This window comes from Adelges cooleyi, unplaced genomic scaffold, assembly GCF_023614345.1.
Source record: "Adelges cooleyi isolate 19-005CV unplaced genomic scaffold, UGA_ACOO_1.1 ACOO_flye_CR_arks_rails_tigmint_CR_PRNA_784, whole genome shotgun sequence".
Taxonomy (NCBI): domain Eukaryota; kingdom Metazoa; phylum Arthropoda; class Insecta; order Hemiptera; family Adelgidae; genus Adelges; species Adelges cooleyi.
In genome coordinates this window covers 2,024,301-2,312,658 of record NW_026096496.1, presented here as the reverse complement: position 1 = coordinate 2,312,658, position 288,358 = coordinate 2,024,301, and the positions used below count along the sequence as shown (strand labels likewise).

General features: G+C 31.3%; 8 protein-coding genes across 16 annotated transcripts; 5 read left to right on the top strand and 3 right to left on the bottom strand.

Moving 5' to 3' along the window:
• Positions 1 to 5,485: 5,485 nt before the first annotated feature.
• LOC126845374 (uncharacterized) lies at positions 5,486 to 8,197 on the top strand. The gene is made up of 3 exons (XM_050584031.1): positions 5,486 to 5,665; positions 7,076 to 7,238; positions 7,822 to 8,197. The coding sequence occupies exons 1-3, from the start codon at positions 5,573 to 5,575 to the stop codon at positions 7,962 to 7,964; spliced, it is 399 nt and encodes a 132-aa protein (XP_050439988.1). The 5' UTR covers positions 5,486 to 5,572; the 3' UTR covers positions 7,965 to 8,197.
• A 2,136-nt stretch (positions 8,198 to 10,333) lies between these two features.
• Positions 10,334 to 11,427, top strand: LOC126845437 (uncharacterized). The gene is made up of 2 exons (XM_050584091.1): positions 10,334 to 10,762; positions 10,822 to 11,427. The coding sequence occupies exons 1-2, from the start codon at positions 10,334 to 10,336 to the stop codon at positions 11,425 to 11,427; spliced, it is 1,035 nt and encodes a 344-aa protein (XP_050440048.1).
• A 1,011-nt stretch (positions 11,428 to 12,438) lies between these two features.
• Positions 12,439 to 13,315, top strand: LOC126845436 (uncharacterized). The gene is made up of 2 exons (XM_050584090.1): positions 12,439 to 12,879; positions 12,950 to 13,315. The coding sequence occupies exons 1-2, from the start codon at positions 12,439 to 12,441 to the stop codon at positions 13,313 to 13,315; spliced, it is 807 nt and encodes a 268-aa protein (XP_050440047.1).
• Positions 13,316 to 90,516: 77,201 nt separating this feature from the next.
• LOC126845435 (zinc finger protein with KRAB and SCAN domains 1-like) lies at positions 90,517 to 91,578 on the top strand (the record flags this gene model as incomplete). Its single annotated transcript, XM_050584089.1, has 2 exons — positions 90,517 to 90,968; positions 91,521 to 91,578. Coding segments are annotated over exons 1-2 (510 nt in total), but the record flags the coding sequence as incomplete, so codon positions are not given.
• A 17,410-nt stretch (positions 91,579 to 108,988) lies between these two features.
• LOC126845365 (uncharacterized) lies at positions 108,989 to 110,966 on the bottom strand. The gene is made up of 2 exons (XM_050584025.1): positions 110,804 to 110,966; positions 108,989 to 110,666 (listed from the first exon to the last, which is right to left on the bottom strand). The coding sequence occupies exons 1-2, from the start codon at positions 110,888 to 110,890 to the stop codon at positions 109,371 to 109,373; spliced, it is 1,383 nt and encodes a 460-aa protein (XP_050439982.1). The 5' UTR covers positions 110,891 to 110,966; the 3' UTR covers positions 108,989 to 109,370.
• Positions 110,967 to 116,533: 5,567 nt separating this feature from the next.
• Positions 116,534 to 240,732, top strand: LOC126845342 (protein alan shepard). Of its 9 annotated transcripts, none has more exons than XM_050584000.1 (13): positions 116,534 to 116,721; positions 117,878 to 118,021; positions 119,498 to 119,625; positions 143,785 to 143,820; positions 199,237 to 199,521; positions 225,403 to 225,647; positions 228,979 to 229,031; positions 229,142 to 229,233; positions 232,910 to 233,067; positions 233,715 to 233,874; positions 234,635 to 234,880; positions 235,612 to 235,725; positions 236,103 to 240,732. In XM_050584000.1, the coding sequence occupies exons 3-13, from the start codon at positions 119,527 to 119,529 to the stop codon at positions 236,238 to 236,240; spliced, it is 1,626 nt and encodes a 541-aa protein (XP_050439957.1). In that variant the 5' UTR covers positions 116,534 to 116,721; positions 117,878 to 118,021; positions 119,498 to 119,526; the 3' UTR covers positions 236,241 to 240,732. The 9 variants fall into 9 exon arrangements, with proteins under 9 accessions (XP_050439957.1, XP_050439955.1, XP_050439956.1 ...); XM_050583998.1 differs by having other exon boundaries at positions 116,535 to 116,721; positions 225,406 to 225,647; positions 229,142 to 229,266; XM_050583999.1 differs by having other exon boundaries at positions 116,535 to 116,721; positions 229,142 to 229,266; positions 235,630 to 235,725.
• Positions 240,733 to 243,329: 2,597 nt separating this feature from the next.
• Positions 243,330 to 246,502, bottom strand: LOC126845366 (Kruppel-like factor 2). Its single transcript, XM_050584026.1, has 3 exons — positions 246,328 to 246,502; positions 244,104 to 244,388; positions 243,330 to 243,710 (listed from the first exon to the last, which is right to left on the bottom strand). Exons 1-3 carry the CDS (start codon positions 246,340 to 246,342, stop codon positions 243,387 to 243,389), a joined length of 624 nt encoding a protein of 207 aa, XP_050439983.1. The 5' UTR covers positions 246,343 to 246,502; the 3' UTR covers positions 243,330 to 243,386.
• Positions 246,503 to 247,764: 1,262 nt separating this feature from the next.
• Positions 247,765 to 273,337, bottom strand: LOC126845372 (putative fatty acyl-CoA reductase CG5065). The gene is made up of 9 exons (XM_050584030.1): positions 273,140 to 273,337; positions 254,946 to 255,147; positions 254,422 to 254,670; positions 254,215 to 254,360; positions 250,965 to 251,074; positions 250,341 to 250,533; positions 249,844 to 250,092; positions 249,507 to 249,764; positions 247,765 to 248,593 (listed from the first exon to the last, which is right to left on the bottom strand). Exons 2-9 carry the CDS (start codon positions 255,138 to 255,140, stop codon positions 248,437 to 248,439), a joined length of 1,557 nt encoding a protein of 518 aa, XP_050439987.1. The 5' UTR covers positions 255,141 to 255,147; positions 273,140 to 273,337; the 3' UTR covers positions 247,765 to 248,436.
• Between the last annotated feature and the right edge of the window lie 15,021 nt (positions 273,338 to 288,358).

The following is a 288,358-nucleotide window of genomic DNA, read 5'->3' as shown; positions in this document are numbered from 1 at the left end:
ATGAAAGTTAACAATTTGTTTTGCCAGTAATGATTAAAATAGTCTAATTAGCTTATAATTTGTTTGGAGTATAGAAAAACAAAATAATATAAACCTTTTTTTCAGAAGGAGTTAAAACTTTCTTTTAATTTCTATATTTATACCTTTATAATGTTTGGGAAATTGGTCTGAAAGTAGATCTAGTATTTACTTATAAAAACCGAATTGTGCAAAAATTCACCTAATAATAAAAATAACTGAAGTTAATTCACTGAATACAATCACTTTTTTCTAAATAGCTTTATTCACACATACATTTCTACAATGAACACTTTATTCTTCATTTTAAATAATTTTTTTTATTTATTATTATTATTAATAAACTAATTATTGCTAAAATGTTAGGCTTTTTTAAATGTTCTATATCCCGTTACAACCTTTTTACGAAGAAAAAAAAATACACAAGATATTATTGTAAAATAATATTAAACGAGTAGCATTTGAACTCCAAAAGCTTCTAGTGTTATAAAGCAAACGCAACAAATAATACAACAAAAAAAAAAACATTTGTATTGTAGTAAAGAGATTATATCAATTGTTATTATCGTTTTTATTAAAATATAAATGGATGACTAAATACTTACTTAGAAAAATATCTAGTTTAACAGTAAGTACCGTATCGCCAAGGAGATTAATAAATATTAATAAAATATTATGATATTTAATAACAAATTAGCCGAAGGACGGTCCAACTTGAAAAATTTTCTATTAATAATATAATTAATTTTTGATAACAATTGTACATCAATAAAAATACTTATAGATTATTGTTTATAATATTGTTATAAAACAGTGGTTCGGTAAGATTTTTCTTGGAAGAAGTTATTATAACTGACTTATTTGAACTTTTCTAATATTCAGTGTCAGTTGGTTAAAGTAATATCATCATTGTTATTACTATTAATTTAGCTTGTCAAAAGAGTGCATTACATTTAAAAAGGAATATAATTAAAAATAGTCACGTTATATAAACATTTGCTTTATCGTATTTTGCATTTCATAGTATTCTAAAAGCCCAAACTTGGTTTCTTCCCAAGAAGTGGGAGTGTGGAATTAGGAATTCCTTTTCAATTTGTTTTAGTTAAATTTTTTCCTTTGACATAGTTTCCGGAACCAATACAAATATTAAAAACAAAGTATTAACTGAATTCAGTCGTTTATTACAATTACATAATATTATTACACAATATTCATATAAACTAAAAACTTGGCAATGTTTTTTTTTTATGTTACCTAGCTAATAGTAAATAAATTTAATTAATTAATTAATAACTATATTTTTTAAATAAATACTTCACTCGTTGGTAAAGACGAGCTAACAAAATTAAAACAATTTTAAATTTTATCGAGTTACCACCTTGTGATTCAATTTGTTTTGAATAATATATTTTATTTTAGGATAATAGTTGTCAATATATTTTTAATTTTATTTTTCTGAACACTGTACACACTTTCCGAGACTAAATCCAATTAAAAACTCTACTCCACTAATCAATAAATTATTTTGATCATTTTTTTTTTTCTAGATTTCAGATTTAATAGATAGAATAAAATGAACTCAAATCATTAAGGAGATAAAAATTACTGAAATACAGTAACGTTACCCATCGGAATAGCGTCGATATTAGACCAACAAAACGTATGGCAATGATATAAAATTAATATCAGTTTGAATTAGAGAGTGATTCCAATACTTTCAAAAGTTTTTCGTCTTGGTCAGCTGAATGGCCATTTCGGAAATATCGGCATTTTACGTTCCGACAAAGCGAATGACACATATTAAATTAAACGTCAATCTTAAATGAACCCCAATGAGATGAAGACCCCAATGAAACATTGAAAACGATTTTTAAAAAAAAGGTCAGAAACCCTGGTTCATCCTTGGCTAATGGGATCTTATTCGATTTCGGACCGCTGGGATTGAAAATGACCAAAAACATTGTTGGACCTAATCTTAATGCGATTTAGTACCAAGAAAATCATTTATTTGCATTTGTAGGTTTGGTTTTATTGCTAAGGTGATTGTTTTAATATAATGGACTTGCCCGGATTTGACCTTTGCAAAGCATTGTTCGCAGGATTCCAGGAACCGTTGAACCCATCAATAAAATCATGGAAAATGCGGGTAATTTGTAAAAACAATAGTTTTATTGGTTCAGCACTAGATTGTAGAATTGGACAGCAAATAATGTAAAATCAGTTAAAATAAGTGCAACAAGATGTCCGACAAATATTTCACCAGGTCTTCCATTAGATTTACAAATTATGTCGAAACATACCAATAAATAAAATATGCTCTTTTAACTAAAATTACACAATACTTCTACGAACCAATGACTGTTTAAAGCGAACTTTTTGAAATGCCTTTAAAATCTACCGATTTTTTTTAATAAGTTTTAAGCCATCAGAAAAAAACCTAATCGCTTAACGACATACACGTGTTCTGCATTTTATGGTTAAACAAATTATGGGTAAAATGCTATTATTAGATTTGTATTTTTGATTAGTCTGAATATTTCCATAAAAATATAGTAGAATTCCAAAAAAAAAATGTATATTCTTATACCGCTTTTATGGATAAACAAAATATGTAATTTTTCTTCATTAAATCGTCCAACGTACAAACCAGGTACGATATTATTGTAGATAAGTAACATAAGGTATAATTCAAAAAATTAATTAACAAAATATACATTAACAGCTGGATATAACGCTTGAACCCAATTATTCTAGTAATGTCAGATATATATTTGTTCTTAGTAAAGACAACGCCCTTAAACCCGGTGAACAACCTCTGTTGGTTATAAACACAAATTCAGAGAAATAATCTTTGAGAATAATTATAATAATAATAATGTGTCGCAATGTCGTTTTCGAATCTCAAAGACATTTTAGACGAAATCTTAATGCGCAAAATAATAATTGTGGTATGTTAGCAACGCGCTCAGTGTATTATTCAGACAAATTTAATTGTTATAAGCGGCGGCCCGGTTTGCGCCTTTTGAAACTGTTATTATTGTCTCCGCCTAAAACGACCTTTTATTATGGTCGTTGTAGTCATGTTTTCAAATCGTACTTTGATAAAAAAAATAAAACTTTGACAAAACGAGTCGGGTACCTATGTGTCAAAAACATAGGGACTACGAATTAATTCAAGTATGGCGCAGTAACAATATTATGCCACATTTATTTATATACAGCAAAAATAAACATATTTTTATCAATAATGCATATTTTGTTTATTGTGGAAAACCCGGAAAATTCATTAAAAAATTACCAATTTAGAGGTTTTTAACGCAGTTGGGGGTGTATAGGGTTAGAAATTTGGTCTAGGGTCAATTGTTTTTGTATGACTGTAATATCTGTACTTGTTATTAATATTTAGATTGTTTGGCTAAAATCATCCATGCCTTTCTATCACGACTTAATTTTTTATTATTGTTGGTAGGTATTCATTTTTCTTCACATCTTTTAGGATTTTCAGCATGTAGGTATATTCTATTCTTGGTCTACCTCTTCGAACGTGGCCTATACCGCCTTCAATCGTAATATTATACTATTACATATTATTACAACCTTCTAGACTTAATTTTTTTACCATATTTGCCTTTTTATTTTATTCAATTTAAAAGGTAAAAGTTAAAAAAATTACTTCTTCATCACTAAAATTTGGAAGAATAAAAAAAACCATAATAATTTTGAAGATTCAACTTTTACTGACTATAATTTTGAAAAAGGGGTAGGATCGAGTTGATATTTATTTGGTACGGGGGATGCAAGGTTTTTTGTGTTTTTTAGCCGTATTTTTAGGACCTTTTAGTTGAAAATTCGTCAGGAGTTAGAACTCATATATATATCCATAACATATTTAACAAAGGAAAATTCGGAATTACGGTTTTTTTTTATTACTGGACAACTGTGTTTTTCGGCCATTTGTAAATTTTAACATAAACACGTTTAAAAAAAAAAATTATCATATCATGCCAATATTTTTATGGACATCTATTTCGAGTGATCCTATTGTAAGTTTACTTATTTAAGTACGAGACTAGTGGTTTTTGGCCGGAGCACCGCTTGGTATCACATTAGCACCTCCTGATATCTTCATTCTCATCACACCGGTTTGATCGATATGACCATGGTTAAGTTAGGGTAATTTGCATAATTACAGACAAATTGTATTGGTAAAAATATCGTTACTCTTTTAAAAGACGATAAGTGTAGAGTCGTACAACAACATATCATTCTCATAGTAAAAGGTGTTAAATTAAATCAACAACATTGACGTCAGATACAACTTCTACATCATCGCTGTACCAAAATAAAGTACGTGGAAATATTATGTAATAATAACTTTGGAGTAATAATAGAATTAGGAGAAATCAGGATGAATTTATAATATACACATATATTTCACAAACGAACATTATATTTACATCTCTCTATATTTCTCCATCCTCCTTTTATTTTCCCCTTATTTGTATTATTATAAATCCATTCCACGGGCAAAATTCTGGTATTGGATCGACCGACAGGTAAGAAGCACGCGTCTTATGAGTAGTATAAAAACCTATGAAGCTATAAACTGGAACAAACGGGTGAAGGTTAGATCGATAACATTAGAGCTATTTTAATATTGTTATCAAGTACAAGTATTTTTGCTCTAAAATCAGGACGAGACAAGGCATAATGAAGTAATATTAATTTGAAACAATTCGTAGTTTATATGTTAAAAATAGTGTAGCTAACTTGCATAGCTTTTGTAGAAAACATATATTGATATTACCCGATTTAGTTTTTTGTTTCGTTATTTGTTTTGAACAGCTGTGAAGGCATACTTATTTTTTTGTAATTTCAATACTAAATTTGCTAAGTAGTATGTATTATGTTATTAAAATGCTGAGCAAATTTTATACACTATGCGTGCTTTACAAGTTATCTAGAAATTTAATTTTGCAAATCAGTCCATCAAACATCATATTTCAAACTTAACGTCGATTTCAATAAAATGATATGCTGACGATAATGTAAAAATTACCTCTGTAAAAAAAATTAACGGTCATATGAATTTCTTTGAGAATTACTTAAGAACAAGTAACGGACACTAAAGATAATTGATTGAATTATAACTTTATTTCATTTTTATAAATATTAAAACAATATGAAAACCAACAAATTCCAGGTAAAATCCCATTCCAATGTGAAACAATAAAAAAATATATTTATTCGTTGTTTGATTATTATTTTTTTTCGTTGCGAATATAAAGTTCACTTTGAAGAAAAATGATTTTGATATTTCACAGCGTGACGTATTTTCAAAACACTTGTCCGTAAAAACCATTTCATTCTCTTCGCGTCGAGTATGAATTATATTAAAATATAGTGTTTGATTTATATAGCTGTGTAAACTATTAATATAGTTCAGTGTATTGTTTTTTTTTTTAAATTCACTATACAACTGGCTTTTATAGTAGCAACAAATTAGTCATTTTGTTATAAGTTTTAGCTAAAGTTTGATCATTTTAGTAATAAAATGTTCCCAACTTTGTTTCTATCATTTGTGTTAATTTCCAGTCCAGTACTAAGTGTACCACAGGATTTTATCCCACCGTCCATGGATAACCTAGTAATTGCATTATGTTTATTTAGGCAATGATAATTATTTGTGTAACATTCCAATGTATTGGTCAATGTTTGATCTCTACAAGTTTTTATCATGAGCCACTCAATATCTCATAGGGTTTAATAAAAAATTTAAATGTTTTTTTTGTATTGTTTTTATACAATGTGATCTCAATTTTCCACATTTGTTTTTTTGTTTTTACCCTCTCCCAACTTAGTTTTTTCGATAGCAACTTTTGAAACTTTAATGGTAACGTATATATTTTATTAATTTTTTTAATTGAGAATAATGTATTAAAATTGTTGACTGGTCGATAACCAGTTTCGGATAACTATTTTTTAAATTATAAGAGTTTTAAAGTTAGGATGGGAGGGGAAGTGCGGTTGGGAAATGCGCGCAGATAAAAATAATACTACACTCCACCTTTCCTCCTGCCCTAAACTTAAAACTTCAACTATAGTCATTCGAAACTGGTTATGGACCAGTCAAAATGTTTAGTACATTATTTTCAATTTAAAAAGTTAATAAAATATATACTTTACCATTTAAGTTTCAAAAGTTGCTATCAAAAAGACTAAGTTGGGAGGGGGGTAACAACAAAAAAATTGTGAAAAGTTGAGATCACGATGTATAAAAATAATTATACTAAGATATTTAAGCATTGTAATATAATTAAAAAAAAACTTATTGTACATATTTTTGTATAGATTGTTTTTTTGTACAAAAAAAAAAAAAATATGTGTTTGCTCAAGTGCTATTGTGTCTAGATATTAGACCGGTGCTAAAAAACCTAAAGAAAAAAAACATTAAAAAAAAGAACTTTTCCCAATATAATTATTCAAAAATATAAATTTAACATTTATTTATAATTTATGATTAACGAAATAACACTAATTTTGTTTACTTAAGTAATTATAAGTAACAGCCAATTTAGTTTAGATTGAAAAATTAATATGGATAAATATTTAATTAATTTATGATTTAATAAAAGAAAAATAGTTTTTGTTAATAAATGTATTTGTCTGGATTGACTTTTATCACGTCACACGTGTTACGATTCTATTATATTATTCTATAGTATGTTTCAGAATTTTATAATCAGATTTATATGTAACGATATACAGGGTGATTCACCTAATTTTTACAAAACTGGTTATCGTCCAACCTAAATTTTCATCCAATTTATTTTAAATTAAAAAAGTTAATTAAACTTATAAGTTCCCATGTACTTTTCAATAGTTGACAAGATTCTGGAAAAATATATAAAGTTTGAATGAGGTCTAATATTTTAAAATAACATAAGACTAATTTGTCTACAAAAAGAAATAAAGAAAAAATTGCAATTATTTTAATCCAAACGAGTTATTCTTAAGGAATTACCATGTATAATTATATAAAAAAAACTAATTTCAGAATATACATCGCACTTATACATACCTGAAAAATTGGTTGAATGTGCCCCCAAATGGAAATATTACAATCAATCAGTTTCTTGCGTTTGTGGGACCCACTGATGATCATATTGAATTAATAAACGGGTATTTCCAGATTTACAAACTCGATTGGTTGAATATAGGTAACCATTAATTATATTTAATTTATCGTTTAGTTATTATTTCTTAGCTTGAATGCAAAACAGTGAAGTTATTGGTTTTGATGAAGTATTCTAATTTGCATTTACAAGAAGTAACTTGTAATATAAGTGAAGTTAGACTCAAAAGAGTGTAGGTACTATTGTGTTTGTACGATTTCGTCACTTTTTAATTTTTCGGGGTGTCCTAATGTGCAATGTGTAACTGCTGTTTATATTCTTACCATATTTTATATATAAAACTGGTTCAAAAATTATTTGTATTTTATTTTCGCCACCACAACAAGAAATGGGTACATCTCGAAGAAGGAAAGAGTCTGGTAAAAAGAAAAAGTTTTCCGATTTTATTTTTTAATTAAATAACAAACAAAATAAACAATATTTTTGTTTATTTCGCATAACTTTGCAAAATACTAAGACACACGGTTCTATTTACCGGCGTTTAAAACCTTACGAAAAGTCCTGATAAATAAAATAATTTTCGAATCAGTTAAGTACGTATACCAATTAAACATACATTGTGTATATTTTTTTAAATAATAATCATTAATTTTTGTTGTTGTTGTAGACAATATCGATTCCATGCTATTTACGTGCCTAATAAGGTTCATTTGCATTGGAACTGGGTACGATCCTGTACCATTCGCTGAAAAAAAAATGGCAAAATTCATGCGGGAAGAAATAAGAAGATCTCAAAGAGAATTATTATAGTATTTATCACAGTTTCTATTCGTAAATACATTTTAATATAATCAAGCAGCTTATTTGAATTTATTATTTTAATTCATTTACACGCTATGATTTAGTTTTTTTTCGGGAAAAGTTGGACTATAATATTAACTATTTTACTGTTTGTAAAAATATCAAAATTGTTCCGTTTTATCAGAATGTAATATTGTGCATTCAAAGTATAATATATTGATGTTTAATTTGAATTGGAGAATAAATAGATTAATAAGAGCAATGAGAACGAATGTACAAGTTATTTGCTCCTTGTATTTAAATGCAGTAAACACTCAAATTTAAGGATTTTAAGTAGACCCGGATTTTTTCCCCATTACAACTGATATTAATTGTAGTTCTGGGCACACGAGGAAAAATCCAAAATGGCGTTATGTATAGATAGGCTTAAAAAAGGATAACCTAGAATAGCAGTTTAGGACTACCAATTCAGTTATTAGTGGCTTATACAAAAAAAAAAGACCATGTCGTTAAGTCGTTTACGTTTTTGCTTTCTTTTGTCAAACAATAAACAACACACACATTTAGTTAATTTTCATACTTATGTTTTTTTAGCATGGAAAATCGCTTGCACGTGCCTGTATTTTTTTAAGACACTTAAATATGTAAATAGTGTATATGCTCGTTTTCTAACTATAAGCAAGTACTAATTAATTACAAACTACGTTTCTATAACTTTTTATACAAGCTTAAAAATATACTACACGTGAAATAAATCTCTCACATTTTTCTCTTTTCCTATCTATTATTCTTTTTTTTATCCCACAACGAATATAATTTAACAGAATATAACATTATCCGTACATAGAAATAAATCAATAGGTTTTACGAAATCGCATAAAACATTTAGATTAACAAAATATAAAAAAAATATATGATAAAATATGTCATAAAATTCCTTTCATAATGATGGATTTTATAGTTTTAGGATATTCTTTTACTTAGTATGTATGTGTGTGAAGTTTTATAATTTTTTTGTTTTTATAATATAATTTGAATATATTTCTAGTGGAAAATAAAAAGTTCAAAGCCCATGATTTTTTTTTTTTTTATAAAATTCAATACAATATCATAAATAAACTTATATTAAATTCAAATACTAGTTAAATGAGCCTGAGTCCACTATAAATAGCTAAATTAGCGGACGTTTTATTAAAACATCAATTGATTGAATATAGTTTCAAAATGGTACTTTAAAATAAAGTTATAACTTTTTATTTATAACAATTTCCGTAGACCTCTCCGTCCCCACTATGCACTGATAAAACGGTACTGGTTTACTTGAGTAAAATTACTTACATATTTTTGTAGTAGAATTTGAATGTACATAATATTAAAAAGTAGTGGAGGAAGTATGTATAAAAACTTATTTTACGCCTTTGTTGCCTTTTTATACTGTACTTTATTCTCAGTCAATTGAATACTCTCTGTTTGACCGTGATATTAATTATAAAAAAAAAACTGTGTTTCTATATTTAGTTCCTAAATTATTCATGATTTGAAACACTTTATTCCGTTTTATAACAAAAACACAGTATGTATTAAACCAATCTTAAATCCGTTTACACGTATACACTTTGAGTACGATGTTCTGAATTTATTACACCCAAGTCTAAAAAAAATATTAATTGCTCAGAACTTGTTCACCTGTATAACTCTAGACAGCTGCGTGAGAGTCAACTTAAACCGTCGCCATTGACTACTAACTTGGATATAACAATAGCTTGTTATTTTCAACAAAAAAAAATTCGTATTACCGGAGTCCCAAGTGATTTCTTTTCCAATCCCTTCCCTGTCCCAAAAACGAGGTGCTATGGCCGGTGAGACAATCCACGACCAAGATAAACTCGTGCCCGTTGACAGCATCTCGAAAACGATTTGGGAATGTTCTATGTATTATCCGCTGGCCCTAAGCAATCGTCCGACGATTGACTATCAGTTGGTATGTAAATTCGCTCGTCTTAAGGCACTTTGCGAAATTTGGGACAAACAACGTGTCCCGGAAACGTATCCATCCGAAGTATATCAACGATTATGCGGTAAATGTTAATAGCTGAGTACGTTAAATTCAGAAGCCATAAGAAGTTTTTATATCCTTTCTTGTTTGTCTTATGATTTTTAAATTTGCTAGAAATAATCCCTCTTGGGTTAGAAACAATTATTTCAATATTAATAGTTCAATTTATCCGTCTTAAGTAAAATATAGCAAACTTAGATTATTTTGACTTCTTGCGATATTTTTTAAAACACATTGAATTAAAGTTAATACGAAAAAAGTATAATTATATGTTACTTGGTAATTTAAATTTTATATGGTATTTTATATTTTTCATAAAGACATGTTCGCTGAAAATATTTTTCGGCCGTTGCCAGTATCGTCGTATGTTTATGAAGGCGAGGAGAATTCAGAGATGACTTGGGAATTCCAACAAACCAATGCGGTGTACAACGCCTTTAACGCTTTTTTGTGGATCAAATGCTTCGAATCGGCAAAAGCATCTGAATTTATAGATAAAAGATTTGTCAACGCTCTGGTACAGCGATTGGACAGTTGTTTGGATGCCGAACGTAGTATGGTCAAAGAACTCATGACGACCATGTTTTGCGTCACTAGGTACCTGAGAGAGGACCTTCTTAACGCCATTGTCGACATGCTCACCGATTTTGGCTATGGGTTTATCAAAGAGTTCAAAGGGATCGACGTTTTGTTATGCTTGCTCAGAGATTTTATCGAATGCGCGTTAGTTCCAGAGAACGTTTTGACCAAAGTGAGTACGCTTTGAATAGGATTCAATGATTTTGAGTGAATCAAACCGTTGTCGCTCAGGTTCTTCCCGTGTTGATCAAGCACACGTCGTTGTGCAATTATCAAGATGCCATTCACGAATGCCTGGAATCTGCTGTCAAGTCGCATACCGCACTGGCCACTCATTGCATGGATTGCGTGTTGAAAAACTGGCCGGCAAACGGTGATTCCAAAGTGGATATCACGTTGCTGGCATCTCTTTTCTGTCTGTACGAATGCTGTGAACCCGAACAATGGTCAAGCGTACAGAGCCGAATGATTCACCAACTGAGTCGTTTGGTACGCAGTAAAAACGCTATGCTATGTTTGCAAGCCGAAAAGTTCATAGGTCGGATTATCGTTGACGGACGTGTCCCCAGACTGGGAACTAGCGTTGGTAAGCTGGCCGACTCGTTGCTCGACGTGTACAACAATCATTGGTCCTTAGACTGCGTGACGGTTGCATGCGATCATCTAAAACGTTTGCTCAAATTCCGGTTCTTGGACATGCGACAAACGTCGGTAACGACTGAAGCGCTCGGTGAGGTCAGACAGCAAAAAATGTTCGACGAACTAGTAACCAAAAAAAATATAGGACTTGTCAAATCCAGACCGAAAATTCCGAAAGTATCTGTGGTCATAAGCTAATTTCCAAAAAAAAATATTATAACTATTCGCCATACTACAAAAAAATTCGAGGCCTAGTCAAACTTTTTGTACTCATTTTCATCAAGCACAAACCAAAGGGCCTAACTATTGTGTAATACAAAATTTAACTATCCAATTATCGTGGCTAATTTACGTATACAAAAAAAATAAAAATACCGTTTTAATAACGCCTGTAACAAGACTTGTTTATAACATTTTAAATACGACATCTCTAAATCATCGGATAATGATTATTAAGCCGTAAAAGATTTCCCTTAGGCACTGTGAATAAAGTTGTCATGTGAGATAGTATTTGTTATTCTGCTAATAATTCATAACGGTACTATTTTTTCGGTATCACAAATCTAAAAACGATACCACGAAGACGTCATTCATTAGCTCAGAGGTCAAGTCGTAACTTAATAGGGATGTATTTCAGTTTTCCGGCAAAATGTTACAAAAATTATCTCCACGCTTGATTTTTCGAATAAAACGACACCCTTCTTTAATATTATCCGTACATCCACTTCTTATGAAAGTGTTGAACAATAATATTTCTGAACATATTATTGTTTTTTAATAAATACGAGTGAAAGTATTTTGTATTTAGTCTGAATGTATGTGATAGTGATATAATTATTTAATTATTAAAGGAGAATACTCAATATTTCTTTGTTTTAGGCTAGTTCATGACTCTATTGACCGGAGTCATTATTGGACGGTTCTATTGTGACACTCATTTAATCTAGTTAGAAATCATAATGGAAACACAATGGGTTAAGTGCGTTGTTTGGGAGCAATGTCTGTGATAAATTTTCTCAATTGTCCATTTTTTATGTTTGTGTACCGTAGCGAGCGGTTGAAATTAACAAGTAAATAAATAATGCTGGCTATTATGACTTTTTATAACAACAACGATATTTGGAAATCGGTAAAATTCTACTAGTCGATCGACTATCCTTGCGCGTCAGCGTCGAAGTTGCCTAGGTATTTATAATCAAAATTGTCGCCATGGCGGAAGATTTAGAAGCTATGGCCGAGCTGATCCGCAAGGCTCTGGAATGTCCGGTGTGCCTGGCGTTGGCGTGCCGGGTTCGGTGTTGCTGTTCCAACGGGCACATGGTGTGCGACACTTGCTACCGTCGGTTGGAGATGAACGAATCACCCACTTGCCCGATGTGCAGGTCGCCTTTGTCGGAAACGATCTTTGTGGCGGCGGCCGTTGAAACGGCGTTGACGGATATCACGAAAACCATGAAGACCACGTGCAGCTACCGTCCGAACGGATGCCGAGAACTGGTGGCCGTGCACGACGTGAACGATCACGAGGTGTCCTGTATGTACGCACCTGACGTTAAATGCTTCGTGTCCACGTGTCAGTGGGCCGGAGTGAGCTCGCAGATCTACGACCACGTTTCTTCCGTTCACCCGACTTCCGTTCTTCCCGTCCAGGTATTGCGTACGAACGTTTTTGTTCGTCTCCCTAATAACCGCAGTTAACGACTAAAAACGCGTTCACCAGGGCAACACGTTGACGATACCAGATTTCGGGACCTTGATGGATGATCGACGCCGTAAAGCCTATCTGCTCAAAGACGAACGGGACAATATGATGTGGCTGATATTGTTCCGGGGCACGCGCAGAAGCACACGCGTGTTAATGATGAAAGTGAAATCTTCGGGCCAGCGATCGGCGACGGTCACGTCACGCATGACGTACCAAGCAACGACCGACCTAAGTCAGGCGAAACATTCCCGGCGCAGACTCATGATGTGGGACAAGAACGTGATCGAGAACAGCGATGCGGCGTTTTCGGCGTCGCGCCAATTTATTGTTGTGCGCGCTCAGCCCAGCAACGACTTGAACGTTTCTTGGAACATCAGATAAATTTCATAAACTCAACAAAAGTTGGTTTAAGGTTGGTTCCAAGTCGACCAGAATGCCAGAACAAACAAGATGGCTGTAAAGCAGAACGAATTTTTAGAAAAGTCCTACGGGACATGGTGATTACGGAGCGATACGATAGGCTGGAATTTAAGCCTAAGTTAACACATGAACAGTTATTTAGTTTTCGCGATAGTGAAATTTGAAAATATGGAAATCCTTTGACCAAATTCAGTTTTTAAAATTTATTTAACGTTAAAATTTTAAAATTTTTGTGACAAACCATATTGATCCCAATAAATTGAAAAATTCTAATATTTCTCCTGAATGACAATGAAAAAACAAAATGAGGTATTTGAAGACATGCTATTTGATGTGCACCACTCAGAAAGTATATCGGAATCATGTTGGAGAGTGTATTATCAGTAGAGTGATTAGGCAACATTTTCATGACATTTGTAAGCAATAATAAATGTGTCAATCCATACTAATTGTGACCGTTCACTTAAATTAGTAAAAAAAAACACGATAATAATGGACCCCTTATACCTAGTTTACGTAATTTAGCCAAAATAAGATAGTGGTAAACTTTAATTAAAAGCCTCAAGATGGTTAGTGTATACAGTATCGTCTTGGCCACCCGAAGCGACGATTTCTACTAGATAAGAATACAACACAAGTGAATTAGTTAATGTAAATTTGACACGATGAACCCATGTTGCTTACTTAGTAAAAAATATGTATTAATACATAAAGGAGTTTTAAATTTAGATATTGGTCTATAATTATAATTATAATCTTTACAATTTTATTTCATTCTAATTAAATTAAATAACTCAGAAAAATGATTATTAGTTCTGTCTTATTCCCTCCAGGCTCTAATTCTAATTTACTTACTGAATATTTCAATGTTATCGAACAACTTTTTTAAATCTATCTTGATACAGATTTATAACCATTTGGTGATTTTTACTTGCCAACTCTAAATAAAGTCATTAGATTTTAATCTTGCTTCCTTTGGAAATATTTTTCTTGAAAAATGATGTTTATTTACTACGAAAAAATGACATTTTCAATCATAAAAATAGAATGGTTAATCTTGTTTTAACAAATTCTTTTTCAGCTCATATTAGTCCTCTTTCCGATAATGTAGTTCCTACTGATAATTATCAACCTTCATTAAATTTAACTTATTGTTTACTCACTGACAATATTTGCATTCTCCATTTTCTTAGATTTTCTTTGATTGGAAAAAACGTAATTATAATTTTATACTTCCATAGTTTAGATAGCCGTCCCTCATTTTAGTGATAATATTGCTTTAAATGCTGAACATTTTTACTCTCTTGTATTCTTTACCATGAGCTTGTATATTCCAAAAAATAAAAATATGTTAGTAATAAATTTCTCAATTGGTTCTCTAGCAAATTTAATCGAAAACGAAAACATTGCACATGCACTCTATAAAAATCTAACGTACCACATGACTATCTTAAATTATCTTCACTTCGTACACAATGCAAAAATCAAAGTAAAAGTGATTATTCCAATTATTTCAATTTCACTCAACACTCCCATAAAACTAACCCGAATAGATTTTCGTATTTTATAAAAAATATAAGGTCTTCTCCAAGTTTCCCTTACTCTTAATCTTTCAATGGCATTGTGGCTGACAATCCTCAAAGTATAGTTTACTATATATAGTCTATATTTGTCCTCTGTATATAAGAAAAAAACAATAATTTATCAAATACTCTAAATTCATACCCAGTTCATTAATCATAATCATGTGCAAAACTATGTTTCAGTAAAAGCAAAGTCGTAATTGAAACATGATGTATTGACACTAAATAATGTTAGTTCCGTCCGGAGTCCATATACTCGTACATTTTGATATATGCCAGAAGAAACATTAAACATTTGTAAACTATTAAAAAATTCCAATTTTTTAAATTAGCCAAATTCGAAACTGAGCGCACAGCAGTGGGTTAGCCAAGTTTTAGCAATACCAGAATATCTTCACATGAACTAATTTACCTGATTTTCTAACCCTCATATTTCTGCTTCCACTTAAGATAGGATTTTAAAATTTGATGCAGAGATTACGCTTACGTAGCTTATATTGAGAAATTGAACATTAAGCATTTTCAAAAGGGAAGAAATTCAAAGTTTGCATTTTTGTTACTGACTGATTCATCTCTCACTTACTCATCATCAAATGTATATAAATTCATGCTTTAGCGGTTTAAGTTTAAGATGACGCTACACGCCCGTAATTTATCCACGAAAACTGGTTTTGATGGGGATAATTAGTATGTGAGGGCGGTATTTTCAGAAACCGTTTAAAATGTTTACAACGGATAAAGAAGAACATTATCCTCGTCTTTGTTCTTTGTACTTTTAATCTTCAAATACTGACAATATCTAGTAGTATTTCACAATTAAATGTACACATACGATACAGCATGTAGAGCGCCATAGACGAGCATAAATTTGGCATGGACTTAAAAAAAAAATATTTTGTAAAAATAATATAGTGAAATAATTATGCTTATGATATTTGACCATGGATCCAGTAGAAAACAATATTTACCTGGCATAAGCAGATGATATTGTTTAGCAGGCAGAAACCCAGAGCGAAGTAAAAACAAGTAAGTTAAATTTAATAGCAGCAAGCCAAACAATAATAGGAATGACAAGTGTGTAAAATGTGAACTGGTCTGTGATATATCTCAATTGTCAATTTTTGTACCCTAGCGAGCGTTTGAATTAATAAGTTAATAAATTATACTGGCTGTTATAACTATAATAATAATAATATTTGAAAATCGGTAAAATTCGACCAGTCGTAAGAAGTCAGAAAGCAATGTGATGTCGGACTTGCCTAGATGTTTTAAGTTTAGGTGTTACAAGATATATACATGCGAATAAAATTATTAAACAGGGAGTCGGTATAACCCAGAACTAGTACTTTAATAGAAGCAAGCCAAAGAAGAATAGGAATGACAAGCGTCTCGACTGTGAACTGGTCTGTGATATATCTCAATTGTCCTTTTTTTTTGTGTACCCTAGCGAGCGTTTGAATTAATAAGTAAATAAATAATGCTGGCTGTTATGACTATTTATAACAACAACAATATTTGGAAATCGGTAAAATTCTACTATATAGTCAATCATCAACTATCCTTGCGCGTCAGCGTCGAAGTTGCCTAAGTATTTATAATTAAAATTGTTGCCATGGCGGAAGATTTAGAAGCTATGGCCGAGCTGATCCGCAAGGCTCTGGAATGTCCGGTGTGCCTGGCGTTGGCGTGCCGGGTTCGGTGTTGCTGTTCCAACGGGCATGCGGTCTGCGACACGTGTTACCGTCGGTTAGTGTTGTCTAGTTGCCCGATGTGCCGGTCGCCTATGTCCGAAACGGGTTACGTGACGACGGCCGTTGAAACGGCTATGACGAGCATTAGGAAAACAATGAAGACCACGTGCAGCTACCGTCCGAACGGATGCCGAGAACTGGTGACCGTGTACGACTTGGACGAGCACGAGGCGTCTTGCATGTACGCACCGGACGTTAAATGCTTCGTGTCCACGTGCCAGTGGTCCGGAATGAGCACGCAGATCTACGACCACGTTGCTTCCGTTCACCCGACTTGCGTTCTTCCCGTCCAGGTATGGCACTTGCACGAATGTTTTTGTTTTTCAATAACCGAATTTAACAGCTAAAAACGCGCGTTCACCAGGGCAACACGTTGACGATTCCAAATATCGAGACCGTGATGGCCGATCGACGCCGTAAAGCCTATCTGCTCAAAGACGATCGGGACAATATGATGTGGCTGATATTGTTACGGGGCACGCGCAAGACCATACGTGTGTTCATGATGAAGGTGAAATCTCCGGGACAGCGCTCGGCAATGGTCGCGTCACGCATGACGTACCAAGCAACGACCGACCAAAATCCGGCGAAACCTAGCCGGCGCAGAGTCATGATGTGGGACAAGAACATAACCGAGAACAGTGACGTAGCGTTGTCGGCGAATCGCCAGTGGCTTACCATGCGCTACCAGCCCACCAATGCCTTGAACGTTTCGTGGAACTTGAGATAAATGACATCAACGCAATAATATAAGCTAACTGAACAAAATTCGTTCCCACACAACTCCGATACGTCGAGACATTTGCCCGAAGCAGAGGTTGATTTCAAGTTGACGAGATTTTTAGAAAACACCTACAGGGCATGGCAAGTTGTGCGCCGAATGATGAGATTTTAAAGGATTTTACATTTTTTTAAATTTGTCCAATGTAAAAAAAATTGTATGTTTGGTAAATAAACGATATGGATCCGTATCAATTGAATGAATTTAATATTTCTCTGGGAGGAAATACATTGTCATATGATCACCTGATTTTCACTTTAGTTCGGTCACATAACAGCTGACTCTCTTCAAGGTTATTGACATTTTCATGTTTTTGCTTCGATACTTCAACGAGACATAAAAATGCTCTTTCGTGGTTGCAGACTCGGCTGAAAAACATTTTTAACTTAAATATGTTTGAATACGTAAGTAGAATATATAAAAACAAGACTAGTAGAACTAAACTGCAAAATACTAACCATTAGGAAAGTAAGATGATGTTATTAAGCTTGGTCCACGCATTCGAATTTTGTGCACACTTGCTGGAATATAATACCATGGCAAAATTTTACATACATCTGTGCGGTTTCTAGGGTATAAACTTCAAATGCTAAAATATTTCTCAATATCTTTGTTATTTTACTTTTTCAAGCAGAGTTTTAGGGACATAGGTCTGAAAATCAGGCCAAAAGTAAATCTAGAATGGAACTATAGCATACACGTTTTTTTTTAGTTTGGCTAAACCCCAAAACACAGATTGTCATGTGTGAGTTAATCAACATGTAATGAAAATATTTTTTACAATATAATATGGTGAACTATGGCAATCAATTTGTATAGACAGACGATAAAAGATAATCGTATTCACCCTAATACTATAAATTAAATTTTCGACACATTATTGTCTGGACCCCCATATCTTCTAAGCCACTGAATCGATATCTCTATAGTTTAGAAAACGAACGATTAAGTCGTATCAGTTTCAAAATTGTATGGCATATTGGTTAACCATAAACGTAATATGACTTTTATGAGCATAATTAATGTTTAATGCTTCTTTAATAAAATACAAAGCACAGTATTTTGTGGTTAGGTGGTGAGTAAAACTATAAATTTACTTTGCATACATTTTGGTAATTTAATTAATATTATGTATCTTGAATAAAGTTGCTTACAAATAATTTACCAAGTTCAGAGCCATTGGATTTTTTAGCCATCTCAATATTTACAAAAAGTAAATATTGAGAAAATTTTAGTTTAATAAAATATTATAGGTTTTTAAATAAATAAAAATAATCACATTTAGGTGCTGAATTTTTATTCGTATGTAAGTATTAACTACAATATAAAAACGATAATAATGTTTTGTTTAGACACCGAGGAACGTAATATTTTAACTGATAAATACATAAAAAATGTTCAAATATTATTTTTACTATTATAGTTATTGAACAGGCTCGATAAATATTGTTTCAGCTTGTGAGTTATCACCAACGGTGCCTACATCGAATGGCATAGGTTCGTCTTCAATATGTCTTACAAAACACAATGTTATCTCCACGAATTCCGCAATGTTTATTGTTTCAATATCTAAAAAAGAAAAATGTATTTTTTTTTATTAGACGATGACCAACAGTCGTCGTTCATTAAAATATTTTAACATTGTTTGAATTAACTTTACCGTCGAATTTCTTTAAATAATGATGCGCTTTTCCAAAAACTTCTGACGGATTTTCCATTGCCGACAGACTATCGATTAATCTATCCTTTAGGTCGGCATACTCGTCAGGGGACAGTACATTGTCTTGGTTACCATCGATCCTATTGAATTCCTTTATTATAAATACGACCTCGCTAGGACTTAACACTACCGATTCCTAAACAATTTTTAACGTACAAATTTATAATAATAATTATTAATCAAAAGGCGAGATAGTATAACAAATATAACACCTAAGAACTTTAAAATCAAAAAAAAGATATTACATTTTCCTCAACCGCCATATTGCGTTCTGCCGCAACGATGATTAAATCGATTAACAATTTCTCAGCGGGTCCTGTGCGAGATTTAATAATAATTAGTAGTTCTCCTCTTAATTATCATAGGTATCTATTACAACATAAACATAATTGTTTATTCTTACGGCCGGATTCTAATAGCAGTTTCAAATCAGGTTCCGTAGTAGTTATGCCAAGCTCTTCGAACAATTTTACACTCACCAAAGGATCGATGTTACCGAAATCAGTCTTATGTGCTTTGTACCAACTAACAAACTTCTCTATTAGTGCTAGGGTCAGACCATGGCCCTACAATGTATGAAAAAATGATTAATACAAGCTTTGTGTAAGGCTGTGTCTAAAAAAAATTGAAATATTTATTTACTTCCTTCCCCACTCAAAGATTGACACTAAAAGATTAAAGATTAAACCATAAATACCACACCCTAAACTAATCAACATTTTTCAGTAATTAAAAAAAAAAAATTAAAGCTGAAATATAGAAGCGTCAAAGAACTCGCATAAAATATCACGATAAAAATTGTGATTTTATTTTTTCTTAAGTTTTTTAAGTGTCAAATTTTACCTAAGCTGGTAAGCTTGGTATGCTGTAATGCTCGCTTTTTGGTAACATTTTCTATATCAAATTTATTTCAACTAAAGTTCATCATCTTATAAATGTTAAAAGAATTTTGGTTTTTTGATCACTTAAATTTTCACTTATCACTTATCGAAAAATTGTAATTTTTTTTTTATTATAGAAATAATTGTGATAGTCTGAGAAAGTAAAAAACAATCAATCATTATTACCATGAAAGAAGGATACTAAAAAACATTGCCTGTACTTGATTCCTAAGTGGTACATTACAGATATTTGTTAAAATTAAAGAAAAAAGAATACTGGTAATTAATGGTTTTATGAATCAAAACTGAAATATTATAATCTATAAAAAAAATTGATCCATTTTTAGCGATTTATACTTATTTAGTTTTGATCATTAACTAATTTTATTTCGTATTAGTTGTTTTCGTTTAGATCAAGTTCTTTTAACATATTACAAATAACTTCAAAATAAATAAAAATAATAAGATTTCCTGTTTGTTCGTTAATTTGTTTTTTTTTTTTGAAAATCCTTTTTTTTAATTGATCCTTCTAGAAGTTTTCTATTTAATGTATCTAAAGATTATGTTTTCCACCTTTCTTTAATTTTTACATGAGTATTGTACTAACTGTTGGTTGGATTTCCAACATAATCGATAAGAACTCCACAGCGTTCATTACGTAATAGTCTATAATTTAATTAAAAATTAAAAAATTGTCTACATGAAGTGAACAGCTATTTTCTCGGCTTATGTTGTTTGCATTACCTCCGTATTTGGTTTGCAGCTCTACTAATTTTGCGTTCAATGCATTGTTTATCGTTTTCCAAAAATTAAATATTTCTGATAGCTGTTGAACAGTAAGATATCCCGGTTGCTGATGAGATTTGGCGTGTCCAATGAACTCGTCCAGATAAAAGTCAACTTGAAAAGGCATGAGTATTTTGTCCTGAAAAAAATGTATACATACAGGGTGATTGCTTACAACAGTAACGAACCAGACATTAGCTAAAATATATCTTGGACTTTTTAAAATTATTAACACGGAAAAATATATCAAATTTCAGCTAACTCAGATAACTGAGTCTTTCATTTTGTTGAGTCTACAATGTCCGAGATAAATAATAAAATGCAACAAGTATCACAATCTTACCCGTGCCGATGTTAGAAAATACGCAGAACAGACAATAAGGGCGCTCTCGAAATGCATAATTTTAGAAGGTTTGTTGCTTCAAAACAACCATCAAAATATAATCAAAAACTTGTGATAATAGTAGCTGTACGACTATCGGTACCGAAGTCCAAAGACGATTCCACAGTTAATAAAGTATCTTCTACGTATCATAACGGTGTTTCGTTGACACAAGTGCAAAAGGAATTTTTGCTATCGATAGAGTAGCGTATAAAATACTAAACGGTTAAAATTCAATAACGCAAACGTTCGTTTCACGAGTGACTGTTACAAACCAATAATTATTAGATGCACAATTTAAGTTCAGATTGAGTGAAATGTAAAATTTTGAATATATGATCGTATTAAAAAAAAAGAAACACCTATGTAAATAAATCCACATAGGTTACGCAGCAAAATTTCTTTAGAATTTAGTGTTGTTTTTTTTTTAAATATAATATGGCTATCGTCAAGTACCAAGAATATCGTTAAGTAAAGCAAGCCTATCGAATTTTCCGTTGAATTTATATTTGCCTTGAAGGTTCTTCCATATTTTAAGCAACAAAGCTATCCAAATTCAAACATTAAAAGAATGCTTTTCAAAATTTATTTTTATTTTTAGCTTCAATTCGATACCAGAGAAGGTATTGGTTTTATAATGATGTTTTTTTTTTGTGTCTGTAGCCACTATAATTGTTTTCCTGTTGACCGATTTACTCATGTAGCAGCACATTTAGATTCAAACCCGTATACAGATGGAACTTGTGTGTGTAAGAAGTAGAAAAATTTAACCCCTCCCCTCCCTCTCGAAACCGGAAAAAAACCAAAAAATTAATCGATATTTTTAACCATCAATTCACTTATTAGATATTATATGTGCCTACGTATATACCTAGCAAAAAAAAAACAATACCCATTACGCAATAGTCGTTATACCGGATGTGATCCATTTACTTGTGAGTTACTTATTTCCTCGAAAAACGCTTTTGTAAAGTTTATAATTCTAAATGTCATTTTATACTGTTCAAAAAGTTAAAAAACGGAAAATTTTTTGCCGTTATTGATTTTTTTTCAAATTTTGAATTTTGGATATGGTTGGTGTTATTTTATGCACATTTAAGGCTTAAATCCAAAATCTTACCTTAAGCAGTTTGTGCATGCCAGGTATCAACATTTAAAATATAAATGGGAACCCCTATATTTTTTGGAAATATTCTGTTAGCAATTAATATTTTAAATACAAAAATGTTAAAACACTTTTTAATACCATACTGTTAAAAAGTTATTGCTATTTAAAATTTATATTAGTGCTCTATTCATATACATTTTTAGTTAATCAGATAACTTGGTGTGGCTTATACAAAATATGTTATTAAATATCTGAACTATGATTTAAAAAAAAAATCACAATTAAATTGAATTAAAAGCTTTAACTGTAAAAAAAAATACTCTTTTTTGGAGACGCTTATTGTGCGTTACTATACTTTAGTATATCACAACGGAAGACCGTCGATTCGAAACTTTCCTACAGGAGTCGTACAGGTAATAAATAATAATGATGCCACGGCACCTGGCCAGACACACCATCTGATGAGAGACCATCATTAATAATTTTCTGCGACTCAATGTCAACACTGTTATAAATAAACTGTAGAATAAGAAAACTTCAGGAGAAAGCAAAGTAATGGCAGAATTATTGAAGAAGTGTGGAAGAGCAGTGAAAAAGGAAATTTCTAAATAAGAAATGACATCAGAATAGTGGATTATGGCCATATTATGTCCAGGGTTTAAGAGGGAGACATACGGCTTGATACAAAACACTACACGGGAATTTATTCAATTGGCTCATGCTCTAATGTGTTATCAAAAATCCCTTTAAAGAAAATTACTCTATACACCGAGAAGACTATAGGGTGGTCCAAATGTGGCTTTGGAAAATTAGTGTGAAATGCGGATGAAATATTCATACCGAGACAAGTAATGTAGAAGCATTAGGATTTCGACAAGTAACTATACTTGGTATACGTCGATTATAAGCAGGCGTATGATAGTTTATTAGGGAAGAACTTTAGATGACAACGATCCGCTCCGAGGTACCGAAGAAATACGTTAATATAATAAAACTGTGCAAACGCAAATCAGAAATTCAAGTAAAACTTCTCGGAGCATAATTGTCGTCAGCCTTTGAAGTTAACTCGGGCTTACTACAGGGTGGTGCCTCGTTCCCAATTCTATTTAACTCAGGACTTGGAAAGCTACTAAAACTTTTTGTTATGACGAGTATTTCAAAATGTGTTCAAGTTTATTAATTTAATTAAAAATTGTTAAATGTTTTTACGCTTAAGTGATGTTACCACATGGCCAACAAAAGTGCCTAAAAGTAGCTTTTTATTTTTTGCAATATTATTTATAATACGGGGAACTAATAGCCGGAGAGGTTTTGTCTTAAGTAGTGGCAAATGTGGCACTGTCTATGCTATTTCTAATGTTATTATTTTTGACAGTGCATTATATTTACTACAAATATTATCGATCTTAGCGGTAATCATTTTTATAACAAATAAAATATTTAATATAATCCTAAATTGATAAAAAAAAAAATGGCATGGCGAATTGTTCGTTATAAGTTTAGTGGTGGAAAAATCCGAGTTGTTTAAAGATAAAAAAAAATTCACAGGTTAGGTGATGAAATGACTTTTTGCTGTATTGGATTTCAAACTTAAATTGTATGTCATTCTTTATATTTTACGCACTGCTAACTATACGATTTTAGTGATTTTTTTAGTTTTTTCGTAAGAAAAAAAATGTTAATTGTATTTCCAAATTTATAAAAACAAAATAGCCATTTTAAAGGTAATTACAAGCAGAAAAATATGGTTGGTAAATAGCTTTTTCTGGTTTTCGAAGTTGGAACTCAAAGGCTATATGTCATAAAATCGGGTTTTTTTTTATTATTGACTTTTGAATTAAGACCCCCGAAATGTTCGGTATATTTTAAGAAAACCCGATTTTATTTTCCTATATTTTCCATCACCATATAACATATACTCTTAAGATATTATGATGTGCTTACAAAAAATCGGATCAGAACTCTTAACCGCGAAAATACGAAAAAATAATGACATTTTGAAATGGCGTAGTAGGCGCCTAGTATTGATAAAGAAAAAGCTTTTATGTGGCGGAAAAAATACCTTAAGCTCATTAGTAAAAACCCGTCAAGGGATCGCAGGTGTCATTAAGATTAAGTTGGCCGGGTTTTTAGTTTCTTTCTTACCAGTTTCTCGTTATCTATCCTTAACGTGTCCCGTCTTGTCCCGTCTTAGTGCTGAGATGACTCACTGACAATAATAATATTGTTATTATGAAATTGATTTTTACCGTTTTAAGCATTTCTGCGATGTAGCAACAATTTTTGTCTTTGCCGACGAAAACGGGTAGTTTCGAAAAGTAGGACAATCATACTTACTTAATAAAATTCACTCGAAGCGATTTCTGCTGTTAGTTTCTGCTAACATGACCTAGTAGGTCATGAGTTGTTTTTTTTATTTAAAAATAGAATAAACTATTCGAATTACATGCGGATGACAAGCAACCGGGTCAAAGGCCACTAGGTACGATTCGGTTTAAACCAAATAATTAAACTGTTTTTGCCCTTTGCCGATTCGTTTCCATTTTACGATTACCGCTAAATCCATATATAGCCTGGGCGCACTGATTTTCTTTTATTTATATAGTACCCAAGGTCATTTTCCGGTTCAATCAAAAATTAATAACTCATGACCGGTCATAAAAAAAGAAATAAAGATACATCGAATTGCGAGTATACGATGAATTTTTTATGGATAACACAGTAAATGGATAGTAAGAAGATAGAACGTAAAAACCGCCGTTTTATGGCATAGCCGTTTCTATGTTGCGCTGCAGAGACGCAAACGAGTGTATATTTTTATGTTACGCTAGTGTGAATATAATATGTACAATTTCCAATTTGCTCGAGACGATGATAAAAAGGAAAGGAGATTTTTTTTGGAATAAGCTCACAATAGAGTTTAAACAATCGTGAATACCTTTACCATTATTGTTTTAATTAGACACACGATTTATGTAATGGATTATTTAATTTATATTATTTTTTATTGGAAATGGTTAGCGAAGAAATAGATTTTATTTAATAGTTCATAGAATGCTTAATAACTAACTACAACATCTGATTCTGAATTGTGTTATCAATTGGATCGCGGTAAAACAAAATACTAACTTCTTTAAGTTTATTAGATTCTAGCTTAAACACAAAGAAGTAACATTTACCACAAACTTTATGAAAGAAGATATTTTTAAAAAGACTGCCTAATCAGTCGCGACGATATCAGTGTAGCCAACTTAATTATTATAAATTATTGTGCAGATATTGTACAATATTATTGCAAAATTCCTACTTATGGTTGTACTGATTTAATTTTCAGTCATGGTTTTTCTTTATATGTCAAAAATATAAGTTGATGTTTTTCTCGCTCTTGGCGTGACGGCTTGCATTTTTCAATCCAGTGTTTAGGCACATATAAAAACCTTTTCCTAACTAAATGCAAAGTAAAATAAAAGCGCATAATAATTATATTATATTAGATAATTCTTATTAAAAAATATCGACATTTACCTTACCTACAACCTATTATAATTGCTAACAAAGTAATAACAATAGTGACATTTTAGGGTTTAGTAAAGTATATTTAAGTATTTATTTTATATAGATTTTTATAACGTACTAATATAATAATGTATAACAAAAAAATAATCAAATAGGTCGCCTTACGAAATGGATAACATTTTGTAACTTAGCTCATTTTACAAAAACTTCAAAACTAAGAAATACCGAAAAAATCTACCTCTTTTGGATATACTGTTTTTAATCTTTAACTGGGTCAAGTATGATACGTAAAACAACTTTTAAAACGTCAAATTTAATTAAACTAAAAATTTGGAGTAAAAACGTTCCTGATAGTAATTATAAAAACATTAAAAACAGATAAAGCTACATTCCATTGCTAAAATATTGTATAATATTATTTGTAGTCATTTAATAAATATTAAATTAATTACAGTTGCAGTTCAAACCAAGATTAACCATGTTTATTCACTCGTTTTTCTTTTTGTTTTTACTTAGTGGTGGTATTTGAAAAAGGGCCAAGCAGAATACTGTACAAGTTGTGACTGTCTAGACATCTTAATGGAAATAAGGTTTCCAATGCTTGCGGTCGCTCCGGGACGTTATTGCTCGACCTTTTATACTACCGCAATTATAACTTTTGGAAAAATATTGTTGCTATTATCAAACTCCCAGTCACGTACTACTACCATTTAAAACTTGTATGTCAAACACTCATTCCTTTAAAATGGCTTTCACTTTACTAACCTCTTGATATATTTTGTAATCGATTTTTGTAAAATGTGCGATGATTTTATTTTAGATCTTTCGAGCGTTTGTTTATGACGAAATCACTTTTAGATTTAATCATTTTTCCTTCGATTCGATACTGATTTGTACTGGCTTGTTTTTTTGGACATTTAAGAATAAATTCAAATTTATATAATGCTGACTTAAAAACGTATTTATGTCTGAAATTTTAAATATAAGTATTTACTGTGATATTTAAATTTGCGACACTTTGTACCATATAGGCCCTCAAAAATTGAACCCAAAATTAGCCGAGACTGGTGACGGAACTTAGTGGATTTATTTGTGTATTTAAGAAAAGAATTGATTTTCAAGGCATACAAATTTGTTCGGTTTGTTGTGTATTGGGTTTTGAGTAAGACTTTTACCTTCATATATTTGGTAAAAGACATGACTTTAAAGTTCCTTTTGTTTCCTAAAAAATTCCTTGCTACAAATTGTTTTTTTTTTTTGTAAATGGTTCTCAAAACGGTTTATTTAAACCTGTTTGGGAAGTGAATACAATTATACGAAGGAAAATAATGGAAATTAACAGCTATCAATATTACATAGGCTATAATATATCAAGTTGGACCCATGTGTGCTTGATTTAGACCAACGGCCATTGTCCGAAATTTCGGTACTAGAACGAGTGTGGAGGCAATATAATATTATAGACGGCGTTATTAATGGTGTTGACCGTAGTTCGGATCCGAACGCCGTTCGAGGTTCTTGAAACGGGTCTGAAAAGGGCGTCGTTTCCGGCACTTTAGTATATTGTACTTAATATAAATCCCATTCCGCATAAGTGTTGTCTGTGCGGCAGTGTTAAGTAATTCAGTTAGCTCTTCCTTTGGCGGCAAACAACGCCGGGCGCTACTGTAATTGTATTGTCCCCGGTCTGCGGCGACAACACAAAAATAATCGCCCTATTATCCACAGCTGCGGCGCCGGTAATCCGAGCGGTGCATGTACAATGTGTAGTGTTATTACAGAATCGAATAAACCTTCTTTTTTTTTTCCCCCAGGACCTGGGTAAACGTTTCGAAACGGAATTACCCCGCCGCAGTTGTAGCAACGATAATAATTGTTATGTTTTCGCGTCTTTATTCCTAGGAGAAAACCACAAAAGTTTTGATGGCCGCACCTACCCGGCTTTGGTATAAAATAAAAACACTGCGTTTTTGTAGAAACGGTCTTGTGCGAGTCGTATTGTTTTTGCGCCGGCCGTTTTTCACCGAAACAAGGAAAAACAATAACAGTATCGATAAAGTATTATTATACATACTTTGTTATTACTGTTATTGTTTTCCCGCATAGTGTTTTTGATATTTGATATTTCCTAGCGGTTGTTTCGATTATACGGTCTATACACGGTTACTTAATACGGCCCGCAATTTCTTGGAACGCGCGTCGTAGAAGTGCACGTGCCTCGCCGGAGGGCTTTAATTTGAGCTATGTATCTTACAGTCATAATAATAATAATATAATTTAATAACATAGCATTTGCAGTTTGTACGCAAAAAGTTTGCGAGTCGAGTCATGAATTGTTCGCACGGCACAAGCTTACCATATTGCCATGGTGTATTATTATAATGCATCCATTAAATACCCTTAAAATTTACACGTGCTTGAGTGTTTTTTATTTTTTATAAATAATGATGTTGTTTTTTCTAAAATTAATGTCTACGCTGCTTTTTAAGTCGCGAATGAATTCATCCGGTTATAATATTATTAATGATTCCAATTATTATTATTTTTTTTATTAAAATTAAAATGTTTCAGCATATTACATAATATTACAAGTTTTCTTACGTTCTAATTACATATTACAAATTAAGTTACTAATTACAATTAGTTTATGATATTGTGATAATGATGTTTTCATGTTGATATTAGTTAATAGATTATTTTAGTAGTAATTTAAAGTTGATCTTCATCTTGAAGATCATTGAATCTGATAGAAGAGGATCTTGCGGTAGACGTGGTTTTAAACGCCGATTTTTCGTTTTCCTTTCCCAATTCCAATTATGATTTCCATAAGCTAGACAATAGTATACGACTATTTATGATAAAAGTCAATAAAATATTAAAATATTAATACTACAAAACTGGATTTCCGTGAGACCGCATAAAGAAACCATGCAATGTAGAGATTACAATGTTAATAAATTGTACTATTTTGCGTTTATATTTACATTCGAAGCGGCTGCTGTGTTTAGATAAACAGCTCAGTACAATGTTGTATAGTGCATAAATACACAAGAATTATTATTTATTAGCTTGGTTACATGTTTTTTAAGATAACACAAAATTGTTATTTTATGCGAATTTGTTGAAGGTATGCAAAACAGAAATGTGGGTCTATAAAAACCACGACACTCCGTGGTCTTTGATAATATCACTCTTAAAACATTTTTATTTAGACACAGTTTGCTAGGCGCAATAAGCATTTTAGAAAAGTGCAGCACATCTAGCGGGAAATATAGCGCCCGTTAATGAATTCTACAATATTGTTGTAAAATCAGGAAAAAGTTAAATATAATATCAATTTTGTCCGCCTAAATATTGTTATTAGGGCCACAGCTGTGCACAGCGGTTATAGTGCGACCAAAAAAAATATTAATATCATTGCTACTTTTTATGAAAAATTAATAACGGGAAATAAAACAACAGATAGTATATATTTATGAAAAGTATATATATATATATATATATATACATATAGATTATAAACCTCTTAGCCTATTCAACTAAGAAGAAAGTGGGTCCCTGTAGACCGCCATAAGCTGAGCCGTGTTTAAATGATATATTTCCACAGTAAAAAAAATAATACCACTGCGTGAAATGTTGTCATCGTTCGTGCGTCACAGTAAAGCTTATTTCGTTTGATAATACGAAACGGAATTATTATCTAAGTAGCGAAATGAAAAAAAAAATACTAAAAGAAATTACACCGATGAATTCGAAATCGCAAGATATCGCCGGAAAGTTATGAAATTCGTTAAAAAAAACATATTCCCCGTGGGTTTCGCATCAAACGAAATAATATGTAAATTGACAAAATATAACGTCGAAACTGCAGCTGTGGAAGACAAACAAAAAATAAAATCAATACGTCATCATAAAACGTGTACAATATCTCTCGCGAAATATAATACAATTTGCACGACTAAGCGACAGGAAAAAAAAAGTTTTTATTTATTTTTGCTTATTCAGGTCTTAGGACTTCACTACAACTGTACAAGCTGCGTAACACGTACGATTCCTTTAAAAATCAGCAGTCAAATGTTTACAATATTTTTTAGCTTTGATGTGGACCTGAGAAGTTATTGCATTTAAAATCATTTTTTTTTTTTTGTGTTTTTCAAACCGCTGAACCGATTTCTTCGTGTGGCGACTCTGCGGATCAGAAATTGTTCCTGAAAGGTACTTTATTGGCCCAAAAATTTAACAAAGTCATCCCTTTGACCTTTCCCTTGAAAATCGAGAAAAACGTCCAAAAAAATGTACATACTTTCCGACTAAAAAATTACTCAATGCTCAATGACCTTTTAAAAATGGTCGAATTAGTTCCAAATTTGTGTGGAATATTTTTTTGAACATAGCAATAACGATAAATATCGACAAACCAAAAAAATTATTATTAAATCCTCAATTGTTACTAATACTTACTTTTATTACTTATGCACTATTATGTTATTATACTATTATTACACAGTTAGCTAGTCTATCACTAGCTAGCAATATAACTGTAATTAAATACAGTTATGTTAATATATCTGTGTTGTTAATAGAAATTATAGAACTAACCAATTATCTAGTAGATACCTAGTACTCTGACTGACCTATCCTATTTTGTGGTATTTCTTTGAGAAATTGCTTTTATAGTATTTTCCAACTTATTCTATTATAAAACACACAATTCCACATCTGTGGCCTGTGCACGGTGACCTTGATAACAAAATGTTTGTTTGATTTATATAATACACAAAAAGTATAAATATACATTTTTTAATGAGCATTTGAAATTCAACGCCATATCTTGAAAATTCGATAGCATGCATATTAAATAGGTTTACTCGTTATTTAAGTTAATTTTTAATTTTTTTATAACAGTTAAACATTATTCCACATAGTTTACCATTAGTTTATGTAAATTAGACATAATATTATGTTCTAGTTGTAGTAGGTATATTTTGTTAAAGTTCTCTATATAGGCATTCGAATAGTATATATTTTGTAATAATTATTAAAATCGGGTGGTCCCTTAGGGGTTTTAAAAGTTTTGGCACAGACTATGTGTTTTATCTGTTGAGATAGTCAGTGTTTGGTTGAAATCGCAAAAGTTTATGCGCTCGCTGCCCAATTATCTGCAAAGTTTGTTTCGAACACATTCTAAATGAATGTAAAACTTATAATGTTTATTCAACTCATTGTTGTAAAATTAAAAAATATGCATAATTTATTTTAACGACGAGAAAGTAAAACTATATGTAGTGAAATGTAAAAATAGTTATGCCTAATGTTTAAAATTTATGACGGGAGTAACAGCAAGGGTTATATATTTTTTTATTTGTTTTTATAGTTTGCAACGAAATTACAGAAAAAATAAGTTTACTATGCTTGAATAAATAAGTAATATAATAGATAAAAATATCCTGTAAGCAAAATCTGCCAATTAAACGAATATATAGTGAATATGAGAAGAAAACATATGATTAAGTAGCTCGACAAACCGGCCTAAATAGGTAAGAGAGTTTTGGATGTACTCGCGTAACACGATAGCTCTTGTTTTAGAACTGCTATCGATCCATTTAAAACTGAACACAATACAATAGAAAATTACTTACTTGTCTTATTGAAATGGTTTGTTGAAAAATATTGCACGACAATACTGTTACATATTAAGTTAGTTATGAATGGCATATTTATTTTTACTCTCAACATATTCATCAATTCCACCGTTACCTTGTAAGATTTATGTCAAACGCTCACATTTCTGTACTCAATTTATCACTGGCTCTCTAACGAAACGGTTCTGTCCCTTTCTCGAAAAGAATAATAACCAGTTTTATTATTTTTCTATTTTTGGACAAAAATATTTGCCCCAAAGTATTATGTTACGTTAATAAAAAATACTAAAAACAAAAACGTAAACATTTATGTGCTGATAATTTGAGTTCAGGCGTTTTAGCCAAGACTTTTATGAATTTTATCAATTTTAACATCATCAACACACATTTAATATCAATTAAAAATTAGGTGATATACCTACTTTAAAAAAAAATACAAGTTTTTATTAACACATTATAATATTGTATAATATTCATAATAAATAAAAATAATAAGTATTAATAAATTGGACAATTTTTTTTTTTTAATATTTAATTTTACATGCATGGTACCTGTTAGGAACCCATTACGATGCAAACGATTAAATGACCAATCCAACCCTTAAAAATGCAAAGATACTTTAGCACTGTTAAATACTGCATCAATAAGGCAAACAAAACAAATAATCTGGTTCTCACAAGCGAAGGTATTCGAAACAAGCCAGCCTGACCTATTTCAAAGCAAGAAGATAAAATTGTCCAACATAGGTTCAATAGAACAAATGCACGTTGTAGTGATTTAAACTTGCCAAACTTCACGCTTTCAATCTATCCACGTCAAACTACACCCTCATTCATCTATTTACCCTTAATCACTTATACCGTTTAATAATTATTATGAGTCAAATAATTTTAGAAAGATTTGAGTCGCTGAAAATATTTCTCTAAAAACCTCAGCATTCTACTCGAATTCAACCGTCATAAACAAAATTGCTATCAATCGCATTCGAAACAACATTCTTAATGGCCGGCCAGAGAAACAAAATCCCATTGCCAGGCATGGCACGTAACCGGCCGGAGCATCCATCATCATCATTTTGTCATGGACTATCTAGAAAACTCAAAAAAAAAAAAATGTATATAAGATAATAAAGTTCTTAAAATGTATTGAGCTTTGAATTTCCTTTTGTTAAAAAAATGCTACATGAGTTAGTTAAATTAGTTCTAAATTAAAAAAAATTAATTATTATTGGCAGTTTTTTATAATATTTTCTCAAACAACTATTTGTTTAAGCACATTTGAACATAATTGAACTATCGCTTGAATTTTGTTTTAAACTATTTAAAGTTAAAATTCATACTTGTTTTCTTCATTCGAAAGTAATTTTTATCAAAGTCACAACTCAAAGAAAATGTACTCAAACAAATTTAAAACTAGAAAATGTTAACAATTTTTTTTTTTGTTATATGAATTAAAAATTTATAAAAGTGGTTTCACAAAGAGTCCAAAATAGACAAATCTAAGAGGTTTAGTCCAAAAACTTAAACTTTCGGGAAGCTAAAAATAAATTATTTCCACACACTATAAAATTTAAAAAAAAATATATACTTTAATTTGTAAGCACTATACTTATTTAAATTTCCGAATACCAATTTTTCAAATTAATTTTTTAACCAACAGTAAAACTTTTAATTGAACAAATTTTACTCTTTTCATAAATAATATCACTCAATCATAAACGGGATTGTGTGCAATAGAGCAATGTAAACCAAAACTACTTATCAATATATTTTATTATGACTTTAAAACAAATGTTTATAAAATAAATTGTTTTCCCGACTTCACAATCGCCATAATGAAAATTGAACTATCTACGAATTCGACTCACTTCAAAAAATAAAAACGATCCGTCCGTTAGCAACAGACCATAATATTTATTAAAAAAGTAATTTTAGTGGCAGTTTAGAGTACCCGCATATAACTGAAGATGTATAAAACATAATGTTTTGGGGGAAAACATTGGAGTACAATATAGTTTCGAAAATCGAGTCGACGTGGGTATGACAAGAGGTCGAATCGAACACTTTGGAGTTAATTAAAACGCCAATTGCTTCAAGGTAGGACGTTCATTAGCGAGAGAGCGATCGAACGAAAACCCTTCGGCGTGGGCTATAGTAATCAAGTCCTTTGGACATTAACACACCATCGGAAACGCAGTGTCTTTGTGTAATAACATTTGTAATTAAAATAATAATTATTATTAAAATTAGTCCTGGCTGAGTTAATGACGCGTCGGCCGGTCTGGTCGGGCAAACAGTTATGCCGTACATAAATTATTATTGCACCTATACACTGTACACAGTGAAATTGTATATTCATACAGCTAAATGCAATATTTGCTCTCGGTCCGTTAAACAGCAACAATGTTTGATGTATAGGCAATCAGTACAGTGTTGTGGTTATTGATGGCAAACATCGAAACGACGCAGACAAGCTGTACACAGTTTGAACTTAATTAAACGCAGAACATTGTCGGACAGGATTGGACTAACCTACTTGGTGAGGATTTTTTAAAGCTAATTTCGATTTCTGGAACCTGTTAATAAGTTCATCACAAGTTTATTGTTATAGAACTGCAAATAACAGCTCTGTAATAATGAGCCAGTGAGCAGTAAAACGTTTAGCTAATAATTGGTATCATAATAATATTATTTTAAAACGATCATTGACAATATATTATGTTATTTATTAACGTATGAATAATTATTTATTTTAATACTAAAATTTTCTTAACAGCTATTTTTTCAGAAGCACAAAACTTTTGTGTGACAGCTTGTTTAATTTCATTACTGTTTACTTAAACTATTTTAATTTTCATGTACATGTAAAATAAATTGCCACGTTAACACATTTTTTTTTTTTTGATATCAAGTTGTTAGTACGTATTTTTTTTTTTAATAAAAATGTCTATATAAATCCGGATGTACACGGTATTATCTACATATTATCTACACTGTAAATCGGTATTTCGGTGCCAATAATATTTTCAACAGGCCTGATTACAACGTTTGCGTCCTCGTCGTATCCAAAGCCCAAATTGTAGAACCAATTAAGAAAAGTCTCTTCAACGTACAAATCGATTTGGTTTTCTGCAAATTGCAACATAGATGTTTCCTGTAATACATGCTGGTTCAAATACATAAAATCGCCTATCATAGTGTGGTTAGTCCATTTTTTGTCTCTTGGAACACTGCAATAATCGAAAATAAACCCCTTTACAAATTTTTTGTATACTCCCTGAATATGATCGCCTATGGCTTTTATTTCATGGTCGACCACATCGACCACTTTGATACCGGGTTCGGACAATTTCGACTCAATTGTCGTCCGTAAAGTTAGTGTATACTCGGCCAATATTTCCGCGGCGACCATTGTACTATGCTTAGATTTGGATTTCGGAACTAGCGAGTTAATGAAGACCAACGCGTCCATCATGCATTTAAACCTCGGCGACATGCTGGACAGTTTGTTCAGTAGCGAATCAAAACAATCGTAATACTGTTGATACGTACGGTACAACTTTTTGTCGTATTGGCAGACTTGTATTAAATTATGTGTGAACACCTTGTAATGGTAAATTATTTCGCTGTACTTGCACATGAGCACAGTCCAAATCTGCTTGTGCCTTTCCTGGACGTTGGATGCGTCCACCGGCTTTTGGTTCAACGATATCACTGCGAGTATTTCGGATACGGGATCCACGGGTTCACCGCGTTTCTTTTCTAAGATTTTAACGTCGTTCATGAACTGCCATCCCGAATGGTGCACCAACACGTTCAGCTTGTTAGCGAGTTCCGATTTTTCTAATATGTTCATCTTATACGATACCACGCGTGTAGAACAAAGTACAGCAACCCATACCAGTATGGTAATCGACGTTCGCGAGTGCATTATAATATAGTAGCGTTAAAAAAAAATCAAAACACAACAGTACTTTTCGATTTAAAACTTTAACTAAACAATAAAGTGCCCGACAATTTGATTAAAATTTGTATTGATTTTATTATTTCACAAAACACATGCCAAGACTATTTGCCAATGATTTTCGCGTCGTTTTTTTGATTTATATGTATCGTTCCACTCGTTAGTTATTTTAAACGCACTTGTAATTTGCACGTGTCAAACGCTATTTTACATAAAAACCAATTCTGTGTGGTTAGGATATAGTGGGGATTATTAAAGGAATTATTAAAACTGAAAGTGGAAAATACTATAATTATTATTTTACATATAAAATATGTACAATACAGGGTGATCAGGGTAATAGCGTAAGACACTCATTTACTCTGAATATTTTGACAATGGTTTTTTTCCTAAACTATTAGGTACATATTTTACTACATTTTTCAATATTTAGAAATGTTTAATCTTCAACCCTTGTACGTTAGAGAAGTACGGAACTATTTTTTTTCAAATGGGACGTATGTTTTTAATTACATGAATATGTAGATAATTTTTTTTTAAATGTTAGCGTTTGAATTTTCAATTTTCAATTATTTGTACGTTTCTGTGACTTAGTAAAGATTTGAAATTAAAATCAATATTTGTTCGGTTTTTCAGCAGTAACACTTTTATTTGCCATTAAATAATAATAATATTGATCTCCATCGATAATGAGACATAAAGAACACCGACGGAGTAAATAAAACTGGTTTTTATATGCTGTCAAACGGACTAACTTTGAGCATTATGGATAATTTGGGGCATATGTATAACAAAATATACATTAAAATATAATATAATATTTAACCAATGCCCCAAATTACCCATATTACCCCATGTTGGCCCATGATATTTATTTCTGATAATCGGTGTTAGTGTTAACGTCGGTTGACAGAGTCGATAAATATATTTCATAGCAAATCATCATTTTTCTACTAGTGTTTTAATCTCGAAGGAATATTGATCATAATTTCAAATCTATTCAATGTAATAGTAGTAACGAATCAGTTGATGAAAATTAAAAAATTAAATGATAATAATGAAATTTAATTTTTACCTACACGTATATCGAATTTAAAACAGGCGTTTCATTTAAAAAATGTACATGATATTTTAACGTAGAATGGATAAAGTTAAAAATGACCACGATATTGAAAAAAAAAGTAAAACATGTACCAAAAGGAATAGGAAAAAAATAATTATATTTAAATATTCATATTTTCCGAAAAAATGAATGACTTACGCTAGTTTGATCACCCTGTATATTTTATACAGCCAAGTACCATATTTGCTCTCGGTCCGTTAAACGGGGACAATGTTTGATTTATCCGCAATCAGTACAATGTCGTTCGTTTCGTCGAAATCTCACGGATTCCGGATTTCCGGTAAATCGATCAACGGTAACTCACATGCTTGCGGCGCCGACGTGGTTATTGATGACAAGCATCAAAATAACGTACACGAGCCGTACAGTGTTTAAACCCAGTAATGTACAGATAGGTGTTGGACCGCATTGACCGTATTGGCCTAATTTACTTTGCCAGTCAAACAGTCCGCTTAACGTACCAGTACTCTAGTGCCCAAATTCGAAAACTGATAACACCGAAAGGACTAAACTTAAGAATTAAAAGTCTGTGATACACACAATCCAATGCCTTACACCAAGGTCTGTATAGATGACATTCACTTGTTCTTTCTTTTCGACTATACTAAGAACTACAGTGTCGTACACTAACATTTATTTCTGGTCTCTAATCATTTTTCTCTTATCATTTTTTGAGTTTGGGGCCGAAAGGGACTGAAAATGATGTGACCCATCTTGTGCTTTTTGCGCTGAATAACAGGGCATATATATATATTTTTTTTAAATCATTATTTTTTTACCTAACCGTCGAAATCTTCAATTTTCGACTTTTCGAAAAAATGAAAAAGGGGTGCTTATTTGGGGGTCACCCAGATGTCCACTCATCTATTACTTACCTTTCATGCTGGAACACCTTGTATATGAAAAAATCTAAGTTTGAGGTTCGGGTATAAGGTTAGTTTTCAAGGACCTGTAATCGAATTAGAATAGTTGTTTATCGGCAAGTGAAACTCAGAAATTAAAACCGTAATTTAAATAAATGAATAGGTTTGTAAAAAAATATTATAACTTTAAAATCGTATTTTGAAGACAATAAACAAAATTTTTTTCTGTAACAGAATTTGTTTTGATTAATTTTTCTTGTATTTTTTTAAACTCAAAGACTACCTACAAGTATGTATTAATTTGTTTGTGTATAAAGTACTTTTTGTTTTTATTACGGTTAGGTTAGGCTATGCTTTGTCGCTCCCTCTCAGCCTTATCCCGTTCCATCATGACGCGTTAGACGTAGCCCGAGATAAGCTGCCACGATTCCCTTGGTTGAACCATTTTAAATATAGGAGTAACGACATCACATTTTTATAAAGTTGGAAATGTACCCGAAGATAAAGATAAATTAAACAAAAAGTGGACTGGAATAGCTAAAGAATAACGACATTTATATAAAAAAATTGTTGGAAGTAAATCTGGTTAGGTTAGTTAACACTTCTGATAGAGTAAAGCTGCATAATGATAAATTTATCAAGTTAGAATGATTATGGTTATGATTATGATTATGGTTGATTTTGGGTCGATGTTACATTTGATTCTGTGAAAACAGATGAAAAATAACGGGCAAATAATTACAAAATATCAAAATAATTATCAGCTTGATCCAAATCATACGTCATAGATTCTAGGTAAGGTTCTAGTTTTTTTAAGGCCACGAATAAATTGCCAAACCCTTTTTGGGTTAGAACTTAAATTAGATTGTATATTAGGAATGCATTGTTAGCTAAAGCTGCCTATGTAAAAGTATAGAGGACATTTAATTGACCTTTTTTTCAACTATACTAGGTAAGAACTTTAGTATAGTACAAAAACAAATTAGTACATGTCGATTTCTGGGACCGACAATATGTTTATCACAAGCTTATTAGCATAGAGCAGTACATGACAACTATATAATCAATATTATAGCCAGTGAACAGTAAAACGTTAAGCTATTAATATGCATGATAACATAGTAGTATAATTTCATTAGTTTATTCACAATATATTATGTTATTTTTTTATGTATAAAGATGTATTAATTTTAAAATACAAATTTTCTTAACAGCTATTTTTTCTAAAGCACTAAACTTTATTATGTTTATTATTATTTGCTAAAAAAGTGTTACAGCTATTTTTTTTTTTAAATTCATTATTGTTTCTTTAAATGGTTTTAGTTTACGTGTACATGTAAATTATGTAAAATAAAATGCCACGTATACACATTTTGCTTGATATCAAGTTGTAAATACATACAAATGCAATTGCTTTAAACAAAAATATCTACATAATTCGGATGTATACAACAATATCGTTTTATTAATATACACTGTAAATCGGTATTACGGTGCTAATAATATTTCAATTATCCCGGATTGTAACGTTTCCGGCCTCGTCGTATCCGAAGCCCAAATCATAGAACCATTTGGAAAAGGTCCCATCAACGTAAAAATCGATTTCATTCTCTACATATTCAAACATTGATATTTTTTGCGGTATAAGCTGGTTGGCGCATTTATACGCAAAATCTTCCAGCAACGTGTACGCAGACCATTTTCTACTTCGTGGAACGTTGCAAAAATCGTAGCTAAACCCTTTCACGTTCTTGGTATATACTTCCTGGATATATTCCCGTATGGTTTTTATTTCAAGATCGATTACGTGCCTTTTGGTGCCGAGTTCGGACAATTTCGACAATGTTGTCGGCCGTAAAGTTAACGTGTACTCGGCCAATTTTTCGGCGGCGACCATTGTGCTATGCTTAGGTTTCGACTTCGGAACTAGCGAGTTAATGTAGACCAACGCGTCCGTCATGCACTTAAATCTCGGTGACATCCTGTGGAGTTTGATCAATAGCGAATCGAAACAATCGTAATACCGTTGAAACGAAGTGGTTAATTCGATTTGGCAAACCCGCATAAAACTATTTATGAGAACCCTGTAATAGAAAATTGTCTCGCCGTACTTACACATGAGTACAGTCCAAATCTGCTTGTGTCTCGCCAGGACGTTGGATTCGTCGACCGGCTTTTTGTTCGCCGATATGGCTTCGAGAATTTCGGAAATGGGATCCACGGGTTTACCGCGTTTCCTATTCAAGATTTTAATGTCGTTCATGAACTGCCATCCCGAATTATGCACTAAAACGTTCAGTTTATTAGCGAGTTCCAATTTTTGTAATCTACTCATATAATAAGACACAACGAGCTTAGAACAAAGAACAGCAACCCAAACTAGTATTGAATGCAATTGCATTATCGTAGCGTCAAAAAAAAAACACTAGTACTATACGATTAAAAACTTCAACCAAAGATTACAGTGTCCAAAAATTTGAATCAAATGTATACTAATATTATTATTTCTTAAAACACATGCCAAGACTATTTGCCAATCAAATTCGTCTCCTTCTTTTAATTTATGTGCACTGTCGCGCGTGTAAATAATTAAAATTTTAAACACACGTTAAATTTACACTTGTCAAATATTATTTTTGAAAACCGTCTACCATATGCTCTAAAATCAATTTATTTAAAAATGTTTCAATTAAAAAAACAATTTATTTACATTAAAAATTAAAAAATCTGTTAGTCACATCACTTAGTAAAGTGTCCAAAAACTGAATTCTCATTATAGAATTTTAATTGGACCGTCCAAAGTAGTCAAGCTTTTTGGTCTTAAACGTCAATAAAAACACTGTTTTCAATGCCCTTAAATAAATTTTTCATTAACATTTTTTGACAAAATACATTTTGCATTATTATTTATTGTCTTTCCGACACCTAAATTAAAAATTTTAGATTTAAAATTGTATTCAATCGACTCTTTTATTAAAGAAAAATCATTGTAAAGATTTGAAAAAAACAATTTAAATTTTGGCTTGAAAACGTTTTCAGTCCCAGCAAAAAATAACAATACAATTTAACAAATCAAGTAGTCTGGAGATAAAAAAAAATCTACAAAATATTAAAATAAAATAAATATAATTTCTCTTTTAATAAACGTTACACAATATGTTACCGTGAAATACACCTTTTATCATCATCATCACCAAACTTAAATCACAAAGAGCCAATTTTATAACTTTCAAAATATTCCTTGAGATAAATTTTAATTTAAAAATTAATATTTTATAATTTAAATCAACCAATTAAATAGTAAAAAATGAATCAAAATTTCGTTAAAAAAAAAATTAGAATTTAGAAAAAAAAATGTGACTTGTGTCTCCTGAAAAACCCAAATTTTAAATTCGGTCCCTAATAAGTGTCTCAATTGCATATTTGAACCCTGGTAAAGACGGGTGCACGGTCTAGTTATACCATAATTAAAATAAACATTAAATAATTTTGTTAGATATGTCATTTTATTTTTCGATCGATAGTATACAATATAAAATAGTATATTCTAACCAGTTATAGCGGATTAGAAAATATCGTGGGACCAGCAATAATGTACTTAAAATTTAATATTTAGTCTTGTGCAGGGTGGACACGATAAGGGTTGATCATCTGTTTATAAAAATGTACTGTCATAGTTACCCATATATCGTAATTAACAATATAATGAAAATATTTGTATTATCTGTTGACTGTTGAATTACTTATACTTAGCAACCTAGAAACTGACTACGGTCAAAGTGTAAATATTCTTAATAAAAAAAAAAATTTTGCTACAGGTTTTTGAAAAAATTGTGTATGTTATAGCTCCATTTTAGATCTACCTTCGGTCTAATTTTCAAGTCTAAATCTTTAAAACTTTGCTAAAATCCAAATTTCAGTGTTACTCTGTGTAGATTTTATTGACGGCGAATTATTATAATGGACTTATCGTCAATTCAAAATTAACCGATTCAGAAAAGCATTATATTTTTAAACTAAATTATAACATAATTATTACATTTTTCTTCAAGTTTTGTAGCCGTTTTTCGATGAAACTTTTTTAATAATTAACCTCTGTAATGTTAAGCCAGTGGGCAATAAAAAGATAAATATAAATAGTAATTGTATTATATTTTATATTAATTTAAAATTAGCACACAATTTATAAGAGGTTTTTTTCAGAAGCATCAAATTTTTTTTTATGTTTATTCATATTTCTCAAAAAGGTGTCGCCATTCTTTTTTTAAATTTTCATTACTGTTTATTTAAATTATTTTAGCTTACGTGTACATATAAAAGTATTGTAAGACATAAAGACCACGTTACCAAATTTGTTTGATATCAAGTTGTTAATACAAAGTTATTTTAAATAAAAATATCTATATAAACCGGATATACATAATATTATTTTGATAAATCTACACTGTAAACCGATATTGTGATGCTAATAATATTTTAACTAAGCCTAATTGTAACGTTTCCCACCTCGTCATATTCAAAGCCCAAATTGTAGAACCATTTAGTAAAGGTTTCATCGACATAAGAATCGATTTTGGATTCTACATATTGCAGCATAGTCGTTTCCTCCGATATAAGCTGGTTGGTGCTTGCGTGCAAAAATTCTTCCAATAAAAAAGATGGAGACCATATTCTGTCACCCGGAATGTGGCAATGATCGAACAGATATCCTGCTACGCATTTTTTGTATAGATCCTTGATATGTTCGCCAATAGTTTTTATTTCGAGATCGACCAGGTCCACTTTAGTACCGTGTTCGAACAATTTCGCCAAGGTTGTCGGCCGTAAAGTTAAAGTATACTCGGCCAATTTTTCCGCGGCTGCCATTATACTATATTTGGGTCTTGATTTCGGAACTTGCGAGTAAATAAAGACCAACGCATCCATCATGCATTTGTACCTCGGTGACATGCTGAACAGCTTCTTCAATAGCAAATCAAAACAGTCGTAATACTCTTGAAGCGAGTCGGACGTGTTTTTTTCGTATTGGCAAACCCGTATGAAATTATTTATGATAATCTTGTATTTAAAAATTATCTCGCCGTACTTGCACATGAGTACAGTCCAAATCTCTTTTTGTCTTCTCAAGACGTTGAATTCGTCTACCGGCTTCTGGTTCAACGATACGGCTTTGAGTATTTCGGAAATGGGATCCACGGGTTCACCGCGTTTAGTTTTTAAGATTTTAATGTCGTTCATGTACTGCCATCCCGAATGATGTACCAACACGTTCAGTTTTTTAGCGAGTTCCGATTTTTGTAATTTATTCATATGATATGACACAACGAGCTTAGAACAGAGAACAGCAACCCAAACTACTATTGAAAATAACGTTTGCGAGTGCATTATCGTAGCGTCAGAAAAACCAAACACAGTAGTAGTACTTCAACTAAAGAACACAGTGATCAAAAATTTGATGAAAATTTGTTTTTGAAACACATGCCCAGACTATTTGCCATTCATATTTGCATCGTTCTCATGATTTATGATGGGCAACGTCCCGCTTGTTTACTAATTAAAACGCACTTTTAATCTACACGTGTCAAACATTATTTTTAAAAAAAATTCATCTTCCATCGACACTAAAACCAATTTTAAATTTGTACAGTTTACATAAATATGTAATAATTACGAAAAATAACAAAAAGGTTTATTTTTAAATTTTACTATCAAATCGAAATTATATGTTATAGGTCTTTCATTTTTATTATCCTGAATATTATATATTTTAAAACGCCTAAGTCTAGATACCAATTGGAAAATATATTACTAGTTTTGGCGAAAGGGGGCTTAGGTTTAGAAATTTAATAAATTAAAACCTAAAGACCGCTTTACAGCCAAATTTTAAATGGTGTACCATAAAAAAAATAACTTTGAAATTTAGGTTGTACTAAAGTTATAAAGGCATGTATCTATATAATAATAATAATTATCTTGCCAGTTACAAAATCAATTATTTATATTTATGTATAAATAATACCAAATATATTTGGTTAGATGTATAGGCTAAATGTTATAAACAGATAAAATCAATTGATACTTAAGTCTAGTTTGTTATATCAGTTTTGAATAAGTAACCAAATGTTTACCTAACCTGACCCTAGTTGGTTTCTCTGCTAAGTTATCACTGATAATCAATATGATAGCTATCTTTTAACAGGTTCTTAGTATAAGAGAAATTATTATGAATTATTGTATTCAATTTTTCACCAACTGAGAATATTGATTCATTTACAACTCTGTGAGTTATAAGAAAACTGCTTTTAAGTTATAGCTAGAATTTCAGTTTTAATTCAATTACTTTTTTCTCCGAGTTTTTCAGTGATTTTTTTTTTATTAATTAACAGCTCTTAAACAATTTGCCGTTAAGCAGTAAAACGTTTAGCTATTAACATACTTGGTAATACAGGGTGATCCAACTGGTGTGAGACACTCATTTTGTCAGAAAATGTAAATATTTTGAGGATTTTTTTTTCTTTACATATTTTACCACATTTTTCAATGTTTAGAATATTTTTATCTTCAGCCCTTACGCGTAATACAAGTATCGCCTTTGGTTTTTAAAATGGGGACAATTTTTTTTTAATTTCATAAATCTGTAGACAAAATATTTTAAACCATTTTAGCGTTTGAATTTGCATTTTTCATCAATCTGTTCGTCAGCTATGACTTTGTAAAAGATTGAATTTGAAATTAATGTTTGTTGGTTTTTTTAAAACAGTAGCACTTCCATTTGCCATTGAATAATAATTTTGATTCTTATCGATAATACAGTCACCGATAATCAGAGATAAAAACATTTCTATTTTTGTTTTTTTTAATATCATATGAACACTCGATTCTTTATAATATACTTGCTCGGAAACAAATGTCAAATACACCTTACACAACCATCATTCGTTCACATTTCTTATGTTTCAATGTTTTCATTTTTGTTACTGACTCACTGACTCACTCATCATCAAAATTATAAAACATTTCCCGTACAGATAGAAATGTGAAATTTGGCACATAAGCAGGTCTTATAGTGTAACTAAAGGGGAAAATCTGAAAGTTGCCGTTTTCTCAAAATGTATACCGCTTAAGGGAATGTAGTTCGGAATGCATGAAGTGACGCGCATGAATATTGCTTGATTAGCAAGCGTTCGTGTCTCTGTCCAGGGTGACAAGCCTCCAAGGAGTTCACGTAATTAACTTTGATCCCTGACAGGTGAAGGCTAAGGGCAGTGCCATTGTGGAATACAACCGTCTACGATCTTTGTATAGGCCAGTGTTAACATTCATTCTAACTAAATAGTTTGAACGCCGGAAAATGAAAGATTGTACTTGGGTATTTGTACCTGGTATTAACAACGCCCAAGAGACTAATCTCTCAGCTCCTCAACAGAGGTCCAGATGGTTGTAAAAGAGAAAATGTACTACGTACAAAATCCCTTTAATACCTCGTAATAAATTAACACGATGCTGAAGCCAGTAAATAAGCCAGGAATGATATTCCTAACAAAAACCTTACAGTGAAAAAGGACCAAGTTCCAGACACCCAACCAAAAAGGTCACCCTATCAAAGTAGTGATATCTACATTGTAGCCAAGTCTGCTATTTCTTTAGTTCATAACCTCACTTCACTACTACTTCTATGAGCAGCACTGCTCTTTTATTTGTATTGCTTAACACTTGGCCACTTGGTCTGAATGAAGCACAACAAAATAAATCAAACTTCTAGTATTTAAATAAATATTTATATTGTAAAGTGGATAAACATTTTTTAATGATTCAAAAATCATTATGACATTATTTTATCACTCTCAAGAGTGCAACAAAAAGGAAACAGGTTTATTAAATAAGTAAATCTATGTATAATATAATATGTATTACGCCTCTACCTGGATCTCAAAGCGTTAACCTAATATTATGTACAAAGCACAATATTTACACTAAATTGAATATTGTTATAGTGAATTTTACTACCCACGTGTTCAATAAAACAATAGTCGTTCGAATAGTTTTGTTTTTATTTTCCATAAAAGCTATAATCATTGTATTGTTGTTTTCGCAAAATACTATTATGTAGGCAACTTTGTACGTATCCCCTAATCGAAAATACACTACAGCCATTTTCAATTGCTTTGATCCTTTTGATTTCAGGTAATACGCACAGGTTATTGTGCATATAAAACAAGGGCATATAAAATATATATACTTGTGTCACGCTGTTTTGATAAATCTATACGTGGAAATCGAAAATTCTATTAAACATATTTAATCGACTTCTCAGTTGTGCGTCGAACAGGATTTCCTTTGTGGCAAAAACGGTTTTGACAGAAATATCAGGAAAGCAACGTTTTTGGGGCCCTATCCCAGGCTTGAACTCTGTGAGTAAAAGCAATAAATAAACTATAACAAGAAAAAATCCGGAACAGACGACTAGTTTCATTCGAAATGAATTCAATTAAAAGCGTTGAAATTGCTTTAGAAAAAATCTTCAATGCTAAACTAGAGACGGTGAATGTATATTTAATTTCAATACAAATCACTACAAAGATATTACCTAAAGTATGTTTTCATGGGAATGTTGTTCTAAGGTTTATGATTTTTGAAAATAACTGTACCACTACATAGTTACACATACTAACTATCCGCTATCAATGCAATTTTTTGACCTCAAGTCCATAGTACCCCCCCCCCCCCCCCCCCACCTTCCGTGAAATAAGTATCATTTTGATAAGAAAAAATTGTTTTTAACTACAAGTAAATGTATTTGCTAGTGTCTTTACTTAATAGCCTGTGGCCCTTTGAGGGGGACGCCCAACAAATTTTAAAGAGGGTAAAATACAAAAATAAATTATTTCCTTAAAAAATTATATATTTTAGCTTTATGCTATTGGTTGTACATTGATGTGAGCTTTATTTTGTGTCTGTGTTCACTGTAACTTTTTTAATACTGTACCAATTCCGTCGAGTAGTAACTTTATAAATCACAAATTTTACCTAGTTGGTACTTTAGAGGGGTATAAATTGAAAAAGTTTACTTCTTCACAGCTAAAATTAAAAAAAAAAAACCATACGAGTTTTTAAGTTAGAATTTTTACTGACTATAATTTCGATAAAAACAGTTGGATCGAGTTGAAATTTATAATTAATATTTATTTGGTATGCACGCACACGTCAATTGTAATAAATTTAAATTATACCTATTTCCCACTACTCTGGGGGGGGGGGGGTCAAGATTTTTAGTTTTTAAGCCGTAATATTAGGTCCTTTAAGTTAAAAATGTGTCAGTAGTTAGAACTCTTATGTATCGATAACATAACAGCAAACGAATTCGGCACAACAGTTTTTTTTTTAATTGATGAGATAAGGCTATATTTGAGCCTATTTAAAGCCTGATGATAAGATAAGAAATAAATGTCAAAAGATTAGATATAAAAGATTAGTATTAAGATAGAAGAGATAAGCGATAAGTGATAAAAATAAATCCATATTTCAGTGTTTTTCTGTGTAGATTTTATAGACGTCGAATTATTATAATGGACTTATTGTCAATTCAAAATTAACCGATTCAGAAAAGCATTATATTTTTATAATCAATTAAAACATAATTATTACTTTTTTCTCCAAGTTTTGTAGCCGTTTTTCGATGAAACTTTTTTAATAATTAACATCTGTAATGTTAAGCCAGTGGGCAATAAAAAGATAAATATAAATAGTATTTGTATTATATTTTATATTAATTTTAAATTATGCATACATTTTATAAGAGGTTTTTTTCAGAAGCATCAAATTTTTTTTATGTTTATTAATATTTCTCAAAAAGATGTCGGCTACCATTTTTTAAAATTTTTATTACTGTTTATTTTAATTATTTTAGCTTACGTGTACATATAAAAATATTGTAAAATATAAAGGCCACATTGACACATTTTTTTGATATCAAGTTGTTAATACAAAGTTATTTAAAAAAAAATATCTATATAAACCGGATGTACACAATATTATTTTGATAAATCTATACTGTAAATCGGTATTTTGATGCTAAAAATATTTTAATTAAGCCGAATTGTAATGTTTCCCATTTCGTCGTATTGAAATCCCAAATTGTAGAACCATTTAGTAAAGGTTTCATCAACATAAGAATCGATTTTGGATTCTACATATTGCAACATAGTCGTTTCCTCCGATATAAGCTGGTTGGCGCTTGCGTGCAAAAAGTCTTCCAATAAAAAAGATGGAGACCATATCCTGTCTCCCGGAACGTGGCAATGATCGAAGAGAAAGTCAGCTACGCTTTTTTTGTATACACCCTGAATATGTTCGCCAATAGTTTTTATTTCGAGATCGACCAGGTCCACGTTGGTACCGTGTTCGAACAATTTCGCCAGGGTTGTCGGCCGTAAAGTTAAAGTATACTCGGACAATTTTTCCGCGGCTGCCATTATACTATACTTGGGTCTTGATTTCGGAACTTGCGAGTAAATAAAGACCAACGCATCCATCATGCATTTGTACCTCGGTGACATGCTGAACAGCTTCTTCAATAGCAAATCAAAACAGTCGTAATACTCTTGAAGCGAGTCGGACGTGTTTTTTTCGTATTGGCAAACCCGTATGAAATTATTTATGATAATCTTGTATTTAAAAATTATCTCGCCGTACTTGCACATGAGTACAGTCCAAATCTCTCTTTGTCTTCTCAAGACGTTGAATTCGTCAACCGGCTTCTGGTTCAGCGATATGGCTTTGAGTATTTCGGAAATGGGATCCGCGGGTTCACCGCGTTTAGTTTTTAAGATTATAATGTCGTTCATGTACTGCCATCCCGAATGATGTACCAACACGTTCAGTTTATTAACGAGCTCCGATTTTTGTAATCTTTTCATATGATATGACACAACGAGCTTAGAACAGAGAACAGCAACCCAAACTAGTATTAAAATTAACGTTTGTGAGTGCATTATCGTAGCGTCAGAAAAACCAAACACAGTAGTAGTACTTCAACTAGAGAACACAGTGATCAAAAATTGGATGTAAATTTGTTTTTGAAACACATGCCCAGACTATTTGCCATTCATATTTGCATCGTCTCATGATTTATGATGGGCAACGTCCCGCTTCTGTACTAATTAAAACGCACTTTTAATCTACACGTGTCAAACATTATTTTTTAAAAAAAATCATCTTTCATCGGATCTAAAACCGATTTTGAATTTGTATACAGTTTACATAAATGTGTAATAATTACGAAAAATAACAAAAAGGTTTATTTTTAAATTTTACTATCAAATCGAAATTAGATGTTATAGGTCTTTCATTTTTATTATCCTGAATATTATATATTTTAAAACGCCTAAGTCTAGATACCAATTGGAAAATATATTCCTAGTTTTGGCGAAAGGGGGCTTAGGTTTAGGAATTTAAAATATTAAATTTAAAGACTGCTTTACAGCCAAATTCTAAATGGTGTAGCATACAAAAATAACTTTGAAAGTTAGGTTGTACTAAAATTATAAAGGCATGTATCTAGATAGTAATAATAATTATCTTTCCGGATACAAAATCAATTATTTATATTTATATATAGTTGATACCAAATATATTTGGTTAGATGTATAGGCTAAAAGTTATAAATAGATAAAATCAATCGATACTTAAGTGCAATTGTTAATCTAGCCATTTAAGATCGGCCACCCTAATACTGGTGTACACCTACTTAAGAAAATGAGAACTTATTACGTTGTAAGCTTATAGTGAACTCGTAATTTCAGTATTTACTATACTTTTTTATTCAACAAAGGATACTTTAACATAGTGTCACCACTCACATTAGTTACATCTAATCAAAAAAAAAAAATATTAATCCAATTTTTTTTCAAACAGATATTTTAATTTAATTACTCTGATTTTTAATATTATTATTATTTAATGTTTAGTATATTACATTTAAAAATTAAAAATAATTTAAATAAAAACATACTTCTAATATTTAAGTATGCTATTAAATTTAATTATTGTTTATTAATTATTAAACAATTAACTTTTCAACTGAAAATAAAATACTTGCGTAAAATCATTTACATAAAAATAATATATGTAAAACCGTTTTACTCTTTTCTTTTGTATATTCTGATACGGCTATAAGTATTTTTTTATGTTGCTCTTTATACTTCGATTTTAAATAATTATGTACTTAAAGCTTATTTTAGGCTTTCGAACTTTCTAGTATGGTTTTCTATGGACCCCTTAGGCAGTTTTCCTGAAATGCTAAAGCTCAGCACTATAATGCCTATTCACAAGTCTGGTAGGTAATATAACTGATGTATCGAATTACCGTCCAATCTCTGTTCTATGTCACTTTTCCAAGCTCTTCCAGTCTATTGGGTTGTGTTCACTTAACCGTCTGTTAATAACATTCTGTCACGAACAGCATAGCTTCGGTCCTGGGAGGCCGAACTTGACACGCAACATGGTTTTCAATAAATATGTCATAGATGCATTATCAGACCATGTCCAGTTAGATGTAATTTATTTAGACCTCTCAAAGGCCTTCGATACGGTGAATCATAAAGTCCTACTATACATCTTGAAACACGCTGGCTTCGGTAAGTCGTTATTATCATGTTTTAATTCGTCCTTATCAAATAGAAAGGAATTTGTAAAAGTCCATGGAATACGATCTAGTGTTAAGGACGTTCCTTAACATATTTTTTAAATATTTGAAACATTTAAAGTAATTAAGAGATAGAGATAAGTGATATGATGTAAAAGGTTGGAGATATAAGATAGGTGATAAGAGATAAATGACAAGAGATTAGATATAAAAGATAAGTATTAAGATAGAAGAGATAAGCGATAAGTGATAAAAACAAATCCATAATTCAGTGTTTTTCCGTTTAGATTTTATTGACGTCGAGTTATTATAATGGACTTAATATCAATTCAAAATTATCTAATTAAAAAAAGTATTATATTTTTATAAATAATTATAGTAAAACTGTAATTACTTTTTCCTCCTAGTTTTGCAGCCGTTTTTCAATAAAACTATTTTAATAATTAACATCTGTAATAATGAGTCAGCAAGCAGTAAAAAGATAGCTATAAATAGTATTTGTATTATATTTGATGTATAAATATAGATTAATTTTAAAATATGCATACATTTTTTTAAGAGCTTTTTTTAAAAAGCACCAAACTTTTTTTATGTTTATGAATATTTCCCAATAATGTGTGACAGCTACTATTTTTTTAAATTTCATTTGTGTTTACTTAAATTATTTTATTTTACGTTTACATATAAAAATATTGTAAAATATAAAGGCCACATTGACACATTTTTTTGATATCAAGTTGTTAATACAAAGTTATTTAAAAAAAAATATCTATATAAACCGGATGTACACAATATTATTTTGATAAATCTATACTGTAAATCGGTATTTTGATGCTAAAAATATTTTAATTAAGCCGAATTGTAATGTTTCCCATTTCGTCGTATTGAAATCCCAAATTGTAGAACCATTTAGTAAAGGTTTCATCAACATAAGAATCGATTTTGGATTCTACATATTGCAACATAGTCGTTTCCTCCGATATAAGCTGGTTGGCGCTTGCGTGCATAAAGTCTTGCAATAAAAAGTTTGGAGACCATATTCTGTCTCCCGGACCGTGGCAATGATTGAACAGAAATCCAGCTACACTTTTTCTGTATACATCTTGGATATGATCGCCTATGGCTATCATTTCGACATCGACCACGTTGGTACCGTGTTCGAACAATTTCGACAAGGTTGTCGGCCGTAAAGTAAAAGTATACTCGGCCAATGTTTCCGCGGCTACCATTATACTATGCTTAGGTTGCCATTTTGGAACTTGCGAGTAAAGAAAGACCAACGCATCCGTCATGCATTTGTACCTCAGTGACATGCTGTACAGTTTCTCCAATAGCAAATCAAAACAATCGTAATACACTTGAAGCGAGTTAGATTTGTTTCTTTCGTTTTGGCAAACCATTATTAAATTTTGTATGAGAACTTTGTAATAAAAAATTATGTCACCGTACTTGCACATGAGTACGGTCCAAATCTCCCTTTGTCTTTCCATTACGTTGGATTCGTCCACCGGCTTCTGATTCAACGATATGGCTTTTAGAATTTCGGGAATGGGATCCACAATTTCGCCGCGTTTCTTTAATGATATTTTAATGTCGTTCATGAACTGCCATCCCGAATGTTGCACCAACACGTTCAGCTTATCAGCAAGTTCCGATTTTTCTAATTTGTTCATCTTATACGATACTACGCTTGTAGAACAAAGTACAGCAACCCAAACTAGTATAGAATACGAATGCATTATCGTACCGTAAAAAAAAACTAATCACAATTGTACCATTCGAGTAAAAACTTCAACTAAAGAACATAGTGTTCATAAATTTAATGTAATTTTTTTTTTGAATCACATGCCTAGACTATTTGCCATTAATATTTGCGTCGTGCTTATTATTTATGATGGGCAACGTCCCGTATGTATACTAATTTTGACGTACTTTTAATCTACACGTGTCAAACAGTATTTTAAAAAAAAATTGCTATCGTCTCCAAAACCGATTTTCAACCTGTATATGGTTTACATGTGTGTAAGAATTACAAAACATATTGAAACGTTTATTTTTTAATTTTAAAATATTATGCATGTTGGATGTTATAGGTCTTTCATATTTATTAGCCTCAATATATATTTTATAACGCTTAAATCTAGATACCAGCTTTACAGCTAAATATTATAAGGTGAAACCATCCAAAAAAAAAAAAAATTAACTTTTAAAGTTAGGTTGAACAGGGTGATCTAATTGGTGTAAGACACTCATTTTCTCGGAAAATATTAATATTTTGAAAAACAATTTTTTCTTATTCTTTTTGGTTTATATTTTACTATACGTTTCTTCAATAATGTGAAAATATTTTACTTCAGCTCTAATACGTTTAATAATTAGTGAGTTAATTTTTCAAAATGGGAACAACTATTTTTAAGTCGATATACAGGGTGATGATCCACTTCTCGCGAACCACACAATATCTCATAGGGTGTAATAAAAAATGTAAATGTTTTTTTCATATTGTTTGTATTTCATATTTTTCATATTTTTTTTTTGTTTTTACCTAACCAACTTAGTTTTTTTGATAGCAATTTTTAAATCTTAAATGGTAACGTCGATAAAACCGATAACCAGACATTAATAACACACCTTCTTTTTTTTTGGAAATATATGGAGAAGTGGTTCATATTTTGACGATTATGAGAATATAACGATATTATATTATGATACCCAAAGAGAGTGCGTGTAGTGTGACTTGCATTGTGTTTGCAGAAAATTCGTGTGCTGTTTTATTAATACATTGTAGTATTGTCAATTGTGTTTATAAATTCCCTAATTGTGAATAAATTTTATATTTCTATAAAACGTACGATGAAAACTAATAAACGTAATGATTTTATAAATAAAAATTTGTTTTTATTAGAAATAGTGAAAATTTTGTAAGCACATTTTTGAAATTTGACATAACATTATGGCTCTGGCTACTTAAGACATAAGAAAAGTTACATCCAATAACATTTTTACCAGCGTACGAAACCGTTACTAAACTTGTAGTATAGCATATTGCCTAATAGTTAGGAATGTTCAATGTATTATAATAGTATTAGTATTAATATGCGATTGAGCTATGTCGAAACCTCTGGTGTCGGGTGTCCGGGACCCATCCGTTCACACGAGAAAATCGCCGATTGAGTAGTCGGTATTCAGTAGTTCATTCAAGCAGAACCTCTTATTGTTACAGAAACTCTTAAAAGTCAAGTTTTATTTTAATAGTATAAGTTTAATAATAAAAATCTACAATTTATTTTAGTCTTTAATTTGTTATTGGTTATTCTTTCTTTTTGAAAACAACTACTTTTTGATCAACCTAAGATCCGGCCTAATCCATTTACATCAAACTTTTTTAAGGAGTTTCAGTTTAACTGTTTCACAAGGATTTTTATTAAAATGACTTTTTGATAAAAGTCCAACAAGAACTTTTATTAAAATGTCTTTTTGATAAAAGTCCAACAAGAACTTTTATCAAAATAATTTTTTGATAAAATTTCTGTTAATACTAGTCCTCGCCAAAACTGTTTCATAAAAGTTCTGATAACAGAAGTTCCTACTAGAATATTTTACCTTTTTCGTTCCTGAGTTTTTTTTTTTCGAAAATCAATCATTTTTTTACGTATCGGACTGATATAATTGATTATCAATATAGCTGTGTCAATTTTTTTATCATCAATTTATACTAGAACTTGTGTTTTAAGACATTTTTGATAATGATAGTATGTTATTAATATTTTATTCGATTTTTTAAGTGAAATCCTCGTACGAGGATGTCAGTAACGAAAGGGTTAAATATAAGTTCTTACATAAAAGTTTTTACATGCAAGCTGATCAGTGTCGCCAGTGACGTATTTTAAACAAAATTTTGGAGGGTACATATTTTTTTGGTATAACCCAGTGTTCGTAATTTTTGTATTATTTAGTTTGTCATAGATTTATTTTCACTCTCAACTTAAGCCCCCTCCCCTTCTCCTTCAATGCCGACCACTTACATCTTACTTATGGTAGTAAATATTTATAATATAATTTTAAATTAAAGATTTTTTTTCTTCGCTATATTTGATTATATATTCTATGCATTTTTTTTTTATAACAAAACTAAATTTAATTAAATTATAAAATCGAGACGTTTTTATTTTAAATTTAATTCTTGCAGAACATCGTCGGTATCGATAAAATATGGTATTATCATTGATATAATATTTCATTGTAAATAATAAATACTGTAAGAGTAGCATTACCCGGATAAAAATATTTTTTTAAAAATATTTTATAATAATAATAGATTAATTGACAACTTTAATGATGAAAACTTTTATTATAAAAAACTAAAAAGTTCTGTATAGAACTTTTATAATAAAAAACTTATAAATAAAAGTCCTCGTCAAAAAAGTTATTGGAAGAACTTTTATTATAAATATTCTTACAATAGCGTTCTCATAGGACATTTTACTATAAAAGTTCTGACATTAAAGTTCTCGAAAGAACTTTATAATAAAAGGTAAAAAAAAAGTTCTTGCATTATAGTTTCAAAAAAGTTCCTTAAAAAAAAGTATAAGTTAGAAAAGTAACTTTTTCAAAATAAAAGTGCACAGTTATTTCGGAATCTTGATTTTTACATATTACCCTGATGTAGTGGAAGTAATGACTAATCATTGTTGACGGTAATGATAATGTCAATTAAAATGAAATACTGCAAAGACACCAAAGCATTGAAATTCTAATGTGCGATTTGTGATTGACAATAGTAGTAGGGATTTGTCAAGATCATTATGTAATTTATGATAATTCAGTTTTGTTTCAATTATAGGTATGCAATATTTCATTGATATTTATTTCATAAATCTATAATATTTTGAACGGATTAAATTATTATCTTGTATTTTTACCATAGTGTCTTTATTTTGAAGACATAGTTGGTGTATTAACCGAAAAACATCAAAATAACAGTAATATTGTTTTAGATTAGGTATTTTATGAGGTTTATAAGATTTAAATTAATCATTATAACTTTTATTTTGTTTTGGATGAAGATGTATTATAATTAATGTTTTTTTCTACTTGGAATCCTCGAAGAAGTATATAATCAGCGTTAATTAAAATCAGTCCATTAAAAAATGTTGTATCAGAAATCAGATCCAGACAGTATTTATTAATGAGTTATCACCTCCAGTACAACAAACATCACAAGAAATATATGTTACACCCAACCCAAGCTATAATCAGTATCAAGTTACTAATACTGATTTTAAAATACAATTTAATCTTAAAATAATTTCTGTTTTGTCACGTTTTTAAGCTAACGTATACAATTTTTTATTTTTATTAATAATTAATATACCCGTAGAATGTACTTTTAGTAACAATTTAAATTCAAAGTTTTAATGTGTTTTTATTTGTATATATTTGTTAAAAAAAAAATTAAAACTAGTATGTGATTTGGCTTATAATCAGAACACCGTAAAACAATTTTTGTTCCGTTCATTTTAAAATCAAAAAATGTTTTAAATCTTTTTAGTTATGTACATACAATTTTTTAGGAAATGAAAATCAGTAGTTTGTCGTATTTTGTTTTTAAGCACAAGGTTTATAACGTTAATGATTTTTCATTATTGATAATCAGTTTTTTTTTTTATAGTATGATGTTATAATGATTTTTAAATCATTGAAAAATGTTTACCTACTTCACAATAAAAATATTTATTTAAATAGTAGAAGTTTGATTTATTTTGTGATAGATATACGGCTCATTTGTATAGGTCCTCGTGTGGGACTTGGCCGTTAACTCTATATTTAGATATTTTTTAATATTTTTCGACAGCTGTACTAGATGCCTTTTTTTCAGGGATTTTTTCCATGTACTCTAAATGATATACACTACTGAATGTTGATTTATTATATTATTGTATTAATTTTAAAACACGCACACATTTTTTTAGCAGATTTTTTTCAGAAATTGTGGGTCAGCTACTATTTTTTTTTAAGTCATACTGTTAATTTAAATTATTTTAGTTTACGTGTACAATGCACATGTGTAAAATTATTGACAAATTTCGTTTGACATCAAGTTGTTAATACATATTTGCTTGTAATAAAAATATGTAGGTACACAATTTTATTTTTGAATAATCTACACTGTAATTTGGTATTTTGGTGCTAAAAATATTTTAATTAGTCCTGATTGTAACGTTATTCGCCTCGTCGTATGCGAAACCCAAATTAAAGAACCATTTAGTAAATGTTTCATCGACATCAGAATCGATTTTGGACTCTACATATTGCAACATAGTCGTTTCCTCCAGTATAGGGTTCTTGCTGCTTGCGTCTATAAAGTTTCCCAATAAAGTGTTAGGAGACCAACTCCTGTTTCCCGGAACGTGGCAATGATCGAAGAGAAACCCAGCTACGTTCTTTTTGTATACACTCTGGATATGTTCGCTTATGGATTTCATTTCGAGTTCGACCACGTACACGTTGGTACCGTGTTCGAACAATTTCGCCAAGGTTGTCGGCCGTATAGTAAAAGTATACTCGGCCAATTTTTCCGCGGCTACCATTATACTATGCTTAGGTTTCGAATTTGGAACTTGCGTGTTAAGAAAGACCAACGCGTCCACCATGCATTTGTACCTCGGTGACATGCTGAACAGTTTGTTCAATAGCAAATCAAAACAATCGTAATACACTTGAAGCGAGTCGGACGCGTTTTTCTCGTTTTGGCAAATCGCTATTAAATTTTGTATGAGAACTTTGTAATCGAAAATTACGTCACCGTACTTGCACATGAGTACGGTCCAAATCTCCCTATGTCTTTCCATGACGTTGGATTCGTCCACCGGCTTCTGGTTCAACGATATTAGTTCGAGTATTTCGGAAATGGGATCCACGATCGCGCCGCGTTTCTTTATTGATATTTTAAAGTCGTTCATGAACTGCCATCCCGAATGTTGCACCAACACGTTCAGTTTATTAGCGAGCTCCGATTTTTGTAATTCGCTCAACTTGTCCGTCACAACGCGTCTAGAACAAAGTACAGCAACCCAAACTAGTATAGAATACGAATGCATTATCGTACCGTCAAAAACACTAAACACAGTAGTACCATTCGTGTAAAAACCTCAACTAAAGAACACAGGGTTAACAAATTTGATGTAAATTGTTTTTGAAACACATGCGAGACTATTTGCCATTATTATTTGCGTCGTTTTCATGATTTATGATGGGGATATATCTCGCTTGTTTACTATTTTTAACGCATTTTTAGTCTAGACTTGTCAAACAGTATTTAAAAAAAAATTCACCTTCCGTCGGCTTTAAAACCGATTTTCAACTTGTATACCACGGTACTCGAGTGAATGGTAGATTAAAGGAACAGGCCGATTCTAAGGCCGCTATTAAACATTGGAACTGGACCTGGGACGGTGTGTGCTAAAGCTCTACAATATACAACCTGGAGTACTGATTTTTTCTGTTCTTATTTGTAATTATTTTACTCAGCCCACGCAAACTATATCCCGGGCAACGACGGATCCGGACAGCTTGTTACCAATATTTAGTGAGTGACTATAAATCTTAACTACCATAATAAAACAAACCCAGAAGATGACGTATGATATCATACAACAAGCACGTGAGAAATACAAGAATCAAATGTGCAAACTTCGGTGTACTGTGTATAGTGTACATAATATTATATTCATCACAATTCACACTGCATAGCATCTGCTGTTGACGTTTTTCACTATTTGTTTTCATTGTTGGTCAGATATAAACAATCTTATTTTGTCTGCAGTGGTTATATAATTTTGAAATGTTGATAACAATTAACAATATTGTACGACGTACATCGTCTTTTTTATTACTATTTTAGCTTCGATAGCTAAGATGGTGTTGTTTTTACAATAACATGTTTTTATTTTATTTATTTAGTCTGGACCCGCAATATCTTCTAAGCCAATAAATCTTTCTTTTCGTGATAAAAAAACAAGTCTTAGCACTTAAGGTGCAGACCTTAACTTTTGTTTTAAAGGAAAAACCAACGTTTTGAAAAAATCAACAGTCAACGGGTATTTAAAAATGTCTTTGTTATATTGTTAATTAAGATATATTAGAACAACGGCATCAAAATATTTAAGATAGGCGATCGACCCTAATTTTATTTCCCAGTGATGGTATCCGAAAGTCCGGATTTTCACAGCAAAAAAAAATGCTATTAAAGCCACATAAACATCTTATAAGTATTAATTATTTTTGCAATATAAATCTGTGTACCTAAGTAAAATATTTTTGGTGAAAATAAAACACAACACCAGAAGTAATTTATAGTCAAAGTTGAGGGTTTTTTTTTTTTTAATTTCATCAAAGCATTTTACTTAGGTACACGGATTTAATTTGAAATAACATTATTAATATTATACCACTTTTAAGTGGCTTTAATAGCTTTTTTTGTTTTTTTTATCCGAATTTTTTTGGAAATGTTTCTGTTTCTTCAATTTCAAAACTACTCGATTGAAGAAACGTGTAAAGTACCAAGAATGTATGAGAAAACTCGCTGTGGCTGTACTCTGTGGCCGCCGCCGTGGCACCCGTGTTGAACGGCGGCAATCACTTGCAAAGGCGTCGACATGCGACCCTGGTAGCTCGAAGATGTTCATTGTTCGCCACTCGATTTCTGACTCATTTTCTGTCATTTTCTGATAGGACAGATCAAAATATTAAAAAGTATTTTGATACCAAATATGTTTGGTTAGACGTGTATAGGCTAAAAGTTATAAATAGATAAAATCAATTCACACTAAAGTGCAATTGTTAATCTTAAAATGAGAACTTGAGACATTGTAAGCTCGTAGTTACAATATTTGTTATACTTTTTCATTCACCGAAGGATACTTCAACATGAGTGTCATCACTCACATTAGTTACGTCTAATCATACAAATAAATATTAATCCAATTTTTATTCAAACAGATATTTTAATTTAATTACTCTGATTATTATTATTATTAATTTTTAATGCTTGATTTATTACATTTTAAAATTAAAAACCATTTAAATAAAAACATACTTTCAATATTTAGGTATGCTATTAAAATTAAATTATTAATTTTTTATGAGTAAACAAATAACTTTTCAATTGAAAATAAGACACTTGCGTAAAATCACTTACATACAATTATTAATATATGTAAAACCACTTTACTCTTTTCTTTTGTAAATTCTGATACGGCTATAAGTATTTTTTTATAATGCTCTTCATACTTCGATTTTAAATTATGTACTTAAGCTTATTTTATGCCTTAGAACTTTCCAGTCTAGTTTTCTAAGGTTATCCTTGCAAACTAATAGATGAGTCCGAGCAAATATATGGTTTCTTGATTAGTTACTCTCAGGTAAAATAAACTCACCATATCTTCTTAGTTGCATCAGTTTCAATGTTCCTTCTTTTTTTCTCACGTTATAACTATACATTCTATAATCCTATATTTTCCACAAACTATGCTACAAATGAACCCACTGCAAGAATGATGCGGATTGCCAATTGAGAACCACCTTTTTATTCTTCGTAATTTTATAAATTACTGTCATGTAATTTTTTTCTTATTTGTGATTATCAATATTACAAAACTTTAATTATATGTGAATTATACTATTGTCATGTAACAATTGGGCTACCAGCCCGTACTCATAACAATAAATAAATCATTCAGTTTAATATTGTGAGTTATTTTTATGAAATAGTTGAAAATTTCAATAATCGTTTTTGTGTTTTTTTAACTTAACTACGCCATATAGCAAGCATAGATCTCTTCTGCAACTCATACAATTTAATATTTTAATCTTTTTTTTTCCCACACGAACAACAAAGAATTATTCGCTTTTGACATTTTAAAAATAGGAACCTTACACGCAAATTTAAAGGTCACAAGCTCTATAAATACATTAATAACACGGTATAGTCGGTACTAAATTAATAAAAATATAAAGCAGAGTACATCACTCTTATAATATAATATATTGTATACCCAGTTCCCCTATTTCACACAACAATACAGCATAAGTTTTGTTACCCATGTGCTGAATTTATAGAGTAAAATATACCTGTTATATAATGTATCACATTGAATTAAAACAAACATATTACTTATTCAAAAATGATACAAAAAGTTCTACTTATTATTCCTGTCCAAGCCGAAGATTATTTGATATTTGACTGAAAAAAAATGTATTCTCCGTAGTCAGTGTTGGAATTTTCTAGATAAGTTAGCAATATCAAACCTACTCATATTTTATCTCTATCCAGATACATTTTTATTCTATTTAGAGAATTGTATTGTTACTCGAGCTCAAAACTGATTGGAGTTGCGTTTACTAGCAAAACAACTTCACTTGTTCAGGTAAAAAAAGTAAAACCCTGGGTTTTTGCCAATCCTATTTATAGTTCTCCTAACTATTTTGTGTAATAAAAAAAATGTACTGAACGTAGTAATTTAATTCATTTTATCACCTCACAGAAAATAAAATATAACAAAAAAAAATTTAAGTAAGTACTTATTTTTTTTGTATACAAATTGCTAATGGAAACGTGGAACGACATCTACTGTATCACCACGAATCGTCGATTCTGGTTTCTTCCACTAGACCGTTCTCGACGTTGTTTTATTAATTTGAAGCATAATGCTTGTTGCTGAAAATAAAATTGTATATTGTTATTTATTAAAATAGTTTAGTTTTATTTACAAATATAATACAAAAATGAATAGTTATGAAATTGTTTTTTTTTTTAATGTGTCTTACAATATGTACCTTTTCCGTATAAATCGCAGTTAAAGTTTTTATGTCTTCACTTTTGTCACTGATAATAATTTGATTTTCATTTTTAGTTGTAATTTTCTTAATTAATAATTTTTAAAAAAACCAATTGTACATGTTAAACAACTTAATCTTTTTTTTATAAATGAGTATTTATAACCAACTTGTTTTAAGGCTTTCAACTCATTAATCATACTTTCGTAATAGTCTGTTTCAGACATTGGTTCAGAAGATTTGTCATTTACATTTATTAAATATTGTTTGTAACAAGACATATTAGAAAATAAATGTCGAAAAAAAAGCATCTTATAAGTCAATAATCAACTACTATGTATTTACTTAGTTAATACCTAGTTTACCAAAATAGATTTTTGGCCATTATCATACATTTATACCCACCTATTAACGCTACCTATCATTATTTAGCAATTGATTCAAGAAGTGTTCTATACCAATTTAGTATCATGTTTTTCATAATAGCAAATACACAAATTAACATATAGAATAAAGTTATAGCTTTATTACATATACCATTTAAAAAAATCAACCAAGTTTGATTATTTGAGTATTTTTAAGAAAATGTCAAAATATATTGTCCGTTATTTTGCGAAATCCAACACCTGTAATTGAAACGCCAAGCTCTCACATAGATAAACTACAATTTCAAATGCCTACAGGCGAAAAACCATTTGAATGTATTGTCTGTAATACATCTTTAAGCCCAAGTTGTTACCTGAAAATACACGAGTATGTTCACACAGGCAAAAAACCATATAAATGTGATGTATGTAAGAAATCCTTTAAAATCATGCAAGATTACAAAAATAATACGTCATAGACTTCATGTTACTATTTTGCACTTAAGAGGGCCGTCCATTTTTAAGGAGTAAACAATAGGCAATTTTTTTACAAAATCTTAATTTAAAGGTTGAACTTGGATGTGTAATTATTAGTTCAATTACTAGGACTCTGTTTTGGTAGTTAATTTAGTTTTTGGATTATCACAGCATTCTTGAGAGCGATTTAAAAATGTTTTTTCATCTCTACATGTTTAAGCAGACTGAAAATAACTCGCTTAATTTTGGTTTTAGAGTAAAAACCCCAATTATAAAATTATAAAAAAAAAAAATTCCGGAGGGCTAGACGGTGCGTTTAAAATAATTCAAACAAAAAATATTATTAGTTTGAACATATTTAATGTACGACAACTAAGTTTATAAATAATACAATTTATTTTGGATCATCCGAGCAAAAAATATTATTAAAAGATTTTTCAACATTGAATCGTAGCATATAAATATGACAAAGAGAGCATTTCATAAATAGGATGATAGCAGCTAATTAAAATGGGTTATGTTTATTGTTATTGCATGTTATTCTAACGTTTTAGACCAAATAGCCAGACAAAAGTCGACTACTTAAGATAGTCCAATTTGAAGTCTGTAAAGATATTTCTTGGCAACTTTACTAGGTTATGTAAGAAACGCTTTTTTGTTTTTGTTTCTTTTTTTATGTTAAATAATTTGGTATGATATTGTAAAATATACAAATTGAATTGAAAATAGTGTTTATGAATCTAAATATAATTAAAGTTCATAGAGCATTTTAAGAAAAATTTTAATAGCATGTTTTATCACAAATAAAAAATAAAAATTATGAAATAAATAATTTTATATTAATGATTTTAGAATACATAGTGCTTACATTATTACAGTTTATTATTTTACCAGTTTTAAAGTAAAATTAGTCAACAAATTATCTATAATAGAAATAATTTAGCTTTTCCATTTTATTCGGTATGAAATAACAAAATTTCAAAATTATGGTAAGCATAATTTTTAATTACTTATTAAATATATATAAATACATTATTTAGTAGTTACACATACTATTTTAAATAAACATTTTTACATCAAATGAAAACCATTTAACACAATTTTTTTTGTTTGTTTCTTGATTTTGTATATAAACACAAGAATAAAGTGGCATTTTCTCATTTTATTAATGAAAATTCAATAATATTATAGATATAATACTATGTTTAATATTATAGTAGAACAATTTAATATTAAAATATAACTTTCGTTAAATAATATAGTATAAAATGTAAATATATAAATTTAAAAAAATACATTTAAAAATATTATTACATTATCAGAATTGGAAATTCCCGCGCTAATATGTTTAAATTATTTGATAGTTGTAAAATTAAACTACTAGATAGCGCCACAAGAGTGTCTGATTTACTATGAGTACTATAATGTCTTTTATGTATGTTAATGTAATGACAAAACGTAACAACGTTTTGGACAAATTAAACTTGTATGATATTATCCTGATGTATTTTATTACACTTATTCAAAGAAAATTAATAAAACAAACTAGACTGAAAAATTAAATAATTTATTAGGAGAACAGCCTAGAAAAATACAATACAATATTAATTAACATATAATACCTAATTCAGTTTGTATAAATTAACATGTAATAGACAATTAAACATGTATAAATTAACGTGCGACATAGCTGAATTATGATAGCTTAGGCAAACAAATCTCTATTGCCTATCGGATCCGACTTGCATAAACCCTTTGGCTCACTTCTTATCAGTGTTGGGAATTATCTAGATAATTTTATCTAGATAAATTATCTAGATAAAAAAAAAGTAAATCATCTTATTATCTTATTTAGATAAACAAATCGATTATCTGAGGTAATTAATCTAGATAGAAATTGTAACTATTTTTTAATTTATTTATTCGTGGGTTTTGCAAAAACAGGTTTTGGGATCCGACGAAACGTATAATGTAGTCCTAGCCTAAAAATATTAATATACCTAGGGCCTAATGAATAGTGATTAGTGATATAAGAATATATTATTAATACATTGGGGTTGGCTTGTTAGACAAGTCCAATATTCCATTGTAATCCAATGTATTTTAGTCGATTATACAAAACGTCTTTTACCTATTTTTAATAGGTAGAAGTAGATAAGAGTTATATATGTATTATCGTATAATTTATTATTTATATTCGTAGTTCTCGACTACAGTGCTCAGTTTTTATTTAATGTTGATAATTTTTTTCCCAGTACTCTCGAAATAATTACTAGTGCTATATAAAACGTGTTTATAAGAATTTTTACGATAATAATTTCAAGATTAACATTGACCAAAATCCCAACAAAAAAAATGGTCGAAGTGCAGGTGTTTATTTGAGCAGAATGGTTATAAATTATATTTTACAAATATATATACATGTCAGGCGAGTCCTGTATCAGTAACTACATATAAGGTAAAGAGTAAAGAACATAAAAGTAAAATAGTAAATAGTAATACAAGTCCAATAAGCAATGAGCCGTTTCCAAAAAGTTATTTGTATTTTCAATCAAAATAAAATAACAAAACCTTGTAATAAACATTTTAAACATAATGTGAGCTCTCCGTAGTCCGTAGACCGATTGTGGCCAAAACGATAGTTAAGCCTCAAAAAAGAACAATATGTTTATAAATAGTTTCAACCGATAATGAAATGTCCCGTCATCGATTATAGAGTTTGATAAACTCGTATTTACTTTTTATACCTATTTATACTATTACTGTTGCCTACATAAAAGATGACATAAACAGAGTACATGAAAATAATAAATGACAAATGAACAGAGTAGCCATAAATCACGAAATCTAATATAAGGAAAATTTGCTCTTTGACGTAACTGTCCATTTCTTAGTACCTACGTCTTATTGGTTATTAAATTATTCTGTAATCTGTGAAAATACTTTGTTTCACTCATACATTTTCGTATAACATTTTATGAAGGTTAAAATTAATTTATCTATTTTTCATCTAGATAAAATTGTATTTATCTTTATGTTTTAGCTAAATAAATGTTAAATGAATAATTTAATATCTTATCTAGATGATATATTACTCAATTATCCGTTATCTTATCTAGATAACTTTATAGTTATCTTTTCCCAACACTGCTTCTTATAGTATAATATAAAAATAAATGTTGCCTTTGAACATACTGTGGCTGTTTATATTGAATCTTTGACGACCGTGCAGCTGTTTCCCACTATTAGTACCACAACTAATGAAGCTGTTGGATGGGGTTAGTGATGGGGATGGAGTTTTTTTATCTCTAATGTAGTATTTCTTATATCTTATCTCGAATCTCATTTCTTTAATTTAGGATCACTAATATCTTATCTCTAATACAATTGCTATTCTTCAAGTTTTTTAGCCGTTTTGCGATTAAACTTTTTTAATAAATAACTTTTATAATAATAACTAGCAATTAAGCAGTATAAATTTATGTATTTAATAGTATTTGTATTAGAGTTGATGTAAAAATATTTATGTACATATTTTTTTTAACAGATATTTATTCAGTACAAAACTTTTTTATGTTTCCCAAAAATATGTGACAGCTATTTTTTTTTATTTTTTTATTTCAATAGTGTTTACTTAAATTATTTTATTTTACGTGTACCTATAAAAAAAATATTGTAAAATAAAATGCCACGTTTACACATTTTGTTTAATGATTAGTTGTCAATACATAGTCGATTTAAATAAAAATACCTACAAAAATCGGATTTACACAATATTATTTTGATTAAATACACTGTAAATTGGTATTTTGGTGTTATTAATATTTTAATTAGTCCTGATAGTAACGTTTCCCTCCTCGGTATACGCGAAACCCAAATTATAGAACCATTTAGTAAAGGTTATATCAACATATGAATCGATTTTGGATTCTACATATTGCAACACAGTCGTTTCCTCCGATATAAGCTGTTTGGAGCTTGCGTGCATAAACTCTTCCAATAAAAAGTTTGGAGACCATAACCTGTCTCCCGGAACGTGGCAATGATCGAAGAGAAAGTCAGCTACGCTTTTTTTGTATACACCCTGGATGTGTTCGCTTATGGCTTTCATTTCGACATCGATCAATTCCACTTTGATACCGTGTTCGAACAATTTCGACAAGGTTGTCGGCCGTAAAGTTAAAGTATACTCGGCCAATGTTTCCGCGGCTGCCATTATACTATACCTGGATCTCGATTTCGGAACTTGCGAGTAAATAAAGACCAGCGCGTCCATCATGCATTTGTACCTCGGTGACATGCTGAACAGTTTCTTCAATAGCAAATCAAAACAATCGTAATACACTTGAAACGAGTCGGACGTGTTTCTTTGGTTTTGGCAAATCGATATTAAATTTTGTATGAGAACTTTGTAATAAAAAATTATCGCACCGTACTTACACATGAGCACAGTCCAAATCTCTTTGTGTCTCACCAGGACGTTGAATTCGTCGACCGGCTTTTGATTCAACGATACGGCTTCGAGTATTTCGGAAACGGGATCCACGGGTTCACCGCGTTTAGTTTTTAAGATTTTAATGTCGTTCATGTACTGCCATCCCGAATGATGCACCAACACGTTCAGTTTATTAGCGAGTTCCGATTTTTGTAATCTATTCATATGATATGACACAACGCGTGTAGAACAAAGTACAGCTACCCAAATTAGTATTGAATGCATTATCGTGGCGTCAAAAAATAAAACACAGTAGAACTATTCGACCAAAAAGTTCAACTGAAGAACACAGTGTTCAAAAATGTCATGTAAATTACACATGCCGAGACTATTTGTCATTAAGTTTTGCGTCGATTTCATGATTTATACGCAACGTCCCGCTTGTTTACTAATTAAAATGTTCTTTTAATCTACACGTGTCAAACATTATTTAAAAAAAATGTTCTACCATCGGCTCTCAAACCCATTATTAACCTGTAATAATAATTATCTTGTCAGATACATAAATCAATTATACATAAATACAGGATGATTCATTATGGATAAGTCACTCGTTTTCTCGGTATGTATTATTATATTGAACAATATTTTTTTCCAACATTTTTAGATACACATTGTACTCTATTTTTCAATTTTTGAAAATTTTTGTCACCAATTCTTATAAGTCCAAAAGGGAGGTTTTTAGTATTTTTAATGGAAACATATGTTTTTAATTACATAAGTTTGTAGGCAAACATTTTAATAATATGTTAGCATTTTAATTTTAATTTTTCATTTATCTGTTCGTTTGTTATGAATTTGTATAGATCATATATTTCCTCTTAACAATTATCACATTTCTTCGGTTTTCCAAAACCGGTAGCACATAAAATTCATATTTATGTTGGCATTATCCAATTAGAGATAACACTCTACCAACAAAGTAGTCACTATAACCGACTTTGAAATAATGATAAGCAAACGGTTCTTCTCTACAGATTCACCTATCCCCAACACAAGTACACAGGTTGGTTTTACAAACCAACATAATCAGGCTACGAACGGCGATTTAACCGAAAACAATCAATGCATGTTATACAAGTAACCAAAAAAATAACTCATATGGTGATAATACATAATATTTGTCGTTACAGGTATTACAGCTTTATGGACTTTAATAAAGTATTAATTTTTTCCTATTATCTATACTCTACGTCCAACAAGTATGTACATAGTACAGATTTATTTGTTATCATAAAAATTATTATACTTTATGAAGTAAAAAACAACTCTAAAACGGTCGCTTACAATTGCATCAGTGCATTCATTTGCGTGGACAACCGTCGTGACGCGTCGCTATTGTTTTTTAGTTATGTTCAATATATTTTGATATACCAAAATATGTAGATCAGTGCTCAAATAATTTACACAAAATATAGAATTTTTGATTAAATTTCCTTAATATTTTTTTTTATTAATTTATATAAACAACTTTATTAATAAAATAACACAATAAATGGACTGCTCAAACGATAGAGTTGTTGCCTAAAGACTTAAGATATTCGTAAACTGCGTTTAAAGAATCTCCGAAAAAATTAATCACAGTTAAGTTTGGTAATCTTGTTAGTTATTATGGTACAAAAACGTTTATTAATTATCAACTTAATTTAAGTCGGTAGTTACTATAGGTTATTCGTAGAACTTTACGTAGTTTTCTGGTTTTCCATCTAGCATCCTGCTGGTAAAAAAGACTTGATGTTTCTGTAACGGTAAATTTTTCTACAACGTTGACAACTTTTTTTTTAAATATTTATTTCTTATCATTGTGATTCCGTTCATAAAAATATGGACCAATAATTTGAGACTTAGTTACAAAACATCACACATTGATACCCAATTCATCAACAGAAGGATCGATTTTGGATTCTACACGTTGCAATATTGTCGTTTCCTCCAATATAAGCTGGTTGGTGCTTGCGTGCAAAAAGTCTTCTAATAAAAAAGATGGAGACCCTACTACGCATTTTTTGTATACATCCTGGATATGTTCACCAATGGTTTTTATTTCGAGATCAACCACGTCCACGTTGGTACCGTGTTCGAACAATTTCGCCAAGGTTGTCGGCCGTAAAGTAAAAGTATAATTTTTCAATTTTTCGTACTATGCTTAAGTTTCGATTTCGGAGCTAGCGAGTTAATAAAGACCAATGCGTCCATCATGCATTTCGCCCCGTTTTTTTTGTTGAAATTTTAATGTCGTAGTAGCGTCAAAAAAGCAAAACATAGTAGTACTATTCGAGAAAAAACTTCTACCAAAGCACACAGTATTAAAAAAATTAGATGTAAATTTCTTTTTTGAAACCCATGCCGAGACTTTTTACCATTAATATTCGCGTCGTTCTCATGATTTATGATTGGCAACATCTCGCTTGTTTACTAATTTTAACGCGCTTTTAATCTACACGTGTCGATTAAAAAAAAATCATCTACCATCGGCTCTAAAACCGATTTTCAACCTGTATAATGTTTACACATGTGTAATAATTCCGAAAAACATTGAAACGTTTATTTTTCAATTTTACAATCAAATGGAATTTTTATTGGCCTCAACATATTTTATAACGGCTAAATCTAGATACTTATTGGAAAATATATTACTAGTGTTAGCGAAGGAGAGCTTAGGTTTGAGAATTAAAAATATTAAAAGTTAAAGAACGCTTTATAGCCAAATTTTAAATGTTGTAATCATAAAAAAATTCGATTTTAAAGTTACGTTATATTAAAAGTATGACATCAATTATCATGTAACTCCTATAGTTATTAAAATAGAGTAAATAATTTATTATATAATACAACTTATACGTAATTTGAAGAGACATTTTCTGACATGTTTAAATTAGGACACATCAAATTATTAAAAAATATCAGGAAATTCAATTTCACGTTTTCTAATCGGAGAAAGACATCGATCGATTTCTGGCCAATAGAGTTAGTTTGAAAACGTCTCAACTCGGTCGTTTGCGTTATATATTATATAGTTTGTATTTATATTATATTATGCAATTTCGTGTCCGACGTTAATGATTGTTGTTTTCTGTTTCACTGTTGTACTTGGATACGTCGATTTGAAAATGGCAAAATGGGGGTTGTTGCAATCGTTTATTAAATGTGTGACAATACGCGCCGCACGCGCCACCGATGAAAATGAAACCAAAAGAAAGCCGACCAATATGCCGGAAAAAGTCAATTGGCCAAAGTACAGCAGCCGGATTTGGTTCCCGAGTTTGTCAAGAATTAAGAGGAGAATTACAGCCCGTTACACGAATTTAATAGCTCTGAACTTGGTAAATGTGCATGTGAGAAGAGCTTATATGAAACGAAAAATGAAGATTAACGATCATATGCGCCTATTGAGGTCGCGCAAGTGCATGAAGAGGTGATTCGAAAAGAGTATTAAACAAATCTGCGACGCTCTTGTATTTTGTGCATATTTATTTAATTTCTTATGGAACCCAACGCGAAATGGTGTAAACACTATATGCATGTACTTGATTTTATCGTTTTCCTTTGTTTTTTATTTTTCAATTTGGTTTTATAGTACCTATATATATATAGTTTATAGTCAGTGCTCGAATTGGGGAGGAGGGGGGGGTGCGCAGGCGGACGGAGCCATCTTTCATTTTTTCATAGATTTCAGCATTCCTCTTCATTTAATTAAGCGAGGAACGCTAGAAACGCGTCCCCCCGACCGATGTATTTAGATTTTACTTTTTTTATTTCTAGCAAAGTAATGATTATTATTTCCCGAAAAACGGTACCGTCTCGGTACCAATAATATTATAGCTACATATATATTACATATATACATAGTTCTACGATGAGATAACTTCGAAATTAATTTTTAGTAATAATCGTGTCAGTTTGACCTACCTTTACTTGATACAACTTATTTAACTGTTTAGTGACTTTAAATATATTACTTTTATTTCAATATAATGTCAACTCGTAAGAACATAAAGAACTCGTGCTAATTCAATAAAACAAAAAAAGACAACCAATGATGGATTTTTGGCAGACCTCACGCCAGATCACGCGGCGAAAAGTTTCGACATCGATCAACATCATACTCGAATATCTTCTGATTTATCAACTGTTGAGCAAGGTACTATGGACAATTTTATCTTAGATATAGGAATTGTTTTAAGTTCAAAATCAACAATTGATGACTTCACTAAAAAACCGTTGCTCGAAAATGGAAACCACCAATAAGGTCTATTCCCACTAGCCCGGGACGTGTCATGGCCGGGTCCGCGTCGGGATCTGTCCAGGTGCAAGACAACAATTATCTATTGTGTTTTTGGTAAACATGACCATTGTCACTTGTCCGTGCCAGATCCAGGTCAAAAAAATATCATTGGCGACGATTCTCTTCCCGGGTTCCCGTACATGTGAAATAAGCAAAACATATCCATAAAAACAATTGTCTTCGGTCTACATATTATTTAGGAGCTAAAAACATATGTTTCCATTGTCCGTGTTAATTTGACGTATACGGGACGAAGATAAAAATTGTCAGTATTAAGTTCTAAAGGTGTTGAAAAATATAGTAAAATATATACCTACAAGTATACAAAAAAAAATAACTTTTAAAATACCCATATGTATTTTTTTTGTGTTAATGGTTTTCTTAAATCATATGGACCACTTTGTAAATAAATACATTAAAAATATATAGGTCAAAATTTCGGGCTAAGTATGCGGTATGTGTTTTAAAATATATTATTTAAAATATATTTTTATTTTATTGTTCCAAATAGCCTATTATTTTAAATAATTTTATAAAAAATAATGTATTTAAAATTATTATTCCAAATCTTTCATTTAAAACTCGAGTTTACATTTACGTTTTATATCACTTATTATTGTTATTTATTATAATACTTATTATTTTACACGCGCACACGGCATGAGTAATACTAAATAAACCCGCCAACTCTTTGCGTGCAGACTTATGGGTTATGTCTAAGACATACGAGTAGGTAGTAGGAAATCTTTTAGAATTTTCAAACTAAAATAAAATTATATACTAGATATAGAGGGATAGAATTGTAGACCTTAGGGCTACAATTTTCCTTGTTCAAATCACACAAAAAATGGAACTCGGTAAACGATATTTAAAATAAGAGCATTTCATTAAATATTTCTGGCTTGTTTTGTCACAAATAAACAAAATCAATAATCTATTTTCCCTATTTTATCCCACTATCTATCTATCTAATTCTTGTTATTCAATAAAATTTGATCAAAATCACAATATTTGTAATTTTAGTTATATACGCCACAGGATTGCAGTAGGGCGTACTAGGGGAGGGGTAGGGTTCAAACCACCCAAGAGCCAAAAAAAAAAATTGTGAATAAGTATATATTTATTGTATAATTGTTACAATGTTACTCTATGAAGTCATTTAGAGCTTAAAGTAAATAAATATAATAAATAATAGTTTAATAAATTAATTATTAAGTGTTGAGTGTTTTGTACAGTCTTGACTTTTGTTAACTATTTAATGCTTAAACGCACACCTATTCTGATATTAAAATTACGAATTTACAATCATTTTATATACCTAGCTATTTTATGGTAAACTGTTTAAGGCTATTGGGTACCCGGTAATTTTTAAGGAGTTTTGTACAGGTAATATATAAAAAAAGTGGTTTTAATAAATTTCGACCATGTAATTTAATTTAACGGGTAATTTGTAAAAACTCCAAGGGATTATCTTTAATTTAAATAATTTTGCCTATGAGTAAAAGCCATTTTAGTTATATTTTCCGTCAAAAACTACCCATTTAACTTCAATCGAACCGATCATTGTATTAAAGCGATAAGATTTCTTCAAATTGTCCTAAAAGGATAAAGTTAAATGAAGAAACTGCATACAAGTCTTTGCGGAATTTAATTAAAGAATAACATTTATTACTGTATTTATATTTTAAAAAATAATTTTATATCTGTAAAGTAAGTGCCACTCATAAATAATAAAATAAGTGTCTGACTATTATAATATTGTTGTTGTGTTCATTATTTAATTCACTATATCTCTATACAATTTTCCTGCTATGGAGCGGTGTTCTCTGTACTGTAAAACCAGCTTCCGTCCTCGATTTTTGTTCCAATTCCAGTACTGTTTATAGTATACTGTGTAGTATGTAAAATGTATATATCCCTCGCCATTTTTCACGTGTTAAATATTATTTTAAAAAATGATATTTATCAATGGCAAAAAAAATTATACATATTTAAAAAACCAGTACGGTTGGGTCCGGGCACAGTGGGCACGGGGAGGATAAAGGATAATGCCATTGAATAAACCTATTGAATCGCAACAGCTGTGTTAAATGTGTACATGTAGTAGTTCGTCAAGCGACCGCCGTTGCCTTTGTCGCCAGTCATTTGAGGGTTGTGTTGCCAAATGCCAGTTGGGTAACGATTATTATATGCTACACGGCCACACGCTGCTGTACTGTGTTTACTGATACTTACTGTATACTCACTAACCGATTGTAATTGTGTTGTTTTCTGTCGATTTTACTGTCCAATATTGTTGTGGTGATTTGTGACGATTAACTCTTATCGTGCACCGCTTTCCACTGTACGCGATACCTAATAAAAACTTGCAGGTATGTTTAAGAAATTAATAGAATAGAATTATTTTAAAGGGACCGTGTGTTAACCTTATATTATTATTAAAGTTACCATTGCCTTTTACTGAGTAACTTTGCAGTAAATTGCCGCTAATTCTTTTTTTATGATTGAGGTGTCCAACACTAGTGCTTGCACTCACCGATTGTTATTTTATTTATGTGCATCTAAACTAAAATTTATCTTAGAAAGGAATATCGACTGCAACACTGTATGTTTTCTTGTGCACTACTGAGTAAGGCGAGGATATTGTATTTAACCATTGACACTCAGCCAAGGTCAAATGGGTAAGAAAAAGCCTCAAATCCTAAAAATAAATGATATAGCCTGATAGAGAAGAAATGGACAAAATATAGTATCTTTTTTAACTAAATACAACATTTACAATTTTTTTTCAAGAAATAAATTAAGTGGTATGTTCTCATTATGTGGTCACTCCTGCTCCCCTTTCCTGCAAAATGTTGATAGGATTAGGTCTAAAGTACCACCAATATGACGTTTACTCATTGAACAAATTGTATAAGTTAAAAAATAGTCTTCTGATGGTTATAGAATTAATTTGTAAATAAACTGTCGTCATGGTCGAAATTAATTAACTCATTTTTTCTTAAATATTGTCTTATTTTAATTTTATTTTCATTAAATACTTCTAGCTGACACTAAACAGATTAATGACTATTTCTGGATATTATTTGTACGTTAATACTAGTGGCGTCGCGTGATACTTGGTGGTCCTAGAACCTATAGGAGATAAAATTCTCTTCAACCACAGAAATCAAATTATAATAATAAATAAACGTATTTATAATTATAATAAACAATTATAATGATAAATAAATTTAGTTATGGTCTGATGCTATAATTAAATGGAAAAATATATGTAAGTTTTCATTACTTAAAAATGTATTAAAAACTATAAGATAAATATTGTATACCTAAAGTATAACTTTTGAGCCTTCATTTGAGTGAGCTTAAGTAGGTATTGCTAATAAAATTATATACCTTCAGACTTAATTCTCTAAGCTAGAGCGACATAAAGCAATAGTTTCCACCCCTTTAGGGGTAAAAGTTGATTATATTTTATTGGTTTGTCAACGTTTATCGGTGGTACTATATCTAAGGAATATTCCATACAAACTTGAAATTAATTCTATAATTTTTTAAAAGCCAGTACAGTGGGTCGGGGCATAGTGGGGATGGAGCATAGTTGGGTCGGGGCATAGTGGGGACGGGGAGGTCACAGGTTTACAGGAATTTTTAAATCTGAAAGTGATAAAATCACTTTCGAAAAAACGCTTCGATGCAAATCGGTAGTTAGTATTTTCAAGCCAGTACAGTCCAAACCAAGCACAGTATTAACCAGCAAAGTTAGAAAGTTTTAAATTAAGGTACTGTATTTACAAATTACAAATGAGCATCAAAGCGTTAATTTGAAAGTAATTTTATCCGAGAGGACTAGTACAGTAGAGTATAGGCATAATGTAATCAAAGCAACAAGGAAACGGAGAGGTCACAGGTCTACAAGAATTATTATAAATAAAAGTGATAAAATTGAATAAAATCACTTTCAAATAAACGCTTTGATGCTCATTTGTAAATACAGAACCTTAATTTAAAACTTTCTAACTTTGCTGGTTTATACTGTGCTCGGTTTGGACTGTACTGGCTTGAAAATACTAACTACCGATTTGCATCGAAGCGTTTTTTCGAAAGTGATTTTATCACTTTCAGATTTAAAAATTCCTGTAGACCTGTGACCTCTCCGTCCCCACTATGCCCCGACCCCACTGTACTGGTTTTTTTTTTTTTTTTGCAAAAACGTAGTGGACCAAATAACACATATACAATGTCTTGTTATATTTTGTTGGAATGGTCGACGATTCATGTTTCAATCGTTTGTACTCCATAGCTTTAATTATAATCGCTTATTCTCAATAAAATTAGTATTTATGTATTATATACTCCCGTTAGAGCAATCTCACACAAACTATTTAAACTTCATAGATTATAATATTTTAAAAATATATTATACTTCTATTTTACTAGATTGACAATGTATAAAATAAAATGCAACTAAAAAAACCATTTCATAGATCCTTAAAATGTAACGGGTGGGATAGTGAAACGGGTTTTCCCATTTAAATACATTAGAAAATCGCCGTTTTACTGCCCCATCCTGTATATTAATTTCTTGTTATTTTCTAGAGAAAAATTTATTTTCTTACATTTAAATTAAAATAAATTATATACTGGTACTGTAATGGAGAAAACAATACATTTTACCTACATATATTACTTATTAGTTTAATATTACTAACGTGTATAGCCACTAGCGGTCGGCTATTGCCTGTTATTTAACAATAAACTTTTATGGAGATTTCAAAAATTGTGTTTTTTTAATAATTGTATAGGAGCAGTATCATGTTGTTAAATTTTCACGAGATTTGATCTAGTCATAAAATAAAGTATTATCATTTATGACTTAATTATTATTAAAATTTATCTTAATTTGTACATAGTAATAAAATAATGAAATATTTTATACAAAATTAGAGCTACAAGTTGATAAACTAAAAAATTAAAACTAGCACGAAGCAGATTACATATCTTATATAAGATAATTTAAACAATCACGCGCGAATCTCTTTAAATGAATAACAGTATAACAATATGCAAAACATTAGTTTTTCTTTAAAAAAATTGTGCAATAAAAAATACATTTTGGGGCGGTATATTGCATAAAAACCAACACATAATCTGAATCCAAAAAACAACAGTCCTCTTCATAATTTGCAGGTAGTTGGACCTCATATACTCATAGTTGACCTTCGGTAAGGTAATATAACGCAGGCGATCAAATAACGAGATAACGACAATGGTTTTGTCGTACCAGAATCATTAAGTGTCTTAATAAGTACAAGGATAGGTTCTTTTCCCAATAAATCGTGTGTCTACTATAATCAGATACACGATTTAGTCGTCTGTGATATCATGTAATAAACACAATATTATGATAACGACCAAAAGGCCCTAACCTAACCTAACACGGATAGACGTTACCAATTGATAGTTTTTAGTGTCTGTTCGTTTCTCACATCTGGTACACCGGATTTTTAGATTAAAAAAAAAATTGAATTTGTGTAAACTTAAAGTCAAAAGTGGTACTTGAGCACAAAACTTAATAGTATCATTCTGCATAGATATACATAAAATTGTTTTAATGATTTGATACATTTTTTTTTAAAGATTTTAGGTGTTTTTGTTAAAATATACGAAATCTGCGAAAACACAGTTTCCCGGCAATTAAAAACAAACTGTAGTGCCGAATTTTTTTCCCGTTTAATATGTTATGGATAGATATGAGTTCCAACTACTGGCAAATTTTCAACCCAGAAGTCTTAAAATTACGGCTAAAAACCCAGAAAAACAACAAAACTTTTACCCCCCCTAGGGGGATGGGAAATGGATATAGTTTAAATTTGACACAACTGACGTGTGCGGGCATACCAAATAAATAATTCTTACACATTTCAACTCGATCTGACTCTTTTTCTTGAAATTATAGCCAGTAAAAGTTCTAACTTAAAAACTCGTACAATTTTTTTTTGGTTTTTACAAAATTCGTCTGTGAAGAATTAAACTTTTCCACCTTTAATCCCCCCCCCCCAAAGTACAAACTCGATCAAATTTGTGATTTATAGAGTTGCTATTCGAAGGAATTGGTCCAGTATTAAAAAAGTTACAGTGTATACAGCGAAAAAAAAAGCCCACATCAGAGTAAAACCAATACCTTCTCGCTTTGCATCGAAGCTAAAAATAGTCTTAGAGCACCGTAATTTTTTTGATTTTGAATAGATAGTGGTGAACTTTTTTTTTTTTGGCCCAACAAAGTTTATTGCAACATATGATGTTAGTCTTCAAAATTATTTGAATTACCAATATAGACTTAAAGTTAGCAACACAATGTTCTACCAATTTTTTTGTTCATAATTTCATTAGTTAAAATATGCATTGTTTTTTTTTAGAATGAGCCAAATTCTGTTGAAGGAAGAAGAAATAAAAACAGAAGTGGATATAATTGATGGGTGGTGTTTCACGACACAGATTCATGTTGAGAAAACAGAGCTGGACGACACTGTGAATGTAGAAAAATCATATACATGCAATGAGTGTAATAAATCGTTTGCCACTAAAAAGAAAATTGCCCATCACTTGACAAACACACACAATAATTTATATTCAACATCAAAGAACAGTCTCCCAACAAAATTTAAAAAAAATCACCAAACCTTAATACAAAATGGTAGGAAATACCAATGTAAAGTGTGTGATAAATGTTTTAGTAGCATATCTAATCTCAATTACCATCGGGCGGTTCATAGTGAAGAGAGACCATTTGCATGCAGTATTTGCGATAAAACATATAAACGGAACAATGAGCTGACGGTTCATGAGCGAGTGCATACTGGCGAAAAACCGTACAAATGCAATGACTGTGACAAATGTTTTACATGTTTGTCTGGTCTCATATCTCACCGAAGAGGACATAGTAGAGAGAAACCGTATGTATGTGACGTATGTCAAAAAACGTTCACTCTAAAGACATCCCTTACAACGCATCGGCGTACTCACACTAGGGAGAAGCCCTACAAATGCCAACATTGTCCTAAAAGCTTCACTAGTTCTTCGAGTTTCACTATACACCAGAGGTTCCATAGTCGCGAAAAACCCTATGTGTGTAGCGTTTGTCAGAAATGTTTTGCTCAATGGAGTTCGCACAAAGCACACCAGCGCACTCATACCAAAGAAAAACCCTACAAATGTGAAATTTGTTTAAAATGTTATACAACTAGGTCTAATCTTAGTAGCCATCGTAAAATTCACACCGGAGTAACCCTATATAAATGCAATATTTGTGAGAAGTCTCTTTCTAATAAATCAAATTTAAAAGTACACAAGCGTATTCATACCAAAGAGAAATGCTTTGAATGTCAAGTTTGTGCTAAGAGTTTCACTGACTATTCAAATCTCATCAGACATCGCAAGATACACGGCGGAGAAAACTCTACATAACACTACAACAATACAACACACAATAACACGGTTCCATATCAGAAGAGGTCAAATATTAAAAACAATAATAGTCCTATTACAGTAGTTTGTTGTATGTATAATGTAGAAAAAAAAATGTATTAAACATGATGTATTTAAGTGTACTATAAATTATATACATATATATATATATATATTTACATAATAGTATAATACCGTGATTTGTAAATAGTTTACTAAAAACATTCGCTCTCATCTTGTTGAGTTTTTGGTATATTTTTTGTTTATTAAAAAAAAGGCTTTTTTTATTTAGTTGAAATTGCACATAAACTAGTTGATTAATTGTTATTTTGTAGTCACCAATAAAAATTGCTGTTCTTATAACACGGTTCCATATCAAAGCCTGCAAAACAAATATAATTAATATATTAATTATTTAATGGGGTTTGTTGTATCTATTAACCTAGGTTTATAAATATATATATATATATATATATATATATATACACGGATTGGTAATACACCGGGTAAACGAACCCAATAGTTCTTATGATTCACATAAATGTTTTATACGAATATGATAAGTATTATTATACATAGTAAAGATATAAAATCTACTTGAACTACAAGAAGTGTATAATTTTTATGGTTTAGGATTCAAGTAGATTTTATATCTTTACTATATATTTAACCATAAGTTTGCCTAACAGTTTTTTCTAGAGTATTATACATTTTCAATACAGTAAAATTAAGTATAATAATACAGGTTGGTCAACGCATCGTGAACCACTTAATATATCATTGGGTATAATTAATAATTTCATTTTTTTTTTCCATTATGTATTTATACGATGTGATATGGATTTCTCACATTTTTTTTTATCCCCCTCGCAACTTAGTTTTTTTGATAGATTGATTTTAAAAATTAAATGGTAACGCATATATTTTATTATATCCGACAGACCGATCTACCCTAATAGTAGAAATATACATTTGTAAACATATTATTGTCATTAGTTACAATGCTTTTATAGATATTTGTATTAATGTGGATTCGCATCCAAACGTTTATTTGAAAGTGATTTTATCAGTTGTAACTCAGCGAGAGTCGTGCATTCGAATAAAACGTTATTTAAATAATAATTTGACAGTCTACTCAAAATTTTTTTCTTCTATATATTCTAACAAAATGTTAAAATTCGAATAAAAATTGATAGGAATATTTTTATAATATATTAACTACATTGTTTGTTGTGCAATTACAAGTAATTATATTTAAAACATTATATCGTGCAAATCTAATATATGTTGTGAGTGTACCAAAAAAAAATTTTACTATAAATAAACAAAATCCTTGGATTTCTTACCAACCCCTTTAAATAGTTGGTAATTGATAGCGGTGTAAATACTATAACAGTTACTTGGCATATAATACACGTAGGTATTATAGACGGGCTAATTTTCTGTTTTAATATGTATAAAATTATAATATACATTTCTATATGCGTGATTTAACATTTAATTATTTATACTAAGTATTTTTAATATTATTTTTAACGTAACAACACAGAATGTCTAGAAATATGTCTGTAACATAACGAGTATCAAATTTGAATTAAACATTTTCTTTCTATATATATATACAGGGTGATCCAACTAACGTAAGACACTCATTTTCTCGGAAAATATGAATATTTTGAAAAAACATTTTTTCCTATTCTTTTAGGTATAAGTTTTACTACATTTTTCAATGCTTCGAAAATTTTTATTTTCATCCCTTATACGATAAAAAGGGTCTAAGTTCACGTTTTCAAATGGCAACATATGTTTTTAATTCCATAAATTTGTAGGCAAAAAATTAAAAAATATGTTATCGTTTGAATTATTAATTTTTACCCATCTAGTCGTTAGCTATGACTTTGTAAAGATATTACATTTTCTCTTAAATATTGTTATATTTCTTTGGTTTTCCAAAGACCGGGAGCCAATAAAATACTTATTTATGATCGCATTGTCCGATAGACGAGTACACAGATAACCAAACACAATAAAATGTTTTGTGATATTTTGTTTGACCAGCGTTTCATATTTATAGATTACCGACTTTTCTAACACACCGTCATGACAGGTAGGTTGACAGAACTATATTGACAGCAGCTAACGAATGGCTATTTAACCACAACAATCAAAAACCGTGGTACAAGTAGGTTGATAACTGCTGCTATGATGATAATACAAAATATTATTATCATTAGTTATCATATTTTTCTACTATCTATGTTCTACATTCAACAAGTAACAGCACAGTACAACAGATCATTATTATGCTATTTGAAAATGATAATTTTTAGTTTTTATAGGTAGTAAACAATAGCTTTAAAATTTGGCTTACAATCTCATAAGTGCATACATTGAATGGACACGCGTCGCGAAGCGTTACTATTATTTGTTTAGTTATGTTCAATTTATTCAAAATATATTCTATGCTCAAATAATTGTTTTAAACAATTTACACTAAATAAGGAATTTTGGATTTAATTTGCTTACTATTTTAATTCTACAGTAAATATTTAAAATGTTGCTTATTTTACATTTATAACTAACTTTTTTTATTATATAAACAACTTTATTAATAAAAAATAATGCAATAAAGTGGACTGTGTTTAAATGATTAAGTTGTCTAAAGACTAGATGTTTGTAAACAGTGTTTTAGGAACCTACAACAAAATCACAGTTAAGTTTGAAATTGTATTAATTATCAACTTAATTTAAGCCGGTAGTTCCAAACTGTGATTCAAAGTACTTTTACTTTTTTTTCTGTTTTCCCCATCCTGTTGGCAAAAAAGATTTGACTTTTCTGCTACGGTAAATTTTTCAACATCATTGATATTTTATTTTTTTTAAGTCAAGTTATTTCTTATTAAGATCCGTTAATAAAAATATGGATCAATAGTTTGTGACTCAATTACACAAAATCACACAGTGATACTCAAACTTCAGAAATAAAGTTAGGGTTTGTGTCACGCAAACATTAAATTATCAGAACTTGTCTCTTTTATTTTATTAATAACTATTAAATTAAATAGTTTATATGTTCTTATCTTTTTATTAGTACTTACTAATTATTATTATAACTTATAAGGTGTATAATGTTATAATAATAGTGATTCTAAAGCCTTTATAATAAAATATGTCTGTTTCAAAAATTTCAAATTGAAAAGTTAATTCTTTTACAGTTGAATCTGCTTATTTTGATTTTATGTATAATCAGTATTTTATTATTTTTATTATTTTCTTCACTATTTAGTATCTAGAAAATTAAAAGCTTAATAGATTTTAGTTGTTTAAAAAGATAACCATTATTTGATATTTCCTTGTTTACTATACAAATTAAAGTATTGACATTATTAAACTATTATAACGGGTACGTTTTACTAAGATTATGTAAAAGTGGCAATATTAAATCAAAAATAGCCTTAGCTAAATTGTAGTATCTAAATTTAACAATTATTCTGTAATAAAACACATTTTTAAGGATTTAAATTTTATGGAATTTGTACGCGACAAGTTTGTCTGATTTTATACACATACATACATGTATACTATATTTATGTATGAATACAAATAATTATAAAATCAATTATACTAACTTATAATGCATAGTTGTTAAAAATAAAATTTGTTTACCTTTAATGATGCAAATAATGGTTAAAAGAATATTTGCTGTAATGCGTATGCGACAATTTTCCTATTTTAAAGAGTTAAAAACAATTTTTACTAATTTTTACTGTGTAGTTTACAAAATTTGAACATTGATAACACATAGTCAAACAATTGTGTTGATAAATTTCAACGACAAATATATAGTATAGTATAACATTTAAAGAACAATAATAATCTTTTGTCTGATAATATAAGTATTTAACTAATAAAATATTCATAAACTAATTATTAATACAACAATAAATTTAAAAATTACAAATGTTACTATTTTGAAAATATTCAATCAAAAATATTAAACAAAAACAATATCTATACATTTGAAATTGTTCAACTTCTACAATACTGATTTAAATTTTTTTCTTTTAACAATCGTTGGTAATTAAACAAATCTAACAAAATCAAAATTCAATAAATAAAATTAACTATAAGAATTATCTTAGGCAAGTTCAAAAAAATAATTTACTTGATTTACTGAATTCATTAAATACAAATTAATAGAATTATTACTTTTTTAAAGAGAGAATTATTGTATATTAATAAATTTGATATAAAATTTAACTTTGATAGCCAAATACCTGTGTCAGTTATAGCTAAAACTTTATGATAAAATATCCGTAATGTATGTCAGACACACAATATATGGGTTATATCATTGTAAGAAATAACTAAACTGAAAGCAGACATTTGAACTACCTTAGATAAGTTTAATCAAATAAAAATAATATACTTACATATTATTATAAATATTGGTATAATCAAGAAGCGATTCCTTGTATGTAGTAGTATGAAATTCATACATTAATTACTGATATTTTTAAAAATAAATGAAACGGGTATATGAGTATTATCAACCCACGTACACAAATACATGCATTAATAATTATTTTAAGTTAACACAACACACTTTTCATTCAAATTGCTTAGTGTTGATATTATACATTCACATGAAAAAATGTCATATTAGAAATAAATGTTTTATACTTATAATTTACACCTTGATATATAATTGTAAGGTCTTGGGTCCGATTTGAAAGACATTTCCATAGCAATTGATATGTCATACTCAAAACCAATTTTACATGATAACATTGGTTTTTAAAAGATGAAATATTTTCAGTAAAAAAGCATTCAACCTAAATTAAAAAAGCTAATTGAAATCGTATTGTATTAAATTACCCATTAAACTCTAATAAACTTACCCATTAAATTGATGCTTTATATTTATATTTTACACCTTGATATAAAATTGTAAGGTCTTGGGTCCGATTGGAAAGACATTTCCATAGCAATTGATATGTCATACTCAAAACCAATTTTACATGATAACATTGGTTTTTAAAAGATGAAATATTTTCAGTAAAAAAGCATTCAACCTAAAATAAAAAAGCTAATTGAATTCGTATTGTATTAAATTATCTATTAAACTTTAATACACTTACCTATTAAATTAATGGTGTGTCCAAGAATGTAACGTCAAAATAAAGTCGAGAGCAAATATTATCAATTTATATATTTAAAAAATTATAAAATAACGAGTTATGACATAACTACAATAAGCATGCTATCATATTTACTATAAAGTAAAATGTAAATTTACTAACATTTTTTAATTAAGTTTGCAATTTCTCATTTCACTAATGGAAAACGTGTGAACTTCGAAGTCGAAATTTGTTAGCGATGAGGTTATGTACAAATAATAAATATAATGCGATTTTGTACAAATAATAAAATATATTATGGGTACTGGTCACTCGATTATTCCGTGGTAACTGATGCATAGTTTAGATACTAGACTGTTATCCGAGATAACCAGCTAATGACTAGCTCCAGCTAGATTAGGTTAAAGTGTAAAGTCCGTTATCCGTAACAGTCTACCTTTCGTCTAATAATGTATGGTTATTTATTATATCTGATTATGATACGGAATGCGTTAACATCAAATTATTATTATATTTGATGTGATGACCGTCGTAATAAAACTACTTGTCTTTGTCGAATCGAATGAAATTATTAAGAAATATAGACAAAAATTCAAATCTTTACAAAGTCATAAACGGCGAACAAATGGATGAAAATTAAAAATTCAAACGCTAACATTTTTTTAGATTTTTTGTCTTTATATTTATGGAATTTAAAACATATGTTCCCATTTGAAAAAACGAGGTTCGTACTTATTTAACGTATAAGGGTTGAAGATAAAATTTTTCTAAATATTGAAAAATGTAACTAAATATGTACCTAAAATTTTAAGGAAAAAAAAATTCGCAAAATATTCATACTTTCAGAGAAAATGAGTGTCTTACGTTAGTTGGATCACCCTGTATATATATATAATAGGATGTACTAAAACATTTTTTGTTTCTTTCTGTTCTTCTCTTGACATAATGTTCCTTGGGGTAAAATAATATTTCCCTATTGTTTCAGATTTTTAAAATTATTTTTAGAGGTTGCAAGCACCAGTTTTCCAAAAAAATTGGAAAACTTTTTTATATTTTTTATTTTTTTTAAGGTATAAATATAAATTTTAAACAAATGTTGCTTGTATACAAAATAATCATTAGAAAAGGAAAAATAAGCCAATTTTTTTTTTTTTACAAATAAACTACATCCAACTTATTTAGGCCTTAGATTGTAAAATTTGCGAAAACATTGATACATATATACCCTTAATAGTACCCTAAAATATTATTTTTAGGGCTGTAAAATATTTTTAACTTATTCCTCATTTAGTTGCGAAGAATTCCGATATACTTACAAAACACATTATTCTAACAATAGATCATTTAGATATTATTTTACCCCAAGGAGCATTATGTCAAGAGAAGAACAAAAAAAAACAAATTTTTTTTGGTACATCCTAATATATATATATATATATATATATATATAGAAAGAAAATGTTTGATTCAAATTTGATACTCGTTATGTTACAGAAATTCTGTGTTGCTACGTTAAAAATAATATTTAAAATACTTAGTATAAATAATTAAATGTTAAATCACGCGTATAGAAATGTATATTATAATTTTATACATTTTAAAACAGAAAATTAACCGTCTATAATACCTACGTGTATAATACCTACGTGTATAATACCTACGTGTATTATATGCCAAGTAACTGTTAGAGTATTTACACCGCTATCAATTACCAACTATTTAAAGGGGGTGGTAAAAAATCCAAGGATTTTGTTTATTTGTAGTCGGTTGTAATGTAATATTATAATTTAATCGGTTATTTTAAATAATTTACGCCCGAAAGACAAAATAGAGTACAAGATAAATAATCGCATAAAAAATCATTAAAAGAAAACTCGTTTAAATATCATTGAATATTGTTATTTAGAACACTTTTTAATCTGACTAGGGGAAATCATATGGCGCACTGTACACATATCCTTGTAGTTCAACAAGTGCCCGCCGATGTCGCCAGTTATTTCAGAGTTGTGTTGCCAAATGCCAAACTTTGTATCGATTATTATACGCTGGACGGCCACACCCTGCTGTACTGTGTTCACTGGGTAATTACTCATTATAACCGATTGTAATTGTGTTGTTTTCTGTCGATTTTACTTATCGAGTATTGTCGTGGTGATTTGTGAAGATTAACTCTTATCGTGCACCGCTTTCCACTGTACACGATACCTAATAAAAACTTGCAGGTATGTTTGAGAAATTAATAGAATAGAATTATTTCAAAGGGACCGTGTGTTGTTAACCTTATATTATTATTAAAGTTAACATTGCCTTCTACTGAGTAACTTGCAGTAAAGTGCCGCTAATGCTTTTTTTAATGGTGGGAGGTGTCCAACACTAGTGCTTGCACTCACCGCCTCTTACTTTATTTATATGCATCTAAACTAAAATTAATCTTAGAAAGGAATATCAACTGCACCAATGTATGTTTTCTTGTGCACTACTGAGTAAGGTGAGGATATTTTATTTAACCATTGTCTCTCAACCGAGGTCGAATGGGTAAGAAAAAGCCTCAAATCCTAACAATGAATGATATAGCCTCATAGAGAAGAAATGGACAAAATATAGTATCTTTTACAACTATAAACAACATATACAATTTTTTTTTCAAGTGGTATGTTCTCAGTATGTGGTCACTCCTGCTCCCCTTTCCTGCAAAATGTTGATAGGATTAGGTCTAAAGTACCACCAATATGACGTTTACTCATTGAACAAATTGTATAAGTTAAAAAAATAGTCTTCTGATGGTTATAGAATTAATTTGTACAATGTATATATCCCTCGCCATTTCTCACGTGTTAAATATTATTTAAAAAAATGATATTGGCAAAAAAAATTATACATATATAAAAAACCAGTACGGATGGGTCCGGGCACAGTGGGCACGGGGAGGATAAAGGATAGTGCCATTGAATAAACCTATTGAATCGCAACAGCTGTGTTAAATGTGTACATATAGTAGTTCGTCAAGCGCCCGCCGTTGCCTTTGTCGCCAGTCATTTGAGGGTTGTGTTGCCAAATGCCAGTTCGATAGCGATTATTATATGCTACACGGCCACACCCTGCTGTACTGTGTTTACTGATACTTACTGTATACTCACTAACCGATTGTAATTGTGTTGTTTTCTGTCGATTTTACTGTCCAATATTGTTGTGGTGATTTGTGAAGATTAACTCTTATCGTGCACCGCTTTCCACTGTACGCGATACCTAATAAAAACTTGCAGGTATGTTTAAGAAAGTAATAGAATAGAATTATTTTAAAGGGACCGTGTGTTAACCTTATATTATTATTAAAGTTACCATAGCCTTTTACTGAGTAACTCTGCAGTAAATTGCCGCTAATTCTTTTTTTATGGTTGAGGTGTCCAACTCTAGTGCTTGCACTCACCGATTCTTATTTTATTTATGTGCATCTAAACTAAAATTTATCTTAGAAAGGAATATCGACTGCAACACTGTATGTTTTCTTGTGCACTACTGAGTAAGGCGAGGATATTGTATTTAACCATTGACACTCAGCCAAGGTGAAATGGGTAAGAAAAAGCCTCAAATCCTAAAAATGAATGATATAGCCTCATAGAGAAGAAATGGACAAAATATAGTATCTTTTTTAACTAAATACAACATTTACAATTTTTTTTCAAGAAATAAATTAAGTGGTATGTTCTCATTATGTGGTCACTCCTGCTCCCCTTTCCTGCAAAATATTGATAGGATTAGGTCTAAAGTACCACCAATATGACGTTTACTCATTGAAAAAATTGTATAAGTTAAAAAATAGTCTTCTGATGGTTATAGAATTAATTTGTAAATAAACTGTCGTCATGGTCGAAATTAATTAACTCATTTTTTCTTAAATATTTTTTTATTTAAATTTTATTTTCATTAAATATTTCTAGCTGACACTAAACAGATTAATGACTATTTCTGGATATTATTTGTACGTTGCCACTAGTGGCGTCGCGTCGATTTTATTATCAAGTATTGTTGTGGTGATTTGTGACAATTAACTCTTATCGTGCACCGCTTTACACTGTACGCGATACCTAATAAAAACTTGCAGGTATGTTTAAGAAATTATAAAAATCCATTTATTTCAAAGAGACCGTAACTTTTGTGGTGTTACAAAATAATCTTCTGGAAACGGAGAAAAGATTACTTAATTTGTGTAAGCCGTGATTATCGTTAATGTAAATCGTTTTGGATTAGAATCTGTCTAGAAGAAAATAAAAAACAATCACGGTAGGGCTTCGAGAATTTAGATTATTAAATTATTAATTTATTTGGATACTAAGTTAAATTTTATATACGTCTTTGATGTTGAAATCTGGAATTATAATTTTTTTATAGGGACAATTTTCTTTGTCTATGGTATACATTTACTCAACCTGGCAGCCCTCTTTTTTTTAAGATATTTTTAAACATAAAAATAACAGTGTGTTTTATGTAGTTTACTTATTATTTCTTGTCAGTTAGATTCGCAATAAAAAATGATGGAAATGAAATTTGTTTCAAAATAATAATCGGTTTGAATATTAAAAAAAATAATTGTAAGCAACATAATATAAAATTGGATTAATAGACATAATCACTAAATATGTATCAAAGGCATCAAGCTGAGGCTAGGTAGTCTTCGGCCATCAGTTTCAAGAATGAATCTTTTCATTAAGTTACCACATATAGTAGTGCTAGAAGAATATTAACTCTTCAGTTGTAATTCTTTCAGCATGCCCAAAAATACTAGTGGCGTCGCGTGATACTTGGTGGTCCTAGAACCTATAGGAGATAAAAGTCTCTTCAACCACAGAAATCAAATTATAATAATAAATAAACGTATTTATAATTATAATAAACAATTATAATGATAAATAAATTTAGTTATGGTCTGATGCTATAATTAAATGGAAAAATATATGTAAGTTTTCATTACTTAAAAATGTATTAAAAACTGTAAGATAAATATTGTATACCTAAAGTATAATTTTTGAGCCTTCATTTGAGTGAGCTTAAGTAGGCATCCCTAATAAAATTATATACCTTTAGACTTAACTCTCTAAGCTAGAGCGACATAAAGCAATAGTTTCCATCCCTTCTAGGGGTAAAAGTTGATTATATTTTATTGGTTTGTCAACGTTTATCGGTGGTACTATATCTAAGGAATATTCCATACAACCTTGAAATTAATTCTATAATTTTTTAAAAGCCAGTACAGTGGGTCGGGGCATAGTGGGGATGGAGCATAGTTGGGTCGGGGTATAGTGGGGACGGGGAGGTCACAGGTTTACAGGAATTTTTAAATCTGAAAGTGATTAAATCGGTAATTAGTATTTTCAAGCCAGTACAGTCCAAACCAAGCACAGTATAAACCAGCAAAGTTAGAAAGTTTTAAATTAAGGTTCTGTATTTACAAATGAGCATCAAAACGTTTATTTGAAAGTGATTTTATTCAATTTTATCACTTTTATTTATAATAATTCCTAAAGACCTGTGACCTCTCCGTTTCCTTATTGCTTTGATTACATTATGCCTATACTCTACTGTACTAGTCCTCTCGGATAAAATCACTTTCAAATTAACGCTTTGATGCTCATTTGTAAATACAGTACCTTAATTTAAAACTTTCTAACTTTGCTGGTTTATACTGTGCTTGGTTTGGACTGTACTGGCTTGAACATACTAACTACCGATTTGCATCGAATCGTTTTTCGAAAGTGATTTTATCACTTTCAGATTTAAAAATTCCTGTAAACCTGTGATCTCCCCGTCCCCACTATGCCCCGACCTAACTATGCTCCGTCCCCACTATACCCCGACCCCACTGTACTGTTTTTTTTTTAATAATTGTGTAGGAGCAGTATCATGATGTTAAATGTTCACGAGATTTGATCTAGTCATAAAATAAAGTACTATCATTCATGACTCTTAAATACTATTAAAATATATCTTAACTTGAACACAGTAATAAAATAATGAAATATTTTATACAAAATTAGAGCTACAAGTTGATAAACTAAAAAATTAAAACTAGCACGAAGCAGATTACATATCTTATATAACATAATTTAAACAATCAAGCGTGAATCTCTTTAAATGAATAACAGTATAACAATATGCAACACATTAGTTTTCCTTTAAAAAAATTGTGTAATAAAAAATACATTTTTGGGCGGTATATTGCATAAAAACCAACACATAATCTGAATCCAAAAAACAACAGTCCTCTTCATAATTTGCAGGTAATTGGACCTCATATACTCATAGTTGACCTTCGATAAGGTAATATAACGCAGGCGATCAAATAACGAGATAACGACAATGGTTTTGTCGTATCAGAATCATTAAGTGTCTTAATAAGTACACGGATAGGTTCTTTTCCCAATAAATCATGTGTGTCTACTATAATCAGATACACGATTTAGTCGTCTGTGATATCATGTAATAAACACAATATTATGATCATGACCAAAAGGCCCTAACCTAACCTAACACGGATAGACGTTACCAATTGATAGTTTTTAGTGTCTGTTCGTTTCTCACATCTGGTACACCGGGTTTTTAGTTAAAAAAAAAAAATTGAATTTGTGTAAACTTAAAGTCAAATGTGGTACTCGAGCACAAAACCTAATAGTATCATTCTGCATAGATATACATAAAAAAATTTTTAATGATTTGATAAATTTTTTTTAAAGATTTTAGGTGTTTTTGTTAAAATATACGAAATCTGCGAAAACACAGTTTCCCGGCAATTAAAAACAAACTGTAGTGCCGAATTTTTTTCCCGTTTAATATGTTATGGATAGATATGAGTTCCAACTACTGGCAAATTTTCAACCCAGAAGTCTTAAAATTACGGCTAAAAACCCAGAAAAACAACAAAACTTTTACCCCCCCTAGGGGGATGGGAAATGGATATAGTTTAAATTTGACACAACTGACGTGTGCGGGCATACCAAATAAATAATTCTTACACATTTCAACTCGATCTGACTCTTTTTCTTGAAATTATAGCCAGTAAAAGTTCTAACTTAAAAACTCGTACAATTTTTTTTTGGTTTTTCAAAATTCGTCTGTGAAGAATTAAACTTTTCCACCTTTAATCCCCCCCCCCCCCCAAAGTACAAACTCGATCAAATTTGTGATTTATAGAGTGGTGAACTTTTTTTTTTTTGGCCCAACAAAGTATATTGCAACATATGATGTTAGTCTTCAAAATTATTTGAATTACCAATATAGACTTAAAGTTAGCAACACAATGTTCTACCAATTTTTTTGTTCATAATTTCATTAGTTAAAATATGCATTGTTTTTTTTAGAATGAGCCAAATTCTGTTGAAGGAAGAAGAAATAAAAACAGAAGTGGATATAATAGATGGGTGGTGTTACACGACACAGATTCAAATTGTGAAAACAGAGCTAGACGACACTGTGAATGTAGAAAAATCATGTACATGCAATGAGTGTAATAAATCGTTTGCCACTAAAAAGGAAATTGCCCATCACTTAACAAAAACACACAATAATTTATATTCAACACCAAAGAACTGTCTCCCAACAGAATTTCAAAAAAATCACCAAACGTCAATACAAAATGGTATGAAATACCAATGTAAAGTGTCTGATAAATGTTTAAGTAGCACATCTAATCTCAATTACCATCGGGCGGTTCATAGTGAAGAGAGACCATTTGCATGCAGTATTTGCGATAAAACATACAAACGGAACAATGAGCTGACGGATCATGAGCGAGTGCATACTGGCGAAAAACCGTACAATTGCAATGACTGTGACAAATGTTTTACATGTTTGTCTGGTCTCATATCTCACCAAAGAGTACATAGTGGGAAACCGTATGTATGTGACGTATGTCAAAAAACGTTCACTCTAAAGGCATCCTTTACAACGCATCGGCGTACTCACACTGGGGAGAAGCCCTACAAATGCCAAGATTGTCCTAAGAGCTTCACTAGTTCTTCAAATTTCACTAAACACCGGAGGTTCCATAGTCGCGAAAAACCCTATGTGTGTAGCGTTTGTCAGAAATGCTTTGCTCAATGGAGTTCGCACAACGCACACCAGCGCACTCATACCAAAGAAAAACCCTATAAATGTGAAATTTGTTTAAAATTTTATACATCTGGGTTTAATCTTAGAATCCATCGTAGAGTTCACACCGGAGTAACCCCATATAAATGCAATATTTGTGAGAAGTCTTTTTCTAATAAATCAAATTTTAAAGTACACCAGCGCACTCATACCAAAGAAAAACCCTACAAATGTGAATTTTGTTTAAAATGTTATACATCTGGGTTTAATCTTAGGAGCCATCGTAGAGTTCACACCGGAGTAACCCCATATAAATGCAATATTTGTGAGAAGTCTTTTTTTAATAAATCAAATTTTAAAGTACACAAGCGTATTCATACCAAAGAGTAATACTTTGAATGTCAAGTTTGTGCTAAGAGTTTCACTGGCTTTTCAAATCTCATCAGACATCGCAAGATACACGGCGGAGAAAACTCTACATAACACTACAACAATACAACACACAATAACACGGTTCCATATCAGAAGAGGTCAAATATTAAAAACAATAGTAGTCCTATTACAGTAGTTTGTATTATGTATAATGTAGAAAAAAAAAATGTATTAAACATGATGTATTTAAATGTACTATAAATTATATACATATATATATATTTACATAATAGTATAATACCATGATTTGTAAATAGTTTACTAAAAACATTCGCTCTCATCTTGTTGAGTTTTTGGTATATTTTTTGTTTATTAAAAAAAAGGCTTTTTTTATCTATTTCAAATTGCACATAAACTAGTTGATTAATTGTTATTTTGTAGTCACCAATAAAAATTGCAGTTCTTATAACACGGTTCCATATCAAAGTCTGCAAAACAAATATATTTAATATATTAATTATATAATGGGGTTTGTTGTATCTATAAACCTAGGTTTATAAATATATATATATATATATATACACGGACTGGTAATACACCGGGTAAACGAACCCAATTGTTGTTATGATTCACATAAATGTTTTATACGAATATGATAAGTAATATTATACATAGTAAAGATATAAAATCTACTTGAACTACAAGAAGTGTATAATTTTTATGGTTTAGGATTCAAGTAGGTTTTATATCTTTACTATATATTTAACCATAAGTTTGCTTAACAGTTTTTTTTAGAATATTATACATTTTCAATACAGTAAAATTAAGTATAATAATACAGGTTGGTCAACGCATCGTGAACCACTTAATATATCATTGGGTATTATTAATAATTTCATTTTTTTCTCCATTATGTATTTATACGATGTGATATGGATTTCTCACATTTTTTTTTATCCCCCTCGCAACTTAGTTTTTTTGATAGATTGATTTTTAAAAATTAAATGGTAACGCTTATATTTTATTATATCCGACAGACCGATCTACCCTAATAGTAGAAATATACATTTGTAAACATATTATTGTCATTAGTTACAATGCTTTTATAGATATTTGTATTTCTGTGGATTCGCATCCAAACGTTTATTTGAAAGTGATTTTATCAGTTGTAACTCAGCGAGAGTCGTGCATTCGAATAAAACATTTTGTAAACAGTCTACTCGAAATTTTTTTCTTCTATATATTCAAACAAAATGTTAAAATTCTAATAAAAATTGAAAAGAATATTTTTATAATATATTAATTACATTGTTTGTTGTGCCATTACAAGTAATTATATTTAAAACATTATATCGTACAAATCTAATATATGTTGTGAGTGTACCAAAAAAAATTTGTTTTTTTTTTGTTCTTCTCTTAACATAATGTTCCTTGGGGTAAAATAATATTTCCCTATTTTTTCAGATTTTTAAAATTATTTTTAGAGGTTGCAAGCATCAGTTTTCCAAAAAAATTGGAAAATTTTTTTTTAGTTTTTAATTTTTTTAAGGTATAAATATAAATTTTAAACAAATGTTAATTGTATACAAAATAATCATTAGAAAAGGAAAAATAAGCCATTTTTTTTTTACAAATAAACTACATCCAACTTATTTAGGCCTTAGAATGTAAAATTTGCGAAAACATTGATATACAGGGTGATCTAACTAACGTAAGACACTCATTTTCTCGGAAAATATGAATATTTTGAGAATTTTTTTTTTTCTAAACTTTTAGGTACATATTTTACTACATTTTTCAATATTTAGAATTTTTTATCTTCAACCCTTATACGTTATAAAACTACGAAACTCGTTTTTTCAAATGGAAACATATGTTTTTAATTCCATAAGTATGTAGACAATTTTTTTTAAAAAATGTTAGCGTTTGAATTTTGAATTTTCAACTATCTGTTCGTTTTCTGTGACTTAGTAAAGGTTTGAAATTAAAATCAATATTTGTTCGGTTTTTCAGCAGTAGCACTTTTATTTGCCAGTAAATAATGATAATATTGGACCCCATCGATAATACTGTCACCGATAATGAGACATAAATAACTCTGGCTTTAATTTTTTTTTATTATTATATGGGCAATCGATTCTTAATCTACCTGTTTGGAAACAAATATACCTTACATAACCGTCATCCGTTCACATGTATTATCAGTAGACTGCGATGTGGACGATTGTGCCTTAAACCACTTTTACGGTATGATTATAATATAGCGTTAATATTATTATCACAGTATCATTATAATATGGTATGAGTAAAACTTAAATTGTCAAACAACAAACAACGTGTACTCGTGATTTGTGAACAGTTTTTTTATATATATAAAGAAGAAACTAGTATTGTGTTTTAAAATGTCTAATTGTGGTTAGTGACATACATTTTACAATTTATTTTGAAACTATAATGAATGTAATGATTTCATAAGGATAATTTAGTTCTCATTAGTAATAGTGAAATTTGTATTTAAGACTTTTTTTAGCAGGACATTTTTTAAGAAGATTATTGGAAAGATAATGATGTGTTGAAACCTTAATGCACAATTTGTCACTGATTACAATAGTCAGTATTGGTTTATCAAGCTACATATCAATATGTCATTTATGATTATTCAGTTACTAGTTAGGTATGTTTCAAATATCAATATGCACTAGAGTCTAGATGTGCAATATTTTAGTATTGAAAAACTGTATATTGTGAATAATAGATATTACACTATTACTATTAGTAAATTGTTACTTTGTATATTTTCAGTTGTGTCAACGTCTTCATTTTGAAGTCGTCTTTTGTAGATATAACCGAAAAATGTACAAAATAAAAATAATATTGTTTTAGATTAGGCATTTTATAGAAATTAGGCGATATAAGTTAATAATTATTAAATTATTTTATTTAGATGAAGAAAATATTGCTTTCTACTTGGAATCTTAGAAGAATAAAATATTAGCATTTAACACAACCATACTCAACCAGCGGCCCCTGGGCTGCATACAGCCCGCCGATTATTTTTATGTGGCCCAAAAAGAACTCATATTATAAATATTTAAAGGCTATAAAAAAAATTATATATTAATATAAAATATAACAAAACAATTATATTTTCAAGATGTGTAACGTACGAGATTGCAATAAGGATGTTAAATTTTAGCATCATAATTATTTGTCTCGAATAATAACTTGTATAAGCATTTTTATTAGTACCATTTAATGTTAAAAATATTAGTTTCTTTTAGTCAAGCCACTCTATAATTATAGTTGACTATTCATTTTTTTAATGTGGCTTAACAAATGAAAAAAGTTAGATTTTATGTTATGCGGTAGCTTTTGTTTTCTAGTTTCTTACATGAATGAAATCATCTTTTAAAAAAAATGTAGCAATATTTTTTTTTATCAATGAAGCAAATGTATTCATATTTGGTTAATATTTTTATTTATGGTAGATCTAATGTCAGATTTTATTTAATTTAAAATGTTGTAATCCAACCCATATTTTGCATTTCTAATGCATAACGGATATTTGATTATGGAATATAAAATTAATTAAACTTGGTGTTTGACTATCATCCATACATTTTATACCAAATATTTTCTTCAAAATATTAATGATTGACAAATAAATGCATATAGGTTATAACATGTTAACAATAAATCAAACTTTTTCATTTGTTATTTAATCAAGTCAGTCAATGTACATAAATAAAATAAAGTAGTTGTATTGATTTGAAAATTCAACTGTTGTTCACTTGTGCTCTTTTAATTATTATTAAACTAATGTAAATATTTTTTTTATCAATATTCATTTTTCTGTAGAATATACTTTTAGTAATAATTACAATTTTAAATAGAATGTTTTATTATATACAGGGTGTCCTACAAAGATCGGACAAACGAAATATATTTTATTATTATTATTATTATTATTATTATTACGCTATAGTGTAATCGGTGTTGATACTGATAAACCTACTTCCCATAATATGTCAAATATCAAAAATATATTTACAAAATGTTTACTATTACTAGTAGAAATACGTTTTTGCTTATGAAATCATTATGTTTATTAGTTTTAATCGTACATTGTAGAGCAATATAAAATGTAGTCACAACTAGAGAATATATAAACACAATTGGGCTCTACTTAAATAATTAAATGTATTAACAGAACAACTACCTGTTTTGAAATCCCAAATAAATATGGATCAAAATTTCAAATCTTTACAACGTAATAAGTAGAAAACCGATTGATGAAAATTAGAAATTCAAACGCTAAAACTTTTTTAAAAATGTTGTCTACAGATTTATGAAATTAAAAACATACGTTCCCATTTAAAAAACCAAATGCGATACTTGTTTTACATATAAGGGTTGAAGATAAAAATATTCTAAATATTGCAAAATGTAGTAAAATATGTACCTAAAAGTTTAGAAAAAAAAAAATTCTCAAAATATTTATATTTTCTGAGAAAATGAGTGTCTTACGTTAGTTGAATCACCCTGTATATACCCTTAATAGTACCCTAAAATATTTTAAACTTATTCCTCATTTAGTTGCGAAGAATTCCGATGTACTTACATAACACATTATTCTAACAATAGATCAGAAAAAAAATTAAAAAAAAAAAAAACAAAAGACAAGTTTTTGATGCTCGCAACCTCTAAAAATAATTTTCAAAATCTGAAAAAAATAGGGAAATATTATTTTACCCCAAGGAACATTATGTCAAGAGAAGAACAAAAAAAAACAAATTTTTTTTGGTACATCCTAATATATAAATATATATATATATAGAAAGAAAATTTTTAATTAAAATTTGATACTATAGTTATGTTACAGACATATTTCTAGACGTTCTGTGTTGCTACGTTAAAAATAATATTAAAAATACTTAGTATAAATAATTCAATGTTAAATCACGCGTATAGAAATGTATATTATAATTTTATACATTTTAAAACAGAAAATTAACCGTCTATAATACCTACGTGTATTATATGCCAAGTAACTGTTACAGTATTTACACCGCTATCAATTACCAACTACTTAATGGGGTTGGCAAAAAATCCAAGGATTTTGTTTATTTGCAGTCGGTTGTAATGTAATATTATAATTTAATCGGTTATTTTAAATAATTTACGCCCGAAAGACAAAATAGAGTACAAGATAAATAATCGCATAAAAAATTATTAAAAGAAAACTCGTTTAAATATCATTGAATATTGTTATTTAGAACACTTTTTAATCTGACTAGGGGAAATCATATGGCGCACTGTACACATATCATAGTAGTTCAACAAGTGCCCGCCGTTGTCGCCAGTTATTTCAGAGTTGTGTTGCCAAATGCCAAACTTTCTATCGATTATTATACGCTGGACGGCCACACCCTGCTGTACTGTGTTCACTGGGTAATTACTCATTATAACCGATTGTAATTGTGTTGTTTTCTGTCGATTTTACTTATCGAGTATAGTCGTGGTGATTTGTGAAGATTAACTCTTATCGTGCACCGATTTTCCACTGTACACGATACCTAATAAAAACTTGCAGGTATGTTTAAGAAATTAATAGAATATAATTATTTCAAAGGGACCGTGTGTTGTTAACCTTATATTATTATTAAAGTTAACATTGCCTTCTACTGAGTAACTTGCAGTAAAGTGCCGCTAATGCTTTTTTTAATGGTGGGAGGTGTCCAACACTAGTGCTTGCACTCACCGCCTCTTACTTTATTTATGTGCATCTAAACTAAAATTAATCTTAGAAAGGAATATCAACTGCACCAATGTATGTTTTCTTGTGCACTACTGAGTAAGGCGAGGATATTTTATTTAACCATTGTCTCTCAACCGAGGTCGAATGGATAAGAAAAAGCCTCAAATCCTAACAATGAATGATATAGCCTCATAGAGAAGAAATGGACAAAATATAGTATCTTTTTTAACTAAATACAACATATTCAATTTTTTTTTCAAGTGGTATGTTCTCATTATGTGGTCACTCCTGCTCCCCTTTCCTGCAAAATGTTGATAGGATTAGGTCTAAAGTACCACCAACATGACGTTTACTCATTGAACAAATTATATAAGTTAAAAAATAGTCTTCTGATGGTTATAGAATTAATTTGTAAATAAACTGTCGTCATGGTCGAAATTAACTAACTAATTTTTCCTTAAATATTGTCTTATTTTTATCTTATTTTCATTAAATACTTGTAGCTGACACTAAACAGACTAATGACTATTTCTGGATATTATTTGTACGTTGCTACTAGTGGCATCGCGTCGATTTCATTATCAAGTATTGTTGTGGTGATTTGTGACAATTAACTCTTATCGTGCACCGCTTTCCACTGTACGCGATACCTAATAAAAACTTGCAGGTATGTTTAAGAAATTATAAAAATCCATTTATTTCAAAGAGACCGTAACTTTTGTGGTGTTACAAAATAATCTTCTGGAAACGGAGAAAAGATTACTTAATTCGTGTAAGCCGTGATTATCGTTAATGTAAATCGTTTTGGATTAGAATCTGTCTAGAAGAAAATAAAAAACAATCACGGTAGGGCTTCGAGAATTTAGATTATTAAATTATTAATTTATTTGGATACTAAGTTAAATTTTATATACGTCTTTGATGTTGAAATCTGGAATTATAATTTTTTTATAGGGACAATTTTCTTTGTCTATGGTATACATTTACTCAACCTGGCAGCCCCCTTTTTTTTAAGATATTTTTATACATAAAAATAACAGTGTGTTTTATGTAGTTTACTTATTATTTCTTGTCAGTTAGATTCGCAATAAAAAATGATGGAAATGAAATTTGTTTCAAAATAATAATCGGTATGAATATTAAAAAAAATAATTGTAAGCAACATAATAGAAAATTGGATTAATAGACATATTGCGATATACGCCTGTATATCTTGGTGGAAGTTAGTATTTTAGTAGAAAATAAAACACAACAATAATTTGTTTAACACAATACTATTAAACATAAAAAACACACACAGTATAGAGAATAATATATATATACAACGTACGTTTCAATTATAACAGCAGCCGCAATAGAATGGTAAATCCAACACCTTAATACTATGTCTTATATACGATATAATCTAGGTTACAGATGTAATTGGTCCTTGTATAAAACAACTTAAATATTACTCATGATTTCTTCAGTGTACACATATACTACCATATAAGGTTATATAATATTTATTACTTATATTCCATGACCCAGATAAACAATATTAATTATATTCAATACACCCCCTTAATTAATATTCCCTTAAATTAACTTATTCTACTGTGATATCTTCTGTATTCCGATGCTTGATCGAATCATTCCAAATCTGTCCTTTGGAAGTGCTTTTGTGAAGATATCTGTCAACATTTCTTCTGTGTTTATGTATTGAACTTCGAATTGACCTTCTTTATATTTTTCACGAATGAAATGATATCGTACATCGATGTGCTTGGTTTTTCGATGAAACTCCGGATTTTTAACTAAACGAATGGTACTTTGATTATCAATGAATAATATAGGTTTATCATACATATTATTATTAGTGAGTTCTCGTAAAAAACTTTTAAACCAAATTAGTCCTTTCGTAATGTCCGACGCTGCAATGAACTCCGCTTCCGTACTGCTAAGAGAGACCGTTGCTTGACGTTGAGCTTGCCAAGATATTGTAGATGAACCCAACATGAATAGATGTCCCGAAGTTGATCTCCTTGTTTCTAAATCTCCAGCATAATCAGAATCTGTAAATATTCTTAAATCTAAATTATTATCAGATTTATACACCAATCCATAATCAATTGTATGTTTAACGTAACGTATAATGCGTTTGACCATCGACCAATGAGCATTAGTTGTTTTTGTCAAAAATCGTGATGCAAAATTAACTGCAAATGCCAAATCTGGTCTTGTTAATTGTGACAGGAATAATAAACTTCCCACTGCTTCTCGATACGGTACTTGACCTTCTTTTAGTACTATCGAATCCGTGTGAACATCCAATGTCGTTGATTTATCAATGGGTATTGAGATATCCTTTGCATCTAACATGTTAAATCGTTTAATAATATTTCTAGAATAATTAGTTTGATTAATAAATAATGATCCATCATCTAATTTCTTAATTCCCATTCCTAGAAAATAATCTAAGTTACCATGTTTAACTTCAAATTTTTTTTCTAATTTAGACAATAATACCTGTATTTTTGTTTTATTGACTGACGCAATAAGACCATCATCAACAAAAATAGCTAAAATCAATTTTTCATTATTTTCATGATTAGTGAAAACACACGAATCATATTTACTTTGATTTAAATTGAGTTGTAAAAGAAAATTCTTAAACCGTGTATTCCAACACCGTGGAGATTGTTTTAATCCATATAACGACTTACGTAATTTGCAGACCCGTCCTGAATTGTCGTCATATCCGATCGGTTGTTCCATATACAGTTCGTCTTCTAACATACCATATAGAAATGCTGTACGAATGTCAAATTGGCATAATTCCAATTTCTGAGCCGCACTAATGGCTAAAATTGTTCTAATAGATTCAAATCTAACTACAGGTGAAAATGTTTCGTTATAATTTATCCCATGTATCTGTCGAGACCCGTTAACAACTAATCGAGCCTTAAATCGATCAACCTGCCCGTTACCATTGTACTTGATTTTGTAAACCCATGAATTATTTAATACTTGCTTTCCTTCTGGAATTGGCACCAACGTCCAGGTGTCATTAGTATGCAATGAATTTATCTCGTCATCCATGGCTAAAATCCAATCATTTTTATTCTGACAGCTCACTGCTTCTTTATAGTTAATTGGTTCTGTAATACACGACGTAATACATGCATATCTGACCGGTTTACGCAATTGACCTCGATCGCGAAGATTGTAACTTGGTAGTTCTGTTGGCGTGACTTCTAGTTGTTTTTCTGGTTGTACCTCTACCGCCTGAGGTGTTTCCTCGTCGACATTATAATCTTGACTTACACTTTCGCTAAATGTTAATTCATTAGTATTTATTTCTTTTTTAAACACAACATCTCTATAATCTCTTATAGTTTTAGTTTTTGGACAATAAGCCCTATACCCACGTTTATCTAAAGAATACCCGACAAAAATACACAATTTACTTTTAGCGTCCCATTTTCGTCTCTTGGCCTTTGGAATATGAACATACATTTCTGTTCCAAATACCCTTAAATGCCTTATATCTGGTTCTTTGTTAAAATAAAGCTCATATGGACTTTTACCTTCAACAGTACTCTTACCAGTAAGATTGAGTACATACACTGATGTATTAACTGCTTCTGCCCAAAATGATATGTCCATCTTCTTTGAATGAAGTAATGTTCGTGCTGCTTCCACAATAGTTCTCATTTCACGTTCCGCCCCAGAATTTTGCTCTGGTGTGTACGCTATTATTTTTTCATGTCGAATGCCATATTTCTGCAAAATACTTGTTACTTCTTTAGAAACAAACTCTAAACCATTATCACTTCTTAAAGCTTTTACTTTATTCCCAGAATCATTTTTAACAGATCTTATAAATAACTCTAATTTATTTTTGACCTCATTTTTATTTTTCAAGTAAAAGACCGTCCGATAATGTGTGTAATCATCCTTGAACAATAAAAAATATTGGGACTTGCCCAGAGAAATTTTTTCCATCGGTCCGCATAAATCTGCATAAATTAACTCTCCGGTTTTACCCGATGTAGTCGAACGACTCTTAAATGGCTTTCTCGTTTGCTTCCCAATAACACAGTCACCGCACAAAAACTGGTTCCAATCACCGCTTACATTTATATTTAGCAAACAAGATTTTACGTACTGTTTACATTGATGCCCTAGTCGTTCATGCCAAAGTTGAATGGAATCCGCGATTGCCGCATTCACTTCCATTTGTCCGTTACCTTGCTCGGTCAATGTCATGTCGTCGGCTATTTGCTGTACAATCTCAATGTTCATATTGTATAACCCGTTTTTGCGTTCACCAGTGCAAACGGCCTTATTGTTTTTAAAAAAAATACACTTTTTACTATCTAATTCCATTTTCAAACCTTTATCTAATGCTTTGCCCGTACTAAATAAATTATACTTTAAATTTGGTACATATAACACATTAGACAAATAATTTGTATTCATGTTATTTCCCACATAACATATTATGTTTATATTACCCGAACCTTCTGCCTGTAAATTTGTACCATCGCCAATCCTTATTTCCACTGGCGACCTGAATTTTTTATAGTTCACAAACCACTCTCTGTTGCTTGCCATGTGTTCAGTAGCTCCTGAATCCAAATACCATTGATTCTCTTTGCGATCAGTAACCAAAGATTCACTATAGAACGCTTGACCTGTTAAACTTGTACTTGGCGAATCTGATTTCGCCTCACCCTGATCCTTCTGGTACTTTTGATACTTGCTGCAGTCTTTCTTGAGATGACCTAGTTTCTTGCACCAAAAACAGGGACCTATCTTTTTAGTATTATTATTACTAAAATTACGTTCATTACCAACATTACCACCATTCTTCTTAAAAAATTTCTTTTGAAATCTTTTGACAGTCAAAGCATTGGATTCCTCTGCTTCAACTTCTGAACCTCCTTGAGACATTCTCGATTCTTCTATTAACAACCGAGATGTAAGTTCATTTAAGTTTTTACTTGCTTGAGGTACACTGTCCCATGCACTGTAAAAATGTTTATAAGATGGCGGTAAAGTCATAAGAATTTTAGTTAGCAACATATTGTCAGAGATTTTCTCTCCCGATAGAGCGAGTTGGTTTTGAAGATTCTGTAGTTTGCTGATATGCGTCGAAATGTCATCTGTAGGCTCTTTTACATAACTGAAAAATTTATTTTGTAATAAATGTATACCTGCTTCAGATTTTTGCTCGTAGATACTTAATAATTTGTTCCACATATCATATGCTGTACTACAATTTAGCAAATATTGTAACGGTCCATTTTTCAATGACGTGACGATTAATCTTTGACATTTACTATCAGCCCTTGACCACGCTATTCGTTCTAACTGAAACCTTTTCTTGGCATCCTCTTCTTTCTCGGAGGTTGCTATTGTATATACTGGCTTTTTATAATCTCCTGTAATTATACCGCTTATCTCAAATTAATTAATTATTACCTTCATTTGAAATTTCCAAAGTGTCCAGCCTTCCGAGTTACTCAGCTTTGTAATCTTCAGTGACTCGTCCATAGTTAAAAGATAACGTACTTAAAAATAGTACTTACTGAACAATTGGAATAAGTGAATTTTAACTACATAAAATACTTAGCCTTCTGATGCTTCACTGTTGTGCCTGAGACTATGTGTCTGGGCCAATAACCTATTGCGATATACGCCTGTATATCTTGGTGGAAGTTAGTATTTTAGTAGAAAATAAAACACAACAATAATTTGTTTAACACAATACTATTAAACATAAAAAACACACACAGTATAGAGAATAATATATATATACAACGTACGTTTCAATTATAACAGCAGCCGTAATAGAATGGTAAATCCAACACCTTAATACTATGTCTTATATACGATATAATCTAGGTTACAGATGTAATTGGTCCTTGTATAAAACAACTTAAATATTACTCATGATTTCTTCAGTGTACACATATACTACCATATAAGGTTATATAATATTTATTACTTATATTCCATGACCCAGATAAACAATATTAATTATATTCAATAAGACATAATCACTAAATATGTATCAAAGGCATCAAGCTGAGGCTAGGTAGTCTTCGGCCATCAGTTTCAAGAATGAATCTTTTCATTAAGTTACCACATATAGTAGTGCTAGAAGAATATTAATTCTTCAGTTGCAATTCTTTCAGCATGCCTAAAAATCCAAGGTTTTTAGCCTATTATTTTAAATTAAGTTATAAAACTAAAAAATTTTGTTTAATTTGGTTCATTACTACCTATAAAATCACAAACAAACTTTTATTTTTATGATAATTTATTGGATAGTTCATTTTTAAATTTGTGTAAATCGATTTGTGCAAATGATTTATTCTTAAATGATATTAAAAATTTAAAGTAAAGGAGTAAAATACAGTGCCGCTTATACTTTTTTTGATGAGAGGTGTCCGACACTAGTACTTGTAATTATCACCTCTTACTTTTTTTATGTGCATCTATACTATAATGTATCTTAGAAAGGAATATCAATTGCACCACTGTATCTTTTCTTGTGCACTACTGAGTAAGGCTAGGATATTTACATAACCATTAACATGCAACAGAGGTCGATTGTGTAAGAAAAATCTTCAAGTTCTAGAAATAATACAGCCTCGTAGAGAGAAAATGGACAAAATACAGAATCTTTTTCAACTAAATACAACATATAAAATTGTTTTCGAAATTAATTAACTCAGTTTATCTTAAATATTGTCAGTTTAAAATTCTTTCAAAATTGTCCGCTTTCAATTAATTATTTAATGGTTTTATTTCACAAACATCTTCAATTGTTTTCTTATATTGTATAAATACTTGACACATCTTTATAATTTGTGATTGTGTTAAAGCTTTTGTGGATTGAAATATTAATTTGATAACTAACTAATTTATCCGTGTTTACAGTTATTTGCTGACATTTCAGATCCATCGCAGAGTCTATTCTCAGAGCGACAGCACTGTTTTATTGTGATTATAGTGGTGACGGTGGAACAGTGACTGTTTCTATAAAGATAACCTCCCTAGTGAGTCTGAAACGTCAGTTAAAAACTTAAGACATGGATGAATCTGAAAATAATCAAATGACTTAATAATTTTATATTTATTTATTAGTCATTAAATATTTCTAGCTGACACTATGCAGATTAATAATGACTATTTCTGGATACTAATTGTACACTACTACTAGTGGCGTTGCTTGATACTTGGTGGTCCTAGAACCTATAGGAAATAAAAGTCTCATCAACCACAGAAATTAAATTATAATGATAAAAAAAATTAGTTATTGATTGGTGCTATAATCTAAAAGTAAAAATAATTGATGTAATTTTTCACTTCTTAAAAATGTATTAAAAACTATAACATAGTATGCACAATATTGCATACCTAGCATTAAACTTTCGAGGCTTCATTTGAGTGAACTTGTCAATGATTTTTTCTATTTTTTATAAAAATAATTGATAAACTACTAAAAATTATTTAAATTACCAATACAGACTTAAAGTTAGCAACACAATGTTCTATCAATTTTTTGTTCATAATTTCATTAGTTAAAATATGCACTGTTTTTTTTTTAGAATGAGCCGAATTCTGTTGAAGGAAGATGAAACAAAAACAGAAGTGGATGCAATTGATGGGCGGTGTTTGACTTCACAGATTCATGTTGAGAACACAGAGCTGGACGACACTGTCAATGTAGAAAAATCATATATATGCAATGAGTGTAATAAATCGTTTGCCACTAAAAAGAAAATTGCCCATCACTTGACAAAAACACACAATAATTTATATTCAACATCAAAAAACAGTCTCCCAACAGAATTTCAAAAAAATCACCAAATGTCAATACAAAATGGTAGGAAATACCAATGTAATGTGTGTGATAAATGTTTTGGTAGCAGATCTAATCTCCATCATCATCGGAGGGTTCATAGCGTAGAGAGACCATTTGCATGCAGTATTTGCGATAAAACATTTAAACGGAACTATGAGCTGACGGTTCATTTGCGAGTGCACACTGGCGAACAACCGTTCAAATGCAATGTCTGTGACAAATGTTTCACACGCTCATCTCAACGAGTTAGGCACCAAAAAACACATAGTGGAGAGAAACCGCATGTATGTGACGTATGCCAAAAAGCGTTCACTCTAAAGACATCCCTTACATCGCATCAGCGTACTCACACTGGGGTGAAGCCCTTTAAGTGCCCAGATTGTCCTAAGACCTTCACTAGTTCTTCAAATTTCACTAAACACCGGAGGTTCCATAGTGGAGAGAAGCCCTATGTGTGCAGCGTTTGTCAGAGATGTTTCGCTCAAATTTATTCGCTCAAAATACACGAGCGCACTCATACCAGTGAAAAACTGTACAAATGTGAAGTTTGTTTAAAATATTATACATCTTCGTCCAATCTTATTGATCATCACAATGTTCAGGGCGGCAAAAAACCATACAAATGCAATGAGTGCTCTAAATAATTTGCCCTAACAAGCATCTCGAGCTGCTTAAACGTATCCATGCTGAAATGCAATATCTGTGAAAAGTCCATATGCCCATAAGTCAAATTTAAAAGTACACAAGCGTAGTCATACTAAAAAGAAACGCTAGAAAAGAGAGATGTTCATTACACATTGTCAGTTACACAGCAGAGAAATCCCTATTATATGAGTGGACAATATAACACAATATATTCTGTTGTGTATACCCCGCTACATTTTGTAAATATCTTTTATAGATTTAATTCTGTTTCTATTTGACGTACATTATGTATTTTGTTATTATTTTTTTTTGTTAAACTAGATTGTAACGAATTTTTTTTTTGCAGTAGTTATGTGTAAGTTAAGTACATCAACTCGTTTTCGATGCTAAAAAACAATAATAAAACTAAATAAATTTGTTTTTCGATAAATACGAAGATCCCTATAATATTTTTATGATAGTTTGGATAAAGTTAAAAGTTAAAAGATTGATTGAGATACTAACAGGCATTCGTCATTGGATTACAATTCACAAGACGAATGAATTAAAAATAAATCCTTGCGAGTTAAAATTAGGATGTATTTAATATGGGCTTTATTAAAAATTAAAATAGCTTTGTGCACAAATACTCCAATAGTATGTCAAAACGGAGAATATTATTAACTTATGACTAATCATAACATAGGCTTAAGTGAATAAAAATTGTTAAAAGGTACTTCATAAATCATTATTTTAAAAACATTAAATTATACGTTATTTGAAATAAGTAATATTATTCGAAACAGTAAATAAAATTGTAATGCGAAAAACTTGTTTTTGTTTAATTATTACTTGTAAACTCAAATTATCCAGGTTTGTTATCCAGGTAATGTAACAATAGGAACAGTAAAAAAAAAACAACAAAACTTAAACTTAATTATATGCCTATTTTTTAGAATTTCATTATTGAATATACATAAACTTACAACCACGTGTTTCTCTTACATTTTTTCTCATTGATCATCTTGTTTATTTGACAAAATATTTACAATTAATACAATAATCTGCTTAATAAGTAAATTAGTTAAGCTATTGCAATATTGTAAGCGCTTGTCATATATTTATAAGTTGACTAGCAAGCTATATGGGATCTATGGACTTTTGAGAGTTAAATATGATACTCAAGCCAGTCAACTTGTTCAGCCTAAATATTTGATTTACAGTAGTTATACCAACCTAACATAAAAAATAATGCGCACTGGCCGCTTAAAAACACTCAAATCATTTTATCTAATAACTCCATCGTGTGTGTTTTTTTTTAATACACATAGAAAATTATATCACTAATAAAATATTTTTATTTTTGTATTACTTAACATTCAAATTTACAAACAGCGGCAGGTATGACATAATTGATATGTACGGATTACAATTGTTCATGTTTATAAATTATGCTACAAAATAGTAAGTAAAACGAATAAACAAACTATTGAATTAACTTTTTATTGGATACACTTGTAAAAGGGATAGTTTTGTGGGAACATCTAATTTAAAAAAAATAGTTATTTAAAAAATGTAAAAAAGTATAAAGTGTAAAGAACGGTTAATAAGCAAAAATACAGCATAGCATTTAATTTTATAAAACGTTCATCCTCTCAACTGGATCTTTGTGCAAAATGTATAACAGGCACCAATGATTTAGACGACAACTATTCAAATGAATTTCAAACATTTGCACTTAACACCTGTTTAGTACCTATACTGTGCTGGTTTTGAAATATGCTAGGTGTAGACTCTGTGCTGGATTCTTTCTGTTTCCAGATTCGCATTTTCTTATCCGTATGGTAAACAACGAAGACGAACGTAGGGAGGTTTGTAAATTTAGTAATTCAGCTCTGACAACTACACAAGCAGTACAGCTGGTCCCAGGGGCGTGGAGCAAGGCAAATCCGGGGTGCATTCACTGGGGTGCCGTTTCTCCCCTTCCTGCCGGAGAACAGTCGGTCTTAATGGTCTTTTCGCCTTTTGTTCCCGGCACTTGGGGGACTTGTGCGACCCTCTGTTTGCACAGGGCGACGTGATGGGATTTTTTTCCCCCGTCGAAATAACGTAAGACGCTTACTACAGCCCTTCGTAGTAACCCCTCGTACAACCCCCCGTAGTTGGGGTGTCTTTTTTATACCACTGCAGAGGAAATGACGTGTCGGAGTTGTGTGTGTGTGCTTTAACAGTAGGTAGTTTTAGCATCAAAAATTACAACAGCGAGGCCTTTTTGTTTAACCGTTAACTTGGCACACCATGAAAATCACTACTGAAAATGATTAAGTTTACTATATTATTTGATTAATATGAGGTCGCTGAATTAAAAAAAAAAATAATAATATAACTCTTCTAGTTTTTCAGCTACCAAAGAGTACATTACAACGATACAAAAAAATAGTAGTTGTAAAATTTTGTTTGAATCCATTATTTTTTTTTCAAATTACATTCTGGCTTATTTATCAATAATAATTTGTCATGATGGATTTTAATGTGAACTCAGGGACACCTAAAATATATCAAATATTTACAAAACTATTTTAAACATTTTCCTTTATTCGAAAATCTGTATCATTGATTTCGCACAAACAACACAGCAATTTCCGCATTATTCAAACGTACCGCCGACAAGACAAGACAAAACATACAAGTTCAAACAAGAACTCGAATTGTACTATCTCACTCATTCGAATTTATTTAATTACGAGCCCCAACTAATATGCCCAACATGCAACAAACCAAACACTATAAAACACACGCAGAGTTGTGCATTATTTGAATAATTTAAATAAATATTATTTAAATAGTGTTTTTTTTTTCAAGTAATTATATTTTAAATATATACTTAAGCTTAAATAAAAAATATAGATAGGTGTGTTATTTGTGAGTACTTTGTTGCAATTGTATTTCTCAACCCATGCAGCGAATAACATTTCATTTTTATTTGTATAGAATTTATAACTTGTGGTGTAAATTACAACTGTATTTACTTTTAGTATTATAAAATCATTATTATAATAAAACAAATAATAAATTAAATTATAATAATTTACATACATTACAAATATAATATTACTACATAAGGTGGAACAAAAATTATAAATGTACTTTATTTGTGAATAAAAAAAATAATCAATGTTAGTGTTAATTTAATTTTAAAAAAAAGATACAAAATCTTATAATTCAAATCTTTCAGTTAAAAAGAATAATTTTCTATTATTTTTTTTTTAAATAATGACAATATCATTAAACAAACAATATTATAGTAGTACTACTAAAATTAAACAGTGTAATTAAATATTTAATAAAAAACGAGACATCAACAATGAGCATTTCCGCGACTCATGCGAATTGTCAGGCTGTCCAGAAAGAATGGCGTATTAAAGTTTAGGAGAAGACAAATTGCAATGTCATTGCATTACCGACATGTGCAAAGTAGGATACATGATTTAGCCGTGAAAATAAATGGCATTAATCGCCTTCGCTCAGAAGGTTCATCGCAAGCACATAACAATAAGGACCTAACTTGGCTTTTAGATTTTTAAAGTAATCGAAAAATTCTTTGAGGAATTCCATCATCATATTGTCGTTGCTCAGTTCGTCGTATACGTCGACGCTGATCCAATCGCTTCCGTTGGAATTCCTGCCGTTCAACTCGACTAAAGCGTCTTTGGCTTTTCTCGATACTCTAGCTATGAGATTGCCGAGACTTGTGTTTTCCGGCCGGGTCCAGTGGTACTCTGTGACTGTATCATAAAAAAAATTGTCCGTATGCGACATGAATTCCATTACCGTATTTATTATGTTGATGGACTGCGTGTAAAATGTATTGAAACGGTTCTCGTCCATGTTGGGCGGCATTTTTTCGCGGAAAATCACAAACATCACCCACAGATAGACGTACGCTCTGGTGGTGACGATTTGTTTGATCAACTTGTGGTAACTGAGGTGTCCGAACGGTTTCGATATCCATTGGCGGTCCGCAATGTATTCATCGGTTTTGTCCACTTCGGCTGCGTGCCGTCGTATCGCTGGTCCCCATTCCACGACCGAGCCGGTGATTTGGCCGAACAATAATTCGTGTTCGTCCCATAACGGTTTTAGATACAGACCTTCGATAGATATGTTTTTCATGGCGTCGTACGCGATAGCTGTTGCAGCCGCGCCTCTAAGTTCTTGAAACATGTTGACCGGCACGTTGGAATTTTTCCACGCCGAACCGGACGACTCCGCTCGGTTTTTGGGAAGGTATTTGTTATCCTTGCAATACTTTATGAAATCTGCAATACCGCTTTGCAATTCCTCTTCTCCGAAAACAGTTTGCCCGAAGAAGTTTTTGTTGCTCTCGTACTCAACGATCGCCGCGATTTTCAAATAATAACTCCAAAACCATTTGCCCGCTTTGACTTGGCCCATTTGGAACGTCAGAACCATAAGACCCGCTTCTTCCTTCAACACGGTCAATTTGTCTTTTGCCACTTCTATAGCTCCGCCACTTTGCAAGCCTTCCAGAATATTTGACAAGTACGCCAGTTTGGGTTTAACGATTAGAGAGCAAGTACATTTCAAATCTTGCAGTTTCTTTTCGAATTTATCAAACCCCATATCGAGGCCTTTGGTGTCGTTGTAAGTCCGAACGGGAGTTGTCAGAGTTGTGATTTCTTTTTCACTCAATTTTATTTCTCGCTCATTGTAGGTTATCAAATTATTCACTATATTAACGTATGAAACACTGAACGCTTGATTGATGTAATATGACGGCGAAACCTGTAAAAATAAAATATAATAATATTTACTCAATACAATATTTATTATAGGTTGGACACGACAATTTTAGGACTTTCTAAATGTTATAAGTGTGTAAAAACGTACTTTTAATATGGTGGAAAAAAAATTATACTTACTTTGTTGTTTGTTGATTCAATTATCATAAAGTAGTCGACTGTTAGTATTACAAATGTTGACAAAAAGATACAGTTGTGTGCAATCATTTTTTAAAAAGTTTTACTACTTAAGTGCAACTAGTCAAAATGGAATTATAGGTAATAATGTATAGCTGAGTTATTCGAGTTATAACGGAAATAGCGGTTTACACTGGTAACCGAAATTTGTTTCGCACATTTGAAACATCTTAAGCAAACACTTTTGTTTGTATAACGTATTTATAAATTATGAACGGCTAATAAATTCTAGACACCTAGACAAAATAAAAATAATCTAGTTTACTTATCGTTATTTATGGCGTTAGACTTTTGTGCGAATATACTATAAACCCTAATAGTGTTGGAGACTAATTATGTAGTTGGTAAAATCAAAAAAATTAAAATATATATCATTTTATTAAGGTAATTTTACGACCTTTTATTTGAAAATTTGTCAGGTGTTTGAACTCATATTATGTATCCATAACATAGGTATTAAACGAAGGAAAAATTTAAGACTATAGTATTTTTTTTTAATTGCCAAAAAACTGTTTTTCGCAGACTTTGTCTATATTTTTTTTTTTACATAAACACGTTAAATCTTAAAAACAAATTATTATAAAATCATGACAATATTTTTTATGGACATCTCTTTAAGAGTTTTGTGTACTTAAATACAAGTTTTAGGTTATAATTTTTTTATTTTTTTACCTGGCCGAGTAAAATTGAAAAAAAAATATTATATCGAAATCACCGATCGCAAAAAAATAATTTGACCACTTTTGATTTTTTTTGCACTAAAATCAAAAAAACTGTTCAATAAAGTTTTGAAATTTTTTTTTACAAAAGTGGTCAAGTAATTATTATAGAACTGAATGAATTTTTCTGTGAAACCCTACTTGTTACACTTTTTGACTGTTAACCTGCTGCTTGAAGGCTCTGTTTATACTGCCAAGTTGACCTATGCTCGGTTATTAAAATATACTATTGGCTTCTTCTCGCCATAAAACAAAAAACCAAAATAGAAAGAACATATTTTCTTTGTGTGCCTAAATAAAGGAAGAAAAAGTACAAGTACACATAAATTGAATATATATACATATAATTAAATCCAATCGATGTAAAATGAATGCCTTGAAAGCCTTACATCTAAGTTAAACATTTTTTTTTTTGTTTGATCTAGTTTACTATATAATCGCATAACCTAAACCATACTTAAAATTACCATATTGTAATTTGTATGTTACCTATATATAGTGGAGTTTTATAAATATATTATAGAGTTAGCTGTACTATATTATCTTAGTTACAAATCTATAACAACTTTTCGTTTTATAGTTGTGGTTGGTTTAATCATATAATATAGAAAGCTGTTATTATTTGTATGTGCTTAAATTAATTATATTTTACTCTTTTGTCAACTCTAATGGTGTGGGTAAATATAGAATGCAGTGATAGTTTATGTCTTACTTGATATTATAAAAACTAAGTATTTTCATGGACCATACAGAAAGTTATAGTAATGGTTGTTATTGAAAAAAAAACTATTTATAGTAAAATATGTGTTCTTACATAATATCATGATTATAAAATACAATCACAGTTAATCATCAGAAAAATAATATCTTAAATAATCATTAATATAGTTTTTTAAACGAATATAGTAGTTTATCATTTTTAGCTCGATCAATGGCTCGCTTAATTGTAAAATTAGCTTCCCTAAAAAATAACATATCATATAGGTACCAAACAAATTTAATTTACTAATAAAAAGATGAAGTGAAATAGAAGGTTCTCAACCGTACACCAGTTGACTTTTGGGTCTCAGATTTTGATGAATTAGTTTAATACACATGTTTGGAAAGTTAAAAATTGTGAAAAATATAATTTAAATATTATAACTTGTGGGAATTGGGGTTGCAGTTTAAGATAGTGAATTCAAAGTACAAAACTTGTATATATTTTTACAGTTGTTCGAGGTATGTAAATTATTGTTTTCAGAAACATCTCCCGGATCTAAAAATATTAATCCAAACAAATTCTAACCCTATTTTTAACAGCTATGGTTTCTATCTTATAACTACAATAGTTAAACAACAATTTGTGTCGGATGAAACCTACAACTAATTAATCACAATGTCACTCGTCTTCGTCGGATTTCAAATCGTTGTTTATTAAATTTAAAATCGTTTAAACATGATAAAAATGTCTTCCTCGTTCACAGATTAGTTTTTGTAACGTGTCTCAACTCTCAAGGTAAGTATAACTTTACCTTCTAAGTATTATTTACTATCTGTCCCAACTAGCTTTTACCTGTAGTTATTCGGTGAAATTCAAAAAACAAATTATAATAACAATTGTGCAGCCACTTATGTGTTTTAATTTTTGTTTTGTAGTAGTTTTAAAAATCCATACCTATATATGAATATATATTATCATTTTAAATAAAATAATTTGATTGGCTGACCCTTACGCTGCCATTTTGTTTTTATCATGGACAATTTCGATGGAGAGGGGGTAGAAATACAATTACATTAATAAAACTTTGGCCTCTGGGGTTTTTCAAAATTGTAATTATTAGGCAAAATGTCCGGGTCCGTATAATAGGATGGTCTTTATTTTTTAAGTTTCCAATTTTGATTCAAAGACAACCCAAATTTGTTATTACATAATATATCAAATAATGTGAGTAATAATAATAATATTATATGTGTATGAAATTAAGTTATGATTAATGTGTGCGATACCTACAGTTTGTTGGGGTTTTTTTTTCTATATTTTTTTTATATCTTCTACGATCGACTGAAAGCCTTAAGCAAAATTTTACACAAAAAAAATTATATTTTCAAGAAAAAAGGTACTTTGTACATGTATTGCCAGATCAACCATTTAGTTAGTTTTTACAGATGAATTTATGGAATTTTTATAATAATAATAATGTCAATAATTACATATGTGTCGGTTACTTAGAATAAAAAAACGTTTTAATCAAATTTATATTATAATACTTATACATTTGCACAGTTAGACTTGGAGGGCTTAAATGCCCACAAAAACTCACTAACACTACCTCTCACCGTCAAAAAAAAAGTATTTTATAAATGTATTTAAAAAAGTTATTTGGAAGTCTAATTTAAATGATTGGAATACATATTTAATTTTGTTTTTATATTATCATGAAACTACTGTGCACATGTTATTCATTATTTAACGGTAGTCCAACACCACATAAAAGCCAATAATAAAGTATAATAATATATTATCAGATATTTTTGTGAACCAAATAATATTATTACCGTAATACCATTATTGCATAATATAATATTTAGTATACTTATTATACAATGATGCTGTAGAAATGACTTTAAATTAAAAAAAAACTATATATATTATTATATTACATTATTAATAAAATATGCAATAAGGAAATTGCTTTGATAACTTTATGGAATTTTAAATACAGTTTATATTTATTTAAAAAATGTTCAACGTTATTTTGAACTAAAATACTTTTTTACTTTGCAGTAATAAGCAGTGATAAAATTGCTGTGTTGATTTTGTAAAATTAACTATTTCAATTACTTGTTTTTTATTAAAGTAAAACGTTTAAAATAGATGTGTACAAATTTAATATATTTTAAGTATCTCTATAAGTAAATATTAAATTCATAAACACAAGTTACATTTGGTAAATAAGTCAGAAATGTAATTTAAAAAAAAAAAAAACATTTGTATTGAATGGTTATTGGTATATTTTTGGCTACAATTCATTGCTAACTTTTTTATTGTCAGACTATCACAGTAATTTCTATAGGATAAATTACAATTGTTTTTCATAGGCACAATTTCACTAAAAAAATTGAGAGTGCTTGAGCTCTGCATTTTCCATGTAAGTATTTAAATTAAATTTAATATTAATGAGGTCAATGTTTTTTTGAGCAAGGACTATTATCAATTTGACATTATTAACACTTAAGTTTATTAGCATTTTTATTTTAAAACAAAAACTATTAAAAATGTATGCAATATTATAATTTACAGGTATTTTATACAAGAGATATACGCTTTGCTTATTCTGCAAATGTGTGAATACCTATGTTTATGTTAACCAGATGTGCCATATATTTTTCTATTTATAATATTGGCAAATATATAAGTCTGTCCTGTTTCATTGAAACCCTAAGACAAATTTTTATTTTCCTCAAAGCAGTAAACGAGCGTTCACAAGATGCACAACTAATAGGGAAAGTGATAGCCACACATGAAATTGATAAATATTACTGTAATAATAAGTACTATTATCAACTCAGCAAAAAGCTTTTGGGTTTTTTTTTATATTAAACATTTTTATAAGCACAGGCTTAAGCACATTAACAGAGAAAATATTAGAGGGGGATTATTTTTTAATTTGGAGTGCTAGTACCCCATAAGCTCTTTATTGATATATAGATTGCATGTGGTCTGTTTTTAAGAAGTTTTGTATGGGCAATATTTAAGAAAAACGAGGTTTTAATCAATTTCGACCATGTCAATAGTTATTATACTTATTAATTACAGGTGAATTTGTATAAGCTTCAAGGTAGGTATTACTTTTAATAATTGAAATAATTTTTTCTACGAGTTAAAGCCGTTTTGGTTTATTTTAGACCAAAAAGCCAGACAAAATTTCAACTACATTGGACGGTCTAATTGAAATTTTGTTTGACTTTTTGGTCTAAAACGCCAAAATAAATAAATTAAAAAAAAAAACTTGTTTAAAAACATAAGCTTTTCTAAAAGATAGTAAAAAGGTGAACTAAAAAGTTAAAAATAATTTTACTACAAGAACAATTGCAATACCAATCACAATTGTAGCTCATTTTATTTAAAATGTCAATTACTTTGAAAATGAACTACAATTTTAAGTGATGTTAAACATCTTTAATTTTTTACTAAAAACAAAAACGTGGGACCTATTCAACAAAGTTCCTAATAAATTTATCAGATAACGTTTTGTATTGAAAGTTTTTTTGTAATTTAAATTTGGTTCAATATTAGTGTGTGACACATACATTTTATAATACTTGACTCAATGAACTTTTTTTTTTTTACAGTGGTTCAATTTTATTTTTATTTTTGAAATAGGAGGTTTTTAGAGGTAGGTATTCCCTGGACTCTGATAAAACTTAACACGGCGAAGATACTTATCTCACAAAAATCATCATTTGTTGTGTATAGATATAACAAGGGCTCGGATGTTAATGACCATAAATGGATTAAAATGCACATATTTTAAAAAATGTCAACATATTATGCAGTTTTCAAATAGCCGACATGACACAATATATTTAATATCATAACATTAAATTACAATTATTTTGATGACGTTATAATATTATTTTGTGAATTCTAAATAGTCCATTACTAAATGGTTTTTGTATACATTGAAAATTACTTACCCTTCTGCTTTCTGTCTATAATGATAATAATTTTGTGATTGTACTGAGATCGTCGTGATCTGGCGGCGAAACACCAAAACTCCAAACTACGGCGTGCCGTTACCGTTAGATGGCGTCACGCGACCTAAAACGACAAGAGTCCGAATAACAAACAAACAACACAGTGATAACAGCAGTATGATGATAACGCTATCGCCTCCAGACCCGGCATCCGACTCCCCCCCCCCCACCGCACCACTCGTCCATCAGGCCAGTCAGAACAGCTGCTCCGCCCGTCAGTGAGATTCGTTCGCGGTCATCGTTTTGTTTTGTTTTCAATTTTTTTCTCTCTCAACCCAATAATAAATACCGCTGTACGAACAAAATAATAATAATAATAACAATATTATGTAACAAATAACGATAATAATATGTAATAATAACAGTAATAATATTTTTATACGACACCGAATCGTCGCCACCGTAAGTACAATAAATACTATTTATTATAGTTTAGTGTTTACGCCGGCTATCGATTTTATTATTATTATTCGGTACAAATAATATATTATATATTTTCCATTTTTACTGCGGTTTTGTGTGTGTGTGTGTGTGTGTGCGGTAAAAGTCCACAATAATAATATTAATATCGGCTATGATAGCGTATTGCGTATGGACGTTCAATTCATCGTCATATTGTTGTGTATACTTTGCGGGTAAATAACGATAATTATTGACAACAACACAACAACAGTGTTTGTCAATCGCCAAAGTGTTTACCTCTACATTGGCCGTACTCGGGCTGTGATTCAAGTCCGGTTTTATTTGTTATTTTTGCTACTATCTTCTGATTCGTGTTGTTTCAATTGCAAAAAAGGGCGCGCTCGCCGCCCCTCGTCGCTTCGAAGGGACGGTTTTCGCTTTTGTTTCCATGAAAACACAACTGGGCAAAATCGATCCGGCGGCCCCAGGGACGCGGCCAACAGCGACTGCAGCAGCAGCAGCCGCAGTAGGGAGGTGCGTTTTGGATTTTCTGTTTTTTTTTCTTTTTTCTATGACATTCACACGGGGATGGGCCGTCCGATCAGCTGCTGTGTGTGGTGCAGTCCGGGGCGTGTGTAATCGTTTGGCCTTTTAGAGGGGTGTCTGTGTGTGTGTGATCTCCGTCGGTGCCGGTAGTTTTGTTTTTTTTGGAAAAACAAAAAAAAAATTTTTTTTTTTCAAAAACCTCCTCCCACTTCCCTCGTCCCACAAAAAAAAAAAATAAATAAACTCTGGGTGAACTTCAGAAAGACTGAGATATCGACACCCGCCCGCGTGTAGTAGGTAACGTTTTTTTTTGTTTCTTCGTATTATCTCTCGACCGACTCGACAAAATCAATCGACTACGCCGCTTTGACCGTGCCCTGGACATAAACACGACATGACTTTAATTAATTAATCGACTGTTCGACACGTACGTCTTCCGATATCGTACCGGCCACCGATCCGACTGCCAAACGCGCTAGCCCTCCACCTTGTAGGTACATGGTGTGATTACTACTATACCGTACCGAATACCGCACTCTTCGGGCGTCTGCTTCCCGTTCCTCGTCTCTTTAACGCTTACCTATAGTTTTGTTTTGCTTTTTTTTTTCAGGAAAAACTCGACGTAGGCAAACATGTTTTGGCTGTAGACACACGTTTGTCAACGTAAATAATACAGCGTATCGAGAATTGGGCGAGTCGTCCGTTCCACTTTTGGATTGCCGCTACGTTCATATCAAATAGTCTTTTATTTTCGGTAAGCGAGTCTGTGTTAAGTGTCTGCTAAGAAGTCGACCGGCTTGGCCACAGCGATCGACAATCGACAAACTCACAACGCTTTAAACAATATCATAGTCGTACACTAGTTAAATGTATTGTGCAGTATCGGAATAGGCGTGAGCTAACAATATATATATTATAATATCGTCGTTAGATGTTCTGTAATAATACCGTTTTGTTGTCGTAAATAATAATAGTGTAGTTCGAACGAGTTGTTGTTATACTTAAAATAATATACTAATATAATATAGTTTGTTTTAGAATCGATGAATTTTAATGTCAAATCAATGGAACTCCCCTGAAATTTTCTTACAAGCGAATCGATCGATATTTCATTTTGACAAAGTAAAACGTATTTCGAATATGATTAATACCTTATATTATAATTTTCATTGAACGTAAGGAGATCCACTGATAATTTATGTCTAAGCTAGTGCACGCTCCATATCTTGTAGTAACATTTTTTTTTTAATAAAACTATGTATACAATTTAAAAAAAATATATTCAAATAGGTTTTGTTGTTACTACGTTAAATATGCGGATTTTTGTTTTTATAAAATATAAAATGTTTTAATAAATTGTTAAATTTGATTATTGGACGAGAAATACGTTGAAATTATAATTCAGGCTTAATAAAAAATTGTTATACAATTCTTATCTGTTGATAATTATTAATGATTTATTTAGTTTGATAAATAACATATCGCAAACCTTTAATTTTTCTAGTAAATAATTAGCGGACAAATTTTGTTATTTTAATTAAACAAATATTGAATTTATAAATATATATATATAACCAAATCGAATGTACAGAAATTAAATAAAACATTTGAAAGAAGTAGATATTTTTTTTTTATATTAAAATTATCAAAACGTCTTAAAAACATACGTTTCATAGTTGTTTATGGTTTTTTTTAGTGGAGTATTTTTCATTTTCTTTAATAAATTATTCATTTTACTTTGTAAGCGGTTTTTTTTTTTAGCAATAATAATTGCCTTTAAAGTAATACAAATAAAATAAAATATATCTTGCTGTATGATATTTGGCTACATAGTACGTACAAGAAATTTAACGAGAATTATAATTTTTTTTAAATATCTGAAAAGTGAAGGGCAAAAATGCATTGTTTACCTGAGAAATAGAACAAAAATATATTTTTTTATAGCATTTGACGTTTACAAATTTATTGCATTTTTGTAAAATTAAATAAAGTGTTTGTATATTGTAATATATTGTAGCTTTACCCATCAACTATAAAATGTTACCAAAAAATAAATAAATTCAAAGAACACTTATCAATCGGGGTGAAATTGAACAATAAAAAAACCTCCTTAACGTCATATTTGTCGTTGGCTATGTTATATTATTTATAGCGTTGCATGACAAATAAAAATTCTATTGACTTACACACTAGAAAATATGCAACATTGTTTGAATTTAATTTTTTTCAGATTATAAAAGTTTTCTACAATTTTTTCAAATGCAAGTCGCAACGGTAATGCACTCTATGCAACATGCAGGAGGAGTTGCAACATATTATGCGGCTCCGAGGCCACCGGCGCACCCACATTTTTCTAGTGTGAGTACTTTTGAGTGTGTGTGTGTGTGTGTTTTGTAAACTTAGTTAAGTTTTTTTTGCATAAGCAACATAAAATTATGTATAACAATTGTTGCGTATGTATCGGTTGATTAAGTATTGCAGCCGGCGGCAATAGTGCGGTCGAGTTTGAATTAAGCTCGGTCGTTACGTTGTTGGGTGAAACGTTATTGATGATCAACAACAGTGAATAATTGTAATCGTAACGTCAGTGTAATGCAATTCTAAATTAGCAGTGTATTCTTATGGTCTGATCAAAATTAGCAGTTAATTTGTAATTGTGATTGCATTAATGATCAGAAATTTCTTTGTTTCTGACTAGCAATAACTTGTATTATTATTATTGTTGTTACTAAAACATCTTACTATTTGCTTAAAAAAATTAATGATAAACGGTTAAACTCTCTATTAAGATTAAAGTTTGTAATCGATTATCAATTGCGCCCAACACTGTGATGATTGTAGAATGATTAACAATGATTTTACCATTTCAACGTTGTTCGGTCGTAACGTTCGAGCAACTAGCCGAATTGATTAAATATTTATATATTAATCTTTACACAAATAATGTGAACGGGTTTTTATTTTATTATACGATTATATTATAAATTTGTGTATTTAGTACTTATATTTTGTCTATAGTAAAATAATGAAAGAAATTATGCAAAGAGCCTTAACGAACCCGTTTAAACGGAAAATATTGTTTAATAAAAATAAAACCAAGTTTTGTCCAGTCGATACTTTTTAGCATGAATTTTTTTTTTAATGTTATTGTCTTGTACCTTTAAGCGTGGTAAGATCGATTTGTTGCTGTCACAAATTATAAAATACGGTGTACGGTTTCTCGTTTTTAGGACGAAGCATCTTACCCTTGTTGATAAATGTTATCGACAGCACATTATTCTATTCTCTTGTCAAACACTTAATATTTTATATTACCATTTTTTTCTATACAATACTGTCTTAAGACCTATTGGAACATACCTAACAAGATCTGAGTAAAATCTTCTGTTTTACTTAATATGTTTTATTTGAAAGCGACATAGAGTAACAATATATATATATAGAAAAATTAGTTAAAATCTAGTTACCGTCTTAATTATATTATAAGAAATTATACAGTTTCCATAAAATTGTCAAAAAAGAAAAATTGTATTGGGTAAATATGTTTGAAACAATAATTTTAAAAAAATTGGAAGAGGTGGCAAATTATTTTTTAAAATAGTATTTTATTGGTGGCAATAGTTGGATATTTAATATTTTAATATCTTGATAAATAAACTTTGAAAAAACCAAGTAAGTATATTAACAAATTATTGAAATGAAACCTTTGGTAAAACTGAGCAAACCAATTTTTGTTACTTACATACAAATTTAAAGTATAATATTTAAATTTAATGATTTGTCTCGGCTCGCATATCGTTTTTCAAAAGTCATCAGCGATTAATATTATTTAAGTTAAAATATTTCATCCAAACGTTAAATTGAACAGGAGGTCACGTCGGGCAAGGTTTGTCGTAAAGAAGAGAATTTGGAATAAATTGAGTCATGTTGTCTTCAATAATAGTATAATTGTTGAAAAAACTTATCGTAATTGATCAGTTTACAAACTAATCGACCGATTCCTAATCGTTCAATAAGGGTGTTAATGGTAGACTTCCTTGTGACATCAGATTATGCAATACACACCCCCCAAAAAAAAGTGATGATTGTCCTAAAAAAAAAATAAAGAGAAATATGATATTATCTTAAATAATAATAATAATTATTAATTGTAGATTTTATACCTTGGCTGAGCTTAAGGTATCGGTCGCGCTTGCTGTTTCATTGTAAGTGTATTTTGTGTTTCTATCTAGTATACAGTTTTCAGGTTGAGCTATTTGAGTGTTTATTTTTTTATTTATTAAACGACCTCAGCATTTAAATTTAATTTTATACAAGTACATTTTTGATTTTTTGACTTGGTAAAATCGTATTATCACTTATCACCTTAAAAATGATAACATATTTTCTGTTTTGAATAACACCAAATTTGATACCAGAAATCACTTTGCCCTTATCAAATTTAGGCAAATCATAACAATCTGTTATCAATTTTTCGGCATAATATCTCATTGGACTAAATTTTTTATTTTATTTAATAATTAAATGCACTATCTGAATAAGAAATATGTTATTTCACTTTTGTTGTTCGGGGGGAAAAAAACTCAAGTAATGCAAAATAATAGAATCGTTTAATAATAATAATAATAATTGGTTTTGACGAGAATTTAATTGAGAAGAAACTAGAAACAATTCCAGCCGCCCCTTGTCGGTTTTTTTAAAAAATAATTAATAATTTTTTTCTTATATTATAATGTAAACACAATAGTCGTTCTGTACTGCGGTTTAAAAAAAATATATATATTAAAATAATAAATAATTATTATCAACGTTTCTTTCATTATAGTTTTGAAACGAATTTTATGGGCGAAAAAAGTTTTTCCATTATTTTTTATTTTGTCTCAACAACATTACAAGTAGGTAACAACGTGGAAACATAACGTTTTAGACTAATTATTTTTTTTATTTGTTTTTGTAGGTTCATTTTTGTTAACCAAACGGGGTTGAATCGATTCGTTCCATAGATCAGAAATCGTACCTGAATAAAATTATTGGCACCAAAAATCTAAAAGCTCCCTCTTCCCCTTTTGAAAACACCAAAAAATAAAGTACATTTTTTTAATCTGTAAATTACATTACGCTATAAATTTAAAAAAAATATATTCAAATTAATTCCATATTTGTGAGGATTACACTTTAGGCATAGTGTTATCAATAGGTATACTTTGATAAACCAGAAAAATAAAACGCCAAAAACCCTTTCCTCCAGAAGGTGTAGGAACTTTTATTGAAAAAAATCCAGTTTATTGTAATTAAAAATGAATTCAATTTCAATATTGTTCAATGGTAAGACGCTCTTTAGTTTGCCACAAAGATGTGTAAAGTAAAAATTGTGTTTCCAATATAATCCCCTATGCCAAAGCCAAAGTCTCAATTTTACTGATTCAATTTCAATTCTGTGAAAAAAGATATAAGAATTTGCTGGCCTTTTTTTTTGGGGTGAAGTTAGAAACGGATTTTTATTAAAAAATATTCGGTTTTTTGTAAAGGAATATCAGCACATCTACTAGAAATGTCTTTAAAAGTGATCATAAAATGTGATATATAGACAGTACATAACATGTGCATGTGAATAAAGCAGTATTTTACAATGGAGAAATTGCATATTTTCTCAGTAAACTGATTTCCCAATTGATACACTGCTTATTTACCTACAGCAGTAATATCTTAGCTAAAACGTTTTTGCAATACCATGTTGACATGTACCAAAACTATTATTGAGATTTCCAGACAGTCGAGTACTAACTAAAACCGTTGTGTGGGTATTATTATATTGTTATAACTTTGTTATCATAATCAATACTAACAGTAAAATATGCAATATTAAATACCGATAACCGACAGAACTGAGAAATTGAGGGAGAGCAATAATTTCCAGGCGAAAACAAAGAAATGGGAAACTTGAAAATTGATTTTTGCAGACAAGTGTACTGCATAATATAATATGTTTAGTAGGGCAGGATATAATATGGATAACAGCGGCAATAAATCATCAACGTAAACAGACGCTTAACCCTTTAGGTGTCCGCCCTAATACTCGAAATAATAATATTATACAATTTCCAGCTGATATTTTCAACCCGCGTGTCAATAGCAAGTTCATTAATTATACCGAGGAAAACAACAGAAGTGTGGGCTTAATGTATTTAACCTTGGCGAACAATATAATGTTAGTGTTCTGTTTCAAATTTAAGGGCTTAACAGCTGAAAATTAAACCCGAGGTAGTTCTAGTAGTAGTATGGTAGTACTATACGTCATGTACACGAGCAAACTCTCTTTTTTTTTTTTATCAAGAAACCCTCCTCCAAAAAAAAAAGGGGGAAAAATTTGGTTTAATTTTTTTTCAACACTTCAACAACTGTGGTCATTAGCCACAGCTACATATTTAATGTAAGCTCAAGGACTAATATTGTTAGTGGGTAATTCTGTGATTGTTGGGCGGAAGAAGATCCGGTCGCCTCGTCTGTTGTCTTGTCAGCAAGTGATGGCACAAATTTAATTGTTTTTTCATGTTGAGTTTTTAATAAGTTTTGGATATTTTGACCCGCGCTGGCTTTTTCCAACGCGTTGTGTAGAGAATTTTCTTCAAACGTTGATTACTCCAAGAGTGTTTTTTTTTTTTTTTCATTACTGTGGTGGGACTATACTACTTTCGCAAGACATTTGTGTGTGCTTTTGTACGGTGTGATTCTGTGTAGTAATGATAATGATAATATCGTGGTCTCCCTAAGTGCGGGTATTGTGTGTGTGTGGGTTATAATATGGCAAGGAACACAAGGCGTGGTCAGGGCACAGTGTATAGTAATGTAGGGTTCGCTTAACGATCGGCGTCCATCTTTTTTTCGGTCCCTTTACGCCAAACTCTCGGTGGAAAACGTTTTTATATAATTTTCAATGTTTGTTTGTAGCAAGATGCGGATGACTAATAAAAACACTGATAACGTTAAGGAATAATGTCGATTCGACGCCCCGTTAGATGTCTACCAAGTGCAAAGCGGCCGTCGTTTCTAAGGTGCAGTAGATACACTATAGTAATTATTATTGGGCAGTAGGAAATTAAAAATACTGTGCAGTTGACTTGACGACAATGTGTGCACTTGGAAAATTAGACGGTATATATTATAAAATAAAGCCCTACTCTTGATTTATGCCGGTAACTAATCTGGAAAATCCTTTAGTTTTATAGTACTGTAAGTTTGCTTTTTTTTTTTCAAGAAAATGGGCTATCAACAAATGGTATTTTTAGAAACAACATAATGCACATAATTTGTTTTTTTTTTTTAAGACTCCTTTAGTAGATCTTTACAATTTTTCGATTTTTGTCGCAGGGGCGCCAGTTTTACAAGTCATTTGTTTATAATTTATTAATTAATGAGTTAATAAATCTTTAAGAGAACGTAAAATTAATTTTTTTTAACTGTTCTTTTTTAGCTTCAACGTGTAATTGGGCTGTAACATACATAATTTTTGAAAAATTATTCAGAAAACTATTTTTAAAATTACTCGAATAGTCTTTTTACAATTCATTAGAACAAACCGTTCAACTTCGTTTTATATATTTTTTTTTAAAAAAACATATATTATATTTATAGGAAATAATGTTTTATTCTATTAATTTAATTGGAAATTATTCGAATAACACTTTCTTCGATTAAAATTAAGTTGGAGATTGTTGGCATAAAATATTATTTTCCATACTTTTAATCTGAATAAAATAATCAAATGTTTACTGTTTTAAATAAATAATTTTCTTATTAAAAAACTTAATTAAATCAGAAAATTCGGATAACGAGTCAATTTTGGATTCAAATACCTGCTTATCCGGTTACTTCTGAAATCTACAGTTATGCAATATGTTTGACAAAATTAATGCGGTCATAATTACTTTTATTTGTAATAGGGTTAAAGTAGCTTTTACTGTGTAGACCAGTAGGTATTGTTTTATTTTCTTCGAAAAATGTCTAAAGAACTGAATATTGTTAACCATATTTTGACAAGACTATCTAATCTGAATCTTTTTCAGTATAATTTTTTTAATGCTGGGTCGGAACCCTCGTGTTCGGTTGTAGGTCGCTCGTTGTATGCTGGATAAACACCCTCCCCAAAACTTGGTGTACTCAAACTTAAGTGTACTTTTACACGAGTCAACACCTAGCCTAGGGGGTACCTATATCGTATACCTGACCTCGATTAGTTTAGGTGTAAGGATTTAACTATAAAAATCGAACCCATCTCGTTTTTACTCAATACATAACAGATTTTTAAATAAAAATAGATTTTTTTTTTCTTACACGTTTATTCACAAAATATACTACCTACTACACACTAAAACAGCTGGCCGGCTATGGTTAAAAATTTCGGCATTCGCACTAGCCACACACACACACAGCTATACCACAGAGGCATGCAATATATTAATATGCACCCCGTGGCTCGCCGAACACGTTTACCGCATTAAGGGTGGGTCGACCCGATTTTTCACCCCCTTCGTTTACGGCGTACTTACACGGTGCATTGCGAACCTCCCTCCCAACACTTCCTCGTTCAAAAAAAAAAAAAAAAAAACGACTTAACGCACCAGAGCTTTGGTCTCTGCCAATATATTTTATTATAACATATATTTCCAGATCATATTGTTGTTAATAACCGTCGTCGTTTCGGCCACAGTAAAAACCGCCACCACGTTGAAAACCTTAAGCGGTCGGTGGTCGTGAACCCCCCTCCCCTATCTATTTTCCTATCCCCCCCTTACCCTAGACACCATTAGCCCCCCCCCCCCACCACGACTTAAGTGCGACTGGGATTTTTCCGGAAAACGTTGAGAAAACGGTTTACAGAAATGTATTGCTTTTATTGTTATCATTATTATTATTTGTAATAGAAATATGATATGTTTATCAGTTTATTATGGCTGTAGTTAACTACGACCCGATCAGTATGTTCAACAAAATTTATTTGACATAAAACGCAATCTCTTCGAGCCAAGGTCGAGTTCAAGCAAAGCAAGTTTTGTACCGTCTAGCTTGATTTGTCCGGGGCTGTAGTGAATCTATCCCTCGTGTAATTCTCGAAGAGTGTCCCTTCTGGTCGTTTTGAGATTAAATCGAATTTCTTATCACTCTAATCTGTTATCAGCTGTCTCTTATCAAACGCCATTCTTTTGGTGGCGCGAAAATGTCTGTGCAAGTTTAAGATTGGCTTCTAGGCTAAAAACATATTATTAATGTCAATGTTGAAAAAAAAAGTAAAACTCATTAAGCTCTACAAATTATAATGCTGTCTGACAGCGAAACGAAAATAAATACAATATTTGTCGAATGAAATTTTCCAGTGGATTACAAAAGGCTTTGGTTTCGATTGTTTTATCGATATTGTCATTATTGTTATTATATGAAATAAAAATGACAAACGTTGTGGTCACGCTTTCCCGTTGGACACAAACGATAAGAAAAAAATAAACAGTAAAATAATTATTATATTTATCAAAACGTCAGTTGCTGTAATGCAACGCCAATGATTAGATTAGGAGGTTACATGTTTACAATATCATTATTGTGTCCATAGTCGACAAAATCCGTTCTAGTTGATAATAATATGAGTTTTTAATTTTTTCCTCAGTGTGGTTTTTTTTTTAATATCAAAATTACAAGCAGTTTGGCTGCAAAGGCAAACTCGGCAAAGGTACAAAGTGTAAAACTTAATCGTCAGAAGTGTAAGTATAAGTGAGTGGGTGCAAACTGTGTAAACCACTACTACTAATCGAAAACATCCTTTTAAAGTCGTATATATATATATATATTATATACTTACCTACCATTAGCAATTGGCTCGGTCGCAACTCCGATGATCTTACAAATGGGTGGTTCGCAATAGTTTTACCGGTGGAAGATAAAAGTTCTCTAAACGAACTTCCTCGCATTACTTATTGTTAATACTGCTGTTTTATTCGCTCTCTCTCTCTCTCTCTCTCTAAAATGTATACCGGATGATCCATTTAAGAGGATTGAAAGCAGACCATATAAAACCTTGACATTATGACAACACTACTTAAGGCGGTCCGAGTTAGGTCGACCAGAGTTCTTTGGCTACTTTACCGGGTCATGTCTGGTCATAGTTGGACCAGCAGTCACCCTGTATACTTTTTTTTCTTTTACCGTTTAGATCTTAAGGTTTTCATCGCGGTCCGAGTGGTTATACTTAGCGATAAGATAACGTTAAAAAGTTTGTACAACGCGCGCATTACCTAACCCGTCCCCGTCAAGTCTTGTGATAAATGTGTGTGTTAGGTTTTATTTTAATTTTTATTTTTTTGTCGGTACGTGCCTTGTACGAAGACCAGATTTATCCGTTTACGAGTTATTGGTTTTTTTTTACAATATGTTGCGTTAAAAAAAAAAAACGTGTCTGTCTAGTCGTTGGACGTACATCGATAATGTTTTTAAGGTTGTTGTAAGAAAATACTTGAACCAAAAATAAAAAAGTAATTTGTACTAAAAAGTAAATTATACAATAGTAAATATAGTATGTGTATATATATTATACACCTTGGATTGCCTGCAATTTAGCAGCTTACATAACTCTAAAAATTTGTTAGATATAATTTTATACATTACTATTTAATGGGAACGGGGGGGGGGCTATTTATTAAGGGGCAAAGGATAGGCAATATGCCGACTAATTTTAAGGTGAAAGAGTATTTAAGTTTTTTTTAGTCAACATTCGTTTTCCCGAGATATGGTCGCCTGAAGTTTGATAAAAAATTACTTACAAGTCATTTTTAGATGCATATCTATTGGACGGATTAAATTTTTTTTTTTTTTTAAGCTTACTATTTTTTCTATTATGAGAGCTAAATTTTTTGGGAACAAACCTATTAAGCTAACTTTCCATTGAAAAAGTAATTTACACTCACGGTAGAAAAATACAATTAACAGGCTTTTGTGTGTTGGAAATTGAAGAATAGGTATTTTTTTCATTGTTGCTGTAACGAACAACTTAATTTATAGTGCAATTTTTTTGTCTTATCAGAATAAAAATCGCAACGACCAACTAGAATATGAACTACATTATTTTTAAATTATTTTCCTGGGGATATTTTCTTAAGAATTTCCCTAGGTTAGGAACCCTATCGTTTCCGGGAGTCGGTTCTCTGGGGAAATCAGTTTCCGGGGAATTTCCCAGTGATTAAAATTCCGAGAATATTTTTCCATGAGACTATTACACACGTTATTTATTTGGGTTACTATGTATATTTGTTTTGTTTAGTCTTTTTATAGCCAATACAATTTATTTTGCATATTATTGTTTGTTCAGCAAAGCTTTTTTTCTAAAAATAAAGCATTTCAGCTGTACACGTGCGTCCTAATGGCGGTTAGTTATCAAAATGGAATTGATTTATTTATTGTATTTACATAAAAATCCGTTGGTAAATATGTTCTATTTTCGAACCAGCTTAATTTTTTCCGGTAAAACGTATTGCTATTTATTGTTGTTTTGATTAGCAAAACCGCTGAATTGGCTTAAATAGAACATTTTGGAAGAAAAACTGGGAGTTTAAAAAATGCCAACGTGGTAGTAATATAGTATGTGCACTGTAATTTTTGTTCGTCATTATATTTCATCATGTTTCATTATTTCACCCACGAAAGCGTTCCTCTCCTTTTGGCGACCATTGATCTTGCCTCCCGTTGTATTATATTATGTTAGTTGTGAATAGGTTAGGTATGTCTTATTGGTGGCACACGGTCAAAAGGTCCACTGACAGTAGGTCTACACCGAGAGAAGGCTGATAATTTATTCAGTCAATTTATTTTCACGTCCATTCTGACTATAATGAACCGGTCCATTATAGATAGAAAGGTCCAGCACACAATTAGGTCTGCAAATCATATAAGTCTTTATATCATGTGAACGTTATGTACAGATTTTGTCGTCTCGCCAAAGTCACGAGTACGGTTTTTTAATAAATCAACATGTGTTAAGGGAAAGAAAATAGTACTTGTTCTGTTTGCCCATTTACACACCGGACTTGGTCATGATAAAAAGCCATCAACGCTGTGACGACAATCTCTTTGGAATTGCCAATTGCCAATTTGTCAATTAATTCGTTAATTAAACACCCGAACGCGGGTTAAATCACCGACAATGGACGTGCCTATGTTATGCAAACAAGAGATTTGCACACATATGAGACTACACGTGGTGAATATAAAGTGTGTACCGTGAATTATGTTTGCACAGTCCGGTTCAAGATGATTAAACATTGCATTCTGTGGTATTATCTACTCTGTACCACCTATACCACCGAACGTTTGTGGAATTTCAAGTGTAAACTATCATCTATTTAAAGTAAGATTCCTCCGAGAAATATCAACACCGTTGTTCAATGTACAAACTGGACTAGTGCAGAGTGATGATGCATTGTCACCGATGCCACTTTATCGTTATTGATGAAAATAGAAAAATTAAATTGGGTAGAATGGATGTACAACAATTAGTTATTAGCATATACTTTGAAACCAATCTGGACGTACGGAATCCAACTTTTGGGATCTGCCAAAAAATACAAATTTTCCAATCAAAAGCCCTGAGGCTCATCATCAACGCCCCTCCATATATATCCGACGATTCGCTACATAAAGATTTACATGTGCCCCCGGTGAATGAAGTGGCAAAACAACACTATAGAAGATTCAACAGAAGCCTCCTCAATCATACCAACCCACTATAATTTCCAATCTATCCTCTCCCAATCTCCCTGGCAATCCTGCAAGAAGACTTAAGCGAAACTGGCCGAGAGATTTCCTAAGATCCTAATGTAGTATACCTTACACGTCGGAGTACCACCACTGGGTGTTTTCTCCAATCAAGAAATCAAGCAAAATTATATTCATCCATTGACACTTACGCTTATTGTACATAAAAATTGTATAGATTGTGTAATTTAAATAATAATAAAAAAAGAAGCATATACTGACGATATAAAGGATTATGGGAAACTCCCAAAGATAATGTGATATGAACTACTTAAGAAACTAGAAACTGTGATTTGTTTGCTGCCAAAATATAAAACAAAATTGACAAAGTATAATAATACTGACATTTATATTATAGAAATTATGACAGCAAAAAAATCTCAAAAAATGTAAGCTTATGATGCACCTTCTTAAATGAAAACTATCTTGTATATTGTGTACATACTATACACAACCACAAAAAATAAACTGCATACAGGATACTATGAAATGACCAGATATTTGGTGCCCTTTGGTTTTTTCTCTATTAACTTTTGAAACTTAAACGGGAACTTATACCTACCGGTTTAATTAAATTATTAATTCTACAGCAATATGCTGAATATTTCGACCGGTCGTTAAACAGTTTTGAATAATCACTTTTGAACTGCAATGACCTTTAAGAGTAATTATTCAAAACTGGTTATCGACCGGTCAACATTTTCGGCAAATTATTCTCACTTTAAGTGCCTAAAGTCGATGGCGCTCTGGAATACTAAACTAGGTAAATGGTTTGTAATATTATTGTAAAATAACATGTAAAAAATGCTTGCCAATTCGGGGTCAGCTGTTCTTTTATTGATTTTTAATTTTTGGAGAATTATTTAAAAAATATATCTTTTGTTAGCAATCAATTCAACTTTTAGAAGAAAATTTGTTTTTATGACACACATCTTCAAAGCTCTGTAGTGAATGAACAAGATACAATTCTGAAACACTTTACTGCACTTTTACGTGCCAAGATGTGATCCTTAGAAGACCCTAAATACAAAAATTCGTTCATAGGGTTTAAGAGATCTGCGTGGCTAGCTTATGAAACATTATGTATCTGAATCGTACAATTCTTTTAATTGTAAAAAACTTGAATAGTTAGACAAACGTCTCTCTTTTCGCTATTGGCGTGGAGCAGATTGTTTTATTTTTCCTATTCCCCCGGCAAGCTCTTTTCATTTCAATTGCTTGATTTTTTTTTTTATCATAATCAAGAAAGTAAAATATGTTCTCCCAAAGCGAGAAACACTACAAAATCGTAACAGTTAACCTCCCCGGGAAACGGGAGCGTCTTGCGTTATTAATGAATCGCCCTGTACACGGGATAATATTCCATAGAACAGCTGTAATTGTATAAATATCTCATACACGGTATCTTATGTTGTGCGCGTATGTTTATATGTACATAATACACGCAGACACTTGATGATTTATCGCCATCGCTTTCCCCTAGTAGTTCCACGGTAAACGGCCGCCTTTTTTTTTTTATCAACGCTATTTTGGCCGAGAATCAACATTTTTTTTCCCCCTTCATTGTTAATATGTGTATAGATATATATATACATTTTTTATACATGGCGAAATATGTTTTACATCACACGATAATAATAACTCTCGTGTACACGCTATAGTGTTCGGAGAAAACTTAATCGGTTCACACTTTCAGCTCGGATACAGACCGGAGCCAAATGGTTTTTTTAACATTTTATTTCGTAACAGTTTTGCCGTTTTTTTTTTTTTCTAACTCTGTACAATGTACACACTATTTATACACCGAGGCGTTGGTTAAATAAAACAATTTATTTTTACAAAAAAAAACCATTCTCGTACACACAACGTTGTTGGATTGTGCAAAAATCCAACGCTAACCGCTTTGGGATTTTCGGTCATAATCTCCTTTCCCGTCTCTCTCTCTCTCTCTCTCTCCCAACTCCTCCCCATACCTTGTACCTTGCACTACTTTGTACTTACCTACTTACTTGGTATAATCATCTAGAGACAATACGTCATTCGTGCGAGGGTTAGTGGTTTAATTCCAATCAATTGTTCGATGAACAATTTGCACAACTACTCTTTTTATAACTTACCCTCCACTATAATGGGTATTAACGACCCCCCCCCCCCCCAAACACTTCCAATAGACTTAACTCCGTTTCCCGTCATTAGACATTTCCTAAACGCTGGCCCTGTTGTTTAATTAACAACTCGGTCAATCGATTATGGCTAACTTATTTATATATTGTTGTATTTACACCGTCCTACAGTCCATTATCATGCAATATAATACTAATATAATAATAATAGCTATCTGGCCAAAACGTTTGCAGTAGACGCGCTACTTTCGTGACGCTATTCCGTGTCGTTTTCGAGCTGGGAGGCCAAGCATGTTCCACAATACTACATAGCCACATGCGGCCAGTTGATGATATTTCTATTTAAATAAAATGTAAGATTTTAGCTGGTTTTTATGATATTTTTTTGTAATTTTAACACTCCTTAATATATATTGCATTTTTTACCCAGCCCTCTTGACCTTCGACATTACCCTCGATGCCCAATGACCCCACTAAAAGATTAAAAAGAAAGTGATGCAGAGACATTAAACTCTCTGTAACACGTCTTGTACTTATTGTACTTATATTGTGTCGGTTGTATAGTTAAAGTTAAAAAAAAATTGTATTATATTATGAACTTTATAAATAAAATCATAATTTAAATTGAAACTAGATATAAATCGTTTTAAATTAGTTCAAACGAACATGTAATCAAAATTATTATTTGGCTCATTTTTCAAGTAGAAATGAATTTTTTATTTGAGATTTTATTTTAAGGGGGCTCCATACAGACCATTTTTAAGGAGTTTTGTATAGGCAATATTTAAGAAAAAATTGGCTCAAATAAATTTCGACCATGTCAATAAATTTACCGGTTAATTTGTATAAGCTTCAAGGTATTATTGGTTAGGCCTGTGCGATGGAATGAAAATTATGTGTTTGACTGAAAAAATGGCCCCCTTAATTAATTTTATAATTTGAATGGTTCAATATTCATTATCACAAGTTTGTATAAAATAATAATAAGAATAATTGTGTTGTGCGAATCACATAACCAGAAAAAAATGTACTAGACGATAATAGAGTATAATAATAAATAATGTACTTTATCATCGAGTGTGGGTGTATCTTTGAATTATTTTATTGACGTTTTGATAATGATTTATTTTCTTCGATCCAACTGCGGTCGTTCAGAAATAGAATATCTTTATTAATTTTACCGAGTGAAGAACATATTATTATTATCAATATTGTCAGTATTTATAGTGTTGTCAATCTTTTTATTTTTAGCAATATCCAGTTTATTTAAATATAATACAATTCAAGTTTTATTTATAAACATCATCGATAATCTTTTACCGGTATAATTCCATGGCGCGTTTTATGATTTATCATCTCATATAGGTAATATATTATAACGTTTCTGGTAGTCAACGATCATAGATAAGTTATAATATTTGATGTAATAAAATGAATATAATAGACAGGTACTGCCCATAACGCATTTTATTAGTCACTTGATAAAAAAAAAAGCAAAAGGCGACTCGAGATCCATCACGGTTATTTTTTTTATTACCATCTCAAAACACTATTTGTACAAATTAGTATGAAACGATTGCATTCGGTTATGTTTGGTTGAAAAAAAAATTCTAAAATTATAGTACAAAGATTTTATATAAATATACACATTTGTTTTATTTTAGTTTGTATAAACTCAATGCAAAAAAAAACACCTAGAAACTCATTTTGCTTTTGTGCAGTAGATGTAATTTTTCGTTTAATTAAAAAAAAAAAACCCCATATTAGTTAAAAGGTTAATGTGTTTTTATTTTTGCATTTTTTGATTATTATTATTATTTCACATTAAAAATACCATAATATAATTTTTAGGTCACTTACACGTGTGTTTTTTAATGGGTTTTTGTTTGAGTGGTTTATTATGTATAGGCAATTTTAGAGATTAAAAAATTGCCATAAAGTTAGTAAAAAATTACATACATCTATAATGTTATTCTAGAACTAGGTTGTTTATTCATTATGTAATTTTTTTTTTTATTAAATTACAGTTTTTCGATAACATTGTCTGTTTTCCAGCTTTCAAATGTTCACATTGTGTGATCTGTGTAGACTGTCATAATGAGACTTTTCCAGTAACCGTTTTTTACTATATATAATGGTATAATATGAAATAACGACGATTTTCTATAAAAAACGTGCCTGAACGGAAAACAATTTAAGAAAACAAAGTAAGAAGGTTTGCGAAAATTCTAGGAATCAACACCCAATACGTGCCCGACTCGTTCGGATGACACTATAATAATATTATCTATTACAATGAGATCAGAATATAATATCACATATTATAATAATAATAATATATAGTCTACATAATAAGAATAACTATACAGACATTTTATGTGTATATACATATACATATATAAACGTATCCGTCCGGGGCTCTTGTCTTTTTATTATTTTTTTTTTTCAAATATAATAATACCATTAAATAAACCCCATTATTTTATATTGTGTATTTTTTAACATGAACGCCTTTTCGTCGCGATTTACCCAATAGATCTTTTTTTAAAGCCCATAAAACATAGTACACTATAAATACACACAGCCGAGCTATTGAAATTTGCATGTTACAGCGATTTTTTATGCGAGTTAAAAAAAAAACTCTTCCAAACAACCCTATTATGATAATAATAAAAAAAAAAACCCCCCATTAAACATTTACTCGGAAACATTAAAATTATATTGTTACAATTGCAATGAAGGGTTGTTTTAATAAGAACGACGACTTGTGTTAAAATATTCGTCCAATACCGACACGGATGTTTTAATAATTAATTAACCAGTTAAAAGCAAAATTTTGCAACGATAATAGTAGCGCCAATTTTTAATAGATACCATTTAAAAAAAAAATTAAAAATTAAACTCCAGTCGTTTTTTCAGCATGGAAAATGCTTCAGCCTTGGTCGTCCAGCTCGACAAAGACACGAAAAAGCGTCACGAAAGTAGCGCGAAAGTGGCGCCATCTGGCGGTTGTTTATATATATATATATATATTTGTATATAACATGTCTCCTGGCCAATTAGTTTTTGTTGAATTATAATTACTGTTTACAATAACCAGCACAATTAAATGAATGGTTAAATGTATCCAAAATAACTGACCGAGTAAAAACTACTTTAAAAACATTTGGCCCAACATAAAATTAAGACAAAGAGATTATAGATTGGAAATAATCATTATTCAAGAGCCAGCCAACACAAGGCATGCACCATGTTTTATAATTTTAGCCGTTATGCTTTGAGTAGACTGTAACTGTTTTTCCAATTAACCGTGGGTGTTCATTTCTTATTGTTTTTCGGTTCGGACACTCGACTGAAGAAAGACTGCTTTTTTAAAAAAAAGTCTACCCCAAATATTACCTTTGAAAATAATGATGTTTTTAATTTGAGTGCGATAAATACATTTTGATCGTGAAATATACAGGTTGATTCATTAACGGTAAGACGCTACTTTTTTTTTATCAAGAGGGCGTCGCACCGGTGATTTTCAGTGGTAAAAACATGTTTAAGCAGACTGAAAATAACTCGCTTGGTTTTGGTTTTAGAGTAAAAGCACCCATTATAAAATTAAAAGAAAACAAACAATATTCCGGAGGGCATGACGATGCGTTTTTAAAAAAAAAAATAATTTTTTGGAAAGTTACAGTCATTTAAAAATGTTAAAATTGTCGTTATTTCTGAACTATGTATTTGAGCGTTATACTTAGAATAATGAAAAAAACGCACCGTCTTGCCCTCCGAAATATTGTTCTCTTTTAATTGTATAATTGGTGTTTTTACTCTGAATCTAAAATTAAGCGAGTTATTTTCAGTCTGCTTAAACAAGTTGAGGTGAAAAAACACTTTTAAATCGCTTTCAAGGATGCTGTGATAGTCCAAAAAATTAATTAATTACCAAAATAGAGTCCTAGTTATTGAACTAATAATTACACATCACAGTTTAACCTTTAAATTAAGATTTTGTAAAAAATTGCCTATACATTACTCCTTAAAAATGGGCGGTGCGACGCCCTCTTATAATGTAATATTACAAACTTTGAGTTTTTCTATATTTTCCTTTTTCGAAATTGTACCTACACAATTTACCAAGCCCCACTCTAAATCTACAGACAGCTTCTAACAGTCTAATCATTTTTGAGATAGTGGTTGGCCATCTTAGCTGTTAGCCGACGATCACCCTGTACAACGACCTGGCCCTGCTGCACCGTTGAACCTTAATTATACAATTATCGCGCACGAGTGGCTTTTGATGTTCCTGATTGGTTTTCCATTTCCGACCCGGCCCGGTCGGTTTCCGTTTAATTACCGTAAAAGCGAGTGCAAAAGACATCTATCACATTACCGTCGAACCGTTTGTAGCATTTGCCCCTTTGATTGCACTGCATTGTCTATAAATCACCGAGCGTTGTTCCATCTTGTGTATAAACGTACAAAAAAAAAAAAAAAAACACTTGACTTTTTTACCGTGCCGGCTAAGTTCGGTTAGGTTATCCCACGTTTAGAAAAGACCCTTTAGAAATTGCCCCCCAGGAGTGGTTGCCTGGAAGTGCCAAGAGTTAAACTAGAAAACAAAAAGGGGAGGCGTTGTTAGGAAATTATCGTTTCAGAACTGAGCCCCACTGAGTTGGTTGATTGTCATCACCCTGTATACGTTATAAATACTATTTGATATCATGCTATAAAGTATTAGATGTATTGTACAAAATTATAATTTCTAAAATGTAGTCGCCAATGACATCATAAACGTCGAGGAGGGTTTCGTTATCAGTAAACAACAAAGTGCACCGTCTGGTTTTATCTTATCTGTGCTCACACTGCGCTTTTGAAGTGTTGATGGTTAAATTATTACATTCAGATGGGTAAATATAGTTTTGGTCGAGAGGTAATAAGGAAAACATTTAATTTGTTATGCAAGTTGGAAACCGATTTTCGTTAAAAAACAATCAGTTTTTGTACTTAAATTCGAAGCTTTTGCAATATTTTTTAGATAAAAAATACCTTTACATAGATCAAAATCGAGGCGGTCTAAGTAGTCGAATTTTGTCAGGCTTTTTGGTCTAAATATCAACAAAAAAAAAACAACGCTTCAATATTACATTATAAGTTGTAATTGTTTCAACGTGTTATAATGTAATACCTAAAAATGATTTTTTTTTTATATAATATTTTATCGCTTTAATTATTATTTCAACATTTCTATTTATCTGTAATAAAATATTGGATATTAATTAAATTATATGAATATGTATTGTATATAAATGTAAATTTAAATTTTCAATCAGCCACCCCACAAAACATTTAATTTAAGGTGTAATTCAACATTTTTCTTTTTAAATAAATTCCTCGCACCCGTCAAAAATGATTTAAAATTTTATTTTTTAATAGCCACAAAAAAAAATATTATAATTTGACCTATTTGGAATATTAGAAGAGATACTTGACCACTGTGTGACGGTCGGGAAGAAGTCTCGAGTAGAGACACAAAAAAGCACATACCTGACTATTAAAACAACGGTTAAAATATGTTGCTAAGGTCGTTAAAGTCGTTGGGCAGTCCGTCTCGGTGATGTAACAACCTGTCTTTGATAATGATTGGCGTCGCCGGGAAAACCAGGCGCCCAGAGTGGAGCAGGTATTTTTAAGAAATTATAAAAAAAAACACTTAAGTAATTAGTGATGGCCAGGACGGAATTCGACTTGGCCGCCGCAAAGGACCACCAATAGTTTCCCAATATTCAAATTCACTTTCGAATAAACCAATCCAATAGTTAGTATTTTCAAACCAATAAAGTCCAAACCGAGTACAGTATAGGCCAGCACAGTAAGGAAGTATTAAAGTGAGATGCAGTATTAGGTAGTTAGCATCAAAGAGTTTATTTTTGAGCGATTCAACTTATCAATATATTCACAAGTATCTTTGTATTAGAACTACAAACAAAATGATGTATATTTTACTTATCACATTTTTGTATGAGTAAGGTTTACAGGTTTATAAAGTGACATTAAATTATTTACACAAACGTTTCAAAATATAAACAACAATTCGAAGTCAGTTTTTTTCTTCAACTTCCGCAAATTCGGCTTTTGCCATCTAACTAAAATTAACACAAACTAAAGTGTCTCCAATACTTCACAACCTTCAGCCGTTTGAAACCCCGCTATTATTCTTTTTGGGATGCCCCGTCGAAATTCGAGTGGAGACGGTTTAAAAAACGTTTCCGGTTTCCGTAGGGAAGTCGTTTGAAGTTATAAGAGAAAAATAATTTTCCGACCGGACCGCCTCGACCGATCTTGACGCCGGGCTGTTCGGGAAATAACAAGAAAAGAAGAGCACTGTCATGTGATAATATGATGTAGGAATGTACATTATGGCCATGTCAAAAGGGTGTGCACGATAATGGTGTGTGCAATTTCGAGAAATAATCCATTTGGCAATCCGGGCACGGTCTTGGGCAAAATGCTTGTAATGATTAAGAGCGTCGTTCCCGCAGTAAGCAATACTCTATATCATGACAGGGACGGGTTATATGCCCATAAGAATACCGCATAAGAACTACATTGAAGAGAGAAGGGGGGGGGGGTAATAGATGGAAAAACTAACCCGGCAATGATTGTCGAAGATAAGATATTAGTCGAATAAAAACTGAAAAAAAAAACAATAACGATACGAATATGTATATTTGCAATATTTTAATCTCAATTGATATAAAAAAAAAGGATTTTCATATAAGACCAATGTAAAAACCCAAGTGTAATATTAATGTTTCGAAGACATTTTTATTTAAACGAATTCAAACTAGAAAAACAACAAATTATTTAAATACTTTTTCTATTTAAACTATAAATAATAGTTTTTTATTTAAATAAAAATTCTAGTTAAAAAATGTTAATTATAATTTTTTTTATAAAATATAAAAAATTTGTATTTATTATTTTTTTTTTTTATAGCCTTTATTAATAATACATATTTGGCTCAACAATTAAACAGTAACAATGTAAGGTTACATAAATATGTATTTATTAATACCATAATATATTTACATTAATATGATTTCTAAATAAATATCTATTTCTTTAAGTTGAATTACAAGTACACATTGATAGTGTACGAAACTGGATATTTTGTATAATGATATTATTAAAAAAAAAAAAATAGTAATAAAACTGTAAAATAAAAATATAGTATTAAAAAATACTACCAAAAGAAAATAATTGTATAAGTGTTGATAATGTCAGGAATAAAATCTGATAATTTGCAGAATTGACTCTATTTTGAACCGTCAACAAAAAAAAATTTGTTGTGTTTTATCATAATTTATCTGAATAGATAAAAACTTTTAGAATATATTATTGGAAATTATAAATAAATAGTTATTTCGAACAATATTTATTATTTTAAGCAGTACAATACCAAGACGTGATATTAAAATAATGCTTTATTTGTAAATTGTTATATTTTGTATTTTATTAATTGATATTAAAATTCGTCCTGATTTACTTAATTGTGATATAGTTCAAAATTCTAAAATTAAAAAATAGTCTCAGGATAGGTCTAAAAATACAAACCTAAATATTGACCTTTATAAGAGACCTGTGAGCAGTTAATGTAAATTCTGTAGAGACTTGTGATGGATTTTATTGTGATGAAATCACATTGAGATTTAAAAATTGATTTCATCCAACTTTGTTAACTTCTTCTGTAGGTACTGATCAATACTGGTTTGGACTAGGCTGTGGGCAACTGAGAAGGTATTCGTTTTACAATGTCGTTTTCTTTTCGTCTTCACCTCTCTAAATTTCTTTCAAAATACTGAAAGAAAATTTAACGTTCATTCGATTGAACGTTATCATGAAGTTATTATTATGCAATGAAAATAAATTTTTGATTGTAAGACCCGCAGCCTTTCAAATAATACTTAATTAATTGGAGAAAGAACTCTAGCCGAGTGGGATCGGTATGTAGACATTATTGATTTTTAATTTACAGGTATTTATGTTCAAAATTCGAAGGTCGGTGATGTTAAAATATTTTTTTTTTAATTAGATACGGATTCTTGTTTTCCAATAACGTTTCTCAAAAAAAAAAAAAATCGGTTTGACACATTAATTATAAGTGTCGATTTTAAACATAAGATCATGACAGAAATCAAATCTGATAACTTGCAGAATTAACTATATTTTGAATCGTTGACAAAAAAAAATAAAAATTAGCGCCTTATTGTAATTGAAAAAAAAAAATATATATATATATATCTTGCTGACTGAAAATCAATCTTCAAAGCTACCATTTTCCAATTTTCTACATTGCACTCTTGGCTAAGGAGAACAGTAGTCTTGCAGCTAAATTAAATGTTACTTGACATATTTGACAGTTGCTTATGAATTATCTTCGTTTTAGAAGGTCTCTTCGGCGAGGAAGAAGTCTTGAGTATTTTTTTTTTTTTTGCGTTTAACATTCCTTCTGTCTACAGAAGCATCCGGAAGTTATTTTTTCACTATGAGTTGTAATATTTTTTTTACAAGATTCATAGGCTATATTGTTTTTATGTGGTCGGACCACTGTGCGATGGCCGGCTGTGGGAAATAATAGACTTGTACTACAAAAATAAAATGAAAAATCATATCAACATAATATTAATAGTTGGTTACCCGTTTAATACTTTATTATTAGTTGTACATCACGAACTAAGTGTATGTCTTATGTATGTACTAGTTATATAATGGTACGGATAAAGAGAACACTTTTCTATGTCAGTATGGTCAATAATAATTGAATGGATTAATGCTAAAAGTGTTTGTCCACGCTAACTTGTGTGGTAACTAATTTTAGTTTGCAGTTCACTGTTAATCAAAATGGCTCTATAGTAGTTTAATAAGAAAGTTAGAACAAACAATAGCGGAAAGTGGTACAAATTTCCACAAGCTACTCCACGCACATAACCCTTTTACCCTAGAAGAACCTAACCAGACATTTCTGAGGTTATGACCTGAGACAAGATAGATAAACTGAATTATTTTTGCAGAATTCAATATTCTGATAATTTTGCCAGGCTTCTTTTAGGTCTAAATGTGTGTTTCTTGTACCACCGAAATGGCTTTTGTTTGCTGTAAAAATTTGTGTATAAGTGAAAAATTAACCTGAACATAAATTGACACTTTTTCTGTAAATATTGCCCACATTAAACCCATTAAGTATGTTATTGGTGTTGTGATTGCTGTTGTATTGTTAATATTATTATTATTATGGTTGTAACTGGAAGATAGGAGAGATAGTTAATGGTTATTACTAGGTATCTGTAAGCCGCTCCCTGTAACATTGCGGTTCGAAGCCACGTTTTAATTATTAGACTGCATTGCCGAAAAACTCGTTTCACGAGTGGAGGAACTGATTTATTGGAATAGTTAAAGCAACATACTTTTACCGTCAGGGGTCTTCAAACCTTACACGTTAAGTATTTTTATTCCTACGATAAATCAACTCACATACAACATCCCATGTGACAGTCGACCTGTCTTAAGGTATATAGACTGCGGCCAGAGTTGGAAATTATTTAAGTCATCTTTTGAATAAAAGTTGGTTATTCACACAACCCTGAAAAAAACCACACGCGAGTATACTGATTAAATCAACCCTTAAATGGTCACTGTGTGAAATACTTGTGTATTTTCATTTAGGTGACACCTAGAATCCAAAAAAGTGATAAAAATGTATCATCATATCATTGTATAATATTTTATGGTTAGTTGTTATCGAAACAAGCGAGACCAAAAGCCAGATACTAGAAAATCACAATTAATAGTACTGAAATAGCTATTTTATTTTGTGCATCAGACAAGCCACAAAATCCAGTTACTAATCAAGTAGTTTTTAGGTGAAACAAAAAAACAATACTCGAGATAAAAATGTCTTATTTATATTTAAAAGTAAGAGAGAGATAACAGATTTCTGTTATCTTATACATGTTTTTTACATACTACTCAAGTTTTTAAACAGTACAGTACAGTAAACTATAATAAGTGTACAATTAAACAAATGAAAATCCTAATATTCTTAAAACAATAATTTTAACAAAGACAACGGTCACTCTCATATTGTGATATGTAATATGATAAGAAAAGATTAAATTATGCTATTGTTCATTGAAAAATTAGGCAAACATAATGGATATTAGACTTTGGTCGTATTTAAGTTTTTTTGGTTAAACGAAATCATACATAACATTATTGTTACATTGTAAAAAAAAAAATAACTTCTTAAATCACTAATTATTTCAGACGCGTATACTTACAAAAAGAGTTTATTTTTTAATCATGACTATTGGTCATGATTAGTTCTATAATTATGATATTATTGTATAATTTATTCGTTCTTAATGTTAACATTTTTATTCATAATTAATTACATATTTTGTAATTATTGTACGATTAAATAAATCATGTTTGAGGGGATTGCATGCGGTGTGTTTTTAAGTAGTTTTTTTATAGGCAAGAAATGCAATATTAATAAAAATAAAAAATGCCATGCAGCAAAGAAGGGTTAAGTAGTCGAAATTTTGTCCGGCTTTTCGGTCTAAAACTTAAAAACCACTGACCCCGTGCAATGTCCAAAGATAACTCATCTTGCCCGGTTGCACACCAAATTATTTACCACCGTGTAATAAACTAACTTAACTTTATCTTTTGTTAAATCAACATATCGTGTTGAATCGAATAAATGGTATCAGCAGTAGAGGAGTTAATATTATTATTGTCGTTATTATCATACAGGGTCTAATCAATGATAAATTTTGTCATTGATAAATGATAATGTACATTGATAACAAATTTGACTATACATACATTTTTACTCAGCGATAATTAACGACCCTGTTTAACTTATTGACGATTTAAAACATGCGACAGAATTAATTTTGACTCTAGTTGAAATGTTTTTATTCGTCGAGTGAACTTTTGAACTTTTGAACAACATAAAAAAAAGCCCATCTCTGTTACCGCGGTACCGGTAGCCGCTCTGTTACCGCAATCACCCTGTATTATTCGCCTGCTCCCACCGCGAGCGCGGCGTAGGGCGAAGAGGCGGTGGCGGCGGACAAGCGAACCGGTGCGGCGGCGGCGACAGACCACAGACAACTTTCGGGGCCGGTTCGGACTTCAGTTGCGACTTGCCTATGCCCGTGTGTGTGTGTGTATGTGATTGTGTCATCGTTTGTCCGATAACAGCTGTCGCCGCCGCCGCCGTCCATTTTTGACTTCCACAATAATATTAAAGTACCTAAATAATATTACTATAATATTATCTATTGATTATTCGAATTTAATTTTTAATCGTTCGCGTACTCATACTAATTGTCGTATATAATATAAGCTTAAAAAAAAAAAAAGTGATAATCATTTTTAACGATTTATTGCTCTATTAATAATAACGTTCCAATAACAATACAATCCAAACCATATACGGTCCGAATTTCCACGTTTTAATCGATATTATCATATTATATTTGAAACGTACTTAACTTTTTTTTTACAATTTTGTTTTTACAACTTTTCTGTTTTTCCGCAGGTCAACTATCACGAATACGGCGCTACTTTTTCCAAGGTAAGAACCACTTGCACACACTATTTTTTAGCTGATAATATTACCTATTATTATTATTCGCATTATTGTATAGATATTAGATTATTGTTATTAAATTTTGTATCCTTATACGGATAGGTTTGCGCCGTGTCGTCCGTTTGGCGCATTCGGTTTTCCCCTCCACCGTTACTTACTTTTTTTTTTTTTTGACGATTGTTCCCAAACCGTTGGTGTTATCATTCGTCGTCACCAAGTATTAGCATTACCGTTTACCACCACCGCGCATATTATTATACACACCAACAATACACATTAATAATAATTGTAATACCTATATTTATATATTTTTATTTTATATATTCGCCATTATCGTCGTCTCGGCCGTCGTCGACCGACGCCGACCTCTTGTGTTATTATCATTATCGTCATCATCATCAATTGTAATAGTATAGTACTCGATAATTATTGCTGTTGACGACGATTACCACCGTCGCTTATTATAATAATAGTAATAATAATAATGATACGCGCCGTTCGTGTATAATAATAATATTAAAATAGCGTTTAACGACCGTTCGTTTATCATTTGGTTTTTAACGTGGCACACGAATAATATATTGTTGTTAAACACAATTTCCATCATCCGAGTTGAACCGTTTGAATGTGTGAATTCGTTTGGGGTTTTGTCGACAATATATTATTATAAAATAAAAATTTTTCACGGGCGTGAAAAGGAAAAAAAATGCGTCCACCGGTTAAGTCAACGATGACCGCCCGCCCGCCATGATTAGCAGCGGCAGCTGCCGTTGTTGCCGTTATCAGTTGCTGTTATCAGCAAAAACCGTTCGCCGTCAAACCCATTAAACACCGTGTTGGTGCTTATCGTGTGTGTTTGTATTATACTACGTGTAGTATATTAAATTATAAGTCTATGGTCTATTGTGTATGTACAACAAGTGCAGCCTAATCTTGGAGACAATAATATTATTACACTGTACAGGGTGATCGGTAAACTATGTCTCCGTCGATATCGGATTTTGTTAATCGAGCAGTGTCATCTTTACCCCTTAAGGGCACGTGGGGCCTACACGGCCTAAGACGGTCCTGTAAACGAGTCCAACATATAAAAGAAAAGACTTGTCAAATTTAGTCCCGCCTAAAAAATGAAATACTCCAAACCCATTTGCATTGCCCGGGAGACATTGCGTGGAGGAGTGCTAGAAGGTCTGCCCAAAAACATGTTTGTCATTTAGTGTTAAATATTTTAACGACAGACTTAATAGAAGTTATATATGTTATCTTAATCTTATAAATAATTAAGCGGCCTCGCGACTGTGATTTATTTAGAGGCTTCGTATAGGCGACTTTTTTCTAAAACTTAACATTTACTTAACTAAAATTTGTAAACATAATATGCGTTAAAGGCAACGGAAAATGCTATTTACTAAGGGGCAAAGGATAGGCAATATTTGACATAAATTTATTTAGCAGCCATTTTTCATATGCCGACTAATTTTAAGGAGAAAAATGATTAAGTTTTTCTAGCTATAATAATTTTAAAGTTATTTTTCTCCGAGTTATAGCGAAAGTTTGATAAAAAAATGGCTTTCGTAGAAGTCATTTTCTAACGTATCTATTGAACGGATTTCAATTTTTCTTTTTCTTATGTGAAGCTCTTACTATTTATTCTGTGGGGGCTAAAAGGCCGATTTTTGATTTAGCAATTAGAAAACTAGTCAGATTTATTAGAAAAAAACTTTAAAAAAAAGTAAAAACGTAAATGCTTATATAGCTTTTTTGAAAACAAAAATAAAAAATTGGTCTTTTAATCCCTATAGAAAAGATGTTTAACTATATCGGACTTCATTGGGAACACAGGACCATGGAAATGACAACAAATGCAAGTCTGGTAGTATTATTATTACTAGACTTGATTTAGATTCATTTTTAAATATCATTTATACATATTTAAAGACCAAGTCCAACGTTAGATTTTTTTTTAAATTTTTATGCAATCGAAATTTGCAACCATTAAAAATAAAAACAGTTTCGCTACGTTTATTACGGCCAGGGTTTGATTTACCTACACCAGTCGCAGTAATGTATTATCTTAAAAGGTATTGGAATTTTTTTTAATATTATTTTTTTTTATACTTAAATTTTTATCAGGTAGCTCGAATTTTGACTCGTCGACGACCGGTTTTGAGTTATTACTTTTAAAGTTGTTATTAACGTTTAAAAGTAAATATCCAAAACTGGTTATTAAGACCGGTAGATCATTTCTGAACAATCAACAATAGCAATTTAAAATGTCTAATATCTTCTAAGGCGTTGACTGGGCCGTGAGTAACCAATCACCCTGTATAGCGAGATAAAGAGAGGCCGACCAACCAGTCGCTTTATACAGGGTGATTCATTAGCGAAAAAACATTCGTTTCCCCTATTAAAAATTGAATTTAATAATTTTAGATAACTAATTAAACATTTACATTAGGTCTTTCAATCAAGCGGCAGGCTATATATTTATATTGAGGTTTAACTTCTTGACATTAGTCTTTTTGATCAAATAATTTTTTCATTTTAAGTACTCGGTAGAAAAAGAATTACTATTATTATTACTTAAAAACAATTTTTTCTAAATATTCTTGTTTTTTTTTTTTAATACCTAGGAATATTTTTTCGTCGTGTATATATTATTTTATTTTCTTCATAAAGTGTAAAACAACTGTTGATCATTTAACAAGGCTAAATCTAGTCCAATGGTGGACAAATAACTTAAATGAAATTAAATGTATGTTGAAATACTAAAAGAGAGTTGTAGGGGGATGAAACTTGATACTAGTCGGTTATACAGGGCGATCACTAATATTCTCTTGAAATTATCAAAGACGCGTAGGTGTTCCTTTTTTTTTTTGAGACATTTTGGTATATATTAATTTACAATATTCAAATTTTTATTTTTTATTGGGTGGGTGGTAAGGTCTTAAATTTCCACTCCTCTTGATTAAAAAAAAAAACAAGCGAAGTCGTCCATCACGAGTAAAATACAAATAGTTATTTTATTTTTTCAATAACGATGAAAAATATTGGCACTTCTTTAATGTAAAAATGTATAAGTATTTTTTAGTGCGTACACATGATGCACGATGCTCATATTATGTGAAAACTTATTGGTCTAAAAATTACACTAAAGGTAGATTCAAAAGGGAGCTACAAAATTCAGCCTACCAGTCGACTACCGGCTGTTAATTTTTTTGCTTCTCATCAGCTATCTCTCTCTCTCTCTCTTTTTCCAAAAATTTTCTCACCCTCGGTTTTTTGTATTATTAATATATGTATTGCATTAAAATGCGAGCACGTCCTGGCGATATTAATAGAATATAATAATTTAATAATTATTAATACGGAATTGTCAGTGGGGCGTTTATTAAATTCCAGTGCTCGTCTCTCCGGCGTTCGTGGGTCCTCGGACGTGATCGATCGATCAGGCCAAAGATATAGATGGTCGGCAGGTGATAATATAGTCTTGTGTCATCGTATTGGAATTCGCAATGGAAACCGACTGTTTGGTGTTATTGAGTTCCCGTTTAGACCCCGAAAATGGACACACGGAGCAGACATTTAATTAGACATACTCATTCTTGTTCGTCCTGGCGCTATTTCATAGTATAATAAAAATGGGTTAGGCCAACCAAATCCTCTAACTTTTGCCGCATTCGTCTAGAGAATATTATGTTTAATGCGTTTTCTACGCTTTATTAAATTTGTAAAATTTACAAAGGGCTCCGCCTGTATGTGGTGTTTCGTGATAAACCGTATAGATATGATATGGCATAACATCATTTTTTCTGAAATACACAGCAAAAAGGATTTGCTAATTTTGTATTTAAAAAAAATATATGAGTAATACCGTTTTTAATTGATTTTGGCTTGCTAAACAAAAGAGTAACAAAACAAAAAAAAAAGGAGTTCAAATGTATTGTTTTTACGAAAAAGGGTTTTTTTCTAAATTCACTTAATTGTGTTACTTTAGGATCTTTTTAGTGTGAAATAGCTTAGCTTCAGTTTTATTGGGATTCGTCCACTTCTAACTTCAAAGCTTAGTTTAGTTGTATTGTGCATTAAATATGTAATGTTTAAACGCTAATAATAATGTAGATACATTATTATTGTTAAGGTTAAATCACGGATAAAAAGAAATCAGAATGGACGGTTTCAATGTAAGCAAAAAAGTGGCGGCCATGTTCTAAACCTGCTAAAATCATAATAAATTGCATCCGTCTACAACTAAAAATAATAATGTTTAGATATAATTTATTATGTCTGTAGCAGGTTTACAACATGGCCGCTCCGTTTTCGTGTGATAAGTATTTTCATCATCTCCACTCAATTTATTAAGTCTTCGAGTATAGGTAATTTATCTACTTAGATAAATTCAAAATTAATGGGGGGTGGGGGTTATTTTTTTTTCATTTTATCACGGCGCAGCGAACTTATATCAACTATGTTTGTCTAATAAAAACATAGTTCTCAGTTTTATAACAACATTTCTAGGGGTTTTCAATGAATAAATAACGAAACCAACAGTGTATCTATCAAAGAGATTTACAAAAAAAAACATAATAGCCAATTCATTGATCCGATTAAGCAGCATAATATTATTATGTTTTTTCTATTTTTTAGCCAAAGCCCTTATAAGCCGTTTCGGTTACAAGCTTTGTCACAAAAAAAAACAACCGAACTTAATCCTTTTTACCGGAGGTCGGTGCTATTATAAATCCCATATCCTAACCCACCGGGAAAACGGCTAATCGAGTAATATGGTTTTTTGCAAACAAAAAAAAATCTTCCTGTAAGCCCACCGCGGTTACTGTTATTATTATTTTTTAGCATCGGCGAGTAGCTTGGAAGGCATTGTTTTTTTTACAATGATGCCTTTTTATTTTGTATCTAAAAAAAAATATATATTTTTGTATTAAAAATTTTGAAATGTTCAAACATGCGCGGTTGTGCAGACTGAGTATGACTCACTGAATTTTGATTTTAGAGTAAATAAGCCCCCATTATAAAAAAAAAAGAGGACAATATTATCCGGAGGGCTCTGCGATGCGTTTTTGTTTCCATTATTCCAAGTGACTTTTGAAATAATAATTTTTCTTTTAAACGTAACGAGGGCACTTCCGGTATATTGTGCTCCTCTTTTAGTTTAACGACAGTCGCTTTTACTCTAAACCCAAAATCAAGTGAGTTCCACTAGGTCTGCGTATTGGACATGTGTTTACCAAGCTAAAAATCACCGGCACGACGCCCTCCTATAAGGGGACATTATTGACAATGTTTCTAAATATGGCCATAATTACAGCACAGCCCCACTTTGCTGGGTTTTCGTATGAGTTTTAGACAATTGTTATTTTTAAAATACCATACTTGGTTCAAACCGATCTAGTATTGTCTGTACCAATTTACCAAATTTAACCAGCGCTAGATCTTACTTTTCTACTACTCTATGCTTATGTTTACACTACTTACACTTCCAGACTTCCATCACTCAAGTGTTAAAACCCTATAACCTAAGATGTTTTATATAATACCTTATGTGATAATGTGGTGTAACATTATCTTAACTTTTTAGTGTGATAATAATTTGCTAAAAACTCGGACTGGTCAAATGTCAGGTATAATAATCATTTCCATAGACCGGTTACCCCCCTACCCATATTTGCTTTGTCCCCACTATATGCCCGGATCCCACTGTACTGGTTTCTTTTAAATTTTAATTTTATGCACAAAGTATCTTAATACCGATTACCCACGGGACAACCGCTACGACCCTTGCTGGTAGTTTTTCCCATTAAAAAACGTCCTACTGTCCAGTATACTTGTACAATGTAAATATTCGAATTTATCCTTTGGCAACTCCGTCCACTCTGTGTATACAATACACACAATGACGTCGTCTCGGTCAACACTGGAAGAAAACGATTTTTTTGCAACAAAAAAAAGAAAACTCAACCCGGTCCTTTGTACGGCGAGTCTTTTTTGGTTAAATAATAATGTTTATCCTGTCGGGCCGACTTGGTCGAGGAGATCGGGTGTGTGTGTGTGTGTGTACCTTCGCCCACGTTTAAGCGATAAAAACGCATTAAACTCGGACGCAAACAAAATTAACGCACACGCAGAGCTCGTCCGGGAAGAGGCGATAGGGGTTTCGGGGATAAAAAGGGATAGACCGTCAAAGCAACAGGGACCCCGGCAGAGTTAATGGCGTGGGCGTCTGGCGGTGTACATACATATACACCGAGGCTCTCCCACACTATACGGCTCACACGAATTCATAATATTCTATATACAATACTTGCACATATTATACACACATGCACACGCCCACGAGGGTTTCGGACGTCATAGTTCTTGGGCGCTACCACCACCCTCGGGTAACAAAAAGGGGGGGAGGGGGTGGAGGGAAAAATCAATCCCACTTTATCCTCGCGTTTGGCGTCATACCCCAACCGCAAGACCGCTTGTACATAACATAATATCATACCTAATAACCCTGGCCTATAGTCTATAATATATGTGACAACAGACGGTCTATCTTTAAAGCTAGACTTTGTTAAACATCATTGTTTTCTAAACACCCTAATTAAACCGTTATTAAGAGAATCGCACGCGGTCTCTGTTTTTATGGACAGTATTTAAAGAAAAAAGAGGTTTTAATGAAAACGTCGACCATGTCAATTAATTTACCAGTTTCGAGGTATTACTTTTCGTTTAATAATTTGTTCTACGAGTAAAAACCATTTTCCCATTTTCGAAACAAAATAGCCAGACAGGATTGTCCAATTTCAATTCTGTACAGAGATTCGAGTTATTTGGCTACTTGTTATGTAGGAAGCCGATTTTCGTTTAAAAATTTCAGATACTTGTATTTAAATATAATAAAATTTGCAATTTTTTCTTTATTAAAACCCAATTTTTTACTTAAAAAAAAATCAAAAATCTGTTTCCTACATAACCTAGTAAAGTTGCCAAAGAATTCGTATATCTTTACAGAATTGAAATCGGACCATCCTAAGTATTTCAAGGCGAAATCGGAGCACGAGTCTCTCAAGTGAATCGACTCAATTAAATTCCTAATCTAGAAATAGCGCCACTGAGTGCAATTGTCTTCTATCATAAGTTGTGCACTTCAATCACATACACTTGTTATACGATTTGCAACAGATTGTAAAAATCATTATTAGTCACCACCTTTAATTTGATTATAATATATTTTTCAATAATAAAACTCCATCACTTATATTATGTGTGTATTAAGTTACCGAAAATAAGTTACCGTCGACGACCAGTTTTGTATAAATCCTTTTTTAGTGATTATAACGTTCAAGTTCAGGCTATTGGATAAAATATAATATTACAGTCCATATCTCGTCCATAGACTATTTAACCTTTAAACGAGCTAACACGATAAGTAGTTGTATCCATAACTGGTTATCGATCAGTGATTATTTACTTAACATCATTCTGCTTTACATAGATAAATCCTATTGCATAGGTTACTTTTTTAAACGTCACCGTTTAATATTACCCTTTCGAGTGATATTTTCAACTCGAGAAAATATAATTTAATTCATTTTTTTTTTTATCGTTCAATAATTGAATAGTTTATTTGAAAAACGGAATAATTTGTCTCTTAAAAGTCAACCCAATATTTAAATATAACTTTTGATCATTAAAATACATAAAAACATATTTTTTTTTAGTTAGAAAAAAATTACTTTAATTTCAATTCCGAATAACCCTATAGTGTTGGGCGGTTCGTTCGCACTGAATAGGTATAACACACGACAGAGAAGATTCCGTTTTCTTTTTCTTTTTTCTCGGTGATAAATAATGGTCGAAAGATTGTTATCCGTCCGACGAACAACGTGCGGCAATCTTATTTGATTTTCTTTTAGTTTCTTGATATTCTCTGCGGGCCCCACCCGAGTGATCCGTCTAGGTTAACAAACCCTAAGGCGACAATCCCAGGAACCTCTCATGCGGGTCGTCTCCCTCTTTTGCCAGGGGAGATGACCAAAAAAAAAAAAACCCACTACCATCGGTCTTTCCCGTCAATCGGTTAACGGTTTTTTTTTTTTGACCAAATCCTGAAATCTAACAGAAGCGGAAACAGGTGTCGGAAAGGGATAGAGGAGAAAGTCTACAAATTACCGCGCCTATTAATCTTCATTATTATTATTCGATAAACCCGGAATTGTTTATGAAACGAGAACGTGCGTTGGCCGTTTAATTTTCTTACCAATAGAAAACCTATTAAAAGGACAAGCAAAAACATATTAAATTGTAACAAACCGATTTCAGATTTGAATTTAGCCCCTAAAAGTCTATTTGAATTTCAAGTTGAAAACTTAAGACATTAAAATAATTACAGAACTGTTTAATAGCAGACTAAACATTTTGAAAACAAGTCAAATTAATTTTTAAAAAAATGAGTGAGGGTTATTCTTTGAAAAAAAAACAAGAAACTATCATTTACTTTTTTCCGCCATATGTGGTAGGAACTTTTAAAAAAAATGTTTGTTTAGTTTTAGGACTTCGAGTTTAAAATTACTTTAACTCAGTAGAATCATTTTTTTTTAATCTGTTAAAAACAGGACAAATTATTGGGAAAAAAGTAATTGTATAACAACAAATTATATAAATTTACATCGTTTTTGATATTTTTAACTTTTACTGTTAAATTTGTATGACCGTTGATTATAATATATTGCACAATATACACTCAATGGTGTAACTATTTAGTAGTTATGATTATTTTCAAAGATCTACATTATCTATTGAAAACTCACAAGTAACTAATCATAACCTCGTGTCATACACGAAAACATGTCATATATTTATAATTTTTAAAACTAAAAGTTGATATATTGCAAATAACAATTATAAATAATATCTTAAGTAAAATTTATAATCAAATTCAATTATTTTCTGACGACTCAGTCTCGCTGTTATTTGGTAAATTCCATTTTATGTGGTACGATAATACATTTTTTATTTTCCAAAATAATTTTCATAAACTTTCTTTTCTGTACATCCCGAATCAGAGTATACATAGAATAATCAGAATATCTATTGTAAACTTCTTAAATACAAAATACTGTTATCATATTGCCACTTATCATACCAATCACACCTTTACCGTCCCAATATTATGTTCCATACTCAATACTTACTACTTTTTTTCTCATTGAGAACGGTATACTATTCTTGCGGTCCACGCAAAATACTACTTAAGTATTTTTTATGATTTTATTTTTTCAACGTGTGAGTAAATATTAAGAATTATTGTAACCAAAACTAAGAACTGTTTAAAGACTACTAGCCTTTACCGAACCCCAAACGGACTGATGAAAAATCGACTGCTTTGTTAGTGAAAAATAGGTACGACCGATTTAGAGATACAGACCGGCGGCGGTGGTAAAAAAAATTGAGAGAGATTACTCTTTTAGTGTATAAATTATAAATATATAATGAATTGTCTGTGAATCAGATGATGCTGTTTATTTTGTTTTCCGCGAATCTTCTCCCAAGGTCTGTATTGCAGCGCGTGCGTGGGTCCAACAAAGGCTATTGTACATATTAAATTTATGATATTAAAAATAATAATAATTTGAAAAAAAAAAATCATTTACTTCCTACTCGTTGACGTATAGTGGAAGGTATAATTTTAATTTTTACACACATATTTTTACACTCATTTAAAAAAATATATATATTTGAATATACAACACAGAACGTCGCGTTGTTTGTTTGATTAAATACTGTGTTATTTATATTTAAATGATAATACAATGCTGTTGATAATGATAATTATACATGTAAATAATATAATATTGTCAGAAGCCCGTGTTGTTATATCCGGCCACGGATTGCTTGCGTGATGCGATAACATACATAACAGTATATAAATAATAATAGTAGCATTAAAAAACTACTGTAATTTTTTGTACTTAAAAATATATTGCCACAATTTATCGAACAGGAATGTCAGACAATTTGCATTTTGTTTTATCCCCATTTGGTTTTTTCCACAGTGGACTTTTTTAAAAAAAATATTTATTTCATATTCGGTATGATAAGCTCTCAGTACAAGTTGAAGGTTAAAACAATTACCACCAGTTAAGGTTGACTTTTTTTTTTCCTATTGAAAATACAATAGAATAATATTGTGTCAATCTGTTCTTGTGGGTGACGCCAGAGCAGTTCAGGCCGAGGAAAACACTCCAACCAGATAAATCAATATTTAATACAATTTAGAGTTTAAGTAGATGAAAAAAGAAATTTCCAGTTCAAAATGGGGTTTTTCTTCTCTTATTTAAAAAAAAAAGTTTACATTTATTAATGGCTTACTCGTCACAGGTTCCTTTAGATAATGTATTAATTTATTCATTTTAATTTATCATCTATTGACAAGATAATATTAATTATTTGGAACGCAATAAATATATAAGGTAATACTATATTTAGTGTTTTTTTTATTGGGGTTCATTTATAATATATGTCTATGTTTTTTTCAGTAAAAAAAAATCTTGTTTTTTTATTATAATTTAGGCTTTAACAGCCAGATTATGCTTAAAATGTAATACGGGTGGTAGTATGTAAATGTTTACCGTGTAATGTGAGATTTTTACAATTTATGTATCAGGTTTATTAAAACATTTTCACACCATTTGTAAAGTGATAATATTTTTTTCATTTTAATTATAATTTTTTTTTATAAATCTCCAACACACTAATGGTCGTTGTCGTGTTCAAGTTGAAACCAGCTCGTTGTAGAAATGTATGGTGTTCACTCGAATCGGTTTGAACGTTTAAAACAATAACTATTAAATTAGACTTACATGGCATATAATAATTGTTGGGTTAGTCGTTTGTTCATTTTTTTTTTTTTTTTGGGACAATTATATGGAATAATTATGTTGATACGCGTAATTGCATTAAAACCGTGTAACGACTCGCAATTATATTTATTTTACAATAATTATAATGCCGTGCACTTACTTGTTATAAAATAGTATGTACGTTAATTATTATTCGGAATGTTATTTTTTAGTGTACAATTTTTGTAACACCAATACACAAGTATACATAATATATACAACCTAATGATTGTTTTTTTTTTATATACAGAGTGAATTTTTTTATCACGGACCACCCAATATCACACCGGGTTTAATTATTAATTAATTTTTTTTTTTGTTCATGTGTTTTTTTTATAATGTGATCTCAGTTTAATATATCCGGTATAATATCACATAATATATCCATATTATTTTTTATCAACATATATTTTTGATTTACAAAAACACGCTTTTTAAAAAATTACCTTAAATTAAATTAAATTCGTATGTTCGAGTTATATAAATCAGTTTTTTTTAACCTTATCAAACTCTGTCGTTACAAATCAATTACATATTTCTCGCGTTATGTTATAATATATATATATAACAACAATTAAGTGTGTTGGTTCGCACTTGTTGCTTCGACAAGGCTGTTAAAAAAAAAAAAAAATAAACAATTATAATAATAGTTATAGTAATTGTTTTAAAAAATACTATAACAATACACTTGTTCTTATGGGAATATTGGTGTGTACATGTAATAAATATATTATAGTTGTATATGTTGTCTAAAGCCCGTTCTAAGGCTTTATTTCCATTCAAAATGTGTATAGAATATTTATTATCTAAAAATTGTCTCAAATTCGATTTTCGAAGACTCTCACCCCCCCCCCCCACCCCAGCAGGGGTTGAAATTTTATTGGTTTTTATTTTCTAGGCGCAATTTTAAGACTTATGAGCTGAATTTAGACTGAAGATGGGTCTATTATATAGCTACAACTTCTAAGAAAAATGTTTAAATTTATATTTTGAAAACTATTTTGGGCTTAGATTCGCATAGCAGCGCTCGATTATGATGGGATTACATTCGGATTTAACAATTGCTTTGGCCTTTTATTTACCAGCTGACTTTTTATTTACCAATTTATACTGTACTTTGTTTAGACTGTGATGGTTTAGATTATACATGATTTGGAATGTGCTGGGGTTTAGACTTTGCTTGTCTTTGACTATGCCGAGTGAGACTGTGTTATTTTTATTTTATTTTTTGTTTTTCTTTAATAAATCTATGTAAATTTGGCTTTGATGTTTATTGAAACGCTCATTTTATAGTAAAATAGCTTAAAAAAAAATAGAAACAATGTATTAATAATGTACATAAAAATGTATGAATTTTTACAGTTAACAACTAGGCATGCCATTGTCGTTGTAGTGTACATAATATATCATATTATATAACATTAATATTGAACAATTTTCGCTTGCTTTTACTTGCCTTTGTCTATTGTTTATACCGTTTTTATTACGGTCCGGCTGACTTCGTCTTTTGATGGTCTCGAATCGAAAATGGACGATAGAAATTATTAATATCGCTGGAATTTTAAATGATAAAACCTGCACAGTATATGGTTTTGTGGTCGCTGAATTTTTTATTTGGACTTTTGGAATTTAATAAAACGTTCCTATTTTATTTCCTACAAAATTGCGAACGTTGCGTTACAAAAAATCATACTTTAATTAGTTTTAGTCGTACCAGTGCAAAGACCACAATAATATAATAATTTTATTTAACTTTAAAATGTCCTATAGTTTACATTAGTGTGGCGAATATTCGGATCTAGCTAAGTCATCGTCCTTTAAATAAATAATGGATTCATATTATCGGATTCGAATTTGTTGCCTTAAAAAATAATACTATTATCGCTTTCAATAAACGTTCTGACCATAGGCACAAACTTGGATTATAAAAAAATGAATCCGGAAAATTTGTCGATTCCAGATTCAAGTATCTGGCATAGTATCTATATAACTAATAATATAGTAAAATATTATAATTTAGTATCGGTTTAATTATCTAATCGGATTCTAGTCCCATTTCTAGTTTATATGTTATTTTTACTAAAAATTTACACAGGATTTCTACTTCAAAATAGTACACCACATGACTGTTTGATCAAATTATTTTCATTTTAAGACCTCGTCAGAAGAATAATTACTATTATTATTATTATGTAAAATGTGATCTCTTATCTTACCTATCTAGTCTATCGGTTAACAAACAATTTTTATCATTTTTTTAAAAACAATTTAGTAGCTAATAATTGTGTTTAATAAATAAAATTAAATATAAGTTCTTAATATTAGTTTAATATATGTTGTCATTATAAAATATCAAAAAGAGGGGTGCACAACTTTATACACACACACACAAGTGGGTTTAAAATAAAATATACAAAGTGATTCATTCAAATATAATGTAATCATTTTCTGTTAAAATAATTGCAATTTAGTAGTTTACTCATTTGGAGACACTCTAATTTATGTTTACAATATTAGACAATACTCAAAGTTTATATTCATTTTAATTTTCTCCGTTGTCGAAAACCAGCTGGGAATAATTACATTTTAAGTTATGAAAGTCTAAAAATGTCCTCAGTTTTCAACTGGTTAAACTGGTAAACATTTTCAGCTAATTATTTTTAATTTAGTACGTTTTTTTAATTCGTGTACTTTGCCATTTGAATTCCGAGTGTTGACAGAGCTCTGGAAAATACTATAACAGGCGAATATTTAGTAGTTTTATAATATTGTAAAATAACATAAACCAAGATGTTTTCAATCAGGAAAACCACAAAATATTTGTAATAATCATCTTAAGAACAATCGAGTGTGCTGTCCTCGATGAACCATCCTGTGCCACCTATGTGTGTGTAGTCGGTAAAAAATCCTTACAATTAAACCTGAAATAGACCTGAATTTGAATATACATAATAATATATTGCTGCTACGATAACACGGTGACAAGTTATTGTCGTCCCTCCTTTGTGTCCGGGTCGGGTTCGTTAAACGAACGTGTGGAGACGACATGACTTGGGTCGGTTAAGTAGTTTCCGGTACCTCACCACCTTAATTATAATAATTATATATATATATATATATAATACATTTAGTAGCACATGACGTGCCGTGTATACCTAACTTATAATAGCTTTTAACGCCGACCCAAAGACAGCGCACAATACACGCCGTAGTATTAATTAAAAATCCATTTGCCCTTCATCCGAACCTCTTAAAACAATAATATCGATTTTAAAATTTAAATTTTCTAAATAATTGGTAATGTTTCTGATGGCGACACGATGCGCGACGGTAGGCGTTTGTCAATAATTTTGATGTTGACCAATCGCACAACGAAAAGTCTTACTTCATCGGGTTCATTTAAGACAAAAGGGAAAACAACCGTTTCATAATAATTTTGCATCGACCGAGTTTGATGACCTTTTATGATTTTGTTATGTCTGGGCTAGTTTTTTTTTTTTTATTATAAACACCGTACAAAAATATAGTATATATATTTACATTTTTTTAGAACTAGAATCAAAATACATATTTTATTTTTTACTTGACATTTATTATGGGTGATACAAAAGGGATAGGTTTGTGATAACGGCAAACGGGTAATTCCCGGATAACTGATAACAGATGAACAAAAAGGCGAATTGAACGGATAAGAGGATGAGTCGATTATAATATCTGTTTGTGGTACAATGTCTTTCAGAGATAAATGATAAGATAGGAGTAATGGAAATACCAGAGTACCAAAAAGTACCAGGGTCCTTTATTTGTACATTAAGACATATCCACTACTAGTAGTGCTAGTATTAGATTTTTTTTTTAAATACAGTAGTATATTCACAACGTTTTCAAAAAAGACTTTTGTTTTTTATTGTAGACTTTTCGTTGTCCAACCTAATAGTGAAATAGAGGCGACAGGTCCGTGTTGACCCGAAAATGTAATATTTAAAAATTAGGAGATTATAAAGTTGTACCCTAACGGTAGGAAATGTTTTTTTTTTCCACTATTTATTATAATTTTATTTAGATTTTTCCGAGTCGTTTAAATTACCACGCCGGAAAAAAAGCTGCATCTTAGTCGTACCCATGGAAAAACGAAACTCTGCCAAACACACTTTTTATCTAAGGCAACTTTAATGCTATTTACTTTACAATGTTTGGTTTTTTTTCGTGGAAGTACTTTCCATAATTTCCGCAAGCGTTTTTGTGTGTACTGTGCGCGATGACAAATACAACCGGCCTGTTTAATATGCGAAATGCAAAACTATGTGTTATGTGTGTTTATATATATATATATATGTATAATAATAATATGTAAGTACGATATAATATAGTTGTGCACCGTCTTAAAAGGGACATTACATCCGACGGCGGAATGTTTTCAAACGGAAATTCCCCGTTATAAAGCGAGCGAACGCCATTTAACCGCCGCAATGCATATTATCATTATTATTTTTCTCTCGGAGGGTGTTTTTTATTATTATTATTTTTTTTTTTTTAATCACTTTCCAGACTTAAAATTTCTCCATTTAATTCCATATAGTCGCCCACGCTTTTGTTTGCCGCGTTTCATTTATTATTTTCATTAAAATAATATAAAAACAAACAAACGAATAAAAAAACACCCCCGTAGCTCCTATCCAATATAGATTATATTATATTAAGGCTTCTTATACTCCAAGTCTTAGGTATATATTATTATAACTTATACCCACCGTTTGGTCGCCGCATAATAATTATCACAACATATTATTATAAAGACATATCTAGCTATGTTAAGTGTTTTTTAAGTGGCATTTTTTAATAATTTATTATTGTCTTTTTAATTATTATTCGATACGAGTAATCTAGTTAAAACTTCACTTCGCGTCCGTTATTATTATTACTAAACGACTGAAAACTATATTATTATTATGTTAAAACTATTTTATTCGTTATGAGTGAGAGAGAATATTATTATTAAAAAAAATAATATAAAAATATATAATTGTTGACCAGAAACCAGTATTGAGTGTTTGGCTGTGTTATCTGTGGTCGACTATTTGTGTGTGTCTATACTAGCTGATAACGTCGTTGCTTCCTTGCTTCATTCCATATTATATTATACAAACTGTTGTCTCTCTCGTTTTTGGTTTATTAAAAAAAAAAAATCCATTAGATTAATTATTATTTAACGTTGCCCTATTGAAAAAATAGTTTGTCCGGCTAGCCGCAGAGACGTCCGTTTGATTTCAGTATTATTCTCATTTCTCTATAATAAATGTATGATAACATTATGTAATAAATACTGACAATCGTATGGTAGCCGCTGTATTTTATGATATAAACGACAAAGGTCGTCCGTCGTAGGATAAAAAAATATGTTCTAGAATATAATTTTATCTTTATTGAGTGCCGCTATTATATTAACGATGGGATTTCGAAAATTCTCAAACCACAAAAAGAGACCATAATTATTATTGTACTGTTTTCTCTCTCTTGAAAAAGTTCAACATATTTTTTATTTGCTGCCCAAAACATATCTCTTCTTAACCTAACCTAACCAAACTTTATTTCAATATTGATTTCCCGCGTTTATCTCAATAGCGGGATTAAGTGGTATATGTATATATTGATTTATGTACCTATATATTATTAGCTGTTGTGTAAATAGATCATTTCCGTATAATATAGTTTTTTTTGCCCGTTGCTTGATGTGAATGATCAACGGCAAAAAAAAAAAATCCACTTCCTGGTTGATTTGTCGATATTGTTGGTATATATATATTATAATAACGGCTAACCGTCGAGAGGAAACACTACAAGTGCAACAAAATAATATAAATTACCGTGTCTCCTATTTGAACGGGAAAGGCAACGGTTTCCAGTGAAAACGTAATAGCGTTTTCGCTTTCACGCACTTTTTCCACAGGGTGATCCATATGTCAGGTTATAGTGATTTTTTTGTTTATTTGTTTGTAATGCAAGTCCTTATTATGTAGGTAACGATAAAAAATACAAGCATAGTTATATATAACATAGTTAATCTTCAATTCTCAAAACCTGGCATCATTCAGTTAAGTAGATATTCAAGTTTTTGGAATGCATTATGTTTTTCTGAATATTTCAATAATCACCCCATCAGTACCTATAAACCACGTGTCCTATGGTTCAGGGCCTCATAGTTTTTTTTTTAAAGTGGCACCAATTCAAAGCTTGAGTTGGCAACATTGCTTGAATGCCAACATAAAGGTACTGCATCGACTGCATTTGGCTACAATGTGATACAGAGAAAACATAGTCTGGCAAATTCAGCATTATGGCCTTCACAGAGCTGTATTTTTTTTTTTACTGTAAATGTCTTTTCTTGTATTGTTTTCTTTATGATAAGTACTTTTATTGTCGGGAAGAGTTCCGAAAATTTGGCTTTTCTCCAACATTATGGCAACTAGTAGTTGATGTTTTTGGGTACAATTTCCAGTCCCTCATAATTCAGGCGAATATTATGTCCTGGATGGTATTATGAGGTGCTGAACTTATACCCTCTGGTTTTTAAGTTTGCAGGTCATTGACACTTATTAGTGATATTTTTTACTTGAAACAATATAATTTTCGGTCATTGAATAATCGAATAGCTTATTTATAAGAGACTAACGGAATAGGTCACCATTTTTATGAACATTATTTTTGTTTTGGTTTCAAAACCCTTTGTAGAGTGAGACGAACAAATTAAACGGTCAAAAGCCTATAACATATGCTTTAAAAAGTCTTTTGAAATTAGGTAGTTATAAATGTATAGATGTGTCAATAATGAAATTCTTATTAAACTTTTCTTCGTTTAGATGTGTATTGTTTAGCAAATAAATCATTTTTGATTCGTTGAAACGCTTTAAAATTTCTGTTCCACCTTGTTTTTGTTTAGGAAAGGGACTAGCCATGAGTGCCTAAAAAAACATAGAAAATAAGTACGTAAAACAACAGAAAAAAATATCAAATGTTTTTAATGCTAAGTTTTTCAGATTTTTTAGAACATTTTCTATTTTTCTACCATATATTGGATCTGCTTAGCTTATTTACTTTTCGCGAATAAGCGATTATAAATTGATATTTTTAACTTGAATATAAAATAAATATTATTTTTACTTGTTTTATATAATAACAGTAGTTTTATACTTATAAAAATATACAATTTGAATACACCTGTTTCTTCATATATTCCATTTTGCTCTTCGCTTTTCGACATTAGCCCGTTGTAGTAATGTCCAAAAACATATTTTATCATTATTGTCGCCGTATTGGTATTATTACCTACCTACTTATTAATTAATGTTATTTTTGTGACTTTAACGACAACGCCGTAAACATCATTAACGGCCGTGGTGACGATGATAATAATAATAATAGGTTTTTAACGAGTCTGGTCTACATAAAAACGACACATACCTATTATGTTGTGTACATGAGGTACAGGTCATTTTGGGTTGTCTGTCGTCAAATCAAACTATTTGTAATCGTGGCATTTTTTCATTATTATTACTAAGATAATCCGTCAACCCTCGCGAGGCTTACAGAAAAATATAAATAAATTAAAAAATTATTAAATTTGCTTTACATTTTTGGAAAAAAAAGCAAAAACACAATGGCCAGCTCGTTCAAGGATTGTGTTGTACAGTCATATCCAAATTTGGTCTCCAGTTTTAACTACTCATAATGAAAATGTAATTTTGTGCTGGAGTAATGCAAATGACAATTTGTAAATGTTTATTTTTTAAATTTAGTTTAAAACAATTATTTTCGTTTTTAGTTTATTACCCACCAATTAACGAAGCGTTCGATTTCATCATCAGTTTTGCCTATACCTATATTTGAATGTTGACTTTTTAGCTTTAATAATAACCATAACATGTTGTCAAACCAATAATACCTGCCAAATCTGGTCTTAGATAAATAATTGTATGATTTTTAGAATTTGTTTAAACGCAATGTGATGATGTATTGCAAAAATATTGAACAAAGAATATAAATTCATTTTTTTTCTCATTATTGTTCTGTCTATAGCACAGAGTAATAATATAAAGAACTAACTAAACTAACATATCTTAGCTTGTATGATGCTAGGATATGTTAGTATAGCTATATTGGTTCTGCGTCGAAACCGAACAATACGTCCAGGTAGCTTTTCTGTAAAAAAAACCCCACTCAAAATATTTAAAAGGCGGTTTTTCTTTCAATTCGTCTATACCAGAAACCTCAAGTATGCGACTCCTTTTTACACCTTTCAAAGTGTAAATACTTGTGGCGTGTAGAAGAGAATTGTGTTTGCTTATAGAGTTGTTTAGAGCCGTTGGACTCGAGCACTATTTATATGGAAGGCATTCGCGTATAATGTATTTGTCGGTAAGCTCGTTTGAAAGCCAAATAAAACGTTCGGTTAATACTTTGACTTCAATCTAAGTCATCTAAAATAATAATATTTTCCAATGCAAATAATTAATTCATTTGGTGATAGTTAAGAATATTTTTTTTTTTTTGCAACATGTGTTCCGATTTACAAATCTCGTTAACACGCATATTTATGATAATATCTCTTCTATATTATATGACTACTATTGGAAGTGATAATGTTTGTTTTTTTTTCTTATCCTTTATGGAATTGACTAGGGAAAAACCAGTTTAGAAAATACCTACGTTTCGCAAGTTCAAGTCGACCTCACCGGTCGACATATTGTTTGCATAGAATGTAGATCATTGTCGTTTTAATTAGCTGTTCCAGCGGCGACGCTTAGACCGAACACATTAGAATTATTTAAAAACTTAGATAAATATGACGTACACGCTCATAATATACGCAGGTAGAAGAAGAATTTCTAAAAAAAAAAAAAAAAGCAACAGAATTACATTTCATTGGTACTGATATAAATCATGGGGGGTTATCTCGATGAGACGACTTGTTAACTTGTTTGGCTGCCCTACCTGCTGAACACACCTAAATTATTTATTATTACCTATATGGAGGAATCATATTTCTGTTTGCTATTCGCCATGTCGCGGGGTAACTAACCTTAATTTCTCCTATGAAATAATTGTTTCGGCTAAAATATACTTTCAAACCGAATAAATTCGTTGTCATAATAATTAACATTCGAGTTGAAAACACTATTCGAAAGGGTGACTGTTGAAAGGCAAACAGAATGATGTAGACATTTAAAAATTTTTTTTTTTAAACATGTCTGTCTCAAGTCCTCAGTAAATATCGGTTATTTTTGGAAAGACATGTCTTCGAACGCATTTCCTAAGATAAACCTCATAAGTGGGCTTAGGTTTAGGTTAGGTGATTAGGCTTGCTTTTTAGACATTTGTACGCTAAAATTTTAACAAATTTTTTTTTTTTAGTTTTAATGTTGTGTAAAATTTAACACTTGCCTTTAACTTGTTTTGCTCCGACTATATTCACATGCTTGCTAAACACGAGCAGCTCACTAATAACACTTTACAAAGGTCTTTGTTTGATCTGACCGTGTGGCCCTATACTGTGTAAAACTATACTAATGATCTCATGGATTTTAATGGAAATTCGTTTTCCCTACACAATTGTTTCATTGAAAAAATAAAATAATAATATATACTTGCTAGGTGGTGTTTTTTTTAAAAGTAGTACATTTTATATTATCCTGGTAAATGTTTTGATCTTAAATGCGCTTTGCTCGCATTCCAATTGACTAGAAAAATAAATTGTCCCCGTTTTGGTCTCTCTTCTACGACCTTCGCCGGTTCTGAGGCAAGGCCGTGGACGTCCTACTACAAACGACAATTGTATTAAATGTACAGAGCTTGTGACAATAATAATAGAGCACGGTAACACGTACACCTATACGTATGACCTACATCAACCTAAATTATTAGCTTAAAATTATAGAACAGAAAAAAAAACAGATCAGGCAAATAAAAAAAAACAAGTTCGAAAACACGAGTGTTGTAGATCGTCGTCTAGATAAAAAAAGAGGGTTATCTTATTGCATAATTAAGATTGATGTAGCTGAATGAAAATTGCTAACACTGAACTAACACCTACACTGAAATCGCTAACAAAGTTCTCTTAAACAAGTAACAAATTGTGGATATTTATATTTTTTTTTCTTGTGAACAATAATATTATAATGTCAAAGAAAAATTACAAATTGTTTTTTACATTATTATGACTTGCCAATATTATAGTTTGAATGAATGGCCTCAGAAAAGATAAAAAAAAATGTATGAGTGCACTTTTATTGTATATATTTTTTTTAATTAAACAAAAACGTATGCATTTAGCACAAAATCATTTTTGCTAGTTTTAAATTTTGTAAGAAAAAATATTATTTGTTTTTTACACCAAAATAAATTGTAATATATTTTATCTATATAAAAACTATCATTGTTTCTATTTTGTCTCATAAAATATATTTTTTCGCATATAAAACAATAATGCTAAATCAAAATCTGATCCAAATGATTATTTTAAACACATTTTTTTAACTATGAATTGTATTATGTTGCTGTAAACAATTATAAATAATTTTCAAGGTAATATACGAATTTTTGTGTTTGAAAAATTGAAAAAAATAAGCTGTCCTCGAAACGATTAAAACCGATAGCAATCTCAATTTTTGTAGAAAATACATTTGTTTTTGGTTTTGGGAATACTGCCAATAAATATGCTGTAATAAAATAACCAAAAACTTTTCGTTATATTTTTTAATGTTTAAAATAAATAATAATAAAAATACAAAAGTGTAGGTATGACTTAATAACATTATATTAGTTTTCGGTTCCGTTTATATTAAACATTGACTAGTTAATAAGACATTATTCCGGTTAAGGTTTGAAATTAAAAAATAAACTTTATCTAAACAATATGTTTTTCTAATCTATTTCGGTTTGAAGCTTTGGAAACAAATTTTTAGTGGTATCATTATTTCAATTCCGTTGAAAATGGAAATTATCATTTTATAATGATTGACAAAAAACAATTCAACTATGTGCTGAATATTTTTTTTGCCAAACTCGGACAAATTAGCAACGACCGTAATTATCATTTGTTGTTTTGTCGTTTTCTCTGTTTTGCTTGTTTTGTCTGTTGGTAGTTATTAGCCATTCGTCGAGAAAGCGTAGTGTTTAATGTTTTTAAGATTACTTTTGTTCTGTTCCACAGTAAATTAACCGAGATGGTGTAAAAGGTATTTTTTTTTTTTTAATTTTGATAATGCACCTAATTGTTTATCGTTTCGCTCGACAGTGGTAGCAATAAATTTAAATAAAAAAATGATTAAAATATAATATAAACCGCGACGGACGAGTAAAATTTCAATTATCAAACATCGTTTTTTTTAGTTTCACCGTGATGAGCGGTTTTTTTTTTAAGTTTTGGTTTGTTTTGCGAGTCATCTATATATAATGAACTTTTTAACCATCAGACAGATTTTGTTTACATTTCACATCAAAGTAGAAAAAGTTCACTCGTTTCACACAAAAACTGTGTAGATCAAAGCCACCCTTTCCCTCAAAAGGGGGGATGTTTGAAAACCATGGTCCATCGTACCCTTCTCTCTCTTTTTCTAACCTGCACTTCCGGTTCTGGACGTTGATTACCGTTTGTCTGAATAACTACCTATGTAATGTATGTAATTTGGGTTTGGACTAATAATTCAGTTTGAAAAAAAAAATACATTTTTGTTTTTGTGTAAAATGTATTGTGTATAGCTTTATTAACTATTATTCGCCTTGGTTTCAATTGACCTTTGTTAAAAATAAATTTCTCGACCAGGTTAAATAATTGTTATTTGACGGCCGCGGAAGTGAATAACTAATATACATAATTATTACTGTTTTAGAAATTATTATTATTAAAATATTGTTCTATAGTTTTATTCTAGTTTTATGTTACAGTGAATTTGTCAAACACTTAATTGTGTATTCGAAAAAAGTTTCTATTAAACCCGTTAAGTATTATACATGTTTTAGTGAAAAAAACTGTACTAGGGTGGTCTCAAATGGTAATCGAGCCAAGTCGAATATTTTAATTTTGCCTAATTAAAGCAGAATGATTTTATTGAAATAACTGCTTATCATTAACCATCATTAAATAATGACTTTTTGAGTTGAACAAATTTTAATTTTTAGACGAGGAAACTAGTACGGCTGAATGTAAAAATAACATTACAATATTATTTAGGACCTAACCTTCCGACCATACCGTTGAACGCTAAAAACTCGGCTATTTCAGTTAGGTAGGAACTATATAGGAAGCACGATAATATAATGAAAATAACTGATCGGTCGACGACCGTTTTTTAATAAATACTTATTGAGTTATTAGCTTTTAAGGTGAGGCAATAGTGCTGTTGGATATAAATAGTATTAGAGTCTACCTCACCCACAGTCTATTACCTTTAAACTCTAAATCGACAAGTATTTATCATCGTCGACCAGTCATTATTTTCATTGCGAAGAGTGACCCAAGAGCTCCTATTTGTTGACTCTTGTTATTCAGAGTGATTTTTTTTTTAACGTGAACCTCTCAATGTCTCATAGGGTTTAATTAGTAATTACATTTTTCTTTTGCATAGTGTTTTTCAATCAATGTGATCCCAAAATCTCACAAATTTAAATGTTTTTAACCCCTTCGGCCTTCCCAAACTAATTTGTATATCAACCTAAATGGCAGAGTATATATTTTATTAACTTTTTAAATTAAGTATATTTTAATAAAAAATGTCGACTGGTCGATAGATAAAATCCGTTTTGAACAGCTATTTTTAAAGTTATAAGTGTATAAAAGATAGGACAGGAGGGGAAGTGTGTGTAACGTTATTTATTTGAAAAAAAATTGTCTTCATATTTTTTAATATACTGGTTTTATATATTTTATAAAATATGTAGAATATATTAGATTTACCTATACGAAATAATGTTTTAATACATAATTACTTGAAAAAAGCAAACTATTTGAATAATATTTTTAAACATATTTCGAATAACTCATTAGGCATGTATTTTTTTTTTTTTGTATAATTCGAGTGTAATATAATAAGTATTTTATTTTAATTTTGTTGGCCAATACAATTATTTCTTTGCAAATAAAATTAAGTGTAATGCAAAACTCAGCTGAATAATTGTATTGTAATCGAGGTCGCCTTGGCCGGAGTATTATCAGCTGTTGTGTTTACCGCGTGGCGGCCCGTGACAGCCTTAACATTAAAAAAATATATTTAAAAAAAAAAGAAACTATATGACGCGGGATCTTAGGACTTTTGGTCCGAACGATATATTTTTTATTTGATTAGATTTAATTCGACTTGATTTAATTTCTTTTTTTTTTTTCATCACTTGTCTTTCCCACGTCTCGGAGTCAACGGACCGCACTGTTGTTATTTTATCACAAGGTGCAATTTCCAATATTATCATTCAATAGCAGAGCTGCCGTTATCAGGTTGTACGGTATTTAATAATAATCGATCGTCGATCTATGTTCTGTTTATTTTTAGACAAGAAGAGAATATCATAATGTACAATTTTTTTTTTTTTTGATAGAGAGAATATTACTTATTATTTATTACTATACTGTTATATGTTTATCGGCTCACTGTCTTGTTACAATTGGAATGCAATAATATATTACTATCGTTCGTTACAGACGAATAATAATTATTATTCGTCTGTACGTTTAATTTTTTTTATTATTAACCATCGTCTCGAAAAATTGTACTAAAGTCATTAACATTATTCTTTTTATTAATTTAAATTTACTACATTTTCGAATTTTGTCTACGACGCCGCTCGATTATAATTTTACAAAAAAAACCTTTGTTTATTATGTTGTTATATTTTTAAAAAATAAACAAAATTTCAATTGTAATGAGTAAAACAATTTGAGAGAAATAAATACAATTTAGATAGGTAAATGAGATCTAATAATTAAAATCAATGTAATGTATGTTGTTGCGGTGACTACTATTCTTGGATTTAAGATTAAACTTAACATTGCGCCGAGACCTACAAATCAAAACCGTTTTGCAAGTTGCCAAACAACTTTACCTTCGTTATAACAATTCCCTAGAAAATCATCCCACTAATACTCTTATCCTATCTCAAAATCTTTCACTACCAAATATGCCTGACAACCCTCACAAAAGGCTAAAAGGAAATGGTGCCGTGGTCTTCTCTCTCCTTGAGTAAGAATCAAAACCCGTAAGAGTTGCGGGCGGCTTTGAAAACAAAATTAATTGGTTTCCATAAAAGCATTGTTTAACAGTTTAGAGATAAATGTAATCTATTTCTTTTTATCTATAAGGATTTTGTTCGAGTGAGCTGTGGCACGTTAAGAAGGATGAAAACTACTTAAAACATTTAAACGGCCTTAACAAAATTTGTTTTTTTAATCTTTCTCTGTTCACTCTCTGGGGAGAGGGCATTGTTTTTTTTTTTTTTTGCAATTACCTGTGTGTAGGTTGTATCTCATAGTTGTGTTAAGTGTGGTCATAGCTCTATATGATTAATATTTAGATAGAAAGTTGATTCCAAGCTCATTCGACTGAATCACAAAAAAAAATATTGCCTTTATAAAAATTACCTTTCAAAACGGCCCGCTTTCGATAATATTATTGTACGACCTAACCTAACCGTATATTATGCGGGTTTCACACGAGCCAAAGTGTTTTAACGGGCCTGACGATCAACGAGAAGACGGAAAGTATAATAATAAAATATTATAACATAATACAATTTATTATTATTATTAAAAAAAAAAAATCACCCTCTTTTTCTACTACGACAACCACCTTTCTTTTTTTTTCCTCCGACGACCGACAATCAGTTCAATTGATCGTTTACACGTTGTATTATATTCTTAACTTTGTATCATTTGTTATACTTAGTATTGTTGTATGATAAAAAAAATACACACACAGTAGGTATTTAATACGCCCCCCTCCCCGTCAGATTTCATAATAAAAATGTATACAAATCCAACTACCGCGGTGGCTATTGAGTTTAAACGACATTAGTGTGGTGGTAAAAAAAAAAAAAAACACAAATAATTGTAGTAAGTATCCAAGTTAGACCCGCACGTTGCTCAATTATCGATGATCAATTCGATTTTATTGGATAATAGTTTAATAGTATAAAGCCCGCTGACGGCAAACGAGGGCAAACTATTTGATTGACTAAAAATATTTAAAAAAAAATTAAAAGCCAGTACAGCGGGGGCGGGACATAGTTGGCAAGAGGAGGTCACAGGTCTACAGGAATAATGATAACTGAAAGTGATAGCCTGTGGCTAGTAGGTTCAAATCAAGCACAGTAGTAGTAGTAGTAAGTGTGTAATTAAGGGAAGTCCAGTGCGTTCATAGATAAAAATACAAATGTCGATAAAAACACTGTAACTAATGACAGTTGAAGAGTGGATAAAGGTGTTACTGATTTATTTTGTAAAATAGTTTTTAGTTTGAATAGTTGTAAAAATAGTTTGAACGAATGAAAGCGTTCAAACTATATAAATATACAATTTAGCATAATATTATAACAGTTGAATGTGTGTTGAGCTTAAAGATTAAATGTTCCAAGCATTTGAATATATATTTACTAAAATGTTGCCTCCTGAACAGTTTTGTCAATGTCAGTTAACACCATTCACCCCCACTCCCCCTTCCATTTTTATGTACTTAAAAATTGATTTTTAATATTAGGGTGGATACGATTAGGGTCGATCGTCTGTCTATAAAAAATAATATGTAATTAACAATATTATGAAAATATTTTCAACTCACAAATAACAACCAGGAAATTGTAGTTTTTTTTTGATAATAAAAACAAACTTTTACTTAAAAATTTTTAAATCCCAAAAATTTCCATCCCTTCTTGGGGAAAGGGTGTATGATATATATTTTTTTGGTTTGTCAATGTTTGTCGTACTACCTTTAAAGAATATTCCATACAAGTTTGGAACTAATTCTACCGTTTTTATAAAAGTCATAGAGCAATGTAATTTCAAGTTGACAAAATATGTACTTTTTTGACATTTTTTGGGTGTTTTTCTAGATTTCGAGGGAGAAGTGGTGTTGTTTTTAATTGTTGGCTTAATAAATTATTTTTCAGGTATGATTTCTGATCTATAAAGTTACTATATAAAAATAAAAACCGTCATTATAAAAACAATACCTTTCTCGGGTCCGCATCGAAGGTAAAACGCATAATTGAGGGCAAAGTGTAAAAAATGATAATTATATATTTTTTTTTTATTATTATGCAACTTGTTTATAATTATTTCATTTGAAAATCGTTATACATTTTATATAATAATATTGCTATGGTCACTTTCAAGGTCGTAAACACCGATTGAATTAGTTTATATTAACGAGAAAACGGAAAAAGCTTTTCAAAAATATAATATGAAACGACGACGGATTTTAGTGGAGTAAAATAAAACCCTTTGAACTTTGACGGACAAAAATATGTAAATCTCAAATAGATTTTAAAAGCGGCCCAAAAACTACAACAACAAACATAAAATCGACAAATCCCGTCCTGAGCCCAAAAACACATATACACCGGCTTTGTCCACAGTTTGAGCCAAGCAAATATTTGGTAGCAATATTTACACAAACAAAAATGGCCGTTTTATTGGCCTCATAACTAGGTCAGGTTTTTGGTTTTTTAAATAATGTAAAAACCATTTGGGTTTTTGCCAACACTGAACGTGGACAAAAAATTAAAAGGTTTTCAATATACCTATCTACTTTGAACTCCAAGTAGAAAATATTTGATTTAAATTGTATTAAAAAGCCCACATCGAATGACAGAATTAATTTATTCGGATTTCATTAGTTTTCACGTTAAAGCGTTTTTGTTTCATACTTGAAATCTAATAAAAATGCTAGCAATTTAAAAAAATCAATTTATACAGCTGAAATGTGACACTTGAAAATGATTCTCCTGATAGCTAATGATAAACCGTTTTTTAAACGGAAAAAAACCACTAGGAAGTACTTAGAACCGAGCTTATTGTAATATTTGTTAATTAAAATTCTGTTTTTAATAAAAGGTAAATTATTTAATTTTGAGTTAAATAAATAATGATAAATGATAATTAAGTTGTCTGTTTTCTCATCTTTCATTGAAATTGTAGGTTACTTTGTAATGGTTTTTTTGAGAATGTTTTTGTTTTATGTTACTGTAGAATCACAAAAAAAAATTAACAAACATTTAACTTCTCTTGTATTTCCCACAGTGCTATCGTGAAAACTGATTTTTTTAAATTAGACAAAAAGATTTTTAAAGTTGAAACATTTAACTTCAAAATCACTCTTTTGGTATTTCACGGTAAAAATCATTTTTTTTTTATTAAGTCCTATGATAGCTCGCTAAAAAAAAATGTCAAGACAAATATCAAAAGAAGGATTATAAAATAATATCATAGTTCCTCTTTGAGAATCTTTTTTTTTTTCAAATCGGCACTACAATTTGGCCCTACTGCGCATAAGTGTTAACCAATTAAAAGTGCACTATCTGGTTTTATTTGCCATCTGTGACGCCGTAGACACCACACACAATACTACATAAGTGCACTACTTGCAGCTATCGTTGTTCATATTGTAGGTAAATGTTTAATTTATTTTTTAGGTTGTATTATAGCACAATTTTTTGTTCTTTTTGGTTTGGAAGAAACCGAAACGGTGTGCTTTTCCGGGTAACGCCCGTATTAATTTGTATTCAATATGTACCTAAATGAAATCAGTCTAGTTGATAGTCTTGTTGTGAATCCAAACAGTCGATTCTCTATCTAAGTAGTAAGTATAACGCTAATTTGAGTACTAAATGTGATTCGAAAATGTTAAATCATTTAAATATCTCGGCCTAATTATAGATTGATAACAAACTCGCTCCCCCCGGCACAAGCTTAGCTTTATCTCATCTACATCTGTGTATATTTTTTTGTATCGGTGCAATAAATAGCTGTATATTAATATTAAAACCCGGATGGTGGTAATATTTTTTTTTAACTTTTTTACTTTTTTCTCGAAGACTTTTTCCTTAAACCCGCCTATAACCGATACACTCTAAATAGGTACTAATAACCGCACTGTGTGTTTGTGCGTGCGTCGTGGCCACCGTTTTGTCGACGCGCCCCGCCCGGCTGTGCCGATGACGCGGTCGCCGCCGCCGCCTCACACCGCGAGACGCCGGTCAGACTCAGTTCCAACGCAACAGCAGTCGGGCGCGGGTGCGGTTCTCGCGTGGATACTATACAATTTTTTTCCCTGTGTGTGTGTGTGTGTGTGGTTTAAATTTTATCCCAATATACACAACAAAATCATAGGTACATTTTATAATAGTACGTTTTACACATCCTACATACGATTTCCGTTTTGTCGCATCGGTCGCAGTTTGGCGGTGTGTTCGGCTTCTCACGCCAATCGATTGTCTGTGTGTGTGTGTGTGAAAGAATAAGACAATTTAAAAAAAAAAAAAAATTCTTCGGCCGTGACACACTCTGCTGTCCGTAGTCGTCATCGCCGTCGCCGCCGCCGCCGCCACCGCCGGCAAGAGAACAGCAGAAGACCGAGGAGTCTACTTTTTAAATAGGTAAAACGATAAAAAATATGATCTATTCGGTATCTAAAAAACCAGCAGTCACTCTTTTTCTAATCTAAGAAAAACGTGTTTAAGTAACGCTAAAAAAAAAATGTTTTAAGATGTTAAAAAAATACTTAAAAATTTAAAAAAAATGTTAAATTATCGTTTATAATCGTGCTTAAATAGTATAGAACCCACTCGTTTTGTATCAAAACGAATTTTATAACAAAAAAATTGCCATTTTTAAAAAGTGACTTTGCTGGTTCTATCCCTGTGTACCCTTCATCTATATTTTAGTCTATATCTATCCGTTTGCTCTAAAATAATATATAATATTTGACCAACCGCGTTCAGTGTTGTTAAATGGCGTATGTTAAAAAAAAATGTTTTGTAATTTTTAGTATTTATTTTTTCGAAACAAACACAAAAAGAAGAAACAAAAAAAAAGTGTTTAAGTATGTTAAATGGTAATTTCGGTAACGACCGCGGTAAAAATTAATGCGAGGACAACCGTAGGGACACACACACACACCTGTAGATTATGTTTTAATTATTTGTATTCCTAATGGTGTTTTTTTTTTTAACAATTTTCTCAATCCTTTTGTTTTTTCACATACCGCCTTGATCCGACGATAAGAATTTTTTTTTTAACATGACCTACTCCGCTGTAGGAATTAGTTTATCGATTGATAGACAAGTTTTTTTTTACAATACTCGATTTTACTACCAATTTAGATATAAATACACATTTGTTTTACTATCTTTTTATATACACAATGAACAACAAGCAAATTAGATAAGTAATTACTGTTGACTTGAAATTAATAATTTGACGGAAGAAAGAGTCCAGTGACCTCACTAAATTTAAATACACATTTTTAGCCTAACCCAGCCTAACCTATTTTGAGGGTTTTTTCAAATTCTCTCGTAGCTTATAATCGCCTTTTTACTTCTTTATTTTTTCGTATAAAATCGCCATTCAGATTGAATGTAATTAATAAGTTACATATTAAATTGAAATTTTAGACAGGAAAACAATAATAAACAGGAAAATAATAATTGTAAACTTGATTCGGTCCATAATCTCTTGTGGTAATTAAAGTAAATTTACTCATTATATTGTTCACACCAAAAGAGAAGAGATTAATTAATCGTTCAATTATTTTCTTATCGAAAATCAGTATAGTGTGTATTATCATTCACTGTGTTTTTTTTTTGTTTGTTTGTTGTGGTAACGTTAATTGGTGTTTTTATGTTCGATTCGGTCATACATTTTAGTAAAAATACATTTTTTTTTTAGAAGCTTTGTTTCAGATAATAATCGTAGGCAAAGTGACCGGTTCAGTCTAGTAGTTTATTGTTTCTTATGATACTTAACTTAAGTACAAATTCGTTTCGACATATTTTTCTAGCCATTCTTACCAAACGCAAGTCTGCGCATTTTATAATATTTTAGTGTGTCTAAATTCTAATTAATCTGTGAACAAACCGTTTCTTTTTTTTTTTATCAGCAAAACTTAACAATATTGAAATTACAAGCTAAACTATGAAAATATGTGTTTAAGCTAAACCGGTGAGATGGTAAACCGGTATATTGACATACTCTGAACTAACCTCTGGGTCTGTTTTGCCACACGACAATACTGTGAAATGTTTGTACATGGAAATCATTTTTAAAGTTTATCATAGGTCTGACTTCAACCCAATATAGTTACAACTAAAACAAAAATCGGTTGAATAATGTCGCATAAGCAAACTATATATGTATCAAATCGGTTTTGTAGCTTCATATACAAACATAGTGCAACACATGCAACTAAATCAAGTAAATCGAGTAAATCATTTGTCCTAGGCGGAAAGAACTGCAGTAAATTGGAAAACTGTATATCTTTTTTTTTTTTAATTTAATTTCCTAATTGGCTCCAGCCGTTTATATACCGGATCTCTTAACCGGAGGGACGTGGGTAATACCATGGCGATTTAGCTAGTTTTAGATAAGGTTAGGTTAGGTTAGGTTTAGCTAATTTTAAGTTCGGTTAGGTTAGGTTAGGTTTAGACAGTTTTAGGTTAAGTTTAGCTAATTTTAAGTTCGGTTAGGTTAGGTTAGGTTAGGTTAGGTTTAGATAGTTAAAGGTTATGTTAGACTAGGTTAGGTTTAGCTAATTCGAGGTAAGATTAGACTAGGTTAGTTTTAGATTCGGTTAGGTCAGGTTATTACAGTCATTAGGTATATTGTATATTATTGTTGGTGGACATCTCGTCGGTCGAACCCGTCCAAAGTGCAATGTGGCACATACCAGCCGTCGAGTTCACACCGGTCGTGTGTTCCTAAAGCGGTTTCTCCTGGTCGGCTCCGGTTAGGTCCGTGTTTGGCTAAAACACACACGATCCCGGTTTTCCTGTCTGCCCCGTCTCCGACAACACGGCTCGTCCGACTTGCGTTTCAACAAACGTCTATCCGTCTCTCTCTTTAATTTTGTCTCCATCTTCCACACACACTTATGTATGTGTATGTGCGCAACAGAAATACCAGGGGAAAAAAATATCCGACGAAAAGTATTAGGTAACATACTTGTGGGCTTAAGTAAAAAAAAAAGCCATCTAACCTAACCAAAAAGTCGCGAATCTTTAGAAATTGCTTACAACTGCCGAATATCACTTTCGAAAAAATGCTCGGATGCAACAATGTAGACGGCAAAAATGATTAAATCTACTTGCGTCATTACCACAGAAATATAAATAATTTTATTGACGTAAAATATGTTTTCAACACGGAGGAAGCACTTAAAGAAATAAACACCGAAGTCATAATATTTAATTCCTACAGCACTATCAAACTTATAAACCTTTTGTAAACAAACCAAATGTAAATATGCGTATACCTCTCATTGTCTAATTTAATACCATGTGAAACTTTGGTATTAATTGTTAACCAAACATTGTACGCTATTGTCCCTTGCAGTGGAAGACTTAATCCTAATAAAATAAAATAAAAAAGATATGTTTTGAATGATCACTAATGAAAATATGACAATGACTGGGGATTTTAAAAAAACCTTACTTAACCTAACTTATGGGTTTTTTTTTTAACAGTCTGTCCTCGCTTTGCTAATACTTATATTGCCGTGCTTGTTTCATCATATCATCATCATTATTATTGTTGAACGACGAGCAAGGTAGTCGCCCCATTGCTGTCGCTTGTCAATGGAAAAAGGTCTCGTTAATTACCGGTCAGAGTATAATACTCAACTTTGTCCCGGATAAGTCTGGCCATATTGTACGTGCCCACGGAGATGGGGGAGAGAGCCGGGCCGCGTGTCCTTTGTGGACATAGTGAAAAGTCGTGTAAACCGGCACAAAGGTCGTTATAACGACCTTAACAGTAATTATTAGAGTGTACACACAAAAATCTCCTGTCGCGGATTATAGGGGTATTCATTTTTAATTGATACTGTAATAACGATATAAAAATAAAAACTTGGAACCTTTTCTTGGCCTTTATATGTATTTTTTTTTATTTATCAACACAATACCAACATTAAAAAAAAATATATATATATATATATCAACCTAGTATACTTAAACTACACGGACATTGACTTATATTGTCAGCTATTAGTGTGTGAAAGTTCCATATAAAAAAAAACCGTGTATATATTTTTTTTACCCCCGTGGATCGAGGTATGGTCCATATATATCCAAATATAGAGTAGCCTCGACTTAAATAATTTGGTTGTTCAGAGCAAACTAGCACTTATTGTCCAAACGGATCCATTTTGAGTTGCTCAACTTCAAAAATACCCCTTAAGATGTTGTTTTTTTTTTTTTTGTTATCTGTAATTATAAAATTTGGCTTTTGACGTCACGCTGGACGAGTAGGGGTAAGGGCAAGTCGACCGATGCCGGTATCGAATGCGGGCTCAAAACAGGGGGGTCGTGCCCCCGGGGTCATCGTATTGGGTTTCCCAATGGGCGGTCCTTAAGGGGAGGGAGAAGAGGTGGGAAAACACGTGTTAACAAAACGTCTGGTGTTTTGTTTGGTCATTACGCGTCGCCGGTAACAATATACATGTGTAATGTGTGTACGGATGTATGTGTGTAATGTATTAACCACTGAACCCGGTAAAGTCCAAAGACCTAACGTCATACTCTCTGGTGTGTGTGTGTGTGTGTGGTGTTGTCGTGTATAACCGGGCTTCTCCTTGCCCCTACCCCCTTTCCTCGCGAACAACCCAACCGAGAACAAACGGTGTTTGAATAAAAAAAAATCGAGGCAAAAAATATTATGCGAACTCCACCATAAGGATTTACCCTCGTCGATAATTTTCCAAAAAAAAAAAACAATAATAATAACAGCCAAATTTTAAAGGCCGGATGCCTGACCCCCTCCCCATCCATAAACATTGCTGACCTTTTACATAATGCAATGTGTATAATTAATAATTATAACAATACACTTATGCAAAATGAACTTGAAGTTAGAATCTCGTTAAACATCTACCCTCTATAAAACTTAACTGTACATATTTTAATTTTAGTTGTTTTTTAATTGAGAACGATTCGCTCGAAAGTCTATTGGAATTATTTACTCTTAAATTTACAACTTACAGAAATATTCACTACTATACATTTAACGTCCGATTAACAATAATTAGAAATTGTAATCGTTTATTTATTTTTTATGCGCCTTATTGGTCTGGTCACGGTTTTTTATTATGTTTTTTACCTTGTATTGTATATTAAAAATATATTATAATGTTACAACTCATAAAAATTAGTAATCTGGAAAACCATAATTATTTATCGTTACTCCTATTGTGGTAATTTGTACGATAGCTTTAATGAAGGATGCATTGACAAAGTGATAACTTAAAACAAATCCAACACTCGAATAATATCTTTGATTTTAGCATTGAACATGCTTTAGCCTTGGCCTCCCATCTCGAAAACGACACAAAATAGCGACACAAAATAACGTCACGAAAAACGTCTTGGGCATTTTGGTACTTGGAATTTTTTTTTATTATTGATTTAATTGGAAGTTATTCCACTAATTTTCCATAACGATAGTATAATATCCTTTTCATCTCAAAATATTTCTTAGATAAAGAGTGATCACTATTTTATTAAAGCAAAAAAGTGTGACTTTTTTAACATTAAGTGTCAAGCTTGACAAAAAAAAGGACGTATCATCATTGCAATTGTGCATTGTCTATAAAAATGTCACTATAGATTTAGTTAAAAATGCGTTCCCCGCGCATTCTTCATTTAAGTATAAAGCGATAAAAAAAAACTAATCGAAATCGCCGTCTGAACTAACCGAACGGGGGGGGGGGGTCTACACAATGCGGTTTTATAGGTTCAAATTGAGATTTTGCCTACACCTAACTGCCAAATAAATAAAAGGGTTATATTAATGTATTATATTATACGTTCTCTCAATGCACGTTGGAACTGTGCCCATAAAATTCCATCGAAGGTTATCGATCGGAGACGACAAGAAAAGGTATTGCTGTGCATAGATACCGTATATACAGGGGAGTTGCAATATGTGTATGCAGTATATTGTGTATAAATATATATATATATATATATATATATATTTATATTTATATGTATATAAGTATGCGCACGAGCAATATATTATATCTAAATGCCGAGTGCGTCCGTGAGAGTAGAACGGACATAATATTATCATTATTATTAGTTATTATACCTACTAGTGTAGTGTTGCCTATTACTTACCTGTAACCGGCTGTAATATTATTATCATATAGTATAAATGCTTACTACGGGCCGGCCACCGTGTGTACGTGTCGACCGAACACCAGCCACGTCATACTCCTTATAGACACCTTAATTGATTTTTGAAATCGTCCATTGTACTTACTTGGGGGAAAATCGCCGACTTTCAAAAACGTGAACGACCACAATATGGTATAGGCGATTTTTCGAAAAATCTTAACCCTGAGATCGGTGTTTAAAGAATTCCTTTTAAAGTAGTAATATACATTTGTGTAGATTAAAGATACGCCCAAAGGCGGTACACGTCAAAGCGACTTGAAAGTGTAAAATTGTGAAAACCTTTAAATTTTTTACATTAAATAGAGGAGAACTTTATCTGCGCTTAAGCTTTCTCTCTATTTTCCATTTCTCAATCCGCTAGTATATTTAAAAAATGATTTGATCCGTCGAGCATCAAACTGATACAGCATATAGAAAATATTGTATCAAAATAATTTTTTTAAAAATATGTGCACAACTCACAAAACTTGTTAAACATAAAACTAGAACAGTAAAAACTCAGCACAGTAAATGAAAATATTTAACAAAAGTTTAATGATTAATTCGATAATAGTTTAAAATTAGATTCAATTTTTTTTTTTTTTTAACGACTTTTAAAGTCAAGCCAAATATTTCTTTTTGTTTTAAAACAAACAAAATAAATAACAATACAGTTTTATTTAGAAGTTTTTGTCTTTTTCTTTTGGTCCGTTTTTTGAAAATAATTATTTCTTTTCCAGTTCTATTGAAAACGAATCGTTTTTTTTTTTTTTGCATTTTTTTTATAACTTCGATTCGAAACTGTAATGATGTCGGTTTTTTATAACGGTGTGTTTATGTAAAACGTTTTTTTTTTTGTTTTAAATGATTCATTGAACCGACGAAATTTGTCTCTTTTGAGACTTAAAAAGAGGAAATGTATACACAACAATTTTTTTATTCTTTCGTTAACCTCGGCATCGTTTTCATTGGTATTATATTAATTTACAATAATAGTACCTGTATATTATATTGTTGTTACCATTTGTCAGTGACTCAAACTAAAAGATATATTAAATTATACAACGATAATAACTATGTATGAGTCACCGAGAATGTGTGTCGCGCGCAATCGTTTCCTTAAAAACATTTAATGTGTAATGACTATATATATATATACTATATCTATATCTATATATACGTATACGTATGACCTATACCTACCTAGTCTTAATTACCTACCTTAGAAATTATTTTTGTTCCAAACAAACTCAAGGCTCGGCGTCGGGCGTTTTCTAGTCGAATCGGACAAGCTATTCGACCGGTTAACTATAATAATAATAATGATAATAATAATATGTGCACATGTGTGTTGGGTTAATTAGATATTCTAAATATCCCCACTGTCGTTTGCAGTGTGTAAGCAAAAAGGAATTTGACTTAGTAAAAAAAAAAAAAAGAAAAAAAAGAAACTCGCTTCACGCGCCGACTTGCAGTAATTATTAAACCACTCCGATTGCGCAAAACGTGTGTTGACAAATCCGTAACGCGGCCGAAGTCTACAAAATAGATTTAAGTGTTATTTAATAACGCAGAACAATAGGTAGGTAAAAAGGAAAACAAACAAAAAAAATCATCAATATTAATTTAAATTTAAAAAAAGAACCCAAACAAAGAGGTAAATCTAGCAAGTTCTCTCACAATCGGTTAGTACAGAGAATGATTTCTTAGCCACATGGAAGGCAATTTGAGGTGATTAAAAATCCTAACCTGTTACTTTACCTTAACCTTGGGATAATAGGTTAAGTATCGGTTTTTGTATATTTTAGCAAATGAGATCCGTGAAGTTCAGACAAGGTGTGAATCTAGTCACACCATGTCTGGTTTTGATTTTGAGCCAAAACATGTTTCGACTTACACAGGGGTTAGGTCTTGGGGAAGTGATAGAATATTAGACAGTGCCAAAAGAGACTCTGATACACTGGAACGTACTCTAGAACAATATATTTTTTTTTCAAATCTTTTTTGGGACGATTAAAGACATTTGCATATGGATATGAATCGATTTCTTGAAGGAACTCGTCGGTTGATATTGTTCTATGTAAGCGTTGCGGATAAGGAAATCTGGCTGATAAGAGTTGCAAAAGTTCACTCCCTCGCCCTTATAATGGGGACAAACACAAAAACACTATAATATGTGACTTTTCAATTTTTTCTGGCTAGTACAATTCCTAACAAGATGGTCGGATCGAGTTGAAGTTTATAGCATCAAATTTAATCTATATCCATTACCCTCCCCTCCCCCTCCCCCCCAACCTGGGGGTTGGAATATTTTTTTTTTTTGTGGTTTTTACCCACGACCATAGGGCATTATTTTAGTTGCTATTGGTCAGAAGGTAATAGCCTATGGATTTATAGTAGTGTAGAGATATTATAGATTTTGTTTTTTAATTTAATTAAATATTTTTTTTCACTCGACGCGGACCTCAGTGTATAATATTGCACCATGATAATGCGATGATTCAACTTATGCACGTGTCTTTTGTTTTTTTTTTTTTTTATATATACTGAATATACACTAAAAAAAAATCCTATTATGAGTTATAATAATAGGTGTAACGATAAATTAAGCGTGATGCGACCTCGTCGAGGTAAAAAAAAAAAACTATAATTAAATTAAATTAGTTATACCGCGGGTATGAGCCGTCGACACCGTCTTCCTCTTCGTATTACGGTAATACTATCTGCAATACTGTATAGATAATAGTAATTAAAAAAAAAAAAAACCATTTTTTTATTAAATTTTCACACGTTTTGGACGTACAACGAGTTCAATTTTCTGTCAAATTAATTTCCAGACAGCGAAAATTTATGAGTTATATCCAAACAAAAAAAAAACCCTGGCTTCGAATAATTTTCTACTTAAATTGTTTTTGTTTAATACTTTTTGCGACGCAGTTTTCATTGTAAACAAAGGTATGTAAATATTTATTATTTGAATAAAAAAAAAATAATAAACGCTTTCCAAGTCGTCGGGGTCGGCATTTATAGACTTTTCAATGATTTTCAATTTTGTTGGAGAATTATTATTAAAATATATATTATGTATCTTTCATTATTAAGCAATTACAGTCGTTGCCAGGTAACTTACATAGGTGTCATACTTCTACGTGCCAATGTGGTTCTAAGAAGACCCTAAATAACAAAATCCGTTTATCGGTTTCAGAGGACTGCGTGGTTAAAGGAAAATTCATACGTTGTATACTCTTGACAAGCTCAGTCTAAATAGCTTAGCATCATCTTTTTGTCTTCATTTTTATCTTTTTATTATGTTTTACTAAAGCCAAGACAAATATTTATCTTCTCGCATTAAGTGTGTACCATACTTGCTCGGTTTTCAAAAAGTCAAGAAAGTTAAACATATAACAATGGCCACTCGATGGCGCTGATGGAGGAACTGATGATTTTCTTAACTATTTTTTTAATTTTCGTAAAAAATTGAAATAAAAAATAAATAAAAAGAACAACGACGCTGATTCACATACGTTGTATGTTCGTTGGGATTTATATATTATGTGTATATATATATATATATATATAAATTTTACATAGATAGACGAAATCGATTAATGAGTTCTCCACTCTCCTATTGTACGGGCGACACAATAGAAAATGCATTCGGTACTATTATCATTTTTTTTTTTTTTTGCTTCTATCGAAATATAATATGTACCTATACACATTGGAAAGCCTTCGCCTGTTTCTCTTGTATAAAACATATAATGTATTTATAATATACATATTTTACAACAACTACAATGGCATTCTTCCGTCGCGGTTCTCGTCGGTTTCTGTGTATTCGACAAAAATAACACACAATATGTCTATCCAACATATGTGTGTGTGCATGCAAATCTAAAAAGCTCTCTCTCGTTCTTATTTCCAATAATCAACAATCACACACACACACATACATTGACGGATTTGGTCGCTTTTGTAATCACACAATATTTCTCATCGTTTGTTCAGCTTTGCCGTTTTTTGCACTGGCCACAATATCGTGTTCCCAAATTGAAAAATCCGAAGATCCTGAATAGACAATCCTATTGTAATGTATCACAGATTAGACAAAACCCGGACGGTGCACTCCCTGTAAAAAACCAATGCGGTCGCTGATGGAAAAACTCATTCTGTATGCACAACTTGGCGTCTTAGCTTAGCTTCCGAGAAGGGTGGCGATTTTAGCAAAAATTTATGATATTTTTCAAGTAGAGATAATAACAAATATGTCGGTCACCGCACGCGACGTTTAGGAAAATGTGTATTTCAACCGTTTTTTTCCCCTTCGGCGGCCATCGGTTTCCGTGTTGACCGAGGTCAGTTGACCTAACCTAACCCACAAAACACGGTTCCTATACATCTATATTATTATTATTATTATTATTATTATAGTGCACTCGTGTTGTGTTATTGCGTGCCAACGATAATGGTAAAATATTTTGTCGAAGAATTCCCGTCTAATGGACTTTTAGTGTCTCTCTCTCTCTCTCTCCCATCGTTGGGCGTGACGTAGAAACATATTAATTACTGTAATAACAATAATAATAATATACATAAATATATAATATATATATATTGTCTTTGGTTGATTTTTGTTCGCCGCTTATAGGTGCAGCGTACATACATACCACATATTATATATTATACATAATTGATAATGTATAGCGGATGCGGTGTCTATGTGTGTGTGTTTTTTTTTTTTTTTTATGTATAAAAGACGGTTGTTTGTCAACGTTAGGTTAGACCGCCCTAATGGATTTGTCAAAAAGTGGATAAATATAAATCTATATATATGTATATATATGTAGAGAACCGTTCCCAAAGTTTCTCCGTCCAAGACGTTTCCCCGACTGAATTCGAAATTGATGAAGGAATTATTCAAATGTACTACCGACTCCCAACCCCCCCCCCCATTCTTCCGCTTGGGATAAACTTCAGCCGATATATTAGTACCACCTCCCCGTTCCCCCTGGTCCCGAGGGCTGGTTTAGGGGTTTTAATTTCGCCTTTGCCAGGAAGAACCGATTTGCTCGACCGTCGATCGACGATTGACAGTGTAATAAATTCTCCGGCTCGGTCCCGGAGCTGACGTCTTAGGTAAACAACCACCGCGGTGTAATATATAAGTCCATAATATTGGAGAACGAGACGAAAGCAACAGAAAAATATAAAAACAAGGGTTTCTTATAGACCACACACTTGTGTTATAATATAGTTTACAAAAATATCCCAGCGGGGCGGGCGTCGAGCTCGACGACAACAGCCGTGTTTCAACCCCGAAAAAATGCAATGACATAATTATATATAATGTATAATATGTACAGTGTGTTCGACAAAGATTCGAAAAATAAAATAACTCTATTTTTAAGAAGAGATATTGTTTAGGAATTTGTTTTAATTGGTTTATAATCGTTTGCGCTAAAAAAACCACCGGTTTTTAGCTGATACGAATAACTCTATTTCAACATTTAATAACATTAAAAGTAATTTTCCAAAACTGGTTGTCGACCAGTAAAAATTCTCAGCAAATTGTTCTTAACGAAATAGCCATATTTAATGATAAAACATTTTTTTTTATAAAAAGTAAAACAGCCAAGAAACAATGAAAAACCGTAGAGTTTATTGCGCAAATGAGTGTAAATTAATTAAAAAAAAAAAAAAGAAATCTTAAAAATATTCACTAATTATTTCATTTGTTGGAATCTTTGTGAAACACACTCTGTATATAGCCTGTCTGTCACCGGAGGACATGTGGTGTGGCCGAGCACTGAGAAAAATATTTTCTTGAGCACTTCTTATCCATAGACCATTTTTTCTAAAAATAAAAAACCGGGAAAAATCAGTCCAGTTTACTCTGGTTAAGACCTAACCTAACCATCGAATACATATTATGAAAGTTATTTCTGTAAAACCTAACCTGAGCTTATCTTGCCTAATCTAACCTAAACTAACTCGTCCGGTTTATTTCATTGGAGGTTTTCAATGGGATAGAAGTAAAATAATAATCAATTTAAGCGAGAAAATACGGGTATTAGTGAGAAAGATGAGTTACAAAGAGCAAAAAAAAAACAAAAATTATTTATGCGTATTAAATATGACAGTTTCTTAATTCTACGCGATTATATTATTTATTATACATCCGTAAAATTACTTATACTTCATTTAATAATAGGGTTAAAGTATATATTTTTTAATATAAGCAGCGTTATATTTTAGAATAGCTTACTCTAAAATACTCTTTTTTTTTTTTACATTTAAAGGCAAAGAATTACACACAACCACTCGACCTAAGTAGTCTGTTATTTTTTCGACGCGTTTATTATATTATGTCAATTTGCTTTTATAGAGATCAGCTAACCGATAGGACGTTAAGTAAGCCCTGTATTTGTTTCTTCGAAATCTCCTGAAGCGCATTACTGTATGCATTAAAAATATGTATATTCCATGTAAGGTTCCAATCTGTATTCTACCATCAATCCCAGTTATAATATTATCTAACTCTTGTTAACCTGATTGTTTTCTGACAACTACAAGCTGTTGAATATAGTATTATGTTGGCATATCGTTACATGCATAAAAGGCTACAAGATAAGTGTTTTTTTTTTTTTTGACATTCAAAGTCAAACCTAAAGTAGCTGTTCGTCGTACTGTATCCCAACGTTGGGACAGAAATAATTGACTTACATCGAGTAATGGACTCTGGTAATGATATTTTTTTGCCCCTATGTCGATATGATCAAACCCAACCGAATGGATATCATATAGTTTCAACGTGCTCGACCAGATGCGTATAGTATCGTGAGAGAGAATAGTGTATAGGGTTTTTGAAATGTCCAAGATAGACTCGATATTTATATACAAACATAATTTGTCGTTCGGTGGGTTTCGAATGTGTATATGGCTTCCGAGAGTATAATATTATGGTCGTTCCAAGGCTAGCACAACTAGGACAAACCGGGGGAAAGGGGAAGGAGGGGAGGGTCCTCGGGGCGGGGTATCGGGGGTAAAGGAAAAGCAAGAGATTACAGCCAAAAGTCGTCATACAGCTGTGTACGACAACGTCGAACCCTTAATACCGCTGGCCCCCGATGCTCTATGTATATATATATATATATATATATATAATACACACGCGAGTAATACCAATTAATGTAACAGTATATTGTAAGTATAGTGTGTCCGTGTATATGTGGCCTGTCCTCTGTGTGTATATTACATAATGTACCGATGATAATAATTCTGTGGACGGCGGAATGAATGTGTTGTGTATATATATATGTACAGAGCGTGGTTTCTTCCCATATTGCCTTTCCTCGATTATACAACATAATAATATGCTGGATTCTCACAGACAGAGAGCCGATATCCGTGGCAATGCGGTGCTGGGCTATCTGAGCAATATCATCTATGTGGTGTGGCGGAGACAACAAAACGGTAAAAAAAATTACTAAACAAACATTTTGTAATTTTTCTTAAGCGGCCGGTGTCTTGTGAGACCGAGGGTTTAGGTTTACACGACTCCCCGTCGAGGGCCACACTGTGAATAATTGGAATAAAATACTAAATCAAAATTTGTTTGAGAAACCCATACCGAAAAACAATTAATAATAGGTACACTTTAGCAGCTCGGTCGCTTTATAAATACTACACTGTACTGTACTTACTGTACTTACTCATCAGTGTAGATAAGAAGAGTCGCTAAGGCTCTATAGAACTTCAAGATTGTTTGGGGTTAGGCAAGAAGATTTGTCTACAAAAAGAAAAACCGCAGAGTTGTAATATTGTTTCAGACACATCATCCGGTATATTATTTTATTGTGTGTATATGTGTGTGTCTGTTTTTTATTCATTTCCATTGCGACAAGGTCGTTAAAAATGCAACCGATGCGTTTGGTTTGCGCTATTCATCTGCAAGGTCTTTCTCCTACACGATTGTTGGCCGGTCTGCCAGCAATCTTATCCCACCGCAAGTATCTTAATATGATGTGTCTTCCTCTCTCGCACAAACACACCACACACTCTCTCTCTCTCTCTGTTTAACCTACTCCAACCCGACGGTGTTTGCGCAGTGTTATTTTAACACTGTGGTGTGTTTCATTAAGAGGTATTTTTTTTTTTTTACATACATTTTTTTAGATTTTTCATTCCTCGTTCCTATTTACCTACCGCGACGGTCGGCCGCTTCCGCATACCGGCACGCGTTTTCGCAACCCGGTCGACTCTCCCATAAACAGCTGATGCCATAATCTAAAAAAATTCTACAAAGATGTTACAGTACATTTTTTTGTTAAGCGAACAAAGTGTATTTTCGGTTCAAAAACCGCCCGAATACCAATCACAATTGAAATGTGTTAACGGTGAAAAATTATATATATATATATGGGGGTCGTTCGTTGTAAAAGTTGTTAGAAGAAGAAAAAACACGAGTTTAAGTTGATTTATTACTACAAATTTTTGTTACTTTTGATTTGTAATAAACATTGAAAAAATAAAAGAAACGCAATGTTTACATTGCATCATTGTTGTGCTTTTAGTAGACAATTACTATGACATAAACATTCGGATGACCTTGTACATCAAGTTAAGTGATAAATAAATACCGTTGGCCATAAAAGTAGTATACTTTTCAGCATTAAAGCAAATATAAAGCAGATTTTATAGCCTCAATTTTCAAAAGAAAAATACATTTGCTCGATAAATTTTGTAGTTTTTTTTTTTTTTTTAAAACATGTCAAACATTTTGTCGTTCGCAATTATATGATAAAACTTTCAGGTAAATATTTTGCACCGTTTTTATCGATTTTAAATTGTAACATATTATATTTTCATGTTTAATTGCAGTTTTAAACTAAGAATAATTTTTCCGAAAGTTTCGACCGGCCGATAACCAATTTTGGTATTTAGGTAGGTGTGTTTGAACTTTTGAAGTTATTCCAAAGTTTCCAAATAACTAATTATTATTAGCGTATCTCGCGTTAAACCTAACCCTTTGAGGATTTCGCTGATAAAAACCTTGCAACTCCGTCGCGTTCCGTTTAATGTCTTTGCAAGTATAATATAATATAAGATATTATCATCATCATCCGAAACCTAACCCCGACGAAGAGCCTGTTGGCTTCTGTTGGCCGTTATCTGTGCCGACGAGAGACGGGTGTTAAAATATATTATCTCTTTTTAATCTAGCCATAGTGCTGCGCTGCGGATGTCTCGCTGTATATTGATCTTGCTAGTATATTCTTGGTAAAATAAATATAAAAAAAATTATAATAATATAATCCAACGGCTCGTATCGTGCGCGACGCCCACGCCGATTTCCCTAGCCGTTATCAACCGTGTGGAATTATACATTGGAAATATGTATGTATATTATTGTATATAACGTTGTACGGTGATAAACGTGTCAGGAGATAAGATAGATACTACACGGTTCGGGTGGCACTCTGGAGACGACGACGACGATCCCTTTTTAATCTTGTCAGTGTTAGTCCTTGGTGAATGTTTTCATCGCCGGTCGGTAGTCGTTCGCTGTCGGCTGTTCGTGTGTGTATGTATGTTTTTTTTTTCGTTAACTCTTGTCAAGTATACTACCGAGTATACAAAATTTTGAAATTATACACATCTAGCCTTATAATAACCTTTGTAATAGGTAAACGAGCTCGGGATAGCTTAGGCTACGGCGACGACACGTACGTGACTCCTGTGATCCGGTATAGTAACATATAGTGTGTATATATTATATTTAAAAAAAATTGTTTTAAGCATTTAGATATATCTATATTTATAAAACGTGGCGGTTTTTTTTTTGTCTGACTAGAAAAACGACTGACGGTAAAAAATTGCTATTTTAATAATTATGTTATTATTCGTCGGCACGTTAAAGGTAAAAAACAAAAAACTGAATACATATAATGTCATATTGCCCGTCTACAATGTCGTAGACGGGCGAAAGTATGGATATTTTGCAATAACTAATTGAAAATTAAAATTAATTTAAAAAAAAAAGCTAAGAAAAAGACATAACGAAAAAACCCAGCAAAATCTATTGTTTTAAATATATATATATATTTAAATTATCATTATTTTTAAACGGCGAAAATGTATTTTAAAATAATAGTTGTAATATTGTGAAAATACTTCCTCAAAGTTTTAAAACAATTTTGTTGATACAACATATTTATACAGTATCTATTCTTATATTATAAATTCAATTTGATTTCAAGTCTAAGTATGATTTTTCGTTTCCCAAAATTGTACCGCGATGCGGTTTAGTTTAATTTTTAGTTGTCAGAAAATATTTGATTTTTGATTTTTCTATAATATCATAGCTGTTAAGCTAATGATATTTTTATATGATTTTGGTGAGTGTGTACAAGCCGCAGAGTGTCAGGAATGGTGTTTACGACAAAACGGGGCCACTGAAATCTAACCTAACGAATTTATTAAAATTTGTTTAAGAATATATTATATATATATATATATGTAAAACAATGTAATTTAAACCAATCAGACGGAAAACTAAATATTTATAATGTCGTTAATAAACCTAACCTAACTCTATACATTAGTAATCAAATTAATATATTTTAACATTTTAACCTAACCTAACCTAATCAAAGAATAAAACGTATTTGTATTTTTTAAATAAAGTAAAAACGTCGTTAGACTCAACCAAACTAAAAACCCAATCAAACAAATAGCGCAAGACATTATTTTTATTAAAAAAAAAATAATAACGTTAAGTAAATAATATGTTATTTAACCCAATTCAAATTATTTTTTAATAATTTCAAAGTACAGTTAAAATTGTTTTTTTATACAAGACAATATGTAATTTTTTCGACTTTAAACCTAATCCTAACCTTAAACGGTTGGCCAGCAAATATTGACTTTTAAGTTTAAACAATTTCCTAGGAAAACGTTGTAGTGTTACATTATAGACTTTTGATCGCTATGTATGCAATTGTATGTGTGCAAGTACACTTGTGCTGAATCCAACGGTTGAAAAATAAAAAACAAATTGCCATGACTCATTGCTCTGCTGCTCGTTCGCTATATATTATAAAGTTAGTGTTGTGCGTTGGCTGCGACAATAGGCGAGATGTGTTTGTCGATGGCAGGAGGAGGTCGTGGCATTATGAATTGCAGTGTTTGGTAAAAAAATAAAATATATATGTTATATAAAATAAAATCTACTGTTAACATTTTGGACCTAACACATGTGTATCCGGTTGAGTTCTTTTTGAACCGTCCGCGTTTGTCTGTTGATAAGATAAACATAATATATATATTAAATAAAAATTAATATAATCATATTGCATACACCGGCCGTTGGGATGCGCCCTTTTTTTTCATTCTCAATATTTCCAACACCGTCTCATCGTCGATGAGGACATGTTTTATTCTTATCTAATCTATAAGACAGTAAAAAAAAAAAATTAGTCTTAAATTTTAGGCTGTAAATATATCATATTTCAACCTAACCTATCTCAATCCAAACTAATCCGTAAGACATAAAAAAAAAATCCTAATATTTTTAAAATGTAAATAATATGTTATTAAACCTAACATACAAAAAAAAAACTTGGATAAGTTATCAAGGTTGACCGAGTTTTTTTTTCATATAAGTTATAGATTAAGTCTCTTTAATTCCCTTAGTAAAACAACAAGCAACTTGTTCGTCTAACCTAACCCAACAAGTAATGAAAATTCCAATTCTTTATTTTTAATTTTTGATAATTAGCGCAATTAACATTCTTAATAAGTAATTTCTAGTTAATCACTTTTGTACAGACATTTCCTCTGATATAAATCAAATATGAATATATTTTGTTGTGTACTTTACTTGCATTCTATTCCGTTGAACTATAACTTTAATATTTTTTTGTATATAATATATTGACTATTGGTGGTTTGTTTGTCACATAATATATATTTCAACTAAGCAGTCTTTTTAATAGATTATAAACATAAAAAAAAAATAAAAGTAAACAAAATTGGTTCAATTCGAAACAGTTATTTGACTATTAATTGTAATATCAATTTTCGGTTGTGTACATTTTGAGTCATAAAACAAATAGTGACTTTTTGTATTGTTCTTAAAACTATTAATCGAATACACAGTTCATTAGCCGCTGTTAAATTAGCTATGACTAATATATATTATATTACTTATGATGTTGGTGATGCTCGTGATCTATACAATATATAGATAATAAGTTATAGTGTTAGATAATATTGACTAACGTTTAATTAAACCGAACTGACATTGTGTTTGCATTGAATTTGATGATGTTTGTCTCTTAATTCGGATAAAGATTAAGAGATTTCCTAGACTGTGTTGGGACTTGAAGGTTCAAATCTTTGTATTAGTGTTTGAAAAAAAAACCGAGTAAAAGGTTATCGAATCGACATTACAAGACAAAACATATTATACTATCATTAAACATAGATAAACAATAAACAAAAATTATTCCAACATAATATTATTAGTTATTACAGATTTATTTATATGCGATAATTGATTTAAATAGAATAAAATTTAGCAAACAAACCGCCGGCAACAAATGCTTGTTTTTTTTTTCTCCAAATAAAACCTAACACGAATGAAATTAGATACTTTCCCGACAAAAGTGTGTCCAAAACGAATTAGTTCTGTTCCAAACGACCGGGTCGACTTCTGAGAACAAGAGCCAAATACTACACTCACTATTGTTTCTGTGTGTCGTTTTTACAACCAAAAATAGTAACTAATAATAATAATATCGCTATCAACACAGCTCTAAACACACGTCGGGTTTTGTTTGAATAACGCCAACGTCACTACTCCAAACTGGTTGAAAAATAATAGTATACCAGTTTTACAGTGCACACACACTACAGGGTGTCCCACAAACACTGGCCAATTATTGTATATATACATAGTACCTATTCGTTTTGAATGATTTTCTTGATTTTTATGAATTTCTCAGATAATTGACAAAAACACAAATCGAACAACAAAATTCTATACAACTTGTATGTACTACACTGGAAATAAATCACAAATACATATTAACCCGACCCGTTTCTCAGTAGTAGAATGATTGTCTCAAAGTGGTTTAATCGAATAACTGAAAATTACTGAAAATGAATTCAAGCTTGACATTTTATTTTACATATTAGACACTAATTTTAGTACATCGATAATAATGATAATATAGAAAAATATGACTTCTGTACCCGCGACGGTATTACATTTATGTGTTCCAATAAGTATTATTTGTATGTTTTTAATTTTTTTTTTATTATCAATTCTAATATATAAATTTAATGTACATTTATTATCGCGTATTATTGGACGGTTTTTAATGGAAATACAATTATTATTACAGTGTCCTATCAGTTAGGTATGCGTTATGTAATTATTTAAAATTGCTTTTTAACGTACACACACACACACACAAAACAGAGGAACACAATGAATAACATATTATATTATTATTATATCATTCGGACGATTAACTCAGTTTGTGTCATGTACAATATAATAATAATAAGACTTTCCAGTTCTTCGAGCAGCGATAAACGACGAAATGAACTATAATAATAAAAATCATCAATCGCCCTTTGACTCGGTATTTTCTTATCTCTTGGCGATAACGCTTCCCATAAAATACACACACCAGATGTATAATATTATTATGTACAGAATACAGAATATCCCATAAAGTGTCTATAACCAATTATTGTATTATATATTTTTTTTAAATGTCGGTAGTTAGGTTACCCCACCTGACCCGGACAATAGTTTTTTTTTGTAAATGAAAATTTAGATGTAATTAAATATTATGGGAGAAAAAACGATTTTATCAAATAATAAAATATGTTTAAAGTAATGAAGTATGAGAAATTAGTAAAATAATTAACGGTAAAACAAAAAAATGTTGGTAATATTATTTGTTGAAGTTGGAATAATAATAAATTATTCGAATCGGTTAATTTTTTTTTTTTGAAATAGTAAATAAAAACAGATTTTAAATAACTTCTAAGGTATTCGCAGACCTTATTTTGTTATGTATTTATATAAATAACAAAAATAAACTAACTATAACTAAATAAAAAGAAAAGAGCCGGAAAATTGCACTAAAAAATAATGTCAAAATGCGAGGTGTCTAAAAGTGTTATCTAACCTAACCAAACAGATTAAAAAAAAAGAAATTTTTATAGTGTAAAGTTTCACGTTCTGTCTATATAATATTTGATATGTTTTATGGAACGACTTGCGGTGGATATTTTGAGGTATTCACAAAGAGTAAAATTATTATGCTGCCTTTTTTAATTCAAAGTATCAGCAGCTACAATAATATGGTCATGTTATTTGTCGTGTGTCATGATAAGGTCTCTCTACACAACCGCCCATCCGTTTTGTTTATCATCTAGTCGTTTATTATTATTATGTACAATGTGCATCGATACTTCAAAGTGGGTGGCTGAGAGATAACATTTGATATTATTGTGTTGTTTTTTTTTTTTGTCGTTTCTCAATACATATCATTATTGTTGTCAATTTGTTTTTTTATTAAATAAACACAAAAGCCACATTTACACGGTGGCGATAAAAGTCGTGGTGTCGAAATGATAAAAAAAGACAAAAAAAAAAATGTCAAGCAAGTAGCGCATGGTTAATACATTTAACACACACCCACTGGACTTTTATCTACACGGTTTAGGCTATTTTCGTTTTAACATATTCCGCCCGTTTGTTCTCTACGCCTATAGGAGGAGGTATTATGATTATTATTACATGTTGTTTAACGTTATGTTAAGTTAGGTCAAACCTAGAATTTATTTAAATAATTTTTTTTCATGTAAACACAAATTACAATAATAAAATGAAATACATTATTTTTTTTATTCAAATTAACCGGGACACTTTATAGTCAAATACAAATCTATTTAAATAAATATTTACATAGAAATTATAGACTGTAAATTTGTTCAAATAACTCTTTAATTAAAACAAATATTTTTTATTATTTCAATAAAAAAATGACCAGGTTCGGGTTAGGTTAGGTTAGGTTAGGTTGTTGTACGTTTGCTATTAATTTTTAATCGTTGTATTTACCTATATATTATTAATTATGATAATAGATAAAAATAAAAAAAATATTTTTTAAAGTGTACCACACTTATAAATTTCCCTCTTGAAACACTAATAATTATTATAAAATATACATATGCTTAGTTGTAAAATAAAATTAGGTTGATTTGTAAAAAACTAAACGAGTACAACTTTTTAAAGTTAAAACACTTGTGTGTGTGGTGTGTAGTAACCAGCAGTCTGTCTGTCTGTAATAATCATCGGATAATTATTTACCACAGCTTTGCCGTTTGAGCCAACTCCGAACGCGTCACATAATATTAATATATACAATTTAATTTAGTATATTTTAATAAATTATATACAATATATACTAATATATTATAGTTTTTATTATTATTACAATTTACCCTTCGCCGCCAACACCACCCGACCGACCGTGCACGTTTGTGATCTTTGCACATATACCTCGGACATAACTTCCTTGTACCTATGCGTATAAATTATATAATAACTATATAAATTATTTATAATTTTTTTTTCTTACATTATACACGCGTTATTTATTTAAAAACGTTTTACTTAGAGCTGTACACGTGTATAAAAAATAGCTAAAAAACAATGACGTCTCGCCCGACGCTCTTCGTTGCAATATATAAGTCTCAAGGAGAAGAGGTTTTTTATTTGTTGTATAATTAATTGTATATAATAATACATACTGTATTGTCCCTGCTTGGATACAAAATAATCTTTCAGGTTAGGAGTAGTGGTTTTGGTAATAACTTAAATAATAAAAAATTTGGATTTTTTAATAGTATAAAAAAAAAATAATAAACGAAAAGTGGGGAAAAAATTGCTCAGATTTATTTGGTTTTGTTTTGATTACTGGCAGTAATATTGTTTTGTCACGTTTTTACCATCATTTTGCACCGTTTTTTTAAACTATACCTAAAATTATTGAAAAAAAAATGCATACACCAGTGCATGATGGTTTTGGATTAATCAGCACTTAACGTTGAAAATATATGAATGAAATAAAAAATATATCTTTCGGTTTTGATTTCGACAAACAATAAATAATGTTTTCGGTTTCTTTATAGAATAATAAATTTGTAATTGTTTTTTTTTATTATTGTTTGGGTTTACATTCATTTTCAATACCGTCTACGAAATTCTGGGTTACGTTTTTCCTTCTTTTTTTTGTCTACACATCCTATTTAAACTTTTAATTTTTGTTTATGATTCGATGAATATAATTTCTTTTGTAATAATTACACCTTTTATCGGTGATTTTTTTTTTGTCGCTTTGTTTTTTAATTTGATTTATTTAAATTCACTCGACTTGTTTAGGTTAGGTTACCTTGCCTTACCTAATCTTACATGAATCGATTATTTATGAAGTCCAAGAATTAAAAAATAACTGTTTTTCACATACAATTTGTCTTGAAATAAACATTTTTTTCATTCTCTTGCACACTATAATACTTATTTAAATTTGTGAATATCAATTGATCAAATTTATTTTTTAACCAACGGTAAGAGTTTTAACTGACCCTTTCCACAAACAAGTGAGTCACTTTTAAAATGTTTTCATAAATAAACCATACTAAATCATAAACGGGATTGTGCACAATAGAGTGATGTAAACCAAAACTACTTAACCAAACGTTCATTGCTAATATATAAAACCTTTAATAGAAACTTTTTGCATGACTTAAAAATCGCCATAAAAAAATAATTCTAGTAAAAAAAAAAAGAATTAAATATTTATTTAGATAAATAATTATCTAAATAATGCCCAACCTTACTTTCAAAAATAAAAACGAATCCGTCTATCGAGCCAAAAAACATATTGCATTTATAAAAAAAAAAAAGTAATTTTCAACAAAAATTGTGACTTATCACGTTTCATAAATAAAAAATTCACTCAATACAGGTTTAGTAATTTTTTTAATGTATTCACTAGCTTTTTTTTAACGTTGTCAATGTTTTAAGGTGTGTTTTTGGCGCACGTTATCGGTTGGCCAAGTGAATCAAAAGCCAAAATAAAAAATATTATTATTCGACGGTTTTGCACTGTCACAAAAAAATATCTGTTAGTGCTCGGCAACGGTTATTGTTTTTTTCATGTTTGTTATAATATAATTAACGTTTTTTTAAAAACTATTTAACGCGTTTAATTTATAGTTTATTGCATTTTACGGTGCATGAAAATTTAATAACATGTGTGTGTGTGTGTGCCATCGTACGATCCGGTGCATATCATATTATTATTATTATTATAGTAATTAATGTTATTTAAAACCTTCGAGCAGGGGCTTAGATTACGTTGGCGTTTTTAATTTGAGTTCTTTTTTTTTTTTAATTATTTAATCATTATCGTTATTGTTATTGCAGTTAAAAGCGCAAACCGTGCACATATTTCGGCGACTGGTTTTTTTTTTTTTGAACGATTAATCATTGACCCAGATATGTTTTTTTTTCAAAACTACATACTGTATTATCATCTGACGAAAAAAAAAATCAACTAAAACTAAAACAGCAGTCGAGCCAAAATTAAGCAATTATAAAGTGTCAACGTTGTTGTTGTTGTAGATCAGGTTTTGTTTTTACCATCTCAATCCAAAACTGTCAATAATCTTATTTTGTCCAAATCTAGACTCGACCGGTAAGAGTGTATTTCATTTTTTACCTAAATAAATAATATAGAATAGTTAAAAAACAAAATAAAACAAGAAGTACCCATTTAAGACTATTTTATACAAATAAGAAATCATTTTACAGGTATTGTAAATTTACAAACGATCTAGCCGTTTGCATATTATGTTTATTGTGTTGTTTATTCAAATAGAACTAGAAAAGAGCCAAAATAAAATGTGTACACACAATCAATAGCAACGTCTATAAATGATATTACACAAAAGTGTAACTCGAACAGCTAATCAAAACCTCTTAAGGGGCAGGGTGGTTGAAACTTCTCTCCTAAATATACCTAACCCACAGTAAACTTTCACGCCGCGTTCGTTAAGTATGATAATTTTTTTTCGGTTTTCTGGTCGTTTACAGAATTTTTTCCCATCGCCGACCGTAACCGGTTTATTTATTTATTTTTTTCTTTTGGTCGGTCGTCACACCGTTGAGGTTTTTTTTATGTGTGTCTGTGATGAGCGAGAAGGTTGTTCGGTTATGTGTGTTTTGATAATTGCCGCACACGAGTAACGGGGTAATTGCAACAGAAAAAAAAACCGTTAACAGTATAATTAATACCCATCTCTCTCTCTCAGACAAGAGGCCGATAAACGCTAAGAAAACGAACATATCCGAGACGCGTTTATTTTTCATATTTTTTTTTTTAATTGGTCGACAGTTAAGTTCATATGCGGTATTTAAAACAAATAAATTATATAATCATGCTAGTACAGGATGGTCGGAACTAGATAAAGTCGTTAGTGTGTTTTAATTTAATACCCGTCGATTAATTATTATTATTACTGGCGGCTAGCGTTCGTTTAACAAGCCCATAATATTATTATATATTATTATTATTATTACTATTTTTAAAAAACGGCTCCAATCCTCCTCTAATCGGTGTCCGAATGCGCCACCACCCGTCGGGTGCGGTTGGGAAACGTCTTATTGCCAGTTAAACGTCTTATATTTTGTGTGCATTTCCAATATTACCATGTTGAAAAATACATATATTATGCCAGCCAATACGGATGTACGCCATATATCGATTACACGACCCGCACACTGTCTATATATTTTGCGAACGACACTCGAGGCTTATCTGCGGTGCCAGTTTAATCGAGTGCTCTGCTGAAAACCGTTTAGCTTCGAGTCCAGTGTATTATATATACAGAGCACAGAGAAATAGAAAATTTAAGAAAAAAGGGACCGGCACTATTTCCATTCATATTCACCTTTGGACATAATCTAAATCTTTTCCAGAAAGGTTCTCTCTAACTTCTACTACATCAATCCTGACTTGCCTGTATTATACCCGTTTATCAGTGAATTCGAAACACAACCTAATATAAAATTAAAAAAAAAAAAAATACTCCCTTAACGCTTCTAACCGTTTGAACAATGCCTAATCAAGGTTATGTTGGGTTTGGTTATATGCGACTAGGTTTTGGTGAGATTGACTGGGTTAGGTTAGGTTTGAATGGGTTCGATTAAACTCGTTTATGTTATGTTAGGTCAGGTTGTCAAAGCGGTTCCCATTCGGTTTCCGTAAATTAAAAAAATATTAGATTAGGTGAAATTTAATTAGGTTTGGTCAGGTTAGTTTAGATTTGGCTATAAAAAAAAAAATATTAAAAAAGTTAATATTTAGTTAGATTCGGTTACATTTGTTTAGATAAGGTTTAATTTGATTAGATATGGTTAGGATTTGTTAAATTTTATTAGGTTTGGCTAGGTTTAGCTAAATTTGGTCATTTAGTTAGACTCGATTGAATTTGATCAGTTTAGTCAGGTTCACCATACTCGTAACTCTGGTAATATCAAATGACGGTAATACCTGACCTGACCTAACCTAACCTGACGGGGTCGGATTATAATATTTTATCGGGTCGATGTTCTCATCGGTTGTGTTCCTTTTATCGTGGACATGTTTAACATTTAACAGGACTTTCAGCTGTTAGAATTAAGAGATAAAAGATAGAGAAGATAAGAGATTAGACATTAGTGGTTGGCTACAAGAGATTAGAGACTATACGAGGCGAACGCAGTGAGAGGTGTTAGCAAGATGAATGTACAGGGAAAAAGAGAAAGAGGAAGACCAATGAAAATATGGACGGACGGAATAGAGAGTGATAATAATATGTAGAAGACCGAACTCGATGGAGGTGTAGGACTAGGGTGGCCGAGATATGGTACCTAGTCTAAATTGTTTTTTTTTATTATTGCAAGTTGAATTCGCTAATTGGTATGGTTTTTTTTTTTTTGTTGTTGTTAACTCAGGTACAGCGCACGCAGTTGGGCAGCGGATACAACAACACCGGTGGTAGCCAGGGCTTGAACAATTCGAGCTTTGGCGGCAAGTCGGGAGCGATACCAGGCCATCACGGTGGCCCGCCCGGTATGACCGGCAACTATGCTAGTGGAGCCCCTACACAGTATCATCACAGAGCTACATCCGGCTGGAACTCGGCCCCTTTGCCCGCACAACAGTACCGATACGGATCCGGTCCAGTCGCTCAGACCACCATGTCGCCGTACACTTCTTACAACCCGAACCCGACTACCGTGAGTAAAACTTTAATCGCGATTCTAGTTGTTGTAAGATTGGCTTAAGGATTCTGTCGGACTCGTTTCCGTCAACTGTCGTCCGACGAGTGTACTGTTATTATCAGTTTGCGGTGTTTTCTATACTGCACACCTGACCACCACCAGCCTAGACCCCGAAAATCCACGTCCGCCTTAAGGTCGGTCAGGGTTACACACACACACCGGTGTCGTGTCCGACCGGTTCGTTTTGCATTAACACCACGAACACCGTTCCTGGTTGTTCTTGTTTTTATTATTATTTAATTATTATTTTACATATAGCATTCCTCCTATACATATGTATGCCCAGCCCAAACGGTTATTAACCTATAATAATAATAATAATAATTCTCTTGGTTTTGTCATCCGTTATCCTAGGCGATTGGGACTTGGACAAGTCTTAACCGTTTGCCCAAACAAAGAACCCGGATGGAAGAAAAAACCCCACCTAAACAATAATATTGTTAGGTTAGGTTAGGTTTGAAGTATTAAATATAGTATTGTATGTTTTAACAGTATACAAATGTGTAGTACATTATTTAATTACTAAAGGGCAACTAAAAACAAAACGAATATGATGATAGTTCACGCTGTTATATTAACTTTATAGATGTTTTTTTTTCCATCGATATTGATTTAATTTCCAGTGAATGTATTTCTTGTAAAATAAGCTGGCTTTATACTACTTTTGTATGCTTAAAAAGTAATCGTTTATATTTTATTCTATCACAGTATGCTTCAAATACTGCCCACCCCTGTTTGACCTGGCCTAGGTTAACCCAATTCGGTCGGCTTAGGTTTAGTTCATCAGTTGGATACAAATATTCTGTTTTTTTTTTTTTTTAATGTTTAATATATTTTTAAATAAAATAATATGCAACCGAGTTTGTTCTGTTCCGACCGAACTGCAATTATTGTTATTATTTTTAGATAAGGTGGCAGGTGCAATACTTGTGCAACTATAATAGGTACACGTGTTGTCATCGTTCTCTTATCTTTTTATGCATATTCTGTTTTATCCGTCTATTTGCATTGTCGTTGCCGATATTGTTTTCTCAGACAACCTATAACCGTCGTCGATTACTTGAACTTGAAATTTAGAATTGTTTTTTTTTTTTGCAATTGTTCGGTTTTCGAGTACACACCGATAAGACCGCAGAGACGAGTGTTCGGCCTTATGTGTTGCTTTTTTATATTTTATTCTATTCTATTCTATTTTTTTTGCCATTCGCATTTATCTCTTGTCGACAAACATCCGCTGCTGTTTTATATGTGCCATACATATGCACGTGACCTCGCAACCGTCCGTGGTGTATGCAATGCAAGCGTGGCAGCTTAGTGCAATATACAATAATAATAATAATAATAATATGATAATAATTTATTGTACACTCACTGTTCGTGCGAGAGATGGTATTGAGAAAAGAGAGCGATGCGGTTCGCAAAGTCGTCCGGAAAGCAAAGTGTCTCCTTTATAATATTATAATAATAATATATATGTATACCGTTGTTTTTTAATATTAAAAAAATGTATTATATACAGGGCGATTCGCGCGGGGTAACGCTTTTTTGATTCGGCCACAATCTTCTAAAATCGGTCACAGTCGAGCCAACATGATTGTTTCGAATAAATAATCGGTGTTGCCAACCGTTAAACATTTGCCTGTGTCAGGAGGAGGTCTCGATATGAACGTGCGGAAATTTTACTTCCGTTCAGAAGAATTTGCCGAGCGAATCACCCTGTGTACAAAGACATTATATATCTTTATACTTAAAATAAAGAAACGGCCGAAAGGGAGACCCATTAAACGAGCGGTGCGGATTCCTTTAAGATGGCGAAAATAAATAAACAATAAACGAGTTCTGCATAATATTGCCGTTAGCCCGTTATACTTAACCGCTCCCCCTTTGTCATTGTTCTATTTTACTTTTTTTTTTTTTATTGTATTTTTATTACTTTTGTGTGCGTTATCGATCCGTCGACGGTTTGCTGCATTATTGAGCGTTCTTCTTTTTAAACTTAACAACAACGCCAATAGTACACAGAAACTGTGATGGACATTGTAAGAACCCGACCACGTTTGCTTTCGGGGCCATTAGCGAACGCTCTGCTCGTCTCTGGACCGATGACAAGATAATATGAAATAAGATTATTCGTTTCGATGCAATCGTTCGTCGTTTTTTTCCTGTTGTCTTATAATAGTAATGTGTGTGTGTGTGTGTGCTTTTGCTTCAACCGTGACACGAATTAAACCCGGCAATCCGCCAAAGCCTTTGTCCGACGAAACGGGTGGCCTTGAGCTTTTTTTTTTCCTTCATCCGTTACTTTGTCTCTGTCTCTCTCTATCTTAAGTGCACACGAGAACACTGTCGAATCGTACACTTCAATATGCGTGGTTCCACACAACGCCACCGGTGTTTTTTTTTTTTTGCTGCCCACTCCTCTGGTAAATAATATAATACATTACATCTTATTATGATAATAATACAATTAATAGTCGTCGTCGTACCCGCTCTCCCGCCGACGATCGCCCACGTTGTCCAGGGTCAAGGTCGCCGGATGATTTTTCTTTGCAAAAAAATTCTTGCCCTAGCCCAACGGGGGAAAGGTCGTCGACTCCTTATGATACAGGTCACAAGGCAATTTTTTTTTTTTTTGTCTTCGACAGTCGTCGTCGTCGTTAGCTTTATTGTTATTGCCGGTCTGTGGGCTCGAATATAATTTTTCTGACCTTCGGATCCAATGTTAAAAAATAAACCTGTTAAGTGGGACGTGCCGAGATTCGCGCAAACCTTCCAGGAGTCTATATATGAGCCGGTATACCTACTTTCTCCGTGTGTGTGTGTGTGTCTTCTTAAACCAGTCGTTTTGGCCGCAAGAAGAAAATATTTTGCGCGGTCACAGAACATGAATATTTACTCGTGTGGCGAAAAATAAAAACCTATATCGTCGGGTACTTGGTAACATACTTACTTGCACGGGCACTACCGCGTTTTAGGAATGGTTGGGTTAGGTCAAGTTGGTCGGATAAGGTAGGGTTAGGTTATGCGGTTTATAACCTGTTGTAAACTACCATCATAGGTATTAGTTTTCTTTTTAGTTGCCTAAAATCTCTACTACTAATGTTCAAACTGTTAGAACACACTAGGTCCTCCGTCCGTAGCGTAATTATTATAGGTCAGGTGTGTGCTTGTATATTATAAATACCTATAGTATTAGCGTAAGCCTATTAAGATTGGCACGATAATGTATTTTAGCTTATTTCATTCAAGCCGTACGACTTTTACTTTTGACAAGCTAAGTAGTCATTTATTATGGCGCATACTACGTGATTAGGTTGTGCATAGGTGTTATTGTGGACTTGTTGAGAAAAAAAAAATGCGTCGTTATATGCAGGAAAGGCGTTACAACGCGATTATCATATTATTATTATTATTATAATGTCCGGGACATGCCCGGCTGTGTGCTTAGAGGGCGTTTTCCCTGGCAATGGTAAATAGTGTCGTTGTGTAATATGTGTGCGCTTACAGTGCCGAGGTGGCTGTCGTGTATGCATATTTCTTATCCCGGGTCGGTTTAGAGCGGTATAATTCCTATGCACTAGTCGTTTCCTCCGGTGCCTTCTTTCCTGTAATAATTTATGTGTGCGCGTGTGCGCTAGCTTGTCTTGTTTTGTTGTACACAAAAACGGCATTTAATCTCTACCGTCTCGGCACCGGAACGCGCATAATATTTCCCGATTAGGGTGGTTTTTCTGTTGTAAGAAGACTCCTCCTCGCCCATTGTGCGGAGTCGGTGGACGTCGAGAAGCGTCTTCGGCTCTCCTACAGATAAATGTCTGGGCAAGAAAGGAAACGAGCGGATTAACGAAATCATTTCTGGTTTATCCACTGCGAACCGGCGCAGACCGCGTCTTAAGTCCGCGTTTATTAGTTTATATTTTTTATTAGGAGCTTCTCGTTTGACGTGCCTTCCAATAATGTGTAGTCGGAATTCAATGTAGTTTAAACCGTTGAAGGTAAAGTTAGGTTAGGTTTGGTTTGGTTTGGTTAGGTTTGGTTTGGTTAGGTTTGGTTAGGTATGGTTAGGTTAGGTTAGGTATGGTTAGGTGTGGTTAGGTTAGGTTGGGTTAGGTTAGTTTGTGAATTTTGTGTAAAATACAATTGCGTAGTTCGGTAGTTCTACGTAATGTTCGGGAATTTTACGTAAAGTTTGTGAATTCTACGTTAATTTCGTAAATTCTACGTAAATTTCGTGAATTCTACGTTAATTTCCGGTATTCTACGTTAATTTACGGTATTCTACGTTAAATTAACGAGTATCGTGGGAATTTCATCGAATTTTGTATTTTTAACATTCGAATAGCAGCTCTAATAACATTTTTTCCAAGACATTTTTTGTAGTAGTATGAGAAGTATGAGGATTCGGTTTTCTCCGTTGCACGCTCTCCGGTTTTCTTGGCGCGCGTTACTTGGCCGCCGTCGGTGTGCACGGGAAAACTTTATTAATTTCCGGCGGTTTTAATTTAAAAAAAACATACACACATAAGCCCGTCGCCGAAGGTGTGGCGCGAGAAAGTTTCGATTAAAGTATCGAAGTAAAATTGTTGTCTTCGAATTTCTAACACGTTGTCGTTGCAACGGTCGTCGTCTTCGTCGTGGTTTGTTATTTCATTGTTTTATTTTGGTACGAACCATACACGAAGACGGACGGCGGAAGAAGTTTTTCTAATTAAAAACAAAAACAAAACATATTATAATTTAAATAGATTTTTTGCGCGTTTAATATTTAGCGCGAGACTAGCTTAGTAATAATACTGCAACGTGTGTGTGTGTATAGCTTCGCTTAGCTGGTTCAGTCGATGCACATGTTAAGCGCAAAAACGTTGGACTTAAGATACGGTTTGAAAACAAACAAAACATGTAAAGTTAGTTTGTGTCGCTCGATAATAATTTTATACCGCGCCCCCGCCATCTTGTGTGATAATTACTATCTCTCTAGTGTTTGTGCGTTTTATTATTATTTTAATTATTATTACAATATCGACTGCGCTATTATTGGCACTCGAATTATAATCTGACCGTACAGCCAATCTCACTTCAGGCGTGACTTATTCGCAACATGCACATCGAATGCCTTGTAATTAATTACTATACTTAAATAGGGAATTAAATCACGTTGGGATATCAGAACGTCGTGGTGCCGTTAAGGGGATTCGATACCGACCATTTTTAAGGAGTTTTGTGTAGGCAATATTTAAGAAAAATACCGAACCAGTGAGATCCGATTAGTTGAACCTGAAAACAGATTTGAATTCGTTATGAAGTTTACTTGGGATCCGACCAAATTCTTCGTTGATATCATTTTCTTGCTATGAAACGTTTGAACGTTTTATAAAATTTCTAATTTTAAAATCAAATTTGTAAAGGGTTAAAAATAAAAATTGATTAAGTGCTGGTATATATCAACTGGTAATTGAATACAATACAATATATTTGTAAAACCTCATTGACTATTTCAGGGGGGTTGGGGGGCGGTCAGTATATGCAAGTACAGGCGCCACCGTCGTGGTATACGAAAAGCTTTTTTGGCTCGCCTCCTTAGGAATTCGCGTCTTAGACAAAAATAGATACGTCCTCCCCTTGCCCCCACCCTTCCATCTGAGTTTTACATATGGCCCTTGTCCGTCGTACACAGTAACACCTAGGTAGGTCGTCTCGATTGCGATATTTTCCACTTTGGCACGTCCCGAACTGAGGGTTCGAGTGGATGATGATAATATTATACACATGCACAAGACACAGCGCGATGAGCTCTCTATATTTAAACCGCATAATATATATATATATATATATACTATAATTTAATAATATAAATTAACGCGATAACTCGACTATTCGGATATCCAATGCGGATTTGATGGCCTTTGGTTAACAACGCCAAAGCGCCGGCGGTTGTGTCGAGTGAGAGTGAGTGAAAAACGATTTGTGACTTGACCGAAATGTATTCATGTGATGACACTGACATAGTATCATCGTGTTATGGCCCGAGGCCGTTGGGTGTGTGAAAAAAAAAATTAAAATTAAAATATAGGGCGAATCCGTATGATATGTATTTTTAGAGGTGTCACAACGTAGGGTATAACGTTTCTTCCTCTGTTCGGTCGATTTTTTTGAAATTTTTTAATATTAAAATAATTATTTATTTACAGTCGGGGCGGCGCTATAAACGGTATACATAACTAACTAAGAATTAAACAATAAAACGTGAAGCTACTTCTCCTAAGGAGCCTCTACAGGACCTTATTAAAGGCCTAACATTTTACTTTTTTCCCAAATTTCTTCTAATAAATCCTAGGTCGATTTTCGTCGCATATTTGCTTTATATTTAACCCCTCAATAATTATTACCCTTGCTCTTGGTGGACACGTTAAGACTGTGAATAACAAGTTTACCGTATCGACTGGTACAAACATAAATTTGATATTGTCTAATATTGTTTAAAAAAAACATAAACTGAAGTGTCTCCAAAAAAAAAACAGAAATTGTTTAATTCATTTTAACAGCATGTGCACTTACTAATAACCGAAGTCCTCCTGAACTCAGTGTGACCACATTGTGGAAAGGAAATTATTGTACAAAAACATTTTTCACCGAATTTTCATAATAACCCTCACTCCCAGTCGAAGACGGTCTCTGGTTTATGTTTACATTTTCAGCACTTACAATGCCCTAACAAGGAGTGGCACCATCCGGTTGTATCTGATCTGTGGTGGTCTTACGTTGATTACTCTGTATTTTTTTTTTTAGGCTTTTCCTGTTAGGGCTTTTGACTTCCGGCGGCTATATATATAGCCTTTTTTTTTAATAATTCCGTTTTTTTAATATTTTTTTCCACAACACCCAACACCGTGTGGTGTGTGTGTGATGATAACCGCGGGCGGCGCTGCCGGGCCAAATGCTTCGGCAATAGCGGAATGTGCTGCACACGTGTGGCTCATATGTGTGTGGTGGCTATTGTTGTACGAATAGTGTTTTTTATTTTTTTATATATTTATTTTTTACTTTCAAAGACCGAAAACCCACAAAGGTATTGTCTGTGTGTTGTCGGCCCCGGGAAAAACAGGTGTCATCGCACCCGTGCGGCCTATCCTCGGGCGACGGTCCCCCCTGGTGTAGTATAGGTACATTTTTTCGCTCAAACCGACACATTCTTTTCTTCATAATATCACAGGAAAACCGTTTTGTTGTTGCACACGGACCGGACGAAATCGATATGGCCAGAGACACTTATGCCGTGGCCGGCGTGTGCCTCACTCAGGTTAAAACGCCAATGTTAAGAAGAATAACTACAAAATTGCATCTGTATTCGTGAAGAAAAAAAAATGTCCATCTTAATCTTAACGCATTGCCCATTTCTTATATTTTTTTTATTTATTTAACAAGTACAATTTGCCACACCAACACGATATAGTACCTAGTGAGTAGGGCTAGGTTTGGTGTGTGAGAAAACAGAGCCTAATTATACCAGCTCTGATATGTAAAAATAACTATGTCTAATAAAAACCGAATAAAAAACAAAACCGGCCACCCGACCAATACCGTTTTTCGTAGTATAATATGTGAACTGGCGAAAATAAAAAGAGTTCGGGTGATTTTTCAGGTCAGAATTTCTATATTCTTATGTCTGACCGTTAAATGTATTAATAAATGCTAGAAAATGTCAAGTTGGTCTGTTCAAATTTTAATATATATTTTAATTTTAATCAAATATCATCTAACGTGCCAACGGAAACGTCCGAACCGTCGTATAAAACCATGTCATCGGCTGTTATCAGCTGTTATCAGTGGTTATAAGTCGTTATCAGTGGTTACCAGTCGTTATCAGTTGTTATCAGTCGTTATCAGTCGTTAGTCAGTATCAATACAATTCAAAAGGATATCCAAATACTTTAAATACTTTCAAAGAAAAGTTTTAGGACACACGACAAAACCGAAAGCAATCAAAGTTTTAAAAAAGTATCATTGTACTTGTTTGTAAACCGTGGGCGTCGAATGTGGAGTAGGATAGGACTTGCACAATGCAAAACGTTTTCGGTGTGGTCCAAGTGGAAACAAAAAAATATTTACCTAATAATAATAATAATATAATATAGCTGTTAAAGCGCATCGGTTCGGCCTTGAAAAGTATGAACAATCCGCAATAGTTTTTTTTTTTTTAATAGGTCGTGCAAAAAACAACCAACAAAATTAACGCTTATAAGGAAAAAATTTACACGTAGGTAATATATATACTAAATATTGTATTTATACATATTAGATCATCGTTATTTTAACCTTAATGTCGATTCAGTGTTTTTTCAATTCACTCGTGCGAAAAAAAAAAAGTAAAAACATATTATCTACTTTTGGAATGTTTCCACTATGGGCGAATGAGTCAACAACAACGCTTTAACTAGAATTAAAAAAAAAACCTACCGTTATCGTTTTACTTTTTAATTTCCCATTGTCCCATTTTTAGATTATTTTCATTAGCAATGAGCAATGACTAATACATTTATAGAGAGCTGATTTTTTTTTAGGTTTTTATAAATTATTATCATATATTTTTTATTGGCTTTGTGTAGCTCGACCGAGGTAAAACGTTTGTACCTACTATTATATTTATAATGATATTATTATTTTTATATATTTTGATACTCTTTTGTTACATATATATGTATATATAATATGTACAGAGAGAATGTTTAGGCTTTCACACGTTTATTGGCATAATGCAGCTCTGGGGAGGGGGTGAATAATATAGACAATTTATAAACCAGAGAGATTGTTAAAAAAAAAATATATTATTTTGCATGTTAAAACACATTTTTGGTTTGAGAATTTTTTAAACACATTTTACCGGATTTTAATGATGGACCATTACAGGAACAACACGAGATTTGATTAGTGCAAATATTAGCACATCATGTTTTGAACTTTTTGAAAACCTTGAAATCCGCTCTCTAGTAGGTAATACATATTATTATTTTTTATATTTAATCAATCATCGTCCGCCATCGTCGTTTGGCCTCGGTAACAGTAAAATATCATATTATACCTAATTATTATTCCGGATAAAAGTGGTAAACCTAATAATAGCCAACGTTATCGTTTCGTTTAATTATCGAATTAAATTTTCGATTAGAAGACAATTTTATTGCGAAAATATATTATTTTTTTTTTACTCTCCGGCCGGTGAGCCAGCCGATAAGCGTTTTCTAAAAATAAAATATTGTAAATTATAAATAAGAATCGCGCATAAAAAACTAAAATTAAAAATTAAACCAATGGAAAAAAAAACAAACAGTCGTCGAACCTGTTTCAATGGTAAACGCGCTGTTCCATCGGCCGTCGTTTATATTGTGTAAATTATTATAATAATGATGTGTGTAGTATACAAATGCATTCAAAATGGAATGTCCGTTTAAAAAAAAAAAAAAAAATGTCATGTAGCTACATGTATTTCTATCATAATCTCTTCCACAACGTGCGGTCAACATGATAATATTTAATGAATATGTATATTTTTATTGTTGGATCTTATATATATATATATATTGAAACGGTCATGGCACAAACTCCTCTTGTGTTCGGTCAGTGTGTATTGGAGTGTTGTGTTTGGCCAACGCGACGGTGTCCTGTTGAATATTTATAATAATTAATAATGCAAAGCAGAGATCTTTTTTTTTTTACACGTCCTAAACCGATCTACTTTTCTCGGTCTAGACCTGTTATCCGACCCGAGTTATGTAAATATATATGAAAAAAAAAATTTGAATTTATTTAACCCAAATAAATTTAACAATTGTTACATTTTTATTCGTTTATTTCAAAAACGAATCCGTTCAATATTTTTCTTTTTTCAAACTTGTCTTAACTAATACGCTTAACTTGTTGTTTGTTCAACACTCGAAATGTGATTGTTGTGTACTGAAATCCTTTCAATTTGTTTCTCTTCTCAAATTCATCCGTTTGAATTTTACTACGATACTTGAATTTGTGGGAGATGGTAAACTGCGCCAAAAATTACCCTTTTTCTATAAGCTGATATGTAAACTGCGGCAAAAAAAAATGTTAACATTATACAAACCGCGACAAAAATGATAAGGCGCGTTCTACAAACTGCGACAATTTATATTATATACCTTCTATATAGTATATAATATACTTATATTAGCTATGTACAATAATACATACTGATACGGTAACATATACTCGTGTAGTACAATTTTGCGATTATTTAACAGAAACTTATATGAAAGATATATTCTTTGTGGGCATCATCATCAGAAGTTTTAACAAATAATGTAAGTGAATCTTTCCCTTCAAAATTTAATGCATATTTTTATCATCATCATCATCCGTCGCTATATACATTTATATATGATCTACAATATATTCAAGTTGATACATACATAAAAGTTAGGAGTGCAGAGGAAGGTATAATACAACAACGAAACAAAATTACTACTCAAAAATACAAAATTATAAACAAACAACAAAAAAAAAGAAAAGATAAATAAATTTCAACATACGAATTTTTGAAATTAGTATGTTTTAAAAATAAACAATAATTGTATTATTATTTCAATTTTTTATTTTCTTAGACAGTATTATATTACAGTAGTCTATAAAACTTATTACTATTATTAGATGTACAATTTAATGTTAGTTGAATAATAATATTTTTCAATTTAATATGTATTTTAAAATTGGTTTTTTATTTTTATTTTTACACCTTTACTGTTATTGACTATGTGCACACCATAGAACTATAATAATATATGGTACAAGATAGCATTCTTATCGGTGTTCGGTATGTATTATAGTACATTATATACTATATAGTAGGTATATAAAATAAATTGTCGCAGTTTGTAGAATGTTTAAATTTTTTTTGTAAAAAATAACACAGTCCACAAAGTGTGTCCCAAACAGAACAACTACAAAATTGCAATTGTTTGTGGAGAGCAAAACCTGAGAGTTTCTAACCTTTGATTTGACCACCCCGTATGTTGACTACGTTTAACAATGGTACTATTGTGTTTTGGCCTAACTCTCTTCGGCTTACATAGGTGTAATTGTTTTCCCAAAAACGATGTGCAGTGGACAAAAAGTAAACTTGGGCAAAAATCTGTGCAAACAGCTGTGTGTTATTATTTTGTAGTTGCTGTAAAGTAGCGAATGTAAAGTAATGGGAGAGAGAGAGAGAGAGAGAGGTTAATGTGATGAGTGTGATATGTGTTTATGTGTGTTGTTGTTGCCCTTGACATTGGGAACCGTTTGGGGGGGGGGGGGACTAGTAGTGATACACCCCCCCATCCTCTCCTTGCCCTTCCTATCGACTCTAGCTGCCTTGAACGACTTTCGTGAGCGTGTGCGTGTGTGCCAAGTGTAGTAGTGACTGAGGAGAGCCGTTGTTGTTGTTGCTGTTAACAGTGTGTTTTCTCGGGAAAACTATATTTAAGTTCTCCCGGGGGGGGGGGGAGGAAACCCATTTTCCAGAGGGGTAGACTAGAGAGGCGCACGTTTTTCCCGCCCTCGGTTTCAGTCTGATAGTTAATAGATTGATCGAGATCAGCCGGATCTATGGCTAGAAGATTTATACCATCGAAACGTTGCCATTGCCAAGTTTTTCAAAAAAGTTTACAGTTTTCGGGGGGATTGTAATAAAGTGTATAACATGACAACTAAAACGTACAATATTGTAATTTTTTTTAAAAGAAAACATAACCGAGTATGAAAATGTACACTCAATACCTACGTCTCTGCGAAACCTGATTTGCAAATTTTTTTTTTTTTTTAATTACAACTACCTTTATTACTTTGTACAACGTTTTTGGACAAAACAACTTGATTGACGGCAAGTGCAATAAAAACGCATCTAGTTTTTTTTGTTTTAAACTACAAAAAAAAAAATTGCACATTATTTGTGTGTTTGGCCATGAAAAGAATAAAAAACAATGTTCGCAGCGAAACCTGCCAAAATTAAATTGGCAAAGGAAACCGAATGCATCAAACACAATGTTCTTGGTTTGTGTGTTTTTTTTTTAAATTACCATTAAAAAAAACATTATTTTTAAGTCAAACGATTTTTGAGTTAGAAAAAACCGCGATTTACGTTTGTTAACGTCAAAGTTTTACTACATTAAAATATAATTTTTATTTAAACTTGTACTACAAGGTCGTTTTGACGGTGGCCATTTGGCATTTTTGCCATGGCCATTCTTGCTACATTTAAATTTTAATAAAAATGATACGTGTGTGTGTGTAAACTAAGAGTGCTTTAACGTTTTTTTTGTTGAAAATTATAGTGGTATAAAATAATATATGTCTATAAACGATAATAGTCGCACCTAAACCTGGTGATGTGTGCCTGTTTCTAATATCAGTACAAATGTTTTGCATTTATAAAATATTAATAACAATGATAACTCAACCGGACCGATGCGTTTATGGGTTAGGAAAAAAAACTATTTAAATCTTATTCCAGCCGAGTTGTGTGCACCGGTCGAGGCTGTTTGATAATAAAATAAAAAAGTAATGATTAAAACCAAATAAACTCGTCTGATTTAATGAATCGGATTCGAAGAAAACCTAAAAATAGATTGTTTCTATTTTATTTTTTAATTGTTGTCTATGTGAAAAATATACGATTTTATATTGTTTTTATCACTTCGAATTAATTCGTCTTCCGCGAAAGGTAATTAAAACTGTTTTTTTAACATTATTTATTTATTTATTTACTTTTTTAACGACCGTTAGTCCTGTTTTTTTTGCGCTAGTTGCAGCGTGTATTTAGTTTGCCGTGCACAATTGCACCGCAATCGCAGCCATGGCCAATGTAATGAGAATAATAATAATAGTAATAATACAAATAATAACACACAATGGTCGGTAATTGATGTGTACTATTGTAATGGCCAAGAGAGAGATTTGTGATAATTAATCAATTAAAAAAAACCAGACGTGTCGAAGGACCAATAATGACCAGTCAACCGCGGGCAGTGGTGCCAGCCCCGTTGATGTGGCAACACTGCCGTGCAAATTTATTGATAACGCTTTGGGATAAATAAGATAAGATGGCGGCCGTCGTCCCTGCAAAATCATTGTTTACACGAAGTGGTGTCCTCTTTGATTAAAATATCTACTCGGTGGTCGAAAATTAAGTCTGTTAGGAAACTCTTATTAAATATATACAGGCGAGACGTCCTGTTGAATAATGCATATATTGTGTCCTCTATTTAAAATTACCTTAATGCTTTTCGAGTATGTCTCTTTTGGGTGATTCGTTTATTGAATATTCATTTTTAGCGCTCTTAGAAAATCGAGATGGAATTTTTTCAAGATAATTTTCAAATGTTCGGTATGTTTTATAGAAAATAAAAACTGTTATACGCGTACAAGATTTAAAACATTTTCAATTTAGAATCCTACAAAATTGTATTGGCACTTTTTTTTTATATCTTTATTTTGTTGGTCTATTTTAACCTATTTTAAGGTAGATCTTAGTGTATTAACACCGTTTAGTGTTAAAAGGTTTTTTACAGTAACCGTAGAAATTTGGACCATTTGTAATTTCTATTTTCTTACTATTTAGAACGCTTAATAATATTTATTTAACTGGATTTTTATTTTATAATAATAATATTATGCGAAACCGTTAAACAATGTAATAAACATTGTTTTTGTTAAATATTCAGTCAGTTTTTATAAAGTGGGACTACCTTTTTCATTATGTTTTGACATTTTTTTAGATTTGCCAACAACGTTTTATTTAATTTTATTAGATATTTTTTTGTATTTTAATATGTTTTTCGTTTAAATTATTTTCAAACGTATTTCAGTAAGTAAATTAAAAATTGATTTAAATTTTTATTACTATTTATTATTTCAATAATTTGTTGTTGTTAAATAAAAATACAACCTTTCAATAAATTGTTTGAATTTCAATTGTTTTTAATTTCCAATCATTTTTAAAAATTACTTAGAATTTTATTTCTATAAAAAAAATAATTATTTATATTAATATGCGAGTATTACTAATTTTTTAGTCTAATTTATTTTTTCTATCCAATTCAACAGAACTGTATTATTTTAATCGCAACCTGTTTAGAAACATAAATTCTGTTGTTTGCTTTGAAAACGTTATCAATTGAGTTGGTGTTTGACACTATGAGACAATTTTGTAATTTGTGTACTATTGTGTCACTTTTATCGCCTCTTGTTTGTTTCTTGTGCATTATTAGCACATTGTGAATCGAGGGGGGAAAATAAACGTTAAAAATGATTTTCAAATGACGTCTACTAATTGAATGGGAATGAAACCAAACAGCGTTTGTTAACAACAAAAAAAAAACAGCTAATTTAATAATAGTACAGCTTGTTAACATAGAAAACGTCATATCGTTATGTGCTATTAGTCTCGCCAAGATCCGTCGATGGTCGATGGGGCCAGGTTAAAAAATTAGGTTAGGTCAGTTTAAAATGTTAGTCAGAAGATCTTGAAATGTACATATTTAATTTAGTTTATTTATTTATTTTTTTTTTTTTGGTAAAAAGCCCCGAGGTTCGTTTTTTTTTTTTTTTAACTTCTATCATTTATATTGCACCACGTGCGGTGTAGTTGAACGGCTATTCACTTGGAAAACCTAAGTTTTTCTTTAGATCATATACCGGTGTGTCTCTCTCGTTTTCCAAGACATTCGTCTTGTCGAGATAAGAAAGAAACGTCGGGCCGTTCCACAAGACTGAAGACGGTGATAAATCGGATTCGGGTGTCTATCTGATCGTTTCTCATAATATTATTCTGTACTTCAAACACTGTATAATATTGTGTACTCCTGACAAACTCTAATCTAATCTCGTCGACCCTTCTTCTCGGTTATGACCACTCGATTAAGGGGTGCAATATTATCGTTCAATGTCTTGAGGTGGTCCAACAGACGGTCGTTTCATCCTGCTGTCTTCAGCTATTATCGTACACTCGGATAAGAATACAATATTGTATACAGAAAGGATCCGTCCGTCTTTCAACACACAGATTTGATCTCAACGCACCAACGTTACACAAAAACCATGAAACTATCATTAACCCTTTCCCCTTCTATAAAACGGGTTGAACGTTATTCGTATAAAACCTTTATATATCTAAATATTCAAAGTGAAAATAATTTTATTTTAATAATATTTTACAACATATTTTATTCAGAAAATTTGCAATTCAAGTATTTTTCTTTTTTTTTTTCAAACTCAATTTTGTATAAATATAATGTATTATGCATATTAAATGTAAAATATAAAGAAAAATCCATGAATAAATATACATATATTATTAACTATTAAATGATGTGAACAAATTGTTCAAATCATATTTTGCTAGAATGAAATATTATGAAAAAAAACAATGGATTACAATATTAATTTGCACAACTCTTCCTCCAAAACGGGTTTAAACTTTTTCATTATTTTTTACTTTTCTTAGGGGGGTAATGTTTGCACTAAGGTCTGACATCTAGACTGAATTTACATTAAAACATTTTTTTTTTAAAAATTGTAATCAAACTTTTTTTTATTAGAAGAAAACTCAACTTTAAAAAAACTTAAAACTCAAATTACAAACAAGATATTTTTAGATTATTTAATATTGTCACCGGTCGACATTTGCTGAGTTTTTTTTTCCATTTCCATAATATGGTGTACAATTTCTAAGAAAGGGCAAAACGTCATTTGCTTAAATTACAGTAATTTTGTTGTATTTTTTTGCAGTTTTGTTAGTCGTTCAAAATGTTAGTCACGCGATGCCTTAAAAAAATAGATTCTTCTACGCGATTGCCCAAGAGAATATATTCATTTTTACTTAAGATCAAATCCAACTTTTAGACCCCCAGGTCTTGACAAGTATAATAATATGTAATCAACATTTTTTTTCTTTGTTAACCCAAAAAGTGGCTGAAAAATATGTATTTTGAATGCTCGAATTATGTGTTGACAAACTTGACATAATATTTTGGTGTACACAAAAAAAGTACACTAAAGTTCAAATAAAGTTTGGTGCTTGATTCGGACTGTGCTTGGTTGGAACTGTACTTACTCTGTACAAATTCCACAGCGATGTGGTGTCATATATTATGTGCATCATCGCCTCTCGCTATGTACATATCTCTAGGTTGGAGTTTGTGTGTGATTGTGTACTTGTGTTTAGGAAATCCGTGTACCCAATACAACACGAATATAATATCAATTATATTGGTTGCACAACACAGGCCTAGTGTGCGTTACATTACAAATCGGACGTGGTGTGTAATCATTTTTTTTTTTAATTTTCGGAGAATCGCACAGTCGATTTGACGCCGACGGACCGTTGCTGGAATGGAAAAAATTCGCCAAAAAATCATGTAACACAATAAAAAAAATATGATAGAATATATAGGTACATAGGTAGGTATATGGAACGGTCCTTCTTGGCCGAACAAATAGTTACAAAATATATCTTACTAAGAACAAATGTAGAAACTTTAGATAACGTTTATTTACAGACAAACGGCATCGTCGCCTTTGCAGTGCAAAATACTTACATTTATTTTTTAGTGAAAGATTTGTGTGTGACTTTGGTGGGGTCACACATAATATTATTAAATTTGAAGTATATGTTTGTTGGGGAAGTATGTTTCTTTTTAAATTGACAATTTACCGGCTCTCGTTAGGTCGGTTGTGTGTTTGATTATACTATTCATAACGTCTAGCCGAACAATTTATATAATATTATTATCATGTCCCTTTGAAGGGTGATTTCAAAACACTATTTCCGGTCGCTCTTCGATGGTGTTTACTTAACCACCGGGTATTCTTTGAAAAAATCATTATATTTTACCGCCATTCGGATGTGGTTAGCCGGTCAATTTTTTAAATTTTATTTATTATTCACTTCACACGTGTCTGTGAATTTATTTAGAATATACAATAACGTCCATCCCCCTTTTTTGTTGCATTGGTTTTGATTATTATTATCAGTGACCTCCCAGATCTGTTATCAGCTGGCTTTCCCTTATCAATCACCGTTCTTATCACTATCATATATCTTATCTCAATAACTTTTGTCTTATTGTATTGTGTAAAATTGAAAAGTTGTTTTTTATTTACACCAATAAAAAATAGGATGTTTAAACGGTTTTATATTTTTTAAATAAAAGTACGTTACTCACAAACTAAACGATTTTTTATAGCGGACGAATAATAATATTATTACAGATTGAAAATAAATTAAACCAGATAGTGCGCTTTAAAAAAAAAATTGGAAAAGTACACAAACTTTAATAATTATTTCAGATCAGTGTGAACAAACAATTAAAATTAAAAAATAGTCCTTCTGTTATTATATATAGTGAGGTGAAAGAAATTTGATCAGATATTCTCAATGTTATGACCGTCAACCGTCGTTGATCAGCTACTCGTTATCAGTATTTCTTATCAGTTAACGTTATTATTGCCAAAAGTGTGTACAATATTCTCGACACTATAATTTGGCACTACGGCATTAAGTTTAAACCAATCAAAAATGGTTATTTGAAAATCTAAATTGTTTTACTATGAAGTGGACTATGACTTATTACAAATTAAACTCGACACCTGGCCTTTGGGGGCCACGATTTTAATATTTTTCTTTTATTTAATTGGATTTCTCAACAGGAAAAGAAACTGCGACCGGCCAAATGTCTCGTTGCCTTTGGTATGGTGTTTTTTTTTTCATCTACAACTCGAACTAGGGTCGAATTCGCCGTATCATTTCGAAAGTGCATGTGTACATATAACGGTAATAATAATGTACTATTAGTGTTTAATGCCGTCTCACGGCTTACCGCCGGTCGGACAATTATAGTAGAAAAAAAGGGTCTTGCCCTATTTTTTTTCAGGGGAAGAATACACGAAAACCCACTCCACGACCTACCTAATTATTATTATTATTTCCTTCCCTTCCGCCACACCACTAAAGTTAATTCGACAGAGTAGTAATAAGTGTTAAACTACCATTTTTTTTTTTTTTTTTAGAGGGTTTGTACACTTTCAGCTGGTCCCGTTTCGGTATGACGAGATGTGAGAGATAAAAAATAAATATCTAAAAAAACAGCTATAGGTTAATGAACGAGGTGACCGGTGAGAGAGAGAGAGACTAGCTGTTGTGCCGAAATTCCATCGAAGGTCACCACAGTCTGTTTGGTTTGGCCGGAACGTTTACTATAATAATAATAAAATATTTTATAGATAGTGTAATAAAAAAACACTAAAAAATACATTGTGCAAAGGACACTCCGGTGGCGGTCCGGTGAACAACAACCCAAGCTTGTTGGTTATTCTTCCTATTAGAAAGCGTTGACAAATGTGTGAATTTACTTATTTGTAATTATCTTAAAAAAAAAAATTAATTACGCTGTATAATTTGTTGTTACTAATCCAATAATGTTTGATGTTGAAAAACCGTTTGTTTTCCTTTTTTTAGAGGTTTAAAACGGACTTTGACAGCTAGGTTGGGTTATAGGTTATACAGTTAGGTACTAGCCTATACAGGGTGATTCTTTTAACGCCCCACACGGGTTTTCTATTAAAAACAATTGATATTTTTTTTTACCTAACCTAAACTTCACCGAGTGCGTCTTTTGTGATGTGCTTGGAATGCTGTTATGTTGAATATTTGGCCGGTTCGTACAGCTCTGGTTATATATATATTCATACACTCGTTTTACAACTGGCGGGTTTTAGAAGAAATTACCATATCAACATAAGTTGAAACTTATGTATACTATGTTTGTCTACTGGGTCACTCGTTTGCACATACATATATCTACTCTGTTGAGTCTACACAGAGTCAAATCCAAATTTGAATATATAGTGCTTTTCTTTCCAATCCAATAATATATTTAAAAGATGAGCGCCATAATAATAACGTGTGTCGACTGACGTTTCCCAAGTTGTAACAGTATATTATTTTTGGAACTTTATAAATTGTCTAGTATTGATGTTGAAGTTGCATTAATGTACAAACTTGATGAAAACAATGAATATAAGTGTACTGACTACTGTTGTTTTATTTTTAATAACTACACCGAATAAACATAATAATAATATGTTGGTTTATTTTGTGGCTAATATTTTATTGAAAACGTGTAATTATTATTTATTATTTTTTTAGCCCATATTGTTGTTGTTATTGTCGTCGTTGGTCGAGTAATTGAAATGACTTTGACCTTAGTACGTACCACACGCCATTAGAATATTATGTTTTTTTAGTATTGTTATCGTTGAAATGATTTTCAAATAGTGAAATATTATTTTAAAATACAATTTAGATCACGTTTGATAGCGTGTATGAGCATTAAAAAAAAAAAAAAACTCAAATATTAAACAAAGTCGGTTGGTTCTAATATGATACTAATTTCCCGGATCTTGCCTTGCATTAAATAACAGTAAACGATATGATTGCAGACGGTAATTGCGAAAAGAATTAAAAAGTTTTCAAAGTTGTTAAACTTTTTTGCCCATCGAAAAACTACTGCAATCAAGAAACATTTTGCTAGCCAACACAACACTCTTCGGCACGCCCCAAAAGTCTTGCAATAAAATGACGACGGATTTAATGTCGAATCAGTTAGAAAACTTTAGCTTTCGTCCAAAAGAGGTGATTTGGTTTTTTTTTTATCCGGTACGCCATTTCGAGGGTGGTTAAAAAAGTTTAAAGTTAAAACCACCACCGAGGGGGAGACGGCAGTTTAAGAAAATATATGTTCGCTTTGGGAAATCCCAGTAGGTACAATGTTCTGAAAACATTTTATTAAGACATATTTGAAACATGATTTTAGTGGTGTAAAACTTAAAGCTTAGATTTTAAACTGTTAACATTTAGCTTTAAAAAATCTACAACAACCAAACGTGGTGTTTAACCGTCTATTTTTCTAGGGACAAATTATTTCAAATTTCTGTTGGATTTTTTTTAACAAAATTCATAAAACTGGATCTTAAAAAAAATTTGTATTCGAAATAATGCTCTGATGACAATTTTTGCAATCGTTTACAATACTTGTCCATTTTGTAGTTTTTTTTTTGTGAAAATTTAATTTTTGTCTTGTAACCTACACTTCGTTTTTTTTGCTACCCAATTGTGGGGAATACAATAACTGTAATTCTCGAGTGACTTAACCACCGGTAATTGGTCGTGTCGGTAATTGGATGTACTTTGTTATTAATTGCCCACTCGTTTCGCAGTTTTTAATTATAAAAATCTTAATGAAGAATATTTTGTTCTTTCTAGTTATGCGCGTACAAATTGTAAGGAGGAACCTTTTGTGCTATTATCTTCCTGTAAGTGAATGCCTAAATTAAAATACAGTTCGGGCAAAGTAATGTCGGCTTTTTCCTATTGTCTCCATTTGAATTTAACTTCATCGTGAAGACCGGTTTCCATCACTGTGCAGTTTTGTAATTAATTTTAATTTTTTTTCTACGGTTAACTTGTCCGTCTTGCCTTACTATGCGCGTTTGGGGGGATGTTTTTTGTCAGTCAGTCTTGGAGGCGAACGGATAAAAATAGAAGTGTGAAAAAAAACGTGTCATATTAGAATATTAGGTGTTTTTTTTTTTTTGATAATAATAATCCAAAGTCGTCTAAACCGGCGGCGACATAATAATTGAAACCGTACACACGCGCACGATCATCACCACCACACGGTAGATCCATAAATCATTCGTGTGTACATTCAATAGCTCGGTTATGCCCGATTCGATTGTTTTCGTCACGCTCGTCCGTGTTAATCGTTAACGTTACCGTTTCCAGAGAACTCGGCTTGCGTTTTTTATATTTTTTAAACAAATTTTTGTATTTTTTTTTTTCCATCCATCCAGTCATCGTGGATCACGGTTCTCGTTACTCTCTGTACGTGCTGTTACATTTAAAAAACGAATAGGTGGTGCCTATTATAGTATTAACTACAATATGCACTCGATCCCCGTTTTCTTCTACCAACGAGACCAATAATTGGTGGCAGAGAAAGATCAGAGAGATTATTTTTCATAAAAATACGGATACCAGGGTTCTACGCCAGGGGTGCAAATTGTGCTTCAAAAGTGGTATTTTTATTCTACCTTGAAAAGCATATTTTTTATTATAGAGTATAATAATATCGAAAAAAACAAATAAACGTTCGCAAACTAAAGATATTACAACTGATATAGCAAATAAAATATCAATCGGGGTTTGTATAAAATTCTATTCGTGAAATTTGTGATAACAATTTTGAGGATTCATTAGAAAATGCAAAGAATACTGCTATCGAAATGGAAATGTCACCCGAATTTCTAGAAAAACGAAATAATAAGAAAAAAAAGAATGGTTGGGGAAGAAGCGGTAGATGCTGTTGAAATATCCGTCCAAACCAAAATCAAAAATGATTCTATGCTTGACTCTATCCTTTGGAGTTTAAAATGGCCATTTAAAAAATTGACCGCTTTAGCTAATGACTTTGAATTTTTATGCGGAAGGAAATTATCATTAATGGATTTTTATGAAACTAAAAAATCGACCAACGACTTGGCAATCAAATATACCAATGATCTCAGTGAATTCGAACTTTGCTCTGAAATGGAATGTTTTAAACACCAGGCTTCTGCTATGATGATCGATTTCAAAACGGCTACGCCGATTGATTTATTGAAACTAATTCATAAACAAAAAACTTACAAGATATTTATCCTATTATAGAAATAGCGTTAAGAAAATTTCCATCCCAGTGACAACTGCTAGTTGCGAAAGAAGTTTCAGTAAACTTAAACTAATAAAAAATTACTCGAGATCAACGATTGGACAAGAGAGATAACAAGCATGGCAATTTTATCCATAGAACACGAATTTGCTAGAAAAATTGTATATGAAGAAATGATCGATGAATTCGCCACAGCCTAAAGCGAGAAAAGCAAAATTTTCAAAGTTTAAAATGTTCATTTTAATAATAACTTCTTAAGGGGCGCTAGCGAGTCTTCCTACGCCACTGTCTAGAGCACACACACACACACAACCGATTGTCTTATCCTTTTTCTAATACAAATCACACGCTGCACTATCATTTGGGTATTATATGTTATAGTGTTTCCGGCTCCCACAGAGGCTATTTGGAAATTTATTTTTAAGACTACCTTTCTTTTGTGTCGATTTCCCGAGGATCGCGTTAAGACGTTGTTTTGTATGGACCGGATGGAATTGCCATCGTTGCTGGATCATATACGGAGATCAGCAGCGCCTTATATATATATATATATATATTATATATATATATATATATATTATACCATACATTATTATTATTATACAAACAAGAGGGTAACACATGGAGTGCGCGACAAAAGGCGCCTTTGTCTGAGCCGTTAAATATGCACGCTCCCGTTCAGTCGGAGACGGTTTAACTATGCACACGGGTACATAGGACAGGTATGGTGTAATGTAATTTATAATAATAATATTATAACACTGTTATACGTGAGCCGGCAATAATATAACGCTCCTGACACGACTCGGTGTGCAATTGAGTGCGCTACAAATTGGGCACACGCGCGACGACCCAGCAGATAATGAATATGAACGGTTTCATTGTGAAAGGTCGGAAAAAAAATGGGGGGGGGGGGAAAGAAATGCCCCTAAACTATTTCCTCGGCCGCGGGTAAAGGAGAGAGAGTACGATATGGATTTTCAACGAGGAGGACGATGGGTGTTGTTGTGCTTCAGCTGTGTACCACCGCCACCGGACAGACCACACCCGTGTGATCCAGTTCGCCCACGTGCCCGTGGAGATTTAATATATATATAGGTACAATAGAGAACACATAGTAATAGTTATGACGGTTAAATAAAAAAATTGTAAAAAAAAAAAATGCCATAAATACAGCGTTAAAAAAATTAAGGGCGAATCGCTCCGTTAAAATTAAAAACAAAATGTATTTAATTACTTATTGTAAAGATAAACTCAACCTAACAGAGACGAGAAAATTACAAAACTTTGTTATGAGTATCCACACTTCATGCAGATACATCAATGACATGGATATGTCTTGCTATCTAGTATTTCTTATAACTGGTTTTTTTTTTTAAAGAACCCTCCCCCCAAAAAAAACAACTAATAAGCTGGTTGTATCCCATTAATTTATACCTAGTAAGCGTTTTTTTTCTTTTTAATTGTTTTGATTTATAATTCATGATTTTTTTTGTAATGAATCAATACTATTATATATATGTTATATGACTGAAAATGTGTCAAAGAATATGCCATGTATACTTCAATGAGTAATTGATTAAAAATGATAAAAAAAAAACTTTGCATAAAAATATATTAACTAATAACATCAATATAATATGTACAAGACATTGAGACGGTTTTATACCAAATTTGTTGCTATTTATCATTATTATATTTTTGCGATTCGGTAATTAAATACAGTAATACATATAATTATTATAAAAATAGTTTGTAATATAAAACGATTTTTTTTATGTAATTTGTCTGGCCTAACCTAAGTGGATTGTTGGGTGCTAGGAATGTCAAAAATATTACCATTGTTTTATGGTCGAAATTTGTCCGGAAAACTATGTTAACCATTTAACTCCGTTTGTGCAAAATATAACATTCTAACCAAATCAATTGTACAAATATGTCAAATAAAATATGTTCACTGTGGTTCACTGTGTCTGCGAATATCGATTTGACCGAAAGGGAGGAAGCCAGTATAATAACACTTTTGTCAATTCCATTTGACTACAAATAATTCGCAATAATTGTGTGTGTGTTCTTTATACACATAGTTAGCTCTCTCGACGGTGTGGATAAAAGGACGGTGTGTCCGCTCTCTTGACTTCCGGGAAAACTCTTGTGTACTTAATAAAAAGGGCCGAGCTCGATTCGGTCAGAAATAGTCTCGAAAAAATGGCGCCTTTAGGTATTTTCAATGCAAAAAAAAAAACCCATAAACTTAACAAGGGCCTCCTTGAGTGTTCATAGAAACCTTTCTCCGGCATAATTGAAAACGAAAACACGTTTATGCACTTTCAAGTCGCCGACACGGACCCGCCCTTTAATTTTAGATTCTATTCCGGGCAAGTATGACAATGTCACACCGTAATTGTTAATTACAAAACACTTTTTTTCCATTTAATCAGAATGAAATAGACACCAATTAGATTAGAGGAGGAATAGAGTGGTCAGAGAGGCAAACCTACCCTCCTCTTGGAAACCACCATAAAGAGGGCGCGCCCCTGAATGTAAATAATTAAGCGAATCTTTTGGTATTTTACTTTTTAGTAGGTATTTAATTACTACTTGTAAAATTGCTCATTAAAACATATTGTCTTATCTCATCTTGTGACGTCTTATCAGTTATCATACTATCACATTATCATTTTGTCATACTATAAAATGTTCAGTTATCACCCTTATCAATTGATAAGGGTGATAACCGTGTGCAGTGTTTAACACAGCCTACAAGAGAACGTATTTATTTTTATCTAGAGTGGCCTTTGCATTATATTGAGATGTTACAGCTCTATTATGTATTCACTCTATGGTTTCAATTGATTGAATTTTGCCCATCGCCAACTGCGCCACTGTCTACTAATATTGTTGCTTTAAAAAACGTATGGTAAATAGCCGTTGTGTACGCTTTGAAAAGATTTAGGAATAATAATTTTTTTTTCCTCTAAACTATTTATACGCGATTATTTACTAAAAATATGTACATAAAATATTATACTAAACTCGACATTATTGTTGGTGTATTTCTCGGCGGTACTTGCTTCTTAATAGTTAATACTTGAAAAACTGTGATTTCTCCAAAGCCTTTATCGCGGTTCTTAATCGTGTTAATCGATGGCGTTTGATAAAAAAAAAACATATAACTACACCTATACTTTATATGTAAGTATTAACATTATAATGGTGTGTAAACAAAAGAAAAAACATGTAGGCATGAGTCAGACGTTTTGCCCGTCATCCGATCCGACGGCTTATAAAAAAACAACCGATAACTCAAAAAAGGAAAGAAAAAAAAATGAGTAACAATAATAATAATAATAAAAATATTTTAAAAAAAATAGAATGAAATCGATATTTCATTCTCGGCCGTGCTCTCGATAAGAGCAATGTAAATGGTGTTGACTAATAAAAAAATGTTGTCAACTCGGCGCAAAAATAATAGTACAATATTAGTATATTATACTCGAATAATAAATTATAATTATTACCTATGAATTTTTTTCAAAATTTGTTTTATTACAACCCGTTTTTTAACCATTTATTATTATAATATACACTCTTGACACCATATAATGCGTTAGCTAACAACAATTCGTTTAAATTTAACATCTGGTTAAATTAGCTAAGTTTCATCATAACATTATTATTGTTAACAAAATGTTAGTTGGGTTACCAAAGAGGTTACCTCGAATGCAACGTTCTCATTGGCTATCGCGAAATGTGATAACTGATAAGTGATAATATTATAATCGAATCTCAATTAGTAGCGTACATTTCGATCTATGGCACTTTAAGAAATCTCGACGCCAAACCCGATTTTCCCCGACTAGGTAGTCGTTAAATATAATCAACAATAAGTTAAATCCTCAACACAAATGTCGGTGAAATGTTTTTTTTTAATTCCACACGTTTGCGGGCAAAGTTTATTTCAGAAAACGTCAGCGTTTGAATATTTAACTTTCCCGCCAAAATCAATCGCCCCGCGTGTGTGTATATAAGACAATTTTTTTTCTTAACGTTTCTTTTTTCTCTCTAGCAGTACAACGGCAACAACAGGATACCCACGGCTTCGTCACCGGCCAACACCAACAACAGCAGTTCCAGTTCCAACACCAACGGCGGCACTTCTTTGCAATCTTCCAATCAGCCGACCACCAGCTCGCCGTCTTCGGAATGCCAGTCTGCCGCAACGGCCCAACAACAGCTGTCCAAGACAAATCTCTACATCCGCGGATTGAACCAGAACACCACCGACAAGGACTTGATCGCCATGTGTTCGCAGTGAGTACACTTGTGCATTATGACAAATCATAAGTTACTTGAACTTAAAAATTAAAAATAATTTATTCAAATTTCTGACAATAGTCGATGATAACACCGGTTTTAAACAAGTATTTTTTAAGTTATTCAAATTCAAAACTATACATTGATATCCGGTCGATGCTTTCAGCAAATGAATCATAATTTAAAAAAAATTTAAATGTTAATGATATAATATATATATATATGTATATTTACATTATCATTTAATTTTCAAAAATTGATACAACTCTAGAAAATGCTGGAAAAGATAAAAATTGGATTATCGTCAAAAAACCAACAAAACTGTAATTATTAGTTAAACTAGTGTAGAGCGTGAAAAGAATCTGTATAAAAAAATAATAGTTATTAATTTTAGTGTCAACAACTATTTGTAATCGATTTGAATTATTGGAAGTGTACACTTAAATAACTTTTAAGTGTTCCCAAAGTGTTAACCCTTTAAAAATGTTTGCTTCTTGTAAGTCTTACATTACTTTTTTAGACTTTTTTTTATTTTTCGTCACTTTTTAAGTCAATATATTTTAATAGCTTAAGTCTTTTTGGACTAAACAATTGTCAAATAATAGATTTTAAAATGATACTCATTTGAAACACATTAAAAAAATATATACATACTACCATTAAAATATTATTCTGTTCAAATCCGGTTGTTTTGAGGATAAGTTTTTTTAATAAAAAAGCAAGCTGATCAAATATTTGCTATAATTAACGTCATCTAACGTCGACCCGTTAAGTCACTACAAGCGTTATAATTTATCATTAGTTATTATTTTTTTTTTTTTGTCAATTCGACGGTAACGGTTTTGACTATTTCGACGGTTCTACGGGGAAAAAAATATTGTGCTGATATCGATTGCCAAAATGGGTTTGTTGTAAGCTATAAAAAGTCTAATGAACTGTTCGTGTGTAAATAATAAATCACGTGTCCACGTTTCCCAACGTTGTCAACGGTTATTGCCATGAAAATATTTTAACCTAAATAATATTCGAGAAAAAAAAATAGTTATTTGAAATATGTGTTACACATATTATTCGTTGTGTATTGTTTTTGAAATTTACATTTGCAAAACGCTCATCAAACTATGATAACAGCTATGATAACAATGACAGAGAAGTGAAAGGGAGGGGGGTGGGGAAGTTTTTGGATGACAGGGCTGGAAAACAGCGACTTACAAGTAGTTTATAATGTATTCACCGCCCAGAGACGACGATCATCATCCTTTTAAGCAAACGACAACAATCACAAACTTGTGTCTTGTCTGAGAAAAGGGTTAAGCCGCCCTCCCTTGTGTTTGTAAACACCAACAACAACAACGGTCGTTTATACCCTTGTAGATGATTTCACTGGAAATCATCATGCGCAACACTGGTGGAATAATAATTTAACACCAGTCAAGCTGTTGCTGCGACAAGTCCCCCCACACAGCAAAAATATACAATATATATATATATATATATACAAAGCGGTAACATCATAATAAATTACTTTGGACGATTTTTGAATTTTGAGAGCTGATTTTTGAGCTTTTTTTTAATAAAGTTTATTTTTATTTTTTCACACTTAAAAAAAAAACACGTGTGTACCAAGTCAGTTTTGACACTAAAATTTTAACCATTTTTTTTATTGTTATACAAGTTCAATGTAGTGTTAATAATTTGTACTAAACTGTTAACTTTTTTGTCGATGATTAATAATAACAATTTATAACGGACTTCGTATCTGCGACAGTGTAGCCAACCGCGATCAAGAAAATATCCCCATTTTGTCCAGTGTCATGAAATGTTATTTTTGATATTCTGGTCACACTGCAGCTGGCCTTTTCGCTTACTTTGTGACATTTTACACATATTGGAAGTCGGGATTACCAAATTAAAAAAAGCAACTATTATGTAAAAGTATGACCTTTTTGTATTTTTTTTTTTGACGTTTTTCAAAGGCCATATGTTGCCACCGTTTTGTCTGTGCAATAATAACAATATGGTCGACGGTATTATTTTTTTTTACTATCCTTATCGAATAAATACACAGTGACATTGGCTCGTGTTGCACATTAATAATAATAATTCTTCCAATCCGTCAGACCGGTGTAATCCAATGCCGACGCAATCCGACCATGGCTACTACATAGGTACTGTTGTACAGCAACCGTGTGCCCAGGCTTCTGTTGTACAGAGTTACATACGTTTTCACCACAGTACCTATATATATATATATACTTTTTTTATATTGTTATTACGGGTTTTTTTTTTTATCGAATAAATATCTTGTTACCCGCGCCAACAGGTTTTCGCCACGAGACTTTGAATTCAACGAAGAAAATGTTATAATAAAAAAAACTCTGTGCAAAACAAACACTAGACAAATTGTAAATCTAAAAATAATCATACATTTTTTGTTAAACAAAAAACACTCTTCTAGAGTTAGGCGTGGCATAGATCTAGATCGTCTAGGAATCACTAGATTTGTATTATTAAATTGTTGTGGGTTTTGTTGGATCTTTCTGGATAAAAAAAAATATATTCAACAAAATTCGTGTCCAATTGAGAGTAGGTCGTTTCAAAAACGACACAAGTCATTAAAAACTGAACCAAATTAATTCAGAAATTAAACTTGATTTGAACTTTCACTTTGACTTTTGCACTTATAAATGCATTTTCTAGTAAGCGTTCATCATTGCAAATAGTTAATAAATAGTCTACATTTGAAAATAGAATAGTAATTTATTATGTACAAATTATTGTAAAAAGAAAAGTACATTTGTATAGGTAACAGTTGACAGTTTTTTTAAATTTAATTACCATTAATATAACTAAGCAGACAGTTAGTGGCTAATCTAAAGCGGTTGAATTAACTAATTTTGTCAAAAATTTGTTTGAAATGACTGATTCAATTTTTTCACCTAATATTTTGGGTTAATTATAATTTTTTTTGTAAATCAAAATGGTTATGTCTAGTAAAAAAACGTTTCCTAATGCAATTCTCTGAAAAAAATGAATAATGTGTAATATAATTTTTGAATAGTTTTCGACCAAAACAAAATAACTTAATTAATTGTAATTCATCATTTTGGATTGGAATTGTATAAATTCTCAGTTTAAAAAAAATAAACCACAGTAGAAAGTATGATGATTATGTTTCATATTTAAGTGTTTGTCAAAGTTACAATGTGTTTTGACCAAAACTGTCTGGTGGTATACCTAACCTATAGTACACAATGTGGTATTTTCTTCGAGGAAAATATTTTTATTTTTGATGTTGAATATGTTTTTTTTTTGTTTTTATTTACAGATACGGAAACATCATTTCGACCAAAGCGATATTGGACAAGAACACCAACAAGTGTACGGATCTCATGCGTTAACTATGACTTTATTACTTTTTTTTTTTTCCTTTATAAGACCAATATAATTTTTTTTTTGAATTTATCATCTATGTTTACCCTTGTCCGCAGGCTACGGTTTTGTTGACTTTGAGTCGGGCACGTGCGCCGATGCCGCCGTCAAAGGTCTTCAGGCCAAAGGGGTCCAAGCCCAAATGGCTAAAGTGGGTATTCCAGTCCAGCGTAGAGCGGCCACTGTACGTTTGTTGCATGGATTACATTACACTTTTATTAAAAAAAAACCAAAAAAAAAAAAAAAACATACCTCTTATGGTTTTTTTTTTCGCTGTCAAACAGTATTCGTACGACTTTCCACTTTAATATTATCTTCTCAACACTTTGTGTGTTTTTAGTTTTTGTGTTCCTATATACCTTTTTCTATGTGTCTTGTACCGTGTTTTGTGTGCGGCTTGTGTGCTTGTGCAAAACCCAATTCCAAACCAGTAGGTACGCGATTTTCTCGGTTTTTTGCTGACAACAATATTACATGTTAGGAAGACACTCACTTGCCCCACCCAATGTCCAAGAATGACCGCCGAACCAAAGGAATAGTACAACATAGTATGTTATATTGCTCGAACTGTGTTGAAAATATGTGGACCAACCCCAAATCAATGAGGTTTTGAACGGTTAAACCACACGAACCTAGTCCACCAGTCAAATCCTCTGTTTTTCCAATCCAAAAATATCCATCAAATCTTAACCCGAACAGCCCTTTCGGTAAACTCAACTCTAAACCAAACTTTAAGTATTCCGTCATAAACCTACTTTGTCGCGAGCTGTCTTCAACGTACACACACACACACGGTTATATTTATTATAACAAAAACCATCAGTCATCGTGTCGTGTACAATGCTGTTTTGTCGTTGAATTATTATTGTTAAACATTGTGCTTGCCTTTGCCTGATGTGTGTGTATCGATCATGGTACAATATTATATACACACACAAATTCGCCGATATGAGCTGGTGGTTATTGTTGTCGTTTTGATTGACTAATCTCGACCAATATTCCCTTGTCCCAAACAACAACGGTAATATATTATCTTTCTGTACTGGAGCGGTAGTATCGTTGAACCAGAGCAAACATTTGTAAAACGGCGTGTAATGTCATGTTAGATAACATTTTCTTCAAATAGTACCGCCTTGCTGTACATCCGTTCTCTTTTGAAATAGCAAAAAACCAATGGTAGATCTGTGCCTATCTGACTCCTACCCTGTGCTGACTTATTTTTTTGGTGACGAATATTAGCAGAAAAAAAAAACACCTGACATAACGTCACGAAATTGTTATTATTTTTTTCAATTGAATTTTTAACACAATATTCCCCTCTTGGTGGCCTTTTCTCCTGGGCTCTTCAATTGGGGCGTTTTTTTTCCCCCCAAAGCGAAAACCCATTCAAGCGAACCGCCATTAGTATTGTTATCGTGCTTCCGCACTTGGAGTTATTTTTTTTTTTTTCTGTCGTACTCCTCTTCTATTCTTCGGAAATATCATTTCGCGGATGTTTGTTCGGGAAATCGTTTGCCGGTTGAGTACCTGTTTTGTTTGTATGCTAATACCGAGGAACGACACCGTGGCAGACTTTCACGATAAATCCCCCAAGACACGATAATAATACCCTTGGGGTTAGGGTAAAGAGCAAACGGCTATAAGCGGCGCTCAAAAGAACATTATTTCGCCAGTTGCTGCAATGCAGTTTATCGAGTAGATCTGAAAAAATCGAGGAAGAGACGGATGATGTGTTATGCTTAGCAAGCTTACTCTACTTGGAGTAGAGAAGTTTAATTTTATCTAGGAATAGACTCAAGGGTGGACTCGGGAATAAAAAAAAGAGGGAGGTTAGACAAATTTCACTTCAAATTATAGTCGCAGAGTGAAAAGTTGAGATTGTAAAAAGATACATCATTCCCTCTGCATTGTTGTGAACATGAATGTAGCGGAAAAGACAGGAAGAGAAAAGATGGATGGAGGGAATAGAGAGTGATGTAGAGAGGATAGCTGGGGCGATTGAAAGAGATGTAGGAGATCTATGGAGGTGTAGGACTAGGGTGGTCGACCCTAAGTAGTTGGGAGTGTTAGAAAAAGAGAAGGGGACTTCAGCAGACATAGTGAGCAAGTAAAAAGGGAAGAGAGATTTTTTCACGTAGAGAAATTTTCGAGAACCGAAGGCGAAGCTTTAAAAATACAGACGACGGAGACGTGTGTGGACCGGACAAAGGAAAGGTACTATCTAGATTTATTCGAATTGAGAGATGGCTTAAGATGACAAAGACCCGACCCGACCTCGGTTCGGTGTGACTGGCGAAAATGTCTGAAGTCATGTACGTGACGACATTAGAACAACAAAATCCGAGCAATTTTTCTTCGCTATTTCTTCGGTCCGACAGTCATGCGGGACAGACGTAAAAGCTCTTAATTTGACAAATGGGTTTTCACTTTTCCCAAAAGCGTGGGTGGATGGATCTGTGAAATTGGACACTGGCTGTACATCAGAAATTGCTGCCTGCCGCCGGCCACTGCAATAAATAGACCAGAACAGCAGCAGCAGCGGGTGGTGGCAAACGAAATAAACTACAATTTTTATTGACACGCTGCGAAAATCAATAAACAACGCTCGTTTTGCCCTTTGTACTACACCAGTCAAATTTATCTGGTGAAAAAAAACTATACATCTTGCACCAGCTGTCACCGTGTGCTGCGTGATTGGTAGCGGCGAATAGGAAGTTTTCTAATAGATCAAACAACACACACACGAGATAAACTCGGTTAACTGGATTTAAAACAAATTCTGTAAATCGTGTTTTAAAATTTTATCTGTTGTTAAAAATGTATATTGTGTAGTTAAATTTCGTTATCAATGTTTTGCGATATCAGTTTATCATTGATAAGACCCTGTATGATATTTAATATCATAACTCAGCTGCCGCTGATACCATTTATTCGATAACCAGTACACTGGTAATAACCTGAACATAAAAACAACGATTGAGCAACACTCGTAAATTAAACACAATATGTAAATTTAACAAAAGATAAAGTTTAACAAAAGTTAGCAATGGTCTCAAAAATATATAACTCCGTCGTCGTCTTGCACATAAAATGGTTTTATCCGTTTGCATATTTTTTTTGTATTATCTACTAATAGCACGAAACTGCGTACTCGCCCCACTGTTCGTTTGGCGTTTACCGGAAATTTGATTTTCAACAAAAATAATACCGTTTTTTGAAAATTGTGTTTTTGTTTTATACCTACTACTACTTACCCGTCGGTCGAGTTTGACGGCCTACGATTTTGTGTTGTCGTTTGCTGTTTGCTATCATGTGTGTAATTTTTACATTTTGTTTTTGTTTTACCAGCTCTCCCTACTTGATCACATTGTCGTTTTGCATACGAATGGTGTGTTACCTTGTATAATAATATTGACAATAATAACATCTAACCCCTAACCTTATTACCGGATAGTTCTGTCGCGGATCGAACACATACTATATAATCCGGCAGTGTTGCCAGTTGCGACGAATTTCGATTCTATCGCCCGGCCACACTGATTACTGCAAAATAATTTTACAACCGTCGTCTGTTGTATGTATTGGGTTTTTTTCTTTATAATTTGTTGATTTCGAAAATGTCAATACACACACACACACACACACGGGTCAAGACCGAAATGGACAAGAACGTTTTGTTTTTATTATAACGATAACGAATTAAATATTATTATTCGTTCGATGTGGGTGGTGTTACTGTTTGACTGTAAAAAAAATATACGATATTTATAATATAATAAAAGTTCTATGGGGATTTACATATTGTTGTGTATTGTTTGTGTGATTAGCAACAAGAACAGGACCCGACAAACTTGTACATAGCCAACCTGCCGCCGAATTTCAAAGAAAACGACTTGGACACTTTGCTGTCGAAATTTGGACAAGTGGTGTCCACCAGGATCCTTCGCGACACGAACATGACCAGCAAAGGCGTCGGATTTGCCAGGTAAGTTTTCCTCGCTTATCACTAGTCGGCCTTTTGAAAAATATTTGAAAAAAATATATACAAAAGTCAAAGATCATCACAAAAATGTATTTTTAAACAGCCACATCGAAAAGTGAGGTTAGGTTTTTGTCACTTTAAAATGAGTTGAGGTCAAGGCATTGCCAATCTTATTGGGTTTTCTATCAAATCCTCTCTTTCTCGGTCTATCTCTTAACCGTTACTGTGTTCACTCCCTGCATGTCCAATTTCTACGTTTAAAAGCCACAGACTGACACACCTTTACCATCGCCTCTTTCTTTCTAATCCGACCACATACTTAATTCTACTTGCCACTTAAGTTGTTCCATTCATCCACACAACCGATCTCAAGTTGTGTTCTAAACTGATTTTCTATCCTGTTTACCACTCAGCTTTATTACATGGATGTGTATTATCCCCTTTTATGGCCCAATACGGTTTCTTCCACCATATCTCCTTCCAAAGGTTCTCCTCGCAATTGTAGGTACTTTCAATTGTTCCAAGTATATACATACCGCGTTTGTAGTGGGTCCTGCTATTGTTGTTAAGCCGTTTCCTCTCAGCCGGCTTAAAAGTGGTTTCGAAGAGGATTACTGATTTTTTTTTGTTTTGTTGTGTATTGTCCAAAGGATGGATTCCAAAGAGAAGTGTGAACAAATCATTCAGATGTTCAACGGTAATCCATTGCCCGGATCAAAAGAGCCTTTGCTCGTCAAGTTCGCCGACAGCGGTCAGAAGAAAAGAAACACCAACTACAGGTCGGACTCTCGTTTGTGGAGAGAAAACGAGGTAAGACGTTTCTTTTTTTTAAATTTATTTTTATTTTATTGACTCTTCATCCGGCCCCGTCGTTGATCGCACGTTTCTAAAGTCAATGGTGTGCCCAAAAGGAGGGGGTATTGGAGGAGATGTCCCCCTATTAGATGGTTATTTTTAAAAATGTATTAAAGTATAGGACATTTTCAAGAGGTCTGAACTCCCACCCCACCCCAAAAAAGAATAAATTAATCGAACAAGCCGGAAAATTATAATTACAATTAATAAACAACTAATATTAATCAAACTATAAACACTTTTATTTATTTGTTCATTCATCTTATTTAGATACATTTTTTATTTCACATTATGAATGTATAGACAATTATAAAATCTGTATCGAATAAAATATCCAAATTAAAAACCAGAATTTCTTATATTGCGTTCACGTGTAAGGCTTATAACACTGTAAACTGATAAGAGAAAAATAGCTGATCGGTCAATCAATTTAAACCAATAAGAACGCCGCCCGTTATGGTGCCATTTTTTATTTTGCGTCTGAAAATGTTAGGAAGATGGGGTAGATATGCAATAACCTGGTATATTTAAATCACGGTTTTACACCATACAAATGCACAAGTGGCGTCCTCTTGCGGTTGTTTTCGTTACTATTATTATTTAATATGTTTCATTTGAGATTTATTTGATCTATTGTATTATATTTTGTGTGTTAAACCAATTTTTATTTGTATTTAATTGTTTGTGTGTGTGTGTGTTTGTGTGTACGTGACAGAACGGCGGATGTGTGCGCTTTCCCGTACAGCACTATATGTTGCAGGGCTCCCACGTCGGCTACGACGGCGGCCATTCCGGCAGCACCCCCGGCGCCCACGTGCTGCCCACCGCGCTGGCCCAGTACGTCGGCCGCCATTACGCCACCCAGGCGCTGCCGGCCCACGGGTATTCCATACCGGCGTCCACGTGGGTGCCGCAGTACGTGATGCAACCGGCCCCTCCGCACCATCTGGCCCAAATAGACGTGAGTAATCATAATCAGTAAAGTAATCACCGCGATTACATTAATCATTCAATTGTAATCATGATTGACAGTTACTACAATAATCATTACTTAATAATATTAAGATTTTACCTATGTAAAAAAACTATAAAAATATAACTACAATTATTACACAGTTAATATGTCACACAAACAGTAAACTTGTATAACAGATTACTTACTTTGGACTTAAGCTAGATGTACTTATATGATACTTGAAATTCATTAGAAACCTAAAACTTTGGGTATGTTAGTGGAAGGGGCTGGAGATAATAACATCTGTCAACTGATTTAAACAATTCGGTCAAACCTATGTAAGCACTGCTTGCTGAAGTAGTAACTACAAAGTAGCTTTATGAAGTTTAAATAACCGGTAATCCGGATTTTTATTCAAAGCAAGATTACAGTTTCTTAAGGTCAAACTTTGGAATCGAATTTCGAAATTTATTAAAACCTCTTTTTTCTTGCTTAAATATTGCCCATACAAAAAGCCTTAAAAAAAACCGACCACTAGCAACAATCCCCTCATAATTTACATAAAAATCTACATCAGACATTTTTTTCCAAAACCAGTATTCAATTTTTTATTTTTTTTTCACCCTCAAGTTTAGAGTGTGTAACTGTGTCTGTTTTTTTTTTAATTTTATTTTGTGCTAAAACGATGATGACATCAAATTAAAAAAAAAAAATCCTCTGTAATGGTTTTGTTCAAGAGCCCTGTATGTTGCCAGATGATTCAACAGCCAGATCCCAATTCCGTGCAATACGGTTCGGTCATACCGCAGCTGGCCACACACATGTCCGCCTTGCAGATCGGCAACGGACCGGTGAGTAGTGCGGACAATGTTGTTATTAGAATAAATATATAAAAATATATGTGTACAATACACATATGTATATTATATAATCAAAACAAGTCAAATTAACCCTTCACTGGCATATATATGCATTAGGCATTATTTATATTGATATACATGTGTGCTATCTGTCGGAAAACTTGCTGAACTATCTATTTTCAAAACCATTTTTTACCAACAGAGTGCAGTGAACACATTAAAATGGAATATATTTGTTTATTATAGTATTAACCATTGGTAATTTGTTCATAAAAACCAATAAAATTCATGCAGTGAAGGGTTGAAATTAGTTAAAAACCGATCCACAGTCGATTAACACATAACGTTGTTTCGTTTGATCTTTGCAGTTTGTGCCGCATCCGGGTTATCCGTACTACACGAGCACCGCACCGAACATCATCCACGCTCTTCCGATACCGGCCGATGATCATCCGTCCGCTACCGCATCTCCGGACGACTCCTATCAACATTACTCGCACAAATAAGAAGAAGAAGAAGAAGAAGGAAACTTAGCCGAACGATATTCTGACCGACAAAATAAACCCCAGCCCCCCCTCCCAAAAAAATGTTTTACATTATTTCCCCACAACGTGTTTTATAATGATTGTTTCCAATTTTTTTGTTTTTCCCATAATTTTGCTAATGATATCCAAAAAAAAAAAAATGTGTTATAATCAAGTTGAAAACGAATAAGTCGTAAGTCGCGGTTGAGTTAAATTTGTTTCATTAAAAAAAAAAATCCAAGAGAAAGAAACCGAATTTGGAAAAACCGCAACCCAAACGTTTTTTGTTCTTTAAAAAAATAATAATAATCCGTCTCAAGACATGATTATTATTTTTTTAGAGAACAAAAAACGGTTTTGGTTGCGTTTAATTTAAAGCAAAGCAAAGCAATTCTAAAAGTAACTAATTATTATACAAGTATTTACTTTTAGATTGTTAAAATAAAAGAAAATTAACCGAATCGCGATGAAACACATTGTACAATTTTGCCCCGTAAACAAAATTTTTCAAAGAAAAAAAAAACCAAAATTCTATCGAGTTAATCCATCCGCTGTGGGTTTTGTAATTAAATTGATTGAATTTTCTATCGTTATTTATATATAATTTCACGTTGCCTCTTCTGACGACCGGTCGCTCTCAACCGACTAGACGCAACTTGTTTTTTTTTGGAATTTTTGTTTTTTTTTTTTTTTTAATCATATTTTATTTATTGGTAATTACCAATTGGCGCCGCGACCAAGACCACCAAGATTGTTACGGTAAAAACCTCCTCGTCGAGTTCCAGACGCGTAGTTTACGCGTAAACACAATCGATACACGGTTTACGCTTAAACTGCGTTGTCGTACGAACGGAGGATTTTAACGTAACAATTGTTGGCAAGTAAAATAAAATATATATTATAAAAAATAAATCACAACTACTTTTTTTTTAATAATATAATAATTGAAACACAAACCGTTTGATACGATGATGAGCTTTAACAATAATACGTAATAATCGAAATGCGAATAAAATATAAACTGAAAAAAATGTTTTCTCGGCAAAAAAACAATGTATGTAAAAATGGCTGATTTGTTTCATCGACAGATTTACATATTTTATGTTAACACATTATATTAAACAATTTAACTTGGAAAAAAAAAATTGTTACAAAAAACCGTCGCGTTCAATTTGACATTCGGCTAAATAATGTCGGCTAAGTTAACGGCGAATGAAAAAATTAAAAAAAAAAAAAAAGAAGATATATTTTAAAAGAAAAATTTAAAAGGTTTTTTTTTAACATTACGCAAATGTAATAATAAATAATTTTATTATGAGATTTTAATTTGTTTTACCGTCGGTTCGGTTTTTCTCGTGAAATTTTTTATCCGAAACGATTGGGTTCGATTATTATGATTTTTCGTTTAAGTATTTAATTTTAATGTTAAATTTCTTAGTTGGAATAAAAAAAAAAACAAGCAAAATCTGTCGATTTTTCGATTTTTAAAATATATATATTTTTTATTTATTATTATTATTATTTGGGAGTTTTTTTTTTAAGTGATTTGATAAATAATAATAATGAGTTGAATTTTTTTTTATTTATCGTTTGTCGTTTTAAGTATAATATGTTTTTTTTAGAAATTAAGAAAAAATATTTCGTTATATTTTAAAATATGAGATTTGTAATTGTTTTTTTTTTTTTTTTTTATATAATTTATAATTCTAAGGCAAAAGAAGAGTGTATAACTTTTACACTTGTCCGATATGATCGTTTGTGGGTGTGTGAAAACATTAATATTAAAAAAAAAAAAACCAAAAAAAAAAGAAAAGTCCATTGGCCCGAAGGTATCGTCTCAAAATGGAGATTCGATAAAATTATAATAATAATACTAAAACATTTGATTAACGTAAAACGATTCTTCGATTGAATTGTTTTTTTTTTTTTTTTAAATTAAGACGTAATTTTTAAACGCGACGAACGATGAGATTTAGTTAAATGTAACAACGTTAACACACATTAACGGTGTGTGTTTTTATAAATTAAGATTGAAAAAATTTTGTGCATTAATTAAGCTAATATTTATATTATGATAAAATTTAATAGATTTAACAAACACCTCTATTATTTGCGTTGGCAATTATTATTCGGTAGGATTAAATTTGTACCATTTAAGTAAGTCGCTTCGCTTTACAACAAACAGTTTACGCAATAAAAATTGATAAAATGATTAATATTGAGCGTCGTTAAAAGCATATAAAATAAAGTAGTTTTGTTACATTTTATTAAGTAGCAACTAATTATTTTCCGATCGTCAACAAACGGCTGTTTTTTCTATCCGACGACTAAACTGCTGCCGTCAGCGTGACCGTGCTTCGGATTTATTATTGATTTCTATTTTCTTATTATTTTTTTTCACCCCGTTTTGAATAAATTTGTAAAAATTTGTTCACACACAACAAATAGGTATTTTTTGTGTTTTTTTTTTTAAGGTTTATGTTTTTTAGTTTTGAATATTATTTCATTTTTTTTTTTTTTTTTATTCATATTTTATTTATTTGGTTATATTTTGTTTGTTTGTTTGTTTGATTGATTTTTTAACGAACGAGTTTATGTTTTTCGACGCGTGAAATTTTAATAGGAAAATGTTTTTTTTTAGTTTTTAGTTTGTAGTTTATTATTATATTTTATTGTATTTTTATTTTAATTGTATTTTTATTATTTTTTTGGTTTGTCTTAAATATTATATTTTCTCGTTAAAAAAAAAATAATTTCACAATACAACCGTATCGTGGTGTGCAACGCACGCTCGTTTGTTTCCGAAAAACCAAATTTACACAACCTAATTAATTAATTATTATTTACTTGAATTTTGTGTATAGGCCGAAAATAATATAACAACAACAATATGTCTTACATTGAAGGTATATATTTATATGTATTTTTTATTTATTTATTTATTTATTATTTTTATATATTTTTTTTTTTTTGCACGGTTCCGTTTGGGTCATTGCGAACGACCGACTCCCATAGAAACATCGTATTGGTTACCATTTAGTAGGGCTTTTTTTTTATGATTATTATTATTCAGTGTATATAAAATAGTACCCTCGATTAGTAGATGGAATTAAAACAAAAAAAAAAAAAACATTTATATATAATATATGTTCGCATAATATATTATAAATATAAAAAAACAGTGTAGCGTAGGATAGTATCAAATGTAACAATGGAACGTGTGTATATGTTGGGAAAGAGTGGGGGAAAATTTCGATATTTTAAAAATAACTGTAATAAGTCATTTGGAAAAATCCATTTTCAAGAAACGTTTGGCCGTCAGAATTTCTATTGAAACACATTTTCTGACGTCGACCGGCTTTGTGTGTTTTTAAAATATTGAAATTTTTCTCGCCTACACTTAACGGGGTCGGGTTAGGAATTTTTTTTTTTAGCAATTATTTTTCAAATTCAATTTTAAAACACCGTTTTTTTTTAGCACTTTTAGCCGATTCGTTTTAGACTTTTTCAATTATTATCTTTCGCATCTGGAAATAACAATATTATTATTGTTCCGTAGCGGCTTTTTTAGCGGGTAGTTAAAAATTTTTTTTTGCAAATTTCATTAAGGTTTAAACGATTAGATTTAATTATTTTTTTTTGTGTAAATATTATGTTTAAAATTTAATTTAAAAAAGAAAAGTATCGTCGTTTTTCGACGCGACCTAAAAACGCTTTTGAGTTTCCCAAAGATAGTGAACTTAAAAAAAACGTCGTCTCCAACGTCGTTTCTTTTACGGTGGAACTAATCTAATGTTTTTTTTTTTTTTTTATATTTAACAACTCGATAACGTTAGGATATTATGAAAATAATTATAATTAAATTACTTTTATCTATTGTAATTGTATAAATATGTCGCCGTCGTTTATTTTGTGTACGATTGCCGTGTGTTGGACGATTAATTAAGTTTTCTTCGAGAAATCCGTAACGTTTCTATTCTTCAATAAAATAGAAAATAATAATGTTAATAAACAAACAAATATTTAAACGTGTACGTACGTTACGCTGTTACGACTGTTCGAAAATATTACAGGGGTATTTTATTATTTTTTTTTTTTGTATACCTATCGTGTCCCGTCTGTAAGTACGTTTGTTTTTATCGAACCGACAAAAAATATAATATATATATATATTTATAATATAAAGGATTAGAAAAAAAAAAGTATGTATGTGTATGTGTGTGTTTTTTTTGATATTGTGATATTATCGGTTGGCACGTGCCGGTGTCTTTCGGCCGACACTGTTCTATACACTGGGTTAGGTATTTTTAATTTTATTTTAAAAAAAGAGTTTTTTTTTTCGAAAACGAGCCTAATGTAATATTTATCGACAGCTGTGACTGAACGAACATTAATTGTGTGCCGATCGTATCCGAATAACGTAATTGACTTTTGTTTCGACCGTTCAATTTGATATTCAGTTTGTATTATTATTATCTAAAAAAAAAAAGAACTTAAATAATTATTATTAATTGTTATTACGACTGGCGGCTTTGTTGCCGTTGTCGATAAAAATTAAAACTTACTAAAAAGACACGTATCCGATCCGAACTGTCCGGCAACGTATAACGTTTCAAGCGTTGTAACGCTAGTTTTAACGATAAATGTGTTTAGCTGTGTAAGATTTGTTTAATTTAAGGAAAACTATAATAATAAGTAATATATTGGATAATTGCATTAAACATTATTCGAAGGAGAAACGTATTTGTATAACGATGCGGATGATGGATTTTTTTTTTTTGTTTGTTTCTGTTTTTAATCGCTTTGTTTTTTCGAAATATGTGTCTAATATTAAGTTTAATACGTGTAAGTAATGTTTTTTTTTAACCGTAAGACGATTGCTTAATCTTAAGTGTACCGTATAAGTCTTTCTAACGATAAGTGAACGTTTTTAATTTATAACAATAGTAATAAAAAATTTTGTTTTTTAAGTATTCGTTTGAGAAAAAAAACATTTTTTTTTTTTTTTTTATGGAAAGTAATAAATGAAAAGAAAAGTACGGTTATAGAATTATTATTTTATTAATAACATATAGCGGAATAATAATAATAATATTAATAATAATAGTAATAATAACGACGACGAAGGTGAACGAACGTCGAGTAGCGTTTCTATAAAAAATTTGTGGTTCTTTAAAAGAGGAATAAAAGAAAGAAAGAAGTGATATTTTGTTTTGTTTATTTTTAATTGTTTTATATATGTTATGTATTAACATCCAAAGCATGTTGCAACGTTCGACTCGTCGTCTGTGTTTAACAACGTCGCTTTTGTATTATTATTATTATTGTTATTATTAAACATTATTATAAATGTGACTGATCATTTATTGTTATGTGTAAAAGGCTAAACGATAAATATAATATAATAATAATAATAATATTGGTAAAAAAATATTTATATAATATTATTTTATAATATTTTAACGTAAGTCTTGCCGTAACATTTTTATTTTGTATTATTTATATTATTGTATATGTTATAGTTTATAATGACTATTCATTTTTTTTTTCAATCTGGCAAAAGAAATCCTTTTTCATCGGTGAATTCTAATTCTAATTATTTTTACTAAATTTTTAAATAGTTTTTTTTTTTGTATATTATTTTACAAAAAAAAAACATTAATTATAATTTTTTCCTCTTAAAGTTTAGGTTTTGTTTAAAATTTTGTGTTCTTTGTGTTTTTTTTCTTGTATTGGGTTTGATCGATTTTTTTGGCGTTGTTGCATTTTAACGATAAGTTATAATATAATATATATTATATTATTGATATTATTATTATTATTATTATTATTATTATTATTATTACATTAAACATTAAGTATAAAAAAATGAAACTGTTGTTTAGGAGGTTTTTATTCTTCAATCTGCGACAAGTACCACTGCAAAAGTAGTGGCGCAGTGCTGCCAACATATTATTTCTTTTAAACACTGTTATCAATACTAAATTAAATGAGTGATAAGGTTTTAACAAAAATTTTTTTAAAAATTCCAATTGACAACAAATATCGATTGACCATTGTTGGTCAGCAACACTAAGCCACAGTCTATTTCATACACAGATAACTCGCTGGACATGTAAACAAAAACCTGAAAACCAAATCAGTGTGACCACATAGCAAGAAAAAAAATACATAATTTTAACAGAAGCCTCGTAAACAATTTTGTAAATTATAATATAATATTGGTACAAAATTTTCATGAGCTATGTATGAGATTTTTTACACAAAAATACCTTATTAACCTTAATACCAAATTGAACTGCCAAATAACTTCCTTCAAATCCAAAAACAAACATTATTAAAAGACTATCGGTTAACATAACCAAAAAAAAAAATATCTTATCAAGGTCTAAGAGTGTAAGGTAATATAGATGCCTATTATTTGATAAGAGTAAATAAAACACACTTTTGACCAAATCTGGACATTTTGGTTTAAACAACGAATCAAAAGTAACAATAATTCTAAAATTATGAGTTATATGAAAAAGGTACCTATATAATATTTATAATAATTATGATTTAATCGCTAATGGCTTTAAAACTGTGTAACAAATCAACGACAACAAATATTGTCTCTGGCATTAAAATTACACTGACAACACATTCAATTCGCAATATTCCATACAGGTAAGTGCAAATCTTATCTCATAATAATAAGATATCAATTTAGTTTTGAATCCTAACCTATAGAGTACAAGGCAGACTGATTTTTCCAACAGTAAAATAACAGTTAATGCACAATACGTTTCCATATTATCTTCTATTATTGGTTTCTAATCATATTTTTGTTAGCCAATTATCTAAATTATAATTAATCTATTTAAATAATAACGCCCAGTCTACAAATATTCATGTTGGTTTGAAAATTAAAACGTAAAGTTGTCGATTGTGCCTTTTGCTTGTTTCTGTATGTTTGAAAAATAATGTTTAATTAAAAATCCAACTCTTATGCCTCTGTCATTTATTTTTCACTATACAAATGTTACAAACTCGTACTGTATGTTGAATTTGAAAACATTCGAACGCGTACTCGAAGTATGCAACTCTTTTAATTTCAATAGATTCAGTTAAGTTGTACAGACAGTTTTTTTAAGCGTAGTTTTTGGCGCTGAAAGTAACGTTGTTGTTGTTGTTGGCACTCCTGGTCGGTTGGCACCACTGCGGCGCCGCCGAGCCGGCACCCTGTCGTCGCCTGACGTTGACAGCGGCCGTCCTCTTGCGGTGCACTTTTGAATGTTTGGCCAAGTGGTCGGACCTGGAAAACCGTTTGTCGCACGTTTTGCAGCCGTACGGTTTGATGCCTGAATGCGAACGACAGTGCCTGGACAGTTCGTCGGACCTGGAGAACTTCCAGGCGCATCCAGGCCACATGCAGTGATAGGGTTTCTCGCCGCTGTGCCTCCTCATGTGTACCTATTTTTTGGGGAGGAAAAAAATTCTTCAATCCAATAAAAGAACACCGAATTGGACAGCTGATTTTCTGTCCCTTATCAATAACCTTTTATCAGTCATCCATGAGTTATCAATATTCCCTTATCACCACCCCGACCCCACTTTTATGCGTAGGTATATAGCAACACCGTCCACCCCCATATCAGTTTCATCGAAATTGTATTTTTACCCTTATCCCTATCCTACTATTACTATCCTATTACCCTATATTACTATATTGTACTACTCGTTCTTCTGATCAGTTTATTCTCTTATCGAGCACCTGTTATCAGCCGATTCCCTTATCAATAGTTTTCTTATCACTTATCACACACTCCAATTGTGTTACAATTGCAATTTTTTTTTTTACATTACCTTGAGATGTGAAGGTTTGGCGTACGATTTATCGCAATTCGGGTACAGGCACGTCAGTGGTAGTTTGCTGTCGGTCTTAACCGAATCCGTCTTGGTCGGTGTGTCCATGATACGGCAGTGCAGTTGTTGTGGTTTCTCGCCGCCATACACATCGTCTTGACAGTGGTCACCGCACATCAACAGTTGGTCGGTAGTCAGGGCCAGCAGAGTGTCCAGTCCGGGGTCGTCCACGTACATTGTCGGGTCGTCCCAAAAAGTTTCGCTCGGGTCGTCAATCTGAAATTGCTAAACGAATTTTCGACAATAGTGTGAGACTTCTATTACATATACAAAGGATCTTCCAGTTCAGTCGGATTTAAAAAAGATAAGTTCATCGAAATGTAATGCCCAACTAACGTGGATTGAATCTGATTTCTTATCACTAATCTCTTATCAGCTGTTTTCTATCACGTGACCGATTTCGTGACGCGATAACGTCCATGCAAATTTTGGAATCTTGTGTAATTTATTTCGGTGAAATATTTCAATAATTTGTTCGTAAACTATTTCAAAACTAGTTTCTATACTACGACCACGGTGTCTATGATGATTATTGATTACACCAAAAAAAAAACCATACCTTGTAAATATAATATAAGTATATTAAGCCTACCCCTTAAGAAAATTTCTATTGATATTTAGTCTAATCTATTTAGTCGGACATTTTATATCTTAAATAATTCACACGAATAAGCCAAATAATTAACATGTAAATAAAATATAATATGTAGTTTAATAATTATAAAAATTATTTTATTCCCTTTTGTTTTGTAATACTTAAGTCTATCTATTTAATTTACATATTATACATAGTATATTTATTATACATAGGTAATTTGTATTAAATATGTTAAGCCTATGGCGCAGTAACCGTTAACGTTGTACAAGCACATATTTCACAAATATCACATGTTTTTAAAATCGCCATTTGCACTAGACAGACTAGCATTCAGTCATTACATGTGGTGTATGTCAACCGTTATTCACGGTTTAAATATTCCAAAAATATCATAACGTTATCATAATTGTATTTGATATTATTATTATGATGATAGATAAGCTGTTATTAATAGCCAAACGCGATGCGAGGTCAGACGCGGTGACCATATTATAATATTATATCAACTATATTCGTTTTTTATTTTATCCCTCGGGACAAACTCTGTGCTACATTAAATTACGACAACAATATTATATTTTTATACCATTAAAGAAAACAAATACTTTTAGGACAAGGTCGATAAAGATAATACTTTTAATTGGTCCAAATATTATTCAAACTAGGTTTGTGATTGGCAAACATAAAATATTTGAATCGCTTACACAAGAAAGGGAATGTGTCAAAAACCTGAAAAATCCAAAACCTTTTCTGTACAAAGACAAACCATACAAAAATGTTTTTAAAAATAATATTTTTCTGGTTTTCAAAAGAGACGCTGGGGGTGAACTTTTTAAACGTTTGTCCCAATAAAGAATGTTCCTTTTAGGTAATATATTTTCTGATCTTATGATTTGATATATTAAGAAATGAGTTCAGCGGTACTATAATAAATTATCACGCTTCTACAAATCTATCTTTGAAATTTCCCTAGCACGTCAAGTTCCCGATAAAGTTGGAAAAACCCAATATTACAACAACAAAAAAAAGAGGGCTCGATCAAATTGAACGGCGATAAAAAAAAAAATCTAAAATAATAAATGAATCATTTAAAATAGTATAGTATAATCTGTTTATTGGTTGTTAAACGTTGAAAATACTAAAAAATTCTAAAACTCAAATTTAAAGTTACCGACTAAGGTTAGGTTTGATAACGGCTATCACTTTTGTGTTCAATGATAGCACTTGACGGGTTGTAAGCAAAATATTTCAGGTAGGTAACTAACAATAATTACTAAACCAAATGTATGTATTTCTTTTTTTTGCATTTTTAGTCATTATATTTTAATACGCACGCGGTTTACCATTGTTTTTAAACAACAAACGATTGTGCTATATGATTTTTATGTGGAAATTATTAACTGGGTTATTCCAACAATCTATCGGACAGATCTTTGGGGGAAACCCCATCGGACATTTTTATTTACAAAACCTCGTTATCCCCTAAGATTTAGGTCGATGTTTTGTACACCGACAACGGTAAGAGTATAAATAAATAATACAACAATACAAATGGTATCCACTTACCTCGAACGGGACCATTTCGGATGCTTCGGTGGTTCGTCGACGGATCACAATGACGACCGACGAGGGACTTTGCTGAAACCGGCTGGCCCGACAGCAGCGACCGGTTCGCTTATCGATAGGATTCTATTTTATCCTAAAATACACAAACACACACACACAAGATCCCGAGGGAATCGCCTGTACCAACACCGTAATTAGTACCGACGCGATAAAGGCATAGCTGTTGAAACGGTTTGTGTGTGTTTTTTTTTCAATGGAATTAATAATGTAAAAAATGAGCTAAACAACGGTTTTTTAATACATAATAAATATCGACTAAATTAAACCGTAAGACTATTAATATATATTTTTATTTCATTTGGTTATCCTCAATTTTTATTTGGAAGTGGTGCTTAGGTTAGGTTCGGTTAAAGTGGAGATAAGATGGTGATAAGAAAAAATCCCTGGACAACTGATAAGAGATTTATAATTAAAATATTTTCATTCAAAAGCATAAAGCTGTAATGAAAATAATTGCTAGTCGACGTCCGGTTTTGAAAATAACTGCATTTTGGGTGATAACGTTTAATTACACTGAGTAAGTATACAAATAACATTATATTACAATCTGTCTCACCCCAGTCTTGACTCGAGGAGTGTTTATTTAAAACTTTCAATCGACCAATCAAAATATGTGTTCGCTAGATTATTTTGCTTTTTACAAGCATATCTCTCACACTGGTAAGTAGATATTTAACTTTTAAAAGTCACTCATTGAAATAAAACAACAATAGGATTCGATTTGAAACTTTTGCCATTAAAACAATAGTTTCCAAGAAACATACTATAACAACTATGAATAACCCTGTACAAAAAAATCACATACGAGTATAAGGCCTTCGGTTCAGTAAAAATTAATTATCTACATAATATACCACATACCATATATTTTACAATTATAATTCTGTAATAGTTTTTTAAATAAATACCAGGGTAGAAAAATTCAAAGTATAATTAATTAAATATTGTTGTGGTTATTTTTTCCATAAATCAATTATGCCAACTGAATATCAATTGGCTCCCTTTTGCAGTGTTGCCAATTGACCAAGTGGCTCTACAATGATATTTCTGTGGCCTTTGGGTAACGGTAAACTAAACTTGGTACTTTTAGGAAAACGTAAATAAAATTGAAAATCTACCGAAAAATTGGTTTTGTTATAATTTATGTGTTGGAAAAAACATATTAACTATTTAATTTATTATTACTGAACTATATTGATAAATCAAAGGAAAAATAAAAAAAATAGTTAACTTAAATACATTGTAATGAGCATTAAATACAACATTGAGCCAACGAGTTAACAAAATAACACACCAATGTAGTAAAATACACTGGTAAATTGACTCAGATAATAGTTTGTGTTTATTATACTTCATTTTTTTTCGATTTCACACACAATTTTATACAATTATTAAGAATAATTATCGAGTATTTTAAATTTCGAAAGATAGGTACGACACGACGGTCGTTGAAAATCTTAAACTATTTGTACTATTATAATATATTAAATAGATTATTACTCTAACGTGGACGGCGGAGCTTAGATTAATTAAACATATACCGTTAATTAATTTAAGTACATACAATATAGTTATGTATATATTTAAATAGTTATTATTATGGTCAAATAGATGATGACGGTATAACTTTGTAAATATTGTGCACAAAAAAAAAATAGGTATACATCTCACCGACCTTTTAATAAACACCTTGCGAAGCAATGTTAAAAATAAAATTGATATAACGCTTAAGAATCGAAATAAAAATAATTAATAATAACAATATAATATTATATGGATAAGCGACACCACTCCGAGACGATAAGTTGTATAATATAATAAGTGTATGATAGTGATAATAATAATAATAATAATAACAATAATAATACAATATGAACTATGTACAGTTAATAATAATATTGTGATGTGTACCGTCTAGTGGAATATAATGCAATTTGTGTACCTTTATATTGGCCAATATTGTTTACAGTGTATAATTACTGTATTTACTCGACGGTGCAACGTGGATGGAAATGCTTTATAAAAAAATGTTTAAAAAAAAATTGGGATTTAGTAATTTGGAACCAGCGATCCGGCAAACGGTACGTTGGTAAAGGAGCTGGTGGACATGTCCAAAAGAAACCGGAGCACGTCGAACAGCCTGATGGCCACCCAAATTACAAACAGGTAGAACAGACCTTGGGTGAAACAGTTCAGCCAGTACAATCTGAAATCAAACGACTAATTATCCGAGAAAAATAATCAAATAAATCAATATTTCCCCCCTAGGAAGGTATCATACGTTGGATCTATAATGAGGTAAGATAATCTATTTGAAGGTAATCTGTGTTACTATTTTCCGCCATCTTTATTGGAATTGGAACCTTATCACGTGTCGATAACTGTTTTGAACAACTACAAGTTAAGTTGGTAGCACAGATGTGTATGTTATTTATACACATATAAATCCCACAAAAATGGCCGACGTCGATTTCAGTTCTTATCAATAGTTAGCAATCCAGTTTGTCATTGTCTTAACAACCGTCTCTTATCATTTCCAATCCTCAGCCCATCTCCACAGTTATCACTATTCCGTTCCCTCCATATCCCTTCAATTTGTTCACTTTTATTCACAGGCTTTAAGTCCTAAAACTATCCCTAAAAAGCAAAACTAAAGAAAATGTTTGACCCCCGTTGGGCAAAATCCTTAACGTTTGTATTATATTTACAATATAAGTTGAGAACAATAAACCGGTCAAATGGAAATTTATACATTTTTTGGCTTTATTGTGTAAAATTTAAAACACATATCTCTAGATAAATATTTTACTATTGTCTAGTATTGTAAAATATTAGAAAGTAAAATGTCTCTTAATCGAGCAATATTTCCCTCAAAGCAACGACATTGGACCACGAACTCTTGTTTTGAATCTTTTATCAGCTGGTCTCCCTTATCAATAGTTTTTATCAGCTGATTCTCTTATCAATAATCTCGTCAGTTATTCTGGAAAAATTAGTTTACCTTTATTTCCATCCCGTCCCCACCCGACCCACACCACTTACCATACTATCCCATCCCCATTTCTTGTTAGAGAAAATATTCATAACGTTTTACATAAGAGTTTGTTTGTATAGCTTACAATTTCAAATGATATCTCGCCCTGTCCAAGTTGGACAACGGCTCTTTCATGCAATACTGGCGGGCGCCCAGCAACAGTTTGACGCAGTAGTCTTCGATGTCGATTTTGATGTTCTGTATGTAGAATAAGTCTTTGTCCCGCTCGTTCATATAGCCCAGCAGTGATTTGGTGTTTTCGATTTTGAAGTCCCAGTCGCGCATCGTGAAATACTGCAACACTTCCATGCCGACCGCTATGCGTTTCTGCACTCGGACCATGCTGTTGTAAAGGGAAAGTGGAAAAAAAAGAATGAATAAAAAATAAAGGGAATATTTTATTTATGAGGTGCAAACCGTACAATGTCTTTTGCCGGGCCAAAACCATAATCCCGTCGATCAACAGGGCAGGGACCATTTGCAGCCAGAAAACGATGAAGTAGTGCAACAGCTTGTTGGTCCTGATCGATCCGTTTGGATACCAAAGACCGGCGTCGAACGGATACTCATAACAGTACCGTTTGCCCTTGGCCAACACACCGCCCCACGTGATCCGAACGATGTCCCCTTTGGTTATGTTGTACACCGGGATGGGTTGTTCGGGGTCGAGTCTGGGAACGAACGAAATCATCAGTTTCAGAGCTGGCATTTAAAACATAAAATGCACAAATCTGCTCGTCTCCAATGGAGAAACATAAGAATCTTCAATTTTGAGAGCTTTATGGCGCCCACCTACTCAGGATGAGTGATCAAGAGAAACGATAAGAGATAAGGAGAGGTGATAGTTGCCAATACGTTGTAGATCAACGAATCTTATTGAACTCTTTGAACACCTAAGAGGTAAGCTAATTATGTTTACTTGGTGCTTCCTCTTCTCCAAGCGATCGACACCAAAGCGTTGATGGCTATGTCCACCGGCACTACTTCGGCCTCGTAGTTCTCTCCGCACAACATGGATCGGATCACTCCTTTGCCGGCGGCCACGATCACCCCGACAGGTCCATTCAGGCTGTCAACCCATCCGGGAAACGGGTCCTTGTAAGATGGAGTGACTTAAGTGTGGGGAACAAAAACAAATACCTTTTATAAGTAATACATAGTTTAAAAGCAACCGATTGCATCGCATTCATACCTACCCCTCCAAACCTTATCTCCCTCCCCATACACAACCCCATTCTCGCCTAAACACCACCCCATCGCCGTTCCCTTCCCATCACGTATCCACATCCACATTAAGTAAAACAAATTAACTTAAGAAAACAAACAATGTTGTCGTCTCCGGTTAAAATATAAGATCTCCAAAATTTACTCTAAATTTTGATAAAATTCAATCTTCAGGTTAGATTTTAATTATCATTTATCAGTTAATTTTCAACCGTTACCTCACCCCCCCCCTCTTTATATAACACCTTATTTTAACGGGATTTCTTATTTAAAGGCGGCCGGTATTCCAATTATGTGAATAAAATCGTATCATACTGACCTATTGACGGGCGAGCGATGGCTATGGGTAATATCTTGGCGTATTCGCCCACCAGAGCTTCGGCCAACCTCTTCGAATAAGTATAACAGTTGGGATGAGGGCCCAGTAATCTGTAAAAAATAAAATTAAACAAATTATCAACTAGAAAAGTACAAATATTTTATAATATAATATATATTTAATGGTATTTGTAATTTATTTTGTAGCCATTCAGCATAAACCAATTTGTTCTGTCAGAACAAAGTGTGATTTATTTTACCTATAAATTAATTTAAATAATAATAGTTTTGCCCCCTTAGGAAATAACGACGTTGTTAGGTAAGTGAACAAATTGCAGCGTGCAAAACAATTCATTAAGATTGATGCGAGCTATTTCCGTCGCGCCTTCAATCATTATATTTTATTGATCGTCGATTTGTGACGGCCAAACTGTGTTTATTTCGGTGTCATTGAGCTGAAGGACAAAGTTATACTTATCCCCAGCGATCGGTATGGAATTATCTCATCGGCTCAAAGCAAACAATCACTGAACAATCACAAACTACAATGCCAATTACCTATTGTCCTATCGAAAGAAATACTATATCCGACCATTTTAACACATTTTTTGTTTCAATTCTCTATTAAACACCCCTTTGGTATTCCTAATGGTTCCCAATGGTTAATCCTTTAGATGCGCCGATGACAGGAGTGCTCCAGGAAAGGGCACCATGTGAATTAGAAGAACAATGGGAATTCCGTGGTTGTCTCCCAGCTTGGTCAGGTGAAATTCTCTTACACTGATCCTGTTATACTCAAACATTTCTCTATGCTATTTAGCACTTGCTCTCCAAGCCAAAACGGGTTGTACTTGGCGTGGACCTAATAAATTCCTAATAGGTACTATTGTACCAATCGATGCAAATTTCCCTTGTCAACAGTACGGATTTGTCATCATAAAACCGTGATTGGTACCCAATGTGGGTCACGGCTCAGGCTGCACCAACTATTTATAATTACTCTCCATGACGGATGGGTATTTTAGTTTGTTTAAGGTCTGAAAATCAAATTGAAGGAAGATATAGCGTTTTTTTTCTTCAAAAACCTGTAGGTAAACTCTTTTTTATTACGAAAAACCTCTCAAAAAAGAGAGGGATATGGTAAGAATACCATATATGTTTACTGCAACGACTTTGGCGCAAGCCTTAGGGTATTTCTTTGGATGATTCATGATGATAATTTTTTGGATTGATTCCAAAAAAAAAAACAACAAATTGCTAATCACGGTAGCTCTCAAGATGATATTCGATTAGTGTTTAAGTCGTTTATCATCATATAAACAGTCACAGACGCCAAACAAACACCACACCGTACAGTAGTTTGTCTGCTGACAAATATTTTTCAAATGCCCCAGGGGTTCCGGTATTGAGTGTTAAGTTCTCACTGTCGAATTGATTACACGACACACTCTAAGTCTCGACATCGAACAATAATAACACTGATGGTCACAAACGGCTTGACGTCCGAGTGTATTGTTTTTTAATTGCCAAAATCGATTACGCTGTTATTGCGATGCCAAGAATACATTTTTTTTTTCATATGAAAGATATTTAGAATCGCATGAAAGTTTAGCGAAAATTAGCTGTAAAAAGGTCAAATAGTTGAGTTGAAATTTGTATAGACTTTGCGATAAACGTATGGAAGCTGGCAACAAGAGGTATTGTGGGCAGTTCTAAGGAAGACTAGTGTCCTGAGAATAAAAGACGCAACAGGGACAGGTCAGATGAGCCAGTTGGGTAGTAAAAATCAAATCAGCTTAAATGAAAATGTTGAGACGTGGGATTGACATGGAAAGGTAAACTATTATAAGAGCAACAGACACTAGTCATCGAGATGATTTGGTCTCGTTGAAAGAAGCGAAGAAACGAAAAATAAAACAGATAATAGAGAGATTACTTTAGGAATCACTTTTTCTCACACCAAGACGAATGCAAGTTTGTCTATATTTTTATTGACTTCAGTAGGTCTTATGGCGAGTTTGTTGACAATTTGGGTCACACGGCATGACGCAAATCTAACCTAAAATACTAACGGAACCTACTTGATAATGAAAAGTAACGTCCATTTGCGGATGCTGACAGCTGATAAGGGATAAAAGATAAGATAATATGTCACGCAAAATGTGGGGTTTCCATTGTTTTAGATAAAAAAGTATCAAATAAAGTCCTTATTATTTTTAATGATCAAAAATAATTATATTTTATATTTAGTTGAAAAAAAACTATTTCGAGGGCTAATATTGAGGAATGACTGTTTAAACTATATAATGGTGACCTACATATTGATGTACACCGTTTGACTTTTAACAGTTACCATTTTAAGAACTACATTTTAAAACGATTTTGTTTTTTAACTAAAAACTAAATATAAATTTGTTATCATTTGTTAAAAGCACCAGATCTAAAGATTTTATCGGACACTATTTTAGCTTACATAATTGTGTCGTTTAAATAAATCACTGTAACTTTAAATTCGGCTGATCCTGTATAATATTATCTACAACTGTTGAAAAATATGCCCGGAAGACAATATACATAATAATATGATCTTGCAGATACAATTGCTGTGATGTAATATATTTTTATGATTTTTTGATAGTCTCCGCTCGGTCGTTAATTACACATCTGTTGCACGTTGTGCATATGCATATTTCCAATGTGTTTGAAATAGAATAACAAATTATCGGTTGCTTGGTTTTCGTTATGGCCAAAAATAACATACTACAACTATTACTTAGAATTTCACTAGAAACCAGTTTCCGACCTATGACCACGCCTACCAACCGAATGTAAACATTATGCCTGAACACCGTATAACGGTTGCGCACATTTTTAACTAATTAAAATTAAAAAAATAATAATAACCGCGTTTCACTCGAAACGTATAAATTGAAGGGTCCAGTGCAAGTCCATTTTGGTAAGCTGTCAGAGGTTTTCAGCTACCCATCAGTGTTATCTGTTATATTGGTATACCTCGGTAACAACGAAAATATCAATAATATTATGTAGGTCGAAAATCAAGAATTACCACCATTCTCATCGACGAATGATATTGGAACATTTCTTATCAGCTATTCTCTTATCAATAATATTTTATCAGGTTCTAGGGAATTGTCGATATCTCCTAATCACCACCCCGTCCCCACCTCGTCCATACTTACCAGTTACCACTATACAGTACTTTCCCTTCTCTATTTATAAAAAAAACTTACCTGGGTGTTATCATCTCCAAAGTGTAATCGTCCATCCATTCGACGGCTCTCATAACGTCATTGGGATTGGCCGGCGACGGGTACACTGTCTCTTCGAGCGAGTCGTACTCGCAGTGGCAAAAAGCCGTAGACAAATGAACGAAAGCCTGTGAAAAATAAAACCCCCTTAAATTTTTATAATTCGAAATTTTTAAATTTTGCACTTACCACCAACTTCTTCATTTCCACGGCCAAGTCTAGCACGTACTTGGTTCCGGTGGTGTTCTGTCTGACCGCATCCTTTAGACCGGCTTCCAGACGCAACGAAGCTGCTCCGTTAAAGACAACCGATACTTCGTTGATGATCTTTTGCTTGTCCAGGTCCGATAAACCCAGTCCGGGCAAGCTTAAGTCTCCCTCGATGGCCGACATCTTCTTCAGACTTCCCGGACATTCTTGACGAACGCGTTCGAATACCTTGGTTGAAAAAAAAACGAATTATAAGAACATTTCAAATATCACATAAATCCGTGAGTTTACACAATTTACCTAATATGTTATAATAAGGATGAATGATAAGGAGTGATAAGAGATCAGGAAATGTGATAAGAGATTAGAAGGGGTGATATGGAGGCAGATAGACCAATACTTTGTAGGTCAACAAATTGACATTAGGTTGACAATTGAAAATCATAGCTACAATTTTACTAAACCGTAAAAATAATATATTATGATTTTATAAGTCACTCAACTGCAAGTTTCCTTATTTGTTCCACTCTGGCGGCTGGTGTGAAACCGCGTTTGGGCCGGCAAAGTATGTAAATGTTTTTGATGTCGGGGCAGGATCTGAGCAATTTTTCAATTAGCACTTTGCCCATGTAACCGGTACCTCCGGTGATGAACACCGACCGGCCGCTGAACCATTCCACTATACCGTCTTCAGCCATTTTTCACCTGAAACAAATTCATACAACAATAATTAATAAGAAATTCTCAAAAACAGATCTTAAGATGGGTTTAACAAAAGTAAAGTGTCCTGTAACGAATAATCTAAATGAAATTGTTGATATGAGCCTTTCTCACCAGTTTGGTTTGAAATTTAAATACAGTTAAACCTATAGTTTTAGCATGGTTAAACTATACTAAACTATTAAGTAAACTAGTGAAAAAAATGAAAAGTTAGGAAAGTTAAATAGGAAAGTTGCATTTTACTCAAAATTTAAGCTTCGAGGCCATTTTTTAATAATTTTTATAATATTTTGTAAAACATTATTAAAAGATTTTTAGGTCATTAGGTTCCAAGCTCTAACTAGTTTTTAATGAAAAACCAAAAAAAGGTGTCATCTCAACTGCGTTTTAACTTGTAAGAAATAAAAATTCACTTTCAACAGGACTACTTGTCGAACGTCACTACAACGGCCTTGGCCCACGACGAATCTAGTACTTGGGTAAACACAATATTGTTTTAGACATTTTTTTTATAATAAATAAACTTAAGATGATATTACATCAGATATTGTATTATCAAAGACGCCAACAGAGTCGTGGATTATTATGTAAGACTGTCTATACGGCAGCCATAGACGACATATTAGCAGTATAATCTATAAATTATTATTTAAAACTTTAAGAGTTTGTAATAAATAGCATAACAATATTAATACAGACATCATTTTTTCGTTATGTTTTTGATAAATAGAAAAAAAAGTCTAAAAACTAACCTCGTCATAATTTTAAATCAGGTAAATAGATAATTTTATTATTTTTAAATTATATTAATAAAAAGTTATATATTAAAACAACCCGCTACCAGGAGGATCCAGGAGAACACAATAATGTAAGTATTCTAAGTATCTTAAGTATACAACATAAAAAATTTGATTATTTTTAAAGGAAAATCGAGGAAATCCCGTATAATTGATAAGATAATGTAGATAAAGGTGATAAGATTCTATGATTGATAAGATAATTGATAAGAGACAACAACAACAAAATTACAGAAAGCCAGCTGATCTGTTCCAGTTAGGTATTTAGGTAGATATTTCTTTCTTCTCTCTATATCAATTAAGTATTACCCTATCAGCTATTTTTAGTACAATATGCTTTATTATAATATTTCTAATCTAGTCTAATTTTGATTGGATAACCCTACAAGTAGACCCTTCTGACAATTCCGTACTTTCCATAGGCTTTCCGTTCGATTAATCCGGAACTAATTTTGCGTTTTTCGCCGATCTTTTTCCGTTAAGATCATACCAATCGTTTCTGGACCTTGGCCAGTACCTACACGGTCTATTCTCTGCCAACCGACACTGATGAGTGCATAACTCTCACCGTTAACCACCGTTGTTCTACGCCACACGGGATAAATGCCTGTAGCACTCTGTTCACGGCCGCTCATAAAAAACCAAAACCCATCAAACAACAGTAGGTTGCTATTCGATATTAACATTTCATTACACCGCCAACGTTGAAACAGGCGTCCATAGCTATTAACAATCTATTAATTTCCCCGGCTCATCCCATCGCCACACTCTCTCAATGTGGATGTACATAAATTGTCATAACCTCTCATATTAAGTAGGTAGAGGTACCCAACCTAACGTCATAGGTGTTCTACGATTATAACAATTACAGTGCACACAGACACAATGGAGTGTTATTGAGAAGACTACTTAATCGTCCCAATCGCGCGGTTCGACATGACTAGGGAAATCAATTAGGCGGGTATAAATCTGTAATTGTTTTTCAAGACGGTACTGGACTGTGTTGGATATTGGATACGGTGATTTGTACAACACATGACGTTACTGGTAGGCAATGTGCAATGTACCATGTTGATAAGACTATGACGATGATAATGACGACGACGTAGGTATCGCCTTCGTGTAATGTGTTTGAGAATACTATTACTATACGTTTGACCTTACCGCCAATAAACCGAACAATTAGTCTGTCAAATTAGCAATAAACACTGTCCACACTGGCCGTTATAATTTGTATAACGCGTCATGACGCCTCATCTCTTTATTGTTTTGCGTTGTTATCACAAGGACACGATCTCTGCCGTATAAACAACAATACCTAATAATTGTGTATTACACACATAATATAATAAATAGGTATATTATACTCGTCTGAGAATGTTGTGTAAAGTAATCCGGTAGTTGTGCGCTAGACAGGCGTTATTAATAGAGCACATAACATAAAAAAAAAATATATATATATGACCCACTTGAGAGTTTTTGTGTTTTTTGTTTAACGAACACGTTGTAAAAAAAAATACTAATTAAGTACGTCCGGTAATAAATAATATTATAATTTAATATTACAAATAGGCAAACATAACTGGTAGATCTTAGTAGTGTTTGTGTGTGTGCTTGTGTTGTAACCGCGGACATAAGTGTTATTATAGGTAACCGCGGTAACCCAACCAATTTAAAAAGCGGTTAGTAAAATCGATATGCATTGGCGCGCAAATTCAAATTTGCCTTTTTCGAACATTATTAGGTGAGCTGTGAGCTTACTGCCTAGATTAACTGCTTTGTACAATATTAAGGAGATTTTTTTAACTATGTTCTTATTATTTTGGTGTTGGTGTTAAACTAAAGTGTAATTTTTCGCTGCATCTTAGAACCTAGTGCCAATCTAAAAAAACTAATAACACTTTTGAAATTAGCGCATAGTCCTTATGGTTTGGTTTCTAAGGCAACAAATGTGCAACAAGAAAAAAGTTTTATAAATTATAAATTAGCTGTCAAAAGAAGAATTCGACTTAAATTACTATTAAAAAAATCTCTACACTGCTAGTGTTATCGATGCATAACGTATGATGAATAACAGCGCATTCATCTCATATAGTGCTGACAAATATTTGCAAACTATAGTGAAACATTTAGCTCTAAACAATATATTTATCATTATTATTATTATTAGGTATTATTAGCAAACCACGTCGGCGTCCAATGACAGACTTTCACGGCTATTAATCATCACAAAATCCCTCGTTCCATTCAAACAGTAATCTTGCTTGTAGTTAATTTTTTGGCTGGAGCTACCTCGATAAAACATTTAACACAGATTAAATAAATCTGAATATTAACTAATGATCACATTTTTATTTAGCCAATCGAATAACATATTTTTTCTACGTGCAAATACATTTTTATTGATTCAACAATATAAATATATATATTTAAAAAATAAAATATCTAAAAAACGACATTTAAGCTATGCAAATAGTTATTCGAATTGGATTTGATTAAGCTGTACACAGTAGTTGATAAGTTAGAAAAAATTACACAAGGTACAGTGTGACCAACTTTCCTTTTTTTTTTTTAATTAAACCTTATCGACTACTGTGAACAGTTTGGTTCATCCAATATTCAAATTAAGCCCACGTTTAAATCTATTAAAAGAAAACTAAACGACATGTTCGTTATCTATTTACGAATAAGATTAAAAATACTATTTTGTATTTTGTGCTTTAAAATCTTAATACTGGATTTTCACCATCTCCGGACATAATTTGTTAACATCATGTCACACTTGTCGCCGCCTAATATTTGGTAAGGTATAACGTCACTCGACTGTCGGGGCCCAAAGCGTCGATGACGATAATAATAGTAATAATAATATGTAATAGCACACCCGGCGACATTATTATACTATTATTATTAATTACGTTTTAACACAATTGCCTTGGGACCGTTATAAGGTCACAGCCTGAAGCATTTGTATCGTATTCACAAGCACATACAGAGTGATCAATATAGCGAGAGACACTCAATTTTCTGAAAATATTTGCAATTTTTTTTCAAAATTGTTCTCAATTTTCTACGAGAAGGGGTGGAGGGAAGTTTTCAGGGTTTGTCTTCAATAAAGTATTTTTTTGGATACGGTTATTGATTTACAAACTCGCTGCATAAACAAAATTGGTATCAACTAGTTTTTCTTTCTTATCATATCTGTTATCAGCTGATTTGTCCTTATCAAACACCATTCTTATCACACAAAACACATCATTATGAAAAACAATACCTATAAAGAAGGGGTGAACTCTTTTAATCTTTGATCCAATTAAGCACCTTTTAGGTATAATCTCTGGTCCATAGACCTGCTGCACGAAGAAATCGGTTCAGCGGTCCAAACAGAAAAATTAAAAGAATCACATGGTGATAAAAACAAAAAAAATACCTCCTGATTCACACTCATTAAAGCTAAACAAAATAGCCAAAGCTCTTTACTTCGACTAAAACTACAATCAGCCTAACCTCACCATTCTTATTGCTGAGTTATCATCTTATTTACCCTTATCAAACTCCATTCTTATCACTAACATATATGCTAAGAGATATGATATAAACGTATTATAATAAAGTCACATTTTTGTAAAAGACGAGTTAAGTATTGTAGGCATATCTAAAGAAGTCAATTATGATGGCAACTCAATACAAGAGTTTTTATGAAACCTTGTCTTTCTCTAATTAGGGTTAATGTGACTTATTGCACCACTATGGTTTTAACCCCCTCATATAGTCCTCTTCGCCAGTTCAACTTAATGGCTGAATATCTGTTATCATCAATATACTTATCAATATCGATTCTTATCACTCAAAAATAAAATACCATCTGAGTAAAAACAATTTATATCTTCTGAGCTCCGCATCGCAATTGCAAATGTTTTCAAAAATTACAAAATCGCAATTAGAGGGTAATACAAGAGTCTGTCGTTAAAACGATCACCCTGTAAATACTTTTTACGACCGACTCGTGTCGCGCAGAGCTAGTTTCGTTTTCAGCGGAATGACGTTATGTGATGAAAAATAACAGCTAATCTCATGATATTATTATTATATGAGATCCGCACGGCGATGGTGTGTAACAAGTAGTTTTGACCGAAGAGAAATCATGGGTGAATGATAATTGCAATACTTACACACACACACACACACATAATGGCACCTAAGCCACATTGCATGTGATGTAACGTCCAGACTTTATTAGTAGTTAGATACACTCATTCGGTGGGTAGATCTCGTTAACGCGCGTTCCAGATACAAATAATGTAGCCGACGAAAAAAAACAAAATCATAATAAGTAAAATAAAAAATCTTCGACCGATACGAAAGCGTTTTATGTGTGTCTTAAAAAAAAAAAAAGTAATAACCGTAATAAGATATCTACTTTAAGCACCACCCGGAGCTGTGTGAGCACACGGCGAAGAATTTAAACGACTTGTTAACGTCAAATAATGTGTAATATATTTTATTGCTAAGGTATAGTTTGTTTTTTTCTTTCAAGTAAGTACACGAGTACTAATTTAATGTTATTAGTTAACGAACGGTATAACGAGCGCTAACCGTACACATTTATTGATCTCTTATCAAGTGTCTCTTATCAGGAGCCATTTTATTTATATATATTTCCTTATCACTGTTCTCTTATAAGGTCAGCTGTCATCAGATGTCTCTTTACACCAATCTCTTACTATTTGTCTCAATACAGTAATAATTCTCAAAACTATTACTCAATAACTATTTTAATCTGTAAGTATTAAAAAATATATATATATCCATATAAAATTAATGATTATTATTTTTGCAAAATTCTCATACTGGACAGTGTTATAGACCTAATTATTTAAAATAAAATAGTTTAATGGAAATCTCCAATCTTAACAAAACAATTTTTAAATTGATAAACCGTTTATTATAAACAATAATAATTATTATTTACTGTTAATAGAGATTAGAGAGCTTTTTATAGAATTAAGATAAAACGATATTTAAAATTATATGAATATTATTAAAAGAGTCATACTTTTCATCTTGATAATAATTTATTAATTAGGCGATGTTATCTAGATACACAACACTGACTGTAAACTCTTAATATATATATCTTATAAGATTTATATAAGTGTTTTTTTTTCTTTTTTCTATAGATTTTCCCTGCATTTATCAAATCTAAATACATTCCCAAGAATTTTTTTTATGCATTTGTTTAACATTGGAAATTTTACATTTTAATTAAAAAATTCCTATTTTAAAACTATTAAATTTTGGAAAAAAAGATTCTTAAAGCTAAAATATGACACTTGAAAATGCGCACTCGGTAGTTTAAATTAAAACAAATCACAAAAATAAAATAAGATTCACGAGTATGATGATAATTGTGGGTACCTATTGTTATCTGTCTGTGTATTCACTACCGTAATAAACGCGGTGAGCAATAGTAATAATTATCATTATTAAATCCCATTCCATTTTCTGGCCTATACACTCCAGTGTGTACTTAATGGATTTCATAACAATGGTTTCTGTGTAGTGTGTGCGAGTGTGTTTTTTCATGTGTATTAGTATGAAACGAATATCATGTGGTTTCACTCGGTCGAATGTCTCAAGTGTAGGTACCGCTCGATTTTTAATATAAACCAAAAAAAAAACCGTTTACTTAGACTAATGAGGTTCGCGTTTAATTTTTGAAATTTCCCGCCCTTGCTACAGTATTATCACTTAAAAAAAAAATTAACACATTGACCCGCCAAAAGACAATATTATTATGAAGAATGTTTATTACGATATCATTGATAATAAATAACGACTTTAATTTCGTCATACTGGCCACACTGTATCTTGCCTTATCATATTTTACTTATGGTACATATCCATACCATAGAGTTGTTTAGATAAGAGAAATAATTTTCGGATGGTGGTCGCCATTTTCTCTTTTATTCTAAAATTATACCTATACAAAACTAACGTATAGAAACTGATAAACGACATGATGACCACCACAATTTTTTAGTGTTAAGTTTAATCACCGTGTTAAATTTTAAGAGTGTCCACACACTCTGATTCAGGATTACTAGGTAATCTTATAATTTATGTGACTCAATGTTGATTTTCATACTTCATAATTTAAAAAAAATAATAATAATGAAATAAGCTATGAAGTGCAAGTTTTGTTCTTAATGTTATTATTGATCAATTCGAACATAGATTGTAGTTGAGTTATAAATCCAACAAATCTGTCCAGTGGTCCAATAGTTATTATTATTGATTCGGACAGTATCAACGCTTAGATGTCATAATTTGCTGTTTCTTCAAGGCTATGAGGTCATACTTAAAAAAACAACATAAACAATTAATATAGGCAAAAGACAAATCGCACGGTTAGCATCATCGAGTACCCATAAACTGCTGTCGATAAGTTCAAGAACACTTCGAGGAAACTCAAATAAGTGCCGGTAAACCCCAAAAGCCTATAGTCTGCCTTCGCCGTAATCGATCCAAAGACAAAATATCTGCCATAAAATTCAGTCAACACGATGAGTCAGAAACTGTCGAGTATGGCTAATAAATTGAGAAGGTAAATATCCTTGGCATTTACAGCAGAAAATACCTTACACATTGATGGTGTTTCAGATAATTGAAAGTATACAATGATCGGTGTGTTCGACTAAATTCGACAAGTCCGAGTGAGACATCAACAGCTGTTGCTGTTGTGTTTTTTTTACAAATAAATACTGTTGGGCCAAAAACGGGTTATTGGCGTTGCATCACGGCCCGCGGTTTGTTTTCGGTTTCATAAAAGCAACGCTCTATCTGGAACGTGTAAAAGGTAGGTAGGTATTTACGATTTTTTAATCGCTTACTTAATATTATTTTGTTATTTCCTATCTCTTCCCCTCTCCACTCACGCCGGTCACACTCAGAAATAGCCTTGACTCTCGACGGCGTTTAACCAGTTAACCGGTCGTCCGGACGCCTTGTCGAAAAGACACCACAGCGCGCGACTATCCATAGCAAGTGAAATGTGTTTACTTTTAGACAACTATTATAATAAAGTCGGAGGAGAAATATACACACACGAGTCGATCCGAATAAAACCTTAAAAAAAAAATTACACAAAACAAATAAATGAAAATACCACTTGAAAAACAGACAAAAACCCTAACTTTCCCTTATCATTAATATTATTTTATCAGTTGATTCTCTTATCAACAGCAACGGTCATAACAATGGATGACGTCATCGATTGTTACACAAAAAGCGTCATACCATGAAAACATAATATGTTGTTTATGTCAAAATGCAAAAGTCATCTACTTTTGAGCCTTGCACGTGGAATTATTACAAGGTGTATATTTTATACAGCCGCATAAATTGTAATACTTAATTTATTATTAAAAAAAAAATCAATCTTTCCTTATAAGCAAATACGTGTCTTGCTTATATCATCATATTATCTCTTATCAGTTGATTCTCTTATTTATTATCTCTTATCAACAGCAACAGCCATGACAATGGATGACGTCAGATAGACCCCAGCTCAAAAACACACATGTTGTTCATGTCAAAATGCAAATGTCATCAACTTCTGAGCCTTATCTATGTGAATACTCTATACTACAATTTTAGGGGTAATATTTACATATTGTAACCAACAGCTATTCCCTTTCTTCAGCTCTTCTTTTGTTTCTTCTGTTCTACCTCGTCTAACAGTTGTTCTCCTCCAAGTTATATTTTCTTTTTGATTCGTTAAAACACAAGTGCTGTATTAAAATCCACAAAGATCGGCCATATGTATCAGTTAGTCTGTGATTGATTGACAAGAGCTTACAGTATCCTGTAATTAGTCACGTGATAGGTCTCACACGTAATAGCTCCATTTCCTAGATAAATAGCCATGTTTCAGAAGATACTCGAAGTATCTCGTTCCCAGAACTGTGTCCATGATTGTGATTGATTCGTGTTTCATGACTCGGATTGTTTTCTTGAGTGTTTTTAGCCAACTATTCGACCTCCCTTTTTCCATAAAAATCTCAATACTAGTTCATCGTCCCCCGGAAGGACTTAACTACACAATACCAATGATATGGACAGAATTGTGATCGAGCGATGGGCAATTTGTGAGGATGCACAAATCTAAATAAATTAGACAAACCAATGACTACGTTGGAAATGACAAAGAACCGCCACACCGACACTGTTGTAAGCAACTATAAAACATAAACGATTGCTTGTTCAAATAGTAGACGACGATTAATGTCCGGATGATCGACTTGCAATATTATTGATGATCATTTTCTGGAAGGCCATCCGTATTGCTCGCCATCATCCAGCTAATGGTGTAAAACACTACATAGTGTCTAGTGGTGATATTTATGAATAGAGATTTATTATTAACACTGACACATAATACTATTGCATTTTATTTTTGATGAAACAAAACATGTTGTAATTACTCGAAAAAATAACAATATGGAACGACGATAACGAATTCGCAGTGGGCACCTAATTAGTGTTGTATTTTGTAAGCAGGTGGGTACGTAGGTTGCAAATGATCTCATATGTTAATTGCTGTCGAAACGAAGATCATAGGTTTTGATAACAATAGTAGATTTTTGGACGACGACCGATTTCTTCAGCTTTACTGTTCCATTGTTCGCACATTGTATACCACCGTTACATTAACATCAACCGGTAAGTAGTTAGACAATTCTTGTTTTAATCCCGTTCGTTAAAAAAACATGAAAAATGTGATAGAAAATGTAACGTTAAAAAATGATTCAAGTCTTTAATATAAAAGACTTGTTGTAGAATGTAATAACTAAATTTCAAAATAGTTTATTTGATAAGCAATACCTACGCGTAAAAATTAATTTTATTTAAACAATTATTTATTGGGCTAAATAAAGCAATGTATTTCAGAGACCTAACTCGTTATTTTCAATTTTTTGAATTGTAATTCAAATACATATTGCTTAGGTTTGAAAGGCCGTTCCAAATTGCTCTGTATACTAATAATAATACATAATAAACTAATAAAAAAAATTAATAATAGTTATTTTTTAAGCCAAACTGGCGAAAACGACGGGTATAAATATTGGTTTTTATTTTACTGTTAAAAGATGTATATTTTAGCTTCGATGCAAAGCGAGAAGGTATTGGTTTTACTCTGATGTGGGCTTTTTTTTTCGCTGTATACACTGTAACTTTTTTAATACTAGACCAATTCCTTTGAATAGCAACTCTATAAATCACAAATTTTGTCTAGTTTGTACTTTGGGGGGGTAAAAGTTGAAAAAGTTTAAGTCTTCACAGACGAAAGTTGAAAAAACAAAAAAAAAAACCGTACGAGTTTTTAAGTTAGAACTTTTACTGGCTATAGTATCGAGAAAAAGAGTCGGATCGAGTTGAAATGTATAAGAAATATTTATTTGTTATGCCCGCGCACGTCAGTTTTGTCAAATTCAAAATATACCCATTTCCCGCCCCCCTAGGGGGGGTACAAGTTTTTTTGTTTTTCGGGGTTTTTAGCCGTAATTTTAAAACTTTTGGGTTGAAAATTTGCCAGTAGTTGGAACTCATATGTATCCATAACATATTAAGCGGGTGAAAAATTCGGCACTACAGTTTTTTTTTAATTGCCGGAAAACCGTGTTTTCGCACATTGCGTATATTTTAACAAAAACACCTAAAATCTTTAAAAAAAATTGATCAAATCATTAAAACAATTTTATTTATATCTATACAGAATGATACTATTAGGTTTTGTGCTCAAGTACCACTCTTGACTTAAAGTTTACACAAAGTTTAAATTTTTTTTTTTTTTTTTTTTTTAACTAAAAACCCAGTGTACCAGATGTGAGAAACGAACAGACACTAAAAACTATCAGTTGGTAACTTCTATCCGTGTTAGATTAGTTTAGGGTCCATGATCGGTATCATAATATTGTGTTTATTACATGATATCATAGGCGACTAAATCGTGTAACTGATTATAGTAGACACTCGATTTATTGGGAAAAAAACCTATCCGTGTACTTATTAAGACATTTAATGATTCTGATACGACAAAACCACTGTCGTTATCTCGTTATTTTATAGCCTGCGTTATATAACCTTACCGAAGGTTAACTATGAGTATTTAATGTCCAACTACCTGCAAATAATGAAGAGGACTGTTGTTTTTTGGATTCAGATTAAGTGTTGGTTTTTATGCAGTATACCGCCTCAAAATGTTTTTTTTATTACACAATTTTTTTAAAGGAAAACTTATGTTTTGTATATTGTTATACTGTTATTCATTTAAAGAGATTCACGCTTGATTGTTTAAATTGTCTAATATTAGATAATCTGCTTCGTGCTAATTTTATTATTTTAGTTTATCAACTTGTAGCTCTAATTTTGTAAAAAATATTTCATTTTTTATTACTATGTACTATTACTATTAAGATAAATTTTAATAATAATTAAGTCATAAATGATAATACTTTATTTTATGACTAGATCAAATCTTGTAAACATTTAACATCATGATACTGCTCCTATGCTATCATTAAAAAAACACAATTTTTAAAATCTCCATTAAAGGTTATTGTTAAATAACAGGCAACAGCCGACTGCTAGTGGCTATACACGTTAGTAATATTTAACTAATAAGTAATAAATGTAGGTAAAATTTATTGTTTTCTCCATCACAGTACCAGTATACGATTTATTTTAATTTAAATGTAAGAAAATCGATTTTTCTTTAGAAAATAACAAGAAATTAATATACAGGATGTGGCAGTAAAACGGCGATTTTCTAATGTATTTAAATGGTAAAACCCGTTTCACTAACCCACCCTTTACATTTTAAGGATCTATGAAAAGGTTTTTTTAGTTGCATTTTATTTTGTACATTGTCAATCTAGTAAAATAGAAGTATAATATAGCTTTGAAATAATATAATCTGTGAAGTATAAATAGTTTGTGTGAGATTGCTATAATGGAAGTATATAATACATAAATATTAATTTTATTGAGAATAAGCGATTATAATTTAAACTATGGAGTACAAACGATTGAAACATGAATCGTCGACCATTCCAACAAAATATAACAAGACATTGTATTTGTGTTATTTGGTCCACTAAGTTTTTGCAAAAAAAAAAAAAACCAGTACAGTGGGGTCGGTGCATAGTGGCGACGGAGCATAGTTGGGTCGAGGCATAGTGGTGACGGGGAGGTCACAGGTTTACAGGAATTTTTAAATCTGAAAGTGATAAAATCACTTTCGAAAAAACGCTTCGATGCAAATCGGTAGTTAGTATTTTCAAGCCAGTACAGTCCAAACCAAGCACAGTATAAACCAGCAAAGTTAGAAAGTTTTAAATGAAGGTTCTGTATTTACAAATGAGCATCAAAGCGTTTATTTGAAAGCGATTTTATTCAATTTTATCACTTTTATTTATAATAATTCTTGTAGACCTGTGACCTCTCCGTTTCCTCATTGCTTTGATTACATTATGCCAATACTTTACTGTACTAGTCCTCTCGGATAAAATCACTTTCAAATTAACGCTTTGATGCTCATTTGTAAATACAGAACCTTCATTTAAAACTTTCTAACTTTGCTGGTTTATACTGTGCTTGGTTTGGACTGTACTGGCTTGAAAATACTAACTACCGATTTGCATCGAAGCGTTTTTTCGAAAGTGATTTTATCACTTTCAGATTTAAAAATTCCTGTAAACCTGTGACCTCCCCGTCACCACTATGCCTCGACCCAACTATGCTCCGTCGCCACTATGCACCGACCCCACTGTACTGGTTTTTTTGTTTTAAATTAACTGAATTATTATTTAACATATTTTTTTCAAAATGTGTAATAAAATCGACGATACATATTACTAAAAACATTTTATAAATAAAAAATACATTTTAGTGTCTTAATTAAAATTGAAAAACTATTAAGTTTTCGAAAAATCGATTAGGACTTTTTCGTTTAACCACAAAGGCAAACGGTTTGTAATTTACTAATAATTTATCGAATTGTCCTAAAACATTTTTACATTCCTTTATAGATTTTGTCTTGTGAAAACATACATAATAATTAAAGAACGTTTATATTTCCATTATTTATTGCAACTGTTGGTTGTAATTGTATGTTTTTTGAACAAATAGTTTAGTATATAAAAAACATAGTAAACGTAGCCAAAGATATTGTTCAACGCTGGCACGTTTAATGTCGATTATTTATTCAGAATTTTCACTACTAAATTAAAAGTAAAAGTAAAAACACATAGAAGATTGAACGTTTTGACAACCGATTTTTCATCCACATTATTATTGCATTATTATCCTCGTCCAAGCGTTTTAGACCAAAGCGTTTATACACTTTTTTTTTCTTACAATGTATTAGCTACCATAATCTATCATAGACATTAGACATTTGTCTAACTACTCATCACTTCCAAATCGGAATCCAACATCATATAAAACAATCTAACAATGTTGATTTTCACACCACTCAATCTTAATTTTTTAAGAAAAAGGTTTACCATAAATTTACATATCATAAATATGGTATATAGTTATAGGATTACACCTTTAAATATTTAACATAAATTAGGAAATTTACATTTTACACCAATTTACAATGTATAAGTTTGATTTATTGTTTTGATTTTTTTTTTTTCTGTATCTTTGTACGATTAAAAATTTAATTTGAAATTATTATTTCAACAGTTTTTCAAGTAACACAGCACTATTGTATTTACTGTAATATTTCCAGTGTTTATTTTAATGGGGTTTTACTAGTAATTTTTTTAATTTTTTTTTCTGAAATTAAAAAATGATTTAAATAACGACTAGGTTCGAACAAAAGTCATTAGTCGTCGTCGACAATAATGTATTTGAAATAAAATAAAAACGAACCGTGAAATTACTATTACCGTACAACGTCGGCCTTAACACATATTGTGTCAGTGTAGGTCAGTGGTAGTAGGCAGAGGATTCCAAAGTGACGGTTATCATTATGAAAACCTTCTTCGGTGCATTTGTACATTATTAGTTATTACTTATTACCTAAACCTGACCGCATGGAAGAAAAATATGCATGCCCAGCGCAAACCTATAATTTAGATATATATATATATATATATATATATATATATATATATATATTACAATCTAAACATAATTCACTACACTACTAAACCTACACAGGCACAGGCGGTGACTTTCTAAAATCAACGCATTAATCCGAATTGTTTGTACATAATATTTGTCTGTCTCGGGAGTTTTGAAAAAGTGCATCCAACAAACACGTATCGTGTCATTAGGAGAAAAAAAATCATATCTTTTTATGTAAATAATACATTATATTAGCGGAAGACAATTTACTATCGATGGAACGCAACGTCGACGCATGTGACCTATCCGTAATTCCATAATGATTTTTTATTAGCCCAAAAAAAAATTAAAACTAGTTATTTTCTCCGCTCCACTGAAAAACATTGAATCGTCGATATGTTTTTATGGACGTAGGCCAGAACATATAATATTTAAGATTATACTATGTGTTATTACCTACGGTTAGTATAGATCTCTTATCATTTATCTATTATCACTTATCTCTTATCACTTATCTATATGCTCTTATCTCTAACTGAAAGTGATAATGTAACGCGGAAATAGCGACATGAAATTTCATGTGTATCCAGCCCAATAATATAACCAATTTTAAAATAATTATCTATCTTAACTATTTGAAACGACTAATGTAGTGAAAAGCGATGAATTTTCAAAACTTTTGGTTCGATTTGTTTATTGGTTCAAAATACCCCCAAAAAATTATAACAGTTTTAAATATTTACCTTTTGTTTTTAATTGTTTTTAAAAATGTGTACTCTCATAGTAAAAAAAAAAACCATGTTAACGTTTAGATAATAGTTAATATGTGAAATGTCATCCTCATAGCATTTATAGACTAGAAACGAGGTGGTCGGTCTGTGATGTTATTTACATTCATACTTGCTTCTTTTAATTTCAACAAATACCCACCTTTAAAAACTACCTATAAGATAATATTATGTTCCTGATTTTAAAAAATGTAGTAAGCATGGTAATTGAAAAACACATTTCCCCCCGCCTAAATGTTCATATTTTTTTTAATAAATTGCTTAATATTAAAAAATATTTTTTAAATAATTGTCTAAAAATTAGAAAATCAAGAAAGTCTACATGCCGACCCCGACTTGGCAAGACTTAACAAATCTAAATTAATTAATAAGAAACCAAACAGCTTATTTGTGCTATTTGTGATTGAACCTACTAATTTAGACAAATTTACTACCTACTAAATTTTTCGTTAGTTTTTTTTTTTTTTTGACAAATGAAAAGTGATCAAGTTAAATACTATTTTTATTTTTATTATCAAACAAGTAAATATCTGTACACGTATGTATCACACAGCTAGCTATTATTATAAGGTTTTTAGCCGTATCTTAATGTGGTAATTAATATTTTAGTATTTTTTATTTAAAGTATATATTTTTTTGTAAATATAAAAAGCAAATTGAAATACATTATTTTTAAACTAAGACTATTATGGTAACATGTCGATAATTGAGGACATCGTCGAGCAACTATTAAAGTGTTAAAAAGTGTCCATTTCATAATTTAGTTCAACTGAACACCTGAATTTTGTTTTCTCAACTAAATGATTGTTTATAAATTAATAATTAGAGAACGCTTCTTTGTCTAATATAATAACTAATTTACTTTTAAATAGGTATCTAGGTACTAATGCATTATGATTTAGTTATTCTAACAAGTTTTATCTGACTATTTACCATTGATGATTTATAGAAAACTGTATTTTTGCATTCAGATTAGTGAAATTAATTATTTTAGTTTCCTTGAAAATAGGTTAAATATAGTTTAAAACTGAAAATCCGTGTGGTATCCATAGTTAACCACAGTGGTTACGTACAAAAACCTGGTATCCACCTGTACATACCTTGTTGGTAAGACACCAACCTAACCGCCCCAAAACGAATAGTTGAAAAAAATGTAAATGATATTTCTATAATTGAAAGTTGTATTTAAAAACAAATCATGAACCTCGATGAATTTTCAATGTAATAAATAATTAGGTAACTTGCCCAAGTGTATACAAATTATAAGTATATTAAACAAATATTTACAACACAGTGATTCAAGAGAAAAACGCAGCTATTTTATTTTTACACATAATGAAACCGCATATTTTGCTGTCTCAAATAATCATAATCAATACAGATCACGTTAATATAAATAATAATATAAACTATACTATGGCCAGTGTGTGTGTGTAGATCGGGCCGATTTACACTTTTTTTCCCATCCGACACTTATTTCCAGTCCGGCCATAACAAAATATATGTGTAAAAATTAATATTTACATATAATATACACATTTTTATTTTAATAATATATTCGAGCAACCCGACATGGCGACCCTATCCCGACGGTATAGAGTGGAGCAAAAACTTATACTTATTTTTATTTCACCAACTAAATATCTGTTATCAAACGCTACTTTTGTAAGTAAAATATAAAGCAAACGAAGACGTATGAAGTACTTTTTAAATTACAATGCAATATAACAAATCCTTTCATTAGATCTTGAATATTGAGTTTCTATAAAGAAATATTATTACTATATTGATTTAGGTAAGCATATTATTTAACAGAATTTAGTCATAACTATAATTATTAGTTTTAAAAGCAATTTTGTTTGTTTTATTATTCGCATAATATTATTATTATTATTGTATCATGATAAATTAAAGGTAATATTTTGTTAGAAACTCAATTATACCTCTATTGTTTACAAACTAAAGATAATCTTTAATGAATCTTTGTGTATACTTTTAATAATCTTCAATACTTTCAACAAGTTAATCTTCACAACAAATTTTCCCTATAATTAGGGAAGGCACCTATTTTCTAGTTTTTTTTTTAAATACCATATTTACACTTAAAGTACACACAAATAACGTTTAATAATAGAATTTGCTAGGTTTTTTTAAATTTTTCATTTGCTTTTCTATTGATTTACATACTTACATTTTTTATGTTGAATATTATATTATTATAAATTATTCTAATTTAAAAATGGACAATTCGTTCAAATTTTATAAGAAAAAAGGCGCGAATGTGATAATCTTGGATGTGATGAAAAAAACATCCTCCTTTTAATTATTGTGCAGTGAAAATATAATTTTTAAAGCATAATATTTTATGCTAGCTTGGTTCAAAATCGAGCATGACAAATTTCGGCTTAGCAGCCGGTTTTAGTTTGATAATTATTATTTTAAATAAACGGATATGGACGATAATTAATTCAGTAACAACTATTAACTGTTCGCTCGAATTGAAATATATATTACCTAATACTATTACATACACTTTGGTGGAAAAAAACACCAAATAAACCTCACCTTAACTTGGAGTAAATAAATAAATAGAAATTATGCTAAATACGCCGGTAAATGGACAAAAACAAATATTCCACTCAACCCTTGTTGTAGTTATTTCGTTTTGAAGGCATTTTAGTTGAACGTTATTTTAATATTATTACACTAAAAACTAATCATTGGTACCTAACATTTTTATCTTTATTTGGGAAATTCTAGTCTTATTAATTTTTGAAACTCAATACGGTCAACGTTAATATAAAGTTAACACAATATAATATTATGTATTAATTTTTTTTAATTTAAGATAATTCACATAAAATATTGACCTATCCCCATAATCAGTTTTGAGTAATAATTCTTCAGTTGTTATTAAGTTCATTGACAATTTTCAGCGAATTATTCCTGACTAAAAGGTAGTTGATTATCTATCAAGGTACACGTTTCCGTTAAAATTGTATTCATCTTTGCAGAATTTGTTTGATAACAATATAACGTAAATGTTTTCCGGATAACTGTTGATATTTCTATGTAATTAATTGAAGGCGATTTTAGTAGTTTTTCTATAATTTGTTATGTACAATTTTTTTTTTTAAATATAATTTTAACGCTCGGGTTCGGTGCGTTTTTAAATTCTTTTCGGGTGATTGAATTCCGAGCCCCAATTTTAATTAATTATTATTATAAACGGTTGTTGGGTTTGCTCACCTCGTATAAAGCTCGTGCAGCGGATCTTGTCTGACGATGGACAATGTGTAATTTTTTTAATTGAAAAAAATAAGATATAGATCTATACGATCAACAACAACAACAACAACGATAGATGGATAGGTGACGACGACGATGATCTTTTAGATGGTCCGGCCAACCCGTGCGCGCGACGTTTGAACGCTGACCGTGTGTGTGCGCGGCTTCTCGTTTTCAACACACGTTGGTCGCGAGGCGGTTGGAAAACGCGTGGCCGCCCCACCACCGGTGCGGGCAGCGCGGCCGCCGAAATCCGTTCACTTTCATCCGGCCGGCCGCGTTCGCTGTGGTGTAACAAGTCCTCCTGCTCTCGACGACGACGACGACCTACCGACGGGGACGACATAATATTACCAAGGAGAAGAACAAGAAAAAGTGTAAGTAAAATACAAGAACCCAGAAAACGATTATTAAATGTACGAAATAATAATACACACCGCGTAGCGTGTGCGGTGCCGTTTTCGAACCCAACCGGATTGGCGCCTCGAAGAGAGAGAGAGAGAGAGAGATGTCTGTGTACGATGTGCACCCACCGTGTAGCGCTGCCGCCCGTGTACTGTATTATATTATTGTAATATAATAATATTATTAGGTATTAAATTATTATCATTGTGAAACAAGCCAAAACACGGTTAGGCATTATCGGTTCTACGCCGCGCGGTTTTTATGTAACTACCGCCGGCGGTTCGCGAACGTCCGTACGGTTCCGTTTAATAATTAGGTACCTATTTTAAAACGCGCCAGTTTATATTATATTGATTGCAAACTGTTGATACATACCTGCACAAAGGTGAGACATCTGTTAAACGTAAGACATTCGTATTCTCTTGAAAATCCACAACGAGGAACGGTCAACGAGGGACGGTCAAAAATTGATACATATTACGTATAAATATATGTCAAGCTAGAAGGATTTAAAAACAAAAACCGGATACAAAAGTGACGTTATTATTTACCACCGTGATAAACTAACTTTTGTTAAACTTTATCTTTTGTTTAATTGACATGTGTTGCTCAAAAGTTGTTTTATATTTAGGTTATTACCAGTTTACTGGTTATCGAATAAATGGTATCAGCGGTAGCAGAGTTATTATTATTATCATACAGGATATTATCAATGATAAACTGATAACGAACATTTCTATTATCACCACTTTAATGCAAAACACTGATGAGAAAATTTAACTATACATATACATTTTTACACGGCGATAAATAACATTTAAACTCCAATTAAAATTTATTTTAACTCCAGTTGAACGAGTTTATCCCTGTGTAAAAATTTGGTGCAGCCCGGCAATAGAGTATTAACTTACGTTTTCACGAAAACAACAGTATGAATATTAAGAATATTACTTAGAATAACGTAGAAACTACAACTAAGAATCAACAAATATACAGGCGCATTATACCATAATTTGTGAAAGATGTTTTTACTTAGAAGTATGATAGAAAAAGTCTGCATAAAAATGCACGTTCATTTTGTTTTCACTCTACTTTAAGAGATTTTTTGGTTTGAACTTTGAAGGGAATTTTTATACCCAACGCAATACATTTCTTGTTACTTGCAGGATTCGATTCGGAACATGTCGTTTGGTCCAGACACAAAAACAAAATGTATTAATTTATAATAAAAACACATCATTGTAACATGAGTACCTGCTCAGCTCGTTGGATCGAAGCTAATAGAAAAATGTTTAAATACAAAGTCGATTTGAACTAGTCATCGAATGCGAGTCCGACAACGTTGTCCAATTATCATTCATCAAACGATAAAATAAATATAACCAGCTATAATTTCAGTCAGGCCTTCTGTGTACATAACATCTTAAATCTGAAAACAGGAATAACGACAAAGATGATTCCGAGGTTCAACGACCATAGTTTTATTTTCTTTATAACATTAAGACGACCAACGGCCTTGACTTGTCTGTATACGACAGCCCCAAGACGAAAGGTGAACATTTTCTCTGGAACACAAGACATCATTTTATTTGACATTATAAACACTTTTGCCAAACAAAAATATTATTTCCAAAAACGAGTACTTGCTTGATTTTAAATTTCGTATCAAGTGTTATATAAAATCAAACACATTATTTTATTTTTAGAGTTTTGACACAATACATGTCTTTAATTTCCTTATGAATACCGTTAATAGACATCTAATACCATTAACTCATCACCTCAGGCACACAATGTATTCTTTTATTCACACAAGAATGCTCTAATATAAAAATAACGACTGGTCGATAACCAACCAGTTTTGAACAAGTATTTACAAAAATTTAAAAGAATTTTCGGCTTGGGTAGTAGAATCATCAGCGGTAAACTATAATATAATATTTTATCTTTATACTACTATTTTTCATTGTTAAAAAAAATCAATATCAAACTAACAAAATATGTCTGAAAAGGAAAATTTTACATTTATAAACAAACTTTATTTTATTTTATCAATTTTCTAGTTCAGTTTTTTTTCTTCAGTAAAACTTTATAGTTGGGATAAATATCTACAAATTACTAGACGGATGATTTAACTACTATCTACTAAGTATGAATACTTTATGAATCTAGAAAAAATTTAAAACAAATTGCATATATATTTTATGTCATGTAAATGACCTTTTCTCACAAGTAAAAATCTGATAGCTAATTCAAAATTAGCAAAACCCAAAAACACACAATTCAAAGTCTTTTCCACTTAAATTTAAACGAAACTAATTTTGAATAATATTTTTCTTTCGATTTAGATCTGTGTAGTTAATGGTTTTGCAAATGTGTGGTTTTATTTTGTACATATATAAATACTGTGCTGGTTTAGCCTGTACATAATATTTTATGCCTTAGAATTTTAACGATGTAAATTATTTTTCTATTAAGTCTTAATGATTTATCGTTATTAATTTGACTGTCTAACTTGCCCACGTTTTACTTGAGGGCGTTATAAGTAAAATTTGTCGCATTTATCAATTTCACGTAGGTATAAGTCTAAAATATACATAGGTATACAATATGTTTAATATTTAAATGTTTTTTTTTACCAACACTTACCCGACTTGTGCACACTGGCGTTATTATGTAAATTAAAAGAGATAGCCATTTGTATCCGTTTATCGAGAAACGTTGGCAAAAATCACAATGTTTAGGCGATCGTCTAATACTTGGAATTCTTTTAGATGTCAGACAGGTGTGTACAAAATAATATTACTTTTACTTCCTTGTCGATTCCGGTAATTACAAATCAAGTGTGCCATTGAAATTATTGCAAAAATGCAATTAAATTTAGCAGAATGTAGGTGCCATTGCGTGAAGGGCGACCCGCCTTGTGCTTCATCAGAATTAGTACCATAAGTTTAGAAATAAACTTTTTTACAATTAGTTCCCAGTTTTGAATAATTACTTTGAAGTTACTAAAGTTCAAAGTTTAATAAGACAATTTTCCTTCTACATTTTCACAGGTAACTTGGTTGCTTAATAATAAGAGATAAATTCTAAGTAATTCTCTAAAAATCAAGGAAACTTACATGACTTGGCAGACGTTTTTAAGAGAAATTGTATATGTTTTATCCATAACGAATCATCCTTGTCTAATATCAATTAGAAGATATTTTTTGAATTAACGATTTTTAAATGATTAGTGTTTAAATGTATATAGACTTGGGGGGGGAAGGTATACTGAAATGTTATTTATATCCACACTCAATTTATTTACCGGTCATTATTTCCATTGCATCATTCTGCTATTTTAATAAGTAATTATCAATAAAAATATGTATGTTATGCTGTTTGACACTTTCACGTTTGCCCTTTAAATTATATCGTTGAAAAATCGTCGCAAAGTAAAGTATGTTTTATATATTTGTATTTTTTAACGTTATACAGGATGATAATTTCATCGCGAACCACTCAATAACGCATTAATAGTTAAAAAATAAATAAATTGAACTTCAATTGTTAACTGATATGCCTACTCAATTAATCAATTTAATTTGTGTAGTTTTAACCAAAGGAACGATTGTATGCAATAATTATTCTTATTGGTTTTTATTAGTGCCTAATATTATTAGATACTTCTTTTTATGGTAAATTTGTAAGTATAAACCATGTTTTATATTTTACATGTTGTTAAAAATGTATGTATAGTTAAATTTTGTTATCAATGTTTTATCAATGATAACAATATTTATCATTGATAAGACCCTGTATGATAATAATATTAACTCTGATACCATTTATTCGATAACCAATGTACTGGTAATAACCTGAATATAAAACAACGATTGAGCAACGCATGTCAATTTAACAAAAGATAAAGTTTAACAAAAGTTTGGTGCAACCGGGCAGCAGTGTTTTTCTGTGATTTCAAGTTTTCACAAATTTGTATGTTTCTACCCCTCTTCCAACTTAATTATTTTAATACCAACTTTTTTTAATTTAATGGTAAGGTATACATTTCATTAACTTTTTAAATTAAGAACGGTGTACTAAAAATGTAGACTGGTGGAATTGTGAAAAATTTAGATAAAATTGTATAAAGACAATATCAAAAAAATAATTGAATTTCTTATTAAACCCTAAGATATATTATTGAGTGGTATACGATAAAATTATCACTCTGTATAATATTGTATAGGAAGTAGCGCTAACGGTCACTGTAGAACGCCATGTGGGATTGCTGTCCTATCTATTTATGTACATCTATTATGTATAACCATATTAAAATACGGTCAAAACACGACGGTGGAAAGAAATTAACATAAAATATCATGTTTCGTTTTAGTGTATATTACTATTACTATATTTACTGTGATAGATTTGCCGTTTTGACTACACAACCGAACCTGTGTATGTTTTTAATGGCCACGAGCAACTTTACTCGAATTGTATTTTAACGACTGACCGACCGTCCTTTCTCTCTCAATATTCGTGTATGTATTTTTTTTTACCTCTTGAACTGTTATGGTCATTACTAATTATTAATGTAACGCGTTTAACTGTGCACGACTCGACGGTAATAATAATAGTAACAATAACGACAATATAGTAAAACTTGAGTTTAGTAAAAAAAATAATGTTTTATGTTATTTTACCAATTGAAGCTAGTCTTTAAGTACTTTGAGTTAAATCTGTTGGCGATGCGGTGTGTCTATGTCACGTGTTGCAGAGAAATCTTCCTATTTCAGATAGTGCCAGAAAATATCTGAAATATTGCAATATTTGTCAGTTTGGTACACAATTTTTTAGTTCGCTATTATTATAAGAATGGCCTGGTAGTGGTTTGCATAGAAAACAAGTTTACCTATTTTTGTAGAGAAAGATTGTAGTTTATAGTTTTTAAAAATTAAATATTATAACTTTATTCATTGTTGTGGTATTTATGGCGGGGATGGTTTGCTGATAAGGGGAAGTCGACAAATTCTGAATAACCGATAACAGATCATTGATAAGAGAATAGTCTGATAAGAGATACCAGTCGTTTCTTTACTTGTTAATTTGTATACTTATATATATTTTTTTTTAGTTAATTTTTTTAAATTTTAAATGTCACTACTTTATTGACACTTTAAGATCAAAAATCAGCCTTTACTCTGAGGAAAAGATTAAATTATATATAATATATATATTTTTAAATCTTTGGTAACCAGACAATTAAGCACGGTTGTTCTGAACCGGTGCCAATTTGACAGTTTTTCTTTGCTACTGGTCGAATGACATTAGTCATTTCACACAGTCCATAATAATTCAGACCCAAAATACACCAGGTTAGGTTAGGTGAACGAGTATTTGTAATGTACTGTATATTTATGGAAAAGTGTTCTTTTTTTTTTCTTCTTCTTTGGTCTAATCTAGTACGACAGTAGGTATATGTAATATGTCCAAACTATCTCGACATAATAATATAATCGTCTTGTTTGGTTAATCCGAGTTTTTCATTTTGGTTAGGTTAGACCAACGGACAGACAGAACGATATGTTGCCATCAATCAACTGCAAAATATAAAACGGTCGTTTAAGTGAACAAATTTCACCGACAATATTAATGACGCCAAATGTATTATTTAGTGGGTAAAATTACAAGATAAATCTTCAATAGGCCGTTCAATTGCAATTTCAATAATTACCATCGGTTGTACATAATATATGTATACCTACAGATATGTGAAATGTCAGCCATACCCGTACAAGTAGTTTTTTTTTCAAAACACATCCGTGTTGAATGATTTGCTCGACGAGTTGCATAACATAATGAGTTTGTCGAAATAAATCATTATTTTTCATTTTCTACTATTTTAGACCAATGCAGCTGTAACAATAACAAACCACAAAGTCACCGACCAAAACATTTGAATTAATCGAATTATTACACCTGAAACTAAGATATTTGTACTGTAAAACCAATTAAAAACTTACTTTTAAAATAGTTGTTTTCAGTTGTGTGTTTAAAGTTTGAGTGATACAAAAATAGCATATAAAAATATGCTAATTATTAATGTTTAATTTGTTTTTGCATTTAACTTAAGTGATAAGCGTTAAAATTATTTGACGTCCGTTATAAGTATATTATGTTAAATGCAAATATAAAAAAAAAGTAATTAAAATGTATTAACTAGGTACATATTTCTACCATAGCATTTGTGTCTCGCTCGAACAGCTGAAAAAAAAATATAATAGTAGCGGTTTCAATTGCTAAATATAAAAACTATATGACACATCTACTTGGATTTTATTTATTTTAGATAAGAGATAAGAGATAAGAGATTAGATATAAGTGATAAGAGACAAAATATAAGTGATAAGAGATAACATATTTATGATTAAATGTTTTTTCTCGTGAGCCGAGAGTTTCTTTTATCTGCGTACGTCTCTCCACCTCCGTCTTAAATGTTAGTCTTTAATAACTATCATAGTAATTATTCAAAACTGGAAATCGACCAATCAAAATGTTCAGCAAATTATCGTTATTTTAAAAATAAGGTTTTGACACATATTGTTGAAAAATGTATCTAATTTTAGCTAACTAATAACTATAAAAGTTGTACAAAGAATAATTCGAAAAATGTGCAATATATTTTAAGACATTGGCTGGGTTGAGTAACAGTGTAGTTGTTAACCAATCACCCAATCGTTGAATATAGTTTCATGTAGGTCGGTCCGGCAGAACATCGCAAACATCTTGAACTTTTTTTATTGTTTTTAGACTATTCCCGGTGTATACGGTTCCGCAATTTACATCGTACAAGGCGTTACAATCGCAATATTTTTTCTCGACCAACAACTGTTTTTGTTCTTCGATGTCGGCCAGACTCGGGAAACGATGATACGGGCACAGGTTGACCAACAAAAACATACCAGTGGACGCGATCACCAACGGCAAGAACCAATTTCCAGCTCCCAAATGTTCGCCGTCAATACTGCATTTGTTTTTCCGACGGTCGGCCATCGAAACGGTGTTGTCCACTTGTTTGAGTAAATAATAAGAGAGACAATTACACGGAGCACAAACATGGACATTAAGAAAAGAAGCTGATTATATCGGAGAGAGAAATCCCAAGAAAGATCTTTGGGTCTAGTAAAAGACTAGGAAAAATAATTAGAGGAGCTCTTTCAGAAACCAAACACATATTTGATACAATCCAGAGATCACAGTTGGCTAGCTTAGTCAGGACCCACTATTGCACACGGTAATACCAGAGAATCCAGAAGCGAAAATACCTCTCGGATGCCGCCATTTGAGATGGGACAACGTAGTAAAGAGAGACGCGGAATCTCAGATTGGAAAGCATGTACAGCTAACAGGGAAAATTGGTGGATTGGTTGAGTGACGGGATGGTCCTAGTAGCCCATAACACCTAAAAATAAGTAAAAGATTGTCATGTCACGATGTCAGAGATCAGAGATTAGAGAGATAAGAAACCATATTTGATGTATAGTGAAAGTGAAGGTATAATAAGATTTAGCATAAAACTGGAAAATAAGCCAACAACTTGGAGGCCAGGTCAGGAACCTTAGTCTACCAACGAGAGGGTGCTTTACCAGAGATTAGACCTAACTGTAACCTTACCTTAACATAGGTTTCTGCCTTTGTGTGATCGAGTAGTTTGTGTCTAGTGTGTAATAATAAAATATAAGGTTGAGGGCATTGAGGCCCGGATCTGTGGATACTGGACCCAACTTAAGTAATTCCTTAATGCAATATTGGTTCGATTGTGATGTAAAATTACTTTCAGACATTGTAACAGATTCATTCCAACTTTTTTCCCATAAATTCTTTCGAGATGGGCTACTAGTAGTTGAGTATTTTATTGAGATACATTGAATCGCCAGTGAAGTTCAATCGTTCAAAAGAAAACTTATTCCTGATCGAAGTTAGCAACTCCTATTACCGAACAAGTGAGGGGATGGGTTTTGACGTTTCTATTTTAAATACTACCAATTAATGACAATTAGCTATCCAAAGTAATGGTGAACGAAAATCAACCCGAAATTGACTTGGTGAAACTTTAAACGGATGCCACAGTCATATTGGGTAGAGGAATTTAACGGAAATGGGAGAACGGCCCATGCAACGAGCTGCCTACAAAAAAATAACGTGTAAAACCCATAGGGTTACTGTTTGATATATTTCAACAGTTAACAGTTACTTTGCTGCAATTAAGTCGATAAGAACAATGTCAAAAGCCTTACTTAAAAGTGTAGTAACTTCGCCAGTAAAGACCACCACGGGCTGCATCAACCACCCAACTATATAGAGGAATACGAAGATGAAAAATAAAAAAATGCAAATATTAACGAGTACTCTACACAGTCCAGTACAAACGCAGGTGCACATGGTCGGCTCTATGGAATATCCAGTGTTGAATAGCTTAAATATTGTATCTCTTGAGGCCTCCGTAGCAACCGAATACAAAATATACACACATTATATAGCCGAGCAAAATAACAACCAACAAAAGATATGAATAAATAAATGAACAATAAAAAACATTTTTAAAAAGCCAGTAAGTACAGTGGGGACGGGATACATTGCGGGGAGTGAAGATGAATGGTCTAAAGAAATTATTATAAATTAAGGCGATGGAAAATTTTTGTTTATTAAGAAAGGCTTCAGTTAGGCACAAAATATATTACATAAGGCAAAATAAAAACAGTCGATTTTCTGTTGTCAGTTTGAGTGTTACACAAATACTTATTTGAACTATGTTTTGTTATTCTAACGAGTGTACGTTTTTTTTTAAAAACAGCTACCGTATTTAAAACCGCCGAAAAAAAGAGACAAAAATATTATGTAAATTAACCAAGCTAACTTAATTTATCTACATATTTGATACCAAAAAATATATATATTAAAAATACTATTGAGAATGAATTCTCTACTTAAACATTACCTAACAATTATTAAAACACAACTTTGGCCATATGTTGGTTATTTGTACGTTTAAAATATTTTACTATAATTAAATGTAAAATAATATATATATAATTTATTATATATTCATTTTTTCATGGCCTTTTAGTATTAAAAGTTTATTGATGTCAAAGGAGTGAAATTTTTAAGATTTTGGCTCAAACTGATCTACATGGTGGAACATTAAAGATAAGACACTCTTGTTTTCTTAAAGCAATTGCAACTGTGTAGTATTCTTTTTTTAATATTTTTTTATTTTTTTACAATTACTAAATAACATTTTTTTTTTTATTTGCTAAAAATATACTTTTATTTTTATATATCATAATGTTGTAATATCAAATATGTTTCATATTTGTTTATACGGTTCATGCGTTAGTTGACTGAATACCTAAATAAGACTAATTGAATCTATACAAATATTATACTTAAATTATTGTTAAATTGGTGTTCATGCACTCAAATAATCATGTTTATTTGATTGAATTTCAATTGAAGAATTGGCTATATATGGTAATAATTATTATTGGTTTTAATTAGCGTTATTACAGGTTTCTGTTTGATGTGTAGTATAAATACGTATCAGATAATAACGTTTTTATAATATAATTATATTATGTAACAGTTATTATTTAGTTTCGATTGCTTTGGGAAAGAAAAGGTTTAGCTGAAATGAATAAATAAATTACCGTAGAAACTGCGTTCTAAGAAATTGAAAAATATTATTTTTCATTATTTCTTATCATTTTAGACGCATAAATCTATACCTAATGATAATAATAAACAAACAAAAAACCACGAATTCACCTAGCGAAACATTTTAATTAATTTTTCTAGTAATTAAACGGGTAAACCTCGAATTGGGACTTTCTATGAAGAATTAATGTAGACGTTAAAATATTATTAATTTCTTAAACTTCTAAGTTTGACACGGATGCTGGACACACTGCCTATAGCTGTTGTGTGTATTCATTGATGATAACTATCTATCTTGGCTTGGGTGGATCACATTATTAAAGACACGGCTCGTGTAAGTAAATATTCCAAGGCTGGCCTAAAAAAAAAAATGATAATTTAATTTGAAAAATATAATATTTTCCAACGGCCTAAACTTAACCGTGTGCGACTTAACCACAATTTTCACAACACACGGGCGTTCCAGTGAACGACGTTGTTACAACTAGAATCCTAAAACAATATCATCAATCCTCGACCTACATTATAATACAAGACAATAGTATGGCGCAGTTAAAACATACCTAACCGTTAAGACACTCGTTTTCTCGAGAAATACTTCATAGGCAAGTCATATTTTACTATATTTTCAATTATTTTAAAACGGTTTTTCCAAAACCCAGTAGCCCATAAAATGTACGTGATAAGAGATAAGGGATAAGTGATAAGAGATAACTGATAACAGATAAGGTATAATACATAGTATAGTCTTGAATAATATATACCCTGGTCGACACAACAACTATAGTTCTGAAACTCTTCACTGCACTTCTACATGCTAAGTTGATTCTACAATGAGATCCTAAATAACAAAATCCGTTCATTTAAATTTTAGAAAAAATTAGCTATTATTGACAATTTTTTTAATTGTATAAAACTTAAGTACATTTTTAATTCATTCTTGTATCTTCTCGACAAGCTCTTACTAATGAGCTTAGAAGCTGCTTTCTACCACTTCCTATTCTTGTCACTTTATTTTTATTTTTTACAGTTCACTTCTGCAACGACATTATGTGGTTGTTCAATGTCAAATAATACATTTTCACCAACTAAACTTGATAGATTTTTACCTATAATATAGCATATAATACAATATAGCATGTAGTTATTATAAAAGTAAAATCTATACAATGAACTTATAAAAAAAAAAAATAAATAACTAATACTTATAAGTATTGCCGTTCAGAAAATTCATATTCATCAATCTAAATTTAAAACAAACAAATATTATGTTTTTTTCGTTTGAAAAAAATGACAGCACAACTTTTTTTCTTTGCCAATAATTGGTCATGTCATGCTAATGATTATTCTATTACACTTAACCGTATCCAACTATTTTAATCATCTGTTGTATGTTTAAGTTCAAATTTAGTTGGAAAACCTCTGGAAGTTACAATTGAAATGATTAAATTAAATTATAATTTGATTTTTTTATAACCAACAGCTAATAAATTATTTTACATAATAATTCCATTAGGGTAGTCATCATGTTAGTGTATTTTTTCAATTGTAATTGAACTTGTTTTCAAAAACAAATTACACTTACTTTCATCGAATGGGATGATTATTATGGTTTTTGCTGCCTGTGTGTTGTAATAACAACTATTCGACGAGATTAACTCGGCCATATTGCGTTGTATGATTGTTAAGTAAAAAGGTACTTGTTATTCGACTGTAATGTATATTTTATAATTTAAATTATATAACAGCTCATAAACGAATTGTAAATATACCTGCTACACGACGAGACCAAACAATAAATAGGTATTAAACAAGTGGTTAAGTCAAAATTATATAAGTTGACACGTTTAAGTTAGATGCTCTTAAGTAAAGCTCTTTTTGGTAAAATATTAAACTTTGAAGTTACTTATACACCACAGTAAATGCAATAGCTGTCTCAGCTCTGCATCGAAGCTAAAAATTCATGTTTTTAAATTACCTATTTTTTTTTCTTAAAACATAAACTTTTACATTGATATACAATTAAAATACCATTCAAATAATTATTAAAATACTCTGCCGGAATCAACTCTGCCAGCGCTCGTTGTACTTGAACACTTAATCATCTTTTGTGGGTCAAATGTATCATATATTTGTATATACATTTTTTAAGTGCACACAAACACTGATAGTATACTTCTATCAATGTTATATTTATTGGGTTGGAAGTGTCACTAATGAGTGGTTTCTTCAATCAAAATGTATTCAATTTATCTCTACTTTTATCATATATACTTATTGTGCCCATTGTACAGATTGTATATTTCTTTTGTAAAATAAAAAAAAAAAAAAAATATTTATTGGGAACTTTAAAGATGAACACCTTTTGCTAAGTGGCACTTTTTCATACTGATTTTTAGTGTGGTACGTGTGCTGCTAGTAAAAACAAAAAAAAAACAAAATTCTGAATAATTTGTTATATAATAATAAATAATTTTCACAAATTTGTTAGTTAGTATGACAGTATTTATTCGAATATTTTATTGACAACCTATCAAAGATTGCTTAAGTTTTAATAAGGGCGTACAAAAAGACAAAATATGCAGCCGATGATTTAGTACATTGCTAGTTATTTGAAAAAGACATATTTTATTTCAAATGATTAAGGAAAATTCGTACATAATTTATTCGACATTGGATATGGGCATTTCAAAGTATCCGAGTACTTCTAATTAATTTTTTTTCAAAATTATAACTTGAAAACTAATTGTTTTTTTATAAAAACTTAAATTTGTCCAAATTAAAATAAGATCCCTAAAACAAAAGACTAAAATATATGTGAGAAAACACCAAATAGGGTAATTTTGGGATAATTTTAGCAAGTAGTCATCATTAAAAAAACACATTAATAAACCTCCATAAACTGGTAAAAATTGAATTTAAAATAGAAAAATGAATTTTTCGGCTAATGTTTAATTTTAATATCAACAAAATATGTTTAAAATAATTTATTTTAAAAGTTATTTTATTTGTCGAACCATTGTGGAACACCTTGTATATTAATGTATGATTTATGATACACACTATGCATAACACAAACAAAAATGCTAGGATATACATATAAGTGAGTTCGATAAAAGTGTAATAAAAAAAATTCGAAAAAAATCAATATAATACTATCTAAGTTTCTAAGCTGAACATATAAAAAAAATTTTCTAAGCTAAAAACTAAATGTGTTTTCATTATTCGTTCAATAGTTTGCGAAAATTAATATCGAACTAAAGTAAATAAACCGTTGCAAAACGTCGTGTACCTTTAAAACAACGCCGAAATTCAAATAAAATAATATGTTCTAGTTAAATTTGTCTACTTATGTATACAATCAATACTGTCATCTTTTTAAGGAACTAGATGGACATTCACACTCAGCTTGTATAATTCAACTTGATTTAACGATCACGTATCACCTTATAGTTTTTTTCTTTGGGGGGTGGGAGGGTCAAAACCTTATGGTATTAGCTTTATGTAAATAGTAGCTTGTTTAACATGATAAAAGCAGTTAGTCAAAAACGAATCTTTACCTTAACTATATATTACATATATCGTTAAATCATTAAACTATTGCGAAAATGTTTCACTTTTCTACTACAACCTGTAATAAGTGTGTATTCAGCATTGGTCATAAAAACACATTATGTTTTATTATAATATCTTTTACAATTCGGTTTTGTTGGCATACTTAGGTCTAAGAAATTTCGTCGCCTGTAAAACGGTTGTTAACAAAATAAAATTGAATCCCCCCTGCCCCTAACCCACTGTGCTGGCTTTTTATTTACTTGATATTGTTGCACATAGAACAAAAAATCAACCCATTGATTCCTAGCTGAGTTTGTTCATGGCTTTATCGATGAAAAATAGTATAATTAAAAAAAAAAAAAAAAAGTTTAGGAATATTGTTTTTTGGCGTGCCTAAATATTAAATGTAGGTAAGGATTACCTACTTTTTTGCTGTATTTGATTTTTGCTTTTGAACAAAATTTCACATTATATTAAACTCACTGATATCATAAGACTTTGTGTCACAAGAGCCCGTTTGAAAACCAAACCGCTGTAATGTATTATAATACACAAGCTGTCACAAGACATTCCTATTTTTTTCCAAATGATAGTTGTTTTATTTTTTTAATATTCGTTCTCCTCTAGAAATTGTTATTGTTCTCAACTTTTCGAATAACAATATTTTATAAATGTTATAAAAAAAAACGATACATTAGCCAAAAATATGCGTTTTAATATTAATATAACTCTAAAACTGTAAAAAGTAGTAAAAAAAAAAAAGTCATACTATAAAAATCTTGCGGAAATCTTTATAAGATACTGTTAAAAATTCACAAGTTTTACTTAATTTTGTTATGATTACATCAAACGTTGATTAAAATTAGTAGTGGTGTAATATTCTAAAAGCTTAACTGAATTTAATCTTAGATTTGAACAAAACCCATAACAATGAAATTGTATCTCCTAGATTGACAGGTTATGCGAGTGACGAAGTAGAACAATTTTGCAAAAAGGATTTGATCTTGTATTGGAAAAAAAGAACGATAAAAAATATCCAATACCAAAGTGTATTATGTTTAAGCCGAAAATTATTCAAAACAGTCATTGAAAGAATAGTTTATTTATAAATATATTTTGACTAAATTTCTACTAATTTTTGATAAAAAAAAAAACTGTTTGGACTACTTAATTTTTTGAAAAGCAGATTTTGTAAATTTTATTATAAACACTTTATAGGCAACGTTGATCAAAATTATAAGGGCATGTTTATTTTCTCTATTATTTATTATTATTTTTTTTTTTTACAGGGTAAAAATAAAATTATCAAATTCGAAATTAGCCACCCAAAAAAAAAAAAAACCAGTACAGTGGGGTCGGTGCATAGTGGGGACGGAGCATAGTTGGGTCGAGGCATAGTGGTGACGGGGAGGTCACAGGTTTACAGGAATTCTTAAATCTGAAAGTGATAAAATCACTTTCGAAAAAACGCTTCGATGCAAATCGGTAGTTAGTATTTTCAAGCCAGTACAGTCCAAACCA

What these genes read in the sequence shown, in the direction of transcription:
- LOC126845374 (XM_050584031.1), top strand. Translation starts at nt 5,573, where the DNA reads ATGTTCCCAACTTTGTTTCTATCATTTGTGTTAATTTCCAGTCCAGTA. An exon ending in CACCGTCCATGGATAACCTA is followed by an intron (nt 5,666 to 7,075) that starts GTAATTGCATTA and finishes AACTAATTTCAG; the next exon opens with AATATACATCGCACTTATAC. An exon ending in ACTCGATTGGTTGAATATAG is followed by an intron (nt 7,239 to 7,821) that starts GTAACCATTAAT and finishes TTGTTGTTGTAG; the next exon opens with ACAATATCGATTCCATGCTA.
- LOC126845437 (XM_050584091.1), top strand. Translation starts at nt 10,334, where the DNA reads ATGTTCGCTGAAAATATTTTTCGGCCGTTGCCAGTATCGTCGTATGTT. An exon ending in CAGAGAACGTTTTGACCAAA is followed by an intron (nt 10,763 to 10,821) that starts GTGAGTACGCTT and finishes GTTGTCGCTCAG; the next exon opens with GTTCTTCCCGTGTTGATCAA.
- LOC126845436 (XM_050584090.1), top strand. Translation starts at nt 12,439, where the DNA reads ATGGCGGAAGATTTAGAAGCTATGGCCGAGCTGATCCGCAAGGCTCTG. An exon ending in CTTCCGTTCTTCCCGTCCAG is followed by an intron (nt 12,880 to 12,949) that starts GTATTGCGTACG and finishes CGCGTTCACCAG; the next exon opens with GGCAACACGTTGACGATACC.
- LOC126845365 (XM_050584025.1), bottom strand. Translation starts at nt 110,890, where the DNA reads ATGATTGCACACAACTGTATCTTTTTGTCAACATTTGTAATACTAACA. An exon ending in TTGAATCAACAAACAACAAA is followed by an intron (nt 110,667 to 110,803) that starts GTAAGTATAATT and finishes TTATTTTTACAG; the next exon opens with GTTTCGCCGTCATATTACAT.
- LOC126845342 (XM_050583995.1), top strand. Translation starts at nt 119,527, where the DNA reads ATGCAAGTCGCAACGGTAATGCACTCTATGCAACATGCAGGAGGAGTT. An exon ending in CGCACCCACATTTTTCTAGT is followed by an intron (nt 119,626 to 143,784) that starts GTGAGTACTTTT and finishes GTTTTTCCGCAG; the next exon opens with GTCAACTATCACGAATACGG. An exon ending in AAAGGCGTCGGATTTGCCAG is followed by an intron (nt 233,068 to 233,714) that starts GTAAGTTTTCCT and finishes TATTGTCCAAAG; the next exon opens with GATGGATTCCAAAGAGAAGT.
- LOC126845366 (XM_050584026.1), bottom strand. An exon ending in CCAAACCTTCACATCTCAAG is followed by an intron (nt 243,711 to 244,103) that starts GTAATGTAAAAA and finishes CCCAAAAAATAG; the next exon opens with GTACACATGAGGAGGCACAG.
- LOC126845372 (XM_050584030.1), bottom strand. Translation starts at nt 255,140, where the DNA reads ATGGCTGAAGACGGTATAGTGGAATGGTTCAGCGGCCGGTCGGTGTTC. An exon ending in TGGAAATGAAGAAGTTGGTG is followed by an intron (nt 254,361 to 254,421) that starts GTAAGTGCAAAA and finishes TATTTTTCACAG; the next exon opens with GCTTTCGTTCATTTGTCTAC. An exon ending in GCGAGATATCATTTGAAATT is followed by an intron (nt 248,594 to 249,506) that starts GTAAGCTATACA and finishes GTTTGATTTCAG; the next exon opens with ATTGTACTGGCTGAACTGTT.